The 216084-nt window shown below is 54.6% G+C and overlaps 5 protein-coding genes across 27 annotated transcripts; 3 read left to right on the plus strand and 2 right to left on the minus strand.

Annotated features, from left to right (window-relative positions):
• The first annotated feature begins 8027 nt into the window (after positions 1–8027).
• Positions 8028–16178, plus strand: CDK2AP1 (cyclin dependent kinase 2 associated protein 1). Of its 4 annotated transcripts, none has more exons than XM_058656807.1 (5): positions 8028–8061; positions 12244–12341; positions 13785–13911; positions 15914–15977; positions 16073–16178. In XM_058656807.1, the coding sequence occupies exons 2-5, from the start codon at positions 12273–12275 to the stop codon at positions 16125–16127; spliced, it is 315 nt and encodes a 104-aa protein (XP_058512790.1). In that variant the 5' UTR covers positions 8028–8061; positions 12244–12272; the 3' UTR covers positions 16128–16178. The 4 variants fall into 4 exon arrangements, with proteins under 4 accessions (XP_058512790.1, XP_058512788.1, XP_058512787.1 ...); XM_058656805.1 differs by lacking the exon at positions 8028–8061 and adding an exon at positions 8205–8435; XM_058656804.1 differs by lacking the exon at positions 8028–8061 and adding an exon at positions 8235–8683.
• Positions 16179–17607: 1429 nt separating this feature from the next.
• Positions 17608–26887, minus strand: MTRFR (mitochondrial translation release factor in rescue). The gene is made up of 3 exons (XM_058656839.1): positions 26770–26887; positions 18993–19299; positions 17608–18034 (listed from the first exon to the last, which is right to left on the minus strand). The coding sequence occupies exons 2-3, from the start codon at positions 19269–19271 to the stop codon at positions 17816–17818; spliced, it is 498 nt and encodes a 165-aa protein (XP_058512822.1). The 5' UTR covers positions 19272–19299; positions 26770–26887; the 3' UTR covers positions 17608–17815.
• A 194-nt stretch (positions 26888–27081) lies between these two features.
• On the plus strand, positions 27082–78348 carry MPHOSPH9 (M-phase phosphoprotein 9). 7 transcript variants are annotated; one of them, XM_058656584.1, is made up of 23 exons: positions 27082–27236; positions 29684–29936; positions 32828–32981; positions 39517–39601; positions 39751–40253; positions 41183–41306; positions 44415–44505; positions 45741–45847; positions 49815–50275; positions 50571–50729; positions 54531–54618; positions 56605–56820; positions 60796–60843; positions 62167–62231; positions 63918–64019; positions 68093–68227; positions 70923–71098; positions 72779–72925; positions 73586–73706; positions 74249–74352; positions 75667–75914; positions 76185–76253; positions 78208–78348. In XM_058656584.1, exons 2-23 carry the CDS (start codon positions 29831–29833, stop codon positions 78307–78309), a joined length of 3411 nt encoding a protein of 1136 aa, XP_058512567.1. In that variant the 5' UTR covers positions 27082–27236; positions 29684–29830; the 3' UTR covers positions 78310–78348. The 7 variants fall into 7 exon arrangements, with proteins under 7 accessions (XP_058512567.1, XP_058512570.1, XP_058512566.1 ...); XM_058656587.1 differs by having other exon boundaries at positions 32872–32981; positions 39512–39601; XM_058656583.1 differs by having other exon boundaries at positions 27083–27236; positions 39512–39601.
• Positions 78349–82930: 4582 nt separating this feature from the next.
• Positions 82931–205472, plus strand: PITPNM2 (phosphatidylinositol transfer protein membrane associated 2). 11 transcript variants are annotated; one of them, XM_058656924.1, is made up of 27 exons: positions 82934–83475; positions 115899–115999; positions 172429–172607; positions 185721–185935; positions 186887–187008; positions 188182–188409; positions 189413–189721; positions 190369–190464; positions 192870–192974; positions 193163–193233; positions 195344–195591; positions 195924–196113; positions 196249–196368; positions 197065–197282; positions 197533–197711; positions 199619–199789; positions 200322–200471; positions 201173–201337; positions 201758–201919; positions 202506–202654; positions 202969–203085; positions 203652–203768; positions 203850–203998; positions 204078–204227; positions 204613–204796; positions 204889–205017; positions 205116–205472. In XM_058656924.1, exons 3-27 carry the CDS (start codon positions 172530–172532, stop codon positions 205437–205439), a joined length of 4146 nt encoding a protein of 1381 aa, XP_058512907.1. In that variant the 5' UTR covers positions 82934–83475; positions 115899–115999; positions 172429–172529; the 3' UTR covers positions 205440–205472. The 11 variants fall into 11 exon arrangements, 8 of the variants coding, with proteins under 8 accessions (XP_058512907.1, XP_058512913.1, XP_058512914.1 ...); XM_058656925.1 differs by lacking the exon at positions 82934–83475 and adding an exon at positions 86702–87045; XM_058656926.1 differs by lacking the exon at positions 82934–83475 and adding an exon at positions 104503–104612.
• Positions 205473–208133: 2661 nt separating this feature from the next.
• Positions 208134–212637, minus strand: OGFOD2 (2-oxoglutarate and iron dependent oxygenase domain containing 2). 4 transcript variants are annotated; one of them, XM_058656769.1, is made up of 8 exons: positions 212476–212637; positions 212320–212376; positions 211721–211834; positions 211534–211633; positions 210986–211113; positions 210576–210833; positions 209105–209247; positions 208887–209017 (listed from the first exon to the last, which is right to left on the minus strand). In XM_058656769.1, the coding sequence occupies exons 1-7, from the start codon at positions 212605–212607 to the stop codon at positions 209122–209124; spliced, it is 915 nt and encodes a 304-aa protein (XP_058512752.1). In that variant the 5' UTR covers positions 212608–212637; the 3' UTR covers positions 208887–209017; positions 209105–209121. The 4 variants fall into 4 exon arrangements, with proteins under 4 accessions (XP_058512753.1, XP_036352307.1, XP_058512752.1 ...); XM_004595405.2 differs by lacking the exons at positions 208887–209017; positions 209105–209247 and adding an exon at positions 210200–210504; XM_058656770.1 differs by lacking the exons at positions 210986–211113; positions 211534–211633; positions 211721–211834; positions 212320–212376; positions 212476–212637 and adding exons at positions 208134–208282; positions 208362–208431; positions 208537–208654 and having other exon boundaries at positions 208733–209017; positions 210576–210798.
• Positions 212638–216084: the final 3447 nt, after the last annotated feature.

Below are 216084 nucleotides of genomic sequence, written 5' to 3' on the forward strand. Positions count from 1 at the left end.
TGGCACTGGCTCCGGGGTCGGCCGTTTGCATCCAGGCACCTGTGTGGTAGGTTTGCAATAGAGTCCGTGTGTCCTCATCTGGAAGTTCTTTCCAGAAGACGGCCGGGACACGTGGATGGAAGCTGGGGTGCTGTATGCATGTGTCTGCCTTGGTGCCCACCCTCTCTGGACATCTGCTCTGGGTCAGTGACCAGGAAGCCCCATGGTGAAGGGCCTGTCCTGTCAGACCTTGACTCTCGCTCCCTTGGCTCACGCAGGCCCTCTTACCCAGGGCCTCAGCGCCACGCCTGAGCGGGAGGAGCCCACTGGAGTCCGTGGGGCCTATGCAATGCCTTTTTTCCATTTAGCAATACAACTTTGAGCACAAAGATTGGGTTGGTGTTTTCGGAGTTCACAGTGTTGATTGTACTGAAACCACTGCCAGGTCCAGGTCTGCTCCTGCTGTGCCAGGCACCCCCTGTTGTGCCAGGCACCAGCGTGCTCCTCCAGCCCCTGCTGTGCCAGGCACCAGCGTGCTGCTGCTTCTGCCCCCTGCGTGCTCAGCAGCCTCTGCAGTGTAGTGTGAGGATCTGATTTCTGAAACCCTCTCTGAGTCACCGTAGGCGTGCTGAACAGTTTCCTCCTGCCGCTGCTGCCTTGCAGGTATGCTCTGGGACGTGTTCTCTTTCATCATATATACTAGCAGGGGCCTGCGTCCAAAGCACTGTAGCAGTGTGAGTCTGTGTGTGTGTATATATTCGTGTAAATATATATATATATTTATTTATTCTAGCACTTCAGAAACTTTTGAGTTGCAGCAATCAACCTTACAGTTTGAGTTGTCCTTCTCAGTAGAGGTGAAGGTTCTAGACTAGTTCCAGGGCAGTGTAGTATTTCAGAGGCACAAATTAGGCTGTAGCCATTGGGTGCTCATGTGCCAGAACAGCGTGTAACGGGTGCGGGCCGGAGGGTTGCAGGGCCACATGGATGGTTGTGTGATGACAGTGTCCACCGACCCCTCTCCTGATAGTGGGGGGAAGAGCATCACTCCCCGAGATGTGACTGACACAAGTAGGGCCACCAGATTCCTGGAAGGTCCTTTCCCAAAAGAAATGGAAGAGGATGATCCCCCTGGCTGACCCTGGGTGGCACTCGCTCACTTCGGGGAGGTGCCCCATCAGAGTCACTATGGGCTCTTGTTGAGGTGGGCTTGGGGCAGCATCTTTGGACAGGCCCTGGCTGGCTGGCACTCCACCCATGTGCACAATTGGTTGCTGCTCAGCTGCAACCAACATTTTCTTACTTGTTGCCAGTTGTCTGGTCCAAATGCCTTGTCTGAAGTGAAAGAACCATGTCTGCCTGCCGACTTGAGCTGTCTGGCATTGTTTTCTGAGTAGTTGAGGTAGAATTCCAAAACCACTGTACCTACATGTATGTAAATAAACATGTTGTGTATAGAGAGATGCTGAGTTCTTTGTACATATTTCTTGTACGTTGGGACCCTGACCTGTGTTTTCCTTTGCTTGCTTCTTGACAGTCCTGTTTCTGCTTTCCTTAACTTCATATATGGGTCATTTTACTACCTTGTTTTTTTTAATGTTTATAAAAGTATGAGAAATTCATAGTTTGTTCCTGTATTTTATAATTCAGTTTTACATCTATACCTTAGAATTCCTGTTTTTTTTGTGCAAAGATTTTTCAGTATACCTGATTGTGTTTCGCATTTTCCTTATGGTTTTCCTGGGTGCGATGCGTTGGGTTGGGGAAAGCATGAGGCCAGTCCTGGTGCTGCCTGATGTTTTCACAGCAATAGAAACAAGACTTCCTGTTCCTAAGCCCCCTCTAACTTGCTCAGTGTGCTCGCAATCACACCTAGCTCTCCACTAAGCCAGACTGCTGCTGCGCTCGCCTGACAGGAAGACCTTACGGATAGCCGCCTGCTGCCGCGGGCAAAGGTTGGGCCCACACTGCAACCCACAGGTACTAAACAGCCATCTGTTTTTGCTGATGGCCAACTCAAGGTGACGTAAGAGAGTCCCTGAGGTAAGGGTTGTGCCTACTGCCCTTACAGGCCGAGGTGGGCACTTAGCACAGCGGCTGGCCACGTCTACTCTACCCCCATGCTGTCTGGGCTGTGTTGTGGCTCTGTGTTGTCAGGATCAGTCAGGGCCCTGGGAGCTGGGCTGGGTGAAGGCTTGCCGCCATCCTGCTGAGAACGGGCAGCAGGGTGGCCAGGGCTGGCTCACAGAGGTGGTGGGGACGCGCCCAGGTAGCAGACACTGAGGTTTTACTACAGGTTTTGCACCTTAGAGAGAATGTTCCTTTATAACTTTGACAAACGATGCTGTGAGCTTGAACTCTCGCATGTGCTTCCTGGTGAGTTGGAGGTGCCTAAGCAGTATGCAGCTGAGTGTGTCTGCCGTGCATCTGGGCCGCACTGACACCTCGGCGGGATCCCTGGCTGTGTGGCAAGGCAGAGTTGAGCTGAGATGGCCCTGGCAGCAGAGAGTGAGAGGGGACGGAAACCTGAGGAAGATGACCGTTGTGGATCCTCATGGTTTAAGTCTCCCCATGTAGAGACGGTGCGCAGTCCCCTAGTAGAGGCAGCTCGCCCGGCTGCGGCATGGCTGACTTTCTGCCTGGCCTTCTTGCCAAGGCAGAGCGTGTGGCACAGAGGGAGAGCACTCTCCCACGCAGCACAGCGGCACTTGCAGGCTTGGCACCTCCTGTTCATACTGCATTGGTATACTACTGAGATTGTCCGTAACCACTTTTGTCTGCCGTCACCGCTGCAGTACAGCTCGTGCAGGCTCCGCCTCCTGTGTGCAGGCTCCTTTTACACGTAGGCGTAGATTGTCCTCTGCTGTCCCCCCTCGATGCGTCTTGAGACGATGCTGTCTGGTGGAACCCAAAGAAGGTGGATGTAAACCCTTGGTTTGTTTCTGTTTGTTCTTGACTCTGCCTTTTGCCATCGCTTCTCGTTGTGATGCGTCCTCAGTGGCTGAAGGGTACGGGGCTGTTGATGATTGCGCTCAGCTTCCTGCCCCCGTTCGTGGGGATTCTGTACCAAATGTCCAGAACCAAGTATTCCAACCATCCTAATGTAATGTAACAAACTGCTCTCATGCAATAAAATGTATTGGCTGCATCTTGCAGGGTCTACTGCAAGTAAAAGAACATACCAACCGTGAAACATAACAAAGTCTGTATTTAGGTTTCTTGTGGTTTCTGTTCTTTTGTTTTTTGTAAGATTCTTAAATAAATTGAAACAAATGGCGATGTCTCTTAGTGTTTGGTTTGCCCAATTCTGTGTTGAGCTTTCTGTGTCGGTGTTATATTTAAAAAAATTATAGGGAATTTCTCACACCATGGACATGACCCAATCACTGAGCACTGCAGGCCCAGGCTGTGTTGCTGTCAGCTCTGAAGCCACCTGTGGAGTGTCGGGCCTGAGACAGATCACCTAGCCACAGACTGGGGCTCAGGGCCACAGGCCCGCCTGCCTGATGTCTGTGCTCATGCCAGGGGTGGTTTGCAGCAACTGATTCTCATTCCTCCCTCCCTCCTTCCCTTCCAGTTAGAGGAGAGACAGAGAACTTCCAAAAGCTGGTTCATTGCTCACATGGCCGCAATGGTACAGGCTCGGCTGGATTGAAGCATGGAGCTGCTTCTGAGTCGTCAGTGCGGGTGCAGGGTCCCAAGGCTTTGGGCTGTCCTTCACTGCTTTCCCAGGCCACAAGCAGGGAGCTGGATGGGAAGTGGAGCAAACGGGACATAAACCGATACCTATGTGGGAAACCTGGAAGAAGCTCCTGGCTTCAGCCTGACTCATCCCAGATTATTACAGCCATTTGGGGAGTGAACCAGCAGGTGGAGAATTCTGCATCCTCTCTGTGTGACTCCCCTTTCAAATACATGCACGTTAAGCATGTCCAGGGCTTTGAGGCTGTCCCCTTCAGTGCACCTGTGGATGGGCATGCCGGGCGTGGCAGTGTCAGATGCTGGCAGCAGCCCTGGCCTCTGCCCACTAGAATCAGGCGGTTGCAAATGGCCCCCAGAGCAAAGTCATCCTGGGTTAGGACCGTGGGTCCAGGCGGATCTGTCCTAGAGGTGGGGAGCAGGCTGTGCAGAGCAAGGCCTAGGAGCAGGTAGCATCTCAGAAGTGTTAGCTGACGGAGGGTCAGGAGTGTGCATGGTGCCACTTCCCTCCGCATGAATATTTATTAGTTAGTCATTTGAGAGTGATGTAAAGAAGCCATCTGTGGAGGCCTCTATGGAGAAAAAAAGACACTAAAAGAAATGTGCAAAATGCTTATTTTTAGAGTCCAGCTCTGCACGCTGGCTTCATCTTCTGGAAGCTGCCCACTCCAGGTGTGAGGGGCAGAAGCCTCGTCATTGGGTACAAATCCAGAGGCTGAGTGTAGCATCGCCAGCGAGCCTCGAGCACAGCACAGGGCATGTTAATTTTGGCTCAGTGTGGTAGTCTAGTGGCTAAAGTCCTCTCCTTGAATGCACAGGGATCCCATATGGACACTGGTTCTAATCCTGGCAGCCCAACTTCCCATCCTGTTCCCTGCTTGTGGCCTGGGAATGCAGTCGAGGACGGCCCAAAGCCTTGGGACCCTGCACCCGCGTGGCAGACCTAGAGGAGGCTCAGCTCTGGCCGTTGCGGTCACCTGGGGAGTGAATGAGTGGACACAAGATCTTCCTATTTCTCCTCTCTGTATATCTGCCTTGACTATAAAAATAAACCTTAAAAAAAAAAAAGTGGAACAGCCGGGCACGAATTGGCACCTCTGTGATGCCTGTGTTCCTGGTGGTTTTACCTGCAACAACACAGTGCCAGCCCCCACAGGAAGTTCTCTGCTGTTACTTCTGCTTAAAGGTGGGAATTTGCACGAAGAGCTGTGTGTACACCCTTAGTTACTGTAGGAAATCCAGCAATAGGAACCCCCAGTGTCAATCCTCAGCCCCTCAAGGGCCCCCTGTGCCCACTGTTGTCTTCCTACAGTGTGTACTGTGTGTGTACCCTGTTGAGAGATGTTGATGGAAGAAGTGTCTGAATAATTCCCATCTTTTGTTTCTAAGTCATAGGAAGCCAGGTTTAACCAACCAAACACTTCGGGCTCTGAATTGGGCTGTGGCTGACCTGCCAACTGGATGTCCACAGCCATGTTGGGAGTGCTGATGAAGTCCCAGGTCCCTGCTGACACATCCTGAGGCTACAGGTGGTGTATCGGGTGCTTGGCCCCTGCAGCCCACGAGGGACACCGAGCGGGTCGTGGGCTCCTGGCTTCAGTGTGGCATTGGGGTGTGAACCTGCTCATGGAAGCTCTTTCATGTCTTGCCTTTCAAGTAGAGGAAGATAGAGAAGGCACCATCTGTTTCTGGATGGCCTTATATGCTAAGAATGACAGTACATTGTTTTAATGGTTGGTGAAAGGAAATATTTTCAAACATGTGAAAATGATAATGAAATTCAAATTTCAGTGCCCCAAAATAAAGTTGTATTGGCACACAGCCATGCCCATTTGTGTATTATCTCTGGCCACCTCAAAGCTGCCATGGTAGAACTGCGTAGTCATGCCAACTATGGCCAACAAAGCCTAGAATATGGGCCATCTGACCGTATCTGTAAAAAGCTCTGCTGCTGTGAGAACAAGTTAAAGGCACAAAGATAACCCGCAATTAGAAACCCTGAGAGGGGACCACATCCATCCCCAAACTGTCCCAAGGACAACAGTCCTCTGGGGGTCCCGCAGAGTAGTCTATCTGCTAAAGTCCTCACTTTGCATGCACTGGGATCCCACATGGGCACCAGTTCTAATCCTGGCAGTCCCACTTCCCATCCAGCTCCCATCTTGAGGCCTGGGAAAGCAGTCAAGGATGGCCCAAAACCTTGGGACCCTGCACCCACGTGGGAGACGCATAAGAAGCATGTGGCTCCTGGCTTCAGATCTGCTCAGCTCTGGCTGTTGCGGCTGCTTGGGGAGTGAATCATCAGATGGAAGATATTTCTCTCTGCATATCTGACTTTCAATAAAAATAAATTTTTAAAAAGAGATATATTGCTTCTCAGTAATATTAGTTCCCTCCTAATGCCCCGGGGAAAGCAGCAGAAGGTGGCTTCTCTGTGCGGGGATCTCAGTAGAAACTCCTGGCTTTGGACCTGCCGTCTGGGGAGGGAACCGGCGGATGCAAGGTTTTTTTGGTCTTCCCCTCTCTGTAACTGCCTTTTTGGAAATCTTGGAAACAGTGATCACACCCACTTTTCCCTATCCTTGGTCCTTCCAACCCTGATCAATTATGTAAGCATCATCTAAAATAAAAACAAAGACCAACTCTCAAAAATAAATATTCTCACTTCAAAAAAAAACACTTTAAAAACAATAAAAGAAAACCAAACCAGAGCCAGAGATGACCCAAGTGCATGTGGCTTCTGGCTTTCCGTCCCGAACAGCCGTGGAGACCATCTGGGGAGTGGGTGAGTGACGGGAGCCCTCTCTGTCTCTGCATCCTCTTCCTGTAACTCTGGCTTTCAAATAAAAGTGTTTCAATCTAAGTGAATTATGCTAAGTGAATTACATCCCACTTAGAAATGAAAAAAACATATTGGTCAAGTCCACTGTAACTGAAATAAAAAGGGTATCAAATCCTTTTCAGTGGGGCCTGGTACAGTAGCTTAATGGTTAAAGTTCTTGCTTTGCACACACAGGTATCCCATATGGGCACTGTTCTAATCCCAATGGCCTTGTTCCCCATCCAGCTCCCTGCTTGTGACCTGGGAAAGCAGTCGAGGACCGCCCAAAGCCTTGGGACCCTGCACCCACATGGGAGACCTGGAAGAGGCTCCTGGCTCTTGGCTTCAGATCAGCTCAGCTCTGGTTGGTGTGGCTGTTTGAAGAGTTAGTCATCGGACAGAAGATCTTCCTCTGTCTTTCCTTTCTGTATATCTGATTTTGTAATAAAAATAAAGGTTAAAAAAAAATCTTTTTCAGTGATAACCAAGACTTGACAGGAAGGGATAGAGATAGGAAAAGCTCAGAACATTCCTGGAGGAGAGCTAGCCTCCTGCTCTGAGGAAACATGGCCTGGTCCTGGGCGGTACAGCCACAGCGGGACCCTGGCCTTCCAGGCGCCATGTGCCTGGGTGGCCGCTGAGGTCCCGCTGACCTGTGCTTTGTCAACAGCACCCTGGATCCTGAGGACTCCCCCCATACGAGGATGTCAAAAGATTTCTTAGTAATTTTACTTTGGGGTACAGTTCCCCTGGGATATCTGTACCCCATTTGGGAGTGTTGGTTCCAGGCTTGGCTGCTCTGCTCGCCACCAATCCACACCCTGGGAGCAAGTCCCTGGGTCCCTGCCACCCGTAAGGGAGATCTGCACTCGGGGAATGAACAGGTGTGTGTAAAAGTCTCGCCCTTGTGACAGTCTTGAACATCAATCTGTTGGTTACATATTGAGATTGCACTTTGAATTCATGGTGTTGAATAAAATGCTATTAACTTGAACTGGAATATTTTCTACGTACTTCAATGGGACCAGTACCACTGGGAGAGTGACTTCTGTGGTCGCCTTTGAGCATTCAAGGATTCAAGACAGATTTTCCACAGGCACCCTTTCCAGGATCCGCCAAGGGGCCCCGGAGCCCTCCATGCCCAGGTGAGCCTGACCCTGGGATAGAAGGAAGAAAGAAACCCCAAACCCAGCAAGGCCCCCCAGGTGTTTTGACTTTAAGCCGGGGGCAGCACTCCCTGCAAAGGGGGGCACAGTCCCCAAAATGCAGTTCAAACATCAGGGGGCCAGTAAGTTGGTCAGATATTTTCCAACCTCCTTCCTGCATCCTGGCACCTTTCAGAGCCTGGCACACAGCAGGCCCCCCCGGGCCACCGGCACGCGACAATACCCGGGGTCGAGCGGGCGCCGAGGCGCGTTTTTCCCCCAGGAGGAGGACTCTCCTGGGCGGCGGTCAGGTCTCCGCGAGGGTTAAAATCCGCTCGCTGCAGACCCCTGCCGCTGACGCGAAATCGGGGTCAGGAGGCGGCCTCGAGCTCCGGGGCTCGCCTCCATTTTCTCCAGGTAATTTTCCATCCCTTCCCCTACCGCCGAGGGGAAGGGAAAGACACGCAAAGTTACCTCAGGAATCCCACCCGGCCAGCCTGGGAACCCTGAAGAGAACAGCCCGGCGGCAACCCGAGCGGCAGCCCGCGGGCATGGGGAGCGCGCCGGCGGCGGGGCCGCGCCGGGACCCCAGCCCCCCAAAGTTTGGCAAGTTCGGGCGTGAGCGCTCCCGGCGGCGCGGGGCGCGGGGCGCGGGGCGCGGCCGGGGCGGAGCCGCCCCCTGACGCCGGGCCGCCCCTCCCGGCTCCGGCCGGCGGCGCTGGCTCGGCTCAAAGTTTGCGGCCGCCTCTGCGCCCGCCGATGTATGGGTGATCGACTGCGGCGGTGTCAGGGTGAGGGACGGCCATATTTGCCGGTGCGGCCCCAGCCGTCAACAACAAAAAGTGCGCGGGCGCTCGGCGGGCGCTCGGACGGGCGCGGGGACGCCGGGGACGCCGGGGCCGCCGTGTCGCCGCCCGGTCTCGCCGCCGCCGCCGCCCTCGCGGCCTGGCCCGGCTGCGCCCGGCGCGCCCGCCGCCCGGGGGGATGTCTTACAAACCGAACTTGGCCGCGCACATGCCCGCCGCCGCCCTCAACGCCGGTGAGTGAGCGCCCCGACTGCGCGCGCCGCGCCCCAAGTGCCGCCAAGTTGGGGGCCCGCGCGCCTGTCCCGGCTCGGGGACCCCGGGGTGGGGGTGTGGGGCAGCAGCGGCGCCGGGGGGCGGCGGGCACCGGGCAGCGGGTCCCGGCCAGGGCAGCGCGGCCGCCGCCATGATTCCGGCGCCCGCCGCTAAAGTTCGCGGGTGCGCCCCGCACCTCAGCGGGTCTAGGGGTGCGGGGCGCGAGCCCGGGGACGCGGGGGTGCCCCCCACGCCGGTGGCTGGGGATCGCGGGGAGCACCGCGGCAAGGGCGAGGGCGGGGGAGGCTTTTTCTCGGCTCCTTTTTCCTTAGGCTCTTGGGCGGCTCGGCGAGGGCCCCTGCCGGCGGGATTCGGGAGCGGCCGGGCCGCGCCGGGAGCGGGGACCCGGGAACCGGGCGCGGGGCCGCGTGGCCCCGGGGAGCGCTGTAGAGGCCCCGGTTGGGGCCGCCGTGTGCAGCCAAGGCCCCGCGTGGGAAGGACGCTGTGGGCGAATGCCAGGCTGCAACCGGCCCTGAGGACGCGGGGAAGACGGGGCGGGACGGGGTCCCCAGTGGCCGGGATACTCTTGTAGTCTCGGCCTAAGGGCGCAGGGGAGCTGGGCTACGTCCCCGGTTTGGCAGGACGTCCCCATTAGCCGGGCGTGCAGGCACCGAACTTGTGGAAGGGTGCGGGTTCCTGGGGTTGTGCGGGAGGAGGGCTGGCGGCGACTCCCTGGAACCCGCATCTGTGAGCCCCCAACTCATGGGTTCCCACTGCCTTCTGGTGCAGGAGCCGGGCACCCGGGAAACTCCTACAGAAGTTAGCAGGCTGCGCCTAGGGGCTTGCCTCAGGGCCCCTGGGGACGGGCACGTAGTCGCAGCTTTCTGGGTCCCCCACTTTGTGTCGTGCTTAGGGTTCCTCTTTTAAGAGCCTCGTTTGGAAACATACACCTCCCTCTCCCGCTTGGAAGAGGAGGTGATCTGGGGTCTGTGGGGGTGGGGGGAGGGTGGGAAGGGTAAGGAGCCGAGGCGTTGAGGGAGGAGGGGCCAGGCTGCAGGTCAGCGGTAGTGCCACGCTGGCCACTGGCCTTCCTGCGTGGACTCCTGAATGGAAATCCCAGGAGGGACCCGGCCCTGGGCGGAGAGATCTGGTGGGGAGGGGGGTGGTTCTTGGACACAGGTTTGGGGTTTGGGGGAGGTTGGATGCGGCATACCCAGGGAGAGGAGAGTTGCTCAGGTGTGGATCTGAGCCCAGAGGGCCAAGTGCCACTTCTGGGGCCACATCATCCCCTGCTCTGGGGTCCAGGGATGCCACCACCTTACAAAGGCGGGCTTTGTTGCCAAGTGGGATTTCTGCAAGCCCGTGTCACCTGCGTCTGAGCTGGGGAGGGTGGGGGAGCCAGGTGATGAGCTGGGTGGACTTGCCCTGGGGTGTCCAGGGACAAGGGCCCTAACTTGGGACCTTGGAGCTCTGGGGTCACAGAAAGGGAGACTGTGGGGGTGGGGTGGGGAGGAGACCCTGCTGCCCTGTACTGGTCTGGCTGGCACCTGTGCATAGGATCCCTGCTTTCTCATGAGGATGTGGCAGGGCTGCTCGGCCAGGGTCCTGGGTGTTGGGGTGTATGGGGGCCAGCCGCCTCCCCTGAGACCCCTTTGCCGGAAGCCTGGCTCTCGCCCGCCACTTGCATCCAAGATGGACTCTTGGAGCCCTTCCTTGTCATGCTGCCGCACACCCTCCAGCCTGCCTCCTGTGCTGGTTGCCAAGCTGCGGCCAGGCCGGGGGTGGCAGTGGCTGAGTTAGACAAAGCCTCCGCCTCCCCGCCCCAGAGCCCCCCAGGCGCCCCAAGTGGCGGGAAGGCGGCCAGCTCCCCAGGCCGCTCTTTGTCTGGCGTGGGGGCGGGGAGGCGCGGCCCCAGGAGCTTCCTGGCCTCGGCCGAGCCCTCCCGGCTCCTGCACACTGCGCGCATTGTCTGATGCTCCGTGTGCTGACGTGAAGTCTGGCGCTCAGCGGCTGCCCTGCTCGGCGGGAAGGAGGGGGCACCCCGGAGGCTGCCTCAGGGGCTGGCCTTGCGCTGGAGGTCACCTCCCACGTTCTCCCCTACTGGCCTTCCTCCATTGCCCACAGGAGTGTACCCCAGAGCTATCTACCGGGGTGGGGGGGCTCTTAGAGTTGTAACCCCACTGTACAGCGTTGCCTCCAACAACTGGGGCAACTGAGACCCGGTGAGGGGAGGGCCTTGTCTGGTGGGAACAGCTCCTGGCCACCAAGGGGAGGTGAGCAGAAGGGGTGCAGAGGGCGCTGGGACCCTGTACCTGCCTCACCCCATTGGTCCCCAGCCCAGGGAGATGTGATACTGGGCAGGGGCCAGGATTGGATGCCCAGTCTGGGGGCACCTCAGAAGGCTCAGGGCCTGGGGATTTGGCTGATGTTGGTGGTCAGCTGGGGGTACCCCCATTCTGCTCATGGGCATGGCTAGTGCCTGCTGCTGGAGTGGGAGCCACAGATCTGTGGAAGCTTAGGCTTTGAGTGGTGCAATGTTCGCCCAGCAGCCCCTGCTTGAGTGTCTGCCTGAGTCCTACAGGGATCCAGGGCAGGCCCAGGCTGGCACCTCCTGGTGCTTGCCTCCTGCTAATGCCTCTCCTGGGCCGTGTGGCCTGTATGTCCCACATCCCTCCCCACACCCCGTGCTAACATGTGTGTTTCCCTCTGTGTATGGGGGGCGCTCGGCTGGCTGCTGCATGCCCCTCCTCCCCCTCCCCCACAGCACAGAGCAGCTGGTTGGGCTGGCCAGCCTGGCACCAGCTGTCCATCACTGGGGCCAAGGCGCGCCTGAGGAGAGGCTGTTTGGCTTGGAGCAGCGGGGTGGGGGTTGGGGTGACAGGTTGGCAGCTGCCAATGCAGCCTGGGTCGATTCTCCATGGTGAGCAGTGTGTGTGATTTGAAGGCCATCTCGCCCACCTGCAGCCATGGGCCTGCCAGCCCCATGTCCAGGAACCAGCTGGGCCCCAGACCCTGTTGCGTCCTGCCACGTCCCTGATGATCGCATTGCGGATATGGGGTCTGCATGCTCTGTTTGGCCTGCACTCAGGCCTGTCCATCCCATGTGGCAGGAGGGTGAGGGGCATACCGGAGGTAGTACAGAGTCTGGGACTCCTGCTTGTGTGTCCACATGCCTATCCCCAGGCATGGGGGGCTTCCCGACTCGTTCCCTGTTCCACAGTGGACCACATGGCCAACATGGCTGCTGTTGCTGCTGCGAGACATCTCAGTTCCCCCAGGTCCAGCCTGAGCGGCAGGTGGACTCTGGGGACAAGATAAGCGAGGCTAGGGCTGGGCAGCGCGTGGACGGCAGGGCTGTGGGATGTGGGCCCCGTGTGTTGGTCACTCAGGGTTACCCGCGGTCATCTGGGCTCTGTGTCAGGGCCATGCCAGATGGGAGGGCAGGAAGAGGTGGTTCTGCTGGCCTTGGCATCCTGGCTGTGCCCCCCCCCCCCCCCCCGGGCAAGGCCTGCAGCCTCCTGACCCCCTCCCTTTTCTGCAGCTGGGAGTGTCCACTCATCTTCCACCAGCATGGCCACGTCCTCCCAGTACCGCCAGCTGCTGAATGACTATGGGCCCCCATCTCTGGGCTACACCCAGGTATGACAGGGGGCTGAGGGCTCTGCTGGGACATGTCCTGTCCAGCCTCGGAGCAGGAGCAGGGAATGTTCTAGATGGGAGGGGTGGGAGGCCTAAGGCAGGCTATCAGCTTGCACATCTTTCTGATGCTGTGGTTCTGGGTGCTGGGCAGGCAGGGCCAGCCTGCTCCTTAGCGCCTAAGCAGGGACCCAGGGCCCCTTTGTCACTTGTTGTTCGTGGTGTTGGGACCCCTGACGCTCTGTGCCCACTTTTCTAGGGTGGTCACAGCAGGCTGTGAGCCAGCCCCACCCCCAGTCTCCTACAGCCTGGTCCTGTTGTTGAAAAGATTGATTGATTGATTGATTTGGAAAGCAGAGGGAACCAGCAAGCTCATGGGCACTTTCATCTGGCCTCCGTGGCTGGGGCTGGGCTAGGCTGAAGCCAGGAGCCTGTAACTCCATCAGGTCTCCCACGTGGGTGCGGGAGCCTGAGGACTTGGGGCAACCTTAGCTGTTGTTCAAGGCCCATGTAGTGGGGAGCTGGATCGGAAATGGAGCAGCAGGGATTCAAACCAGTGCCCATTTGGGTTGCTGGCGTTGCAGGCGGTGTTGTGGTTTGCTGTGTCACATCGCTGGCCCAGGTGCTGTTTCTTCATCAGTTTAGAAAGGAAACCACAGCTTCAGTGGCAATCCCTGACTCTGAGGGACACAGTGCCTCTAGGGAGCGCCCCAGGCCTCCGTGCCATGGTTGCCACCCTGAAGGTTCTTCACTCCAGGGTCACCATGGAGGCTGTTGCCCAGGCCCTACGGGGTGGCCCTGGTACCACACCTGCCCTGGTCATGCCCCGCCAGACCCACCTGTCTCGGGAGGAGAAACTGTCAGTAGCCCGGGTCTGGCCCAGGCAGCGGCTGAAGAAGCGGTGTTGGGGGGAGGATGGGCCCAAGCGCAGCCTGGAGCAGCAGTTCAATGCCCAGGCCATGTCGCGGCGGTGCCAGCAGCAGCGGTGGACACAGTTGGCCAGAGAGGGGCTGGGCCAGGCCAGGCAGCTGGAACGTGAGGCTACGGGGGTGCAGGCCGCAGCCCTGCAGGGCGAGGGGTTCCCCTCGATGCAGCTGCCTGAGGTGGAAGTGGAGGAGAGGCCTACGCAGGTGGCCTTGATGCCCTGGCTTGTGGGGAGCCCTGCCTCGCTGACCTGGGTGCTTGCTGTGGGCTGGGCTATGTGCATGGAATTCCTTCTAGGCTCTGGTGGGGACTCCTGGGTGGTCCACAGTGGTACGGGGGAGGCCGACTGAGCTCAGGTGTGACCATGGGTTGGGGACCTCTGGGGGCTGTCCCTGCAGTGGGCTGGTGGTTCTCTGTTTTCTCTGAGACGATGGAGGAACTTGCTGGCTGGACCTGTGCCTAGGACTGGGAGCTGGGTCAGCGCTCCGGCTGTCTCTGGATCCGTGTTCTCTCTGACCCCAGGGAACTGGGAACAGCCAGGTGCCCCAGAGCAAGTACGCAGAACTGCTGGCCATCATCGAGGAGCTGGGCAAAGAGATCAGACCCACCTACGCCGGCAGCAAGAGCGCCATGGAGAGACTGAAGCGAGGTGAGCGCTGCCAGCTCCCTGTCCTGGGCCGTCTTAGGGAAGAATCGGACAGGGTCCCCAGCCCCGAGAGGTTGACTGCAGTGGCAACGTTAGGGAAAGGGGCTCAGGCAGGAGTGAGCGTTGGGTGCCAGCTTTGGAGGGGCGTTCTGACAAGAGCATTACTACCCGCTGCTGGAGAGGGTTGCGGGTACGCCCTCGGTGTAGCCCCATGCTCAGCAGCCCTGATGCCTTGGCACCTCTGTGGGCAGTTGATGGGTAATGGGGGGGTCAGGGTCCCTGGGCCTGCTGTGCCCTTGGCCTTTGCTCTGGGGCTGAGCTGGGTGACAGGAAGGACACTTGGAAGTTTTTTGTTTTTTTTACACTTTAAATGTTATTTGAGAGAGAAAGAGCGGGGAGGTGGGGCTCCCGTTCACTGGTTTACTTCTTGAAATTCAACAGCAAGGGATCCATGCACAGGCTGGTAGCCAGGCGCTCTGCTGCCATCTCCCAGAGACGGCCCTGTGGTGGAGTGACCGGCCCAGGGCTCTGTGTTTCCTAACCACCAGGCTGCGTGCCTGCTGCAGCGGGAGATCAGGAGAGTGAGCACAGATGATGGGGTGGGATGCGGGGTGTAGGCCCTGGAGGAAGGAGACACGGAGGTTGCTGAACCCTCGGTTTTGAAGATCAGGATGGAGCTGGGGAAAAAGGAGAGGGACATGCTTTGGTCACACACCTGTGTCATGGTGGGGGCTGCTGTGGAGGTGGCGACTTGCCCACCTGGCTTGGTGGGAACCCTGTGACGGGGCTGCCGGACAGCTGAGGCTTGGGGAAGGGTGTGCAGCCCTGACTCTGACCTAGCCCCAGGGGCTGCTGGGAAGGCCCCGACGTCTGTCAGAAAACACTCAGTGGCTCAAGTCAGCACGAGGTGCCAGGTGACCACTCAGGGACATGGCGTGGGCCAACTGCTGGTCCTGGCCCCCGAGGTGCCAAGCGCAGGCTGACCCAGCTGATGTTATGGCATGGGGAGCAGGCCATGGAGGGGCTCAGGAGCTTTCTCGATAGCCCTGCAAGCTCCGGGCCTCTCAGGAGTGGTTTGAGTTCCTCATGGTTCAAAGAGCATGATTTGAGGATACAGAATAATCAGGCATTCCATGCTCTGCTATCCAAAAGCAAGGACCTTATGGGCCATGGCCACATGCCTGGCTTGTTACATAGACCCTGTGGCTGCTTTTGGAGTGCACAGACTGAACACAGTGGTCACAAGGGACTTGTGTTCTGTGAGGGTGCAAAGACTTATCTTATCCAAGGATAAGATGGTCAGAGGCGTGAGGCGTTGGAGCTGCCGGCACTTGGAGGACAGCTTCACAGGGAGACCCCTGGGTCCATGAATGTCTCATGAAGTTCAGTGGGGATCAAAGATCAGGGGAGACTCCCAGGGTTGGGGTGCTGGGGTGCCTGGTACTGCAAGGGCATCCCAGGGCAGGCTGGAATGTGGCTGTGTGTCCTGGGTGTGCATTGGGAGAGGTCTCTGTGTGGGTTGGGCCTGAAGACCAGAGGTGGGGGTGTGGATGTTGGTGCTGTCATTCAGTACAGTGTCCTCGGGGGAGCTTGCAGGTGCCACCCTGAGGCAGGGGTAGAGTTTTAGGGAATGTAAAGTGTTGGCTGGGAGAGAGGGGCTCTGAGAGGTGGGATGGGATTTCGTGTCGTCTTTTACAACTGTTGGTCAAGAGTCCCATGGCCCAGGTCAGAGTGCCAAGGCCTGCCGCATGCCTCTGGGTGGCGAAGGTTTCTGCCCATGGCGAGGTTTGGGAGGCAGCAGTGTGGGCCCAAGCACTGAGTCTTTGTGCCCCATGTGGGAGGCCTGGGCTGTGGGAGGCACTTGGATAGCGAATCAGCATAGTGGGCATGCTCCAAGATAAACAAAAAAACCAAAAGGACTATTAGGGCTGCTGGGCCAGGGCCTATGGCCGGTGGCACCTAAAGGGCTGACGTGGCCCCTTCCCAGCCTCTTCTTCTCTTGCAGGCATCATTCATGCGCGAGGACTGGTCCGGGAGTGCTTGGCTGAGACGGAACGCAACGCCCGCTCCTAGCTGCCTGGTCAGCTGCAAGATGAGCGGGCACAGTTAACCCCTGTGTGGACAACATGCGTGGTCTCAATGGTAACCTTTGGTCTTCCTCCACGGTTCACCAGGCTCTGAACTTGCCGTCTCCAGGACCGAGAAATTTCTGCAGTTAGAAGCATCCAGGTCCCCGGCCCGCCCTCCCCACGCCTGCACCGGTTAGCAGGTGCATGTCACGTCACCTGGCAGCCGCTGTGCTCCGCCTGCGGACACTGTCTCCCTTCATCTTATTTTGAATAAGTTTCTGTTACCCGAGTCCCTCGTTGTTCCTTTCAGAAGTTAATACAGCTCTGAGCGTCTTTGGATGCTTCCCCTGTACTGTGTAGATCTGCTTCCTGTAACTGCATTTGTGTGTGTGTGTGTGTGTGAGCATTTGCATGACTATTAGCGCACAGGTTATAAATACAGAAGAGCGACAAGCCCGTCCGGAGCCCGAGCCTGTGGAGTTTCTGTTCAGCCTTTCCTTCCAAGTTGAGAAAGCATCGGGAAGAAAATGACTAAAACCGTTTACATCTTTGTATTTATTACTTGATGTAATAAAGCTTATTTTCATTAACAGTTTGTGGTCAGATGTGGGTTCTCGGAGCTCTTCGGTGTGACCCTGAGGCGTTTCCAATAAGAGGTTGGTGGCACTGGCACAGGTACAGTCATACCTCCTGGAGATGTGAACACTGTCCCACTGCCCAGCTCCCCACCCACCCTCTTCAGAAGGGCCGCATGGGTGTGTATCCTCTCAACTAGGTACACAGGAGGGAGAGATGGCCGCAGTCCTAGCCTGTCCTGGCCACGGCCGCACTGGGTCCTGGGAGGGGTGTCCGTGTCTGGCTCGTGCAGTGGGGACCAAGGGCAGCCCTAGGCCTGAGCCACATAGTCCCCCCTCTCTCTCATTGGTTCCTTGTGAACCATTCCAGAAATAGAACCTTCTAGAGGGGAGTGGGCTGGGGCAGGGCCTGGGATAGAGCAGCAGGCCAGAGGCTGGCATGGAATGCTCAGCAGGGAGAACCTTGGTGGGTGAGCTGGGTGTGTGCATGGGCGTCCAGTGTGGGCCTGCCTCGTATCTTTCCTTGTTTGTTTAATGCGTGAGCACCAGACTCGTCCCAACAGGCCAGTCTATTAGCTGGCTGAGAAAAAGGTGGCAAGGTCAAACCCAGCTTGAGGGCTCTGGGACGACGCCACATGCTCCGAATCGGGGAGGACGAGCGGGAGCTTCCCTCAGTGGCACCTGTTTCTCCTGACCTGGGTGACCGCCTCCAGTTGCCCAGCCACGGCCTCCCGGGAGAGTCCTGGGGAAACGGGTCTTCTGTGGATGACATGGGGCCATTAGATGCTGGGAAGGTTTCACTTGATTCTCCCTAAAATGGATCTCACATCTTTCAAGAAAATTGTTACCTTTTATATAAAATGTAAATAGGGGCCGGTGCCATGGCACAACAGGCTGATTCTCCACCTTCAGGCGCCCACATCCCGTATGGGTGCTGGTTTGTGTCCCGGCTGATCCACACCCCTGGCGGGGTGGAGGATGGCCCCAGTGTGGGAGAGCTGGCCGAGGCCCCTGGTTTTGGATGGGCTCAGCTCCAGCTGCTGCCAGGAGAGCTTTCTCTGTCTCTCCTCTTTGTAGATCTTCCTTTCGGTAAAACAAATATTTAAAAAAATAATAATAAAAGATAGGTAACTATCCACCTTAAATAAAATAAGGCTTGGGGAATGTCTCTCCCAAGATCCCTGTGAGCGCTGGGACGGTGCTGGGCTGGACTCGCTGGCCGCCTTCCGGGAGGGCCTTGGGCTCTGGGTGGACCCTGCGTGCCTAGGGCGTGTCCTGGCTCGACGCCCACAGCTCTCGGAGCGTTTTCTTTTTCTCCAGGGTCGCCTTTGCTCTTCTCTTCCTTTCCTGTTTCCTCTTCTCGGCCTCCCACTTTTCTCGGAACACCAGACTGTCTTCACCCCTGTAAAAGACGTCCACTTTCTCCTGCAGGATTCTCCGAGCCAGCTTTCTGTTCTGCTCCACTGACCTGGTCTGGTGGCACTGTAAGAGAGGGCATTTAGAATGGGCAGAGATGGGCAGGACCTGTGCGCTCTCCCGAAGGGGACAGCCCGGAAGGCCAGGCCCCACGCCAGGAGACCCCAGGAGCCAGGGACAGCAGGCGGACCATAGCCTCTGCACCTGAGCTACATTAGGCAGCTTTTGCTGGGGCTATTTTGTGACTAGGTGTTATTTTGCCTTCAAGTATCTTCCAAGTCCCCAAATAAAACATGGACCAATGTATCTAGCTGATGTTTTGGGTGTGCCATGCATAAGTGTAGAATTCTGGGCCCAGCAACGTAGCATAGCAGCTAAATTCCTTGATTGCATGCACCAGGATCCCACATGGGTGCAGCGTCATGTCCCAGTGGCCCCACTTTCCATCTAGCTCCCTGCCTGCGGCCTGGGAAAGCAATCGAGGACGGCCCCAAAGCCTTGTGACCTTGCACCCCTGTGGAAGACCTGGAAGAAGCTCCTGGCTCCTGGCTTAAGATTGGCTCAGCTCTGGCCATTGCAGCTAACTGGGGAGTGAGCCAGTGGACGGATCTTTCTCTTCCTGTCTCCATAAAATCTACTTTTCTAATAAAAATACATTAATCTTAAAAAAAAAAAAAAAAACCCCACCAAGTTGTAGTCAGCTGTATAAAACAGACTAAGGGTTAGGTAAGGTTCTGAGTTTTGTTACTCTTGGATGATACTGTTTCAGGCAGGATCAGAAAAGTGATTGAGCTTGAACTCAGGAGCTCCTGGCTTGGAACTGCACAGCAGGCACAGATGTTAGCAACAGGGACTCGGTGTTCTGCTCAGGAGTGACCCCGACAGGAGCAGGACTAGGCTGCGCATGCCAGCTGCCAGTTGGACCCAAGGAGGTCGGCAGCTTCTGCCATGGGTGGGGGAAGCTGAGCCCGGGGACGGCCTGGTAGCTGCTCTCCAGCTGCCCTGGGGGACGGCCTCCGTCTACCTTCACCACGATGCCCGACGGCAGGTGCTTCAGCACCACGCAGTTGTTGGTCTTGTTGGTCGCTTGGCCCCCTGGCCCGTGTCCCTTCACAAAGTGCTCTTGCAGCTCGTTCTCATCCAGGGCAAGCAGAGCGGGCTGGTCTTTCTTGCCTGCCGCAGGGACGGTGACGGCCACTCCTGGGGAAAACCACGTGAGCCTCTCCCAAAACCAGGTCCCACGGGGCGCGGGGCATATTCTGGTCAGCGGTGCCGGGAAACGGAAAAGCCCCGAGGCGGGCATGGCGACTGCGGCTCTGCTTGCTCAGGACCTGTGTCAGACAAAGCAAAAGGCCGGCCTGAGACGCCCTGGCTGGGAGCACAGCAGCCGTCTGTTACCCAGGACACACGCAGGTCACCAGGGCCGCTGCCCAGCGAGCACCACTATGCAACCTGGCGCTCCGCTCCCACCAGTCCACGTGCTGCTGGCTAACACACCAAAAATATCCCCGCATGCCCAGAGCTGCTGCTCTCTCGGGTGTGAAAGTCAGAGGATCAGGGCTGTAACTCAACAGAGATGCTAACTGGGACACCCAGCAAGGAGGGCCAGGCAAGGGGCGGTATTGAAGCGTTTGAGACTCTTGGAATCACAGTGCAACGATGACAGAATGAGAGAGTGCTTTATAGCTCGGCTCACACAGTCTGGCACCGTAAACATCACCATCCATCATTGTCATGGTTGTTGTTTTTTAATGTTTCCAGTTTCATGGGTTTGAATAGGAACATCTGTTCCCCACGGCCGGCCGGCTTGCTGCACTGCCCGCACTGGGATCCAACTGGGCTTCGTGGTTCTATCACCCAACCACTGACTGAGAGGTGCCTGTTGGCACCAAGTGTTGGTGCAGTATGGTGAGGGAGGTCAAACAGAAGAGCCAGCCTGGCTTCCTGGGGACAGTCACACGCCAGAGAAAGTGTTGCTGAACAATAAATTTCCAGTAACCACTTGAGACGTTGCCTGAAGGGGAAATGAATTTGTGAACGAGCCAACAGAACATAGTGCTGTGAGGATGCAGTGCGTCCCATAGGCCTTCGCTTCAGGGGAAAAGGCAGAAGGATGTGGAAGCTCTCCCGTGAGCACAGGGTGAGAGTGGGCCTGCTGCTCCTCTGGCCGCCAGGGGAGCTGGACCTTGTCAGCCCCATCGCATGTGAGTGAAACAGACAAGAGAAGGAAGGGACTTCACGGGCACCATCTGCAGCCTGACGGACTTGGCGACAATCTGTCACCACGTGGAGGTGCTAAGGCTCGGGAGGCTGCCCACACACACCACGTGGCCCTTGCCCAGTGCTTCCCAGGGCCGAGCAGCTGGTAAGCCTTCAAAACAAGCTCTGAGACCTCGAAAATCCTAGTTGTGGTGGCAGGTGTCTGCACAGGCACGAGATTGCTTCCCAGCAGCTCACTCCCCAGGCTGCCTCAGCTCATGGCTCTGAGAGCATCACTAAGACACAGGGCCTGGGCTGTGCACCTCTGTGAGAGTGACTGTGACTGAGACACAGGGCCTGGGCTGTGCACCTCTGTGAGACATGAGTGACTGAGACACAGGGCCTGGGCTGTGCACCTCTGTGAGACATGAGTGACTGAGACACAGGGCCTGGGCTGTGCACCTGTGTGAGACGTGAGAGTGACAGACTGAGACACAGGGCCTGGGCTGTGCACCTGTATGAGACGTGAGTGTGACTGACTGAGACACAGGGCCTGGGCTGTGCACCTGTGTGAGACGTGAGTGACTGAGACACAGGGCCTGGGCTGTGTACCTGTGTGAGACGTGAGTGTGACTGACTGAGACACAGGGCCTGGGCTGTGCACCTGTGTGAGACGTGAGTGAGTGAGTGAGTGAGTGAGACACAGGGCATGCACTTGTGTAAGATGCTTCCTGGCACCTGGTTTCTTCTCCAGAGGCAGACAGAAGTACCATCTTCTGCTTTCCTCCCCCAAATGCCCGCCAACAGGCAGGGCTGGGCATGGCTGAAGCCAGGAGCTGGGAATGCAATCCAAGGCTCCCACGTGGTGGCAGAGACCCATCAATCACCAACTCTGTCTTCTAAGGTCTGCAGAGCTACACAGGGGCTGCAGTACTCCGGTGGAGGGGTGCAAGGGTCCCAGCTGGGTGGGGCCTTAGCTGCCTGGCTAAACACCTGCCCTGCTGCACTTTAATGTAGACTTCTGTCTTAGTAACCAGAGAAGCTGACACGTGGGATTTAAAGGCGACAGGACCATCCTTCACTTGCACCTTAGTGCAGCACAGCAGACTGCTCAAGCTAACATGCACACGGCTGCCATACATGATGACATGCACTAAACCCACCTCCTTCTGTGATGCTCATAGTGTTGTGCAGTCCCACTGGGTGTAGTTAAATTGGGGCTGATGAGGCACCCTGAGGCTGGTTAGGAGGGATACAGATTACACCAGTGGAGGCAGCACCTGAAAGGTAACTTCTGTTTAAAATGTGAGGATGACGGGCTGGTACCAGGACAGAGTGGGCTAGGCTTCAGCTTACGTTGCATGCATCCTATATGGGTGCTGGTTCATGTCCTGGCTGTTACACTTCTTTTTTTAAAACATTCTGTTTTACTTTGATTGTAAAGTCAGATTCACAGAGAGTAGGAGAGACAGAGATAGATAGATCTTCCATCTGCTGGTTCACTCCCCAAGTAGCCACAATGGCCAGAGCTGAGCAGATTAGAAGCCAGGAGCCATCCACCAGGTCTCCCATGTGGGTGCAGGGTCCCAAGGCTTTGAGCCAGTCTCCACTGCTTTCCCAGGCCACAGGCAGGGAGCTGGATGGGAAGCAGGGCCGCCAGTACATGAAACGGTGCCCATATGGGATCCCTGCGCACCAAGCCCTGGGAAATACTGGGCTGTTGTACTTCCGATCCAGTGCCCTGCTGTGGCCTGGGAAAGCAGTGCAGGGTGGCTCAAGGCCCTGGCCTTCCGCACCCACTGGAAAGAAGCTCCTGGCCTCGGTTCGGCTCAGCTCAGCACTGGCTGAGGCGCGGTTTGGGAGTTAACTAGTGGATGGAAGATTTTTCTCTCTCCATCTTCACTCCCAACTCAAATCCTCTTTCAAGTAAAGTAAGTAAATCTTAAAAAAGAAAGTTAAAAATTTTATGTAAAAATAAAATAAAATAAACAAATGCAGGCACTCTTTTTGAAACCTTGCCAACAAAGGATCAAGCGAGCAGTGTTCAATCTCCTTGGATTTCTGCCATCAGTCCACAGACAACTCCTTTGTGAGTGGGACAGCTTCTCACACCTGGCCCGTGGCCTCGCCTGGGGTTTTTCTTCCGCTGGCTGGTAAACCTGAGCAGGCAGGATGGCACCAGCACACAGCGCAGCGACAAAGAGCGGAAGCCAGTCGGAGATGCGGCGACATTTGCAGACAAAGGAGTGAGAGGCATCTGCTTTGACTGGCGGCCTCGTCCCAGCCTGCTGCTCCACATCTCTGTCCTTCTGTCCCAGTTGAGAGCTGGCAGACGCTGGGCGGGCTCCAGCCAGCTGGAATCCAAGCCCCCTGACCCCCACTGTGTCCCTGGCTGCTTTAGAGCTCAGGCTAATGGCCAACCCAACAATCACAGATACTTTCAGACTCTCCTGGAGCCCTGGCCCCACTCCAAGGACTGCTAAAAACGACCTATGGTTCCACTCTCCAAAGCGCAAAGAAAAAGTGCGCATTGGAGTTCGGCCTTTGTGATACGCACAGGCAAGCCGAGGCTCCGAGGAACAATGACAGCAGCTCAGATCAGAGCTCATCGTGACATTAAGAGAGAAAAGGGAGGATGGACGAGCACAGCAGAAAGGGAAAACCGGCTGACATGACGGCTCGGCCTTCAGTCCCTTCTCTGGGTCCAGGCTTGCCAGGGCAGGCTCTCCATCCTGACTTCCCCTTCGCTCTGCTTTTCGTCTACTGGTGTACACACCAGACACCTGGCTGCCTGGGCTAGGCCCCTGTCAGTGTCCCAGTCTCTCCCAGCAGGGTCAAGTTCAGACATAACTGACAGATCTGAGGAGTTCATAAAAGGGAAGGTTGGGGTCGGCAGAATGGCTCAGCAGGCTAATCTTCCACCTCTAAGCACCTGGATCCCATATAGGTACTGGTCTGCATCCTGGCTGCTCCACTTCCCTTCCAGCTCCCTGCTTGCGGCCCGGGAAAGCGGTAAAAGACAGTCCAATGCCTTGGGACCCTGCACCCATGTGGGAGACCTGGAGGAAGCGCCTGGCTCCTGATTGTCTCATCTCTGGCTGTTGTGGCTATGTGGGGGGTGAACTAGCAGATGAACGATCTGTCAATATGCCTTTTCAATGAAAATAATTTTGTTAAAGGCATGTATATTTGTTCAGCGAGGATCTTCTTTTTTAAAAAAGATTTATTATATTTTTATTGGAAACTCATACATACAGAGAGGAGAAGAGACAGAGGAAGATCTTCTGCCCACTGATTCACTCCCCAAGTGGCTGCAACGGCTGGAGCTGAGCTGATCTGAAGCCAGGAGCCTTTTCCGGGTCTCCCACGTGGGTTCAGGGTCCCAAGGCTTTGGGCCGTCCTCGACTGCTTTCCCAGGGCACAAGTAGGGAGCTGGATGGGATGCGGGGCTGATGGGATTACAACCAGTGCCCTTATGGGATCCCGGTGCATGCAAGGCAAGGACTTTAGCCACTAGGCTACCACACTGAGCCTTTCACACATATTCTTATATTTGAATGTAAACACTTTTTCAGATAAAAAAACCCACAAGATCTGTATTACGTGCATTCTCAGAAAAAGTTCTCGTTTTAATCTTTGAAACAATTTCTCCTTTCTTCAGCTTGCTTCACTAGCGTTCACAAGATATGCAGATGTTGTCTTTTTATAAAAAAATGTTAATTTTAAAATTTATTTTAATCTAATGGAAAGAATTGGAGAGAGAAGAGAGGAGGGGAGGGGACAGATCCCCATCTGATAGCTTATTGCCCAGAAGTCTGCCAGCAGCCAGGCCTGCTCCAGGCCCAGACTGAGGGTTCAGAACTCTACACAGCTCTCCCCTCTTGGGGGGCGGGGGCCAAGCACTTGAACTATCGCTTCTCAGGATCCATCAGCAGGAAGCTGAAGGAAACAATAGCTTGGACTTGAACTAGGCAATCGTATATGGGATGGCAGCACTGCCAAGTGGTGGCTTGATTGGCTGCACGACTCCTGCTGCCAGCCCTGTCCCTGTCCCTTCTACACAGCACTCACTTCTACTCCACCAGCTCAAACCGCCAAGCGCCTCTCTCCATCCGGGATAGTGACCTGCACATTATTACATGGTCTACTTCAAGTCCTGGGAGCCCATGAGCGTGCCCTGCGGTGAGGTCATGATTTTAGCCTGTGACATCAGAAGCCAAGGTCATTATGATGCAAAAGTGTAGTCAGCTTGCAGACAGACTCACCTTCCAGGAAGCCAACCCTGCTTTAGACACACAATTTTTAGGAATTATGTCATACAGTAAGAAAAATCATGCAGAACAAACAGAAACGACAAAAAAAAAGATGCTAAACATTAATTAAAACTGATCATTTTCTTCTGTCTTGAATGGTTAAGCTATAGGTTTTCGTTTTGTTTTGTTTTTTTGCTGTGAGGAAGGCCACACAAATGACAGGTGCTTAGATATAAAAATCAATGGCACAAAGTAACAGCCCGGTCGGTCAAGGACACCAAACACCTCGAGCTGTCACCAGCTACCACTGCCACACAGCTGGCTCCATGGGAAAGATGTCACTCCAACATGTCAGTTTGAAGACCTCAAGACAAAGGAGAAACACTTGAGGCATTCAATGCTATGATATTATATAATAATCATGACAGTATAAAGGCCATTTAACAAGAGGTGCAACGTTGCTGACGCGTAGTGCAAAATGTCCAGTACTGGAGGAGCTAAATACATAGTTACAGTCAACAAAAGTAGCTTGAATTTGTTGTTGTTGTTTAAAACAAAGGCTTATTTTTATTGGGAAGGCACATCTACAGAGAGAAAGCGAAACAAAGATCTTGTATCCATTGGTTCACTTCCCAAGTGGATACAATGGTTGGAGTTGAGCAGATCCGAAGCCAGGAGCCAGGAGCTTCTTCTAGCTATCCCATGCAGGTGCAGGGTCCCACGGCTTTGGGCCGTCCTCAACTGCTTTCCCACATCATAAGCACAGAGCTGGATGGCAAGTGGAGTAGCTGAGATAGGAACTGGTATCCATATGGGATCCTGGCACTTGCAAGGTGAGGATTAGCCTGCTCAGCCATTTGAACTGAGCCCAGTTCCTTGAATTTGTGACACTTTCTACTTCTGTCATCTATATTCAGAAACAATTTCTTTAGACTTTTAAACCACCTATTTTTAGGGCTGGTGCTATTGTGTAGAAGGCTAAGCCGCCACCTGCTGTGCCAGCATCCCATGTGGACACCAGTTCAGGTTGCCCCACTTCACATCCAGCTCCCTGCTTGTGGCCTGGGAAAGCAGTGGAGGACGGCCCAAAGCTTTGGGATTCTGTACCCGCATGGGAGACCTGGAAGCAGCTTCTGGCTCCTGACTTCAGATCAGCCCAGCTACGGCCACTATGACCACCGTGTGAGTGAACCAGCAACAGGGAGATCTCTCTGCCTCTGTGACTCCAACTTTCAAATAAAGATACATTTTAAACAAAACAAAACCCAACTACCTTTCTAGGTGTTTAGAAAGCTTTGCAAAAAGCATCTCTTCTGTGTAGCTCTACTAGCCAAAGGCAACGTCCACTTCAAATTTTTAAGTTACGATCCAACCTGGGGTAACAAATATCAGGGTGAGCAGAAGACATCCCCAAATGCACACGCCAGCACCCCGAATCAGCGTGCTCCTAGGACAGTGAAGAGCATCCAATAATCATCCCACCAAAAGCCAGACTTGGCACGCCCAAACCAGACCAAGTGCATCAGGTTCGTGGGCAAAAGCAGTCCCCTGCCTTCTGCCTGGCTCGTCGCTCTTAGGGTTAACAGTTCCCTGCTAAGAAGCTCACGAATTCAGATTTCTTAATTCTCTGTGTGCAAGATTCTAGAATGTCTCCAGCACATGCTGCGATGACTGAGACCAGGGAGAAAGGCAAGCTCTTTGGTGGGGCTTGAAACAGGGTCACAGAAAAGGGCCCTGCCCTTAAACATAATTTTGGTTAGGTATCACAAGAGTGTAACACCGGCTTAAGCACGGCTGGGGGGTGGCTTGACGCCTGGCACTAATGGCTTGTGGGACGCAGTATGAATGCTGCTTGCTCTTCGGAGGTTCGGGCATTCCAAGAACAGAGGCGCCTCCTGTGTCCTGGCTTCTCGGTGCTCACCCAATCCCGTGGGTCAGTGCCTGCTGAGGCCCTGCACTGTGGGACCCAGGGCTCCTGCGGGGCAGGCTGCGAGCAGTTTCAGGACTAACTGCGCTGAGGAAGGTGGACCGCGCTGATGGGCTGGGAGTGCCCTGGGAGAAAGGCCTCGCAAGGGAAGGGCCGACACCTGCCAAGCGCCAGGCCTAACAGCACGTGCTGAGCGGCCACAGCTCGTCCCATTTCTCCCCAGCACCCTGAGTCCGCGGCCCAGAGCGAACCAGGTCCAGGGAAAACGCGGCTTTGGGGAGCGGGGGATCCTGGCGGGCTCCGCCTGCCCGCCACGGAAGACCTCAGCTAACAACGATCACAAACCGAGAAAACAGGTTGTCCGGTTTCCAGGCCTCGCTCCAGAGTCCTTGACAGTCGCAGGCTTGTCCACGGACGCTTACCTGGAGTCGTGATGGGCCTCCAGCGCCCGATGTCTGCCCGAAAAACGCAACCGCGCTCCCGGGTTTGCGCACGCGCCGTTTTCAGGCCGCGGCTGCCTCCACCTGTCTGACACACACACACACACACACACACACACACACACACGCACGCACACGCGCACATACACACACACACACACACACACACACGCGTGCGTGCGCACTCTTCCTAACTGCGCATGCGACAAGCCGAGGCGTCCTTCCCGCGTGGCCGTGGTAGGTTCCCTGAGAGCCAACCAGAGCGCGGGACCGGACAGCTGCCCCGCCCCCTCCCCCGGCGCGACCGGGAGCGCGTCACGCTCGCTGGTCCCCGCCCCCTCCTGAGCAGCCAATCGCAGGCGAGGCGCCGGGCACGCGCACGCCTCGAGTTTAACGGTCGCGAGAGGCCGCTGGCTCGACCCTGACATCGGCTGTGGGAGCGGGGCCAGGTAAGCGGCCGCGGGTCTCGGAGGCGCTGCCAGCCGTGGGGGTCCAGGCTGAAACCTAAGGAAGACACAGCCCGGACGCCTCCCTAGGTGTACAGAGGGACCAGCGTGAGGGGCGACGGCGCCCAGGAGCCTGACGCCCACCGCAGCCGGCCGGCGAGTCGGGGGCTGTGCCGCGCGGCGTGCTCCTTTTCTAGACTCGGTGCCCTTGAATGACACCCGCGTGGCCCAATCGCAGGGCGCCCTGCCTGAGGGGCGGGGGGCTTGTGTGTGTGTTTTTGACGGAGTGTCGGGGCTTCCGGTGGGGCCCGCGGCGGCCCTCGCTCGGCTCTCCCTCAGGCGCCATCGGAGTCACCAGCCGCCCTCGCTGTGTGGGCGGTGGGCGCGAGGGCGACGGGACACGGCGGCCTCTCCCCGCCGGGACCTCCCCTTGCTCCCTCCCGGGGGCCTGCTGAGCCGTCCGCCGCCCCGGCTCCTCGGAGGGCGAGGGCGCGGTGGGGCGGCACACAGGAAAGAAATAAGACGCCCTTGTTCTTATCCTCTTTCTCTGACACTTTTTTTTTTTTCTTGCATCGTTCAAGTCCCGCACCCCGACCCACAGCCCGGCCGCAGAAGCGTCCTCGCTGGCGTTGGGATCCGGGAGCGGCCCCCCTGCCGGCCTCGATGGCCGCTGTGTCCTCCGGGAGATCCCGGTGCTTAGGTTAGCTTACCCCCGGAGCTTGTGCACCTGTCCCCGGGCGAACTGATGGGCTTGCTAAGAAGTGTGCACGGGTCGGGGCCAGGTTTCCTCCCTTGATTGCACCCCTGCCCCACGCCCACCCCTTCTTTAAATGCAGGTGTTCCTGAGGAGAGGGGGCTGTTAGTTGACTTGATATAGACAATTTGCCAGGGTGAATGAGGTTGTAGTTGGCCTGGCAAACCGTGGGGGTGTTTTAGTCTGTGTGCGTGGAATGAGAAAGGTTGGGTGGTGTAAAAGGTGCTTGAACTCGATCGTGGTGCTTCTTGCCAGGGTAGCTGCCCCGTGGTCCTCATCACTGCGTGGGTGAACACACCGTTAGTGGCGCTGACTGAATCAGTGAGCAAGGCGTGTCAGAGTTCCGACTGTGACATAATAGAATCTGTATCCCGAATCTTGATTATTAAACATACTATTCTGAAATACTGCCTGAAAAGATGATACTGTTTCTGCAAGTTACTCTTAATGTAGGGTTTTTGATTTTGTTTTTTGGTGTTTTTTTACTTTTACAATTTTTTAAAAAAGGTTTGTTTATTTTTATTTGAAAGGAAGATTGTATTTTACAGAGAGGAGAGGCAGAGAGAAATCTCCTATCAGCTGGTTCAACGGCCAGAACTAGGCTGATCCGAAGCCAGGGGCCAGGAGCTTCCTCTGGATTTCCCACGTGGGTGCAGGGTCCCAAGGCTTTGGGCCGTCCTCCACTGCTTTCCCAGGCCACAAGCAGGGAGCTGGATGGGAGGCAGGGCTGCTGGGACACTAACTGACTGCAGTATAGGATGCTGATGCTTGCAGGCAAAGGATTCGCCTGATAAGCCGCTGTGTTGGCCAGTGTTCTTTTTTTTTAATTATTGTTACCACATCAAGGTTTTTTAATAAAGATTTTTTTTTTTTGTAAATTCAGATATACAGAGAGGAGAAGAGACAAAGATCTTCTGTCCAGTGATTCACTCCCCAGGTAGCTGCAATGGCCAGAGCTGCACCGATTAAAAGCCAGGAGCCTGGAGTCTCTTCTTGGTCTCCCATGTGGGCTCAGGGTCCCAAGACTCTGGGACATCCTCAAATGCTTTCCCAGGCCACAAGCAGGGAGCTGGATGTGAAGCGGGGCTGCTGGGATTAGAATCAGTGCCCATACAGGGTTCTGGCACATGTAAGGCTAGGACTTTAGCTACTAGGTGACTGTGCTAGGCCCAAGGCCCGGTTTTTAAAATTGAGATATATAATGAAGATATACATTTTGCCCTTTTGGAAGTGTGCAGTGTATTCACAGGTTTGAGCATCCATCACCACTCATTCTGGAACTTTTACATCATCCCGAAAAACAAACTTCATCCTCATTGCACTCATTCCCTGTTTCCACACCCTTAGCTCTGGGTAACCTTAAATCTCCTCCTTGGCCTGGTGGGTTTGGCTCTCTTCCGTGTTTCCTGTAAAAGAAAACGTGCAGTAATACAGGCCTTGGGACGGCCTCCGCTTGGCCTGCTGTCTGTGTTGCAGGATTCGGAGCACTGTTCCTGCCTGCAGCCGCGTGGCTTCCCCTCACGTGGCTGTGTGTTGTGGGTTTGATCTGTCTGTGCACATGCAGATGGTTTCCGCATTGTGGCTGTTAGAGATCTTGTCATAGATTTGAATAGAAGAAGTCAGGGTTCCCAAAGCCAAGACAAGAGCTGTTGACTTACAGGCTCTTGTACTAACATTTCCTCCTCTTCATTTTCAGACCCTCTGGGAAGTTTAGTGTGTTTCACATGTCTGAATGTTGACAACTGATGATGCGTGTGGACGATGAGCCGGAAGAGGACATGGACTCAGGGCCCTCCGGCCGTGCGAGAACCATTCCCCGCCAACAACAGAGGGTAGCAGTTATATGCTATGGGAGATTTTGACTTGGTTAAAAGCATACCAGAAACATCTGTGGGTTCTGATCACAAAATTTCTCCCTGTTCTCTTGGACTTAACGTGCATACTCATAGGTAAGAATGCAGTAGAATTTTTTTTTTTAAAGATTTATTTCATTTTTATTGGAAAGTCAGATATACAGAAAGGAGGAGAGACAGAGAGAAAGAACTTCTGTCCAGTGATTCACTGACCAAGTGAGCTCAAGGGCCAATTTGAAGCCAGGAGCCAGAAACTTCTTCTAGGTCTCCCACGTGGGTGCATAGTCTCAAGGCTTTGGGCCATCCTCGACTGCTTTCCCAGGCCACAAGCAGGGAGCTGGATGGGAAGTGGAGCTGCCGGGATTAGAACCAGCACCCATATGGGATCTCGGCATGTTCAAGGCGAGGACTTTAGTTGCTAGGCCACGTCGCGCTTGACCCTACTGCTGCATTTTTAATTTAATGTTACAGATAAGGGATTATATTGCAGAAACGGCAATCTTGGAGGTAACAATTAAAGCTGAATGTTGGTCCCTGCATGTTAAAGCCCTTGCCTTGCATGTGGTGGGATCCCACATAGACTCTGGATCTAATTCTGGTGCCCCACTTCCCATGCCGCTCCCTGCCTGTGGCCTGGGAAAGCAGTCGAGGACAGCTCAGGACCTTGGGACCCTGCACCTGTATGGGAGAGATGGAAGAGGCTCCTGGCTCCTGGCTTCAGATCGGCTCAGCTCCGGCCATTGCGGCTGCTTGGGGAGTAAATTAATGGGTGGAAGATACTCCTTTCTGTCTCTTCTCCTCTCTGTATACCTGGAAAATATTGGAAATATTTTTATTTCCAATAAATAATAAATTTTTGAAAAGTTGAATGTAACAGAATCAGCAGAAATATCAACTCTGAGTTCAGCATCAACACAGGTGCATTGAAAAAATGTATGTACTTATTTGAAAGGCAGAACTAACAGATCTTCGTCTGCTGCTTCACTCCCCAGTGGTCGTGTGGCCCAAGCTGCGCCCGTGGGAAGCCAGGAGCCTGGACCTTGTGCGTCTCTTCTATGACAACAGGGGCCCAAGCATTGGACCACCCTCTGCTGGCTTTCCAGACCATTAGCAGGAAGCTGAACTGAAAGTAGAATGGCTGGGACTTTGGTGCCTATGTAGAGTGCCAGACCCTGCATTTTGTTTTTAAGCTCTTTCGTTATTAGTTTGTTTTTGCAAAGGTTTATTTATTTATTTTCTATTTGAAAGATGGAGAGAGAGAAAGGAGAAACATGGGGAGGTCTTCCCTCCTCAGCAGCACTTGCCAAATGGCGGCAGAGCCTGGAGCTGGGCTGCTCTGAAGCCATGAGCTGCTCTGGGTCTCCTGTGTGGGTGCAAGGCCCAGGCCATCCCAGGAGCATTGGCAGGGAGCTGGGCTGTAGTGGAACATTAGCAACTTGAACTGGTGCACTTATGGAATGCTGGTGTTGCAGGTAGATGGCTTAACTTGCTCTGCCACAGCACCAGCCTCTCATTGTGTGTGTGTGTGTGTGTGTGTGTGTGTGTGTTTTAATTGGAAAGTCAGATATACAGAGAGAAGGAAAGACAGAGAGGAAGATCTTCTGTTCAATGATTCATTCTCCAAGTGGCCGCAACGGTTGGAACTGATCCAATCTGAAGCTAGGAGGCAGGAGCCACCTCTAGGTCTGCCACGCGGGTACAGGGTCCCAAGGCTTTGGGCCGTCCTCGGCTGCTTTCTTAAGCCACAAGCAGGGAGCTGGTTGGGAAGTGGGGCGCCGGGATACAAACCGGTGCCTACATGGGATCCCGAAGCGTGCAAGGCGAGGACTTTAGCCACTAGGCTATTGCACTGGGACTCTGCTCATTGCTTTTAATCAGAGCCAGTTTACTCTCAATTTTGTATGTGGTCTGACTAGGTTGGTTTATTTGATTTCCTAATTTAGAGTAGTTTATGGACAGTCAAGAGGCAAGAACCACTGAATAGAACTGCAGTGAGGCGCAGGCTCAGAACACACTGGGCTGCTGGTCAGGGACTGAAAACTGAGCCCCAGGGATCTGGAAGCAATTCTGTGTTCCCTGGCTTCTCCCTCCTTGGTCGGAATTTAAGGCAACTTAGAAGGATATGGGTGCGGTAGCCCAGCAGCTGAAGTCCTTGCCTTGCACATGCTGGGGGTCCCATGTGGACGCCGGTTCGTGTCCTGATGGCCCCGCTTGCCGTCCAGCTCCCTGCTTGTGGACAGGAGCAAAATAGTGCAAGTTCTAGAAGGAACAAGAGTCAGTTTCTTCTTTCAGCTTTTAATTCAGTTTCTCTGATTCTGTTATTTTACTGTTATTTCCATTGGCTGTCCAGGTTTTTTTTAGAAATTATTTGAGAAGTAAAGCGAGGTATCACTCACTCACTAAATGCAAATAACCTTTCAGTGACTGCGTTTATTTTAGTGTCTTAAATTACACTCTGTGTTGTAACACAAATGGGAAACCTGTCCATTTTGGAAAAGAAGTCCCTGTGGAGTCACTGCTGTCCCCGCCAGGTCGGCCCCATCCTGCCTAGCCTGGCTCAGCTGAGATGGGCATCAGGAGGTCACGCGGGAGGGGATCCGGTTCGCGGCCTGGCCTGTGCTCTGGGCCCTGGGATCCCTGTGCACAGGGAAGCGCTGTTCTCAGGCCTGGCTCGGGCCTCTGGAAGCATGAGTTAGACCGGAGCGGCTGCGACTCTAGGATTGTTCAGCACAAGCTCGTTTTGTGCAGATTCTCTGGAGTGCTCCATGTCTCCTGGAGACCTTCCTTTGTGTTCTGAGAAAGCCCTTTCTTTGGCTGCCATTTGCCTTTTGTGGACAAGCTTGTAATCAGATTTGCAACAAATGAGGCGCCTTCAGGAGGACAGAATGTCAGTGGTTTTGTACTGCTCTGCTAAATCTTGAACTGCTGAATTATTCAGCGCTTTGGGAGAATGAAGACAACCATGTGCATTATTTATGTTTCAACAGAAGTAGTCTCCACCTATGTACCAACGCGGTGTCCTCTTTCCCAGGGAAGACCGGACCAGCTGTCGGCCAGGGCGCAGTGCAGGCCGTCGCCTCCCTCATGCAAGAACTGCAGCACAGTGGCAAGACAGATTCGGAGCTGTGGAAAAATTGTGAGGTACTGGGTTTTGCTTTATCTTTGCGATTTTAAAGTAGTTATGTCTAAACTTGGTATGATTAGAATTGTGTGTCCTGGAGCATGTTCTGGTACTTCAGTTACTGCCAGAACCAAGTGACGAGCTGCATCGGTGGGGCGACACTGGGCACGTGAGAAGGGGTCACGGTCTTCTTAGCGCTATGGGAGAGATGGACAGGCGACTGCATACCACTTGGGAACCTGGGCTGTCTTGAAATTGTTCCCTGTCCCAGAGTTTGCCGAAAGTCGTGTGGAATTACCCTTTAAAAAAAATCTAAGCCAGCTTTGGAATATTGTGGTTGTTCTAGTTATAAAGTTTCTGTTAGGTACCAGTTTACACAGCTGGGAGAGATTACACTGTGTTACTTTTAGGCCAGTGGTGTCTTTTTAATTGTGATAAAGTGATTTAACAGTTGGAAGAACACTGCATTTTGTTTCATAGAATAATAGTCAAGATTGACTTTCAAGATTTGGTCGTACTTTATAAAACAGAAAATATTACTAGCACCCAATTTTGTTTCAAATGTCAATCATGGTTTTAAAATATAGTTTGTGCAATTTTTTGGAATGCAAAATACATGGAATGAAAGATTACTTGGTTTGAGAATTTAATAGCAGTATCCCAAAGTATAATTACTTAGTTATCAATAACTATTAAAGTTATAAGGGTAATTTATTGCATACTTTAAAAATCAGTGACTTGGGGCTCGGCAGCATGGCCTAGTGGCTAAGGTCCTCACCTTGATCCCATATGGCCGCTGGTTCTAATCCCGGCAGCTCTACTTCCTCTCTATCTCTCCTCCTCTCAGTATATCTGACTTTGTAATAAAAATAAAATAAATCTTAAAAAAAAAAAAATCAGTGACTTGGTTTTTATACTTTTCATGCTTTCCTCTATATACCAGTGAATAGTTGCTAATGTAAAAAAAAATCTATAAAATGCTATTGTAAAATGACATGATTAAAAATGGAGTTGTTTACTAAGTGTTTCCTCTGGTGTATCTGTTTATTAGTTAATGATAGCTAAACTAACATGCTTTATGACAAATAAGCCATTGTAGCTTAACAATGTAGTTTTAACTTGTGTAAAATTCATGTTTGACTAGAAGCTGTTATTTGTAATACTTTGAGATCAGTACCTGCAGTCAGAATCGAAAACTATTTGTGAATTTAAGCAACAGCTTGATCAGAAGGCCCCATTGGCTTCCCCTGCCCACATAGGAACCCGTGTCTTTCCGCCCTTTCTGCTGTACCTGGCTACTGGGGTTACTGCTTGGCCCCCTGGATTGTGGTAGGGTCAGAGAATAAAGGTTAAAATATATCTGTAAAATTTTAGTTTATTTAGTGTTTTGAAGTGTTTTTCATAATAATGTGAAATCAAAAAAATAAATGCCCCTGATGTTTTAGTGTGGCCGCAAAGACTGGAGCTGAGCTGATCCGAAGCCAGGAGCCCAGAGTCTCTTCCAGGTCTCCCATGTGGGTGCAGGGTCCCAAGGCTTTGGGCCATCCTTGACTGCTTTCCCAGGTCACAAGCAGGGAGCTGGATGGGAAGTGGGGCACCGGGATTAGAACCAGTGCCCACATGGGATCCCAGAGTGTGCAAAGCGAAGACTTGAGCCACAAGGCTACCACGCCCGGCCCAAAGCTCACTTTAAAGGTGGAGTTACTGAGAGATGTTTTCATCCAGGATCCCACTTGCATCTGGTTTGAGTGCAGTTCTGCTTTGGATTCAGCTCCCTACTGAATGTTCCTGGAAAACAGAAAAAGATGGCCAAAGTCCTGCACCCCACATTCGTGGGGAAGACCTGGTGGGAGTTCTAGAGTCTTGGCTTCAACCAGACCCTGTTCTGGTGTGATGGCTGGCCATCTGGAGGGGCAAACCAGCAGATGGAAGATCTCTGTCTCTGCTTCTCCCTCTTTCTGTAGCTCTACCTTCCATATAAACAGATTAAGTAAATAAGCAGATAAAATGCCAGCTGTGGCGGCCAGCGCTGTGGCCCGTTGGTCAAGGTGCTGCTTGTGATGCCACATCCCCTTGTGAAGTGCCGTTGTGCTGCTGATCCAGCTTTGTGCGCATGCACAGGTGACCGAGTCCTTGGGTTCCTGCCCTCCGTGTTGGACAACTGGATGGAGTTTCCTGGCTCCTGCCTTCAGCCTGGCCCAGTTTTTGCTGTGGCAGACATTTGGAGAGTAAACTAGCAGATGGAAAATCTCTTTCTGTCTCTTCTTCTTTGTCACCTGCCTTTCAAGTATTTCAGATTCAGAGTTACAGACAAAGAAGGACAAGGAGAGAGGTCTTGTGCTTGCTGGTGGCCCCCAGGTGGCCATCGTGGCCAGGGCTGGATCTGGCTGCGGCTTCATCGCCGTCTCCCATGGGGTGGCAGGGGCCCAGCTAATTGTGCCAGCTCCTGCTGCTTTTTTCCAAGTCACTGCCAGGGAGCTGGATTGGAGGTGGAGCATCCAGGATATGACGTGTTGCCCCTGGCTTTGACCTGTGACACTGCAGTGCCTGGCCTAAAAAGAAACCCCTTTTAATTTGCCCTGTGTTCCTTGTGAAGCTAGTCGAGTTAGAATACTTCCAATCAGCCCTGTGCTGTTTCATTTGGAAGCTGGTTTTTTCTACATATAAGTTTTTTCTTTCTGCCTTTGTCTCACTAATTTTTGTAGATTTCAATTTCACTTTTTTAGGGTTCAGATTTTACAAGTTAGAAATTGTTATCTGGCTTCCAACATTAACCTGGAGGGCTCTGGATTGTTGCTGTTGATAACATGAAGCAAAGATCAAGTTGAGAGAATCAAGATGGCGGAATAGGGTAAGGACACGTTTAGACAGACGGAAAAACATTCAATCAGGATGAAGCAGAGAGGACATATTTCAGGTTGTAGGAAAGGACAGAACAACAGCAGAGGGGTACCTGGAGACTGACCGACACAGGAAAGCAGTGGACACAACGGTGTGGTGTTGCAGAGACTGATACTCCAGCACGGCGATCTGAACTCCACAGCAGCCGAAACTCCACCAGCAACCAGGTGGGAAGGGACTTTTACTGGGAGCTCGGGTGGTGAACCCAGACAAAGAACTGTCCGTCCTGCTGGTCCGTTTGATTTGACCAGGAGCAGAGACAGAGCAGCAGATCTCAGATGGGCAGTGCGAGAACAGAGTGGATTTCACAGCCCAGTCAGCCTGCTAGAACTGAATTGGGCGCCATTTTGTGTAAAGAGGAAAGGGCAAGGGAGAGGACGGAGCATGCGCTGAGCTGGGAGTGAGCTCATTTCTGTCTCAGTGAACTGCAACGACGTGGCATTCTACGGGTTCCACCCAGGGCAGGTCTGGGATAGCCCTCGATCTGACGGCCAGCAAATCAAGAACCTTAGTGGTTGTACATCAGGCGCCAGCCATTTTGGGCACTGTGGCAATAGCTCTGGGACTGCAGGGGACAATAGTGAACTGCTCATGTGCTGATCTCGCGAGAACTTGCTGAGGTCCGTGAATGCACTGGTCCCGCAGGAAAATAATACCGACTGTGGCATCGTACCAGCCAGAAGAGGTCTGTGTGGCACCCAGACCTAACGTCCAACAGGTTCCGACAAGATCAGCACCACCAACAACCTAATTACATAGGACACCTGGTGTCTCTCTAATCCTGGGACCTGTTCCAACTGAAAGTGGGAGAAAGGTTGCAGAGACAATGGTGAAGCCTCAGCACGGTATTACAGGAGGTGGAGGAGAGTGGTGAGCCAAGAGCTGGAGTTGTGGAGACCAGGTGGAAATTGACGTAAGAACCCAAACCTGGAACTCGCTGGAGGTTGTAGCACAAGTGGCTGCAAGCAAAAAGGTGTGTACCAACTGCAATGAGTAAAATCACATTGTAGACCTGTGGTTGACACAGCTTAGAAACCTACCCCAAGGAGAAGACTCTGCTAACCAGAAGTACAATGATCAAGAGCAAAAGAAGAGACAAAGGCACAATGAATATTCCCAAAAACTCCCCTGCACGGGAGCAAAACCCTATGCCAACCTCAGAGTTAACTGAGGAAGACATCGAGAAAATGGGGCACACAGAATCCATAAGACTCATTTTAAAGATTCTGATTAACAATGAGAAGCTCATGCAAGAGTTCAAAGAATTTAAGGAAGCAATAAAGCAAATCAAGGCTGGTATATCAGAAATTAAAAACACAGTGGAGCAAATTAATTAAGAGTACAGTGGAGAGTCTCCAAAACAGAATGAAGCAAGCAGAAGAAAGAATCTCAGAATTGGAAGGTATTTCCTGTCATCAGGGGGAAGCAAACAAAAAGCTGGAAGCAGAGCTGGATCAGGCAAAAAAAAGTATTCAAGAATTGAAAGACACTATTAAGAGGCCAAATATAAGAGTTATGGGAGTCCCAGAAGGTGCAGAAAGAGAAGCTGAGTTTGCAAATGTATTTAATGAAATAATAAAGGAAAATTTCCCTAATCTAGAGAAAGAAGTGGGAAACAAGTTCCAGGAGGGGCACAGAACTCCCAACAGGCTTAACCAAAAGCGATCTTCACCACGACATATGATCATCAAGCTCTCTTCAATTGAACATAAGGAAAAGATCCTTAAATGTGCATGTGAAAAAAATCAATTGACATATAAAGGAAAGCCAATTAAGTTCACAGGAGATCTCTCATAGGAAACTCTACAGGCTAGAAGAGAATGGAGTGACATATTCCAGATTCTAAAAGAAAAAAATTTTCGACCCAGGATAACATATCCAGCAAAGCTTTCTTTCGTCTTTGAAAACGAAATAAAATTCTTCCACGGCAAAGAAAAGCTAAAGGAATTTGCCTCTTCCAAACCTGCCCTACAAGGGATACTTAAAGATGTTCTCTTCACAGAGAAGAGGAATAGCACCTACCGAAACCAATTGCAGACAGGAAGAACATCCCAGTAAAATGACAACAGACGACTAAACCAATGAACTACCCATTCCTAAAATGACAGGACCAAAGTACCACCCATGTATATTAAACTCTGAATATAATTGGCTTAAGCTCAATCAAACGTCATAGATTAGTACACTGGATTAAAAATCAAAACCCATCTTCGTATTGTCTGGAGGAGACTCACTTCAACAAAGATCAGCAGAAACTATATCACATGGGTTTTGTTGTTTTTTGTCAGTTTCATCTCTTCAAAACACTTTCTTCTGATTAAATCATTCAATGACTCGTAGATCAAGCAGTGGCATCATTTTCTTCAAGAAGGTTCTTGATTTTCATTTCTTCAGCTACACATTAGTCATTTAATAACATGTTATTTAACTTCTTGATGTTGTTAATTTCTTTTTTATCCCAGAGGGTATAAGGGAATATGAAACTGTACTATAAAATAATAACAATAATAAAAAAGGTATTTAAAAAAATTAAAAAAAAAAAACCTAAAAAAAGATGAAGTTGAAATTTGCATCTTTCTGTGCTTGCGTGACTGTCCCTCCCTGGTGTGCCTTGGGCCGGTCAGCAGGGTGGACGGCTGGGATGCCTTCTGATTGGTAGATGCCCTGGAGGAGGCAGATGAGAGGGACTACTGGGCTGGTGCGAGAAGCTGACAGGTTGCAGTTGGGACAGGAAGGCATTAGTTGGATTAAGAGGTGGGGAGAGAGGTTTCCAGTCCTTGGGTCCAGTAAGGCCATCACCGGTGAGGTGACAGACATACTGAAGGAATACACAGGGGCCCAGGAGGCTGTGCGGTGGCAGGGTGAAGCTGGAGGTGTGAGGAACCAGTGGTGCAGGCCATGTCAGGAATGACGACCTGCAAGACCGCTAGGTTTGCAAACAAGAAAGTTAGTTTTCATGGTCGCTGCTTAGTGGTACTTTCCCTTGTTCGCTGCAGGTTTCTTATGGATAGTGTACCAGCCTTGCCATTGGGCATAGTCCTCCGGAATACCTGTGCCCCTCTGGTGTTGGCTGAGGCACTGACTGCCTCTGGGAGTCAGGATGGGTCATGGCCTGCAGTTAGAGTTAGAGGCAGTTCCGCAGGTTTTGTGAGTCGCTTTTTTTTTTTTTTAATTTTCAGTTTTGCAGGACTTTGGAAGTCTAATATCTTACATTAAAGAGGTCTCTTCCTTGAAAAGCAATTAAGCTGGGGGATTATATTCTCATAAATCCAAGCCATTTCTTGTCTTAGGATCTGGGATCCTTTTCTGGACACAGTTTAATGAAAGTCAGTAGCTGTTAGGCAAGGACAGGCTGCTCACACGGATGAGGTGCAGGTGAGCGTCCTTTGAGAGATGTCGCAACAGGTGACAGCAGACGACAGTGCCCGTGGAGAAGTAAGATCTCTCTAGTTCTAGGCTTTGAGCTCTCCCCAGACTGCAGGTGAGCTGCGGGTAGTCAAGCCTCTGTCCTGTTGTTGCTTCAAATACACATATCCATTTGCTTAATTTGGCCGACAGATTGCAGGGAAAGGCCTTTTCTTACTGGGGGAAGTTTCTGTGAAGTACTAAGGTCAGAGTGATTTTTAACAAGTATTTTATCGTTGCATAGACCAGGTGGTTCCAGCTCTTCAGTTTGGTGGAGAAGCAATGTCAGGAGCAGATCGTCGCCCAGCAGGAGCAGTTCCACCACCAGATTCAGGTATTTGAGATTAGTGTGCTAGATCAGCTTGGTATAGCAGTAAAGATAAAGCACCAGCACATCATCAGAGCAATGACTCATTGCACTTCAGAATATTGTGATGTTTAATGCTCTTTTTTTTACCCAAATCTACAATTTTTCCTTTCCAGTGTATACAGGAAGAGATCAAGAATTTAGTCAAACTGCAGACCAGTGATGTTTCCTGGGTTTCCTGTGATAGAAGTTCTTCCAGCAAACAAGTGTCTTCCAAGAGTCAAATGGGTTTTTTGTCTCCAAACAGTGGGAGACATGAGCGCGGTGACAGCTGCCCTGAGCCTAAGGAGCCTGAGGCGCGGCGTGCGGCGTGCCCCCTGCCGGACAACACTGTGGACAGCGGCTCCGTGAGCAGTGGCTACGGCACCTTCTGCATCTCAGAATTAAATTCCGACTGGGCCATGGAGCCCCCAGGCGCCTCTGAAGGGCAGCGTGGGGCCCCCAGGGACCAGATGGGCTCACCTGGGCGTGGTGTGAAACACAAGACATTTTACACGCAAGCCACCAAAGAGCTCTGTGACTCTTCAACAGCAGAGGGCTCCATTTTCCCTGGGGAATTGGAACACGAGTTTCTTGAAGAAAATAGGATTTCTGAAGTATGTAACGGGCAAACAAGCAGGTGAGTAGAATTACTCTGTTGAAGGGAGGATTTTTTTTTTTCTAATTGTGTAAGATGTTGGGTGTGGCTGTGGCTTAGTGGGTAGAGTCTGCAGCATTGATGTCCTATGTAGGCACCAGTGTGACTCTGAGCTGCTCCGCTTCCCATCCAGCTCCCTGCTTGTGGCCTGGGAAAGCAGTGGAGGACGGCCCAAAGCTTTGGGACCCTGTACCCGTGTGGGAGACCTGGAAGAAGCTCCTGGCTCCTGGCTTCGGATTGGCTCAGCTGCAGCCGTTGCGGCTCACTTGGGGAGTGAATCATCAGATGGAAGATCTTCCTCTCTGTCTCTCCTCTTCTTTGTATGTCAGTATTTACAATGAAAATAAATAAATCTTTAAAAATGAGTGAGAGATCTTGTGTCTGATGTCTGCTGGTTCACTTTCACGATGGCCCTAACAGGTCCTGGGCAGATGAAAGCAGGACTCTGCAGCTCCGCCTGGGTCTGCAGGTGGATGGCAGCGGGCCAGGGTTTTGCATCACTTTCAGCTGTTTTTCCAGATGCACTAGTGGAGAGCTGGATGGGAAGTAGAGCAGCCAGAAATTAAACCAGCACTTATATGGCCTGCTGAGCCACCTCTAAGTTCATGAATTAAAATAATGTGTTTAATCATAGCAACACAATTCTTGCCTACTCTCAGCTGTAATTGTGAGTCCCTCACAGTAAATATGCCTCCACTCTGGAGTTACGTTTCATAGTTGAAAGGACCACTGTGGTCATACTTGCTTTGTTCCAGGGTTGCAGAGTTGGTTTGTTGTAAGTCGTTGTTGTTCTTTTGTTTACTTTGCCTTTGTTAGTAGGAAGTTGAGAAAGAAATTAAGGAAGCACTGTCTTTCAACTTTTAGGAAAAAACTCAAAATAGATCTCAAGGCAGTAATTTTCTTCCTTTCAGTAGTAAGTCGCTCACGTCATGGGCACAAAAGCCGAAGCAGAGCCAGTCAAACAGAGCACAAGAAGAAGCATGTTCAAGGTCTAAGCAAGGAAATGAGCAAAGCAAGCCGTCCCCCAGCGAGCAGGTGGGTGCCTGTCATGCCCCTCCGCCGGGCCAGTCGCTGTGGCGTGTGTGGCTTCACTGCACACTCCTCGCTGTCCTTTCTTTCCCATTATTTGTTCATTCACGTATCTGTTTGGGTATCTCATAGGATTGAAAATACCAAATTGTTGTAAGTATTGCTTTTTTTTTTTTTTAAGATTTATTTATTTTTTTATTGGAAAGTCAGATACACAGAGAGGAGGAAAGACAGAAAGATCTTCCATCCGTTGATTCACTTCCCAAGTGACCTCAATGGCTGGACATAAGCCAGTTCAAAGCCAGGAGCCGGGAACTTCCTCCAGGTCTTCCACACAGGTACAGGGTCCCAAGGCCCCGGTACATCCTTGACTGCTTTCCCAGGCCACAAGCAGGGAGCTGGATCAGAAGGGGGGGCAGCTGGACTTTTGCCGACGCCCGTGGTGGGATCATGGGTGGTATCCTAAATCATACACCACAGTAACACAGCTGGCCCCAGGAGGAAGGTTTAATATCTACTTGTAGCCTTAGTGGCTTAGATAGTTATAGGTTAGCAGTATTTAGTATAATATATTGAAATTGCCTGATCAGATTTCTCTGTGCCAACCTGATAGTTGAGAAAGTGGCTGTGTCTGGATCATCCTCATGTGTCCTTCGTGTCCCTGGGAGAAGGCGGCGCAGGAGGATGGTCCTTGAGCCCTCGTGTGACCCTCGTGTGACCCGTGTCTGCTTCCTTAGAGTACCTGCTCTCTTCAGTTCGTGACAGTTAATCTTGATAATGGCATGGTCTTTGAACGTTTTCAGGTTTGGTTTGAGGAAGAGGGAAGCTACGTAAATGAAAAAAGCTTCTTGGGTGCATGGAAAGCTGTTGGCACACATCTGGTAGTTTTATTGTAGAAAAGCCCGTTAGTCTCACTGGGTAGCCCCTTTCTGGAAAAGCCTTTTAGTTCCCAGAGGGAGCTCTGTTGTAGACAAGCTTGTGTTCTTACCTAACCGTTCTGCTGTTTGGAGCCTGAATGCCCTCCAGGGTGGTGTGGTCTTGTTTGGTTAGAGTGTGGCCTTTCTGGGGAGTCGGTTGGCCCTGACGGAGGTGGTGAGAGTGTGGCCTTTCCGGGGGAGTCGGTTAGCCCTGACGGAGGCCTCTTTTCCTCCACAGTTGGCTCTTTTCTGCCTCTTGTTAGGTTAGGGTTGAGAACATCTTGAGGCTTGCCGTTCTGGCACAGTCCAGGTGGGTGCTTATGTGCTGGGTGGCCACTCGTGACCTTGTTGTCTTTTTTTCTTTTTCTTTTTTCTATTGGAAAGGCACATATGCAGAGAAAAAGATTTTCCATCCTCTGGTTCACTCCCTAAGTGGCCTCAAAGACTGGAGCTGAGCCAATCAAAGCCAGGAGCCAGGAGCTTCTTCCCATTCTCCCACATGGTACAGGGTCCAGTGTGGTGGCCTAGTGGCTAGGGTCCTCACCTTGAGCATGCCAGGATATCATGTGGGCACCAGTTCTAATCCCGGTGGCTTCACGTCCCATCCAGCTCCCTGCTTGCGGCCTGGGAAAGTAGTCGAGGACAGCCCAAAGCGACCCTGCACCTGCATGGGAGACCTAGAGGAAGTTCCTGGCTCCTGGTTTCGGAATGGCACAGCACTGGCCGTTGCTGTCACTTGGGGAGTGGATCATCGGATGGAAGATCTTTCTGTTTCTCCTCCTCTATGTATATCTGACTTTGCAATGAGAATAAATAGATCTTTAAAAAAATTGCATGTTGTTTGGCAAAAGGGATGCCCAGTGCCCCAGTTTTTCCTGTGTTTGTGGTCTTGTGTCATTCTCCTTTCCGAGGAATTCAGAGTTGTCTGAAACTCTTCTGAGGTAAAATCGTGTTGGGCTGATGGTGGCATCTCTGCATTTCATGGCCTTTTATTATTATTATTATTATTAAAAGCTGGCTCTCTTGGCCCAGTGCTGTGTCATAATGCACTGAGACCCCATCTGCAGTGCCAGAATCTGATATGGGTGCCAGTTCGTGTTGTGGCTGCTTCACTTCTGATCCAGCAGCCTGCTAACGGCCTGGGCAAGCTGTGGGGGACGGCCTAAAGCAATCGTATACATAAATGGGAGACCTGGAAGAAGCTCCTGGCTCCTGGCTTTGGATCAGCTCAGTTCCAGCCGTTATGGCCATTTGGGAAGTGACCTGATGAAAGGGAGATTTCACTGTCTCCTCTCTGTGTAACTCTGTATTTTAAATAAAAATAACATAAAAAAAAAAAGCCGAAGAAACCCTGGGCCTTGTCTGCCCCGGGCGGGCGGCTCCCAGCCTGTTTGTGTCAGCCTGAGTGTTGAAGTTTCCACTGAGAGTTGGGGTGGGACAAATGTCTGTCTTGGGGTCACTTGCCTTGGTCATGCTGTCGCCTCTCCTGGTCCTTTCTGTCCTGAGTGAAAGAGACAAAAGGTGAGTTTGAAAGTCCCTCCTGGAGGTTGTGTAGTGCTCCGGGTGACTCTCCGGGAGGGCATGTGTGGTTTCTGCCACCCTGCCTGGTGTGACTGCCTGGGCGCCTGTAAGCACGGACAGAACTGTTGAGAAAACTTCTGGCCGAAAGTTTGTGATAGAAATGTGGACAGTGTCAGAGACGGTGAGGAGAAATGAAGGATTTTTGTTTTCAGCCTGTTCTGGATTCATAAGCAGTTACAGAGAAGTAGCCTGTCATTTTAGGTTTGTGTTAATGCTTTGTGGTGGTCAAAGTGAATTCGATTATTTACAGGTATGATAATACATGAATTGTAATGGCTTTTACATTAGTTTTGATACTAAATAACTTTAATTCTAGCTACTTTGCAGTTTCCTTGGGAAGTAGAGGGCAAATTTCAAATCATTTTAGTCCTGAACTCATTCTCTGACACCTGTTCCAGCTTTCTCTGGCTCTTCAGAGAACCAGCATAAGCTTGAGTAAATTACCTGGGCAAAGAAAGCCCTTCGCTCTTCATTCCTGTCACTTTGCGTTCTTGCCCTGTGGGTGCCCTGGCTTCCTTCTCTGTCATCCCCGTGGTGCCCGGCCCCTGGTGGGCCCCTGGCCCTTGCTCCCAAGCCCACCACTAACCAGCCTTTTGCATTTTTTCTTGAATTGTAGGCTGATTTTGCCACCACCATGCATCCTCGTACTTTTCACCTCAGTAAGCCAGAGGAGAGTCCGTCCTGCTGGGAGTCTGACTCAGGGACAGGTATGGCGCCTGCGTTCTGGAAGCTTCTCCTCTTCTGCCTTTGTTCCAGCTATGAACCATCAGTGTGGAGTGGCATGCCTGTGGCAGCAGTAACTTCTCTCCTTGCCTAGATTAAACAAACACACTTTTGAAATTGAAGATTTATTTATTTTTATTTGAAAGGCAGACTTACAGAGAGGGACGGAGATCTTCCATCCGCTGGTCCACTTCCAAGTGGCCACACTGGCCGGAGCTGGGTGGGTCCAAAACTGGGAGCCAGAGGCTTCTTCTGGATTTTCCCATGAGAGTACAGGACTCTTAGGTGGCCCAGGGCTTTGGGCCCTCCTGAACTGCTTTCCCAGGCCCTTAGCAGAGATCTGCATCGGAAGGGGAGCAGCCAGGACAGGAACCAGCGCCCATTTGGGATGCTGACATTCATTACAGACAGCGGCTTCACCTACTGCTCCACAATAGCAACACTTTTGGCAGTGATTTTGAAGAGCTGCAGAAGCCTCGTCCGGTTTCACTTGCTTCGTGGCGACTAGCAAACTCAGACCCTCTTTGAGCCATCACCTAGTGTTCTGGGGTGAACTGTTCTCTTGATCCCTCTATACACTGACTCCCTCCCCACGTCCAGCTCATCAGGATGAATTTGCTTTGCAGGACCCAGCCACTTCTTGCCACCTTCACAGACCCTCTTCTGCCCCCAGGGTGCCTGCAGGCTTCCGGGTTGACCTCCGTGCTCCCATCCTTTCCATTCAGTCTGTTCTGGACATAGTAGCCCATGTGAGCTTTTTGAGAGCTTGTTTAGGTCACCTGACTGCGTTCAGTTTAACTTGTCTTGAGAAAGTGTTGTTGTCAGGCCCGGCACTGTAGCCTAACTGCTAACGTTCTTGCTTTGCACGTGCTGGGATCCCATACGGGTGCCTGTTCTAATCCCGCTGGCCCCACTTCCCATCTAGCTGGATGGGAAAATAGTCGAGGATGGGCCAAAGCCTTGGGACCCTGCACCTGTGTGGGAGACCTGGAAGAGACTCCTGGGTTTAGATTGGCACAGCTCTGGCCATTGTGGTTGCTTAGGGCGTGAACCAGACAGTGGAAGATCTTCCTCTCTGTCTCTCCTCTCTGTATATCTGACTTTCCAATAAAAATAAAAAATAAATCTAAAAAAATAAAGAGAGTTGACAATTTTTTTGGGGAAAAAAAGTGTTGTCATCTTGTCTCATGGCTCTCTGCCCGATGCCTTGTGCCTTCAGGACTGACCTACTGGAGGCTGGAGGAGAAGGACCTGTACCACTCTTTGCCTGACACTTTAGAGAAGGCATTTATCCCCTACCCCTGCACAGACCTGTCACCAAGCCAGGTAACCTGAAATTGTGTGCGCCCGTGCATGTGTGTGTGTGTGAATGCCCACCCACAGGCATGACATTAAGTCCATTATGAATTTTGTGTTTTTAACTTCTGATATAGCAGTGAAAGCTTGGGATTTAGAGTCAGGTTCATCTAATTTTAAATTTCTTTCCTGTGTAATCCTATGAATCTATTAATGTTTTGTGACATTAAATGAGAAGATTTGTGCCTGATATTTTATATAAAGTATGTCCTTAGCTATGAACTTGTGCCCTTTTCTGAGCCTGATGTTTTTCCATCCTGTCACATTTCCTGCTGATCTGCCTTTGTCGTATGTTATGAGTAGCTTAGTTTGCTGCATCAGTATACTTCAAGCAAGGAATGTAAATATTTTGGTTGTTTTGGAGCGGAGAACTGGGAGTGTTGAGCGTGTGATGTTGAAGTAGACGTGCGGGGCCTTCCCACAAGCTTCATGAAGCGTGCTCCTGTTGCTCTGTGTGTGGTAAGGTAATGAGAGAGAGAGACATTTGGGAACAGGAGAGACAGGACTAAAGTGGCCAGGGGAACTTGTCTGGGCAGATGGGGCACTGGGGCACCCAGGTCCTTGGGAAACTTGGGAGTCCTAGAGAGTGACAGAAGGCAGTGCTCACACTTGAGGTAAGGCGCAGAGGGGAACAGGTGAGCGTGATGGGAAGGGAATTGGGAGGGGGCCCTGTGGGGGACAAGGCCCCATGGCTTGACACCTGCAGGACCTCCCTTTTGCTGTCTGGTTCCTAGGTTTCCTAGTTCATGTTACATGAATAAAAAAGCACCAATTGTGCTGATACAGTGTCTTGTTTAAAAAATTATTTTTATTTATTCATAAGGTGGGGAGACAAAGATATTCAATCTACTGATTCACTCCACAAACATACGCAAGAGCCGGGGCTGGATGCAGCCAGAACTGGGGACCTGGAACTCAACATGAGCCTCCCACCTAGGGTGGAAGAGACCCAGCCCCTTGAGCGATTTCTCCTCCTGTTGGGGTTGGCACTAGCAGGGACCTCAAAGAGGATTTGAGCATCTCAAGGTGCCGGTTACCTGTGCCGTTACGGAGTACTTGGCCCTCTAGATTTGTGCTTTGTTCTTGTGCAAGGGTTTTAGACTTCACATAGATTTATATTTTTGTTTTGCATGTTTGAAAGGGTGAGGGAGAGAAAGCTTCCGTCCACTGGTTCACTGGCCCCATACCGAGGTCTGGGGCGGGTCAAATCCAGGAGCCAGGACTTCCGTCCAGGTCCCTGACACTGGTGGCAAGAACTCCGGTACTTAAGCCATCACGTTACCAGAGAGCTGGATCTGAGGCAGAGCACCTAGGACTTGTCCTGGTGTGTTAGTATGGGTTGTGGATGTCACCAGTGTCACGGTGACACTGCTCACTGAGCCCCTATCATGGATCTTTGTCACAAAGCCTAATCTGTACTTAAACGTCCTCACCTCCAGAGGCTTGCTGGGACGCTCACATGGAAGACCAGGATGGAGATCCTGGCTCCCGGCCTTGACCAGCCCTGTGGACATCTGGGGAGTGAAGGGATGAACGAACAGTCTGTCATCTGCCTGTCAAGAAGATGAGAATAAATAATTACAAGGGCTGGTTTTCACTGGATGCCCTCTTCCTTAATCCTTTTTTCTTGTCTGTTTTAAAGATTTAGTTAGAACCCGCAGTAACGAGGCTCAAGGGGAGAGAAATTGCGACAGAGATCCTCCATCTGCTGGGGAGGCTGGGCCCAGGACCTGGACCCCCACCTGTACATGCAGGGCCAGGAGCTGGACCCCCACCTGCACATGCAGAGGCCCAGGACCTAGACCCCCACCTGCACATGCAGGCCCAGGACCTGGACCCCCACCTGCACATGCAGGGGCCAGGACCTGGACCGCCGCTTTCCCAGGCGCATTGGCAGGGAGCTGGATGGGACTGGGAGCAACTGGGATTTGAACCAGCACCCACGTGGGATGCCCATTTTGTGTAAGCAGTGGCTTAACTTGCTGATCCTTAAGGTTGTCCCTGTTTGCCAGCTCTTTAAAAAAATATATATAGCTACACAAGCAAGGAACTCTTATTGCTTCATATGTAGCTGGAGGTTTTCTCATTCAGTTTTAATGATTTGCGAGATGTTGCTTGAAAATTTTATTATTTCAAGTGGGACTATGAAGGCTTTTATATTTGGGAGTATTCATGGGCTGCTAAAATTTATATTCTAGTTGTCTCCTTATGTTCATTGTCAGTCCCTCTGGGACCAGCTCTGTGGTGCAGCAGGTGAAGCGGTCCTTCGTCACAGCAGCATCTCCGCACTGGCTTTGGTGCCCTCTGCTCTGCTTTGATCCAGCTCCCTGCTCATGTGCCTGGGGAGGCAGCAAAAGGTGGGCCAAGGGCTTGCATCCTGCCACCCACATGAGAGACCCAGGTGGAGTTCCAAGCTCCTGGCTCTGTCCTGGCTCTCCTCGCTGTCGTAGCCATTTGGGGGAGTAACCATGGATGGAGGATGTCCATCTTTCTGTCGCTCTGTTAAATCTTAAAACAAGCACAAAGCAGCAGTCGCTACTCCGCAGGCTATCCCTCGTCCTAAGCAGTGACTTCCAAGCGTGAGTTGTCAGCTTGATAGTATGCATTTTCACCTTATTGAAAAAGTAAAATATATGTGTGTGTGTATAATTTTTTTTTGAAGATTTTCTTTTTAATGGAAAGTCAGATATACAGAGAGGAGAGACAGAGAGGAAGATCTTCCATCCAATGATTCACTCCCCAAGTGGCAGCAATGGCTGGAGCTGAGCTGATCTAAAGCTAGGAGCTGAGCTGATCTAAAGCTAGGAGCTTTCTCCGGGTCTCCCACATGGGTGCAGGGTCCCAAGGGCCGCCCTCAAATGCTTTCCCGGGCCACAAGCAGGGAGCTGGATGGGAAGTGAGGCTGCGGGATTAGAACCTTATGGGATCCCGATGCATGCAAGGCGAGGACTTTAGCCACTAGGCTATCGCAGCGGACCATGAAGATTTATTTTTTATTGGAATATCAGATTTGCAGAGAGGAGAGACAAGGGAAGGTCTTCCATCTGCTGGTTCACTCCCGAAGTAGCCATAATATCTGGAGCTGCACCAATCCGAAGCCAGGATCCAGGAGCTTCTTCTGGATTTCCCATGTAGGTGCAGGGTTCCAAGGCTTTGGGCGGTCCTCGAGTGCTTTCCCAGGCCACAAGTGGGGAGCTGGAACGGGAAGTGGAGCAACTGGGATCTGAACCAGCACCCATATGGGAAGCTGGCAGAAGCAAAGCTAAGACTTTAGGCGCCAAACTGCAGTGCTGGACCCAGACCAAACCTCTATCTGGAGCTCACATTGTTATTCTTGAATCTTTACGCTACTGATATTACCGCTTATGTAATTTTGTTTCATGTCTTCCAATCTAATGCTACCATATGGGTGCCGGTTCTAATCCCGGTAGCTCCACTTTCCATCCAGCTCCCTGCTTGTGGCCTGGGAAAGCAGTGGAGGACGGCCCAAAGCTTTGGGACCCTGCACCTGCATGGGAGACCAGAGGAAGAGGTTCCACGTTCCCGGCTTCAGATCGGCGCAGCACCGGCCGTTGCAGTCACTTGGGGAATGAATCATCGTACGGAAGATCTTCCTCTCTCTCTCCTCCTCTCTGTATATCTGACTTTGTAATAAAAATAAATAAATCTTTTAAAGAAAAAATCTAGTTACTTGTAATAAGAATACTGATCAGAAAAGGGAAAAGGGAACGCAGCAGCTAGCTTGGAGAGCCCCGCTTTGACTCTAAGCCAATCAGCTTCCAGAGGCTACCTTGTCAGCGCTGAGCTGACGGCCAAATGCTTCATGCCTCCAAGATCGCTCCACCTGCCCCAGAGAACCAGTCCTGCCTAGTTCAAGCCCAGCCTGACGCGCCTCGAGCCCTGAGCGTGAGCATGCTGTGTGCTGCCCCGTTTCTAGGTGCTGACCCTGGATCCAGCACTGCACATGAAGGCCACTCAGCAGGTGTCTGGGCCTCCGCCACGTGACTTTGTCAACACCCTTGATGACAGAATATCCTTTTCTCCGGACTCCGTTCTAGAACCCAGCGTGTCTAGTCACTCCGACATAGACTCATTTTCTCAAACAAGTAACATTGCTGCTCAGCTGTCTGGATTCCCCAAGTATCCTTCAAAGACGCAGGCGTCACCTGTGGACTCTTGGAAGAACCACACGTTCCAGACCCAAAGTAGGAGCAGTTCCACGTTGCCCTCGGTGTGCACTCTGGCTAGTAATGACCTCTCGGTCAACACTGTAGACGAAGAACACACTGTCTTGGTTGCTTCGACCTCGGTCAGTCAATCCCAGCTTCCAGGTACAGCCAACAGTGTCCCAGAATGCATTGCATTGACTTCCTTGGACGATCCTGTGATGTTGTCTAAGTATGTATTTCAGTGGATGGCTTGTAATGTTACTAGATTTTCTCTGATGTCTGATTGAATTATGAATGGAGTTCACTGAACACCAGTAATGCTTATAACCTTCACTAAATATGGCACAGTAATTTTAAAGTAGATTATTTCATTTTTAGGGGATTTTCACCTGCTAGCTTTTTGTGACGACTTTCTGTGGGTGTTCAAAGGAGACAGGCTGCTTTGTGCTCACAGGGCTGACCTTGTGCTTGCTCTCTGGGAGGCAGTGGGGGGATGGGCGCCCTCGTGACTGTTTTACCTTCAGCAGAATTAGGCAGAGCCTGAAGGAGAAGCATGCTCGGCACGTGGCAGATCTTCGTGCTTATTATGAGTCAGAAATTGCTAGTTTGAAACAGAAGCTGGAGGCAAAGGAGATGTCGGCTGTCGAAGACTGGAAGAAAACCAACCAAATTCTTGTTGACAGGTAAAGCTTATTGAACTCTGAAGCTGGTGTTTATTCATCTTGGATGCAGTGTTTGCAGAAACATTATAATGAAATACTTTATTTTTTTAACTTTTTAAAAAGATTTATTTATTTTGGGGCCCAGCAGTGTGGCCTCGCAGCTAAAGTCCTCACCTTGAATGCGCCGGGATCCCATATGGACGCCGGTTCTAATCCCGGCAGCTCCACTTCCCATCCAGCTCCCTGCCTGTGTCCTGGGAAAGCATTCGAGGACAGCCCAAAGCCTTGGGACCCTGCACCCGCGTGGGAGACCCGGAAGAAGTTCCATGTTCCCGGCTTCGGATCGGCACAGCACTGGCTGTTGCAGTCACTTGGGGAGTGAATCATCGGACGGAAGATCTTCCTCTCTGTCTCTCCTCCTCTCTGTATATCCGACTTTGTAAAGAAAATAAATAAATCTTTTAAAGAAAAAAAGGATTTATTTATTTTGTATTGGAAAGGCAGACATACATAGAGGAGGAGAGACAGAGAGGAAGATCTTCCATCTGCTACTTCACTTCCCAAGTGGCTGCAACTGCTGGAGCTGAACCAATCTGAAGCCATGAGCCAGGAACTTTCTCCAGGTCTCCCACACCGGTGCAGGGTCCCAAGGCTTTGGGCTGTCCTCGAATGCTTTCCCAGGACACAGGCAGGGAGCTGGATGGGAGTTGGGGCCGCTGGGATTAAAACCAGTGCCCATATGGGATTCCAGCTCGTGCAAAGTGAGGACTTGAGCCACTAGGCCACCGCACCAGGCTCACCAGTGGACTTTTTAGAGATGACAGCAAGGTGCTGGAGAAGGAACCCGGTCAGTACTGTCGGCTAAGGCATGTTCAAGTCTAGGATGTGTCAGGGCGCAGAGAGCAGGTGTTGAAGGAACAAGTGGGATGTCAAGGATTTCGGTAAATGTCAGTGTTGTCTCCGTGGACCACAGCTGTCCAGCTGCTGGAGTCAGGGCCACCAGGCTATGTGAATGGACAGCAGGATACTTTTTTTTCCTTGTGTTCTTAAAAGGATTGAAAGTGGCTTTCATTGTGGATGCTGTGTGTTGCAGGGGACAGTAATGAGAAGTGATGTTTAGAACTAGAAAAGTGCTTCCGCTTGTCAAAAAACCAATGTTGTCAGGGCACTGGCCAGTTTTTCCAAGCTTAAAATTACAGGTTGGCAGATCCCACTGGTCCTGCACGCAGGACTGGGAACGTAGGCCAGCTATGACGTCATTATGGTATCACACAGTGGCCGCCCTCAGGGGTGATCCCCGACTTACCACGATCAGTGTGGTGATGACAGCAGCGAAATAGTGAAGGGGCCTTCAGCTTGAGAACAGTCATCTTAGCATGTTCTCTGTCTGTTTTTTAACAATTTAATTTTCTTGAAAGACAGAGACCGGGCTCGGCAGCGTGGCCTAGTGGCTAAAGTCCTCGCCTTGATCCCATATGGCCGCTGGTTCTAATCCCGGCAGCTCCACTTCCTCTCTATCTCTCCTCCTCTCAGTATATCTGACTTTGTAATAAAAATAAAATAAATCTTTAAAAAAAGAAAGACAGAGACCAAGAGAGAGGTCTTCTGTCTGTTGGATGACTGCAACCCCTGGAGCTGGCCGGGCTGGTCTGGAGCCAGGAGCCAGGAGTTTGGGTTTCTCATGTGGGTGCTGTGTCCCCAGGACTTGGGCCATCTTCCATTGCTTTCCTAGGCATATCAGCCAAGCTGGACCCAAAGTGGAGCAGCTGGGACAACCAGTGTGCATTTGTGATGCTGGCCCTACAGGTGGTGGCTTTATCCACTGCCCTAGCACCAGTCCCAGTATTGCGTCTCATAAGATGAAATGTGGTTAGGGGCATGGACTCTGGATCCATGGAACTGCTTACATCCTGTGTGGAGCATGGCTTCTTTGTGTTTCCTCATCTGTAAGATGAGACTGGTTATGGGAATAATACATTCACATTGTGTTTGGAATGGAACAGAGGATATATTATGAAAAACAGATCACCTACCCCAATTCCTACTGTCAGTATCCCAGACATAACACTCCCTCTAAAGCTTACATTACATTTATGTATATGCATGAGGAGGAGTCTTGAGAAAGTTTATGTAAAATATCTATTACGAGAAAACTATGCATGAATTTCAAAAATGTTTTGCTACAAAATTCACCTTTTATTTTTTTAAGATTTATTTATTTATTTGGAAGGGTGTGAGAGAGGGAGAAAGAGTGAGTTCTTCCATACATCACATATAAATGGTTGCAGCAGTCAGGATTGGGCCAAAACAGCAGTGGGAGCCAGGAGCTCCCTCCTGCTTCTGCTGTGATGGCTGGGCCTCTGCTGCCTCCACAGGGGATTAGCCGGAAGCAAGATCCAGTACCATTTTGTTTAAAAATTTGCTGTTTATTGTGCCTGGCATCATGGCCTAGTGGCTAAATTCTTGCCTTGCAACTGCCAGGATACCTTAGAGGCGCCAGTTGGTGACCCGGCTGTTCTAGTTCCCACCCAGTTCCCACCCAGTTCCCTGCCTGGGAAAGCTGTGGAGGGTCCCCAAAACCTTCGGACCCTGCACCTGCATGGGAGACTGAGGGCTTGTACTTCTGATTGGTGCAGCTCTGGCTGTTGTAGCCACTTGGGGAGTGAACCAGCGAATGGAAGATCTTGCTGTCTCTTGTTCTCTCTGCAAATCTCCCTTTCCAATAAAAAAATAAATAGATCTTACAAACAATTTTGTTACTTTTTTATTTGCAAGGGAAAGGAAGGAAGAAAGGAGGGAAATTCAAAAGACGAAATGAGGGAAAGGAAAGAAAGCTCTTTTGTTCACTTGTTCACTCCCCAAATGCTTCCAGGCAATAGAAGCTCCACCGAGGCCTCCGCTGGGTCCTTGGGATCCCAGTCCTGCACTCTGGTGCTGTCCCGGGCCGCCCCGGGAGCGTGGCAGCAGGAGGCTGCGTGGGGCGCCACGCTGGGCTGGTTCTTCCAAGGGACTCTTAACTGGATGCACACCAGCGTCTAGCCCTGAAATCTTGGAATTCCATGTTTCCACAAGCTTTCTGATCTCTACAGCTAAGATTTTCCAGTCTTTTCTAACTTTATAAAAGTTTTAGTGTGATTTTAAATTATACCATGTCTTTAACAAAATTTGTACATTTGTACAAATTTTATGTACATTTGTACATAAAATGTACATTTGTATGTACATTTTAACCCTTTTAGAAGTGTATGCAGTCACATGCAGGGCGCCTGCCACTGCTGTCTGTCTCCAGAAGGCTTGTCACCTCACAGACCTGAAGTCCTTGTCCTGGCTGGCACGGATGCCCTGTTGCCTTCCTCCCCAGCCCGGCGCGCTATGCTGAGTTACTGTTCTGGATGTCTCCTAGGGCTGGACTCATGGCGCCTTCTCCCTCAGTGCGATGGCGCGTCCTGCTGCAGCCTGGGCCATCGCTCCCTTCCTTTAGGACTCGGAGCCATCCTTGGTGATCCAACACGCTGACCTTGGTCCCTCCCCGGGGGCTGTTGTGAGGAGTTGACTGCTCTGAACATGGTTGAACAAGTGTCTGCGTGTCACTTTTTGCACTTGCTACTTTGTAGGCGGTCTTTTCATGTCATTATTTTAGCCTGTTTTCTCTATAGATACTGTACCATTAGGTTTATTGGAATATAATTTATTGAAATGGCATTTGGTCTTTGGTAACATTGAGGAATTGCTAATATTGTATATTAGAGAATCAGATTTATGTAAAACTCTTAAGGAAAATGATTTTTTTGTCCTAATTAAAGTTAAATTTATGATTTTTAGATGTAGCCAATTGGATAGTGCCTTGAATGAAGCCACTTGTCGTGTGAGGACACTTGAGAATAGGAATAACTTACTGGAAGTGGAGGTGGTAAGTACTTTGGTGGGTGATTGTCTTGGTGGCTTAGAGTTAAAAGGCCTTGCAGTTAATCCAGCTTGCAAGGCAAATGAATACACTGCTGATAATGTCAGTTATGTATTTCTTCCTAAGGAGATTTTCTTAACTAAGTGTATATATTTTCAGTTTCTGTCTTCGTGTAATACCTTAAGCTCTTACTGTTTAAAATAGTTTTCTTTCAACTGGAACGTAGTTTATATACCATAAAACTCACCCTTCTAAAGGGTGCAATTCAACAGTTTTTAGTATGTTCAGTATTGTGTAGCCACAGTAATTTTTTTTTTTGCTATCATAATTTTTAAAAGCATTTCTTTGAAAAGCAACAAGACAGAAACAGAGGTCTCCTGTCCTCTGCTTCTCTTTCCAGCAGCCCCCGCTGGACCATGCTGAAGCCAGGAGCCAGGATCTCATTCTAGGTTTCCCGTGGGGGTGACCAAGACCCAGTTACTTGGTGCACGTGAAGCCGCAGCTAGGGCTGAAACAAGGGACCTCCTAAGGGTTGTGGGTATCCCAGGTGGCACTGGAACCATGATGCCAAATGCCTATTCCTATGTTTTAAAAAATGTATCTCATTTAAAAGGCAAAGAACAATCGTTTCTATTTCTTTATTTGAAAGAGTTACAGAGACTCTTCCGTTCTGCTGGTTCCTTCTGGACGGCCACGAGGCCAGACAGGAGCTTCTCCTGGGTCTGTCGCCTGGGTGACACGCACTGGGGCCATCTGTACTGCTTTCTCCAGGCTGTTAGCAGGGGCCTGGATTGCACGAGAGCAGCTGGAACTTGAATTGGCGCGCATATGGGGTGCTAACATCAAAGGCACTGCTTTACCCACTATGCCGCAACACCAGCCCCAGACATGAGAAGGGACTCTGTGTGTCTCAGCCATGAGTTTGAGTTCCCAACCTCAGCTTGCTTTCTCTTTCTCTTCCCCCGTCACCATGTATACCTACCTCCCTACCCTCCTCTCCTCCAAGCCCTTGGCAGCCACTGCTTTGGTCTGTGTCCCTGTGGACTTGCCTGACTTGGACATTGGTGTCAGTGCCATAGTTGTCTCGTGTTTCTTGTGTCTCTGACTTAGGTAGCGCTCTCGGGTCTTGTCCGTTCTGTAATTCAGTTTTGTCTCTGTCCAACAGGTGGTGAGTGTTTCCGGTTTTTGATTAGTGTGATTTGACATTATTCTTGTTTGTGTACAAGACAATATGCGCTTATGTTTTTAGCTGTCTTGATTATCTTTCAAATTTTTGAAAATATATTTTTTGAGATGCCGACAGTGAGTGAGAGTGAGCTCCTAGCCTCTAGTTCCCTCCGCAGATGCCTGCACTGGCTGGGGCCGAGCCCAGGTTTCCTGTGTGGATAGCAAAGGTTGTACGGTCTGCTGAGGTCTGTGGCGGCAGGAGTGGGAGGCAGGCGCTGAGCTGACACCCTCCCGTGTGGGATGAGGGCATTTTAACCACTAGGCCCAACGTCTGCCCCCAAAACTGCGCTAAATCCCCACCCTTCTTTCTGTATTATTTTTTTTCCCCAAAGATTAATTGATTGACTTGAAAATCACAGTGAGAGAGACAGATGGATGGATAAATCTTCCGCTTGCTAGTTCACTCCCTGGGTGGCTGCAGTGGGCGAGGCTGGGAAAGGTTGGACCCAGGAGCCTGAAACTCCATCTGAGTTCCCCGTGCAGGTGCAGGGGCCCAAGCACTGGGGCTATTTTCTGCTGCATTTTCCAGGCTGTTAGCAGAGAGGGCAGCTTACTGTGTGTATTTAAAAGTGATGTTATGGAGTTGTTAGTAGATAATCCTTGTAGATTTTTCAGCCTAAGATATAACATACTATTCCATGAGTTTTCATGTGTTTATTTCATTTTATTACCTTTATATTTCACTGTCTATACTTGCTTAGCTACTGCTTGAGAAATCTATTTTTCCAATTTGAGTGATGGATTTTGTCTGTCTTTATTTTGTAGAATGACCTGAGGGAACGCTTCAGTGCAGCCAGCAGTGCCTCCAAACTTCTGCAGGAACGAATTGAGGAAATGAGAACAAGTAATAAAGAAAAAGACAATACTATCATTCGGTTAAAATCTAGACTGCAGGATCTAGAAGGAGCCTTTGAGAACGCTTACAAACTCTCAGATGATAAAGAAGCCAGGTTGAGACAAGAAAACAAGATGTTTCAGGATGTGAGTTTCCAGAGCCTGGTTGGCTGAAGTATTTTACATACTGTGTTCTTAAATGCAGTGCCAACTTTTCCCAGGTTTCTCCAGTTGTTTCACTTGGCCATTGCTGCAGGCACACACCCTCCTGCTGGAGGCTTTGAGGCAGGAAGCCAGAGCTTTAGGACCGTGGTGTCTCCCACTGCTCTGCCTTGAGCTGGTCAACCTCGGAGCTGCCTTATCTGTGCTGCTGGCAGGATGAAATGCCATCAGTCAGGGTTAGAGCGTGCTTGGTTGAGTCTTTTCACTTAGATTTGGGCTTGTGTAACATTGAAATTGGACAAAGTATCAGGTTGTGTATTTTTTTTCTTTAATATTTATTTATTCTTGGAGAGGCAGATTTACACAAGAGAACGAGAGACAGAAAGATCTTCCATCTGCTGGTTCACTACGCAAGTGGTATTCAACAGCCATAACTGAGCCCATCTGAAGCCAGGAGCCAGGAGCTTCCTCTGGGTCTCCCACATGGGTGCAGGGTCCCAAAACTTTGGCGCATCTTCCATTGCTTTTCCAGGTCACAAGCAGGGAGCTGGATGGGAAGTGGAGCAGCTGAGACACGAACCAGTTCCCACATGGGATCCTGGTGGTTGCAAGGCGAAGATTCAGCCACTAGGCTATCATGCTGAGCCTGTGTATTTTTCTTAAATTCTGACTCCTGAATAATCTGAGAGTATTCTGTTTGCTGAATTTTTCCATTTAATAGCTTGAGGCTTGCCCATTGTTTTAGTTTTGCAGCCATTTCCTGCACTTACCTTGCACAGTGGTCAGCTACCCTGGAGGTCATTACTCTCAGCTCTTCAATTCTGGCAACATTTTCTTCCAGTTTTCTAAATAACACACACTGTCATTTTTATAATCTGTGGCCTTCCCTTGTGGTGCTGTGGTTTAGTTTTATTATGTGATTTATGCTGTTAAAGATGCTTCTCTCTCTTCAGTGTGGATCGATACTAAATGTCTGAGATCTGTGTATATTATTTGCTCTGAACTTGGCATGTATCTTTACACCACAGTCTCCTAGTTTAATTAGCAGCATTTTTTACTCTTCTACTAGGTCATAAAACAGTGGTAAGATTTCTCATCTGTTGCATCTAGGATTTAAAACACAGGGCCTGGTTTGGTAGCCTAGTGGCTAAAGTCCTCACCTTACACGTGCCGAGATTCTATATGGGCATTGGTTCTTGTCCCAGCTGCTCCACGTCCCTTCCAGCTCCCTGCTTGTGGCCTGTGAAAGCAGCAGAAGATGGACCAAAGCCTTGGGACCCTGCACCTGTGTGGGAGACCCGGAAGAGACTAGGCTCCAGGCTTTGGATCAGCTCAGCTCTGGTCATTGTGGCCTCTTGGGGAGTGAACCAGTGACAGAAGATCTTTCTCTATATATCTCTTCTCTGTAAATCTGATTTTCCAATTAAAAGAAAAAAATAATGCACTTTAAAAAATATTTAAAAAGTGATGTATCTTAAGTATTTGTAATTTTTTAATAGTATTGCCTTAGTGCTTCTTTTTTTTTTTCAAAATGATTTATCTGAAAGGCAAGATGACAGAAAACAGAGAGAGAGATGGAGAAGTCAGTTTCTCTTCCATTTGCAGGCTCATTAAGCTTACCCGTTTGTTACAGTGTGAACCCCTAAAGATCATATTTTAAAATATATTTTATTTGTGGACCCTATGCTATGACTCAGTGGCTAAATCCTTAGGATCCCATATGGTTGCTGGTTCATGTCCCGGCAGCTCCACGTCCCATCCAGCTCCCTGCTTGTGGCCTGGGAAAGCAGTTGAGCATGGCCCAAAGCCTTGGGACCCTGCACCCGCGTGGGAGAGCCAGAGGAGGCTCCTGGCTCCTGGCTTCAGATCAGCTCAGCTTCAGCCATTGTGGCCACTAGGGGAGTGGCTAATTGGACGGAAGATCTTCCTCTCTGTCTTCTTTCCTCTCTGTATATCTGCCTTTCCAACAAAAATAAATCTATTTATAAATAGTAATATAATATAAATAAATAGATTTATTTTTGTTGGAAAGGCAGATTTATAAAGAAAAGGAGGCAGAAGGAAAAGATCTTTCATCTTGGTTAACTCCCCAAATGGCAGCAATGGCCACAACTAAGCCAATCTGAAGCCAGAAGCTTTCTCTGGTCTCCCACGCGGGTGCAGGGTCCCAAGGCTTTGGGCCGTCCTCCACTGCTTTCCCAGGCAACAAGCAGGGAGCTGGATGGGAAGCAGGGCCCATTTGGGATCCCAATGAGTGTGAGACGAGGACCTTAGCTGTTAGGTTACCATGCCGAGCCCAAATGAGTCGTTTGTTTTTTGTTTTTCAATCTTTTAAAAAAAATATTTTATTTGTGGAGATTTTATTTATTTAAAAGGCAACAACTGATACTGGGCTAAGCTGCAGCCAGAAGCCAGGAGCCTCATCCTGGTTTCCTGTGGGTGGCAGGGGCTCAAGGACTTGGGCCATCCTCTGCTGCTCTTCCAGGCACTGTAGCAGGTGATCCAGATTGGAAGTGAAGCAGACAGACTCAAACCGGCTCCCGTAGGGTTTGCCAGTGTCACATGATTGGATAATTCCTCTGCACCGCAGCCCAGCTCCCCTAAAGAGCATTGTTATTGCAGAAGGTTCTGGAATGTCTGTTCATACTTGGATACGTGTTTCCGTGCCATCGTGTTCTGGTCACCCAGCTATGCTGGCACGCTGTGGCTCAGTGCATCCTCTTCGAAGACACACGTTAACTTGGTGTTGTGAGCGGCAGTGGCTTGACTGAGGCCGTATCTTGCAGGTTTCTCTACTGTAACTTGACTTCCCCACTTTAAAATTACTGCGTGTCTTTTGGAAAGGCAGCTGAAGAACAGTTAACTTTTTCTCCATAAACTTTTAGTCTGGCTCAAGGCACCTGGCAGTGTGAGTGCTGGCTGTTCCTTCTATACTTCCCTAAAAGGAGACGCTCTCCCTATTTGTTCATTCTATTAGTGTGGATTTGTGAAGCCTTACTCTATTCTGTGATGACAAGTATTTCTGATGCTTGGTGGTGCCATGTGTGATTGGGGGCAGATGTGTTGAGCTGGCTGGCTTCCACTTCTGTTACCGCTGGCCCTGTTAGTTCTTGAGCACGTCTGTGCTGTTGGGCCCAGTGGGCTGGCCCAGGCCTTTCTTGGACCTTGGGTCTTGCTTGCGTGAAGTGGGGTTTGGATGCCTGGATCTTTCCGTGTGTTCATTGCTCCTGGGAGCCAGGAGCTCCTCCCAGGTCAGTGCATCTTTGGCTGCTTTTGCCAGGCCGTTTGCAGGGAGCTGGATTGGAAGCGGGGCAGCTGAGATGTAGACCCGAGAGCACTTACGGAATGCTGGCATCAAACAGCGGCTTAAAGCACTATAACCTGATGCTCTCCCTGAACCCACAAGTCTCAAATGTGCATTTTTTAAATGATTCATTTGTTTGAGAAGCAAATGGATGAAGAGGAAGATAATTTTTCATCTATTGGTTCGTTCCTCAAAGGGGCACAACTGTGGGAGGTTAGAGCTGAAGCCAGCCTGTTGCCCGTGTGAGTAACAGGAGGCCAAGCAGGGAACTGGGCTAGAAACAGTATGAGAGGCTGGCGCCAGAGTGGCAGCTTCACCCACTGTGCCGCATGCTCAGTTGTGTTGGACTTTCAGGGTTAAATATCTCCCCAGTGACGAGTGCAATCAGAAGTAATATGCAGCATCTGAAAAAGAGCTGTGTGAATGAATTTTACTCTTGTGAAACTTCAGTGTATTGATAGTATTCGTATCTAAGTAATTTCAGACTTGCAGTAAGCAAGAGAGGTGATAGTGAGAATTGCATGTGTTACATCAGGGTGTGCATGGGTGTGCTTCAAGGCTGTGTGTGAATCATTGATGTGCGGTCTGTCCTGGCTCACGTTACAGTGTTTGATTGTGTGGTCTAATTCTGTGTTTTGTTTTTGTTTTTCTCATAGCTTTTGGGAGAGTATGAGTCCCTTGGGAAAGAACACAGTCAAGTCAAGGTAATGGTTGATGGATGGCATTGTGGAGGTAGAGGCCGGAGCCTGGGTTCAGGGCCCAGCCCTGCCTTCCCCCTCTCTTGCCCACTTGCTGCTACTGCCTCTAGCTGGTTTTCAGTTATCTGCCCTATTTAATTCACAGATTGTTAGATACATTAATTAAACAAATATGTAATCAATGGCTGTTTATGGCCTTTGAGATAAATCGGAGATGAAATTGTGTAGAAGAGTGTAAGGTATCATACAGATACAAATAATTAATTAATTTGCGGGGTCTGGATTTTCTTTTTTTTTTTTTTAAGTTTTGTTTGAAAGGAAGAGTTACAGAGAGAGACAGTGGGCGAGAGACAGGAGGGAGAGATCTTTGATTCGCTGCTTTACCCCCCAAATGGCCTCACTGACTGGGGCTGGTCCAGGCGATCGCAGAGGCTAGAAACTCTATACCACGTAGATGGAAGAGGTCCAGCACTTTCCCAGGTGTATAGCAGAGATCTGGATTGGAGGTGAGCAGCTGGGACTGCAGGCAACACCCATATGCTATGCTGGCATTGCAGAGAAAATTCTGAGTACTGTGTGTTTGAACTTCGTGAAAACCCACAGTGATGCTGGAACTACTTGTGCAGGGTTGCAGTTATATAGGGTTAGTGCAAAGGATTGCACAGCACGGCTTGGGAGCTGAGAGTTCTGGGGAGTCAGGATTTGTAATATTTTATTATTCTGAAGTTTCAGTCAAGTTTGTGGTTAAGTTTGTCACTTAAGTGCTGGACTAATTCTTTTGTCTTTCCACCTTCCTTCTTTCCTTCCCTCCCCTTCCACTAGCTTTCCTCTGCTTTCCTTCCTTTCCACCCCTTATCTATCTATCTATCTATCTATCTATCTATCTATCTATCTATCTATCTATCTATCAAGGCAGAGTTATACAGAACGACACCTGCTGGTCCATTCCCCAAATGGCCAGAACATCCAGGGCTCGGCTGGGCCAAAGCTAGAAGCCCGGAGCTTCTTCCTGGTTTCCTGTGTGGGTGAGGAGCCCCAGGCCGTGGACCATACTCTGCTGTCTTCCCAGGCCATCGGGGAAGCTGGGCCAGCGTCTCTATGGGTGGACTGGCTCTGATTATGGGGTCTGTGGGCTGCAACAGGGCTGCGCTCACGGGGGGCCTTTCCCTCTCGTCTTTCTCTTCAGTTTCCTGTTGCTTCTAGGGTTTGTACCCCACTTGAGGAGTGTTTGTAGAATGTAGAGTTAGTCTTAGATTAGTTTTGTGTTACACATTTTAAAGTGAAGGGATGTATCTGAATATTTATTTATATTTTTCCTTATTTTTGAAGGATACGTTAAACACGACTGAAAACAAGCTGCTGGACGCCCACACTCAGATTTCTGACTTGAAAAGGTAGAATTGCTGTCTTCCTGGGAAGCAGGTGCCTCTGTGGTCCACACTGAGCAGGGCAGGGCTCTGGGCTGCAGAATTGCTTAGCCTGTTGGAAACTGTTTTTTTCTGATATTTCCCTCACGTGGCCATGTTTTGTTTAGGCAAAGAAGGTTTTTTTTTTTAACTATTTTGAACATTAGAGCATGCTGGTGGCTGTGCCTCTGGGATGTGAAATCTAAATCCCATTGAACTTTTTGAAAGAACTCTGGGATGTACCCTAGCTCACTGCACTGTTTCTGTGCTTTGGGAAGACACGTCACTCAGAGCAGCCTTGTGGCCGCTCACCTTCTTCAGCCTGGCGGACCACGTGGAAATTGCTCAGTTACATAGGAGCAGCGTCATGGATGGTCTGCAGTGGAGACTAACAGAAACGTCTACATTGCCTTGAGAACATGCAAGGGTCCTTTACTGCACATGACAGAAACTTCTTTTTTTGAAGGTTTATGTGTTTTACTTGAGTTACAAGGGAGAGAAAGAGTGAGAAACAAAGAGATCTTTTATCTTAATTCATTCTCCAAATGGCCTCAGAGGCCACGGCGGGGCCAGTCTGAAGCTTGGAGCTTCTTCTGGTCTCCCACATGGACACAGGGGCCCAAACGCTTGAGCACATCCTCTCCTGCCTCCCCAGACCAGCAGCAGGGACAGGGACCACAAGTGGGGCAGCCAGAACTTGAACCAGTGCCCATATGGGAGGCTGGCGCCACAGGCTGAGCCTGAGTTCACTGTACCTTGGTGCTGGCCCCTGAAACGTTTTCTTTTCACTGAAATAAACATTTTTTAATTCTACTTTTCCACAAACTCTTTGATTTCCACTCCTATGTTTATATTTGAATCTGGATGTAAGTCATGCAAGAAATCTTACTGAGGTTTCTGAGGTGTTCCACAGAAAATCTGTCTCCATGTCTCATCTGGCTACCTCTTCTTTAGGATCCGCTTCTTTCTAGTGGTTAGCTTCTTTGTCAGATTGGATACAACATGAGCTTTGTCGCAGCTCAGGCTTTCCTTTAGCTCTTCAATCAGACTAGGGAAGAATAGATATAAAAGACGAAATGAGAACATACACAGACTTTAAAGATTAATTTGTTTGAAAGATGGAGTTAGAGACAGAGAAGAAGGCCGGTCTTCACCTACTAGTTCACTTCCTAAGTGACCACAGTGCCCGGGCTCGAGCCACCAGGTTAGCAGCTTCTCCCTGGTCTCCCACATGAGTGCAGGGTCCAGCACGCAGGCCACCCTCTGCTGCTTTCCTAGTCACATCAGCGCAGAACTGGACCAGAAGGAGCTGCTGGGATTCGAACCCTAATAGACAAATAGTGCCAGAGTGACACTTTATACCTTCCATGTTTTGATTTGTAGTTGCCTGTGTATAACCCTTCTTGTGTTTGGTATATTAAGCCTATTTTTGGCTTTTCTTTCAGTTGTAGTTTATTAAATGCTCCTTTGTAAAGTTTAATGTATTGTCAATTTCTTTTCTCTGGTTTTGATCAGCTTTTTGAAGTTTAATGGTGTTTTCCTATGAAAAAGTTTTGTGGATAGGCAGCTGTTTGTCACCTCTTTTCATGCAATATCTGTTGAAATAATGTGTGGTAAGGCACTATTTAAAGTTTGTTGAAATGTACTTAATTTATCTTATTGCTTTTGAATCAGAACAATTTCAAAACTGGAAGCTCAGGTCAAGCAAGTAGAGCATGAAAACATGTTAAGTCTTCGCCATCATTCTAGAACCCCTGTGCGACCCTCCCGTGCCAGGTGAGTCTCTGGACTTGACCCCTGTGAGGCTGAACAAGGCGCACACGTATTCCACCAGGGGAAGCTCCTCTGCCCGAATCATAGGCACTCAGGGTTCGTCGTGGCAGATTTAGAGCTCGGTTGTTGAGTTGTGCAGGGCTGGCAACTGAGGGCTTGCCCTTGAGAATGGTGAGACCAGCTTTGTCACAGGAGCTTATCTGTGACCTGTGACAGTAAGGACACGCCTTGGCCCTCTTGTCCCAGCTCCTCATTGCTGTGTGAGTGCTAAGACTGCCAGAGTGTCGGGACCTCGCCTTAGTTCCTTCAGAATCAATTTTATAGATTCTCAGATACTTGTATTGCTCTGTTCCAAGATTATTTACAGAAAGTTTCTGTTAAATATTAGAACTTATTTTTTATCATTATTTTGGTGTAGATATGGAATATTGACTGGGTTATAACTTTGTGATATTGCTGTTTATCAAAGAAGTTATGTCCTTTAAATATTTATTTATTTGAAAGAGAGGAAGGGAGAGAAAGATACCTTCCATCTGTGGGTTTACTCCCCAAATGAGCATAATAGCCAAGCCTGGACCAGGCTGGAGCCAGTAACCAGGAGTTCCATTGTTGCCTCTCATGTGGCTGGTAGGGGGCTCAATACTTGGGCCGTCTTCCACTGTCTTCCCAAGCACATGGACGGGGACTTGGATCTGAAGCAGAGCAGCTGGGACTTGAACTTGCACTCCCACATTGAATGCCAGAGACACCAGTGTCATAGTTGGTAGCTTAACACACTGCACCATAATGCCAGCCTCAGAAAGAAATTTTGTGTATAATTAACTTTTTAAAGCTATTATTAAATGAGAAATTTTTATTAATTCATCTCAGTGGAGTATAATAATTTTTTTTATTTAAAAGAGAAAAAATTGCAAATACCTGGCATGGAATGTTTGAGATTGAACCAAAAGAGGATCTAAGTGTGGGGCCAGGGAAGGCCCGTGTGGGGGCGGCACATGGAGGTGCAGCGTGCTTGGAGATGGGGCCTCCTGGAGGAGGCAGTGCGAGCAGCTGGAGGAGATGCAGACGGGAAGGACAAGCCGCGTGTCGGTGGGCGGAGCTGGACACGTGTGTCGACAGGCACTGGAGGAAGGACCCGAGAGTCCTGAGAGCGGAGAGAGCCGAGCATGTCTGAGGTGCCTGAGGAAGACTAAGGGATTAGAACTGACGCTCATATACGATCCCAGTGCATGCAAGGCGAGGATTCAGCAACTAGGTTATCCTGCTTGGCCCACAAATAAATAATCTTTAAGAAAAAATAATCAAATAAAAATCTGAAGAATAGTAACAAGTTGGATGGTCTGCTGTGTCTAAGCATGTTTGAAATACATCTTTAAAGCGAATTAGAACCAATAAAGGAATCCAGAATATAAAAGGACTTTACAATCAATTTAAAAAGGCAATCTCCTCAATAGAAAATGGTGAAAGAGTATGAGCAAATAGTTCACACAGCAAGCAGTTCAGATGGCGGGTTAAAATGAAAGGATGCTCTTGCCACAAGTACTCAGAAATGCCACACGGAAGAGGAACAACTGGGCTCAAAGTGACGCTCGCAGGCGAGCCAGGCGTCAGCTTTGCCTTTTCTGAAGTCTGGCAGAGGCATGAGGACACAGGAGCCTCGGACTCACAGGGGACAGAAAATTGGCGCTGCTCGTCTCGAATGTGATCCAGCCGTCTCCAGAAGGCCTGAACTGGCGTGCGTTCTAGAGCCCATTATTCACTCTTACTATTTTAAAATTTTTATTGAAATAATTTTAGTTTTTTGAGAGACAGAAAGAAAGCACTGTGATTTCGTGGTTCATGCCACAGATGCTCCCGAGGCTGGGAAGAGGCCCGGAGCTCAGGGCAGGTGTCCTGCAGAGCAGCAGGCCCCCAACCCTCCGCCTCACAGGGAGCAGGAGCCGGCATGGAGAGCGGAGTCCAGGTGCTGCAGCCTGTGACTGGAGGCCGAATGCCCAGCCTGCTGTGCTGTTTTTAAATATTTACGTTAGATAAAGTTTTACACTTTTCAATTGTAGTGTTGTTGAAAGGTGAGGTGTTTCAGAAACCAAACTTCCTTCTCTAGAAAATGAATAATGTTGGGCCCAGCATGGTAGCCTAATGGCTACAGTTCTCACCTTGCATGGGCTACCATCCCTTATGGGCACTGGTTCGTGTCTCGGATGCTCTGTTTCCCATCCAGCTCCCTGCTTGTGGCCTGGGAAAACAATCGAGGACGGCCCAAAGGCTTGAGACCCTGCACCCACATGGGAGACCTTGAAGAAGCTCCTGGCTCCTGGCTTCGGATAAGCTTAGCTCCAGCCATTACGGCCGCTTGGAGAGTGAACCAGCTGATAGAAGGTCTTTCTCTCTGTCTCTCCTCCTCTCTGTAAACCTGACTTTCCAATAAAAATAAATAATGTGGGGCCCGGCACCGTGGCCTAGCGGCTAAAGTCCTCGCCTTGAATGCCCCAGGATCCCATATGGGCGCCAGTTCTAATCCTGACAGCTCCACTTCCCATCCAGCTCCCTGCTTGTGGCCTGGGAAAGCGGTCTAGGACTGCCTTGGGACCCTGCACCCGAGTGGGAGACCTAGGAGAAGTTCCTGGCTCCTGGCTTCGGATCGGCATAGCACCAGCCATTGTGCTCACTTGGGGAGTGAATCATCGAACGGAAGATCTTCCTCTCTGTCTCTCCTCCTCTCTGTATATCTGACTTTCAAATAAAAATAAGTAAATCTTAAAAAAAAAAATAATGTATGTGAATAAATGGTTAAATGATAGCTATACATATTGGCATGAAAAAGTCTCAGCAGTGATGTTGAGTAGAAAAAGCTGCATTCAGATGTGTGTGTACCCATATATACAATTAGTGTGTTTTAAAATTAAAAACAAGTATGGCAAGGTCTTGATATTTGTTAGAACTGAGAATAGGTAGGTTGGTTGTTATTGAAGTCTTCTTTGTCATTTCTAAGAATGTATGCAATTTCACTTAATTTAAAAATTGGAAGGAGTGTCTGGGAGCTGAAGTTGGTGGCAGAGGCATCTGCCCTGAAGCACAGGAGAGAAGGCAGCAGTTCTCGGAGCATGGTTTGATGGCTTTGGACTGGAGGGAGTCGCCTGCTGGTGAAGGCTGAAATGAGAGGTGTGAGTGGAGGAGGTGCCAGACACTTGACTCCAGCTGGTGGGCGAGTTGCACTGTCAGGGAGGGAGGCGCTGCCGTCGACCAGGCTTTAGCGTTGGCTGCCAGTCAGTGTGCTGGAAGGTGAGGGGAAGAGGCACAGTGCTGGGTGACTGCCCCGAGCGTGGCCTGCAGAGTACGGGCAGGGAGTTGAGCAACAGGAAATGGTGAGCCGGGGACCTGGGGCCATTAGAACCTGTGAGCCTGAGTAGGAAAGGAAGCGTTGGGTTATCGGGGTCTCCCAGGGTGCGGGGTGTTTTCTGTGATGTGAGGTCCCTTGAGTGGCCTTGGGGTGATGGAAATGGAGACTCAGGTTGAGGTGGGAGGAGGTGTGGAGAGGACACAGGGTTCCCGTGCCATGGTGTGACCCTCAGCAGGATTTTCAGCAAAGCAAAGCTGTCGAACAGTATTGCCTTTTGTGGTTGTGCAGGTGGCCACGTGGAACTCCGGAATTGAACGGAAGTGAAGTTCCCTTGTGGAACTGAGTCTGGGTCTCAGTGCCACAGCTCGGGATCCAGCAGCAGCCTGTGTCTGGCTGCTGTCCTAGACACAGGGAGGGCTGAGGACTTGCACACAGCGCTGTGGGCACAGCAAGAGGGCAGCCCCGCCCCCACCTCAGGCTGCACTGGGAGGTGGCAGGGCTGAGGTGTGGCTGGCAGTAGACCTGGGAGCACTCAGTCCATTTCAACTGAGATCTGGGAACGCAAAGAAGGAACAGAAAGCTACAATACCAGTTTAGTTGAATCAAACTGTAAAATGGAATTTGTGTGTCAGAACTGTTTTATGTGTTATGTTTGAGTTAATGGGCACATCTGTAAGTGGGATTGGAGCAGGCTGGCTCCGACCTGCCTGAGACCTGTGATGCTTTGCTTTCGCAGCACGGTGGCCACCGCGGACGTCAGCAGGCGCAAGTGGCTGATCCCGGGCGCGCAGTACTCCATCTTCACCGGGCAGCCCCTGGATAGCCAGCACAGCCACGTGGACAACCAGCTGGAGGAAGCCTGTGCTCCCAGGTGAGAAACATTGTCGGAGTTCCCTGTGTGGGCTGTTGCTGTCTTAGAAGTTTCTGTCACTTTTAGCTATTCAGAAAGGTAGAAAGAACCATCTCTTTGGCTGGTGTTTTTGGTTTTGTTTTTTTTTTTTCAGTTCTGTGCGTTCATTTGTTTATTTCAAAGACCTTGTATGTATGAGAGAGAGTGACACAGATGTGCTCTTTGCTGCTTTTCTCCCCAGCTGCCTACAAATGCTCATACAGAACTGGGCCAGATCAAAGCCTGGGGCCAGAACTGCATCCGGGTCTCCCCCTTGGGTGGCAGGGGCCCCAGGCTGATCGTGAGCAGGGAGCCAGAACTCCCATCCAAATGCACATCTTTTAAAGATTTATTTATTTTTTTATTACAAGTCAGATATACAGATAGGAGGAGAGACAGAGGAAGATCTTCCGTCCGAAGATTCACTCCCCAAGTGAGCCTCAGTGGCTGGTGCTGTGCCGATCCGAAGCTGGGAACCTGGAACCTACTCCAGGTCTCCCACGCGGGTGCAGGGTCCCAAAGCTTTAGGTCGTCCTCGACTGCTTTCCCAGGCCACAAGCAGGGAGCTGGATGGGAAGTGGAGCTGTCAGGATTAGAACTGGCGCCCATATGGGATCCTGGGGCATTCAAGGCGAGGACTTTAGCCGCTAGGCCACGCCGCCGAGCCCCCAAATGCACATCTTAACTGCTGTGCTCAATGTCCACCCACGTTTGCTTCCTTAGGGTCTTGATAATACATGTATACATACATGTGTGTATATATATGTATATATATATGATTTATTATTTGAAAGGCCGAGTTACAAAGAGAAGGAGAGGCAGAGGAGATATCCCATCTGCTGATTCACTCCCCCAATGCTGCAGTGGGAAGAGCTGAGCTGGTCTGAAGCCAGGAGTCCAGAACTGCTTCTGGGTTTCTAACAGGCCATCCAACATGAGATTTGAGCAGCCCAAGTGCTGCCCCACACTGCTTGAAGCACGGGTTCCTTATGTGCACGTTGAATGGTAAAGCACAGACTATTCACAGAGTACAGTCGTCAACTCTGGTTTCATTGCCCTAACCGTCATTGTGGTCACACCTGTGTGTCACAGTGTAGGCTGCTATGCCAACCGTCGCCGCCAGACAGCTTCAGTGGAAGACTTCTGGGGGTGGCTGTGGTGAGGATTTCAGTGAGGGCCGCTTTCAAGGTTCTGCGCTCATACGACCTTCGCCCCATGTGTCCTCCAGTCGGGGACTCCCCTCTCATGACCTCGTCCATCTCTGGTTCCCTTCCACGTGTCCCACCTCCAGATGCTGTCATGCTGAGGACTTCAGCAGCAGTGTGCGTCCAGTCCTTAATACCTTGTTATTTCCGGGGCTGGTGTTTACCACAGTGAGAGAAATCTACAATGTTAGCACTCCATGTGAATGCTGCTCTGCTTCTGATCCAGTTGGTTGCAAATATGCCTGGGGAAGCAGTTGAAAACGACCCAGGTCCTCAGACTCCTGCACCCATGTGGGAGACTTAGTTGACTCCCCTGGCTCCAGACTGGCTCGTCCCCAACCACTGTGACTGTCTAGGGGTGAACCAGCAGTTGGGAAATCTCTCTCTCTGTGTGGGTGTGCATTTGGGTGTGTGTCCTCTCCCTCTGTAACTCTGCATTTCTAACAAATATAATTTTTGGAAAGATTTATCTTTGTTGAAAGTTCAGATTTACAAAGAGAAGGACAGACAGACAGAGCTTCCATCTACTGGTTCACTCCCCAAGTGGCTGCAATGGCCAGAGCTGCGCCAGTCCGAAGCCAGGAGCTTCCGGGTCTCCTACGTGGGTGCAGGATCCCAAGGCTCTGGGCTGTCCTCAGTTGCCGTCCCAGGCCACAAGCAGGGAGCTAGAAGGGAAGTGGAACACCTGGGGTACGAACTGGCACCCTTATGGGATCCCAGCAGTTGCAAGGCAAGGGCTTTAGCCACTAGAGTATTGTGCCAGGCCCTAATAAATAAAATTTTTTAAAGATTTATTTTTATGGGACCCGGCACAGTAACCTAGCAGCTAAAATCCTTGCTTTGCATGCACTAGGATCCCATATGGGTGCCAGTTCATGTCCTAGCAGCCCCACTTCCCATCCAGCTCTCTGCTTGTGGTCTGGGAAAGCAATGGAGGATGGCCCAGAGCCTTGGGACCCTGCATTTGCATTGGAGGCTCAGAAGAGGCTCCTGGTTTCTGGCTTCAGATTGGCTCAGCTCTGGCCAATGTGGCTGCTTGGGAAGTAAGTTAAGGGACAGAAGATCTTCCTCTCTGTCTCCTCCTCTCTGTATATATGACTTTTCAATAGAAATAAAAATCTTTAAAAATTTTTTAAATTTTCTTGGAAAGCCAGATTTATAGGGAGAAGGAGAGACAGAGTGATCTTCTGTCTGCTGATTCATTCCCCAATAGCCCAATTGGCTGGAGCTGAGCCTATCTGAAGCCAGAAACCAGGAGCTGCTTCCGGTTCTCCACGTGCAAGCAGGGACGCTGGGTCCTCAGCGATCTGCTGCTGCGCTACCGGGTCATAGGCCAGGAGCTAGACCAGAAGTGGAACAGCTAGGACTAGAACCGGCACCTGTATTGCTTGCTCGCGTTTGCAGTTAAAGGCCTAGCTTGTTGAACCACCATGCCAGCCCAATAATACGCATTTAAAAAAAATTTATTTCAGATATTGTTCTCCTCCTGAAAAGGATTTGTCACCTGCAAGTTCATCAACCAGCTTGTTAGTGAAAAAGCAAAGGGAGGCGTCAGACACCCCAGTCATGAAAGCTTTAAAAGAACTGGATGAAGCAAAGATATTTAAAAATTGGGGGACACAGACAGAGAAAGAGGATACCTCAAATAGTAAGTATTTCTTATTCTGTTTTAGACAGATGTACGTGTCTTTATTACCCTTTATATTATTGTGTGTGTGTATGTTTTATGATTTATTTGTTATTGGAAAGGCAGATTTACAGAGAGAAGGGGAGACAGAAAGATCTTCCGTGTGCTGATTCACTCCTGATGGCCATATGGCCAGAGCTGAGCCGATCTGATTTGAAGCTGGGAGACAAGAGCCTCTTCCGGGTCTCCCGTGTGGGTGTGGGGTCCCAAGGCTTAGGGTCATCCTCTACTTCAGTGAACAACCAGGACATGAACCAGGGCCCATACGGTATGCTGGCACATGCATGGCAAGGATTAAGGCCAGGCCCTTCTTCTTTTTTAAGATTTTTGTTGTTGTTGCTTTAATCGGAAAGACAAATTTAAAGAGTGAAGGAGAGACAAAAGAGAGGTCTTTCAACCATTGGGTTAATCGCCAAAGAGCCACAGCGGCTGGAGATGAGCTGATCTAAACTCAAGCCAGGAGCTTCTTCAGGGTCTCCCAAGTGGGTGCAGTCACGAGGCTTTGGGCCATCCTCTGCCACTTTCTCAGGCCACAAAGAGCCGGATGGAAAGTGGAGCAACCGGGACATGAGCGGCACCCACATACGGTGCTAGTGCTCACAGTCAGAAGAATAGCCAGCTGACCCATTGAGCTGGCCCCTTTTTATTTTACATTCTTCAGATGCTGAAATTAAGATGACTTTATTATACTGCAGCATCAGTCCTGATATAACATGTACCAGCTATGCAAAGAAAGCTGCATATTGCATTCTGATGATCAAAAAGGCTTGCATGGAATTCTTTTTTTTTTTTTTTTTTTTAAAGATTTTATTCATTTTATTACAGCCAGATATACACAGAGGAGGAGAGACAGAGAGGAAGATCTTCCGTCCGATGTTTCACTCCCCAAGTGAGCCGCAATGGGCCGATGCGCGCCAATCCGATGCTGGGAACCAGGAACCTCCTCCGGGTCTCCCACGCGGGTGCAGGGTCCCAATGCATTGGGCCATCCTCGACTGCTTTCCCAGGCCACAAGCAGGGAGCTGGATGGGAAGTGGAGCTGCCGGGATTAGAACCGGCGCCTATATGGGATCCCGGGGCTTTCAAGGCGAGGACTTTAGCCGCTAGGCCACGCCGCCGGGCCCTTGCATGGAATTCTTACGGATATTTGACAAGTTGCCCTGTCAGTTTCTCCTGTTGGCACATGTGCGCATGTGTTGTCAGATGCTGGTCGAGGTTTTGGTGAAGAAGCCAGCTGTCCTCAGCCCTGTGTCCTCCCTCGGGCTAGGCCAGCGGCACTGTCTCTGCCCTCTGCTCCCGCTCAGACCTGCCCGGGAAGCCGCAGCTCTGCTGGGGCGTTGGGAAAGCAGCGCCTCCTAGAAAATAAATCGGGAACTACTATCTCTAAGTAAACACTTGAAAAATCACCTGGAGGGTGGAGCATCACAAGGCATGCAGGATGAATTCATTACACAGCCCCACATTTGTTTCCATCAGGCATTTTGCACCATTATAATGAGGTACAAACTAATCATTACATGAGAAGAAATGCTGTTGAGCAGGACGTTAAGCTGAGGGGAAGGCCTTGCTGGAGCTGGCCATCTGTTCATACGGCGGGCAGCTGAAGGCAAGGTACTGTTGTGATCCGTTTGTTTGGTACAGGATCAGTGAGTCCTCGACGCTTGGAAACGCCGGTCACTGCGAGTCGCTGCCCTGAGAAGTGTGCCCAGCAGAGGCCCAGGAGACTCGGCCCTGCCTCACAGAGGTCGTCGTCCTTGCCGCCTTCCAGTCGGAAGTCCAGCACTCCGAGTAAGCATTTGATGCGTCTCTCAGGCTGGAGGGGCGCGGGCACTGGGCACTTTCTGCTCATTTACCGTTGCTCAGTCTGGCACCTCCGGGGCTGCGCTGAGCACGGCCCTGTGGTCCCTGAGCTTACAGACCCTGCAGATATAGCTGAAGCAGTCTGTCTGTTCAAGTGGGTTTGTTACGTGTGTATGTTGAGGAACTTAGCACAACTAATCGCTCTTCTCAATTTTTTGAGGTGATAAGACAGCTGTTAGTCATTCATTCAGACCTGGGAGCTGAGGTTGGTCAGCTTGGAGAAGGTGTGTCTTTGTTGCCCCCAGCCCCTCAGCGCTGAGTCTCTGGGACTCCAATTTCCATTTCGTACACAGAGGGGATCCTTCGGGTGCTGTGTGGGAGGAATGCTCACTGTGGTTCCAGCTCATTTCCAGTCCACTTGTAAAATCCTGCCAAACCAGTCTGAGCTGGAAAGCCGAAGCTAGCCTGAAGTGCTGAGGTGTTACTGGTGTTGCTCCCTAGATGCCAGGACAGGAGTTATTCGATTGTTTTTGTACTCTTAGCATTTCACAATGAAATGGTCAAGCCTTATAAAATTAGAAGAAGTTCTAAAAAAGAAACTGTTCTGCCAAAATAAAAAGAATATTTCCTCTTTGTTTCCTTCTGTAGCAAAAAGAGAGATTATGTTAACACCAGTGACTGTGGCTTATAGTCCAAAGCGATCCCCTAAGGAAAATTTGTCTCCAGGATTTAGTCATCTACATAGCAACCCTGAAAGCAGTCCAGCTCGGTAAGGAAGTACTGTGCCACAGTGGCATAAACGGTGTATGTAAATGTACTGTTTCCAAAAACATGAACACATGCCTTTAACCATCAGATTTCCGGTCACCATACATGGGGCTCTTATTGTTTAAATGAATACCTTGATAGCAGTCACCTCGTCCGGTTTTTGGATAGAGAAGCCTGGTTCCTGTTCTCTCCAGAATGTGAGTGACCCAGGAGGACTGCTGGGCTGTTTGCAGCAGCCAGAGGGCGGCTCTGCCGTGGGCCTGGGCCTGAGCTCGGACTGCCCTTCCAGGAGAGCCCTGGAGTGTCGTGGCTGGATCTCTCCTCTGTGAGGTCCTGCCTGCTTCCCACAAGCACTTAATCTCTAGTGTGTAATATGGGTTTGTGTTAGAAAATAGAAAATTCCAATGCTAGACAGCCATCTTTTTTTTTCTTTTTAAGAAAATATGTAAATATGTGAGTTACCTGGACAGCATGTCATGTTTGTAGTGGGAATGGGGAAAATCACTTAGCATCTCATTCCAAGTCACTTGCTTCATTCAACAGGTGTGATGTCCTTCTGGATGATTTGGACACCGTTCCTGTGTCTACATCACAACGCACCAATCCAAGAAAACAACTGCATTTTCTGAACCTAGATGACTTAGAAGGTATCTTCTAAAGATTGTTCCATGGTTTTAATTGCTTATGTTCTCAGACTCTAGTATCTTCCCAAGGTGCTAACATTTTCTTACAGCATCCCATGCTCAAAGTCCTCCTTCTGGACCTGTGAGCATTGATGGTATGTTGTTCAGCTTTGTATTGTTACATCAGCATTGTCATCCTCAGTGAAAAGTTGGGAAACCAAGGTACAGGTGAGGTAATGTTTAATGACCAGGGTCCTGCTATCCAGTAATTTCCTTTATTTTATATTCCATAGTTTATATGTAATGTTGGCTCTAGGTAATTGTTTTTGCCTTTACTCACTGATATTTTAAATTTGGAAGAATGTTACAATATGTAAGAGCCATGTGGGTAGGCCCTCAAGAGAACTCACCATGCATGGTAGGGGTGCAGGTCCACTCTGTGGATTGCCTACTGTTCATTTTTATTAAGATTTATTTATTTTGGGCCCGGTGTCGTGGCCTAGCGGCTAGAATCCTCGCCTTGAACACGCCGGGATCCCATATGGGCGCCAGTTCTAATCCCGGCAGCTCCACTTCCCATCCAGCTCCCTGCTTGTGGCCTGGGAAAGCAGTCGAGGATGGCCCAATGCATTGGGACCCTGCACCCGCGTGGGAGACCCGGAGGAGGTTCCTGGTTCCTGGTTCCCAGCTTCGGATGGGCGCGCACCGGCCGTTGCAGCTCACTTGGGGAGTGAATCATCGGACGGAAGATCTTCCTCTCTGTCTCTCCTCCTCTGTGTATATCTGACTTTGTAATAAAATAAATAAATCTTTAAAAAAAAAAGATTTATTTATTTGAAATGCAGAATTATAGAAGCAGAGTGGAGAAATGGAGAATTCTTCCATCCACTGGTTCTCTTCCCAAATGGCTACAACAGCCCGGGCTGGGCCAGGCTGAAGCCAGAGCTTGAAGCTTAATCCTGCTCTCCTATGTGGATGCATTGGCCCAAGGAGTTGGGCTGTTCCTTGGTCCTTAACCAGGGTCATTAGATGGGAGCTGGATCAGAAGTAGGACAGCCTGGATGCCGGCATTGTAGGTAGCAGTCAGATCCATCAGACAGCAGTGCAGTCTTTAAAGGTCGTTTGTGTTCACATAAAGTTTGTTCACATTCATTTTGAGGAATTGTGAAAATTGTTAAGGTGATGGCAAGGCACTGCGTAAATACTGATTATTGTGCTTGTTTCCATTGCTTCTTTGGGCCCTATAGCAACCATTTCCAGAAAGTGAAGTTGGGCGTTATATTTAACATGTATGTAATATATTGGAAAAATTGATAAAATGTCTTTCCCCTCTGACAGAAAAAAACTATTCAGAAAAAGCCACTGACAGCCATATTAATCACAGCTCCTGCCCCGAACGTTCGCCAAGTGGAGTGAAGAAGGCGCCTGTGCGAGCAGCCTGGGACGAGTGGGAGTCAGCTGGCCGCCAGCCGTGTGAGCCTGTTCCCGTAACGGCACAGGGGGCTGACTTTGAATACACAGCCAAAATTAGAACTCTAGCTGAAACAGAACGATTTTTTGATGAACTTACAAAAGAAAAGGACCAGGTAAAAACAAAAGTATTTTGAAAATCTTTTTGTGCGCTTAATGCTCGTGTCTGAGGAGTGGTGAGAAAGGAAGCACTGAGTCACACCATGTCAGGAAGTGCCCGTGGGGGCGGTGGGGGCCACAGCACAGCACCCGGGCAAGGTGCTGCTTGTGGCTGACCAATGACCGAGGGAACCTAGGTCACACAGTGCTGGGCTAAAATGTTCTCTTTCCGTTCTTGGGTGACTGGAATGCTTTTATTTTTATTGGAACATCCTGCGTGTTCACAGATTGAGGCAGCGCTAAGCCGAATGCCTTCTCCCAGAGGACGAGTCACTTTACAGACGAGGTTAAATCAGGTGAGCAGTTCTGCCGGAATCCCCTTGTGGCCAGCGCCTGCGAGACCCCACACGGCGAGGGGCGTTTTAGGACCAGCACAGGGAAAACTGGCTCCTGCGCCGAGTGACGCTGTGCCGGCGTGTGGCGCCTGGCAGGAAGGGTGTACTGATGACTTCTACAACTGCATGCTAGCTTTCAGGAATAAAAACTCGTTTTACTTACACACTTGAAGAGGATGCTGTTCATGCCGTATTATATCCCAGACCGAACGTGGGAGCAGCTGGCCATGTGCCCATTACAGATTGGCATTGTTAGTTAATCCTCCCTCAGCAGAACTCCCTTGAACTCCCTTGAACTCGCTTTGCAGGATTGAGGGAAGCACAGTGCTGAGGTCCATTAGCAGGGGGTGCAGCTGCCTTGACCAGGGACGTTTTTTAGATCATGCTTGCTTAGTTACTATTCAAAGATTTTAAAGACATGAAACCATGAGACTTTTAAAAATCTGCTCAGTTAAAAATGTACCAAGGCCTGGTGCGGTAGCTTAGCTTCTGAAGTCTGTGCCTTGCATGCCCTGGGATCCCACGTGGGTGCCAGTTCATGTCCCAGCGGCCCCACTTCCTTCCAGCTCCCTGCCTGTGGCCTGGGAAAGCAGTGGAGAACAGCCCAAAGCTTTGGGACCCTGCACCCATGTGGGAGATCTGGAAGAGGCTCTTGGCTCCTGGCTTCAGATGGGCACAGCTCTAGCTGTTGTCGCCATTTGGAGAGTGAATCATCAGATGGAAGATCTTCTTTCTGTCTCTTCTCTCCGTATATCTGCCTTTCAAATTAGAAAATAATAATTTAAAAAAATGTTCCAACCATAACAGCAAGCATGTTCATTTATTTAATTACTCACTTACATATTGGAAAGTCAGGTTTACAGAGAAAGATCTTCCACCCACTGGTTCACTCCTCACGTGGCTGCAAGCAGAGAGAAGTGGAGCAGCTGGGACACAAACTGGCGACCAAAAGGGATCTTGGCCCCTGCAAGGTGAGGAGTTTAACCACTAGGCTGCCATGCTGGGCCCAGCAAGTCCACTTCTTGTGCTGCATATTTGACTTCAGAGCCTGAACTTGAGAGTTCCTTGAAGCAGAAGTCTTTAGGACTTGTGTTCCCATTTTCTCTTTGCTTCTGACCGTAACACTTGTTACAATTTTTGATCTGAAAGTTTTTATTCAGTAATTTATAAGCTTGGATTAATCATGAAATTCAAAATAATTTACTAGGAAAGCAGAAGAAAAGCTTGTGGACAGTCTGGTGCTAAGTCGATCTGAAATACTTCTTTCATACTTTCTTCCCTTGTATATTGAAAAATTTGGGCTCTTCCCAACTGAAGATTTAGAGAGCACAGGTCTGTGGCAGGGAAATGGCGGACAGCGCTCAGCGTCCTGTCGCACGAACGAATAGAAACAGCAAACACTTTTTTTTAAAGATTCATTTGTAAAGTCAGACAAAACAGAGATGAGGACGGACAGAGAGGAAGATCTGTCCCTCGATTCACTCCCCAAGTGGCTGCAATGGCCGGAGCTAAACAATCCAAAGCCAGGAGCCAGGAGCTCTTCTGGGTCTCCCACGTGGGTGCAGGGTCCCAAGGCTTTGGGCCGTCCTCCACTGCTTTCCCAGGCCACAAGCAGGGAGCTGGATGGGAAGTGGAGCAGCCGGGATTAGAACCAGTGCCCATAGGGGATGCTGGCACATGCAAGGTGAGGACTTTGGCCGCTAGGCTATTGTGCAAAGCCCTGAAAATCTGATTCATACTCTTTAGTTTAAAAGAAAGAATATAAATAAGATGATTTGTATAAAAATCAAAATAACTCTGCAGATTTGATGTTTATACTTGCTTTTTAGCTAAAAGGTCAGTTTGGTTGTAATTATAGAAACCATTGAGCTTGATGTAGAAGTCTAATTCAGCTTCTTCCATTGTTCTCACCTAGGAAGCCTTGGAAGATCGTTTGGAAAGGATTAATCGAGAACTGGGTTCAGTTCGAATGACACTAAAGAAGTTTCACATTTTACGCACCTCTGCAAATCTTTGAGATTTGTAGCCATTAAATTCTGAGACATTTTTGTTTGCACTGATGTATAATTATGCACTCAGAAAAGGCAAAGTATTTTGTACTGTTTATGAGTGATAGTTTACAATCATGCTATTCTTACACTTGCTGTTTTATACTTCAAATGGCCACATATTTTCAAGATATTTTTGTTATGCTCAGGAATCTCTTGTATATTTTACTATTTAAAAGGTATTATTTTTAAATAGTATGTCTCCAATTTATATCCAGAAAAAGGAAATGTAAATAAGAAAGGCAGCTTGTTTCTAAATCGTGTTATCCTTTTATGATAACTTTGCACACCAGTTTTTTAACTTGTTCTACATTGTAAATATGGTTCATTTTTTAAAATAAATGTTCAGCAACAGCTTCCACAATGATAGCTTGAAACGTGCTGACTATAAAAACAATTGACAGCACACCTTGGGTATTAGTGTTGAGGTTTGTAATAAGTAATCATGTAACTCCTGTTTGAAATAAGGCATAGAGTGATAGTAATAGTGGACTGTTGCAACTCTTCGGAAATTACACGGATAGAACTCATTTTGTTTCCCTTAAACTCATTGGTGTGAAGAAAAAAATGACAGGGGTGTGAGTCTCCAGTTTGCTCTCATGTAGTATTTCCAGAAAGGGGTCGATAACAGGAGAGCTGGCGCTCTTTCCCCATCATTCTGGATGTAATTTGTGGCCCTCTGGACGGCACATGGAACATAGCCAGCCCCCAGTAAGCTGCCAACAGGGATGCTACCGGAGCTCTAGGTTTGGGACCAGAGCTGTCTGTGTACCTGCTTTTGGACGGGGACTGTGCATACACAGAGCCTGCTGCCTTCCACATAGTTTCCTAGGTCACTGCAGCCACTGTCCTGGGCAGCACTCCCTGGCTCTCAGAAGTACCACGTGGCGGAGGACTCAGCTCTGATCCACAAGTACTTGTGGGTTTGCACTGGGAATGTTGGCTTAGTCAGTTACTGAACCATCTGATGTGTGGCACCGATCAGAACCTGGTACCCACTTGCTCACACTCGATGCGTGTTAATAAACAGACTTATCCAGGCTTGAGCACCCAGAGCCACTGCTGACACTCGGGCTCCAGTGCTAGTTTGTTATCACTGGTAGTAACAGTGAACCAGCTCAGCCAGGGGCTCCATCCAGGGTGCCTGTCTGCCTCCAAGCAGGCTCTCTTAGCGCTCCTGGCTGGGCTCCAGAGAAGCAGCCCACAGGCTGTCCTCTGTATGTGTATGCTGGGGTAGAGGAACCCTAGTGGAGCAAGGGACCCTTTCCACAGTCCAGGGGGAACTTTCCTTCCTGCTCAGGAGCCTCATCAGCCTAACTTAGGAACGAATTCAAGTGCCTCTGGAGTTAGTTTCTGTTCTCTGACTTGCTGTCAGACTCTCTGAAAGCTCTCGAGGGGACTGGGAGGGTTGACTTTCCTGATCACATTGCCTGCCTTGTTTTTTTCCTGACTTGATAGTAAAAAGCAACCTGAAAATTGTTCATGCATTTCATTTTCCCCTTTTGCTGTTAAGTCTTCTATATTTTTAAGAGAAAGGAAATGGCAGTTTCAGAAGTACTGAGAGCTTTATCTTGCCAAGGAGCTATCTTCTTAGTAACCTATAATTGGCTTATTCTGAAAAAGACTTTAAGCTCCATCAAAACATCTTCTGTGCCTCTCTCTGCAAGCATATGTTTTGACTTTTAACATGGAATAGACTGGAACTATCAGTTACTTTTTTTATCATTATTATTTCTTATTTGATTTTCTTTGTAGCCATGAAGAGGGAAACCAAGGAAAATCCTCTGGCCTCTCTCCCTTTGGTAGTGCTTGTCTTGCAAGAACACTCAACCAAAAAGTGTGAAAGGCGGCAGTCACCTACAGACAGCACCTGTTAGCCCAGCGAGGTAAACTATTTTTGTTGCTGGCTGGGACAGTGCTGCAGTTAGTGGTGAAAAAAAAAAAAATCCCTGCGAATCTTCCGCTCCTGGAAAGTGCCTTTGCATGCAGAAACCGAGTGAGCCCTCCTGGCGGCCTCCGTCTGCCTGTTACTTTCCAATGCAAAGCTGCTGTCGATACTGAAGAATCTCTCCAATGGAAGCAGTGGCAGGTGCAACCCCAGGACAGTGCCAGTGCCTGGCACAGTTGGGCACAAGGGCCAGGAAAGGGGAGACTGGGAGCCAGTTACCTGTGAGTCCCATCTGCCTCAGGCCTGGCTTGCCCTGCAGTCCGTGACAGGACCAAAGGGAAAGAACAGTCCTTTGAATCGGAGAAGATGAGATTAAAAGACAAGGTTATTTGGGTGCAAAGTTGAAATCCACATACCCTAAGTGTTCAGAAGTGCATGTGGACTTACACTGTGGCAGCAAAATAAGCAGTTCTGTTTTCCCAGAAACTTTCTGCATTACCCACATACTTTGGAAATCATTCTAAGTAGGTTTTTGAAGATTTATTTATTTTCATTGGAAAGACATTTACAGAGAAAAGGAGAGACAGAAAGATCTATGAATTGGTTCACTCCCCAAATGCTGCAGTGGCCAGAGCTGGACTGATCCGAAGCCAGGAGCCAGGATCTTTTTCAGATCTTCAGTGTTTGTGTAGGGTCCCAAGGCTTTGGGCCGTCCTCTGATGCTTTCCCAACTCACAAACAGAGCTGGCTGGGAAATGGAGCAGATGGGACATGATCCGGTGCCCATATGGGATCTCGGTGCTTGCAAAGTGAGGCTTAAACCGCTGAGCCATCACGCCTAGACTCCAAGTGGAATTTTGAGACCTGTGTCTTAAGCAATTTATCTGAAAGTGCCTTGGGCTGACTTTTCTGTGAGGTGGTATGAAATGTTCTCTATGCTTTGCAAAGAAATAATTTAAATTTTTTTTTAGTTTAAGTGGGCTTCCATCTTACGTGTGTTTGAAATCTTAAAAGGTTGATGGCCCCAACAGATTAAGTACAGAAAGCACTTGAATCTTCATTGGTGATGCTGGGCATTATATGTTACAAATTCAGGTCTGACTGGCAGCATTTGGTGGCTGGTAACCACCAGGTGAAGGAGGTGCCCACCCCTTGGTGCTGAGAGGTTAGGTGGAGATGAGGATTTTAGAGTTTGATAACTAGCTATTGCCTTTTTTAACCAAGAAAAGCCAGATTCTTTTCTGAATGCTATTTGAAATTCTGAACCTATGTATATGCAGTAAAATTAGATGTTTTGTTATTTTAATTTGTAGATCTCCCAGAAGCAGTTTTCACTGAATTTTAATGTACCACTTTGTGTTGTCTTTAATAAAGAAATTCTAAAAAAAAGTCCACCTGGATCCCTGTGGAAGTGAAAGATAACACGCGACAGCCGTATGTGGTCAGGAGATTTACAGGTCTGATTAAATCGATTGTATTGTGCAACTTTTGCCCCAAAAGAAAAGTCCTGCCAAGATCTCTATGGCAGTTTGATAATCGTTACCCAGCATTCTTAGATCTGTGTTTCTAAGCCTTTCCCCATCTGGTTTGTGCTTTATTTCAGTGGGCCCCTCGGGCATCGAAGGAATCAAGCCATAACGTGCACTGCTAGACATTATATGCCATATGACTACAGATTTCAGACAATTACATTGTTAACAATTTCACTGTTACATTGACCGATAATGTGAAAAGTTGACTTCCTATAATGCTGCTAAGTAAGCCCAAAGAAAAGTGCTTGTAACAGGTGTGGTTTCATCTAGTCCAAACATTGGGGTGATTAAATTGTAAGCAGGGACCATGTCTTCATTCTTGAATATAGGCACTCAATAAACATGGGTGGAGATGAACTGTCCCGTGGTGTCTGTATTTCTTCACACCTGCTATCTGTCCTTAGCCTTGAGGTCCTGGTTTTGGGCTCGGCCCCCACTAGCAGGATCCGGGAGCACCCCCAGAAATCTTAACAGAACTCAGGAGAGCTCTTGGGCCTTAGCAGTTGGGGCCCTTTCCCTGGCCTTGGTGTGCGGCCATCCCACCGCAGGCACTGTGAGGCAGTCAGGGTGGCGGTGGCCTTCCCAGCCGGCTCCGGCTCTCCGCTTCGGACAGTGACCCAAGGGCAGAGCTGAGCCAGCTGGCACGCTGACATGGCCACCGAGGGCCATGTTAGCAATGCCTATTTGCTTTCCTGACTTTAGTTTTGGGCAAACCAGGCTCTGCTCAGCCCAAACAACCACATCGTTTTCTTTCAAACTGCACCGAGGCCTAGCTTGGTCTTTTTAATTTAATTTACAGATGGAGAGTCCAGCAGCACAGGGACGGGAAGATGACGCTTCTTTTCTGATCCTTTTCCAGTTCCTCTTGGCGAGGGACAGCTTGCAGCACACACTCCAGCTCCTGGCATCCGCGCCGCTGGAGACGGGCGGCTTATCCGCATCTGACAAACTCCCGCGGCCTGGCCTGCCCGTTGCCAGCCCCGCCGGCCCTTCTGCCCCATCGCTTCACGCCCGGGGCACTGCCATTTTACAAAGGTTTAAGCCTGGCGTGATCACCGCGTGTCTACCCGCTCTCTTCCCAGAGTGAGCCGGCTGAGGGGAAGGAGGGTGCGGGGCCGAGTCCGGACCCCACGAGCGCACTGCCGCGCGAGGGCAAGGGCGAGGAACAGGTCGGGGTGCCCAAGTCCCAGAGGTTCTTCCGGCGGAGGCGCGGGGCCCGGGCCGAACTCGGCAGCGAAGCGCCCCCACAGCCGCCGCCGCCGCTGCCGCTCCCGCGCGCGGCCTGAGGAGGCGCCGCTCGCCCGCCGCCGCCGAGTGAGGGAATGCGAGCCGGGCCCGGCGCGCGCGGGCAGCAGCAGCGGCCGCTGGGGCGCGCGGGGCACGGCGGCGCCGCGGCGTAGAGCTGTCCAACCGGCCCGCTCGCGCCCCGCCGGCCCGCCGCTTCCTCACAGCTACGGCCGCCGCCCCGAGAGCAGCCGGGGGCGCCAGAGCCGCGGCGCCGGCACGTGTGTCGCCCGCCGACGGCCCGGAGCATGCCCGCTGGTGCCCAGCCGCTCGCGCGGGGCCAGCCGGCCGCTGAGGCGCGCGGGGCCGCGGGGCGCAGCCGGCCTGGCCGGGGCCGCAGGGCCAGCGCACCCCGGGAGGCGGCGTGAGGCAGTGGCGGCGGCCCAGCCCGCGGCGGAAGAGGACGGAGCCCGCGGCCCTACCGAGCGGGGGTGAGTGTCCCGGCGGCCCTTCTTGGGCCCATGGGTCGGCGGGCGGGCGGGGAACGCAGCCAACCCCGCAGTGCCCGGCGCGGGCCGGGAGCCGGGCCCGTGAGGCCCTGTCCGCCGGCTCGCCTGCCCGCTGCCTGGGCTGGAGATCGGAGGCCAGGTGCCGAGGCGGACCAGAGGATGTGGCCTGCGGGCGACCCCCACCCAAGGCGGGGCCGCCCCGGATTCCTGCCCCGAATGCAAATATTCAAAATTCCAGAGGTGGCTGCGGTGGGGGGGAGTGGACTTCCCCCTCCCCTTGACAAGTGCCACGTGTGGAGGCAGGTGTGCGTGCAGGACTGGGCCTGCCCCGGGACCACCGCTTGGATGACCCGGCGGGTTAGGGCCTGGGTCGGGCTTCTGCGCGGGTGGGTGTCAGGTTCTGGGATGGGGTGGGATCATCTTCATGTGGGGTCTCCTTTCCTGTTGCAGCTGGAGGTGCCAGCTCCCCCGCCTCTACCTCCATGCCCCCTAACTCCTTCCGCACCTCAGCAGGGGCAGGGCCAGAGGGTGATGGGTGATGCGCGGTCATTCCCTCCAAGAAGTCCTGACGGGGTGAATGAGCACTGTGTGCCACACGAATGTCACTGCAAGGCAAGTCCCCCAGCCTTGTCCTTCCCAGGCTACCGAGCGCCCCCACTTAAGGCTCCGCATCCTTCCATCCGTGCCTTCCTCTGCCCTCTCCCTTGGCCCTGTCCTCTGGGGGAGTGAGAGTTCCCCCTCTCCACTCCCACTGCCTCTTATCTGTGTCACTCTTATCATCAGTCTGCTTTATTTTATGGTTACTTTTGTGCCTGGCTTATCTCATTTGTGGGCTTGTGAGCTCCCGGGGTAGTTCCGCTCTAGTTCCTTGCCCTGTAGGTCTGGAGAGTAGGAGCCCTGTGGATGCTTGCCTGGCCTGCCTGGAGGACCCTCGCTGTCTGCGTGGGAGGCCACGCTCCGTGGCAGGAATGGAGTCCCAGCGCTCTCCCGCTGCAGAGACCCTGGCAGGGCGCTTTTCCCGCCAGGACAGGGCAGCACATCCCGTGCCCTGGAGATGGCCTGAGCCTGGCCTCAAGTTGAGCGTGGAAAGGGCCTCTCCTCTGGCCTTCCCACCTGCCGAGGCCTGGGAAGCTGGAGGGTACAGGGTGGAACTGTGGGAAGCCCAGGAGCTGGGGGCCAGGCCGAGCTTTCTGCACAGGCTGCTGCCGAAACCTGACCGCATCCCTTGGTTTCCCCACTCTTGATTGCTCCTGAGAGAATCTTCTTGGCACACGCATTAGTCCTTGGGGGATCTGGGCTCTGTCCACCTTGTCTGCTTCCTCTCCACCATTCCCTTCCTCTGGCACTCCCCTCCGGCCCCCCAGGCTGCCTGGAGGTTCCTCCCTCCGGTGGTTTCCCCGTTGTTGTCTTGGGTCATGCTAGGGAGAGGTTTTTGACGCCACCATCTTTGTTGCGGAAGCTCAGCCTGCTTGCTGGCCCAGAACAACAATTATCCTAGCTGGTTATCTGTGGTGCTGAATTGGACCAAGGAACTTCAAAATGTCCAAGAAGAATTAAAAGGAAATAGACATTTCCCGCAAACTTCCTAAGGCCCTTCACTGGTCTGTGTTTTTCTCTTGCCATGGTCACAGTAGGCACCCAGGAAAATCACACTGGGTAGATGGTGCCAGGGTCGGTTCAGATGTCCCCAGGATGTTCTGTGTGGTGGGCGCCCAGTGTGGCCCTCCTCCCTGCCCGGAGGCCACGCAGTGCATCCGGTCCTGCCTCTCCAACCTGGGCTTTGAGCCGAGCTGGCTGTGGAGGATGTGTGGCTATTTGGAGGGTTGAGAAGAGGAAACGTCTGGGGCCTTGAGATCTGTGCTTGCCATGCTGTTTTTGGAAAAGATGTCCCGAGCAGGGTTGGAGGAAGGACAGTGACATCGCAGCAGCATGAGTTACCACAGGCAGGGAGCTGCTGCCAGCAGACGGTCCTCCCAAAGTGGCCGTTCACACCCACCCGCCAGCCTCAGCTTGGCGCAGACAGGATCAACCCCTCCACCAGCAGCGCTGGAACCCGCTGACAGGGGCCCCTGCCTCCGGACACAGCTGTTGCTAAGTGGTTCTTACACGGGTTCCCCAGAGGCCACTGGATCACTGTTTACTAAGCTTTTTCAAATAGGGCCACAGCAAATCCTCATCTGGTCAGCTCTAAATCCATAACCTGAGGCACTGCCTCTCTGCCGAAGCCTTCTTTGGGCATCTTAGATGAAAAACTTCTTTCAGAAGCAAGGACCAGGTGGCCTTTTGGCCTTCCTCCAGAAACTAGGTTGATTTCCAATTTGCCAGTGATGAGGGAGAGGGGAAGGAAAGGAGGTGTCGTTGGTCCACACCACGCTTTGTGGGGACAGTGGTGTCCCCACCTGCCATTAGACTTTTGAAGAGGAAGATGTTGAGACGCAGTGAGGTCAGTTGATTTACAGTCGGTCTGCATTTGTCCCCAGTTCTGCCGGACGCTTTCTGCACCCCGCCCTGGCTTTCCCGTGATTGGGGGGGTCCGCCTTCGCCTCCACGCGCACTGTGAGATGCGCTGCATCTCGTTGGCTATGGTCCGTGGTCCTCATCCACCTTCCTGTAGGATGGCCCTTAAAGCGCATATTTCTGTATACGTCTGTCCATCTAGACTCTGCAGCGGTTGTCACCAGAGGTTTCTGGAAAACAGTGGACAGACTGGGGAACTGAGTGCGTTTACTGGCCCTGCACCCAGCACTGTACCAACCCACTGTGTGCCTAGCCAGATGAGTTCACACGTGACACAGGGTGTGTGTGTGTGTCCTAAGTGTTGCTTCAGACAGAGTTCAAGGAGGAAAACGCCCTTTCTGGGTAAGGCAGTCAGGGCTGACTTCCTGGAAGAAGTGGAATGTGAAAGAGGTCTTGAGAACAGGCAGCGCTTTGATCAGCCCACCACAGCATCCGTAAAGGTGGAGGACCAGAGTCCAGCATCTGTGGTTGTCACAAAGGTCCACCAGGACAGGGCTTCTGATAGGAAAGAACTGCCCAGAGGCTGAAGCAGGGAGGCTGTGGTGCAGTCTCAGAGCCCTCAGGGAGGCCCACGCCCGGCTGAGGATCCTGGACGCGAAGTGACTTGGCCTATAAGCCAGCCTGGAGCCTGATTATACACTCCAGATCGGTGCTCTTTCTGACTGGTTCTAGTCCCAGCTGTCAGTCGCAGTGGTGCCAGCGGCCCTGGGCATTGGGCCTTTATTTATTTAATAAAATGGGAATGGCAGTGCTGCCTTCCTCATGCATAGCCCAGCTAGCTCCAGGACAGTCCTCCGTGGAATCTTTATGGCCAAAGACATAAAGAGCTCTGTTAGGAGGGGCTGGCTGGCATTCGCTGAAATTACTCATAGTAACAGCTGCCCTTGCCAGAGGACAAAGAGGAAATGAACCAAGAGGCAGGGATCCGGGAACCAACAAATCAAAAACCCGAACAGCAACCTTGGGCAAAGAGCATCGAGAAGTCAGTTTCGCCCCTCTGCTTGCTGAAGTCCCTGTGCTTCCTAAAGCTTTCCTGTGAGTATCCTCCCTCGGCAGTCCCTCCCTGACTGGAAAGGGCTGGCTACTCGAGGCAGTCAGAGGTCAGGGACAGCTGAGGGAGTCCTGGAGGGGTGGCAGAGTGGGCATAGCTGGGTCTGGCTCCAGTGTGGGCACAGCAGCTTGTAGCTTAGCTGTCTTGTTGGGTATGGCATTGCCAGCCTTCAGCTCCAGGCCAGCTGAGCCCAGCTCTATTTCTGATTCATGAATGTTGGACTCAGGGCCCACAACAGCGTCACTCGTGCCTGTAGGGCGCCAACCTCACATACGTGTTTTCTTTGCCCATGAGAACCTTCTTAGCTTAGGAACATGAGGCAGCATGGCAGTCCCGGGCCTGGGGTCCATTTTAAACAGTGCAGTCACCAACAGAAAACATACATTTGCAGAAGGCCAGCACGGAGTGGACCCCAGAGGAGTGTTGTTTACAGACTGCCCTGTTGGGCTTCAGCTGCTTCCTGCACGTGGGGCCCTGTGAGCTTTTTGCCACTCTTCACAAGTTAAAAAGTGACTTGCAAAACATTAGGAGCATTGATTTGGGGGATACAAATAAATTTTAGCAACTAGGTCAGTTCATAGATAGGGCCTCCATGAGTAATGAGGAGCTGCCAGTCTGGGTTTCACACGTGCCGCATTGGTATATCCAGTCTGAAGCAGGGCACTTGGCTGGCACTCAACCAGTCCTTGGGGACACTGGGGCGCGGGACAGGCTGATAGGCAGATCTTTTTTTTTAAATATTTATTAATTTTTATTACAAAGTCAGATATACAGAGAGGAGGAGAGACAGAGAGAAAGATCGTCCGTCCAATGATTCACTCCCCAAGTGAGCACAACAGCCAGTGCTGCGCCGATCCAAAGCCAGGAGCCAGGAACTTCTTTCTGGGTCTCCCACGTGGGTGCAGGGTCCCTAAGCCTTGGGCCCTCCTCAACTGCCTTCCCAGGCCACAGGCAGGGAGCCGGATGGGAAGTGGAGCTGCCGGGATTAGAACCGGCGCCCATATGGGATCCCGGGGCATTCAAGGCGAAGACTCTAGCTGCTAGGCCACGCCACTGGGCCCGGGCAGATTCTTGCATTTGCTCATCTTGGATGCTAGAGAAACCTCGCTTGGCCCTTCTATAGCTTCTTTCAGAAGGGCCTGCCTCCTGTTGAAGGGCGGTACCCACGTCCCTCCTCCACAATGCAGGAGAGACCCCCAGTTCTGACACACAGAGGGGTGACAGCAACAGCATGGGTCTTCCTACAGCAGAGCTGGGACAGTCCTTCCCTCGAAGGAGGCATCTTCCCAAGGAGCTGCTTCCAGAGGGATGGGGCTTCCTGGGACCCACACATCCAAAGTCCCTCTTTTGCCCCAGGCTATCTCAGCAATACCTCTCTCAAACACCAGCTCTGCCCCACCCTGGCCGTAGGTCCTGCCCCTCCTGGTGACCTCGTCTCCTGGCCTGCCTTGCTTTCCTCTTGTAGAGTGGTTCTCAAGTGCAGGGACTGTTGGTTTTTTTTCTCTCTTGGCAGCTGAAGATCCCCTTTACCCCCACCCCTCTGTCTCATAGGCTCCTGGGGGGAGGGAGGAGATGGGATGGGGATGGAGTGTGCCAGGAGAAGCAGGTGGCCCTCCCTGAGGTTGACGGCCAAGCCCGGCCTCCCACCTGCAGCACTGGACACGTGGAGGACATTTCCTTTCTCGCACGGAAGGGCCCATTAATTGCTTTCCTTGGCACTCCGTAAGAGTTGATTTTTTCCCTTGCCTGAGTTGTGTGTGTGTGTGTGCCATGAGTGTGTCTGTTTCAATAAGAGGGAGAAAAACCAAATACTTTCTGTGATTAGAATTTTTCCCACTTGGGTAATCACAGTGGGAAAAAGAAAGTCTGTAAGCCCTTTGAAAACCACAGATCCGCGAGGCTCACCGGCTGCGACAGCCAGACACGCAGGCAGTTCGGAGAGGTTATCATGTAAGGAAACAATTCTTGCACATTTATTTTGGGTTTGCCGGTTGCAGCATATTTCAATTAGTTCTTCAGTGTTGCGCATCTGACAGGCCAAACGTTTATTGTGGTTGAGCCATCTGGGAGGTGGGAGGCCTGCAGCCTTCCCTCACGGCAGTCAGTAACTACCAGTTTAAAGGAAATTTGTTTGATGTGTTTAAGAACTCAACACTAAAACACCATTAATAACAAAAGCCTGAAGGCGCTCTCCCTTGCTGAGCCATCCTGGTAGCCGGCAACTTCACTTCCCCATCAAGGCTTCCAAGTTGTCCTCCACAGTGAGGCCTGCTGGAGCTAGGCGGGGGAGCTCGTGGGGTACAGTGTGGCCCCAGCCTTTGGTGCTGGGCGGGTGAGGAAGAAGAGGGGGAGCACTTCACAGATTCTGACCCTCAGCAGGCAGCCGAGGAGCTCTGCTTGCCTCAGTTGCCAGGCTGCAGGGGGAGCTCACGGCTGCCGCTGCTCACCTGCGCTTTGTCCCGCATTCCTTGGGGACAAGGTGGCTTTTTTTCTTTTTTTGGCGCCCAATTTCACCCGTTTTGCACTTTTGCTTCATTACATTCCCTCCCTCCTTCCTGCCTTTACTCCCTTGAGAAGTTCTCTTCCCTGAGGAATGTTCTTTAAAATCCAACACACAAGGGAGCCAGGAGGAACCCTGGAAAAAAACCGAGTCCCCGAGCCTGACCTTTCCACCGTGAAAAATGACTCTCCATTCCCCGAAACCCTAGCATCACAGGGCTGGGCGTGGGGTGTTGGCAGCAGAGCAGGATCCAGGCTCAAGGTCATGGCTGCTGAACTGAAGGCTAGCTTGGAAAAAATCCAGGATGCCCAGTTCACCCAGGGCTACCCTGATGGTGGCCCCGGGCCAAACGGGGTCCTGGAGGGCCCTGGTGGGCGGCAGCCACACGTTATCCCTCCAGTTGTGCCCTGGACTATGGACTTCCTTGCAGCCAAGACTCCAGGAGAATGCCACTCTCCTCCTCCTGGGAGACACCCTGGCCTAGCCCAGCGCGGCCTAGCCTGGTGGCCTGGGGTCCCTGGGGAGACAGTGGGTAGAGGTGAGGAAGCCTTTGCTACTTACACCCACCTTCTGTGGGGTACAAATGCCGCACACAGGGAAGTTTCTTTGTCTCCCATGAATCCTGCTGTGCCATACTATAGGTGAGAAAACTGAGGCTCCCCTCCCCCAAGTGGAAGTTGTGTGCCTGGGCTGGCAGACCTCTCCAGGGTCTAGGACAGCAGCACCCACCCCCTGTCTGTTGCGTGGCTCTGCAAACCCCAGTATCCCTTGTCGATTTGATCCTAACACTGCAGAGTAGCTTGCAGTGTGTCTGCTTAGCCACCATTTCCACCCCGCCAAACAGAATGCCTCTGCTGTGTTGTTGTGTAGCTTTTATTTGTCAGGGAGACCAAAGGTTCTCTAAGAGCGGACTGCAGATCCCTCAGAACGGGATCCTGTGCTCTAGGCTCCCTGACCCCTGCTGCCCAGTCAAGGCTGCCCTGCACTGTGTAGCCTGGGCTCAGAGGGCAGAGACCATGTGTGGGCAGGGTCCCTGGGGTCATGTAGGGGAGGAGCCCCCAGGTGCTCAGGGGCCTGTGTGTGGCCTCTTTTCCCTTGGGGCTGGAGAGGGCCTTTAGGAAAACATAGTCTCCAGGGCCGGGCCTGTGTACAAGGGGAGGCCCTGCCCTTCTCCAGCCAGGCTCGGAGCCATCCTTTCTCCCGGCTTCTGGCCTCATAGGGAAGGAGCAAGGACCCAGAGGTGGCTCTTAAAGAGGGCACCAGGAAGCCAGCTGGGGGAGGAGGCCGGCTGTGCACTTGGCTCCCCATGGGTGGGGCCTGGCTTTCTTAGTGGCTCTGAGCTCTCCTAAGAGCGGAAGGAGCTCAAGGGGCCCATGACTGCCTGGCTAAGAGGATTAGGAGGTGACGCACTGGGCCCCCTCAGCAGGCATTACAGGGTCTGCTATGCCAGTGCTGGGCAGCCGCTCTAGGGTGGGCTATCAGTCCAGTGTCCCTGACCATCTGAAGTCACACCTGCCTGGCTGTCCTCTTTGCTAAGCTCTAGGGTCCAGGTATCCCAGCGGGGTATAAGCAGGCCTCCCCCTTTCTGGTTTGCTTAGTGCCTCCCATGGAAGCCCTGAATAGAAGAACTCCTGGGGAGGGGTTTGTCAGGCCAGGCCCAGGATAACAAAGAGGCTCTCCCCAGTGAAGCAGAGGTCCCCCAGGAGGACAGACCTTGGGATCCTCAAAAATGAACACTGGAGCCTCAGGGCCACCTGTTTTCCCAAGTGACTGCTAGCCAGTCGTTTCCTGCCTTCCCCTGCAGTCTTGGCTAGGTGCTTCAGAATAGCTCAGCTGGACCCTAAGCTGCTGTGGTTCGGAGTATGGAGAGCAGTGTAGCCCAGGCAGTGTGCAGGCAGGGCTGAGGGAAGCCAGCACCAGAGAGGGTAAGGAGAGAGGCCAGCAGGAGAGCGGAGAGGCGCAAGGTGCTCTTCCGTTCCACTGGGGGGGGAGGCACTTGGTCAAGTTCATCGGAAGTGCACGCGTCTGTGGTATTCCGTGCATCCACAGTGCCAGCCGAGGTCTGAATGCTTTCCCATTCCTCTGCCTCCCGTCTCCGGGGACGTGCCTGTCCTGGACGTACGTCCCTCCCACCCCCCGTGTCACTTCTGTGTCATGTTTTCCAGGTTCATCCTCACTGTGGCATGAGTCAGTCCTTCATTCCTTTATGGGTGTGATAAAATATACAGAGAGATTTACCACACCAGTCGTTCTCAGGGGGCATGCCGGGCATTCACAAGGCTGTGCGGCCAACCATCCCCGTCATCTGTCTCCAGAACTCCTTGGTCCCAAGTGAAATTGTGCCCTGCTGCCCGCTGCCCTGGGCCCTGGGCACCCATCCTTCTCCCGTCTGTGTCCGAATCTGACAACCCTAGGCACCTCCTACGGGTGGACTCCTGTGGTATTTTGGGGCAGACTTCTTTCACTGGGTGTGATACCCTCAGGGTTCACCTGTATTATAGCAAGTGTCAGAATTTCCTCCTTTTCTTTTTAAAGGCTGATTGATAGTCCTGTTGTATGGATGGATGGCCCACATTTTGTTTCCCCATCCATCGTTGATGGACTTTTGTGTAGTCCTTGGCCAATGAGATTTTGACTTTGGCTTGCCTCTGCAATGAAGAACAATGAAAGGCCCCCCCGAGATGCTGGCCTTCAGCCTTTCAGTGCCCTGCTCCCTCCCTGGGGGGCATGGGGAGACTGGGTGGGAGCTTGTTTTAGGTGCAGTCGGGCACCTCGGGCACCTCGACGTGAGGGGCTGTTGTCATCCTGCTCTTCACCAGTCAGCTGTGCAGGGTGGGAGGGGGTGGATGATGGGTCCTGGCCTTCCCCAGCCTGAGTCTTCCAAAGGTGCCTTGCTGAGCATCGTCCCTGCCAGGAGGGGCCTCTCACAGCGGCTCAGGCCTTCTGGATGCTGGGTCCTGCAGGATTGTCTCGCCATTCATCCCCTTGGTGGTGCTCCAAGCAGTGACCTGGGCAAGTCTCCCCCGGGTGGCTGAGCCAGAGTGGAAAGCCAGTCTGGAACCGGCCTTCATTAAGCTAATTAACTTCGGATGTGAATTAGCTCTCTGACTTAGGGAATGCTTATGAGCCTGCTGGCGTCTTATGCGGTGGTGGTGCCTAGGAGGCGGTGGTGCTGTGCGTTTCCAATATCTTCACCAATTAAGGGTGCTTAATTATTAACTTAGGGCCGGGTGACGAATGATGCGTTGCATCCATCATGCTTTATCTGGGAATTTTAAGGCTGTTTATAAATTAGCGGTAGCAGGCCTCATATCACAGTAGGACTCTTACACCGTGACCATGTTGCAGATCAACAGGCGGGACAGTTGCCTGCCAACAGCCATGCCGATGGAGAGAAGGACTACAGGAAGAATAAGCAAGGACCTTTGTCTTTAGCACTCATTTTCCTCTTTTAAAGAAAGATGTATTTGTATTTGAAAGGCAGAGTTACAGAGACAGAATGAGAGACCGAGATGTTCCACCCACTGATACACTCCCCGTAATGGCCACAAGGGCTGGAGGCTGATCTAACCCCAGGAGCCAGGGCCCTTCTTCTAGGTCTCCTGTGTGGGTGCCGGTGCCTTAGCACTTGGGCCATTGTCCGATGCTTTCCCAGGCCATTCGCAGGGAGGTGGATCAGAAGTGGACTGTCTAGGACTTTAACCCGTGACCAAGTGGGATGTCAGTGTGACGGGCAGAGGCTATGCCATGGCACCAGCCCCCAGCACTAATTTAATTTTCTAATGTTTCTGTTCCTGGTTTTGTAAATGCATTAGACAATTATTTTAAGAAGCAATACTCTGGGCCCGGTGCGATAGCATAGTGGTTAAAGTCCTCGCCTTACACGCACTGGGATCCCATATGGTCACGAGTTCCAACCCTGGCAGCCCTGCTTCCCATCCAGCTCCCTGCTTGTGGCCTGGGAAAGCAGTCGAGGACGGTCCAAAGCCTTGGGACCCTGCATCCGAGTGGGAAATCCAAAGAAGTTCCTGGTTCCTGCTTTCGGATTGGCTCAGCTCCAGCCATTGCAGATGCTTGGGGAGTGAACCATCGCACGGAAGATCTTCCTCTCTGTGTCTCCTCCTCCTCCCTGTATATCTGACTTTCCAATAAAAAAAAAAGTCTTAAAAAAAAAAAAGAAATACTCTTATGGCTAAGGTAAAAAGATAGATTTTAAGAATCAAATCACATAGATTCAGACAGTGGAACATTATCTGTATCTAAGGGTGTGCCGTCTCTGGCAGTGCTATGAATGACCCTGATCATGCGCAGTGAGGTGAACCGGTCACAGAAAGACAGATACGGCATGGTGCCACTTCCACGGATTCAGGGAATCGGAGTGGAGCAGGGTGAGGGGTGACGGGGCTGGGCGAGGGGAATGGGGGCTGCCTGGTCAGGTGTGCTGAGTAAACCCTAGAGACCCAGAGGCCAGCACCCTGTGGCACCTGCACCCGCAGTCTGTCATTCTCTCACACATCTGTTACAAAACTCTGCCTTATGTTTAATGTGATTGCAATAAGCAATCTTTTTTTGTTAAAGATTTATTTATTTTTATTACAAAGTCAGATATACAGAGAGGAGGAGAGACAGAGAGGAAGATCTTCCATCCAATGATTCACTACCCAAGTGACCGCAACGGCCTGTGCTGCGCGATCCAAAGCCAGGAGCCAGGAGCTTCCTCCGGGTCTCCCACGCGGGTGCAGGGTCCCAAAGCTTTGGGCCGTTCTCCACTGCTTTCCCAGGCCACAAGCAGGGAGCTGGATGGAAAGTGGAGCTGCCGGGATTAGAACCAGCACCCATATGGGATCCTGGTGTGCTCAAGGCGAGTACCTTAACCTCGCTATCGCGCCAGGCCCTATGTGTAAGTCTTAAAAAGACTGATTTATTTGAAGGTCAGAGTTAGAGAGAGGGAGAGAGAGACCTTCTATCTACTGGTTCACCTCCCAAGGGACCGTCATGGTTGGGACTGGACAAGGCTAATGTCAAGAGCCACATGGGTGACAGGGCCCAAGTAGCTGGGCCTTCTTCCATTGCTTTCCCAGCTACAATAGCAGGGCGTTGGATAGAAAGTGGAGCACTTAGAATTTAAATCAACAGGTTGATTTGGGATGCCAGCTCGTGTGGCAGTGGCTTAACGTGACGAGCTGCACTTGGTTTTGTAATGGTTTGTTCTGGCCTCTGGGAAGGGTCTCGCCTTCCTCCTGGACGCCTCCGCTCTCTGTGCTTCGACTTCTGCCCGGTGGCTCTGTGGACTGAGGGTAGCTGTTCTTAGCCCAAGCGTGACAAGTTCCACCTGGCACGGTGAAAAGCTGCTTTCCATGGGGACATGCGCTCGCAGGTCAGGCTAGCCCAGCCAGAAAGCAGGACCCAGCGCAGGCTGAGTCGGGAGGTGTGTTCCTACAGGGCAGGAGCCCTTCCTGCTCGGCCAGGCCCTCGCTTCATCCCACAACATCGCTGTGGTGTGAATCTCATCGTACCAACGGGGAAGACAGCATCCTCAGGGTCCCCTGGCTACTGGGGTGAAAGCGCGGCACCTCGCCTGCCCGCTCCTGCCTGCTGTGTGACAGTGTGCCTGCACTGGCCTGGTGTGGTTAAGCAGGCTTCTTGTTCCCCCTCTGGCCTGCAGCTGCAGCACTAGCTTTTGGAAGTGGAGACCTGCTTCAGGACACATCTGACAAAGGACTCTTCTCCTTTTGCAGGCTTGTCCCACCTCTGTCCGCCACGGAGGGTGCATTTGTGAGTTCATGGTGTCTGTGGCCAGAGAGCTTCCTGGCAGTCACCCATGCAGAGCCGCCCGTGTGGCCCCAGGGCCTTCCTCGGTCACTGAGGTGTCCTGTTGGTCACTGGTGGAGCAGGTGGGCGGGGGTTTCAGGAGGTGGACATTCTATTTTTAGCCCCACAGTCTCTGTCACTATGGAGATACCAGGCTGATGGCCCAGGAGGCCACACGCCTTCCTGCCAACTCGGAGAGGAGGTCCTGTTTCCTTCCTGCAGCTCCTTAGCCAGGACTTTGAGTTGTGTGTGTGTGTGGCATACTGTTACTGCTGCTGTGTCAGGCTTGGCCCTGGTGTGCAGCACACAGCACTCACAGTTGCCCGGCGCTGCCCCTGGCCTGGAGTGGGGGTCGTGGTGCCTGTGAGGCTGGGCTGCGTGTCCCCGGGCAAACGTATTTCACCTCTCTCTCTGACCTGTGGAGATGACAGCTCCTGCCCTGCCTGCCAGGTCTGGATCTCATGATGTCATTGACCTAGGCAGAGTGTTAGCCAGCAGCGAGGGGCACGTGCACGCCTGTGTGTCCGGGAGTGGCAGTGAAGCCAAGGCCGCACCTGCGAGATCATCTAGGCTAAACCCCACTCCTTGCTCGTCTTCCTACTTTCCTCCTTCATTTTGGCTTCTCCATTCAAAGGCCGAGAATGAGGAGGCAGGGAGGGAAAGTGTTCAGACCTTGTCGTACACACTTTTTACCCCTGCAAAACTTATGGAACACTCCAGTATGGTCCCCTGTTTGTGTCAGATCCGTGTCCTACCTCCAGTGGACACGCTGCGCTGGCTACGTGCCCACCACGGACATGACAGAGCCTCGGAGTGCCCATGGTGCTTGGCCAGGGCTGCCTGGCGCTGCCCAGCGGGGCTGCTCAGGCCTGACCTCTACCGACTCCAGGGCAAGCCCTTGTGTGTGCTGCCCCCCATGTGAGGCCTGGGAGAAGTGGACACAATAGGAGCTGGGCTCTTCCTTCTCTTTAAAAAATCTCATCTCTCTCTCTCTCTCTGTCTCTCTTTTGTTACATGAACAGCAGTTAAAACAAAATGAAACAAAAACCAAAAATATCCAGGGCCCAATGTGATGACTCAGTGGCTAAATCCTTGCCTTGCATGCACTGGGATCTCATGTGGTGCTGCTTTGTATCCCAGCTGCTCCACTTCCCATCCAGCTCTCTGCTCGTGGCCCGGGAAAGCAGTCGAGGATGAGCCAAAGCCTTGGGACCCTGCACCCGCGGAGGAGACCTGGAGGAGGCTCCCAGCTCCTGGCTTCAGCTTGGGCATTTGTAGCCACTTAAGGAGTGAACCAGTGGGCGGAGCATCTTTCTCTCTGTATGTCCTTCTCTCTGTAAATCTGCCTTTCCAATAGAAATGAATAAATCTATAAAAACGAAAAATAAGACTTGTGGAGAAGCCACTCCCTCATGCATTACTACTGTGAATAGAGAATGCCACAGCTGTGCCGAGGGTGGTTTGGTGGCCGAGTGCTTAAGCACAGCCCAACCCAGACTGCAGCCAGAGGTAGAGCGACCCATGCATGCGGCTGTGCCGACGCACGTGCAGTGGTCCATGTACAGCGGTGGTGATGCGGGGATGGAGCGGCCCATGGGTACAGCAGTGGTGATGCTGGGGTGGGGTGGCCCACCTGTGCAGCAGCAGTGATGGGGGTGGAGTGCCCCCCTGTGTGGCTGTGGTGATGTGGGGACGGGGTGGCCCACAGGTGAGGTGGTAGTGATTTGGGGGGTGGAGCAGCCCACCTGTGTGACTGTGGTAATGCGGGGGTGGAGCGGCCCATGGGTACAGCAGTGGTGATGGGGCGATGGGGTGGCCCACAGGTGCGGTGGTAGTGATTTGGGGGTGGAACAGCCCACGGGTGTGGCAGTGGTGATGCGGGGGTGGTGATGCGTTAGTGGTGATGCAGAGGCGTGTGAGTGGGCCATAGGGAAGTAGTGAAATCCTGATCTGGACTGCAGTGTGGGCGGGCCTCGAGGACATGATGCCAAATAAAAACCAGGCACCAAAGAGCAGCAGTTTTTGCCTCCGGTTACGTGAGGTTCCTTACAGTGGACAAATGCAAAGACCAAAAGTTGAAGGGTGGCTGCCGGGGCTAGGCATGGGGAGCTGGGGGTTACTGTTCATAGGCCTTCTGTTTGGGATGGTGAGAATGTGCTGGAAATAGCCAGTGGTGACGGCTGACAGCACCACCTAGAAAGGGTTAAAACACAATAAGAAGAGAAAGAGAAATGGGATACACCATTGCTCCTGGGTACCATCTAGGACCTTGAGTGGTTCCTGGGCCCAGGCCACACCTTTTCCCCTTTAGAGGTGCACCTGGTTGAGCCCAGCCGCAGGGAGGGGGCTGCCCCCGCCCAGGACCCACTGCTCAGGGAGTGCTCTGGGCTCCTTGGAGGGGGTGTTCCTGCAGCCCGTGGGAGCCCTTGCGCACCTGACATTGGGTATGTCCTTTTACAGCTCTCGTCTGCTCTCAGCGAGTGGAAAGATAAATACCTTTTCCAATAGCAGATGCCAGCTGCATGCATGCCCTGGGTCCCCAGCTGCAGAGCGAGCAGAGTGTGCTGAGCCCCACAGGGCCCAGGCAGGCCAGCCTCAGGGAACTTGGCTGGGTTCCACGCTCTTTCCCTTCTGGGGCTCCGGCAGGTCCTGAGGGTCGAAGGAGAAGGTGTGTGAAAGCGCCCTCGTGGTGCTGAGCATACTCATGAAGAGTGACTGCTGGCATGGCCCACGACAGTTGCTAGGCACAGTCTCTTCCTGCGAGGCCACAGTTAGCTGGCATGGGCTCTGGTGTGCCCGGCAGTGCAGTGGGAAGTGTGGCTGACTGGTTGGGCATGAGTAGGGGAGGTGTGATGTGCCCTGGAGGCTTCCAGACCACAGCCTCTGAGGGCTAGCAAGTGTGTCTTTCACAGTCAAGAGGGCGCCGCGTCCGAGTTCAGGATGGTACCTTCTGGAGGTTGGAGGGTGTCCGTGCCAGGCTTGCTATCATTCTTCATTGGCAGATGTCTCACCTCACTTCCCGTGGTCAGCTGTCTTCCTCTGGGTAGTTCTTACCATGAGGTTCCACCATGCTGGATTTAGGGTGTACTCTGCTCCAACATGACATCGGCTCGACACCCCCAGAGATCCTATTTCTAAACAAAATCACCCCCAAGTTTCTGAGAAGGACATGAGCTTTAGGGGAACATTCTTCTGTCTGTACATGATGAATGAGTGAAGGTGGGAGCTAGCCAGCAATCTGCTCAGGTGTGTTGATGTCGAGGGTGGGGACATTGTGGGTGTGTAGTGGGAATCTTCCTGCTTCCCCATCCAGGCTCCTTCCTCCAGCCACCGCCTCGTGTAGCCAGTGGCCAGGTATTCTGAAGGTCTGTGTACTTACTTGAAAGGCCGGGTTACAGACAGGTGGAGAGACAGACAGAGAAAGTCTTCCATCCGCTGGTTCACTCCCATGCCTGCAACAGCTGGGGCTGGCCCATGCAGATTCTAGGAGTCTGGGACCTCATCTGGGTTTCCTATGTGGGTGCAGGGGTCCAACCACTTGGCACATCAGCAGGGAGCTGGGTTGGACATGGAGCAGCCGGGACTCAAGACCTGTACCCCTGCGGGGTGCTAGTGTTGCAGGTGGTAGCTTACCCCACAGTGCCAGAGTGAGGGCCGCAGCTTGCCATCAGCGTGGAACATCACACACATAGGTGTTCCTTCTGCCTGAGGCCTCCACACTCTCCTTTCTCTCCCTTCCCTGCCCCCCAGAGCCGGGAAGGATGTCCTGGTGTCTCAGTTCCACTCACTGAACCCGAGCTCTTGTCAATGAGGGAGGCTGGAGTGGGGGTCTCTGAAGAGTCTGTCGTCATCCCTGCTGTTTTACGACGGAGGTGATGATGGGTCAGGAATGTGTGCCCTCAGGACTCACATCCCGGGGCCTTCGTGCCCAGCCTGTCTCCAAGTCTGCTGTGCCACCTCCTGCAGGAAATCCTTTGCAGTGAGCCTGGCTTAGCGGGGGCTCGCTGGGTCCTTTCAGTTCACAGCAGTTAGCCTGCTGGTCGGTGGTATGTGTGTGTGTGTGGTTTTCCTCATGTCCTTTTCTGTTTTCTCTGTAAATAGGAACTCTTTGTCTCCCTGTCTCACTCCTTCTCTCTCTGTCTCTCTGTTTCTCTGTCAGGTCCCCAGCCCAGAGTGCATTATGCTAGACTGTGACCAGCCCTACATTAGCAGATGATAACACACACACACACACACACACACACACACACACAGCCAACTAAAATACTTTCGATAGAAGCCAGGAAGGCATCTGAGTCACTGCACTGAAAAGCAGAGACGGGGGGGATAGGCCTAGCTTCCCGTGGCTGAAGCATACCTCCACTCAGTGGTGGCTCCGTTCTTCACCATCAAATACTCTAGGAGCACTTTTCAACACGGGCAAGAGGAGCCCAGATTACTCCTGGGTAGGTGTCAGAGAAGGACATCTAGCAAGCACCGGCTTCCCCTTTAATGAGTATCAGAAGGCAAGCACGCCCTCTCATTAATATTAATGTATTCTAGACAGAAGCCAGTGCACTAGGCCAGGGTAGAGGGACCAGACATACCTCTTAGAAAGGAGGTTTCTGGGACAGGCTGTGTGGGACTCGTGCATCCCCTATTGGCGTGCTGGGTTCAACTCCCAGCTCAGCTCCAGGCAGGCAGCAGATGAAGGCTCAAGTGGTTCGATGCCTGCCACGGACCTGGGAGGCCTCGGTTGATTTCCAGGTTCCCTGCTCCTGGCTCTTAGCTGGCCCGGTCCCAGCTGTTTCAGGTGTTTGAGTGAGCCAGTGGATGGTAACATTCTCTGTTCTCTCTCTGCCTCTGAAATAAATTAAAAATAAGAAGAAAGGAGGCTGCAAGATTAATGTTTTGAACAGATAGAGCAGTTATCTTAGGTTTTCAAAGTAGATACACTGAAAATTAGAATAAGATAGCATGGGCATGGCAGCCAATTGCAAGGCAAGTAAGCAAACACCATTGCCTTTCCAGTTAGTGAACTGAGCAGGAAGGAGCACCTCGGACACCTGTTTGCTCGGGTGTCAGCAAACCAGCAGCCTCATTCCCTGGTGAGTTAGAAGTTGGGTGATACCTGGCAGCCCAGGCCGGGGTCGGTGTGACCTGGGGTCTCCTGACAGGGAGTTTCTGAGGACTGCCCCGGCAGGCTATAAACACTTCTGTAACAACCACTAAGTCCTTACCACAGTCTCCCAGTCCAGAGTCTTCACCCGACTCACCGTTGGTTCTGTTGATTGCCGCAGAAGCAGAGAAGGCCCATTCTCTGTCTTTTTCTCCAAGAAAGACACCTTAGGATTTGCCTTTAGCTTTGCATTCCCTGTGCTGGCATCCCCAAGGCCTCCACTGAGGGGTGGGAAAGGGTGCTGTGCTTCCAGGAGCTCCTGGGGGAGGAGTCTGGTGGGTGGAAGTGAAAACCAGAGCCCACCGCAGCCACTTTGTCACTAAGCTGTCACGGCTCCCCTGTCGTCATCCTGGTGTTTCTCAGGGGTGTTTCTCGTCCACCTTTAAGGCAGCAGAGAACAAGTCGGCCTTTGAGGGTTGGCTGAGTCATTGCACTAGTGATACTGAAGGTGAGGTTCTGGGGTCATGACTGAGGAAGCCACGGCTGGCTGCGTCCAGCAGGTGTGCTCAGGCTGAAGCCGTCAGCCCCACTGACTCGCAGCGACTCTCGCTTCCTCCTCACTTCCTTTCTGACCACAGGCTCCTTCCCCACTCGCCATGGCTTTCCCCTCTTCCTTTCCAAGCTCCTTCCCCGACTTCCTTTTCGTTGGCGCTGCCCTTCCTGCACTTCCTCTCTGATTATCTACCTTTCCTGTACTTCCTTCCTGATGACGCCCCACACACTCACTTCCTAAGGACCCTTCTCTCTCCCTTTAATCCTCCCCCACTTCCTGTTCTTTCTCTCCCCAGTATGGTTCTGCACTTTTCGTTTTCTGCCTCATCTTAAGCAGGATTGCATGAGCAACCAGGGGTGTTCGTGTGATTCTCCCAGCACTGACATCCTCAAGGAGGTCTGTGACAAACTCTTGTCCGGCCCACTTCTGCCCAGTGCAGGTTGCTGCTGTCAGCCTGCTTGACAGCTGGGGTCAGGACCAAGCAGCACAAGGATGGGTAGGTCCATGGGGACACGTTCCTCACCAGATCCACACACCAGTCCCTTGGGAACCTGTACAGGTGGAGAGGTCAGCTCTCCGGAGAATTCTGCCTCAGCAAGAGGCAGACAGACAGGACCCCCATCCACGGCTCACTGCCCAGGACTGGCCCAGGCTGATGCCAGGAGCTTGCACCTCAATCCAGGTGTCTCGCCTGGGCAGCAGAGACCCATCTGTGGCCTTCCAGAGGGTGCATTGACAGAAAGCTGCAGTTGGAAACGGAGTGGGGATTCGAACCCACGTCTCCAACATGGACACAGGTGTCCTGCCTGGCATCCTAAGTACCAAGCCAAATGCCTGCCCTTCATTGTTTTTCAGGCCCACTTTATGACTTTTTAGGGTCCCAGAATCAGTTTTGAAGAATTAAAAGTCTATGTTGTGGGTCCCAAAAAGGAATCTTAAAATTGCTCAGGGCACTTGTTATTTTCTTTGCATTCTGGTGCTGCAAAAGAAACATTGCAGGTTAGGTTTTTTTGTTTGTTTTGCTTTTAAGAAATATGCCATAGTTATCACAGTTTATATTCTATTTATGCAGTTGAAGCCTGGAGAGAGAGAGGCAAAGATATCTTCCATGTGCTGGTTTGCTCCCCAGGGACTAGATTCCCCAGGAACTCCATCCTGGTCTGCAGGGGGTGCTGAGGACCCTGGCCCTTGAGCCACCTGCTGCTCTTTAGGCCCGTCAGCAGCCAGCTGGAGGGGAAGCAGAGGTGGGACTTGAACCCGGCTGCTTTGGACAGGCGATGTGCATGTCCCGAGCCATGGCTTATCTTCCTACACCACAGTGCCTGCCCCTAAAGTTAGAAACAAAGCAAATCAAAGCAGAAGCCATCAGTCAGCTTTTCCCATGGACCCACGACACTGTCCAGAGGTGTGCTTCATCCTTGAACATGGCCGAATTCTGCCTTTTGTACTTAGATATCAGTAAGTTATGATTTCCACTTGACCACTTCCTTCCCTGGTGAGTCAGGGTTCATAGTATTCTGCTATTCCAGGAACGCTGGTCTTCAAATGCTTTTGTGTGTCTTCGTAGTTAGCTCACTTACTCTTTGTTTATTTATTTTGAAAGATTTCTTTTAGGGCCCGGCGTGGTAGCCTAGCAGCTAAAGTTCTAGCCTTGTATGCGCCACGATCCCATATCGGTGCTGGTTCTAATCCCAGCAGCCCTGCTTCCCATCCAGCTCCCTGCTTGTGGCCTGAGAAAGCAGTCAAGGACGGCCCAAAGCCTTGGGACTCTGCACCTGTGTTGGATACCTAGGAGAAGTTCCTGGCTCCTGGCTTTGTATCGGCACAGCTCCAGCCATTGTGGCCGCTTGGGGAGGGAATCAAATACAGAGAGGAGGAGAGACAGAAGAGAAAGATCTTCTGTCCATTGATTCCCTCCCCAAGCGGCCACAACGGCTGGAGCTGAGACAATCCAAAACCAGGAGTCAGGAAATTTTTCTGGGTCTCTCACTCGGGTGGAGAGTCCCAAGGCTTTGGGCCGTCCTCGACTGCTTTCCCAGGCCACAAGCAGGGAGCTGGATGGAAGGTGCAACAGTCAGGACATGAACAGGTGCCCATATGGAATACAGGGCTTGGAGGTGGAGGATTAGCCAGGTGAGCCATTGTGCTGACCATCAGTCTTGCATTTATTAAAAAATAATAATTATTATTATAAACTCTCAGAAGGTTGTGCATGACTTCACACCAGGTTCCTGAGGTGCACTGGGTAGGTTCCTGGATGTGTTTGTAGGATTTGGGATTGCAGGTAAGCAGGAAAGCACCTGGTAGCACGGTGAGGTGGTGGGTGTGCACAGTGCGAGGCTTTCTCTGCTCTGCTGCCCCGTGGAGGGGGAGGGATTGCTGGGTGTGCCCGTGCTCCTCCTGGGGGGATGCTGGGTGTGCCCGTGCTCCTCCTGGGGGGATGCTGGGTGTGCCCGTGCTCCTCCTGGGGGGATGCTGGGTGTGCGCTTGCAGGAAGAGGCTATGTGAATGTGGATGTGTATCGCCTCAGATGTTGCACAGCTGTCTCTCTGTCATGCACCTGCCTGTTTGCACTGACCTTCTAAGCGCTGGATCACATTCTCTGTGGTTCATGCGGAGTCACCTGGCTTTTCTAAAGAGCTGAGGCTTCTGCTAAGGAGGGACCCCTCTCATGGAAGAGTGTTTCCCTGGTTGGTGGAGCTAAAGAAGGTGAGGGCGCAGACAGCCCCACCATGACTCCCGACTCCCCAGCTTGTAGGTTTCCATGCGAAAGTGTCCTCTCCTACCTACAGAATAAATTTCCAGAGGCAGAATTGCTGGTTCAAGGGCTGTTCTCCAGCCGTGATTGCTGCTGCCAAATTGCCCTCCATAAAGGTGGTGCCAATTTGCAGCGCGTGTGGCCACGGTTTTTAACCTCAAAGCTACAGGCAGGGAAGAGCTTTTAAGTACAATGGAAACCTCTGTGTGAGAGCCTTTTCCAGGCCAGAGAGTAGGCCCTGGCGGAGCCCCGACAGCAGCAGTTAGGAATGCCCGTTCCCGTCAGCTGCCAGCTGGAGCATGTGTGCCCGGGAAAGGGGCCTTGGCTGGTGGGTTCTGCATTCCCGCCGTCCCATTGTGGTCTGGGAGGTCCCTTCCTGGGTGGAGGGTGGGGTGAGAGGCAGCAGCCAGCTTGTCCCTCCTCCATAATCATCTGTCACAGAGTGTCTGAGGACTTCCTGGATCCCAAGTAGGCCTGACCTGAGCAGGGCCCTCCCCTTGGGAGGCACCCACTTGGAGAGTGCCAGAAGGACCTTCTGGGGGCTGGGATCTCACAGAACCGCCACCTTAAAATAAAGACCTTTCAAAGTAGATGACCAGGGACAGGGAAGGCAAGGAACAGGATGGGGGAGTGAGGGTTTAATAATGGGCACAAAGTTCAGTGTGAGAAGATGAGGAAGTTCTGCATTTGGGTGGTGAGTGCCCTCGAGGTGAGTGCCATGGGTGAGTGCCCTCGAGGCCACAGAACTGTGCCCATGCTCTGTGTGTCTCAGCCTGCACACTGAAGAGCCACCACTGTGGAACAGCAGGAGACTGAAGAGGATCCAGAGAGGTCGGTGTCTTGAATACCTCGTTACTGTTCTCTTTTATATTAACTTACTTGAAAGAGTTAGAGATAGGGCGAGACCACACACATACACAGAGAATCTTCCATCTGTTGGTTTAAGCCCCAGATGGCCACAATGGTCAGAGCTGGGCAAGACTGGAGCCAAGAGCTTTGGGTCTCTCATATGGTTGGCAGGACCCCCAGGACTTGGCCATCCCCATTCTCCATTGCTTCCGCAGGCCATTAGCCAGGAGCTGGGTTAGAAGTGGAGCAGTGCTCCTATGGGATGCCAGCATTACAGTGCCAGGCCGCCAGCTTCTTACCATTCTCACGCCTTGAACTGCCAAGGGCTTGGTGGGATCTGATGCGGATCTGTCTTCCTGGAGTGCGGGAGCTGTGGGGGTCCCTGTGTGGGGAGCTGTGTGATCTGTGCTTGTGATTTCTAGCCTGAGGGGCCTGGCCTCTGGTCCCCGCTCTAGGGTACTGTGTCTACTCTAGAAAGTCTCGTTTCCCCTTATTTTAAAAATAAGAGTGAGTGCATTTGTATCCAGTCATTTTTCTCCCTCAAGGCCTACCCTGGACGGGCCACAAACGCCTACAGGTCTCCCACACGGATGGCGGGAATGCTCCGACTTTTGCTGTCGCTGCTGCCACCTGGGCTCTGCACTAGCAAGAAGCAGAGCTGGGAACTGAATCCAGGTGTTGCAGTGTGGGCCACAAATGTTGTCCCTGGCAGCTTAACATTCAGGCCAGGTTTTGAGTCCCCCTGTTCCTCACGTTTGACGCAGGTGCCTCCCCAGCCTGCTGCTGGCTATGTCAGAGCCTGGTGTCAGCCAAGTCCCAAGGACCTGGGTGTGGTCTTTGCTGTGATTTCCCTGTTTCCCCAAGGCCTGAGAGGACTTTGGCAAATCCTCGCCCAGAGCAAGTGGAACAGGTGACTGCATAGCTGTGTGCTGAGGCTCCGAGCTGCGGCTGTGGGGTCTGCCTGGCCGGGAGGAGCTCCTCAGAGACCTGGCTTGGACACTGGCAGAGATGCCAGAGTTGCGGTGGTGACACTGTCATCCCTGATTGGCATCCTTCTCGACAGCGCAGCTGCTGGCTTTTGGGGCTGTTGGAGGGGGTGGCGGTGAAGTCCTGTCCCTCTGGCCACAGGTGGCCTCTGAAGGCGAAGCAGCCTCCTGTGGCATAGGGCCAAGGGCTTGCCTTTTCACCGTCCTCTCTCCATCCTTGGGGGTCGGAGGGCCCCAACTGCGGAGAAAGTAGCTCTGGGCTAGTGGAAGGCCAGTGACTCCCTGAGTGATCCTGCACACCTGTTAGACAAGGCCCCACCGCCCAGACTCCCAGGCACCAGCGTGGTGACATGGTGGTGAGGCTGTTGTCTATGAAGTCAACATCCTGTGGACACTGGTATGAGTCCAGGCTGCTCCACTTCCCATCCAGGTTTCTGCTGGTGCGCCTGCCACCCACACGGAGGACCCAGATGAAGCTTCTGGCTTCGGATAAGCCCAACTGCAACCAATGTGGCCATTTGGGGAGTGAACCAGCAGATTTAGGAGCTCTCTCTGTGTCTGTAATTACTTTTAAAATAAGGAAATAAAATCACAAAAAAGAACCTGAGGGCTGGTGGTGTAGCATATGTAGTTAAGATGTTTGCAGTGCTGGCATCTCGTGTGTGTGCTGGTTTGTACCCGGTGACTCCACTTCCCATCCAGCTCTCTGCTTGTGGCCTGGGAAAGCAGTCGAGAACGGCCCAACGCCCTGGGGACCCTGCACCCATGTGGGAGACCCCGAAGAAGCTCCTGGCTCCTGGCTTCAGATCGGCTCAGCTCCAGCCTTGCGGCCGTTGTGGTCACTTGGGAAGTGAACCAGCAGATGGAAGAGCTTTCTCTCTGTCTACTTCTCTCTATATATCTGCTTTTCCAATAAGAATAATCAATCTTTTTTAAAAATAAAATAAAATACAAAAATTATAGGGGCAAAGTGTTTCTCCAAGCTTACATTGTCCACCAGAGCCAGCACTGGTTCTTTTAAAAACATATTTATCTGTTTTCAGTTTTTCTTCAAGAGAAAAGTAATTCATCCACTGGTTCACTTCCCAGATGCCCACTGTGGCCAGGGACTGGACTGGAGTGGATTGAAACCAGGAGCCGGGGACTCAGACCAGGTCTCCCCTGTGGACGGCAGCTGTTACCTGCTGTCGCTGCGGGAGCCGATCTACAACTCCAGCCAGCACTGACCTGGGAGACCGGTGCTCCCAGCAGCACCTGAGCTGGCTTACACCTTCGTCCCGGTGCTGGTTCTTGAACCCAGTCCGGATGCAGCCAGGCCCGGAAGGCCGCGACAGGCCGGCTCCTGTGAAGCCGACCCAGCTGTCCTCACCAACACCTGGGATGCACTGCCATCGGCTCCGCTGTCAAGAGGGTAGCACGACTTCCCACAGTCACGGGGGACGACACACTGGCGACAGTGACACAGCCTCCTTCCGTGGGTGGCAGATGCAGGCTTCTCAAGAAAATTGCCGCTTTTGAGCAGGCTCCCATAGAACTTTTTTTCCTCTTACTAAAATTAAGAAAATAATAATAAAGCAACCCACCCTACACAAACTTAAAAAAAGAAGAAAAGAAAAAAATGCCATTGTCGACGTAGAGAAAAAAAAATCTGTGCATTCAGCCTGGAATTAAAACTCAGTGGTGTTTCATGATGGACAGAGTGGAGAAGAAATTCTCACTTAGCTAAAGTTGGGGTCGCCATCCTCTACCCTACAGGAGATGTGACACTCAGTCCTGGCCCCTCCTCCCGAGCGTGGCACCAGGAGTAGAAGCTGCTTCCGGTGCCAGGAGAACGGAGCCCTGTTTGCCTGTGAGAGTTCCCTGCAGCCCCTGAGGTCGCTGCTGAAATCCTCCAGGCGGCTGCAGAATTACAGTGCTCTTACTGGTGACACTTGAGTCCTGAAGAGCCCTTGATAAAGGGAAGTTAGACTGAGATTATCAACACCCAGTCCAGATAGGTCAGAGGACGGGACTCAAGAGCCTGGCTCCTGGCACGCAGGTGGCTGAGGCCGACTGTAGGAGTGGGCCATGGACCCTCCAGGAGCGGATGGCCTGTCCAGCTCCCCGCGGTGGGCCAGGCCCTGCAGTCGGGCCCGCCATCCGCACTCAGGCGCAGCATTCATGCTAGGGCTTGGTGTTGACCATACTTACTGCATCCAGTAGCCAGATGGTCCAAACAACCCGTCGCTGGTGCGGCATGTAAATATTCCCCATGATTACCGTGCCACTGCCGTGTTGACAGTAACGAGGAGGAGGAATTACTCTGAGGAGCTCTCTGACGGCCAGTTAGGCCGCAGGATAGGCTGCCAAGCCGTCTTTGTTGTCCTGGAGGCAGCCAGCTTCGGGGCCAGGCGTGGTGTCCCCTGACTGCTGCCTCTCCAGCCCCCAAAACCCTGACACAACAACCCCCGACAGGCGGACCCCTCCGAGCACTTCACAGCAGAGTTTGGTTCTCGCCATGAGACGGAATTTCCCACTGCCAGCAGCTCTCTGACCTGACGGCTTCCCCTCTTTGCCTTCGAGGCAGCAGAAGGCTCACTTTCTTCATAGACTGCCCTCAGAATTCTTGGTATGAAAGACCTTTCTGTTTGGTTTCTTTGTCTTGTGTTTAGGAGGGAATGTAGGGAACTGATGTTGCAAGGTTTTGGAAAGGAGATAGAATGGGAACGTGTTGAAGAATACAGACACGCTCCTTGTGTGGGCTTGTACGGTCATCAGGTGCAGCACTGGTGTGTCCAGCCTCCCTAAATCACCCCATAGGCCAGTCATTCCAAGAGGGCCACAGTTGGGCCCAGGCCCAATCTCCGAGTTTGTCCACGGGTCTGACAAGTGGTGTCAGTTTGCTCAGGTCTACAGTGCCAGCCGGTGTCCCGGTGTGGCTGTCACAGTCAAGACCCATCCTCATCCTTGTCACTGTCGAATTAGGCTCTATGGGTGACCTGCAGAGGCTGATCCAGGATCCTTTCAGCTCTTCCCTGGGACAAACCCGGAGAGAGAGCACGCATGCTAGGGGCCGGGCTGGGATATTGGCGTCGTTCCTCGGCCAGCAGAGCAGTCCCATGGCCTCAGCTGCGCTGCAGGGTGTGCACCCGCGATTTCAGGAGTTGGAGCAGATTGCCACGTGGACTGGTGTGGAATGGGGATCACAGGTTGGGGAGCAGGCTTCAAAGGGGAACCAAGTGAGAGCCCCAGTCTGTAGTCTGCCCCATAAGCCTCGGTGCTGGTCCCTGGCCTGTGTGTTGGCATCAAAACCATCTCATGATAGAGCATCAGACCAGATGGGGAGGGCTGTCAGACCCGAGCTCAGCCGACCCGCTCGCTGGGCACGTGGCGAAGCCAAGGCTGCAAGTCAGCTGGTCAGAACTCTGGTCACGTCCCACTCTGGAGGGCATTTCAGTCCCCACCAGAGATCCTGTCCACACTTCCTCAGTGTGTGAATCCCTGTTCTGTCCCTGGTTCCGCAGAGCCCCACCACTGAACCACAGTTGGAGTTAATAGCCTGGCTGCCCACTGGTACGTGAGCGTGCTTCCCAGGCCTCCCGGCAGCTTCCTTTCAGCAGTCGCCCCACTGGGAAAGCAGTGGAGGAAAGTCAGCCGCTTTCCAAGATTCATTTATATGCTAACTTCTCCCAGTGACTCCAACATCAGAAAACAAAAGGTCTCCCCAAGTCTCATGTTAGAAATTTCCCCCAAATCCTTTAGAGCTTGGCCACTGTTGCCTGCTGCTCTGCCTGTTCACTCACGGCTGTGGCCGCGTGGACTGGGCCCGGGGCGGGGGACAGCTCATCTCGGCTCCACTGGCGTCAGCTGGGACGACCTGACTTAGCAGGGAGGATACGTTTCTACAATGGCTCCCTGCCCAGGGCTGGCAAGGTGGCACTGGCACCGGGCTGTGCCAGCAGGAACACTGACTCCCTTCACGTCAGCCTTCACCATGACACGGTTGGGCATTTCATGGCCTGGTAACCTCCAGGCTGGTGGCTTTTTATGTGGCTGCTGCTTCCCCTAGAGCACGAACATAGAATCATCCCAGTCACTACTGCTGTGTCTTCCCCTTATTTTCTTTTAAAAAGATTATTTGAAAGAGAGAGTGTGTGTGTGTGATAGAGAAAGCCTCAGTCTTCTCGTTTACTCCCCAGGTGTCTACAGCAGCCAGGATTGGGCTAGGCCCAATGCCAAGGAGCCAAGAACCCATCCGGGTCTCCCATGTGGCTCATGGGCCCAAACACTTGGACCTTGGGCTATTATGAATCTGCTACCTTCCCAGGTGCCTTAGCAAGAAGCTGGATGAAAAGCGGAGCAGGCAGGAGTTGAACTGGCACTCTGACGCTGGCATTGCAAGTGGCAGCTTAGCTTGCTGTGTCACAACAGTGCTACGCCGCCAGCACTCAATTTGTTCTAATTGTGAAATATAAATGACACAAAATGGACGAATTTCCCCATTTATACACATAAAGTGAAAATGGCATGAAGAACTTACACCTTATCGTGCAACCATCATCACTATTTATCCACAGAACTTGTCGCATGCCCAAAGCCAGAAACCATTCCCATTAAACACATACTTACTCATTGCGCCTGCCTGCCTCCCTCCGCCCTTCTACTTTCTGCCTCTACTCCCGTGACTGCTCGGTCCCTCCCGCGAACGGAATCCTACAGCATCTGGCTTCTTTAACGTGGCACCGCGTCCTCAAAGCTAGTCCTCGTGGTACAGGCCTGCCCGTCTGCTTCCCTTCCTTTTTGAGGCTGAGTTGTCCCGTTGCATGACGGTCCCCAGGTGTGTCTCCCACCCCTCGAGGTGGGTCGCTCCCAGCTTCGGGCCGTCACGAAGAACAACGCCGCGAACTCCTGCTGATCAGATGTCTGCATCTCTGCTTTCCGTTCTCAGCCTGGCACGCCATTTCTTCCACCCCAGCTCTGTCGCTTGAAACAGAAAACAGGACTCAGAGGGAGGGGATGCCATCAAACACCACCGCGAATCACAGTCTGCCGCTGTGGTCTTGGGTTCAAGTCCTCAAGCTGACTGGCTAACACCAACTCACGGCAGCCTAGCTCTGCCTGTACATGCCTGTACAGCTCCTCGGCTCCCCAGGCGCTGCCAGACCCCAGCTGTGCCCTCCAGGGAGAAGGCAGCAGTGCTCGCCCTGTGTTTGGGGTTGCTGATGCCTGTGCCTCTTATTACATAATCTGTCATTCTGTGTGCCGCACCAGGCCCCGGTTGCTTGTCAAAAGTCTCTAAAAGCCAGCTGCATCCGCTCCGGGCATCCGGGGGTGCTGCCCCTCCCTCATAGTATTAGTCATTCTGTACTTAGCTAAATTTGACTTTTTATCATCCAAATGATATTTTTGTGGGCATGGGACTTTACATAATGCTACCAACTGCTGCAGGCTAAGAATACTCCCTTTCTGGGGTGTGTGTGTGTGTGGAGTTTTTTTCTCTCCATGAACTTGTGCATGCCTGAGGCAGCATTGTGCAGCTGCTTCCCCAGGTCTGGCTCTTACCCTCCCCTGCCTTTGCCATTTCCCAGCTGGGAGAGAAGTCGTCCCTAACAGCTTCCTAATGGGCCTGCTAATGCTGGCGCTTCTCACTCAGGGCTCTCCGCCTGCAAGGTCTCTGAGGGCTTCCCTGCTGCCTCCCGCCATTCTGGGCCTCAGCAAGAGCAGCTGTGGCCGAGAGGAGAATGTTTGTGGAAAAAGCAGACTGAAGATGCTGAAAGGGGAGGGCAGGAAAAGATGCAGAAATCAGAAATATATAGCCTGCCTGATCAAGGCTTGGCGTCCGAGGTACAAGGCTCTTGCCACCACTTGGCCTGACAGGTGGAGGACTTGGGGGCTGGTTGTGGGTGATGGCAGAATGGAGACCTGGCCTCTTGGGAGGACCTAGGGGCAGCACGTGGAGAGGTGGGGGTGCAGCTCAGCCGTCCTGACTTCCCAGAGCCTCTGCTGCTCAGAGGGCTGTATGCTGGGCCCTTCTCCTGGGGTAGTTTGTGTGCGCATGTGTGTGTGTAGGTGCCTAGCTGTTGTCTTGACGAGGGTACGAGAGCATGAGCTCAGCTCAGAGGGATGAAGTGGCAATGGTAATGAAAGTGGCAGTAAGTGTGGAGCACTCACCGTGCACCAGGCTTGGTGAGTGTGGAGCACTTGCTGGTGTTAACTCTTGGGCACTTTGGTGCAGTGTCAGGAGGTCGGTTACTAGTGTCTGTGCTCCTTTAGACAGGGGTGGGGTGTTCTGGGGAGGGTCAGGGGCTCCCTGAAGGCCTTGGAGCCAGGACGCAACACAGTCTGATCTTAGACCCCAGGCTGCTTTTGGGCCTCTTCCTCCTCCTGTTAGCTTCTCGGTTCTGTGGCCTCTTCAAGATGAAGTGGCTTCCCAGAGGTGCATGAACAACAGTGATACAGTTCTTGGTCTACGGCCTATGTCCTCTCCCCACCAGGTCTAGGTTGGTTCTGGCTGGATCTGACAGGCTCCTCCTAGGTAAGCTGCCTTTAATCAGTCAATCACTTGATCTTTATTTATTTGAAAGACAGAACAAGGATCTTCCATGTGCTGGTTCACTCTCCACATGTCTGCAGCAGCCTGTCTGGACCAGGCCAAAGCTGGGGGCTGGACACTTCATCAGGGTATCCCCTGTGCATGTCAGGGACCCCCTGTCCTTGAGCTGTCACTGTGGCCAGCCAGAGTGTACATTCACAGGAAGTTGGGGTTGATAGTGGAGCTGGGACTGGAACCAGGCATCTGCTTTTGAATGGCTGCTCCTAGTGGCCTCATAACTGCCGTGCTAACATGCCCGCCTACACATCGCCCTCCAGAGGCAGCGGGCTGTGTGTGTGTGTGTACGCGCGTGCGCATGCTGCTTCTGGAAGGAGCAATGAGAAACTGGGATTTGTTTCTGGGCAGGGGAACTGGGTGCTGTGTCCCAGGGACAGGAGAGGATCTCATTTCTACCCTGGACCCGTCTCACCTTTGAATTTTGGAGTTTTCAAAGTATAGATGCTTTACTTGATTGAGGCAAAGTGAGTGCCACAGAAAGAGATCTCCCATCGGCTGGTTCACTCCGTAAATGCCCATTACGCCTGGGTCTGGACTAGGCTGGACCCAGGGGCAAGGAACTCCATCCAGGTTTCCCACCTGGGCATCAGGGGCTCAACCACTAACCTGCTGTCTTCCAAGGTGTGCAAGCAGAAAGCTGTCACTGAAAGAAGAGCCTGGCCTTGAACCCAGGCATGTCCATCTGGGTTATGGGCTTCCCTGCTGGCGTTTCTACTGCTTTTGCAAAGCACCCACTCCAAATAATACTTTATTTGAAAATGAGGAATGCCTAGGTGTATTCCCAAAAGAATGAAAAGTACACAGGCACACAGCGGCCGTCACCACAGCACCGCTCACAATAGCCGGAAGCTGGAGAGAGCCGCCGTCTGTCCACCAGAGGGTGAATGGACACACTGCGTGATCTAAGCGTACAATGGACTCTTGTTTGGTCATAAAAGGAAATGAAGTTGTGATAACAGCTGCCAGGCGGAGCAATCCTGAAAGCATGATGCTAAGTGGATGCGACCAGACAGAAAAGGATACATAGTGTGTTTCCCTTTGTACGAAGTGTCTGGAATAACTGAACCCGTAGAGGCTGGAAGCAGACCAGTGGTTACCAGGTGTTGGGAGGAGAGCTGGCAGAGGGTGGGGAGTTCCTGCTGGTGTGTGCAGGGGCTCTTCAGGGGGTGTTGAAAAGGAACGGCGGCGTGGCCTAGCGGCTAAAGTCCTCGCCTTGAACACCCCGGGATCCCATATGGGCGCCGGTTCTAATCCCGGCAGCTCCACTTCCCATCCAGCTCCCTGCTTGTGGCCTGGGAAAGCAGTTGAGGACGGCCCAATGCATTGGGACACTGCACCCACGTGGGAGACCCAGAAGAGGTTCCAGGTTCCCGGCATGGGATCGGCGCGCATCGGCCCGTTGCGGCTCACTTGGGGAGTGAATCATCGGACGGAAGATCTTCCTCTGTCTCTCCTCCTCTGTGTATATCTGGCTGTAATAAAAATGAATAAATCTTAAAAAAAAAAAAAAAAGAAAAGGAACGGTAATTAGATCCTGGTGATGGCCACACAGCCTCGTGACTAGATGAATGGCCATCACCATTGGAAACGGTGGACTCCGTGGCGTGGAACTGTATCTCAGTTTTTAAGGCTCAGGAGCCCTGTCTCCACCTGGAGTTCCAGGGGCCCGGGCGTGCTTGCTCTGGCACCACCTGCCACATGTGCCGGTCCCTCTGGCCATTCTTCAGCCACCTGCTTTGGTTTCCACGTCAACTGGGACAGCTCCGAGCTATGGTGGCACCGCCCCCTCGCTTGGAACTGAGGCTTTCTGCAGGGGCCAGCTTGAGGCGGGCGGACGTCTGGGCAAGCTCGTAACTTGGCACCCTATGAAACCGGTATTCTTGAAGTGTTTGACATTTATTTAGTGGGAATGAAGAGAGACTGGTATTCTATTAATAGAAGGCACACACAGAAACAGATTCACTCTCGAAGTCACTTCCACCGCCTGAAACGGAGTCCGGGACCTCGAATTTTTAGGAAAGCGGTTTCGACTCAGGCGGCTCGCATCTTTGTGCATCTTTCTTCTTTGCCCCACAGTCCTCTAAATGGAGAGGCCTGTTGAGGATTCAGATGTGAAACTTGGCAGGTGTGGTCTCTGTTGATGCTGAACCTCCTGGCCAGGGGCCGCGACTTCCAGCTGGCTGATTCACTCCTCCTGCTGTGGGCGGGGTGGGGGCAGAGGTGGGAGGGTCAGGGGCAGAGCTGAATGGCTGTTTTGCTTCTTGCCCTCAGGTCTGACCCCAGTGCAGGCTGGCCTGATCTTTTCTCCTGAATCTTGCTTTCACTTTCTGGGTAATAAAAGCCGGGGCAAGGAACTCCTGACCGCTCCCTGCACCACAGAGCCCATGGGCCTGGGGGACCTCCTTTGACTTCCCTCTTTAGCTCCTGCCTGTCCAATTCTGCAGTGTGTGCGTCACCCCTGACCTGCACACAGAGAGGTGTCCAGCTAAGGAGGGGGCTCAGGGCCTCCCCGTGGACCAGGTGTTACCATGGCCAACCCTCTTGTGGGGCAGGTACCTGGGGTAGGTAGCCACTTGGCAGGGGGAAACCTGGGATATTGATTCTGTGCTGGGGTCTAGCATGCGTGGGGCTATGTCCTACTGCTGTGGACTCAAGGAGCAGGGCAGGCTCGCCAAGAAGTCCCGACCCCGGAAGGTCAGTCCCAGAGAGGAGGCGGCCCACTCCAGCAAGGCTTCCCTGGGAGCGTGGGTGCAGCAGTGTGGGGATGGCGTGTGAAGAGCTGCGGCTGCTGCCACCACACCTCCCACTGCCACGCGTAGCCAGCTCTCTTTGCACTTCCATCATCCCCCTCCCTCGCTCTGACTACTGCCTCTTAGCACCTGCAGTCCCAATCCCCTTTCCCCTGACTCGTGCCCGGGCCGCGAACTGGTCATCTCTAGCCATTACCACGTCCTTGGTCTGGTTCTTTTTGCCTCTGTTGAATCTGCTCACCCCTTGCCGGCGTGCCTGGCTATAACCCTTGAAAGAGGGTTGCCCTACAATTAAGCATCATTTTCTGGAACAGTCCAAGCTCCTTAATCACCACAAACCCCAAGCGCTCTCAAGGTGGGCAAACAAAGATGTACTTTGCCTTGTGGTGTGGGCCTAGGTGGGAATCCATTTCTCCTGTTCATTTTGTTTTGTGTAAGCTCCTGGCCTCTGGGTGCTTGGACTCACACAGTCTGCCCGGAGGGACTTGCTGGGCAGGTAGACCACACCCCGGCCCGGCATCAGGCCACTCAGCATTCAGCCTAGCGCCCTCTGGCCGGAGTGTCCCACTCTCCTGGCTGCTCCACTGCAACTCAGTTGAACCATTCCTTCTTTGCATCTTCCTGCTGCAAGCTGAAGTCACATTTCAAGGGAACTCGTGGTGAGAAAACCTGGGTTTGAGGCCGAGAGTGCCCGCTGTGCTGGGGAGCGGGGTCGGCTCCCTGAGCGGAGGGGCGCTGGACACTGTGGAGTCAGGAGCTCCACCTGCCCGGTCCCAGTGCCCTCTGCCAGGTGGCCCCTGTTTGACCTCGTGGTCTCTCAGGCTTTTTGGTCTCTGGTGCTGCTGAGGCTGAGGCCCGACTTTGCGGAGTTCTTGGTCAGCCGGCCTGGAACAGTCCGAGGGTCCTGGCCTCACCGCCTTTCTCGTTGGGCTTCTCCCTGCAGGATGCTGGCCCGTGGGTCCCGGTTCCCAGCACACGGCTGAGCCTTGTGACCTGTCCCTCCTCCTGCGACAGGGATGCTGACGGAGCTGCTCACAGCTGCAGGTAGGACCCACCATCTGTGCGTGGCCTGGCCTCCTTCCAGGCCGCCTTGGTCTTTGGGGTTTAGGGGTGCAGAGGTACTGTGCTGTCTCCTTCCTTTAAAAATGTGATTTTATATGATTAACATGGGGGAGGGAGAGATTTGTTTATTGATTACGCTTCTTGGAGATATTGACTTATCTTCACTAAATAGAAACAGCTGATGTTTCTCTGGTCGCTTTTGAATCCAGACTTGATAAAAGTTGTTCTACCATCTCTGGGGCTGCTTGCTGCTTCGGCCCAGCCTGTCCCTCCCCAGCCCCAGGACACAGGCACAGGACAGACAGCGTTCTGCACCTGAAGTCGTGGCTCCTGGGACTGGAAGCTCCATGTCCACTGCCCTCCGGCCCTGACCGCGGGCCATGCTCACCGGCCTTGAAATGCCAGGCTTGTGTTTTCACGGGCTCTATTCCCTCGGAGCCGTCACCCCCACTGGGAGAAACCCGGGCTGTGCCTGTTGCTGCTGGTGGCAGCAGGTCCACAGGGTCTGCCCTGTGGCCTCCGGTCTTCCAGCCCATCTTGTTCGCTGTGCTCGTGTCTCATCCACAAGCCCGTGCCCTGCGCCAAGAGCTTGTTGTGGAATGGGAGTGAGATGACCCCTCCTTCTCCAGCCCTGAACTCCAGGCGTCCATCTCCTGAGTGCTGGGAGCCATGGACTGAACGTAGATGGAATGGTGGATGCTGCTTCCTGGGAGAGAGCAGGTTCCTGACCGAGCCCCTGCTGTGGGTCGCTGCTGGCCGTGGAGGCTCAGAGATGGCCAGTCAAAGGGGAGGGGGCGGGGAGGGCCCTGTCCAGCCCTGCCTGCTGGCTCTGTCTCCAGTCCTGACCCACAGCGGAGGGTGGCTGTTCCCTCGCAGCTGTGCCTCTAGGCTGCCAGCATGAGCTGTTTTCTCCTCTAATTGCTCACTAGCTGTGGAAAGGCCTCCGAGGCCTCCAAGTGTGAAGGAGAGTGCTATGTTGGTGGTGGTGGTTTTGTGTTTTTTTTTTTTTTTTTTTTTTGGCTTTTTTTGCTTTGTTTTAGCTCACTTCCCTAGGTGTTTTGGCAGCTGGGAGGGGACCCACGGAAGGGCTGCTCTGGCAGCACTCAGCACTGCTCCTCCAGGAGTCACGTGGACACTGAAGCTGTCCCCCCCGAAGTGGTGGGCATGGCCGCCAGCTCAAGGCTGGGGCCCCGGCTGAGCTTCTCTGTCTGTCGGGCAGTCCTGGTAGTGTTGCTGCTGGTCATTGCCCCAAGAGTCCCTGCCCAGCAGGGCCTTGAACTTTCGCATTGCTTCCTTTCTTACCGGAAGGGAGGTGGTTCCTCCCCTGGACAGCAGCTGCCTCCCAGGGAGCTCGTGGGAAGGGCCTTACAAGGCGCAGAAGGCCCTCAGGTCCATGTCACACCCTTATCAGCATTTGTTCCTGAGGTGTGTCCCACGCACCATTGGCTGGTTTATGGCCTGGTTTATGTCTGTGCTATCCCAACGGGGTCCTGAACCCTCTTTTTTCAGCCCTGCCAGCAGCCCTGCCATCCTTGTCCACCACATCCCATCAGCCTCTCATCACAATGACTGCCCTGCCCCCAGCAGAATCCTGGGCTCCGTTTGCCCTGAACTCTTTGGGCAAGTGCCCAGTGCCTGCCAGCAGCCTGGGAAGCCTGGGAGCCCTGGGGGCGGGGCGGGGGAGGGAATACATCCTGCCAGGGTAGCCCAGTTACTTCCCAGAACTAGAGACCCTGCGTCACTGCCTTGGAGTCTCTGTGTTTCCTTCTCCAGACCCCAGTGGGGGCATTCGGGGGCTCCTTCTGCACCTGCCTCTGAGCACCCCTGGCAGATTGTGGCTGCAGGGGGCATAGAGGCCCCCCCAGGATGACTGAGAACCAGAGCCCTCCTCTTCTGCATGGGAGGCGGGGGCAGTGTTTATTTTTAGAGGTGCTCCTTGTACACATTTCGGAATGTGGGGGTGTTTGGGGTTATGTGTCCCAGCTCAGCTTGGCCCAGGGGCAGAAGCACCTGCAGAGAGAGTCTGCCTCAGAGAAGGGGTCTCCAACAGGGACAGCATTTGCTGTCGGCGCTCACTGACTCTCCCCACCGCTAGGAGGAAAATTGTTGCCTTTTTGCACAGGTCCACAGAGCTTCCGGCACAGCTGCCGGGGTGGGGACTCAGTAGGGAGGGTCCCTGGAGCCAGGGGTGCTTCCTGCCAGTGTGTCTGTGACAGGCCTCAGAAAGGCCACCTTCTCTGAGGAAGAAGACAGCCAATGACATTGGCAGGACCTCAGACCACAGCAGCAACTGCCACTGGCGTTGCATAGCTCTCTCCCCACATGCTCACGCCAGCCCTCTGTCCCGGAAGAGGAGGCTGGTGCCAGAGGTGATGTGGCTTTCATCCACTCCCCTGCCTAGCCTGTGCTTCCCTGTCGCTTCTCTGAGGCAGCCTCTGCCCCTCATGGGAAACTTGGCCATTGCACTCCCTTGGGGTTAGGTCTATTAGAAGCTGCAGCCCCAAACAGGAGGAGCTGGGGTGGAAGGTGAGGACCCCAGGCGTTGGCTGGGAGTGAGGCTGCTGCCCTCTGGTTGGGAGGGCAGGGAGCTGCTGTCCCCATGGTACCAGGGGGAGAGATGGGCGGGACCTAGGCCCCAGGTCATGCCAGGGCAGCTGTGTCACTTTGTCCCATGGTGCTTTGACCCACAACCAGTGCTGCTTGGAGAGTACAGGCACTTCTCCACCTGTTCTCAAGCTCCCACAGCCCCCGTGCACCTGTCCCGGGAAGCCTGGCCTCTTCAATCCCCCTACGTCAGAACGCTGACAACCCACAGTGCGTGTTCCCAAGAATGTCCTTTATTGCACCCAATATTTTATATTTTCTGTATGTATTTTCTGGTGTGTATTTCTGTATTTTCTGGTGTGTAGTTCTGACTGTGACTGTCAGTCATGTGTTGAGGTTGGCACAGGCAATTCAAGGCACAGGAAACGGCCTAAGTGTGGGGAAGCTTGGGTGGGGTGTCAGGCGGGGAGCTGGCCTGGCCCATGCCACACTGGTTTAGCCGCAGTATTTGGGGCTGGGGACTCCTCCACAGGACAGCCTGTGGGTTCTCAGCCTGGAAGCCCCCTCCCATACCCTTCCTTCTTCCTTTTCCTACTGTGCTTAATTGTTTTTATTTATTTATTTTTTAATCTACTGGAAAGGCAGAATGACAAAGAGAGAAATCTTCCATCTGCCGGTTCTCTCCCCAAACGCCAGCAAGAGCCAGGCCAGAGCTAGCCAAGTCCAGGAGTCAGGAACTCCATCCACATGACCCACCCATGTGGCTGGCAGACCAGCCAGGTACATTGGCAGGTACATCAGCAGGTACTTGGTTGGGAGGAGCACCCAGGCCCAGACCCCCGCACTGCGATGTGGGATGCAGGGGTCCCAAGTGGCGGCTTCACGCTCTGCGTGCGCCCTTTGCTTGCCTTTCTGGTGGGGAACCCCTGCTGTACTTGGCAATGCTCTCCAGGAGCCTGCACTTACAACCTTGTTTTACCAGCAAGGAGACACCTGGAGGCGTCCCGTTGTGAGCCAGCCTCTCGTTTTTTTTCCCTGGTAATGGGTGCCTTATCTGGAGGATCTTTTGGGGACCTGTTCTGTGTCATTTCCTAGCTTTGTCTCTTCCCACACTTTCCAAGACAAGAGCCCTGCCTCTGTCGGCGGCTTTTACTCCCAGAGACAGTGTCCAGGGCTTGGGCGCTCAGAGAGGTCCCCAAGACGACGCCGTTCCAAACCAGGGTGCTGTGAGCTGCAGGTCGTTGTTTCAGCAGCACAGCCGAGCTCACGGCGGATCGACATTGGTTCGTCCAATGTGTATTTAGTGAGTGCCTGCTAGTCTAAGAGCTGAGTATAAAGATTCTTGAGACAGTAAAGATTCTGGCCCTGCTAGTGGAGGCAGACAAAATAATAAAGGGACGGGCGGTAAAACATGCGAACATCGACATCCCTCCGATCCGCAGGGAATGGCCGCAAATCCCCGGGGTACCATGGGGCCGTGCATGTTTCAGCTCCCCTCGCACAGCAGTGCAACATTTGCACATGACCCATGCGCATCCTCTGCTAGCCTTTAAATCAGCCCTAGATTACTTTAATATAAATAGTTGTACCATTTAGAGGATAAAGAAGAAAAAAAAACCATGCATGTTCAACATGGATGTAACTTTCCCTGCAAATACTCCTGGTCTGTGATTGCCTGAGTCCGTCAGTGTGGACTCTGCAGGGAGGGAGGCCAGGCAGTAACGGAAGCCATATGAAGCAGGAGAGAAGTCTTCCTAGGCTGGGGCAGTTGAGCAAAGCCCCAGAGAAGGTGAGGGAGTGAAGCAGGAGGAGCATGCTGGGGCTGGAGCCTTGGGGCTTCGGGATGGCCAGGGACGGGAGTGAAGGAGAGGAGCAGCGGAGGAGGTCAGTGGGGAGCTATCCGTCATGTTGTTGGAGTCACATCAGCATTCGGGCCTGACCGAGTGACACAAAGCTACTGAAGCGTGTGGGCAGAGCAGGGACGGGCTCTGCGTTTTGAGAGGATGGTTTCTGGGGGCTGGTGGTGTCAGTCCTACGGGATGAAGAGACAAGCAGACAGACTACCACAGCAGTGAAAGGGGTGGGTACTTGGGTTGGGGTGGCCTCTGGGGAGGGGTGTGGGTGTTAGGCTCTGGGTTTGTGCTAAAAAGCAAACTGCAGGTGCTCCCTGTTGAAAAGGAAGGTTCCTATGGATTAGGAGGACCCAGGAAATCTTCCAGTCCAACCTTCTGTAACTTGCTGGGACCCCTAGGCCTTACTTGTCCAATGTCACACAGCAAGCAGGGTGGCTGTGGAGCCAGGGTCAGTGTTTTTGCTGCTAAATTGGTGGGTGGTTCCACGGAGCAGAAGGGCTGCAGAGGGGCCAGCTCCAGGCTCCTGCTGCTGAGCCATGGTAGCCTGGCAGCATCAGCCATGGCAAAGATTGCAGCCTCTGCAGACACATGGGCATCTGAGCATTGCTGGCACAGGGCTCTGTTAGCGGCTCTCCCTGGCTATTGTTTTAGCCTCAGCGAGGCTGCAGTCTTGACGCTGTCCGAGGGCTTGGACATTACCCTGTCAGCTTTTATTGAGCTGCCTCTAATGGCCAGGCAGGAGGAAGCAAGGCTTAGAGTTAGGGTCTGTGCCAGTTGGATCACAAGACCCATGTGTGAGGGATGAGCAGGGACTGGCTGGCAGGTCACTGGGTCTGTCCACTCCAGGACAGGCACTGGGCAGCCTCAGCCACCCGGAGAACACATGCAGAGGCCTTGTGAGTATGTAGAGGGTCTGTTTAAATCTGTGATGGAGTCCTTTGTGATAAGGAGGGCACAGAGGGGCAGTGAGGTTTCGCTTATCCGGTGAGGAACCACTGTGCTCTGGGAAGCCACTGCGTGACATCGTGAAGGTGGCACGTGGGCTGGAGGGCATTTTTTCAGTTGGCAAGGTTGCTCTGAGGACAAGCTTAAAGGCCTCTGTGTCCATGCAGTTCCCTGCTCAGCAGGGCAAGGCCCGGGAAGCCTCTTCAAACCCCTCAGTGCCTACAGAAAACATTCTCCTTTGGCTCTCCTGGGAGGAGCTGAATCTGCAATCCCAAGGTTGAGGACTGGGTTCGGAATCCAGCTGATGCTTTTTCTTTCAGCCATTTCATTCGATCTGTCCCCGTCACAGTCTGGGCACTACCGAGGACTGACAAGTTGGTAATTACTCCCACTGACTGATTTACGCTGGAGCCCTCCTGCGCTCACAGTGGATCACAGGACTGGGCTAAACAGGCAGGGCTAGCCCTGGAGCCAGCGGAGGTGGGCTGAGGGGGGCCCTTGTCCTTTTGGGCGCCTTCCTTGGAGGTTGGAGGAAGCGGGGCGGACAGTAAGGGCGCTGGAGACTAACTCCAGGCCTCCAGCAGATTGGGACAATGTCTTCACCCCGTTGCCCCCTTCCTCCCCAGTGTCCCCCCAACCGCGACCCTCTGCTAGCTGCAGCCCTGAAACGCATTGCCCAGGGCTTCCTTGCCGTTCTAGTCCCCCATGCTAGGTAAACTCTCAGGTATACACCCACCCCCAACACCTGAGGGAAGGTGCTGCACCCAGGCTGTTCCTGACCGGGCACTGCCAGGCTGTTTCTGACCGGGCACTGATGGGGGCTTTAGACTTGCACTCCACTTTGGGCTCCAGTTTGCTCAGAAAAGGGGGCTGGCTGGCTTGTCCCCAGCAGGCATGCTCCCAAAACACCCCAAGAGACAGGTGCTATGTGGGTGGCAGGGGCTTAGGCAGGGCAGTCATTCAGCACCTGGGAAATGGGGTTGTGTTTGAGGGGTTTAGGAAACTGCTGCTGTCTCCATTTTACACAGAGGGGTCCATGTCCTGTCATGAACCCTACAAACCTGTCCCGGAGGTGGCCTGGATTTGCAAAGACAGTGACCCAAGGAGGCAGAGTGACTGAGAAGTGCAGAGCCGGGTGCCGGCTCCCACTGGGCCTGCGCCTGGGAGAGGACCTACATGATTGTTGAGGGAGCCGTGTTTCACCTTCTAAGTACCCATCAGCCCACCTTGCCAAGCAGCTGCACTGTGCAACGCAGCCCACTGTTCTGTGATGACATGCATTGGCGTGGGCCGGGGCAGGGGAGTTGCAGTTAATGCAGGCTGCCGGGGTCACCCTCTCGCCACTCTGTGTAAAACGAGGACAGCAGTGCTTTCAGCGTGCTGTGGTGAGGATGGAGGGAGTGAACGTGTGTGGGGTTCCCAGGAAGGGCTGTGCCAACGTGGACTGCCCCCATCATTCCCCCAGGGCTGCCAAGCTCTCGGCGAGGGTACGTTCTTCTGGCTGTCCCCGGGGAAAGGGCCTGGTGCACCTGCGACCCTCTCCTCCTATGAAGGGGCTGACCGAGGGAGGCCCAACAGCTGGAGGAGAGGAGTACCTCTGAGGGGCTGTCGGTGGCCCTGGAGCTGCTCCTGCTGGGCAAAGTGTCGAGGGCAGGCGAGGGGCTATGGCAGCAGTCAGGGTCAATAGAAGAACAGTGACGCAGGCGCGAGGAGGCAGACGACAGCCCTCTGCAGTGCCGCCGGGCTGGCCAGGCTGGCTGCCTCTCCGGCTTATCCTGGGTTCAAAGCCCTGGCCCCAGTGTCAGCTTCCTGATTTGCATCCTTGGGTGTCACCCTAGGAATACAATGAGGAAGGGCCAGAGGACGCCTGATTCACCTTTTGCCTTCCTCATCCGAGGGAGACCTAGGATGATGGTGCAGTCTTCAAATTTTTTGTTCATTTGCAAAAATGGCTGCTCTTAGCAGTTCAGCTGAGATGGCTGCTGCAGCAGAGGACCAGTGTTCAGTATCTGGCTCTGCCCCAATTCCAGTGTCTTACTCCTTCAGACCCCGGAGACAGCGGCCGTGGCTCAAGGGCTTGGGTTCCTGCCATCTACCTGGGGAACCCGGATTGATTTTCCAGCTCCTGGCTGGCCAGGGGCCATTGTAAGCATTTGAGGGAGTAGATCATTGTGTCAGAGCTCTATCTGCCTGTTTCTTTCTGTCTGCCTCTCAAATAGTTTTTGTTTGTAAAAATGACAGCTCTTTGTGAGCACAAAGAAGGGACACAGTTTTGCAGCTGCCTGCTGGGGCCAAGCCATGGGCCTGGGGGGGCTGCTCACCTGGAGCAGAGAGCAGGCAGGTGAGGGGTGAGGCTGACGGGCAGCTGGGGCCATCCGAAGGCAGCAGCTGATGTGATGGGGTAACTTTTCACAGCAAGGGAGCTCCCCAGGAAAGAAGGGAGAAGGGCTAAGAGAGCATGAACCGGTGCCTTTGGTCCTTAAAGCGCATGCTGTGTTTGGGAGTGTCTGAGAGTCCCAGGCAGGGTCAGAGGCCGGAGTGGAGGCTGGGAAGGGCCTGGAGCCGGCTTCAGGGTCCTCAGTTGTTGTCCTTTTGGGCTGCGTGGCATGTATATGCTACTCTCGGCCACCCTCTGTCTACATACAGGTGTCTCTCCCATCCTGTGGTGGCACCTCTGGGCGCAGGGTGCCTGACACCTGCTGCCCCGCCTCACAGTGCTGCATCCTCCTGCTCCCCAACAAGCCTGTCCCACCCCCTTCTGAGAGCGTTCCTCAGGGCCTGTGGATTGAGCCGTTTCCCACTAGGAGGGAAGGGGAGCTCCTCATGTAGTCAGCTTCTGCACTTTGCCGCTTTGAACATCAAGTCTGAGGAAGCTTGACCCCCTATCCTGGCTCACTGCACCCCAGCTGATGGCTCTGCTGGGGCCTGAGCGGGACTCCACCTGCTCAGCAGGCCATGACCCTTCCGGCCAGGACGTCCTTGGTGAATTTGTGGGTGGACCCTGAAACTGAAGAGGAGGCAAATGGTCCTCACGCCCTGGTGGTCTTGCTTCTCCCTGGCCAGCCCAACTGACCCTGCTTTGTCCACCCTCCCTCCCTGGCAGCAGGAGGTGGCTGGGTGTGAATGCAGGAGGGCAGGGAGGGTAACCTGGCTCCTGGAAGCCTGGGCGCTACCTTTCACTCTCCGTGGCTGGCTGTACTCCTTGCATGGCCTGTACCAAGAACGGTTTGGATGCCTCTGGTCTCCCCGCGGCCCTCCGGCTGCGATGCATTGTTCTGGACGTGTCCCCTGCATCGCCACAGAGGGCCGGCAGAGAAGAGCGATTGTGCTGTTCCCATCTGGCTGCAGCCGCTTCCCCAGCCCTGTCCAGCTGCTCCCCATTACCCACTGTCCAGCGGCAGATGTTGGGGCGAGGTCAGGCTGGGAGCTGGGGACCTGCCTGTCAGCTTCACGTGAACGTCTCCAAAGCTATTTCTGGCCTTGCCATTATCCCAACGGCTTCAGGCGATAAATATAGACACGGATTGCAAAGCCCCAGTGGCAGGCAGGCAGGCAGGCAGCACTGGCGTGTGCGGACAAGGACTGGGTTATAAATAAACTGCTGGCACACCTCCCCAGCCGCGCAGCACCACTGCCCAGCGTGCGTGGGCTCGGGAAGACACGCCTCTTTAGCCGTCCCTGTCCAAGCACACTCTCGTACATGGTGGGTGGGTTGGGGCCCACCGAGGGGAGCGGAGGAGGCACAGCCTGCAGTTCTTCGCTGAAGGGATGTAACAGGGTCGCCCCAGGCAGCCACATAGAGAGAAAGGCCCTCCAGTGTCCCCCAGTTCCCCCTTTGCAGACCCCTGGCTTCCTTAGGCCTCACTGTGGTTGAGAATACACCAGTGCAGCTGAATAAAAGGAACTGGGTCTAGAAGGTTCTCACGCCTGGGACCTGTGGTCCTGCCAAGTGGCCCCTAGGTGTTCACAAGCCTCAGCTGGTATTCTCCTCTGGGATTCCCTTCTGTTTCCAGGTCCAGTCAGTTCTGGGACCTCCCACCAGGCTGGAGCTGCCAGGGAGGATTCTAGAAGCCCAGGGCGCGAGGCTGGCTCTCCCCCACCTCTCTGCCCCTTTTGTGCACCTTGGTGCTTGGTTCTGTGTTTTCTCTCCTCCATTCCCACCCAGTCCCCATCTTCCCACTGCTTCCTCTCGACTAGAAGCAGATAGATCTCTGGGGCTGGTGTCGGGCAGAGAGCAGACTGTGTCCCCAGGGGACACTCTTCTTGGAACAGCAGAGAAGTCAGAAAGGTAGCAAGGCTCCTCCTGGCAGCTCACCGTGAGTCCGACATTGTGGCTTTGCAGTCGCCATGGGAGTGGCGTCTGTGAGCCCACTGCCCTCCTGTGATGACATTGGTGGCCACGTGAGTCAGGCACCGCAGGGAGTGACACTAGTGACCACACAAACACTGGCTGATGCCGGCATGTCACTGATGGCAGATAGGCAGTGGGCCGTCCTCCGGCGTTCGCAGCATCTACCGGCCTCAGTGGACCTAGGCAACCACAAAGCCACTTTAGCTCCTGGAGTCCCTCATGGACCCTGAGCCAAGTGCTGCAAAGGTGAATTAAGCCCTCCCTGACTTCTCTGGTGTGAGGAACCTGTGAGCCACCAGGGCGACGGAGCCACGGGCAGGTGGCATCGGCCAAGCCCTGTGGAAGCAGTGTGGAGGGATGAGGCGCTCCCAGGGGGATCCTCAGAGGCTGATGGGCATGATGAGAGTGCCCTGCACAGAGCTAGGGTTGGTTGCGAACTAGAGAGAGGCAGAGGGCACCAAGGCAGGACGGCGCCACCAACTCCTGTGTAGGAGACAGGCCGTGCTAAGGGCAGGGCGAGGTGGGGGGCCTCAATGTGCCAGTTAAGTTTTGATTTCATCTTGAAATCCAAGGGGGGCGTTGAAGGGCTTTCATCAGAGGGTGCACACGCACTGATGTGTGTGTTAGAAAAAGCTTCATCCAGCTCGGTGTGGGTGACGGGGCGGGGGCGGGGAGGAAGGGCAGGCTGCTGGCAGCAGCACAACGCTTTGCTTTGTTGAACACCTAAAAGATTTTTTTTTTTTTTGGCTTTCCACTGAGCCCGTTAAATGAGGATGTGCACATGTGGGTGCACACCCAAAAGACATTGCTTCTGAAGGTGACAGCACAGGCATCATCGGCAAGGGCTGGCGAGGGGCCCAGCTGGGCACGAGGCTGTTTGGGCCCAATTTGCTCAGCTGTCCTTGTCACCAAAGGGTGACTTTTGTCCAGCAAGCATGGCCCTGCCAGTAGCCTGGGTCTGGAGTAGAGATAGCTGCCTCCCCGGAGACCAGCCTGGCCTGGCTCCCTGGTCCCGCCAAGCTACCCAGGCCCTGGACGCAGCTCCCAGATCCTCAACCCAATGCTGTTGCTGGACTGGGAGCTGGTTCTGTGGATGTGAGCTGATGGACAGGATGAGGAGAGCAGGGACAGGGTGTCAGCTGCCATCTTGCCCTGTGGGGCAGGGGCGACATGGCAGGGAACAGCACGGTCCACCTCTTCGCAGCCTGGGACGGTCAGAGCCGACACCTCCAAAGGCCATCTCCAGTCCAGGCCTCTGTTTATCACATAGAGAAGCTGATCCGCAAAGGGGTGAATGGGGGGGCGCAGACAGAGCCTGCCCTGATCCCTGAAGCCTGCCCTGGAACCTGTGGGAGGCATTTCTGTTCGCCTCAGAGCTAGGTAGGAACCTCATGGTGCTGGCCTGGGCTGCTGTCCTGCCATGCTCGCTGCCCCCTGTGATGGACTCACAGGCCACAACGGTTCCTCCTGGGCAAACCTCGCTTTGTCTTGCAGCTGCTTCTTCCGCTTGTACCGTCTTGGCTGGGCAGCGCTAATGTCTGCAGCTGGCTCCTGTGGCTAGGGAGATAGCTCAGTGCTCAAGTCAAGTTTCTGTCTTGGAATCCAGCAGATCTGGGCTCCATGGCCTTGGACAAGGTGGTGTGACCCACTGAGACCCCAGAATAGACATCACACAGCAGTGGCCTCACTGGGTGGGCTGAATTAAGCCCAGGCTGGGTTAGCTACCACGGGTGGCATCATTGGCCCGGTCAGCTACCCTCTGGAGCAGATGGTGACAGCAGGGAAGATCGAGGCTCAGGAAGGCTGTGAATGCTAAAGGTCCTTTAGCCACCACCTGCCTGGCTCTGCCCTTCACTTTTGTGGGGTGCCTCTCTCTACAGCAGTGACTCACTCCCCCCATACGTACATGCACAGCTCTTCCATGGGTGTGTGACAGCTGAGGGCAGCGGCAAGAAACGGTCTCTGGTCAGAAGTCAGGAACCAGCCGGATAACCTTGAACGAGTCCCTGAGGACCCGGTTTCCTCTGCCGGGAACTCCTGCACTGTAGGTCCTGGGTATGGTGTGGGTTTCTTGGCTCTGTCAGCATACACTTGAGGGGTGTCTGACGGCTGGTGTTGGGGGAGGCTTTGGGAACCTTCTGTTCCTCTTTCCAGTCCTTTCTGGGCCAGGCACTGGCAAAGCCTGTTCTCTCTGGGATACAGAGGAGAAACCGGTCCTTGGGTTGCTCAGAACAGGTGTGCAGGCCCGCCCATCCCGTCACTGCAGTGCCCCGCCAGGACCCAGACTGGGGCCTCTACGAAGGCAAGGCTGTGGTAGCATCCCACACCACTCCTGCCTGGGCCATGGTACTTCCTGTGCAGACGGAGGTTGGAGGTAGTCATTGCTCTAGGGGTTACTGACTTCCTGCATTCCTGGCCTGCTGGATGCCCACGGGGCTTTGGCTGGCCTTCGAGGGACGGAGCGGGTAATATCTGCACTGTGTCACTGTGCCTGAGCCACATGCATCAGGGGACAAGTGTGAGAGGCAGCCAGGCCTCAGCAGGCTCAGCCCAGGGCCAGCCAGGTGAGGACCTTGCTAGGAAGCCCTCTCCGAAGGCCTAGTTTGGCCTCTTGCCTGCAGCAAACCCCCAGGTCGCTTCTGCTCCATCCCCTGACTATCTTAGCTCCTTTAAATCAGTCAGGAAGGTGAGACTTCGGTGAGATAAGTACTTCAGAATGAGTCCCCGCCACCCTCAGTTGGCCCAGCTCGCCACTCCCATAGCAGTGAGACTGCGCGGTTGCTGTGGCCTGCTGGCAGCTGGATGTTGGATGATGCCAGTGTCCACTTGGTCCACCCAGGGCAGCTGTGGTCTCTGCCGGAATCTCGTCCGGGATTTGTCCCTGAGGTGAAGTCTAGTCCCAGAGCTGCTCCTGCCAAGCCCTGCCTAAGCCCTATCTCACCAACGTTGTCCAGTCCAGGAGATCCGTGGGGTCATCCACGGTGCACTCCTGCCCCAGGGCTGCTGCTGTTGGCCGAGGTGAGAGCCAGGCAGTGTAGGTGCTGCTTTCCACCTCGGGCTTGGAGGTTAGGAGACATGAACCAGATCGTGGCATGTCTGCATCGGTGTGGGGCTCGCAGGGAACTGTGCCTTCACCTTGCTCTCCTGTCCAGCACCCACCTAGAGTTGCTACTTCAGGGAAACGAATGTGAGTTGCAAATCTGCTTAAGGCGGGGCAGGGTGGGGGAGAAGTTGGGGCCAGAGGGGGCGCCCGCGCCATAGAGACTCCTCCGGCCGCCATGTTGTGTGCGTTAAGGACCATCATTCAGGTTTGTTTGCTTTTGTGTTAGAATACTGTTGGTTTTTATACATGGTTCCACATGTTATAGCTCAAGCCAACCACAATTGAGAAACACTTAGAAAAAGTCCTGAAAAGCAGAACTTGAATTTGCTGTACATTGCGTGAATCCATGAGAGTGGTGTGCAGGCGTTGTATTAGGTGTCACAGGTAACCGGGGGTGACTTGAAGCCTACACGAGGATGAACGTTGGCTCTTGGCAAATACATGCTACTTCCCGCAAGGGGCTCCAGCACCCAAGGGTTCCCGTGTGCGCCAGGGCCCCGGCAACCAGTCCTCTGCGGATTCTATTGGGCGACTGTTAGCAGCGTACCTGAAATGGCTTGTATCTGTGCCATTCACTCAGAGTGCATCACTCAGCAGCATTTAGTCTGTTCACGGAGTTGTGCGACCACAACCTCAGTCAGTTTTAGAACATTTTCATCATCCTGAAGGGAACCCATAGACACCACCCCCTACCCCAGGCAGCCACACATCTTCTTTCCTTCTCTGTGGATTTGCACGCCCTGGGTGTGTGATATAAATGAAGTTATGCACCGTGTGACCTCCGCATCTGGCGTCTGTCACTCCTTCTCAGATCTAGTTGTGCTGTAGCGTGTGTCAGAACTCCAATGCTTGCATCGTAGGGGTAGGCCACGGTTTGTTCCTCTACGCATCTGCTGATGACAGCACATTTTCAAAGGGAGATTCTGCAGCTTGCACACAATCCTAAATTGGAATAGGGGCAGCTTAGTAGGGGCACATAAACAACAGAAACGGAGCTTTCCGGAAGGGCTGCTGGGGACCAGGGTGAGAAGTTGAGCGAGGAAATGACACCCAAGGTCTGTTGTTTGATCCATTGTTCACAAGGGAGGGAGAGAGGGAGGTGGAGGGTCCAGGAAGGGGAGGGGATCCAGTTCAGACCTCCCGTTAGCAGCCTTCCTCCAAAGCCCCAGGGCAGATGCTAAGCACAATAGATGACAGCTTCGCCTTGACATGGTGGAGGGATGTAGCTCTGCTGGAGGTGGGTGTGAAGAGGGTGGGGCTGCAAGCTGGTGTCTCTGCTGTACCTGCCCAGAGGACCAGACAAAAGCTCTGGAGGAGCCAAGCCCAGTGACCCGGAAAGCCACTCAAGAGTGGAGCTGGGTTGGCCATAGCAGCCCAGGGTGGGAGCCAGTTAAGCATTTCTTCACTCTCACTCTAATTACTTCGCCCTTTCCAGCAGGGATGAGTAAGGCTGCGGTGTGTGGCCACACTTGGCTGGGAGTGGAATCCTTTTATTAAAAGGGACGGCCCCTCTCCATTCTCCAGAGCCACAGCTGGTCTCAGGCCCAAAGCTTGCAGCCAAGGTGGCGGGAGAAAGTCTGTAGCTTCCTTCCTCACCACCTCAGTGCATAAGCAGAGATGCTGGGGACCCTCCATGGGACCCTCCCCTACCCCAGTGAGCCTGTGGGTTCCAAAACACACAGCCAGAGGACATGTAGCTGGGACTTGGGCCATAACCTCTGTGCACTTCTTCCAGTTTCCCCCTCCGCTCAGCCTTGCAAGGCAGGTGAGCGCTCAGGGCATGCTGGGTGGGATCCCATGGCTGGTTAACAGATGAGAGGTTCCGGCGCCCCTAGGCCATGTCTTTTCTACGCAAGAGGTGATCCCAAGAGCAAGACCCATCATCTGTATGGGAACTTCAGGTTGGTGGGGATGAGCCCCAAAGGCCAGGACCTCCCCATCGGAACCAGTAAGGCCAACAGGGATCCGAGTGTCACCAATACAAGGCACCCCGGAAGCTAGACTGGGCCAGGGGGTGGGCAGCAGCACCGACTTTTGTCTCTGTTGCACAGCCCATTCCAGGGAGGAGTTCGTGGCATCCAGAACTGTGGCGCCCTCTGTGGAAAGGTTAGATTTATGTACTTGACCACAGCTTTTTCTCATCTGTGATGATGAAAACGAAGTAGGGGCAACTGCCAAACCTCGGTCATGTTTGACTGCAAGACCAGGCGGCTGTGGCAGCTGGAGAGGCCAATGTGTTTGTCACCTGCGTCCCACGCCTCTGAGTGGCTGTAAATTGCACACCCCGTGAAGTGGTATCTGCGGCTGTGAGTCAGCGAGGGGCCTCCTAATGAAGTGGCCTCAGGATGCCATCCTGCCGCGAAGCCAGGCACCTCAGGAGGGGGCGAGTGACAGAAGCGAGAGAGAGGGGACACTCCCTGCTGTTTCTGTGAGGCCACTGGCAGCCCTGCGCCCTGGCCCTGGCAGCGAGAGGGTGACCTTGTGAGTGGCCCCACCGCAAGGCGTCCGTCTCCTGGACACCAGCAGCCTCCCCCTCCCAGGTCAGCATCAGCACTGCTCTGGGCCCCAGGGAAGCCGGGCTCTAGGCTCAGGTCTGCATGGGCCCCAACCAAGTTCCCCGAAGAGTTTCATAAGGTTGTTGAATGGCCGCCATTGTTGGCTGTGAACAGAGCCCTGGGCTGGGTACTTCTGTCACATCACTTATACGTGCTCAGCACCAGGAAGTCTGTGATGTGGTAACCTTGCTTGGGAGATGAGGAAGTGTCAGAAGATGCACTAATTGGGCAGGTCATAGCCAGCCTGGGCTCGGACCCACCTGCTCAGAGGATGCTGAGAGCTGGCTGGGCAGGGCTGGCCTGAGGTGAGTGGGGTCCCCTCTCACACTTCAGTGATGACATCTGAAAGGGAACAGGAAAGGCCTGTCCAAGATGGATGGAGATGTCCCAGAGAGAGCTGGGAGCAGGAGCACCAGCAGCTGCCTGTGGAGATGGCTCCAGGGTGGCGTTGATCTCTGGGCCCCCTGAGTCAGACCTCGGAGCTGTGCCCTCCACACTGAATAGGGATGACCTCTACATTCCACAGGATGCTACCAGCGACGGTGCTTGGCGTCGAAGCCCCATTTTACATAAGTCAGTGTGGCGTCTGCTGTTTTTTCTCTTGGCCCTTGCACTTGGGAAGCCACACACCACCTCATAAAGACGATCAAGCAGCTCTCTGGAAAGGTCTGGAAGCATCACAAGGAACTGAGCAGACCTCCTGCCAGTCAGTCACAGAAGGAAGCTGCTTCTGGCGTGGCCCCTCCAACCCCAGCGGCACCCTCCAATGACTGCAGCCCCAGGTCACTTCCGGGCCATGGCCCTGGGCTAGCACCACCTGCCAGGCCCTACCCTGTCCCACAGTGCTCCGTCAGTGGCAGCTTCCTTCCGCTTCTGCAGACCAGGTTCTCTGCCTTCCTGTGGGCGATAGAGAAGCCCATTGCTTGGATCTGATTCATACAAATAAACTTTTTAAAAGTTCATGGGAAAAACAGAATTAAAAGATAAATTAGGGAATGACAGTGCGGTGCCATTGGGGCTCAGCTGCCCCTTGGTGCTCTACCACCCGCTTCTGAGTGCCAGTTCCCCCGGCTGCTCTGTTTCCAGTCTAGCTCCCTGCTAACACCTGGCACAGCCACAGAGAACAGCCCCAAGACTTGAATCTCAACCACCCACCTGGAAGACTCGCCTGGAGTTCCTGACTCCTGATGTTGGCCCAGCCCAGCCCTGGCTGTTGTGAACATTTGGGGAATGAGCCAGTGGATGGAAGATGTGTCTTTCTCTCTCTTTTTTTTAAATGTATACGTGTGTGTGTGTGTGTGTGTGTTTAATGCTTATTTTTGGTGTGAAAAATTTTGAAACCCATGCATAAATTTTCCATAAGACACATGCATTAGCAGGAAGCTGGGTTGGTAGCGGAGCAGCTAGGACTCGAACACGCACTCAGATATGGGATATCTGTGGATATCCTTTATTTATTTACTTTTACTGGAAAGGCAGATTCACAGAGAGAAGAAGAGACAAAAATATCTATCCACTGAATCACTCCCCAGAGCTAAGTTGAACTGAAGCCAGAAGCTAGGAGCCTCATCGGAGTCTCCCATGTAGGTACATGAATCCAAGCACCTGGGCCATCCTTGGTGCTTTCCAGGCCACAAGCAGGGAGGTGAATTAGAAGTGGGACAGCCAGGACACAAATGAGCATCCATATGAGATGCCGGTGCTTGAAGGTAGAAGATTAGCATGTTGAGCCACGGTGCTGGCCCCATGAACTTTTCTATTGTTTAAAGACTTGTTTACTTTTATCTGAAAGGCAGTTATACAGAGAGAACCCCCACCTGCTGGTTCACTCCCCAAATTACTACAGTGGTCAGAGCTAGGCCAGTCCAAAGCCAGGAGCCTGGAACCTCCTCCAAGTCTCCCACGTGGGAGTATGGGTCCAAGAACTTGGACCACCCTCCACTGCCTTTGCAGGCATGTCAGCAGGGAGCTGAATCAGAGGTGGAGCAGCAGGGACTTGAACTTGCGCCCATATGGGATACAAACACTGGAGGCAGAGGGTCAGCTTATTGTGCCATGATACCACCCGCCCTGTGAAATTTTCGAAGGCCCCTCATAGGCATGGATTTAACAAACTTTTTGCACCAAAATGCTTTTGTAACTCCATTTTTGCCCTCGGATCTGCAGGCCTTGGTGGCTGGCACTCAACCTCCACATCCAGAACCCACAGAACCTTTGGCCCGAGTTTGAGGGCTGGAAGAGGGTTGCTGGATGGGAGGGGAAACAGGCTTGGTCTGTTCCTGCAGCAAAAGATGGCCGCAAGGTTTTCCTGCTTCGGTCTGTACATGTGACTAAGGTTGGGGGTGAAGCAGGGATGCCCAAGACCTTTACTGTCCCAGTATGTGTGGGGGGTCCTGTTCTGGTCCTCCTCCAGGTGGCGTCACCTCTCCCTGCAGCTCAGCTGTTCAGAATCCCCTGCCCCCTGTTCTCACCCGGTGCCCCTAGTGGGATCCCAGTGGCTGAGCTATTCCAGGGGAAGTCAACAGCAAACAGTAGATCTCAGAGCCTCGAGGCACCTCAAGCCTTCCCATCAGCCTTGTGTCATGGGAGGGGTTGTCCTGGCTCTGGCGATTGGCTCGTATTAGGAAGCCAAGTCTGTGGCACTCTGGTGCCCGAGGCGCACCTGGGGCCCAGGAGGATGCCTGTTGGTTGCTGCCTGGCTGGTGCCAGGGTTTGCATGACTGCAGCAGCTACACCCAGAAGCTTCTGTTAAGTAAACAGGCAGCTGTCTCTGCTATGTGTACTGCTCATTTCCTCAACCATTGTTTTGAATACCTGCTATGGGTTGAGGCACTGGAGATACCAAAATGAATCAGGATGTCCGCACGCTGGGTTATGAGTTAGCGGGGAAGGCCGACCTGGGCACAGTCGAGCCGATAGCAGGCAACGCTGAGGAGCTGCTCCTGGTGGGCTTACCCAGGGGGTCCAGCCTGCAGGGGCAGGCTTGGCCGAAGGACAGGCTGTGAGTGCAAGGGAGGCACAGCATGGCCGCTGCCCCAAGGCACTCCGCCTTCTTGCTGCCACAGCTCCGAAACCGTGCCTGGATCCTACTTCAAGGCCTGCTCGAACGCCATCCGGAAGACTTGTCTTCTCACACGGAGAGTAACATTTCCCTCTAAACGTCCTCAGAGTTGTTAGAACCACATGTACAGCTAGGTGTGCCTGGGAATTTATTATTTTTTACTTTTTTATTTACTTATTTTTTTGGCAGAGAAAATCTCTGATGACCTCTTTATTTCATGTTTGTTTGCTGGAGCTCCATTTCCTCCTTCCGCACTCCCCAGGAGCCGCCCTCATCCCACCCTCAATTACTGCCCTCCTTTGGCCAAACCCTCCTGCCTCTCCGGCCATCAGCCGTTGCTCAACAGCACACAGGCACTGCTGCCAGCATCCTGGGCTCAGCAGTGAACTAAATGAAACTCCTTGTTCAATTAACTGATGCCTGCAAATGACAGGAAGAGAAATAAACATGTGAAGGGAACAGATAGAGTGTGGAGGGACGGTGTTAGGGGGGATGGTCAGGAAGGGCTTCTGCAGAAACCTGAATAAGCTTAGGAAGTGAGTCGTGCAGTGTCTATACAAGTGGAGATAACAGGTGATGAGACCCAAGGTTGAAATGTGTTCCTCAAGAGTGACAAACAGCAGGGAACCGAATGACCAAGTCGGTGGTATGGTAGGCTAAGATTCTTCCTGTGGCTCCAGCATCCCATAGAGGTGCCAATTCGAGTCCTGGTGGCTCCAGTTCCAATCCAGCTCCCTGCTAATGGCCTAGGTCCTTGAGTCCCTGCACCCACATAGGAGACTGGAAGAAACTCCTGGCTTCCAGCTTCAGATCAGCCGAGCTCCAACTCTTGAGACCATTTGGGGAGTTGGCCAGCAAATGTTTTCTCTCCCTGTGTCTCCCTCTTCCTCTCTGTGTAACTCCGAATATCAAGTAAAATAAATAAATCTCTAAGAAGAGAGAAGGAACTTAAATGGAGGGGAAAGGTAGTAGTTAATGGTGGAGTTAGAGGCTCAGCTGGCCAGGGCGCAGGTCGTCCGTGTCCAGCCTCCACTCCTATTCTGAGCCCCAAGGATGTGTAAGCCAGGACACAGGACACCCTAACCTGGTTCTGAGGGAGTTAATTGTATGCTCGGGTGTTGACCAAAACCATCTGGACTGAGGAACTAAGCATGAAGATCTCAGGCCTGGCCTTGGAGACCCTCGAGACCAACTAGGCGGGGCCCAGCCATCCTGTGGATTTGCCCAGGGGACCTGCTTCCAGACCTTTCCCCAGGAGCCCTGAGGCCCACGTGGTCCAGTGTCAGGCCAGCAGAAGCGCCCGGGGCTGTGCCTGCGTGCTTTGCCTGTTCTGGCTCCAGGCTCCTCTGTGCCTCCCACCTCTCTTCGGCAGTTACACTTCCCTGGAGACAGCCTGTGGAACAGCAGTTGGCTGGAGCCAGAGGACTCTACCACCTGCTGGCCTTGTAGCAAGCTGGGGACAAGTTACAGACCCCTCTGTGCTTCAATTCCCTTCTATGCAAGAAATGGGAACCAAAGAACTTATGCACGTGCTATGAGCAGTGGCCCTCCTGGCTGGCCTGGAGTGCTCCGTGGTACATGTCCTCCAAGCATTCTGGGCTGGCTGCCCTGGCCCTCTTGGAAGGAATGTTCTTGCGTGTCTGGGAGATGAGCACCCACTGACTGTTCCCGTGGTGCAGCCTCTGACCATGTCGCAGCTGTGCGCTAAATGCTGCAAATGCGTCATCTCGCACAGTCCCTGAAAAGGCCCGAGAGATGAGTACTATTTACATCTCCATCTTGTGGAAGAGAAGACGGGACTGCGGGGACGAAGGCCCTTCCCAAGGCCCTCGAGCTGGTAAACAGCAGGGCCAGGACCTGAGCGCCCTCCTGGGAACTGCTCCTTTCCAGCCAGGAATAGCCGAAGGAGCTGGCCGCACATGGACATCAGGGCTGCTGGTCTTGTTTCCTGCCCATGGCTGCCCTCCCTGGGCCCTGCGTCTTTCTGCCTGTGGCTGGCCAGGGAGGATCTCATTATGGACAGGCACTTGGCCCAGTGCAAGCACAGCTGCGTCCCACGTTGGGGTGCCTGGGTTCCGTGGCTAGCTCCGCTCCTGACTTCCTGCTAATGCAGGCCCTGGGAGGCAGTGGTGACAGTTCAAATAGGCAGGTTCTTGCTCCCCACACAGGAGATCTGGGCCGAATTCCTGGCTCCCAGCTTCAGCCTGGCCCCAGTCAGCTGTTGTAAGCATTTGTGGGGAGTGAACCAATAGATGAGACCTCTCTTGTGACTTTCAAAACCTGCACAAAGTTAGGAAGCAAGTTATATAATTTCTGGGGAGGGGGCTCGGCAAGTGCAGGGGCCTTAAGGTGTGTGCTGGGGAGGAGGGGGGCCTCCACACTGCCTTTTCAGCCATGCTTGCCCTTCGTGGGGCTGTCATGGCTTGGGGCTCCTGGCTTGGTGATGCTCACACCAGCGGCCTCTTTTTGAAGGACCCTGTCATGCCCACCTGCTGTGAGGACACCTGGAAGCTTCCCGCCCCCCCACCCCGGCCCCGGCCCGAGCTTAGTCCAGCCGGGCAGACGTAAGCGGGCCCCCACCCCAGTCACTGCACAAATTGTTGGCTCTCCTCTAGCTTCATAGAGCATTTGGGAAAGTAGGCTATGTTTTTCTTCTTGTTGTTGTGTTGAAAAAATTGTGCTAAATTACACATACGTGAAATTTAGCCCTCACTCAGTGTACAGTTCAGTGACAACAAATACAACATTGTGTAACTGTCACCCCATGCACTTCCAAAATGTTCTGTCATCACCGACAAAAAGCTCTGTGCCTGCTCAGTACCCTCTGCCTCTCTTGCCCTCCCTGCCTCCACAGGTTTTCATGTCTTGGACATTGCGTCCTAATGGCCCTTTGTGTCTTTCACTCACTGTCATGTCTTGGAAGTCACCAAGTGGGAGGGGGATTGGCTTTGTAGCCACACATAAGGGGCTTGCACCGTGTGCAACTCCGATCTGTGCTGGGTGGGTGCTACAGGGACCAACTGACACCCGCCCCACCGGGCCTGCTCACCTCCTGGGTTCCCAGAGAGAAACACCTCAAAATCAAAAATCCACATTTGATGCCAACTGTTGCATGTCACAGCTCTGGATCTACCCAGGGTCCCGGGGCGTGTGCCTGGGTGCTGCATCACACCGCCCGGTCCTTTCTGCCTTGTCTGGGAAGTGGATCTTGTACACTGACTGCCAAGTGGTCTCTGGCCCTATTGAGCCCAGCACTGGCCCTAGGGGCCTGCTTGCCTGCGGGGTTGGAGGGTGAGGGGTACTCAGGTGGGACTTCCTAGACCATGACGTTCTTATTTATTAAAAATTAATGCAGGACCTTTGATATATCAGGGCTGAAAAGGAGCTGGCAGGTCACATGGGCTCTGAAAGCACAGGGCTGGTAATCCGTTTAAAAAAACATTTTCTCCTTCTTTTTAATTTAATGGAGGAAATCATTAGCTGGGAAATTGGTAGGACGGATTTATTCCTGTTTTGAGGAGGGGGAGTGGAAAAGAGACTCTGCTCTAATTGCTGCTTGTTCTAGAAATATGTCAGCTGAGCGGTCCTGTGCACTGGGCACGGCCTGGGTGGAGGCAGCGGATCGGACCTTCTTCCCTTGTAATGGTGCCCGGGAAAGTCGTGGGAAGGGGGCTCTCTCTGGACCCAGATGGGTGGCTGTGACATCAACAGTAGATCTTCAACCCACCTTGGTGCCCTCCTAATGTGGGAGCAGGGATGGGGTATCCCAGAGACCTCATGTTCAAGTTCTTGTTCCCAAGGAACCAGGAGCAGGACCCCTATCTGGGAAAAAGGGCTACGTGCCTCTGGGGCTTCATCCGGTTCCAAGGGGAGGCAACTGGGTTCACCCTAAAAATAACCAAGGATGTAAGCAGCTTCGTTCAGTGTGCGATGTTTTCATATCCATGAGCCAGATACAGCCGTTTCTCACTGTCCTGATCCGTTTGCTTTTCTGGAGCAGGGAGGAGCCCTGAGGTCAACCCTGGCTGACATTTGCCCTCTCTGCAGACTGTTTTTTCCCTAGGGGCACTTCAAGCCTGGCGGGTGTGAGTTGCACATGACTCTGAGCAGGTGGTTGTTAGGAAAGGGGCCTACCACGGGGCCGGAGGCTCCCCTCAGACTTGCCGGACACTGAGGTAGGGTCTGCTTGATTCACCAAGCTCATCCATCTCAGAAATAAGTGAGTAAAGGGGGGTTTCTCAGAGCAAGTAGGCTGTGGAGACGGTGAGGCAAGTGGCTACGGGAGACCGACCCCGAGGGCAGGACTATGCCAGGATGCCTTTCTGGCGCAGGCCTAAGCTTTGCTGGCCACTGTCTCTGTTTACTGCCCAATGCTGCAGTGGCAGCAGCTGCCCTGGAAGGCTGAAAGGCACATGGTAACCCCACTGCTGGGGACTTGTGTCCACCCATAGAGTCTTCTTTATGCGTGATGTGTGGCTTCTCTCTGATGGTGAGCTGCCCCATCACAGCGGTGGGGCGGGGCAGGGCGGGGGGCTGCCATGCTGCCAGCTCTGGTGACGTCCAGGCTTCAGAGTGAGGGTCTGGAGCTGTGGAGTAGGGGCAGAAGTGAGCCCCCTGTGGGGGGTGTGCAGAGGAGGACATAATTCCAGCTCAGACCAGAGAGGCGCAGACCTCATCAGTCTCCTGACTGTCCTGCATCCGATCAGCTCAGGGCCTGCTGTGTGGAGGTGATCGCCCTAGACCCCGGGCAATGCAGCCTCCAGAACCTCCACTGCAGGGAGGAGCAGAGCAGAAAGAGCGCACAGGGCCCGAGCGAATCCACGCCACCTGCTCCCGGCCCACAGCAAGGCTCCGGGGCAATCAGATCCGTGGGGTCGAGCGCTGGGGAAGGAATAGCAGGTGCAGGGTTTCAGTTTGGAAAGATGAGGAAGTTCCGGGGTGAACAATGGTGGTAGTGGTCCGTACCACTAACCACTGTGCTCACGAGTGTGGCGGCATGGCATGTGTCATGTGCTGCGTATCTCACTGCAGTTGGAGGGAAGAGAAACTGGACGTCTCTGGGTGCTCAGGAGAAAATGCTGCACTGAGGCAACCTCAGGGTGGAGTTGTAGAACAAGGACGGTCACGGAAGGCCTCAGTGGGAAGGAACAGAGACCTCCTGCAACACTCCCAAAGGGGAAAGGGAGGGCTTGCCCAGGGTCCGGACTCGACAGGGCCATGGCCCACATTCTGAATGGGGTGGAGTGGGGATTTGAGCCAGGAAGGCTGTGCCCTCAGGGGGTGGACAGGCTCCCTGTGTGCCTTCTCTTGGGGGACAGAGGGGGCACAGGCAGAGGCTTCCCAGGGCGGGGGTAGGCCTGTTTTCAGCAGCTGCTCCCCAATCCCCCTCCTCCTGGCAGGGATGCACACGGCCCCCGTTCAGCGCCACACAGTTACTCTCTGTCCTCGGGCTGACCCCCAAGGCTGCTGGAGGCCCCTCTGCGAGTGTCACTGTGTGTTCCTGGAGCCTGGGCCCTCCTGTGCACCGTAGGTCGTCTTGAGGTGACGTGTATCAATTGGCCCCTTCCCGCTGATGCCACGGTTGTTTAGTGTGTGGTTCACGGAGTCATGGCAGAAAGGAGCGTGTTCGCTCTGTCCAAGCCCAGTTCCCTTCTCTGAATGTGTCTGATCTGCGTTTGGTTGGATCCCAGATGCCAAGCCCAACTGCACCTTGTGGCTGTGCTCTATTTTTCCTGGCTTTTTGGCATCTCCGCCGCCTCGTATCCCTTCTCACCCAACACTTGGGTGGGGGCCAGTGGTTGGGGACAGGAAAGGGAAGGCTTGCAGCATTTTCAGGCCCTGCCATCCAGGATGGGAAGCACACAGCCCTTTGCCAGCCAGACATGAGGCTCAGGCACTGGGAGGCCCCCAGGCGGGTGCAGGCTGTCTGTAGCCTCAGCCCCCATCCCTGTTCTGGGAATCAGCTCTCCAGAGGCTCCTGTGGGACCAGGCTGCCGCTCCATGGTCATGGGCCTGGGCTGCAGACACTGCTCCATCACCAGGCTCCTGAATTTGCAGTGTAAGACTGGGCTGGAGTCCCTCTGAATTTCAGTTCCCACCCCTGGTGCGACACCCATCTCAAGAGCAGCTTCTAGGTATGGGCAGGCCTCCCTGAGCATCGGCCTACAACTAAGGAGCCTCTGCAAAGTCCCCCAGGGGTCCCTGCTTTACATTAGGGGAAAAGGGATCTGTTCTAGTCCTACAGCCCAGTCAGAGATTCCAAGAATGACTTCAGGGGTCGCCAGGGGAAACAGCAGCCGAGGGAGTGGTTCTAGAACAGGGCAGAGCAGAGACGGCTGTGTCATTATGGAGTCGGCCGAGCCCACTCCCCAGCTGGCATCCGTTTGGTCTCCGGGGAGCCCAATGACTCAGCCTTTGTCATTTTAGACAAGCCTTTGGGCCTGGATATGGACAGAAGTCTGCCCCTCCGCCTTCATCCAGCAGGGTATGTGGGAAGGTGGGGACAGGTGTGGAGAGGAGGTGGTGGATGAGGACCCAGGAGCTGGCTCGAGGGCCTGGGCCAGGTGTCATCCCATACTTGCCACATCCTCTGGGCTTGGAGTCACTCCGTTAGTCCCCAGTGACTAGTTAAGTTTAACTGTGAGTTGAAGTGACTCCCTGGACAGTTTCCTTCCCTGTTCACATTAGCTACACCTTGGGTGCTGAGACCAGCAGTGAGTGGTGATGTACATCCCTGACTGCAAAGCGAACCCATCGTCCTTAGTCTCAACTTTGGAAATACTATCCCTAGGAGAGAGTGTCACACCTTTTTGAGAATGAAGGCGTTGAAACTCCTGGTGCAATGACTTGCCAGTCAAGCAGCCAGCGGTGCCTGATGGCTTCACCGGATTCACTTGATGTGGGTGCCCAGCTGCCCCGGGGGACTCATGTAGCCTCCACCTTGGACAGTTTCCTTTCCTGTTCACATTAGCCACACCTTGGGCCCGATGGAGTTTCCAGCAGCTCTGCTTTAGTGGGACGGCAAGGTGGTGCAGTAGCTTTAGTTGTGGCTCTCTGGGGCCTGCCCCCTTACAAACCAAAATCCCTCAGAGAGACTCCAGGGCACTCATGGGGCTTTGATGACTTGTGTCCTAAGTACACCCCCTCCCACATGGCTGCTGCTGAGCGACAGCGAGCAGAATGTGGTGAGCTGTGCAGTGCCCTGTGGCAGAGCAGCCATCGCCCTGAAGGGGAGCAGTGCGCTCCTGCACACTTGGATCCTCACGCCAGATGCTGCTCCCTGTGTGGCTCTGCTGACGCACGAGGTCCAGCAGGAACTGCTCTGTGGAGAGACACCCCTGGGTGCCCGTTGGACTGGAGGCTGGAGGGTGGGCTGTGACTGCAGGTGAGCAGGGTCTCCTCCCACTCGGGAACCACACGCACGTGCGGCAGCAGCTCACTGTGGAAGGGCTTAACAGCTCCGAAATGTGTACTCTACAACGGCACATCTCCGCTTTTACCACAGTGAAAGAAGTGAGAGGAAACAGCAGAAGGCAGACGTTCCTCAGGACCCCCTCGGCCCTGGCCCGAGCCTGGGTATCCTCCGCTAAAACCCTGCGCCTTGGGTGACAGACCTGCCAGGTGCTCCAGGCGTCTTGGCCTCCGCTGTTGGCTTCAGGCTGCAGCACAGCAAGGAGAGTTGGGACCCTAGTTGCTGCTGCCCCCTGCCATGCTGCCAGCCCCCTAAGGAGACCACGGTCCCTGAGGTGCACCAAGAGCTTTTCCCCAGCCCTGTGTCTCGCTGCCCAGAAGAGCAGGGCTGGTAGAAGCAGTGTTCCTCATTTCCCTGTTTGTAACAATGAAAAGGAAACCCAGATAAAGCGACCAGGCTTGCCCTGGTTCTGTGACTTCCAAGAGGAGAACCTGGCTGCATGCTCTCGCCGACCCTGCGGAGTGAGCTTGAGGCAGGTCACAAGAGGGCAGTCCCAGGGCTGGGCCCCGCACAGTGGCCAGGCCGGCAGCAGAGAGCTGGAGACACAGTGCCGTGTGGGGATCCTGGGAGCACAGAACCCCCACAGCCTACCTCTGTGCTGCCTCCTGGGTGGGCGGCCCTGAACTAGCAGGACCCTCCTGTGGGTAGGCAGCTCCATCCCCACCTTTCCAGAAGTGAGATGTGACTCAGAGTTTGGCCATTGATTTTGGAGAAGCAGGGAGGCAAACGGTGCCCGGCACTGTCTGCAGACATTTGGGACCAGGGTGCTGCCCAGTCTGGGCGAGGGACCTGCGGTCTCCTTAGTCCCATGGGCCCCTGGACCTCAGGCTCTGGCTGGTGCTGTGACGGGAGCCAGTGTGTCCGGGTTCCTGGCCGAGGGTGCTGGGGCTCCCTGAGCCCCAAGGAGGGCCCCTCTGACCTCTGCTTGGCAGTGGTCAGGCCAGTACCCCTCTGGCCTTGCTGCCCTGGACCCAGGGGCCCAGTCGGGGGAGGCTGCAGTGAGAGGACCGTGGGATTGGCTCTCCGCGGCCGCCTTCCCCCTGGCATATGGCTCCTCCACCCGCCTCGGGCTCTGCCAGCGGCTCCCCTTTCTCCATGGCAACTTAGCTCAGTGGTCCCAGTGGAGGGGAGAGAATCAATTCTCCCTCCTTCCCGCCCTCCCTCTCTGCTCTCACCCCTCCCTCCCCGGCCTGCCTTCCTCCCTGCCTCCGTAATCTCTGCCTGGTCGTGGCTGCTCCATCCACCGGCCCGGGCATCCTCCTGTCTCCAGGCATGGGCCGCGGGGAGAGCCACGGGCCAGGCGGGGCTCCCTGAGGCAGCAGCATGGGGTGCCGGACAGAGCTGCAGGGAGGGGGCTCCTGCGGCGAGCGGTTCCCCTTCTCCCCTCACCTCCCATTGCATCCTGAAAGGTAATTTTCTGCTCCTTCTGAAACATTTCACAGCCTTCAGATGGGTTTCTTAGCAAGGCTGCGCCATCTGGTCACGCAGGCTTCCGGCAGTGTCTCGGTGGAGCCAGGGTGGAGGTAGAGAGGGAGGCCGAGGCCTGGTGGGGCGCACTTGCTCAGGGCTCCAGAGAGCAGGACAGAGTGGGTGTGTGGCGGGGGTTCTGTGCAGGCAGGCCGTGAGTAGCTCTCAGCTCGGGGACATGGCTGGCTCGCGTCTGCATTTTGTTTTTAGTCTTGTGCTTTCTTGGCTGGGGTTGCTCCAGAGCATGAATAGTCAGTCCATTCTCCCAGACTGAGGTTGGACTAAGGAGCGTGGAGGGAATGTAGAGACATGCACGTGCACCCTGGACAGGACGGTGACTGCTGGCCACAGGCTGGCTGGCTCTGGCGAGCCCACAATCCCACGGCGGGGATGTTTCACCATCCCAGGGCAATGTGGTGCAGGAGTCTGTAGCTGCCCACAGGGCTGATCATTCTCCATCCCTTACACTGGCATTCGCGTGTCTCCTCAAAGGCTTTCCTGGAGGGAGTTGGTTGGGTGGGGAGCAGCCCAGCCTGGGAGGCAGACTCCGTTCCCTGCCCCAAGCAGGCAGTTCCCCTCATCACTTCTGCTTCCTGTGCAGGCGGCTCATGGAAAAAGAACCTCTGGTTGTCAACAAGAGTGTCTCCCATGTTGATGGAAAGTGAGGGCCAGAGACCGGATTTAGCACCTCATTCTTAGAAGCCCCAGGCTCGGAGGATGTCTGAGCATCAGCTCTGTCTGATCTTGAAATAGAAAGCATACACCCGTATCCCCATCTGACTCAGGGGAGTCGCAAAGTTCGACACAGTTATCAGGGAATCTGGACTCAACCCTGAGAGAGGTAGCAGCGCCAGGGCTGACCACTGAGGTGCGGCGGGCTTGAGGCGAGGTGAGGGCCAGATCATGAGGCAACAGAACCCAGCACTTGGGGCGGCGCTGAGGAAGCCCACCGTGCAGGCAGCCCACTGGTCTCTGCCTGCTGTTTGAGGCTTCTACCCCAACAGATTGCTGTAATAATGGAGCCGGGGCCTCGAAGGCTGCCAGCGGCAGAGCTGTCTCCTGTGTGGCCAGGCATCCTCGAGCTCACGCTTACTCATCACCCCTGGAGTCCCTGAGTTCTTGGGGGCTCCCCTTGGAGTGGGTCCTGCTGGGCAGGGCAGGGAGGAAGGTTATGTGTCTGCGCACGGCTGTGTCTGGAGTCTGCATGCTCACGCAGACCCCCTGGCATCTGGGCTGTGTGCAGTCTCCACGACGTTCCCTGCGACTGGCTTCTGGTTGGCTGCCTGTGGATTCTGATGGGTTTGCCAGCCGAGCGGTGGGTGGTGAAGGCAGCGTGTTCGGTTAGATTTGGTTTGGGTTTGCCTGCGAATGGGAAATCTGATGTGACGCCTTAAAGGGGCAGCCCTCGCGTGGCAGCCCTGCATGCCCAGCTCTGCTCTCAGCCCAATGGGAGGCAAGCAGGGGTCCCTGCACTCTGGGGACCTCTGTATACTCCCAGGGCAGTCCCAGGGGCACAATTTGTCAGCTGGTGAGAAGGAGGGCCCGAGGAGGACTGAGGCAAGCTCCTGCACCCCGCCAGATCCTAAGCGCTTTCTCTGGGGCTCCCCTCCCCCGCCTGTGTCCTTCCTGGTGGATGCTCCGGAGTGTAATTGCACATCACGGCGACTTTAAAAACGCATCGTGTGGAACTGCAGAGAGTGTAAGATCAACTTGGAAGGGTGGGAGCCCCGGCTGCCGCTGGCTGCAGCCAGCGACAGTGTGGGAACTCCCTCCTTGGGAATCGTCCCTGTGCTGGCTGGCTTTCAGGCAATGGGTGAGTGGCCTCTTCCTTTAATCCCACAGCTGCTCAGAGGTTCAGGGAAGGAATCGTGGTGCTGGACACTGCCTCACGCAGCCTGGGAAGCTCTGCCACCCAGCTCTGACCCTGGCCGGCAACTCTCAGAACAGCATCTGTCATTAAAGTTAGGGGCAGAAGCCCAGCTTCTAGAAAGTCTGTGTTCCATGGGTGACACACCAGGCAGGAGTAAGCTGGAGAGCATTAAAGTCTCCCCAGTCTCCCTTGCAATTTCCCCAAACCCCCGTACATACATTTGCATGCGCTCACACTCACATGGGCCCATGTGGGCATGCACCCACAGCTCACACACATGTACACACACGCAGAGCCGTCTTTGTCCTCTGTTAACAGGGGTGCACGTAGCTGGCATTCTACTAAGCTCGGAGTGACTGTTTCCCTGCGCTGATAAGATCTGTGGCTGTTTGTGCGCTGCTTTCTGGCTCCGTGTCTCACCTGAGGAAGGCAGGCTGAGCCCGCCCACCTGTGGGAAGAGCTGCCGTCCCCTCTGCCATTGCTTGTGTGCTTGGCTGCATGGCCAACGTGTACAGGTTCAGGGAAGCCTGGCCTGAGTTTTTGAGGCTGCTACCCAAAGGGGAAGGCATTGGAGAGAGGGAGAGCTCTTAAGTTGAAGGTGTGCAGCAACACAGGGCTGTGTGGTGTGAGTACATGGGTGTGGGAATGCATGACATGGGATCGTGTTCATATGTAATTGTGTACATGAGAGTGTGATAGTCTCTGTGTAATGTGGGTGTGAGTTATATGTGTGTGTGAGCTTGTATGTGCTTGAATGAATGGTGTGTGTGTAAGTATATGTGAAGTGTGTATGGTAATTTATGTGTGTGTGTGAGGTGCATAAACATGGTGGTATGTGTGTGATCTGTGTGGTGAGTTATATGTGTGTGTGTGAATGATATTTGGGTATGTGTGCACATGTGTGTGGTGAGTATATGTGCATATGTTATATGTGTACATGAGAGGTACATGTTCCTGAGTATGTGTGAAGTACATATGGTAAAGTATGAAAGGTGTGTGAGTATATGATGCCATGTGTCATGTGTGTGTGTGCATCTGAGGTACGTGAGTTATGTGTGTGAATGTGTGGTATGTGTGTACCTGTCTGTGTGAGTGTGTGGTGAGCTGTGTGTGCATCTGAGGGGGGTGTGTGTAATGTGTGTGGTGAGCTGTGTGTGCATCTGAGGGGTGTGTGTGTGTGTGCACTGTGTGGTGAGCTGTGTGTGCATCTGAGGGGGGTGTGTGTGTGCACTGTGTGGTGAGCTGTGTGTGCATCTGAGGGGTGTGTGTGTGTGCACTGTGTGGTGAGCTGTGTGTGCATCTGAGGGGTGTGTGTGTGTGCACTGTGTGGTGAGCTGTGTGTGCATCTGAGGGGGGTGTGTGTGTGTGCACTGTGTGGTGAGCTGTGTGTGCATCTGAGGGGTGTGTGTGTGCACTGTGTGGTGAGCTGTGTGTGCATCTGAGGGGTGTGTGTGTGCACTGTGTGGTGAGCTGTGTGTGCATCTGAGGGGGGTGTGTGTGTGCACTGTGTGGTGAGCTGTGTGTGCATCTGAGGGGGGGGTGTGTGTGCACTGTGTGGTGAGCTGTGTGTGCATCTGAGGGGGGTGTGTGTGCACTGTGTGGTGAGCTGTATGTGCATCTGAGGGGTGTGTGTGTAATGTGTGTGGTGAGCTGTGTGTGCATCTGAGGGGTGTATGTGTGTGTGTGTGGAGGGGATGAGTGCAAGCTCCCTTCCTCTACATTGTTCGTACTTTGGAATCTTCAGTGTCCTGTCCTAGTTTTTCCCATTTGCTGGTTCACTTCCTAGAGTGGAGTCGGCAGCCTCTTCCTGCTACCCGCCTTCGTGGACGCATCTGCCTTTACAGCTTGCTCTCAGGACCCACCCTAGAAGTGCTTGATGCTGCCCCATTTTTTTTATGATGTTTACATAGTTGATTAGGGTGGGAAGGGTCAAGGATTAGAGGAAAGTGGGTGAGAACATTGTTACCAAATTTTCTTTTTCTTCTTCCTGTATCTGGGGGAAGGGGGAAGAGAAGGGGAGAAGCCATACCCAGCCTCCCAACTTCCTCAGTACCCGGGGATGAGGAATGGCCACCTGATGTCATCCCAGGGTCCCCCATGTGGAGCATGCTCCGAGGGTTCTGCTCAAGTGGTATTGATAGTTCTGAAATGCTGTTGATTTTGATGATTTGAGAATGAGGAAACCCTTCCAAAGTCCATTGGCTGACAGTCCACCTTAGAGTCATTTGCCAAGATAATTTGTTGTCAACACTTGGTTGGGATAGTTGACCAATTTGCTGTGCCCTTCTTGCTCTGCTATGGTACCAGATGTCCTCTGTAGGCCCCGATGGATTGCCATATCCTCCGTGTGCACCTAGTCACCCCCATTTTATATGTCAGCCAACTGAAGCTTGGAGGGATTGGGTAGATCTCTGCTTGCTCATTCACTCGCTCATGCACGTACGGGTTACACAGGAAGCTGCCCTGCCTCTAGCCATCAGACTGTGCCTGGGCTCAGTGTCTGTTCATCCCAGCATCTGAAAAAGAGAAGAGGAGAGTGGGAGAGCCGCCAGCAGGAGCAGGTAGCCTGTCTGAGGGGAGACCCCGGATCTGCCAGGCTGCTGGGGCCCCCATCTTCCACTGTGCCCACAGGGGAGAATCAGGTCACTGTGAGGGCCTGTGGTGCTCCCTCAAAAGATACTTGCCTCTTGGGGTGTGTTCGTGGGGCTCAGGGCAGTAGAAGGGTACACCCTGGAGACTTGAGCCTCAGTTTGCTCATCTGTGACATGAACTTCACCTGCTTCAAGCCCCATGTGAGGTGCTCAGAAAGGAGCCCAGGCATTGGAAGCAGGAGGGGAGGTGGGGCTGTGGTTATAGACAAGGTGTCCTGTGAGTGTCCCCCCATAGGTCAGGGCATGGGGCAGTGGTGATACGTTCAGTGTCTGTGACCATCCCCCCGTGGGTCAGGGCAGATTCTCTTTGCATGAAGAGGTACATGGTGGGACACCAGTGCCAGTGGAACAGATGGTGAACAGTTCACGTCCCCAGACGAAGCCCACAAGGCAGGGTTTCCCAGGTTAGCGTTCCGGCTTTTGGAGATGAGGTGAAAACAAGAATGCAAAAAAAGACCCAAGCACTTTATGAGCTTTTCCTGAAAGACAGACAGAGTCCTGACACAACAGGTGATTGTGTGTGTGTGTGTGTGTGCGTGTGTGTGTGTTGCGTAGTTGGAGGAATGATACCAAAGCTGCATTGTCACAGAAGCCAAAGGTGGCTGCCAGCCCTCAGAGGGCAGGAAGCCACTGGATAAAGGTTGGCATCTCACAGGTGGCCAGCCCGACTCCCTAAACACGAGGTCCTTGGAGTCAAACTCCTGCCCTGATGCCCACACGGGCTCCTCTCCAGGGCCCACACCCCTGTGTGCAGAGCTCAGGGTGAGAGAAGACGGATCCTGTGATGGGCCCAGTGAGGGTGCAGTCTGGATGCAGTGTGTAATTGTAGGATCCCCCCATTGGTTGGACTTCAAGGCCCCTCCATTACCCGCTGGCCCCTGGAGCATCCGACCTCACAAGCTTGAGCACTTTCCAGGGCTGGTCCTTCTCCCCACCCTGGGTGCCCCTGAGAGCGGTGAACCCCCTGGAACAGGACCTGGGCACGGCGACCTCCCACCCCTGGTTCTGTGCTGAGGAGGTCTCTCCCCCTGCAGGGTCTCCTGACCAGCTGTGTCCCTTCCCAGCACCTTCAGCTCGGGACCAGCATGCAGAGGGAACCTGACAGTTGTGTGACTGTTGGTGTCCACGGTTGCCCGTCTGTGGTTTCCCAAGTCGTTTGTATCTGACCTGTCCCCTGACTTGCACCTTGGCCTGCGGCATGGTGAGGGCAGATGACCAGGGTCCCTGTCCTACACAAGTCAAACAACCTATTGAGGGTCAGACCACTGCTTGGGAACACTTCAATGAACAATCTTTACCTAACAAGAGTTTTCTGGGTTCCTTCCTTTACTGAGCCCTGTTGTGGCCAAGCCATGAGGAAACCCTGCAAGGCCTAGGCCAGCCTGCAGTCACAGGATGCTCTGATTAAAGCCGAGAAGTCGCTGGGCAGCAGAGAGGGTGGGGCTGTCCTGCAGGCTGGAGAGCTGAGGAAGTAAGTGCAGCCCACGGCAAGTGCTGTGTGAGGTCGGAGTGCTCCAGTCTTGGGATTCTAGGGATGCTGGTCAGGCCCAGGAGGGACACCTGGGCATGAGGCGGGGTGGGCCACAGTCTTGGGTGAGGACAGAGTCCCATGATTAGTACTGAAGGCTGGTTCCTCTGAGGATTTCCCGTGCTGTTGGGCTGGCCTGGCTGGGTGTAAGTTCCACAGAAGAAAGACAAGAGAGACCAGGTTCCAGTCCTGGCAGGTGGGGTGATGGGAGAGGCCACGCAGCAGGAGGCCAGAGCGCTGCAGGCCAAGTGGAAGAGCCTGGACACATTTGAGCTGCTCACACTGGCACCTCAAGTGCCCTGAGCTAATTGGGCTGCAGCCCTGGTAACAGCCAGGCGACAGCCTCACACTGACGCAGCCCTGCCCAAGGGCTAGGGGATCACCCACCCAGCCAGAACACATTGGCTCTTCTCCCATGGCGGTGCCCAGAGCAGGGCGTGCTGGCTGACCAACGTGGCCAGCTCAGGGTGTGCGCTGTTCCCCGGGACCACAAACACAGCATGCCAGTGTCTTAGGGCTGCCCTAGTGGATGGCACAGCCTTGGAAGTATGGACAACAGACATGTGCCCTCGGCTTCAAGTCTGAAATGCAGAACCCACTCCCACTGGAGGCTCTGGGGAGGAAATTCCGCCTGCTTCCAAGTCATGTCCATCTTCTGGTACCCAAGGAGGCTGCTAGGTTTGTGGTCATGTCACTCCAGTGTCTACTGCCATCGTCATATCACTGCTCCCTGGGTCTCTGTGTCGTCTCCTGGTGAGGGTACCAGTCACTGAGTTGGACTCCCTAAACTACCCTAAGTCCAGGATGATCTCCTCTCAAGCTCCTTAGCTCAGTGTCTTCCAAGACCCTTGTCTGGGTCACACTCTGAGCTCCAGGTGGCTGTGACCCTGAGCTACACAGTACCCCATTAGCTAGTGTGGCTTTGCCAGACCAGGGTGGGGAAGTGCCCAGTGGGCAGTCACCCTGGACACGTGTTTTACATACAGTGTTTTGATAATGGCTCTCAAGAGCAGCACTGTCCCAGGGCAAATCCAGGGTGGCCAGGTCCACTGAGCAGCAAGAACCGCCAGAAGGGCCTTGTAGGTGGAGACCAATCTACCCCAGAAGGAGGCCAAGCCCCTCTCGTAGCTCTGATGGTGATGTGGGTCTCCCCGTGGTCACACACACATGCACGCCTGGCTGAGTTTGGAAAACACAAGATTTATCCGTGCTGTGACCTGCTGTGGGCTTGGATGAGTCTCTGCCCGGGAAGGTTGGTGAGGGACAACCCTGCCCTTGCCCTTAACAGTGATTGTGGGCAGTGGGAGCCGTGAGGGCCTCCGCTCTCTTCTCCCTGCTTTCTAGAATACTCTCTAGAGAGCTCTGCTGGGAGGGCCCCTGGAGACTTGACCTTGTGATTTGTTTGACAGCTGGTTTGGCCTCGGCACTGTGGTCACTCAGGGATGGATAAACACCTCGTTCAGCTGTCCAGGGACAGTTGGCTTGGGTGACAGGGGTTGCAGCTGGACTGCGCAGCAGAGGTGGCTTTGAGCAGGGCTCTGAGAGGGTGACCAGGGTGTGGCTAGCCAGTTTACTTTGGGAAGCAGGGTAGGGTCCTGCCTGGCTCATTGTCCCACCGTGACCTTCTAGGCCGCGTCAATAGCATCAGCCTTGTGAGGTGGACAGTTTTCCTGCAGACAGGTTACCTGAGGCCCAGCGTTGGCTGAATGGCCCACTCAGAGGCCAAGCTTGAACTGAACCCCGATCTGTCTGTCCTCTCACTCACTGGGCCCTGGGGCCTCCGTGTGGATTTTGTTTGTACCACCATGTTTCTCTCTTGCAGAGTGGAGGTGAAGGCAGCCCTCAGCTGCTTGCCCTGCCCCACCCCACCCCACCCGCCCCTGCTGTTCGGCTCAGGGCCGCTGATCACCTCCTCACTCCCACCCACCCTGTTGACACCAGGGCTGTTGCTGGGTTCGTTTTTGTTTTTGACCCAGTCAGCCTGGCAGGGAAGTGGCGGGCTGTGTGCAGGGCTTCCTAAAATAGTCCCCGGCTCCCCGCCAGAGATAGAGGAGCCAGACTGTGCCATGGGCTTGGGCCAGGGGAGGGATGACTCAGCCCCCTGCACCCCAGCCACCCCCTCTCCCTGTCACTCTCCCCTCCCAGCTCCCCTCGCCAGGCTGCTGGCTGCTGCTCCACACACCTGTGCCCTCTAGAAGGTCTTTATCTGGGCACCTGCTGCGGGCGTCAGGTTGCTGGTTGGGATGGATTTGACAGCACCTGTGCCCACACTGGGGCTCACATCCCTCCCTGGCTCTGGGTGCACAAGGCCAATGTGATTGCGTTTTCAGGCACTGCTGCATATGTGAGCGCACGTGTGTGTGTACATGTACAGTGAATATGCATTCACTTGTTTGCTTTTGTGTGTGACTAATGTCCTGAAGTGTGTCCCCCAAGGTCAGAGAGCATGTTAGGGGTACGGCATCCATGATCCTCACCTGAACCTGGTCTGTGCCAATAGGTGTAAACACATATCCACGTCTCCTCACCCTCAACCCCAAACAGCATTAGGCCCTGAAAACCAAATGCTCTGTCATAACTCACTTGGCAGCAGAAATCCTGCTTGAAGTGAGGTGAGGCTATTTATAGTCCGAATGAGGCTATTTATAGCCATTCTGCATTCTGCATTCATGAACTTCACAGCAGAAGCCTCAGCGTGTCTAATGATTTGATGTCCCTGTCCGGAATGCAGAGGATTCTGAGCTCTTACACGCATGTGGCCCCAAATGCCGGAGCTCTGACCGGGTGAGAGTGGCCCAGCCTACAGTCCCTCTTCTGGGGTCACTGCAGCTCGGGAAGCAACGCCACCCCCGGATGCATCTGGCACCCCATCCCACCCAACAGTAGCACTAACTGTTAGGCAGTCCAACATCACTGTGAGCCGTAGAACATACCTGTGTTGCCAGGGCCCACATGGGGATGCTGGTTTCCACACTCCCGTGATGGACTCAGGTGTGTATGAGTGGAGAAGGCCACGCTGCACAGCCAGCTCGTGTCGCAGATTGAGCAAGCCGAGGCTCAGTCCTGGCATTTGTCCGAGCTAAGGACGGACACACAGCTGGGAAGTCCCAGGGTGCCCTTCTGTCCTGCCACCTGTTTCTGCCTGGATTTGCAGGCAAAGCGTGTTGGGGTTGGGAGACATCCAGCGTAGAAGACCCAGGTGCACGTGGGGGCAGAGCATACAGGTGCAAGCTAGGCCGCCTCCCTCAGCAAGGACCCTTTGTGCAAGTGACTTGTACCACCGTTCCTACCTTCAACCCCTGCTGCCTGTGGCTGCTCTGGCCCGGGAGTCTCTCCTCCAGAGTACTCCAAAGCTGCAAGCACACAGGGGACAGGATGTGGCTCCATCCACATTCTGTCTGCCAGCTGTTTGGGGGGACCCTCCTGACAGTCACAACCTTCCCCGACTCTGGATGCAGGAACTTTGGCAGACCCTGAAGGTCCCCAGGCTTCCACGTCTCTCAGTACAGGCTTTTATGCATTTAAAGTGGACACACCAGCGTCTGACAACCCAAGGACCCCTCGTCTCCCATCTCATAAACCTTGTCTCCAAGCCTTTGCTCCAAGTGGGACTGCCTCCCACCCCTCTGGCTGAGCCATCGCTGACCCGGAGGGTCAGCAAGCCATGGCAGGGTGGACTTATGGCTGCACCAGGTAGCCATCTGAGGGTGCTGGACAGCATCAGTGTTCTCATCTACAGAATGGACATGGGGCCTGTCACCCTCATCAGGCTGTGGGCGAGTGCCAGCCTTAGGGCACGCACCTGATATGTTCTGTGCCTGTCACAAGTCCCGCTGACCTGTGGCATTCCTGTGGCAGGGTATTTCTTCCTGTCTACCTCTTTCTGAGTCAGAAAGATCTCTCAGAGCTGCCAGGAGCCTAAGGAAGTCACACCTGTGGCCTGTTTCAGAGTCTCAGCTCTTTTCTGGCTCCATAGAGGGAAGGGAGAGATGGTTGCGTGCGTGCCTGGACAGATGAGGGGTGTACATGTGGATGCAGACTGCGTAGGTGAGTTGGTGCCTCTACCCATCCGTTGTATAGATGGATGCGTGGATAGGTGGATGGATACACAGATGAATACTCACACTCATGGATGCGTGTGTGGGCGGTGGCTACACGGATGGGAGCACACGTGGGTGGCTAGATGCCCAGATCAAAGCCTGAATGGGTGCACGATTACTTGTGTGGATGGATAGATCGAAGTGTGCCTAGGTGGCTGCCTGTGTGGGTGGGTGGATGCATGGATGGTGGGTGAGCAGATCAACTTCTGTGTCTCCGGGTCTTGATTTCACATCTAGCCAATGGTAAATGTGGTTACAAGTTCTTCACTTCCTGAGTCTTGTGATCCCTTTGGTGAGTGTTGCCCCCTTAAGGACTCCTGCCCCCCTGTAGGTGTGATGCCTAGCTGTGCAGGGCACCACAGCTGGGCTCAGGGTCCATGAAACCCTCTTGGGGCTCCACCTTTCACTGCCTCTTCAGCCTAACCTGCTCTGGCCTGGCACGCTCCACACCCACTTGTCCCCTGCTAAACAGGTGCAGCTTTCTTCTGACTCTCTCGTGGCCAGAGCTGTTTGCTGGAGAGAACGTGTGTCCGTAGGCTCAGCCCCTCCTCTGGCAGCTCTGCTGTTCACACCGGAGCCACAGCCCGAGGGCCACGGGAAGCAGTGTGCTGTTGGAGACCTGCAGAAGGGCCTGCAGGGGCCCAGAGGGGTATAGGCCAAGCTAGTGCTACCAGCCAGGTGGCTGGTGGGTCAAGGGATCGTGGTGGAGGTGTGGATCCAGGTGATGCGAAAAAAAAGACAGCACCCAGGGGAATGGGACCTCCTAGATGAGGGGGCAGGTTGCTGAGCCAGTGTAAGAACTGGGCGCTAGCACACGAAACTCAGGAGACAAGAGGGTTTGCTGGAGGGTCTTAGGCAGATGGTGACCCAGTGACCCTGTCATATGTAGAGGCACCTTTAGTCATCAGCAGCAACAGTTCAGGAGCTGGCTGGGGGCTGGAGGGGGTCGCTGGTCACAGGGGCCAGTGCTGGCTCACCCAGGAGAAGGCAGCTGCTAGACTGGTTGGGGAGAAAAAGGGAACCGGTTGCCTGGGGTTCCACCTGGACTTTCTGCTTTTTTGTTTTGTTTTAATTCACACTGCTTAAACCTAACCTTGTTGGAAGGTGCAGGGTGTTCAGTGCAGGGGCTCACCATGGTATGCAAGCACCCCCTTGATCTCAGGTCCAGAACACCCTCTCAGCTTGAGCAGGAAACCTGTTCCTCCCCAGCGTCACCCCCACTCCTCCCTACCCTCTTCCCCCAGCCACCCCCAGCCTGCCCTCCCCTGTGGGTCTGGGTCACCCCCACTCCTCCCTACCCTCTTCCCCCAGCCACCCCAGCCTGCCCTCCCATGTGGGTCTGGGTCACCCCCACTCCTCCCTACCCTCTTCCCCCAGCCACCCCAGCCTGCCCTCCCCTGCGGGTCCGGGTTTTTCTAGATTCATCACATCCTGGAACCGTGCAACCCAGGTGCTGGGCATCCTCGTCCCTGACTCAGCTCTACCCCTACTGTGCCATGCTCATGGTGCTTTCTGCCCTGGGTATCACCCCCTGGCCTACCCTGTCTCAGAGCCATTTCCAGGGAATTTAGACTTATGGCTGGTGCCTCCCACAGAAGCATATAGTGGGTGACCAGGGAATTGCCCCTATCCAGGTGGTTCCTGGAAAAACTGCTAGAAACGAGCCAAAGCCTGTGAGCGCCGCCTCCTGCTGGCCTCCAGGAAGCACAGGAGCTCTTCTGGCCGGCCATGTCCTCAATCATCTCCCCCTGCCTGGCTGTCTCCTCGGAGGCTTCATCATGCTGGCTTGTGCTCCAGGCTGGGCCTCCCCCAGGAGCACATGGAGCAGAGCTTCTGCTGCTGTGCATGGCAGGGAGGATTCAGAAGTCTCCACACGTGGGCATTGCCCTGAGCTCTGTGGTTGGAGGACAGACCACGGGAGTGGGGTGTGTTGAATGTCGGGGTGAGTGCTCTTAGTCCACACCCTGGGCCCCCAGCTTCTTCCAAAATGGTCTCCAGTGGTTTCTTGGGGCACATACCCTGTAGAAGAGGCCTTGAGGACCCTTTGGGAGTTTCCCAGTAGGCCAGGTGGGGCGAGACTTTTGTCACAGAAAGACAGCAGTTGTGGACATCTGCAGATGCCTCAAACAGCAGTTGCAGAGTCCTCACCTCCCTCCCACCAGCCCCGAGGGCCTGAGAGCATGGGGCCCCAAGCTGCAGAGCTGCAGCAGCCTACAGGGCACCACAGGAACCAGGGACACAGAGTGAGGGGCCGGGGGCTGACAGAGCAGTGCAGTGTGATGGTCTCGAATGACATTCTGGGGGGCTGTCAGACACAGTCGTACTGCATTGGGAAGCACCCTCTGTAGGCGCCTGGAAAGGCGGTCTCGGGAGACCCAAGCCAGAGGTCTTGAGACCACTTAAGGGACTGCTCCCTCCACCCAGGGAGGGCTGGCGAGTCTGGGAACTGAGGCGTCAGCAGCTCAGAGTGTGAGGTTAATTAGGTCTAGCAGGTGGGACTCCCAGGCATGCAGCTCAGCATAGGCGATTCGGAGTTCACAGGGTGGCAAGGTCTATGGTGGCACCTGAAGGCCTGGCACACCTCCCAGAGTTGCCCTGGCAGCCACTGGGTTGGATCATCTGATCTTGCCTGGCCTTGGTTTAGCTGTCCATAACATACCCAAAGGGAGGACCAAGGAGCACTCTTCTGCATTGACACCTTGAGGAGCACAAAGCCAGAGGACGAAGGTGCTGGTCATCTTTTGCTGCTGAGGTTGGGGTGTGTTCGCTGGATTTTGCAGAGCAATCTCAGGGTGTGCACCCCAGCTGCTGCAAAAGCTCCCATTCTCGGTTCTAGTCTCCCGATTCCCTGACTCCAGGCTCCAAAGGATCCTTGCACACGTCCCTCAGGATCTGAGACTTCGGTCTCCCCCTTGCCCATAGCCAGGCAGCAAGCCAGTGGACCCTCCTCCTAGTCCACCTGTGCCTGGTCCCCCCATTCAAGGCAGAGAATGGGAATAATTCTCCGTGCTTATGAAAACCCCATGTTCATGGCCCCTGGTTGGGCTGGCTGTGGGAAGGCCCGTGTTGTAAGAGTTTCCTCCCCTTCCCCAGCTCGAGGACAGGGACAGTGTCCAGCGTCACACAGGGCCACAGGGCAGGAAGATCCTTTCTCTGTCAGTCCCGGAGAACTCGCTGGAAGCAGAGGGTCAAGCAATGGAGTGCTTTTGTGCTGTAGGCCAGGAAGAAGGAGGTAGTGCCTGATCCCTGGTCCCTGCAGGCAGCAGGAACCTGGCCTGACTTAGGCCTGTCCCCACACCTGTTTGCTCAGTCGAAGCCTCACGGTGAGCGGCCAGCGAGGAACAGCTGGAAGTAGAAAAGGAGTTTGTGTCACGGCGATGTAGGGCTGCGACAGTGGCCTCCATCTCCATTTGAGCCCCAGACCTGCTGGAAATTTCAGCCACATTCAGATGTTTGCTTTCTGTCCCAGATTAGTACCCTGAGGCCAGGGTCACGCCAGTGGCCCCTGTTGTCCCTTGCATCGGCTGCAGCCATGCCCACTGCCAACACATTGATCTCAGTCTAGGACTCGACTCAGGGAAGTTGGGCAGGGCTGCGTGTCATTCTAGGAGGCCGAGCGGAGCTGAAGCCATAGGAGTGAACTAGGAGCCTGTGAGGACGGCCTGGGGAGGCAAGTGACTTGTACTGTGTGTAGACGTGTGTGTGTGTGTGTGTGTGTGTGTGTGTGTACGCATGCATGCACGTCTTAAACAAACTGTATTAGCACATCTGGCTGCTGGGGCTCCTAGGGTACCACTGCCTGTTCTGTTCCCTGTGGATCTTCTGCAGAGGAGCAGGTAGCAACAGGAGGTGGCTTGAGAGATCCTGGCCAGGGGAGGCCTCTCACCCAGCATGTTGAAAGGAACTGGCTTTGAAGTGGAGCAGAAGATCCCATGGCCCCAGCTACCCTCAGAGTGGTCCAGAAACACAGCGAGCAGAGCCAAGTCCACTGATGTGTGACTAATGTACAAATAGGCGTGCAGCGCAGAGCCGTGAGTACATGGGAGCCTGCTGTTCCTACCGGGCAGCATCAAGATGTCACTGAGCTGCGTTTTATTTTTGTCCCAAGCATTGTTTCTGTTTAGCACCCAGCCCACGTAGTGCCGTGGACCCTGGGTAGGCTGAGCTGGTAGCAGGCGCTGTGTGTTGGGCCGGAGAGGCCTTGGAGGTGTTCACAGAATGCACCCACATTTCACGGGTGGTGACGCGTGTCCAAGACACTGGGCTCCAGGTCGCTCTGTACCTAACCTCCGCCCCTGCCGGCTGCTGTCTGTCACCCCGGCTACTGCCACCAGATTCATGCCACGTTGCACGGCGCTCAGCAGGCAGACAGCAGGGTTTACAAACCCTGACCAGGAGAAAACACATTTGGGGGATTTGAGTCGTTTCTGACCTTGGGATGGAGTGAAACATATCTTTACGCCCTAGAGGACAAAGGGTTTACTTATCAGCAAGTGGACAGCAAGCAGAAGATCCTGTTACTCTTTGGTCAGGACTTTTCTGGTTGTGGGTAACGGAAATCCAGTCTGAGCTGGCTTACACAAAAGGGGGACCCGTGCGGAATGTTTGTGCCACCAAAGGCAGAAGGAAACTTCAGCAATGGCTTGGAGTTGAGGCTGCTCCCACACTGGCTCTGTGCAGGACTCCAAGCAGGACACCGAGCCCAGAATTCTCTTAACTGGCTCTTGGAAAAAAAAAAATAAGGATAAAAATTTAAAAAATAAAACCCGGGAGGTTTAGGAAAGGGTGGAGATTGTGGTTTTAGATCCGGAAGCAGCCATTGCCTTACCTTGCTCTGGTTCCCCCCACAGCGGCAGAGATGCCAGCTCCAGGGGCTAATAAATCAAGAGGACTCGTAGAAACAAAGGGTGGGATGTCTAAGCCACAGCTTTTAAAATGAGCAGCAGCTGGAGCAGTAGACAGAAGGACCCAGGAAGCTCAGGATCCCTGCCGACCATGAGGGAGACCAGTGTGGAGTTTGAGACTCCTGCCTTCTTCAGCTTGACATTTGGGGCATCGACAGTGCGTGGAGGACCGTGTGTCTGTCTCCCAGTCATTCTGTTTTGCAAGTAGATGAGATAAGACAAACAAGCAAAAAGGCCAATGGGATGAAGCCGGATCAGTACTCAAAGGAAAATTCATAGTCCTAAATTCATTTGTTGATTTGTTCAGAGGCAAGTAGGACTCAAAATTATTAAACTTAGCCTTTAAGTAAAAAAAAAAAAAAATAGAAAAATTAGCCCAAGAAAGGTAATAATAAATAATTAGAAAGTGAAGTCAGAACTGAGTTTAATTCATCAATAATTACAAAAGCACATAATCACAAAAAATTTGATAAGTCTGATTTAAACAAGCAAGGTAAGCAACAGAATACAAAACACAGGATATAACTGTAGAAGATAGTTTTTTAAAATACCCTACAACTTTTTGTAGCAAATTAGAAAACAGCACCCATCGGCATATGTTTGGACTGGATCTGGGTGCAGGTTGGGCTGTAGCACCCATGGATGAGATCCAGATAGGCTGTGGGAAGGACAGGGCCAGGCTGCAACACAGCCCGGCACACTCAGAAACAAGGCTCAGGGGAGGGCCTCCTGAGTTGCTGATGCCTGTGCAGTGGACAGTGTGCCCAGATGCACACAGGGAACATACCAGCCAGCTCATCTGGGCCAGCAGAGGACACCGAGTACCTTGTCAGAGGATGAGAAGAACAGGTTAGACCACTTTCCTAGCAAACTTTTGCCGCAAGTGTCTGGGTCTATGGATGCACTAAGGTGGACTTGGCCAACCCATAAACTTCGGAAAGTAAGCCTACAACAACTCTGGAACAATCCAAACCGTTCAAGTAACACCCTCAGAACATTCTTCCCCACGTCAGGATTGACCATCTCCCATCCCCGGGTGCTGGCAGTCTGACAGCAAGGAGCAGCTCCCCCTCCTCTTTCCCCGCCGTGAACACAGGGGAATTGGAACCATTGTCCCATCCACCTTCCTCTATACCATGACCCACACCACCCTAGTTGGAGGCCCACATGGGTGTGCATCCCTCTCAACTATGTAAACAATATTAAAAACAAAATTAAAATCATCCTAGAACAGACAGCTTGGTCAGTGTGGGTGTGGGGAGAGCTCGGCCACAAGGCCCTTTCCTGCCCAGGATCCCTGCGTGTGTCATGAGCCAGGTCCCCGGGTGCAGCGCATGTCCAAATCCAGGGACAGCTGTCCTGACATGGAGGCATGGGAAGCCCAGGGTTGGGACAGCCATGGGAGCGGAGACGGGCTGCCCCAGGAGGATCCTTTACCTCATGGACTCCCTCACCTTAGCTCTGGGCTTCTGCCCTCTGGCACTGCCAGAGAATCCATCTGCGTGTGGTTCCAAGTCTCTGGTACATGGTGACGGTAGCCCCAGGAAACAAACATGCTTAGTTACCTGTCCCGGAGCAAGAATACTGGGCATACACTGCCCATAGCAACCTGTAGCTGAGGATCGTAACCCTGGCATTTGGTGGAACAAATATATGAGTAATTCACCTCTGGAAAAACAGACCCTTGTCCTAAATGCGGAAAAAAAATTCTGTAAATAACTCCCACAGAAAATGAGCAGTCAGAGTCAGAAATAACGACATGAGAGGAGAAAAAGCTGCACGTGCCAGGATCAAATGAGCGATTAGTAGCAGAAGCAGGCCCTTGGGGCTTCCCAAGCTGTGGTATTTAAGCAGCCCCGATTAAAAAAAAATTACTGAGATTGAGGCATTTACTTAAATAAAAGGCAAAGTTGAAGATATGTGTCAGGAATAAAAAGCTCAAAAGGTTGGAAAAACAGCCAACAGAACTTTACCAGAAGTCACAGCTGGAGGAAGGGTGGCCACAGGTGAAGGTGTTATCCAGAGTCCAGCACTGTGGACAACAGGGGCTGAGGGAAAGGCTGAGAGTTGGCAGGAGCCGAGTCGGCACAAGGCTGCAGGTTACACAGGGTGTCTCTGGTCCTGGGCCCAGCCCTGGGGTGCAGCCCTGCTCCAGGATGACTCAAGAACCTGGGGGTCCTAGAAGCTTAACCCTTTGCCTTGACCCCTTTGCCTGGCTGGAGGTTAGCATCAACAGTGGGGCCCGAGGGCCTGCAGCCACCTGGAGACGTTTGCCCCACATCAGGCAGGTCCCTTCCCCTGCACAGCCTAACTCCAGGGGTGCGTAGTCTGCATTGCTGCTGCTCAGAGTTGAGCAGTGCACAGCCTGTGCAGCTCAACCAGGGCCCAGCTGGCTCTGACGTCTCTCCTTCCCAAGTCATAGGGCCTCCAGACCTTCCATGTTTGACTGCTATGTTTTGTTTGTTTAGTTTTTCTTCTCTTTCCCTTTGTTTTTTTCTCTCCTCCCTCCTCCATCATCAGCTGGAGGGTTTTATGGGGCTGCTGAAGGGAAGCTAATAGCTCTGCAAAGAAGAGCCTGTTACCTGGGAAACTTTCCAAGCGTATTTGTTCCCTGGCAGCCTAGGGAGGCCTGGCCGATGGCCACACTACTCACAGAGTTGCTACAAGGCCTGGGTCAAGTTCGGACTTGTGAGTGTGCCTGTCCCAGCCGCCGCTCCCCACCCCCACCCAGGTTTGGGCCTTTGGTTCTCCTTTGGGGACCCACCAACCTTGTGGGCTCTGCCTGCCCACTGGAGTGCCTGCATCTCAGTGCTCACCCAAAGAGGGCAGCAGTCAGGCCTGGGTCACAGGCACCCCACCAGTCTGTAGTACGTGCTGCCCTGACAAGCTGTGTGGCCTCATTAAGTGGCTCCCTCTGGGCTTCTGTCCTCTCCGGCCCCGCCAGCAGCTTCCAGGCAATGAGGTTCTGAGCAGACCGTGGCAGTGGAGTGATGTGTCTGAGGGGCTGGTGGTGGCGCTGAAGGGCATTGGGCTGCCTGGCATCCCTGTGTCACAGTCACAGCCACATTTGTCCCTCCCAAACACACCCACTGGAACGGGGCTGCCGCGGCCCCCAACAGCCCCATCCCGCTGCCATGCCACAAACAGCAGCGCACACGCTTGGGGTTTGGGAAGGCGAGTCTGGCTCCGTGAGAATCCTGTCACAGACGCTGGCAGCAACGGGGACATGGCAGGGCGGGGCACTATTCTAGGAGGCTCTGGGAGCTGCTCTGAGGAGCGGCTAACAGAGCAGTTTGCAATTAGCACTCAGGCTGTTTGGCAGCCTTGTCTGCCTGTAGAGGGGGTTTCACGAGCGTTTGCCAAGCAGCCTTTCTTGAGTGCCTACTGGGTGCTGGGCTCCCAGTGCTGCAGCCAGAAAGACGCACCCAGCACATCGGCTCCCTTAGGGACCGTCCAGGCTGACGGCCAGTGCTAGTGGCAGAGGGGCGGCGGGGGTGGTCTCCAGGTTAGCAGATTTTTAATGATGGTGGCAGAGGGATCCAGTGGAGGCAGGGCAGGGTGGGGGAGGGTATGGCACTTGGACTGAGTCCTGCAGGGAGAGTGACCAGGGGCTGGGGGACAGGTGCACAATGGCGTGGCAACGGCTCAGAGTGGAGAACTATGAAATGAACAGGGCAGAGCCCACCACTGGCCTGAGGGGAGAGTTCACAAAGCCCTGTGGGTGGATGGGAGCCAGGGCTGGAAAGGGAGGGAGGCTGGGGGTGAGGAGAGGTGTTCCCTGGAGTCCCTCCTTTGCCCCTAGCAGAACCTGGCTTCTCTGCTGTGGCCCCGCCAGAACTTTTGATTGAATTGTGGGCGAATGTACATAATCTAGGGCTTACCACATTGACTGTTTTTTGCTTGTATAATTTTTTTGAGATTTATTTTTTAATTGGAAAGTCAGATATACAGAGAGGAGAGACAGAGAGGAAGATCTTCCATCCACTGGTTCACTCCCCAAGTGGCTGCCAACGGCTGGAGCTAAACCAATCCGAAACCATGAGCCAGGCACTTCTGGGTGCAGGGTCCCAAGGCTTCAGGCTGTCCTCAGTTGCTTTCCCAGGCCGCAAGCAGGGAGCTGGATGGTAAGCAAGGCCACCAGAACACGAGTCGGCGCCCATTTGGGATCATGGTGCTTGCAAGGCAAGGATTTAGCCACTAGGCTAACACGCCAGACCCTGCGTGTAAAGTTCTATGGCATGAAGCCCATTCACATTGTTATACAGCAGTCGCCACCATCGTCTCCAGAACTCTCATCTTCCCAGGCTGCAGCTCTGTCCTGGTCAAACACCATCTCCTCATGCCCTCCCTCACCGCCCCTTCTGCCTTGCATCTCCTGATTCTCGGACTGCTAGAGGCCCTTCCTGTAAGCGGAATCCTGTAGGCTTTATCCTTTGTCTCTGGCTTTGCTCACTTAGCGCACAACCTTCCAGGTGCATCCTGTGTCAGGGTTTCCTTCCTTTACAAGCGGGTTCTGTGTCCCCGTCACGTGTTGATGACTCACATGCTGTCTATCTCGTGGGGGAGCTGCTTCAGGATTCCGTTTGCCGGCCCCCCGCCCAGGGGGCCCTGCTTGCCAGGCTCCTTGGAGGCGACACCTGCCGGCTGGGTCAGAGGGGCTGGAAGCAAAGCTCTCGCCTTGGCAGATGGGGTTGGAAAGCCAAGTGGAAACCGCCTGTGTAAGAGACCTCACCTGCCAAACCTTGCAGCGTGGGCGTCCGGGCAAACGCGGAGAGTGCTTAAGGTTAGCCACATTCTGCTCTCAGAACCCTGCCCTGTGGAAGAGACCAACTAGGGCTGGCACCAAGGAGTCTGCGTTTCCAGGGTTGTCAGCCTGTATATCTGACACTCATCAGAAACCATAAATTGAAACTAACCCATCCTGTCAGGTAGCGCTTTAACAGGACTGTCTCCCTGCTGGGAAGTTTGTGCTCATTACACAGAATAATCTGAAAGGGGGGAAAAACTTGTGTCACTCATGCATCTTTGTTTAAATAAATAAATAAATACTAGAATGCTGGTGAATACCTCTAACAAGTGATGGCTTCCAGACACCAGGCCCATTGCTTTCTCAGCCTAGAGGATTGGTCTGGAAAAACAAGAGTAAGAAAGCCAGAAGCGTTGCTGAACAAACCACAATTGCCTATATTTATATGAACCAGCATAAATTTAGAAGGCAATCATTTGGTCGTCAAGCTCTATCCTGGTACAGTACAACAGGCCTGACTACCACTCGCTGGCTGACTGGGTGAGGGACCTTCATTGCACAAGGGGACCGCCTCCAGTCATAACCATGGGGGTCCTGCACCCGCGTGGGAGACCTGGAAGAGGTTCCAGGTTCCCGGCTTCGGATCGGCGCACATCGGCCCATTGCGGCTCACTTGGGGAGTGAATCATTGGACGGAAGATCTTTCTCCTTGTCTCTCCTCCTCTCTGTATATCTGGCTGTAATAAAATGAATAAATCTTAAAAAAAAAAATAACCATGGGGGTCACAGCCATGCAGAACAGTGTCACCTGCCTTAAAACAGGGGTGAGGTTGGATCCGTGCCTACGCCACGAATGTCCAAAGCAGTGTGTGGAGGAAGGAAAAGCAGATGCAGCATGCCTGCTGCCACTCTGTGCCAGCCTGAACAGGCACATCCACTGAGAGGGCCCTGGTTAGGCCCATGAAAATGAGGTGGGGGGACCTCTTACTAGGGAAGAGAATATACCAGAATCAGTTGGTGCTGATGGCTGCACAAGTCCATGGGTAGACTAAACGCCACTTTAAATGGTGAATCACACTGTGAATGATATCTCCATGAAGTGATTTGATTTTATTTGTTTGAATGACGGAGAGACAAGAGAGAAACAGACAGAGATCTTCCATCTGCTGGTTCGCTCCCCAAAGGCCAGGCTTAAACCAGAACCTGGGAACTCAGCATGGGTCTCCCCTGGAGGTGGCAGGGGCCCAAGTACTTTAACTGTCACCTGCAGGAAGCAAAAATTGAAAGCAGAGGGCCCGGCAGCGTGGCCTAGAGGCTAAAGTCCTTGCCTTGAATGCGCCGGGATCCCACATGGATGCTGGTTCTAATCCCGGCAGCTCCACTTCCCATCCAACTCCCTGCTTGTGCCCTGAGAAAGCAGTTGAGGACGACCCAAAGCCTTGGGACCCTCACCTGTGTGACAGACCAGAAGGAAGCTCCTGGCCTCAGATGGCTTAGTTCTGGCCACTGCAGCCACTTAGGGAATGAACCAGTGGATGGAATATCTTTCTCTCTGTCTCTCCTTCTCTCTATAAATCTGCCTTTCCAATAAAAACATAAATAAATAAATCCTAAAATTATGAAAGAAAGAGACATTGACATGAGGAGTAGTGGGTCCCGTGTGTCTTCCCAGTCCTCTGGGGGGTGAGTTTCAGGGACACCGTATTTGTACATCTCTGGCCTTGGGTCCATCACACAGCACACATGATACCAGCTGGTTTGGGGAACAACAACAAAAATAATGCTCTACATGACAACTGAGAGGCCCCTAAACAGTGAACAGAGGGGCCTCCATGGTGAGTCCTGCACGTCATGGGCTCCAGGCAGAGGCTTGTGTGAGGATGTGGGCGCTCATCCAGGCACAGGGCAATTGCAGGGCTGTGTCCGTCTGCCCACAAGCCACCAGAGGCCACTGCCACAGACACACAGTCCCTTTGTGTTCAACGCAGGAACCACCTGAGGCAGAATCCGCCACGATTTAGCCACGTGGAGGTCATCACTGACCTTGACAGATGAAGTTTCAGTGGAAGGGGGAGTTTGACGTGGGTTGGAAAGAGATTGGGAGGTGAGACGCTGGGGCCAGCAAGGATGGCTCCCTGGGAGAAGGGGCCGGGAAACAGGAAGTCCCTAGGAGTGGGCTACAAAGGTTCTGTTTGGTTTTGTTTTTGCAAACATAATATTTGCACACCGACAGGATAGGGCTCCAGTAGAGAGGCAACAAGTGCCAAAGAGGAGGAGGAGAAAAGTTTCTTGAGTGACAAGAGGGGACCCTGTGCCCCAAAATCAGCCCAGAGTGCAGACAAACACGCCTTGTAACAGCCATGGGGGCCTTGCTGAGTCAGGCCTTGCTGTTCCATGGTAGACCGTGGAGGGAGAAGGCCTGTGGTCTAGACGTCGACTTCAGGAACTGCATGGATGTAGTGGATCACAGGATCTGGGCCCTGTGAGAGGCCGTGGGAGCCTTGAACAAAGGCTGGCCCAGAAAGTAGGCACTCAGGATGGGGGCTGTTGTTGCTACAGGACACTGTGTCCTCCCTTGTAGCACTGTCTATGGGTCCCCTCACTGTGATCTGTCTGTTCTCTCCTGTAACATTGCCTTCACCACGGGGCTTGTCTCTCAGAACGGACTGAAAGACTCTGGTGCAAGTCCCAACCTCTCATTAGCACTGCTGTCTTGAGCAGTTCCCTGAGCCTGTGTTTACCTGGGACGAGGGCTGGGGTTGAGGGAGCTTTGGGCCTAGACCTGCAGCAGGGCCATCTCCCCGCTAGTGGTCCCTGGCATCCCCCTGCCCCAGCAGAGCTCCCAGCCCTGAGGCACCTCGGGGTCCTCTTCTCACACTCCCCAGTGCCTCCTGCCCTCAGGAGCAGTGACTTCATAGGAACATAACATAGGGCTTGATGTGGGCGCTGCTGCTGCAGCTGCAAAAGGAGTTCCCACAAGGAGGGAACTAGGAGTCAACGCCAGGCTACGTGGCCATGGCCTGGAGCCAGGCTGCAGCCAGAGGTTCCTCTAGGCTTGTGTCTGTTAGCACTTCCAAGCCTTCAGGAGGAGCGTGTGGATAGGGGGCTATCCCATCCCGGAACACAGGGTGCTGCTGGTGGTAGCCCAGTGACCCACAGGTCCCCAGAGGAGTGCTCAGGGGGAGGAGGTTCTGGCTCAATGCAAGTTCCCTCTGCCCTTTCCCTCCCGCTCAACATTGCTGAGCCATTGTGAGAATGGGGCTCCCTGAACTGGGGCCACCCTTGAGAAGGTTGCCACCACCCTGCGAACTCAGCTCATTTTACTTCCTGCACCCACCGCGTCTTGGGCTGTCACTGAGGTTGAGGTTCTGCCATACACAGCTCTGGAATACCCATAGTGCCTCCTGCTGACCCAGGTGCCATGGCGTGTGGGGACAAGTCCCACAGTGCCGTGACGGAGGCCTCAACTTGGCACTGCAGGTGCACGATGGAGATTGGCAGCCTGTGGGATTGTAGGTGACTGCAGCTGTGCCCGGGGCTCTGGGGCCTCTTTCCTGTCTCCGACCAGGAAGAGTGAACAGCTGTGTCCTGCTGAAGGGGTCAGGACACCGGGTGATAGCGCCTGGCTCTGTGTGTGTCGTCCTGCTCAAGGCGTCTCCTCTCCCAGAACTGCCGTGTGATTTGGGAAAATCTGGGCCTCGGCTCTTCGTTTATCAGGGGAGGGCTGGAGGAAGCAGGGGTCTGCAGATGACATTGGAATATTCTGCCTGGAGCCCAGAGAGGTGGCTGGTCTGTGCCAATCTCACCACGTGCATGCAGAGCAGCCATCCCTGCCCCAGCGCTGGGCACAGGAGGATGGGACAGACCTGGCCGCCTGCACATGGGGATCAAATGTGTTCACAATCACTCTGCCTCCAGTTCTGGCTGGGGCGAAGTAAATTTGGAGTGCAGAGAGCAGGAGCCAGGATTTCCCTAGAGCAAGAGGTGGAGACCTCGGGAAGCCAGGGGAGGGTCCAGCCCACACGAGCCCAGGAGTCCCAAGGCCCCTGCACCCTGCCCAGCCAGCTAGCCAGCTATCCTCCTGGCAGCTGCCTAGCCTTCAGGAGCTCCCAGTCTTAACAGCCAGAGGCGGCCAAATCATGTTTGGACAATGTCCATTCCCTGGGTCTCTGCACAGCCTCACTCCTAAATTCCATCTGTGACGTCAAACCCTAGCAAATCACTGAAAAACAGATTATGTTCTGTAAACTCCACTCACTGGCTTTCCCTCCTGGTCAGGGTGTCTCAAGGGGCACCCACCCCGTACTCAGAGCCAGACCCCGGTAACCTCCGCTGTGTCCCCACCATCTGGCTCTAGCCTGCCACACCCTCCACTCCCTGGAGCGTAGATCTCTTTCCATTGCCTGAGTGTTTTTTCCTTTGGTGTCTGGAAGGTTCTGGGCTCCCAGCATGGGAGGTGGGACCCTTGATTGCCCATGTGCATCAGGTGTTCTTGTAGACTTGGGCCGTTTTTTTCTCCGTCTCTGTGTGCAGGGGACTGGCAGCTGCCCGAGGAGGAGGAGGTGGAGGGTGGCATTCCGCCTCCCCGCTCCCCCTAGCCTGGACGCACCTTACACCCCGTCCAGGGCTGGACTCTTCTGCTGCAGTGGCTCCCTGCTCTGTAAACTTGAAGATGGGGATCTGGAATGCTTTCTAAGGCTGGGACCCAAGTGCTGGCATTGAGGCCCAAGAGAAGGTCCCTGTCGTCCTTGTTGACGAGGGGCCAGCTGGGACATCATGCAGGTGGCCACTCAGTCCTTTGCCCGGCCACCCCTGGAGACCTAGATTTTTCCTTTTTCCTCTCACTGTGCCTGACCCTGAAAGCTGGTCCTGTGGAAAGCAGTAAAACGTAATTCTGTCTAACCTGTCACGACTCCAGCTGAGGCGGGATGAAATGTGTCTGTCTCGCGCCCGGCAGCTGCAGTGGGCGTAACCGGGTTGTCTGAGTGAGGGTTCAGCTGCCGGCTAAGTGGGGCACGGAGCACGCAAATCCACTGGTCACCCTGTTTCTCCAGCGAGGGGAGCGGTGCTGCCTCCACTCCATCAGTCCTGTGTCATGGGTGCTGGCCTGCTGCCCACCGCCGGAGAGACTGGTGTCTGAGTCCAGAGGTGGGAGGCCCATTGGCCATGTGTCTTGGGTGCCTTCCTGCCAGACCCCCTAGCACTGCTGTATGGAAGCCTCTGATGGCTGGCTGTCACCACCTGAGTGTTGGCAGGAAATAAGTCTCATCTCAACCCACAGGACAGCTGGCAGGGATTGGTGCTGGTCGTACCCCTACTTAGTGGCAGGTCAATGAGAAGGCAAAGAGATGAAGTGAGTTGCTTCCATAGCAGATCAAACCCTATATACATCTTCTGTAAAAGAATGATCTATACTTACCTGTCTATTTTAAAGTTTGAGTTATAGAGAAAGAAGGAAGCCGAATAGCCACAGCAGCCAGGGCTGAGCCCTGCTGAAACCAGGAGCCAGGAGCTTCCTTCGTCTGGATCTCCCCCAAGGGTGCAGGGATCCAGACACTGGGGCCATCTGCCACTGCTTTCCCAGGTGCGTTAGCAGGGAGCTGCATTAGAAGTGGAGCACCTCGGACTCCTATGGTGCCCATATGGGATACTGGTGCTGCAGCAATGGTTACCATACCACAGCACCAGCCTTCTTACATGCATTCTTTTTTTTTTTTTAAAGATTTATTCATTTTATTACAGCCAGATATACACAAAGGAGGAGAGACAGAGAGGAAGATCTTCCGTTCGATGATTCACTCCCCAAGTGAGCCGCAACGGGCCGATGCACGCCGATCCGATGCCGGGAACCAGGTCTCCCACACGGGTGCAGGGTCCCAGTGCATTGGGCCGTCCTCAACTGCTTTCCCAGGCCACAAGCAGGGAGCTGGATGGGAAGTGGAGCTGCCGGGATTAGAACCGGCGCCCATATGGGATCCCGGGGCATTCAAGGCGAGGACTTTAGTCGCTAGGCCACGCCGCCGGGCCCTTACATGCATTCTTTAAATTAAAAAAAAAAAATCAAATTTAATCTTGTTGAATTTAGCCAAAGACGGATCTATGATCATGTATGCATAAACGAAGCAGAGGGAATTGGTGAATTGCAGAAAACCATTTTTTTTTTATTGTAGGAATTGGAACAGCACCAGTACCACCAGCTCCCCCCGCTCCCCCTACACTCTCTCCCTGTGGCTTCTCTCTTGGGGTCAGTTACCTGCAGTCAGCCACAGTCTAGCTATGCTACATGGAAAGTGCCAGAAATAAGCAATTCACATGTTATACATGACACATGGCTCTGAGGGTCATGAGGGGGCCTCACCGTGTCCTGCTCAGTCCCCTCTGGGCTGTGAATGGCCCCTTGCCCAGCGTGTCCACAGTCACGGGGTCGCGTTTCCCTCGGTCGTGAGGCTGGCTGTCTTCCAACGGCTCGTCGTCGTCCTCATTCTGTCTTCCTGCACCGAATCTATAAATTAAACCATTTCACAGGGCGTCTGTGCGAGACAAACAGAGCATCTAAAAGGGAGGGAGATGCCTGGAGTTCCTAAAAGGTTAAAATTCAATAGTAAAACAGAAGGAAACAACGTCAAAGCATTCCTGAGATACATTTCACAGCTAGTTTACATTTTGAAATATGTCACCGGTTTTTCAAAAATGGCGGCAAACTGATGTGTAACGTAAAATCCGCCCTTCTAACCATTTTTACGTGTCCAATTCTGTGACATTAAGAACATCTGCGCTGCTGTGCAACTGTGCCGTTCTGAAACGATGAGGCGGCGTTTAAAAACCTGTGGTCTGTTTTCTCTCCCATTTCCCCCTGAGTCCAGCTAGCTCATCTTTTAGCCTTCATCTCTTCCAATTGTCGAGACAGTTTTTTCTCTTTCATTTGAGAGGAAAGGAGACAGATCCCTCATTTTTTGGGAAGCGGCAAAAAAGGAACAAGCATTCCTCTGGGAACAAGCATTCCTCTTCGCCATCTGACTGATGTCAGGTGTCAGGTGCAGGTGCAGCTGGGAAGACAGAGGCCACTGGCCACTTCCCAGAGTGGTCGGGCTCAGAAGTCGCTCACGTCTGATCCCTGGGCTGCTGAGCCTGCTGCTTCCTGAGAGGGGCTCCTGCCAGTGTGGGGTGAGCAAGGCCTTCCCAGGGGCCACCTGCAGGGTGACCATGTACACCTGACGCTGGCGACGGCCTCACTCCACCCTGTTCCTCCTCACACCTCGCCCTGAACACCAGTGGCGTGCTGTGGAGTAGTAGCCCGGTGTTGACCTCCAGGGCTCCTCCAAGGCAGATGAGTCAGGGGGGAGGTGGCCTCAGTATGCCCACCCACCCCCATCTGCCCAGCACCCAGCTTGGTCATTCCAGGGGTGCCCCCGAGGGAAATTGCTGCTTCTCACAGCTGCTCTCGGCACTACCGACCAGAATCGCACAGATCTCAGGAATCCAGCCCCACTCTTCACACCACCCTCCCTTAACCCACTCAGGACTGAGAGGCGAGCATTGCCCCATCTCTGTCTGGTGGTCCTTGAGACAGCCATGGGGCTGCCTCCCTATCTGGCCGGCTACCAGATCTGCCCCCTAGTCTGGCCCTACCTGGGCAGCAGGAGTCACCAAGAGGCCTCTGGCCTATGGTTCTGTGTCTGTGTGCACACACATGTGGCCACAGCTTAGCTGACAGCTCGTGTGTGGGGGATGCTGCAGGCAGGTGCTCGCAGAGCCACTGTCTAAGTGCCAGCCTGCACTCCGGTCATCGCTGAAGGAACAGTCCTCCACCAGGGGCCTGTCTTGCCCCAGACCATGCACCCCCGGCAGCACCTGGTGGCCTGGGATAGCAAGGGCAGGAGTGGGGGGTTTGGGTGAGAATGAGCAGATTGTTTCCTGCAGAGTAGTTAAGACCCCGAAAGGCTGTAGGGCAAAGCATCCCAGGGTGTCTGAAGATGCAGGTTTGGTATCTCACCTCTCTGCAGTTGAGGTGACAATGTAAGGCTTGCTCAGGTCTCCCCCTCATGCCTGTGCACTCACCCCAGCGTCAAGGTGTGTCTTGGGTCCCCTCAATGCGGCACCTGCCTGTGCTGTCACCCCAGTGCCAAGGTGTGTCCTGGGTCCCCTCAATGTGGCACCTGCCTGTGCGACTCTGGTGATGCCGTCCCAGGAACTGGCGAAGAGCTTCAGAAACCCCACCCCATGGCATCTGGGTTCTCCCGTCTCCCACCTCGGACTCCTCCCCTGCTGGGGTTGGGGTGGTTATGCAAGGAGGTTTCCCTCCTCTGGTGCCTATGCCGCCCCCTGATCCAGCTGGAAGTCCATCTGTGTGTCAGACTCAGACTCCTTGCTGCTTTAAATAAGCGAGGCCCTTGTTCTATACCTCGTGGAAGAGCAGGCAGCATGAGAGTTGTAGGTCTCTCTTGTGGTCTCAGCTGCCCAGGGCGGTATGGGAAAAAACTTGCTCACTTGGACCCCAGTCCTGCATTCCATGCTGCCGTATTACTACCCAGGCAGTCATTTTTCCTGTGAGCACAGCCTCTGGGGGCTCGGTGTCTCTGCCCCTGTGGGAGGTCTGGGGAGTCCGGCGTTTGCAGGGACAGGCAGGACCATGAGTGAGCAGCAGTTGCCACTTTATCATTAGCTCTGTGGGGGAGCATGTGGACAGGTACCTGCGAGGGCAAGTCCCTCTCTGCTAGAGCCCTTCCCGATAGACGTGACTACTTGTGGGCCACCCCCTGGATGGGCAAAGAACCAGAACACCCAGGGTGACGGGAGCGAGAGGGAGGCTGTGTGATAGACCCCCGAGGAGTTGCAGGGTCTGTGGCCAGCAGATATTGAGTACAATTTGGAGTTGTGTTAGCCTGCCGATTTCTGGCTCTTGCACCTGTGTTCCGTGGTTTCCTCTCCCCTGCCATCTTGCCCAAGACCAGCCATGCATGGGGTCTTTGTGAATAAAACAAGAGCCCCGCCAGCAAGGTGACGATCCCCATGACTGTTGCTGAACCAGAGATGCCTGGGCTCTCACCTAGTCCTTGAAGCAGCCCTCCAAAGACTAGCCAGCACTCCAGACATGTGGCTACTGGAGAGGCCAGGACACTTCCTAAGGCCCCACCAGCGGCTTGGGCCAGAGTCAGGACCAGAACTGCCATCTTGACTCCAGGAGAGGGCTGTGCTAGGTGCTGTTGCATTCACAGTGTGTGGAAAGTGACCGTCCTGTCCTCTCTCCCTCTCCTCTCTCAGGGGTCCCTGGTGAATCTTGCCATGGTCATCTAAGGAACCTCTCCTAGAAAGAAGCTCCCCCCTCGCAGTTCCCCACCGACAGGAAGGCCTGGACTCCCAAGATGATTATAAAGGAGTACCGGATCCCCCTGCCGATGACCGTGGAGGAGTACCGCATTGCCCAGCTGTACATGATACAGGTGGGTCGAGGGTGGGGCAGGGGGCCAGCTGCGTCGGGGCTGGGGTGGGAACTTGGCCTTCACAGCCGGGGCCTGCACCTCTCAGGCCTCTGGGAAAGGTCTGATTTGGCCTGAACTCGTGTCTTCCTGGCATCTTGCCAGGCACACAGGATGCCCTAGACACATCTGCGATATCGGCATGTCCTCAGCCTTGATGCGGCTCGCACCTTCCCTCCTGCTTGGTGCCGGTCCTCTACCCAACTAGGATCACCCCATCTCTGTCAGCTCAGACTGAACCCCTGTGGCTGCATAGCCCGGGACTTTGACCACAGGCAGATCTGGTGCCGTGGAGGGCCCCCTCCCTGGCTAATCCCTGGAGAGGCAGATCTGGAGCTTCTCAGAAGGCCACTAATTCTAGTACGAGGGCCTTGTCCAAACCTGAAGGCCTTGCCCCCTGAAGGCCCTGCCTCCAAACCCTGGAACACCATGGGTGCACCATGTTCAGTTCCTTTGCCCCACCCAACAGATGAAAAGGCGTGCAGCCCGGAGAGGTTGAGCAACTTGCCCAGCAGCACACAGCCAGTCTCCCAGCCCCAGGCCCATACTCTCCTCCCTACCCTTGGGTGCCCATACAGCAGAATGGAAAACATAGCTGATTTGCAGAGCAGCACACGAGACTATGGCAGCTGTCTGTGATAAGCCAGTCTGACAAACCTGGAACATGGAATTGGAGGTTATGATTCCCGGCCCCTCTTGCTGGGGCCTTGTTCAGCCTCAGTGCTTGGCTTTGGCCCAGCCTGGCAGCTTCTCCCCAGGTGAGGGCCTCTTCCACTGGTGACAGATCTGCCATGGTCTGGCTCGGCTTCTCTAGGCTTGTCGGGGGGCCCCAGTCCTGGTTTCCCCAGCCAACAACCTTAGTCCGGGTTCTTGTTCTGCAGCTCCTTTTACCAGCGTCACACTGAGCCCTGACTATGCAGGGTGTCTGGCTTGCAGGATGTCTGCCTCCCCTGGGTTTGTGTGGTTGGAAGAGGGCCTGGATGGCCTGGTTGGCAGGGTCTCCTCTCCCTCCCCTGGGTTTGCGTGGTGGACTCAGCCTGGGTCTGGGGAGGTAGCAAACAGCTCCTGCAGAGCTGGGGTCCCCGCTGCCTCTTGGGAGATCTTGAGGAAGTTCTGAAGGTTCCGCCATTATCTTCACCCCAGCAGCTTGACTAGGCGAGAACAGGAAGGGTGCCAGCCTCCCTGAGGGGCTGTTTGCTCTGAGCTGCTTCAGAAGCGCCACTCAATTCCCACTTGAACCACTTACCCCTTAATTATTTCTAGAGAGCAGGGAGAGAGGAAGAGACTTAAGACAGCCCCCCCAGCTCTGAGCATGCCAGAAATAGCCTAGCCAGTTCAAGGGCCAGACTCTTCCAACAGCCCCCGACACCCCAAGCATCAGGCAGCCGGCTCCACACAGCCTCCGGTTACAGCCGTCGGTTGTCAGTCGGGTTGGGAGGCCTGAACTGCTGCCTCAAGGACATCCCAAAGCCCTTCCTTTTCCTCTAGGGGCAGAGATTTCCTATCCACTGTTCACTCCTCAAATGTCCCAAGCCAAGACTGGGCCGGGTGGACTCTGTCCCCCACATGGGTGGAAGGGACCCAAAAGCTGCTATGGGATGCAGGTGTCTCCATCATAGCCTCTGAGTGAGACACACCAGCTCCTAAGGCACAGAATCATCACTAAGCCTAGGCTCCTTGAAACACCAGCCATCTCCAGGGTGTCTGTCCTCGTGCCCCTAACAAAGGCTGTCGAGAAGCGTCCTGGCCGTGTGCTACTCTCAGACCTTCCACTCCCATCCAGGAGCCCACACGTGTGTGTCTACAGATGAGCCCTGGAGAGTGGGCTGTGACTATGGCAGAGGGAGATGCCCCCCAACCCCTTCCTGCCTCACAGGAGCCTCACCCGTGTCATACCCCTGACGTGCTGGTTGGATGCTTACCACAGCAGCTCTGAGCTTCCAGGGTCTTCCTCTGTGTCTCTCCCAAGTAAGCAGGCCTATGAGCATGTCTCTGCTTTCCCGTTCAGACAGAAAGGGCAAGCCAGCCAGGCATCGCCAGGCAAGGTGATTCTGCCATGAGGTTTTGCGTGCCGGTAGGAGGAAATTGCATGCCTCCGCTTGTGTAGGCACACACCCCAGTTCTCATCAGCTTCAGGGGCGCTCTCAGGCCACAAGAGCACAGGGGCCCTGAACGCCAGTGCAGCCCCTTCCTCTAAAACAAAGCTTCCACTGTGGAGGGACCCTGGCTCTGTCCAGCTGCCCAACAGCCACTTCCCCAGCTTTTCCTCTTGGCCTACGGAGGTGGGAAAGCAGATCGGAGTGGAGTCTCCCTATGGCGAAGGTCTTGCAGCTGGCTCTAAGCACAGCTACTAGGACTTGTACAGTTCGAGGTGCCAGCGGGGTGTAGAGACCCTTGCTGAGGTGTAGGGTGGTCCTTGCCAGGGGACAGCAGAGCTGAGCAGTGTGGCCTATTGGAGCATGCGTGGCCTTCCCAGGCTCTGGCTGACCCTGGGTTGAGTTCCAGCTCTGGAGAACAAACAGGCAAACCTCGCGGCCTCCCCCCAGCCCTCAGTCAACTTTCCCAGGTTACATAGAATCAGGCTTGAGCTGAGTTCCTTTGTCTTCCAAGCAGCCTCACCGGCCCTGGTGGGGTGGGGGTGCACGGCAGACAGGAAGAGGGGAAGACAGGAGAAGGCAAGGAGACCCTCTGCACCTGAAGCAAGAGGCAGGTAGCTTTGTGTGGACCCGCCGCCCCACAAACCTGCTCCACTTCCCCTGCCTCCTGCAAGAGGGTCCTGGTGGGCAGTGCTGTGAGCTGCGGTCTCCAGGCCTGATGCGTGGACTGGAACTCAGTGCTTACCGCGCACTTCCTCTCGCTGAGACGTTCAGCATTAGCCCCCCTGCCACCTCCTGAGGCCCTGCCCATCTCCCACGTCCTCTGCCCAGGTCCGTGGGATCCTACCCCCTGCCAGCAGCCTGGCTGCTACTCAGCCCCGAGGCCCCACCTCCCGCTCTGCTTCCCTATCTTGGACCCAGAGTTCCAGGACCCAGGGTGCAGAGTGATGGGACAAAAGGTGTGAGATATATCCACCACCAGCTCCCCTTCACACGCGTACGGCTCCGTGCACATCGGTCAGGACTCAGCGCGCCGTCAAAGCAGCCTTGTCCTTTCCAGGCCTGCCCCGTGCCAAGGGCTGGTCACGGAATGGAGCAGAGCACTTCCTACCTCTTCCCTAGGAGGCAGAGCCAGACAGCCAACTGAGGAGCGGCAGGCGCCGCCAGGGCACAGGGGACGAGTTTTTCAAGCAGGTTCCAGGCTAGTTCCCCAGCACGCATGCTCTGAGCTGCACCTTACGCTCCTACACTGCATTTCTGTAGAAACGGCTGGGGGACAGGTCTGACTTTGATTCATTTCCTGGCTCTGCAACCCCACCCTCCCCAGCTGGGGGGCCACCAAGGAGGGACATCCCTTCTGAACTCAAAGGGCTGTGCTCAGTTAGAGCACCAGGCACTGTCTGAGCAGCCCTCAGTGTGCATGGTGTTCGAGGGTTGGGTGATCGAAGTTTAAAAACGCTGTTCAGTGTGGCCAGGGGAGAGCTGTCCATCGGATAAGGTCCAGTGATCAGAGCGGCCAGGCCAGGACCCTGGACAGCTCTGAGCCATCTCTCTCTTTAACAACCCCAGGGGAGCTGGGCCTGGTAGCTGTGCCTACCGTGGGCGCCGTCCCTGGGGGAGGTACTGCAGCACTGCCTGTGGGGGTGGCTGACAGGGACCAGGAGGTTGTGTCCCATGTGGGCAGAGAACAGAATGAACTGCCAAGAACTGGCTCCTAAGTGGCATGACAGCCACAGCTGTGCTGGGAGCCCATGGGGATCCAGAAGTCCATTTGGGGGGTGCTGTGTGCCCTTGAAGGGTGCCAGGCCTAGGGTTCCTGGTGACAGCCTCAGTTGATGATTGTGGACCATGCATCTCCTGCAGGGAGGCACCGAGGTATTGTGCTGGGAGTACCAGCTTGGGGGCCGTTCTGGGTCCCTCTGGTTCTGTCACTAAGAGTCGTGTCCCTGGGATCCCTGAGCAGCCTAATGTACCCACCTCCTGTGAGTGGCAGTAGCCACCCTTAACTATCACCCATGGATGCTGGCAGCCCTGTACCCAAGCTAGAAGTAAGGCCCCTGCCACCGTCCTCACGATGACCTGTGGAATCAGTGGTGTTCGTCCCCCACCTCCCAGGCAAGAGCTGGAGGCCCAGAGACATCGAGCACCTTGCCCAAGCACGCACGGCTGTCCCAACAAAGCCAGTCTCTGTCCAGAGGCGTGGCCAGCTGCCTTTCCCTGGAGCATCTAGACATCTCCGGGCCTCCTCCCGCTTACATTCCCTGCAGCTGAGCAGAGCTGTGGAGAATGCCACAGAGATACCCTTTGGTCTCCGCTGTCCTCCAAGGTCTGTGTTGTTCCTTACACGGCCCCACCCCACATGCAGCATGCGGCCACCCTCTGAAGGAAGCAAGGCCAGAGTCACCACATGCTGGGAGAGTGCTGGCAACAGGCTCCTGTGGCTAGCCAGCAGGTGGGCACTCCCGCTTACTCCACCAGCATGCTGCTCACCAACTGTCTGAGCAGCATGCCCCCTTGCAAGCCCACCTGAGACCTTAGAGTGGGGCCACTGAATGAAGATGTGATCAGTTAGACCTGGATATGAAGTCATCTTGGACGTAGTACAGCCTGAAATCCAGTGACCCTTTCTGCTGTAAGAAGAGGCGAGGACAGAGAAACATTGGGAAGATGGAGCCAGAGATTGAACAGAGGCAGTCGCACGGCCACATATACTGCTGGGAGCCGCTGGAGACGGGCAAGGCCAGGAGAGTCCTCCAGAACCTTCTGAGGGCATGCTGCTGGCTTTCCTGGGCCTCACACCAGCTGAGGTCTGCCCAGGTGTCAGGGGTTTCTGCACAGCCCCATCGCCCCTTCCCTGCCTTTCTTGCCCTTCTACATCCTTGGCTAAATGACAGCAGGGACCTGACCACAGCCCCAGGGCCTCCCACAAGCAGCCTGGTCCCCAGCCTGTACATTTTGCCGCACTTCCTGGCACTGCAAGTGTATTTGCCTCCTGGGGTGACCATAACAAATACCACAAGCCAGATAAGCTGACCACAGGAACCCCTTGACTCACAGCTGAAGCTCTGATTTTCATTCATTTCCTGGCTCTGCAACCCCACCCTCCCCAGCTGGGGGGCAACCAAGGAGGGACAACCCGGCTGAGCTCAGTTAGAGAACCAAGCACCGTGCCTGAGCATCCCTCAATGTACGAGGGCTGGGTGTCCGCAGGGCATGCTGCCTCTTTCTGGAAGCTCAGGAAGAGAGAGGGTCCCTCCTTGTCTGCTCCAGACACTCACTGGTTTGTTGCTCCATCCTTTCAGTTAACGCCTGCAGAGACCCATTTCCACATAAGGCCATATGCTGAGGTTCTGGATGAGCACTAATGAGGATTTCAGGGAGTACTTCAACCGCTGACCCAAGACTTGGGTAAATAGGAGGACTGGACCTCACGTCCAGTTTTGGAAACCGAGGCTAGAGAGAAGTGGCTCGTCCAGGAAAAGGGAGTTTGTCACAGAACTGGGACCAGATTTGTTTGTTCAGTACACATTTGCCCAGCACCCACCTGTTGCCGAGAAGCCCAGCAACTCAGTGCCGTGGGCTCAGGAGGTCCTGTCATCCAATAGGTCTGGCTGAGGCCAAGGCCGGCTTGGCCATTCAGTAACTTCACAAGCTTGGACAAGGGACCCCCACCCCCCGCCAGCCTCAAAGTCAGGTCTGTATGTGAGGGATAACGGCGTGCCGCATCCTTCTCAGGGAGTATTTCCCTAGCCATAGAACGGACACGAGAGCCCTCAACCATGGGCCGACAGGGCCCTGCCAGGACAGGAGCTGAGGAGGTGTCCAGAGCATGGGAGCACCTGGACACGGCACGGGATCTGACCCCCCATTGCAGGGACTGAGGGCTTGCACCTGTTCAGACACCCTCTGAGGCCTCATCCAGCACCTTTCCCTTTTCTGCTGAAGAGGCCAAGGTACTCTGAGCCCCAGGGGTAGACCACACCTCTGCGCCCTCAAGGGGACCATGCCCGGGGCAGTGCCATTGGGAGCGCGTGGGTGCACATATGTGTCTATGAGTGCATGCACACACCTGCTGTTCAGGAACTGACCCAAGATGGCTTTGGCAAAGCCGTCACGTCACCATGGAAACAGATGCTGGGCTCAGAATCGCCAACAGCTCAAGGACGAGGTTTTCTGCATAAACACAAGGCTGAGCTCTGGGGCACCGGGAAGGACATCTGAGAGGGTGCCACGCAGAGGTGACCCCGGCCACCGAAGCCCTTCCCATTTGTCACAGTTTATCTCTCAGACCCCAGTGAGCGTGAAGAGGCCAGACCGAGTGCTGTTTGTTCTGTGTCACAGCAGCTTATTGAGCCATGAGTCGCGTACCACCAGGTACAGCCATCCAACGCGTGCAGGCCGCTGGTCTTGGGCACCTTCAGCGTTGTCAGCCACCACCACAGTTCATCTTAGAACATGTTTTATTTCTCCAAAACAGTCACTTTCCACCTTCCCCAGTCCCCAAGGCCCTTCTAAGTCTTCTCTCTGTCTGTACGCTGGTGGTAGAATCATTAGAAGCATCTTGCGAAGGGTGTGGGGTATGTGTGTTACGAAGAAAGCAGGCACAGAGTTCAGTAGATTCCACTTCTCCACGAACCTTCTCAAGGACCCTTCATGAGGCCCTCTGGCATGGCTGGCACCTGCCACTCAGCATCTCTCTTCTTGGGGCTTGATGCCCTGTTCTTTGGTGTGAATGGACGGACCACGTTGGCTGGTCCACTGACCTGCTGCTGGACGTTTGGACCATTCCTGCCTGTTGGGTCAGGCGAATGGTGCTGCTAGGAGCATGAGTCAGTGAGATTGTTGTGTGTGGAGCTGTCTTCTTCTTGGATATGTAGTAAGGAGGGCAACTGCTGGATCACACAGAACCCGGGAGTGTAGCCTCCTAGGGGATGTGCTGGGTTGCTGGCCATGGCGGCTACACGGTTCCACACTCTCCCCCTGAGGTGCCTCCAGACACTTGCCACTGTCTGTCTTTTTAACTACCCCAGAGGATATGAAATGATATACCATGACGGTTTCAATTCTCACCCCCATCCCAGCTTTTCACTGGCAGTTTGTGTGTCTTGGGAGAAATGTCCACTCAAGTCCTTTGCCCATTTTAAAAATAGGGTTGTTTCTCCTTTTGTTGCTGAACTACAGGAGGGTTTTCGTTGTGGTTTTTTTCTTTCACATATCTTCTGGCTGTAAGTCCCTTACAACATGCATTGCTTAATTTTTTTCTTCCATATAGTGGTTTATTTCCCCCACATTATTATTACTTTTTAAAATTTTAGATGATATTTACATCGATCAATGTGGGGAAGGATCGAGGGTTAGGGAGACGTGGAGGTGATCATTGTTTCCAAGCTTTCTGTTTCTTCCCATTTCTGGGGCAAGAGGGGAGGTAAGGAAATAGGCCATACCCAGCCTCACAACCGTCCCAGTACCTGAGGATCGGGAAAGCCACCCGATATCAACCCAGAGTCACAATGTGGCACATGCTCCGAGGGTTCTGCCCAAGGGGATGTGATAATTCTGAAATGCTGTCGACCTGGCCGCTCTATGGATGAGAAATCCCTTCCAATGCCCACTGGCTGACCTTGGAGTCTCCAGTCGTCATCGTTTGCCTGTGGTCACTGTCCGCATTATTTTTTAATGATTTCTGAAGCACGAAACTCATTCATTGTAATGAGGTCCAGTTTATCTGGTGGTTTTTATTTTTTTTTCTTTTTTCTTTTGTTGCTTGTGCTTTCAGTATCATGGCTGCAAAACCACCATCAATGCCAAAGTCATGAGCGCCTAGGCCTGTGTTTTTTCTTAAGTTTGTAGTTTCCTCTGCTGCATTTAGAAGAATGTGGCTTTAATGAGCTGTCAGCCACAGCCAGTGAGAGGCCCTGTTTGGGGGAGCGTGGTGGGTTGTCAATGAACAGCCTGTTCCCCAGGAGCCTCTGGTCCCCCAGCTGTGCGGACCCATTCTGCTGCCTGCGGCTGTCAGTCCTTCAAGTGCACCATAAGCCAGTCCTCTCCACGGTGGCTGCACTTCCAGCCTGCTTCCCCAGTGTTGCCTGCTGGCCTTCTGCTCCACTCAGTACAGCCCTGAGCCAGTGCGCCTGGGCTGCTGCCTACACACGCATACATGCCACACGTGTGCGCGTACACGTGCCTGCATACACATGCAGGCAGGTGGAGCATCAGCTTCCTTGTCTGATCCCACAAAGGGACACCTGAGTGTCCAGTCCTGAGTCCTACATCAAGCCCAGAACACGCATTTCCACCCTGGGGCAGGCTTTCTGTCAGCCATGGCCACGTAGAAGTGTCCTCCTCCCAGTGAACTGGCAGTCCACAGCCTGACTCTAACTTAACCTATGCTGCAAGCTGTCCACCTCCTTAGCTGTGGCATCATGAAACAAATTGCCTGTCAGGGCCAGTGGGCATGGCAAGCCGCTGGCCCTTCTGGGGGATTAAGACATACCGGCAACCTGGGCAGTGGGAAAATGAATGTGTCAGAGCCAGAATTGCTTCATTCAGCTGAAGCTACAGAGGGAGGTGGTTGTCCCAGGCTCTGAAGAGGTGGCGGGAAACACAGAGTGGCCGAAGGTAAGGCAGCCCCTGGCCAGCTATCCTCCTGCTGGATGTCCAGCCACAGCCAGGCAGGAGGCATGTGTCCAGTGCACACAGGTGCTTGTGATCAGGGTGCTGTGCAGCCTCCTTTGCCCCTACATGGCTACGGGTACTTGTGCCCCCAGGTGACTCAGCTGCCTCCAGCTTTCCTTCCTCAGTTTCCTTATCTGTGGAACAGGACTGCAAGGACCGGAGGAAATTAAGCAGGTGTGAGGGCAAGCTATGAGCAGGCAGGGTCAGGAAGACCACTCAAGTTCTTGCTCCTGCTCTTTGTACCCCCTTTCTCACCCCCTTCCCTGGGACCTTTCCAGGCAGCCCTTCGTCCCTGCTTGCATGGGCTCCTGATAGTGACAGCTGGCCCATGTGGACCCCCCAGCTCAGAGTCTCAGCACCCAGCATGCTCCGCGAGCACTGACACCACATGCCCTGCATACCCTCCCTCACCTGGCACTTGTAATCCCAGGAGGAACTGTGCTTGCCGCCCCTAGTGTATTCTGCTTGGGGGCTGCTGAAGGCCTACATGCAGCAACTGTGCCTAGTCTCAGATCAGAAAGTGAGGCCAGGAAGAGAAACAGGCAGGCCAACCTGTCCGCCGCTGCTGCCTGGCACCTCTGAGCATCAGGACCGAAGCGTTTCCTGGCGCCCACAGCTACGGTGCTCCAGAGCCATGCCTGCGTCTCTTCTGCATGCAGGAAGGTGCTGGGGCTTCATGCCTTCCTGGAGCAAGAGGCCCTGCTCTGATGTGTGGCTGTTCTGCTTTGTTTCGCTTTTCTTTTAAAGGTTTATTTATTTATTTATTTGGACGGCAGATTTACAGAGAGAGAGAGAGAGAGAGAGAGAGGGAGATCTTCCAGCCACTGGTTTACTCCACAAATGGCTACAATAGCCAGGGCTAGGCCAGTCTGAAGCCAGGATGTTAGAGCTTCCTCCAGGTCTCCCTGATGGCTGCAGGAGCCCAAACACTTGGGCCACCTTGTGTTGCTTTTCCAGACCGTTAGCAGGGAGCTGGATGGGCAGTGGAGCAGCCAGGACATAAATCAGCACCCATACGGAGTGCTGATGCCAACTTTACCTGCTTTGCCACAGCTCTGGAATGTAGCTCTGAGTGGCAGAAAACTAAGGTCCTTTGAGCATCCCCTATACTTCTGCCCCCCATTTCATTCCTGGTTCTTTCTGCTTTGCATCCAAGTAGCGGGTGCTCAGTGGACAGAGCTCTGCGGGCAGGGCAGGGTCAGCGAGCCGATCCCATGCCTCTCGACACTCCACGTAATCCACCCACTTAAGATATGTCCAGTGATTTTTTTTTTCCTTCAGTCCTTCTGCAAGGTTGTACAATCATCCCCACAGTCTAATTGCAGAATATTTTCACCACCTGTAAAGAAGCCGACACCCTTACCACCACTCCTCATCTCCCCATGTTCCCCAGCCCTCGCTAACACTAGCCTGCTCTCGATGTCTCTGTGGACTTGCTGTCCTGGAGCATTTCAAGTCAGTGGAGTTGTCACCATGTGGACTTCGTAGCTGGTTTCTCTCATTTAGCATCATGTTTTCAGGATTCCTCCATGGTGCCTATGTCAATACTTCATTCCCTTTTATTCCCACGTGCTGTCCACTGGATAGATCGACTGCATTTTGTCCATTCGTGTGTCAGTGGACACTTGGATTGCTTCTACCATCTGGCTCTTGTGAACCACGGTCAGTAAATGTGGCTGCACGGGCTTACACATGGACACTTGGCATCCGTGACGGGCTGGAGTCTTCTGAGGGCTGGTGTGCAAACATTTCTCCTTGTCCACGGAGGAAATGTCCCAAGAATTGCCAAACTCCAGGTCAGCCATGGAAATGACCTTGTTTGCCCCTATTTTCCTCTAAGAGCTGGCGATTTTAGAAATTTTCAGTGGTGAGAGCCCACGTGCTCCGCAGGAGCCACAGGTATCCTCACATGCTCTGCTAAGCAGTCTTTTTGCCTTGCCCAGATGGTGGCGGCAGGGCTGGCTCTAGGCTGGGCAATTGGCATGCTGGCGCAACCCTCGGGCCAACAAGTGACGCACTCCAGGAACTTGTGCTTCAGGATTTGCAGGGAGATTGGGGGATCACACAGGTGAGGGAGAGCAGTGACCTGTAGATTCATGAAGAGTTAGTGCTGAGGGACATCGCTGGGAAAAAGCCACCGTAAATGTCGGCGAGGAGTGACTGCAGAAGGACTCCAAAAGGCAAGTCCACTGTACTTGCAGCTGAGCGAGAGGACTGAGACCTGGTGGTCTAAAGGGAAGAGACCGGAAGACCTTTATGGGTCAGACTGATGCTCCAGCCTGCATGGGAGTCCTGAGCTGGGCTTGTTAGCATGGAATATTACTGACCAACACATTTTGGTCCACACAAATGCTAGGACTGGGGGCCTGTCTGGCAGGGCTGTATCCCAGTACATGACAGTGGGCACCAGAATAGTGGACAAGTCACATTATGCTGGGCCATGACACCAACCAGCATGCAAGAGAACCAGGTCTGGGGGTATATTCTATAAGGAATATGCGGGCCTATCCCTGTGGAAATACAATTCCCACTGGTTAGCTTAAGAGTTGGGGTAGTAGGGGCTGAACCAGGCATGACCATGAAATCTGCCAACACTCATGGGTACTGGGGCTGGGAAAAGGCTGGGCAGGTACAGGCTACAGAACCTACATGTGCACCCCTGCCAGGGTGTGGGGTGGGCCGGGTTGCATCATCCACTAGCTCATTCAAAGACTAGGATGGAGGGAGAAAGCCATACCAGGTGGGGGCCTGGCACCCGCTGGCACCCGCTGGCATGTGTGAAATCTAGGTCTGGGAGTGAGCCAAGTGGGGGAACCTGGGAAACTCCCCCACTAGGTCATAGCTTCTGCTGGCAAAAGCATATAGTCCAGGCCTTGGTGTTGGGCAAGCTGGGCAAGGCAGCTCTATCCATCAGCAAGTCTGCAGGTTGGTTTGGGAAGGGAGCAAACTAGGCAGGGCCAAGCAGACCTTAGCCCACTAGCAAGTACAGAAACCATGTTGGAGTGCAGATCATTCTGGGCTAGGTTATCACACCTGCCAGTTTGCAAGAGCCAGGGATGGGAATAGAATGAGCAGGTCCAGGTTGCAGCACCCACCAGCAAAAGTTGGGACTAGGGACTGGCCAGATCAGTCCAGGCTATAGCATACAAAGACTAAGACAGGTGGGATGCTATGCCAAGCTGGGTCAGAACAACCACTGGCATGTGCGAGATCTGTAGCTGGGAACAGGCCTGGTTGGGGAGCTAAGGGGATGCCCTGGCTGGGTTGTGATTCCCACTGGAGAGCGCAAGGGCCAAAGTGGGGGCTGTGGACTGGTCTGGACACGGTTGCAGTCTCCCTCGGCATGAGTGTGGACTGGGTCTGGCTTTCCCCTGATGCAGCTCACATGAGATCAACAGGTGTTGTAGCGCTGCCTGGCCTGGTCTGCTCCCAATCCTAGCTCTCATGCTCACTGTAGGAGTAGTGGTCCAGCAGGGGAGCCCCATGCAGCCCCATTACTGTGTTCGTCCCCTACCTCCTGGTCTCATGTGTGCTGGTTGAGTACTGCGGCCCATTCTGGCATGGCCCGCCTTACCTTGGCATTTGCCCATGGATGCTGTAGCCTGGCCAGGCCCGACGCCACCCCCAGTTCCAGCTCACATTGGTGGGGGCTATAGCCTAGCCCAGTCCAGCCCAGGCAGCCCCCAGTCCTGGGCCTAATGTAAGCTGGCTGATGTTATGGCCCAACCGGCCTGACCCACACACCATGCTGGTTCTCGGATTAACCAGTGGGTGATATGAACTGGCCTAGCCTGGCTCATCCCAGATCTGAGCCAAATGTATGCTGGCGGGTACTGTTACCTGGCCTGGTCTGGGCTGCTCCCAGTCTTGGTTCTTGTGCTCACCTGCAGGGACTATGTCCTAACAGAGGAGCTGCCAAGCTCCTCCATCAGAACCTCGCCCAATGCCAGATCTTGCACCCATCAGTGGGTCCATGGGCCAGCCCTACCTAGTCCTACTTCTTTCTTAGCAGGAATGGTGACTTTTCCTGATTGGTCCGTACACTTTTCAGTTTTTACTGTTGGGTATTACTGCCCAGCTAAGCCTGGTCCACACTCAGCAGGGACAGAGGTTCATGCTATACCCATCCTGGTTCTCACGATCACCAGTGGGTGCTGGACTCTGACCCAGTCTGGCACACCCCAGACCCTTCCGTTCCCTGCCCAGGAGAGCTGGCCTCGGTCAAAGTCCCTTCCGCCACCTCCTGAGCCCCTTCTGCGCAGAATCCTGCTGCCCCTCAGCCACCACAGCACTCTCATCCCCACAGAAGAAAAGCCGCAATGAGACGTACGGCGAAGGCAGCGGCGTGGAGATCCTGGAGAACCGGCCGTACACGGATGGCCCCGGCGGCTCCGGGCAGTACACGCACAAGGTGTACCATGTGGGCATGCACATCCCCGGCTGGTTCCGCTCCATCCTGCCCAAGGCAGCATTGCGCGTGGTGGAGGAGTCCTGGAACGCTTACCCCTACACCAGAACCAGGTATGCTACCTCCGCCGTCCTGTGCCAGGTGTCAGGTCACAGGTGCCGGGGCCTCCACCAGACTCAACCACTTGACCCTTCAGAGAACGCAGTCCCTACCCCAGACAGGTGCCCTGAAGGGATAGGGCAGGCACAGGTAGGAGAGGGAGGACCCACCTCTCGTTGCACCCTCACCTCCTCCTTGGGCCATTGGGATGGGGGCCATGAAAGCAGGAGTCCAGGGAGGACTGCTGGAGGTGCTTGGCCATCTGGCAAGGCTGGGAGAAGGCAGTCACTGTAAGTTCCAGATGGTCAGCCGGCTGGGAGGAACAGCCTGAGTTGCCTGTAGCATCCTTGAGCTGCTGCAGCAGGGTTTGATCATCTCCCACCTGGTCCGGGCTTCCCCTGGGGTCTCCCGGGGAATAGGGGTGGGGGTCCTTCATCGTGTGCACCCTATTCCGTGCATGACTCAGCACTGCAGGGCTGCCTAAGCGGGAGATGTTCCCACCACCATCCCCATCTCTGAGGCTCCGCGTCCCTCCCCAACACTTGGTTTGGCTGGAGAACCCACAGAAAGCTCGTGTCCAGCCCAGAGAGGGCCGCACCCCATTTCCAGAGCTGGATCCTCAGCAGGGCTGCAGGGTTACAGCCCAGAGGCTCCAGACCCGTGGCCTGCCAGCTAGGCCTCACATGGCGGTGGCTGTGCCCTAGTTCCAGCACGCAATACCCTCACCATGCCCATGCCACAGGCCCAGTTGTGAGGGGAAGTCGGCAGGAGCTCCCTGCAGCATCTTTACTTCCTGAACCCTGTTCCCACCCCGGCCTGGCAGGGGTCGGGCCAAAGCCACGTCCAGCAGAGCCCAGCCCCCTGCCCGCCTCCTGTCCCTCCCACATCCCGGGGCCCGGCGACCTTGGCCTAGCTGTCCTGTGCCCCCTCTCACCCAGGTCCTGATGAGGCCCTCCTCCCTGCAGGTTCACCTGCCCTTTTGTGGAGAAATTCTCCATTGACATCGAGACCTTTTATAAAACCGATGCTGGAGAAAACCCGAACGTGTTCAGTCTCTCTCCTATGGAAAAAAACCAACTGACAATCGGTAATTCTGGGTTTCCCCCCCACCGGCCGCCCCTCGTCCCTAAGCCTGGCCTGTCCAGCAAACTTGGGTGCCTCCTTGCCCCACCTGCGTGACATACACATCAAGTCTCAGCACCTCTCCCACACAGTGCCTCTCCTTTCATCGATAGGGTGCTGGAGGCCACGTTGGGCTGAGGCCAGGCAGACAGTGGGGCCACTCCCTTGGGTGGTGGATAACCATGCCCACTCCCCTCCAACTGCTAGCGCCACAAAGAAATGGGCCCCATTCATTTAATCTTTGTCAAGGGAGGCCAGAGACCAGAATTTTTCACATGAAATTTCACAGTTCCTAAATGTTAGCAACTGATAGAAATCCTTCTAAGTAAGACTACGTTTAAACAACGTTTGACTCGGTGAGTCAAATGCAGACCCCAACCTTCCAGTCCTGGGTTTAAGGCCATGTTGCCGTGGCACAGGTGGCCAACCCCATTACCAGAGCTGAATCCTTGGGAGGCTGCAGGGGTGCTAAATCCCAGGATGCCCATACCTGGGAGCTGCCGCAGAGCGGCCTGTGCAAGGCTTTGACGCAGGACCACCCCTCCACCTGCTGCCACTCCTGCGTGGTCCCAGAGCCTTAGCGCCACCCAGAGAAAGCACCACGAAACCAGGTGCTTACATTGCAAGAATGCCACCTTTAGGGCTCTCCGAGCATCAGCAGTGCTGGTTCCTTCTGAGAATCACGAGAGAGACAGTGTCCCAGGCCCCTCCCAGGTTGCAGTGTTTTGATGGTAAGCTTTGGCTGTCCTGCACTTGTGACACATCCTGTTTTGTCAGCCCATGCGGGATACTGACACCGCAGGGTGGAGGATTAGCCTGTTGAGACAGACACACACACACCCCATCACCACCACCCCAGGACGCATCTTAATGGCCTCATTGTAACTCAGGAACCATATGAAAGGCCCTATCTCTGCCTAAGTTTACTTCTGAAGGCACCAAGGTTCAGGGCTCATCCCAGGAACCTGCGAAAGGAAGAACTTCAGTAACTCTGTGCATCTGGGACCCTCCCCCCCAGAAGGCCACGTCCCTAGTGCAGCCGTCCCCAAGCCCTCTGAGGACTTTGGGCAGAGAGTGGAAGTGGAGGAGGGCTGGAGTCTGGCAGAAATAGCCACTCGCAGGAACCGCCCCCACACAGACTTCATCGACATCGTCAAGGACCCCGTACCCCCAAACGAGTACAAGACGGAGGAGGACCCCAAGCTGTTCCAGTCGGCCAAGACGCAGCGGGGGCCTCTGTCTGACAACTGGATTGAGGAGTACAAGAAGCAGGTGTTCCCCCTCATGTGTGCCTACAAGCTCTGCAAGGTGGAGTTCCGCTACTGGGGTATGCAGTCCAAGATTGAGAGGTTCATCCACGACACTGGTGAGCTGCCCCCTGCGCCCAGGCCTCGTTCCACCTGGGTCTTCTCTGCACCTGTGTTTGATTCCCAAAAGCTGACCCCAAAGCCCATGTCCAGCTCTGCCCCGTGGTTTATTTTCTGATCGTGTGTGAGTCCTCACCTCCAAGGCGGCAGGAGGGTGCCCCAGACGTCCCCGACCTGGTCTGTGCTCAGCGTGTACAGCTCCTGGGGACAACCTCCCTAATGCTCCCCAGGGCCTTTGGCTTCAGAGCAGGTGCCCAGCCACCAGGCAGACCAGCACATAGATGACTGGCACAAGCCACTCCCATCTCTAGGGCCCCGCAACCCCTGCCTGCCCTGTGACAGCACCTGGGGTCAGTCCCACCCCGGGACTTAGCCCAAGAGAGGCACCAGGGAACACACCAAAGACTCCGCTGAGACCCAACAGGAATCACGCCCGCAGTGGTGAGCTCTGCCACACTCACAGTGACCTGTGAAGGTGGGCCCCTCATCCCACTTACAGAGAGAGCTGCGGCTTATGCAGAGAAGAGCTTCTTCTCACTGCCATGCCAGCCCAGGCAGTCCCGTTGCCGGTCTGTTATCCCTTGTACCCTATCTAGTTTTACATATGTAACATATTCTTATCTCATCTGTGTAACAAAAATTATCTTAAACACATTAAAAAAAAAAACCCACTCAGTTTGAACTCAAACTGGATTTTTTCAAGGGAAGTTCCACCAAAAAGTTATATGTTTATATATCTGTAGCTATTCGGTTTCCTCCTGGGGCAAGAACCTTCCACAGTTAGTGGTGGCTCAACCCAGCCCTTCACCGTAACTGTAGAACCATCATGAGGCCATCTGGGCCAGTCCCGTCATGGGACAGATGAGGAAGCAGGATCCAGTGGGCAAGAAAGTGACACTGATGGTGCTTGCCCAGCCACAAGCTGCAGCCTGGGCATGGTCCCCGGTGCCGGCTCTGCAGCTGACCATCTCCCCGGGCCCCCGCCGTCCCCTGACCCCACAGGCCTGCGGAGGGTGATGCTGCGGGCCCACCGGCAGGCCTGGTGCTGGCAGGACGAGTGGTTCGGGCTGAGCATGGAGAACATACGGGAGCTGGAGAAGGAGGCGCAGCTCATGCTGTCCCGCAAGATGGCCCAGTTCACGGAGGACAGCCAGGAGGCTGTGGAGCTTGCCAAGGACCCAGCCACCCAGGACCAGGCCTCCTGGGAGAGCCCCCAGCCCAGCGGCAGCAACGGGGAGGCCCTAGTAGGGCGGGGCCTGAAGAAGCAGTGGTCCACGTCCTCCAAGTCCTCACGGTCGTCCAAGCGGGGAGGTGAGCCCGGGGCGCTGTCCCATGGCATAACTGCTGCCAAGGAGACTGCCTCCTTGGCATGGCTTCCATGCGGCCAGGCCCATTGGGAAGCAGGGCTGTGCCCTCTGTAATGTGGCACCAGGTGAAGAGGCCCCAGCCTAGCAGGCTGCCCAAGGGAGGCAGGTCAGGGAGGATACCCCTCGCCCCGAGAGGGCCATGGGAGGAAGCACCCACCAGATTTCACATCCTGAGACAGAGTCAAGCCGGGAACCTCAGCCAGCTGGGCTCCCAGGACCTGTCTCCCTTATCTCCCCGCTGGCCCCACAGTGCCATGGCTACCATCTGCTGTGCCACAGCCAAGCCGAAGGAGTTTTCCTATGGGCAGGCCCAGGCCAGGAGCCCAGGAGTGGACCACACCCATTCTAGTATGCATCCCAGACCTAGGCCTTCTATCCCTCCTGTCCTTCCCTTCCCTCTGTGACCAGGCATCCTAGGAGGATGGGAGGAGGCAGCACTCAGATATCTAGGAGCCCCCTCCCCATCGTGAACCCCGGCAGCACCCCCCTCACTGCCCCAGCTCCTTGTCTCACGCCTGCCTCAGGTGGCTGGGCCCAGGGCCAGGCTCCTGCCTGCAGCCTGGGTAGTCAGCCTGGGGCTCTGTCTTGCAGCAAGTCCTTCTCACCACAGCATCTCGGAGTGGAGGATGCAGAGCATCGCCAGGGACTCCGATGAGAGCTCAGACGACGAGTTCTTTGATGCCCATGGTAGGTTCTGGGTTGAGGGAGACCTGCCCGACGGCTTGCGCCTCCTTCTTCTCGGTATGGTTCCTCAGGGCACGGTGCAATGTTAAGGCTTGGGGACCTAGGTCTCCTCTCCTAGCCTGGCCTTAGGCCTACCCACCCCGATTTGCTGTGGGCCTGGCAGTGGAGGGGTCTGCTCTCTTGAAATCCCTAAAACAGACACAGTGAGGCCAGAACTTTGTTCCACAGTGAGTTTGTTTCTGTAAGTTTTCTTTTTTCCTTACAAAAAAAAAAAAAAAAAGATTTATTTATTTAAAAGATAAGAGTTACAGAGACAAAGGAATAAAGGGAGAGAGAATCTTCCATCCACTGGTTCACTCCTCAAATGGGGCTGGGCCTGGCCAAAGCAAGGAGCCTGACATTTCCTCTGGGTCTCCCACATGGGTGGCAGGGGCCCAGGCACTTGGGCCATCTTCTGCTGCTCTCCCAGCTGCATTAGCGGGGAGCTGGATCAGAGGTGGAGCATCCGGGGCTCAAACCAGCACTCATACGGGATGCCGGTGTCACAAGCAGAAACTTAACCCACTGCACCAGGACAGCGGCCCCCTAACTTTTTTTTTCAGAATTAAATTAATGCGAATCTATGTAGCCGCTTCTGAAAATGCAATAAACAAAATTTATGAAGAGCCCATTTCCCTTCCCACCTCAGACCAGCTCAGTAAACACGCAGATTGGTAAGTTTCCCGGGCTGTGACCCTCACAAGTCAGAGGCCGGCAGGTTGGACAGCACAGGGCGAGGGGTCGCTCTGCAGGCTGCTGGCTGAGCTGGCCCCAGCTCACACACAGAAAGGGCCAGGGAAGCCAGCGTGTAGCCCGCAAGTCCCCATACCTGTGTCCCACATCACAGTACCTGGTACAGTCCTTGGCTCTGCTCCCAACGCGAGCCTCCTGCAAACGTGCATCCTTGGAGCAGCAGAGGTGTCTAAATAAAAGAATGGGGTGTCTGCCAGCCTCGCGGCAGACCTGCCTGTGGGCATCTGCGGAACAAGCTGACAGATGCCAGCTGTGTGTGTAGATATGTATCGGCTTCTCAGTGAGGTAAATCATTTTTAAAAGAAAAGAGGATGAGGACTCATCCTAGGAGCAGTGGCGGGGTGCGGGCAGGCCCAGAGCCTCCCACGCCACCCCAAGGCCTGGGGCATTGAGGGGCCACACGCACCCAGCCTCTACTGCAGGGGCCTTGTCGAGGGTGGGTCACCCTCCCAGCTGCTCTGTGTTCTACACAAGAGGAAAATAGACATCGATGTAGAAGTTGCTGAAGAGAGACAGAGCTGGAGATGCCCTAAGTGGCAGAGTCCTGGCAGGGGTGACCAGGGCTTCTTCCTCACGTCCAACCTGGATGGTTTCTGGGTGGAAATCCCAGGAAAGCAGAAATGAGTTCTGGCTGTAGTTTCTGGTCAGGTGCAGACGATTGGCCCAGTTGCTAAGACACCAGTTCCCAGACCACGTGGGTTCATGTCCTGGCTTGAGCCTCTGACCCCAGCTTCCTGCTGCAGCTGGCCCCGGGAGCCAGCAGGGATGCCTCAAGTCATGAGTCCCTGCTACCCACATGGCAAGTCCGGGAGGAGGTGACAGCTCCCAGCTTAGGCCCAGCCCAGCCCCAAGCATCGCAAGCATCGCAAGCATCCCAAGATTAGGATCAGCAGGCATTAAGTAGTAAAGCAACAGAAAACATCTGTCCACACATAGAACATGGTTCAGCCACGGACAGGAACAGAGCCTTGGCTCATGCTTCAGTGCAGATGACCCCTGAAAGCATCACGCCAAGGTGGAGGCCCACGGAGCCCTGTGGCAAGACTCCATTCCAGTCCGCACTCAGCAGGTTTCTCGGGTGCCACGTCTGAGGGGAAAGAAGTGTAAGCACAGAACATGTGTAGACACCTTCCTTATCACTAGTGCCTAAGCCACACAGCATAACCAGAAGCTAAGGCGCCCCGATTCCACGGCAGAGAGCCTGGGCCGCGTCCCAGCTCAACCCCTGATTCTGACTTCCTGCTCGTGTGCATGCTGGGAGACAGCTGGCCTAGCTTAGGGACGTGAGTACCTAACACCTGCCTGGAAGATCTGGGTTGCGTTCCTGGCTCCTTGCATTAGCCTGGCCCAGCCAGGACTGTTACAGATACAGGAGTGAACAGCAGATAAAAGCTAGCTCTCTCCCTCTCCCTTCTTTCCCCAAAATAAGGTTTAAAAATAAAGCCAGGAAGCATAACAGTTATTTATATATTATCTATGTTGTATTAAATGTTACAACAAAGAGGTAGCTCAGTGTGTGCAGTGGGATGTGCAGAGCCCAGCACAGAGCAGGCATAGAGACTTCAAGGGTGCACCAGACCCCATAAAGTATCCCTTCTCCCCTTGCCCCCCTCCAGAGGACCTGTCTGACTCCGAGGAAATGTTCCCCAAGGACATCACCAAGTGGAGTTCCAATGACCTCATGGACAAAATCGAGAGCCCCGAGCCGGAGGACAGCCAGGGTAATGTGCCCGCGAGCTGCAGGGCCCAGGGGCCTGGCCACAGGACAACCTCGGCTGCTTTCTGACCCCAGTTCCACACAACACTGGGTATCCAGGGGGGTCCCCCACGTCATGGTTCCAGCCTCAGCGTAGCTGGCCCCTGACCTCCCAGCTGCCCCGCAGCTCACAGCAGGGCTTCTACATTGCAGCTGGCCTCTACCGCCAGAGTGGCCCTGAGTTCAGGGTGGCCTCCAGCGTGGAACAACTGAACATCATTGAGGTGGGTGCCTGGGTGCTGGGTCCCCACACCTGCCAGGACAGGGTTCAGAGGCATGGTCCCTGGGGGCCATGGCCCCACATCCACAGTGGCCAGGATGCCCAGAGAGGCCTGGGACCGCCTTTCCTTGCTACACTGCCCAGAGGGCACTGGTCCCTCAGAAGCAGAGATCCCAGGAAGTCTCCATGGAAGTCCCCTGCCCAAGCTCAGTCCCTGGGGAAGTAAGATGAGAAACTTGTAAATTCCGGATCAAAAATAAGGTCTCCACCTTGTGCCCAGCCTGCCTGCTTTCCCTAGAGAGAAGCACACGGAAGGAAAGGAAGCAGAACCACATGGCCCTGAGTGGGAGGCGGGGAAGGGGGACTCAGGGTGTCCAATAAAGCTCTCTGGTAGCACCTGCACATACTTCAGGGCTGCTTTGCTGGAGCTCACATCCCTTCCTCCTCCAGCCAAGGGCAGGGTCAGAGCTGTATGTACTGGAGCAGGGGTCAGGGCTAGGCTGTCACATGCTCCACATCACCACGCTCTAGGCTCAGGTTGCCATAGGTGGAGTCCTGGGGCCTCCCGGGGGAACCTGCAGGAAGAGGGGTTTCCACATCTCCTGAGCCCTGCTAGGGTTTAGCTGTGAGGCCTGTTCAAGTGGGCTTTTCTAGAAGGGTTAACAGGAGTTGGCTACTGTCCAGGCTCAGCCAACTGAAACACTCCTGCCCCACGTTCAGTGCACACAGCTCTGACAGCCCCAGGGGAGGGCTAGACAGGGGCCTGGGACTTGGGGTCTGCCTCCTGAGCGCTGCCACTCAAAGCCAGATACCTTTACATGCAGTTAGCACACTGTGTGTTAGAAAAGCTGTACCCGAAGCCTGCCAGGGCAGGGGCCGCAGATCAGGGCTGCAGTTTTGGCTGCTATAAGCCCCTCACCTCCCTGAGTCGGGGCGCCCCTGCCCACCAAGCCCAGTGGGTCCTTTAGCTCTTCCAGCCTGGCTTTGCCCCAGCCTGTGCATTCGGCACTGGGCAGGCTCCACAGGGCACAGGTGTCAATCCCACCAGGCCCCCGTGGAGGAGCTGAGGCTCTGTGATCCAGGCTCTGTCCAGCCTCTCTCCCACATCCAACATGGCTGATGGGTCCCTCCCTTTCTCAGCCACCCTAAGCCTTCTGTGATTCCGGCCCATTCCCTACGCTTCCTACTTGGAGCCTCATCAGCCCCTGAGCCCTGCACCTGTCCTGCCCACCTTTCTCAATGCTGGGTCCTATCATTTGGTGAACAGCTCAAAGCCAGCTGATGCCACTGCAGGCCCTCTGGGCAACTTTAGCCTCATGGTCTGCTCAGTTTCCTTCCCTGCTCCCTCAAGCCTCAGACATGTTAGCACATACCCACCAGTGACCAGGGAGACAGGAGAAGGGCCCTGGGCAAAGGGTCACAGCTCTGGCAGGACATGTGCTGAGCCGAGGAGCTGCAGGTCGTAGCCGCCTGACCAACAGTGCAGTCTGGTGATGCTAGGCCAGCCCCTAAGTCTCCGACCTCACCTCACTTATCACTTAAACGGCCTGGACTCCAAGCATGGCTTGGAAGTCCAGGGTTCCATTCTGATCTCACAAGCAGATCTGGCCAGTAAGAAGGTGAGATTATGACCCCGTATAATTAAGTCTACAGACCCAGGCAGCCCTGCCCGCTCTGAAGCGCTAGGGCCCTGCCTCTGTTAGCACGTTTCTGCTCCTGATGTCACAGTCTGAGGGCCCGGGGAGGAGGCCCTCTGCAGTCGAGGGGGGCTTGGCTTGCAGGCAGAATGGCTGAGGATGTTACGTTCCCAGTTCAAGCAGGCAGGCAGGTCTCAGAGCCAGGCCAGGCTGAGCCTTCTCTTCTCCAAGCCAGAAGCTCTGGAGCCACCATCCAGTCTTCCTCTAGAAGCATTTGCTTTGGAAGCACAGCCTCCCCCACCCCGGCCCCCTTCAACACCACCATTGTGTCCTCTGGCCCCCGGCCAGGCCGTCGGGGAAAGAAAGCACCGCCCCAGCCTACCGGGAGCCCTGGAGAGAAGTGGCAGCAGCCGGACCCCAGGCTTCACAGTTCCCGCACAGCTGACACTCCCCTCCACCCCTACCCCTGCCACACAGGATGAGATCAGCCAGCCGCTGGCCACACTGCCCTCCAAGATCCACGTGCTGCTGCTGGTGCTGCATGGGGGCACCATCCTGGACACGGGCACCAGCGACCCCAGCTCCAAACAGGGAGACACCAACACCATCGCCAATGTGTTCGACACAGTCATGCGTGTGCACTACCCCAGCGCCCTGGGCCACCTGGCCATCCGCCTGGTGCCCTGTCCGCCTGTCTGCTCCGACGCCTTCGCCCTCGTCTCCAAGTGAGTGCTGGTTGCTTACTGGCACCTATCTTGGGCCTGGGCAGCCAGTGGGAGTTTCCCCTCCCACACCTGCATCTCAACCTGCCAGTGTTGGGACCCCTACCCTGCCATCCAGATCTGCCCACCAGCCCCTCTTGTCCTGAGTCCATCACACAGGCACGCTGGCCTGCTCTGAGGTGCAGGTCTCCCAGGAAGGGCCTAGCCTGACTCCAGCTCAGACCTAGAGACAGGCAACTCAGTCTGCTGTGCTGCACAGCCGGGTTGAGGGATGGACAGCCCTCTGGGCTGAGCCGAGGCAGCCCACGTGCTCCTGACTGGCTCTTTGCCCCCAGTCTCAGCCCCTACAGCCACGATGAGAGCTGTCTCTCCAGCAGCCAGGACCACATCCCCCTGGCTGCCCTGCCTCTGTTGGCCACCTCCTCACCCCAGTACCAGGAGGCGGTGGCCACGGTGATCCAGCGGGCCAACCTGGCCTACAGGGACTTCATCAAGTCCCAGGAAGGTGTGACCTTCAATGGGCAGGTGAGTCATGGGGTCGGGAGGGGGAGTGGAGGGTCACGATGGGGGGCTGACCCGAGGCCCAGGGGCTAGCTTGGCCCTGCCTTCACCCTGCCAGGTGGACAAATGCTTAGATCCCTGGGCCTTCCACCCCTGCAGGTCTGCCTGATTGGGGACTGTGTGGGGGGCGTCCTGGCATTCGATGCCTTATGCTACAGCAGTCAGCCCGTGTCTGAGAGCCAGAGCAGTAGCCGCCGGGGCAGTGTGGCCAGCGTGCAGGTATGCAGACTCCTGCCAGTGCCTGCCCTCTCCCACATATCACATTGGGTGGCTTCCCCTGTGCTGGGAGGGCCCCAAGCCATTACCCTGCCCCCTGCTCCACCTGACCAGGGCATCCAGAGACCCTGGGTTAAGCTGGCTTGAACACTGCCCGGCTGAGCTCTGTTTATGCATCCGCACTGAGTCCTGGCCTCCCATGCAAGGACAGGAGAAGTGCAGGGGGCACAGGGACAAGGGGAGTAAGGGTGACCAGCTCATCTATGAGGGCAGTCCCCAACTTACAGGTTCTCAAAGGACCTGGAGCAACTGCGTCAGTTTCTCAGGTTCTCAAAGGACCTGGAGCAACTGCGTCAGTTCCTCAGAATCCTCTCCCCTCCTCTAAATAAGACAGGAAGAACTCAGGCTTCATGGACACAGGCACCCGAGCTCAGGAGCTCACTAAGCTGCCTGTGCTGAGAACCAGAAACTGCAACTCCAGAGAGTGGCTTCTGGTCCTCAGAGAAGCAGGACCAGGGGACCCCGGCCACTTCCCAGCAGGGAGGGAAGACCCTGAGTCCTCCTAGGGCAGAGTTAGGGCTTCCCCTCCCCCGGCTTGGGCAGTGGTCCGCTGGGCCTAGAGGCAGCTTCCAGGACACACTGGAAGGGCCAGGGCCATGCTCCCCCGGCAGTGAGCCAGCCTCTACGGGGTTGTTGCAGGATGCGGACCTGCTGTCCCCGGGCATCCTGGTGAGCACAGCACCCTGCCCCAGCGGCAGCTCCAGCCTGGAGAGCAGCCGGCACCTGAGTCGTAGCAACGTTGACATCCCACGCAGCAACGGCGCTGAGGACTCCAGGAAGCAGCTGCCCCGCAAGCGGAGTGACTCCTCCACCTATGAGCTGGACACCATCCAGCAACACCAGGCCTTCCTGTCCAGGTGGGCACAGCCAGCGGGGCTACGGGTGCCAACTCTGGGGCCCATTCCAGGTGAGGGAGGAGGCTGCAGGGGCGTGAACAGCTCAGAGCTGGGGAAGTCAGGTGGGCTCCATGGAGAGGTTGGGCCCTGCCATTGCCAAAAGTGTCCTGGCAGCTGCCCAGGGCCCAGCCTGTCTTTCCTGAGCCTGGGGTTCCAGAACGCCTGCCCCCTGAGCAGGACCTGGCAGTGAGCTCTAGCACCCCTGTTCCAGCCTCCACGCCAGCGTGCTGAGGAGCGAGCCCAGTGCCCGCCGCTCGAGCAGCTCCACTGTCCTGGACAGCTCGGGGATGCTGGGCAAGTTTGACTTTGAGGTTGCTGACCTCTTCCTGTTCGGATGCCCGCTGGGGCTGGTTCTGGCCTTGAGGAAGACAGTCATCCCTGCCCTGGATGGTGAGAGCCCTGCGGGAGCTGGGCGGTGGGTGGTGGGTGGCTGGGGGAGGGGTGGTCTCAGGAGACGCCTGTCACAGGGCTGTGGTCACGCCCCCGGGGCCCTCACAGCAGCAGCATCTTTGCTGTTCTCCTTTGCTCCTGTCCAAGCCACTCAGGCCCCCAGTACCTATTGTTGCATCGCCTGGGAGCCCGAGTACCTTTCACAGGAAGCTGGGGCCCCACAGGTTCGGCTGGGGACAGGACCAGTCCCAGTCCCAATAGCTCCTACCCTCTGCCCCCCAACACACACTCAGGGTGAGATGTGAATCAAGAGTGCCCCAAAGCCCCTGGGAGCCGTGAGGAGCCGGGACCTAGCTGCTCACAGGTTCCGGGAGGCAGCACCGTGGGCTGCGCCAAGCCCCTGGGAGCCGTGAGGAGCCGGGACCTAGCTGCTCACAGGTTCTGGGAGGCAGCGCTGTGGGCTGAGCCTCCCCCAGTTCCTGTCCTGCACCCCTGGAGTCGGTCAGTGCAGTTCTGGGGAGCCCCACAGTCCATAGGACTGTGGGCGGAAGTGAGCCTTAGAGAGGCGTAAGCACTAGCTGACAGCAGGGGAGGGGTGGTGTGAGGTTAACCACACAGACCCCAGACTCGGCCACCAAGTAGGTGCAGCCTCCCCACCCCAGGCAGTACGACACTGCCATCAACACGCTGCTGCCCCCTGAACTATCTACGTGTCCCACCCAGGTGCACCCACCCTCAGGGGCAGCATATGTGGCCATGTCATTTGTAATCATCCAAATCCAGAACCAACTTTAGCACCATCCAGGCGAGGGAGGCTGGTTAGAAAAAAAGAAAAAGTCCCCTTCAGACAGTGGAATTCCCTGAGCTCCATGCAGACGGGAAGGACTCCAGCAGTCTGTGCTGGGGGAGGTGAGCCACAGCCAGCGTGTCCAGGTCTGTGAGCAACAGCTGAGACTCCATGAGGGCGCCTGGGTTCAATGCCTGACTCAACTCAAAAAACAAACACACAAACAAAAACAAACCAACAAAGAAAAAACCTCTATATTGGAAAGGCAGAGTTACAGAGAGAAACAAGAGACAATCTTATACTCACTGTTCACTCCACAATATCCACAACAGCTGGGGCTGGTTCAGGCGGAAGCCAGGAGCCCAGAACTCCATCCAGGTCTCCTACATGGGTACCAGAGCCTGAAGAGTTGGGCCACCCACTGCTGCTTTCCCAGGCACATTAACGGGGCTAGATGGAAATTGGAGCAGTTGGGATGCGAACCGGCGCACCCATATAGGATGCCAGCACCACAGTTTAGCCCACTGTTCTGCAACACCAGCCCCTCTGGCTCCACTCTTGACTCTAGCTTCCTGCTGATGTTCTTCTTGGAGGGGCAGTGGGCAATGGTTCAAGCGCTCGGGTCCCTACGACCAACATCCAGTCTCTGGCTGCTGGCTTTGGCCCAGCCGCATCCTGGCTGTTGGGGACTTTGAGAACATGGGCACGCTCATATATCTTTCTCTCTCTCTCAATAAGTCAATAGAATTAAGTACATAGATGAAAGTGAGGCATAATGAGGTTTAGAATGTCCAGTGTATGCTTAACGTTCTGTGATCTCCCTAACAACTCTGGGCAGTGATTGAAAGAGCAGTTCCGTTTTCCAGGTGAGAAGCCTCCCCCACGAGCCAGGTGGGAGTGGCCAGCCAAGGCAGGGAGCACAGTGGGCAAGGGTGACCATTCCAGGACGCCAAGTCAAAGGCAGCCTCCTAGGCTGGCTCCTGCTGCTGAAAGCACTTTGCTGCCAGTGGGTGGGCACTGTTACAAAGAATGTCCAGGACATCAGAGGGACAGTGACCTAAGCAGACCCCAGAGGTAGTGACACCCCGAAGCTCTGAGCCAGCCCGTTCTCTCCACCCAGTTTTCCAGCTGCGGCCAGCCTGCCAGCAAGTCTACAACCTCTTTCACCCAGCAGACCCCTCAGCCTCCCGCCTGGAGCCGCTACTGGAGCGCCGGTTCCATGCCCTGCCGCCCCTTAGCATCCCCCGCTACCAGCGCTACCCACTGGGGGACGGTTGCTCCACACTTCTGGGTGAGTGGCCCGTGGCCCCACTTGGGAGGAGTGAGAGCTGACCACCCACCCCTCCATCCTCCAAGGCAGGGGTGACCCCATGGTGTGGCCTGAGCTCTGGCTTGTCCCTAAGTGGGAGGAGCACAGGGCACGGAGCAGGAGTGTGAGGGCATCCATCCTGCTCCTCCCATCCTTCTGAGAGCACAGGTTGCCTTTGGTGGGGTGGGGGAGAACAGGACCAGATGCCCCCTCCCCACAACCACCCCAGCCTCCATCCGACAGCAACCCAGCTAACTCCCCAGGACAGGACAGCACCAGCCAGGCCCCCGTCATGGCAGACGGTCACCCCGAAGCTGGGGGTGGGGAGGCGGAGGCAGGGGACATGGCAGTGGGTCTAGCACAGGCAAGGGCCTCCCTGGAGCCACCCTACCCTGTGTGTATCCCAGCGTCTTGTCTGTCCCAGTCCCCGAGGAACCGGCGTCCATGTTGCACCTGTGGAACGGCCCACAGGAGTGTCTGTTCTTGTCCTCTGTTCTCTCCCATCTGCCTCCAGTCGAAACCGTGCAGAGAAACCCCGAGCTGGTCCTGGAGGGCGGCCCCCTGGCCCCTCTCCCCCACGGGGATGGCTTCCTGGAAACCAGTATCCCCGTTCCCGCGCTCACCGGGCAAGACGGGCCACGCCAGAGCCCGGGCTGTGCTGAGTGTGTGTAACTCCCACTGGTGATGTCTGCTTCGCTGGCTCAGGGACCCCCCCACGCACATGCACACACGCCCTCTTTGGCCACTCGGAATTGGTAGGACCTTGGTGTCGAGGACCGTGACCTAGGCAGGCAGGTCTCAGGGAACTGGCCTGGATGCACAGCACCGCAGCACCCTCTGTGAGGCTAGAGTGAGGCAGTGAGCCAGCCCGGGCACCCCGCACCTGGAGACGTCTTGGGTCCCAGCAAGGGACGGGATCCCCTAGGTCCTGCTCCTTCCCTCCCCCAGCCACACCCACCTCCCAGGACTGGCTCTGCCCTGGCCTCATTCCTGCCCAGGGAACCTGGTTAGAGCCCTCAGCGCCTGCTCTTGACCCCGGCCACTCCACACAGCCTGTGAGCAAGGGACAAAGCTGCCCCAGGCCTCTGTGGTGGTCAGTTGCCTCAATCCCAGGGGGCAGCCAGCACTGCTGCCCCCTGGGCAGCTAGAAAAGCTGAGAGTAGAAGGTGGTGGCCAGGAGGTTGGGAGCCCGGCATCTTGCCCCTGCCCTTTGTGCCTGTCTGCGTGCTGTCTGTTCTCCCCCCGCCTCGGCCCTGGTGTGGCCCCTCCCAGCCTAGGTGCATGCTACACCCCAGCATGCTGACTACCTGCCGGAGGCTGGGCTGGTCTGGTCTCACTGAGCCCCTGGTCCCTGTCCACCTGCAGCCGAAGCCCTCCAGGCCCACAACACAGTCTTCCAAGAGCACGTGGCCCCCTCCTCACCCACCACAGCCCCCGCAGGTCGTGGCTTCCGGCGGGCCAGTGAGATCAGCATCGCCAGCCAGGTTTCAGGCATGGCCGAGAGCTACACAGCATCCAGCATCGCTCAAAGTAAGTTCCGTGTCCTCCTTGCCCGCCGCACTGCTTCCCCCGCCTGCCCCACCCTTGCCCGGGCCGTCTCTATGGGACAGGCTGTGTGTCTGGCAGGATGTGGGTAAGGGACAGGGGTGCTTGCCCAGCACCTCATAGCACCAGGTTGGCAGTGCTGGCGGTGCCCAGGTTGGGAGACACAGCCTTATCAGAAGGGCTCCAGGAGCCAGCTCAGCCTCTTGTGGGTCCTTCCCACTGGGAAGCCTCCAGCAGCAAGAAGCACAGCACAGACCAACTCCCATCCTGTACTGGCGGTCCAACAGTCGTGTCCTTGTTTGAGGAGAATCCTGTTTTCCCAGGGCTCCTAGCTCTCTCCCTGGCAGGAGCGGTGGCCCTCAGAGTGGCTGAGCCGTCCCCCGTCTCCTTGTTCTTGCTTCTCAGAGGCCCCTGTGTCGCTCAGCCACACCCCAAGCGTCAGGCGCCTGTCCCTGCTTGCCCTGCCCTCCCAACCCCCAAACACCCCCAGGCCCCACCCTCGGGCCAGGCAGGCCAGCCCCAGCCCGGAGAAGCCCCCCCACCTCCCTGACGGGAACATCGAAGAAGGTACTGACCTCCACTCACACCCTCCCCTCTAACTTGGGTCACTCACTGCTTCCAGGCACGCCTCATCAACTCACGGCCAGTCCCTGCCCACTCAAACCCATGCCGAGGCCCCTCAGGGAGCTGGGACATCTGGGGAGGGAGCCAGAGTGGTTGCCATTGGCTGAGGGTCAGGGGTCCCTATAGAACTGGAGAGTCCGTGGGAGGACCAAGGAAGCCACAGAGCCTCCCATCCCGTCCCATGGACTGCAGGCAGAACTGAGCGAGAGAGGAGATGTGGTTCACCAGGCACCTCCACCCTCCATATTCCTAACCAATTGGCCTGCTGCCTCCAGGGCTTGCCGGGGCAATCCCTTTGCTGGGGAGCGCTGAGGGAGGGCCACAGCCACACAGGGACAGCTCCTGCCACCACAGCCAGCCAACCTGTCCTGGCCTCTCCACCCCCATCCCTGCTTTCCTCTGCCACCTGCCTGTGGGAAGCTTTGCTTTAGTTGAAGCTGAAGCTGAATGGGCCTGGGCCTGGGTGGCCCTTGGCGGGAAGGGGGTCCTGCCCAGGTTCCCACATAATCACAGCTCCCCTTCCCGGCAGTCGCTGCCAAGTGGTGGGGCCAGAAGCGGATCGACTACGCCCTATACTGCCCCGATGCCCTCACAGCCTTCCCCACCGTGGCCCTGCCCCACCTCTTCCACGCCAGCTACTGGGAGTCAACGGATGTGGTCTCCTTCCTGCTGAGACAGGTACCTGTGTAACACCCAAGCCTCCACCGAGGGCCCCAAACGGCCTCGTTTCGTAGATGAGGGGATGGTGGAGGGCCCCTGCCCCCGCCGGCCGGCAGACCTCACTGTCAGCCTGACAGAGGAGTCCTTGCCCTGGGTCAAGTTCTGGCTCCAGGATGTTGGGATGACTGGGGGGGTGGACAGATTGAGAGAGGGCGCAGGTGAGGGATATGGGGGTTCAGTGGTGTCCGCTTGTGCTGGCTTCTGGGGCCTGCCAGCACGAGCAGCCCCAGGCTTGAGCCTGCCCCATAGCCTCCATCCCACTCCCGGCCCAGGTCATGAGGCATGACAGTCCCAGTGTCTTGGAGCTGGACGGCAAAGAGGTGTCAGTCTTCACGCCCTCAAAGCCCAGAGAGAAGTGGCAGCGCAAGAGAACCCACGTGAAGCTGCGGGTGAGGGGTCCTCCAGGCCCAGGCCTGGCACTGCTGTCCTGTTGCCTGTTCCTCTGCTTGTCTGAAAGGCAGAGCAACAGAAAGAGATCCTGCACCTGCTTCATTCCCCAAATGGCTGCAATGAGTAGGGCTGGTCCAGGCCGAAGCCAGGTGCCAGGAGCTCCATCCTGGTATCCCACAGGGGTGACAGGGACCATCTTCTGCTGTCTTCTCAGGCACATTAGCACAAAGAGCTGGATAGGAAGTGGAGCAGCTGGAACTTGCACCAGCACTCCATTATGGGATGCCTCCACGATGCCATGTGCAGGAACCACACCCTTACTCCCCCGCCCTGTTACAGATGAAGAACTCGTGGTGCCCGGGAGGCAGGCTGGCTGTGGGCCCCACATGGCCCTGAGGGGGTACATGGCAGCTTTGTCACTTCTCCACAGCCAGGCAGTCACATGTCTCAATGGGACAAGAGCCGGACCTGGATCTGGGCTCATGGGAACCTGAGCTCAGCCCAGCAGGTCCCGGGCATCCCCTACCCCAGGCCTAATTGCCTGTACTCCACCTCTCCCACCCAGAACGTGGCAGCCAACCACCGGATCAATGATGCCATCGCCAATGAGGACGGCCCCCAGGTGGTGACAGGCCGGTTCATGTATGGGCCCCTGGATATGGTGACCCTGACTGGGGAGAAGGTAGGGACACAGGGCCCCAAGGAGTCCCCTGCCTCCCTCTGGCTGCAGCACAGCCCATGACTGGCCTGCCTGGACCCCCAGGTGGATGTGCACATCATGACGCAACCGCCCTCGGGTGAGTGGCTGTACCTGGACACACTGGTGACCAATAGCAGCGGACGTGTCTCCTACACCATCCCTGAGACACACCGCCTGGGCGTGGGCGTCTACCCCATCAAGATGGTGGTCAGGTATGCCCTCCAATGGGGACACTGGGGGTCGGAAGGAGGAGCCGTGGCTGGTTCTGACCCCCAGTGTCCTGCTGGCTAGGGGGGACCACACCTTTGCCGACAGCTACATCACTGTGTTGCCCAAGGGCACAGAGTTCGTGGTCTTCAGCATTGATGGTTCCTTTGCTGCCAGCGTGTCCATCATGGGCAGTGACCCCAAAGTGCGGGCCGGGGCCGTGGATGTGGTACGGTGAGTGGTTTTGGTGGTACAGTGAGGCTGCCACCTGCTGGGTGGGTTCAGGAACAAAAGCCTCTTGCAGGCCAGGTGTGTGGGGTGGTGAGGTCCCACTGGGGACACTGGAGGCCCCTCTGTGCCTGGTGGGGACCTACAGGGGGACACCGGAGGCCCCTATGGGCAGGTTCCCTGCTCACCTGGAGTGGAGAGGGTGGCTGTTAGGTCCCTACAAAGGACCATGTGTCTGGCCAAATGCAAACCCCCATGATGGTTAACCATGGCCTCCCTCAACTGCACTGCCACTGCTGTCAGAAATACAACCTGCCACCACCCAGGTGGGGACTGGCCGGGCAGGACTTAGGAAAGCCCTTGGGACACAAGGCCCTCCTCTCCCCCACAGGCACTGGCAGGACCTGGGCTACCTCATCATCTATGTGACGGGCCGACCCGACATGCAGAAGCAGCGGGTGGTGGCATGGCTGGCCCAGCACAACTTCCCCCATGGCGTGGTGTCCTTCTGCGACGGCCTGGTGCACGATCCGCTGCGGCACAAAGCCAACTTCCTGAAGCTGCTCATCTCTGAGGTGGGGTCCCAGGGCTGGAGGGCTGGGCAAGGGGCAGCAGTAAAGGTGGGCTGGGGGCACCATGCCCACCCCCACACCGGTCTTGTCCACAGCTGCACCTGCGTGTGCACGCGGCCTATGGCTCCACCAAGGACGTGGCGGTCTACAGCTCCATCAGCCTGTCACCCATGCAGATATACATCGTGGGCCGGCCCACCAAGAAGCTGCAGCAGCAGTGCCAGGTGAGCGGGCAGGAGGGCAGGGACCCAGGCAGATAGCTGGCTCCAGAGTTCTGCCCACTTCACGACAACCCACCCTGCTCACTGCTCCTCCCCTGCAGTTCATCACGGACGGCTATGCAGCCCACCTGGCCCAGCTCAAGTACAACCACCGGGCACGGCCAGCCCGCAACACAGCCACCAGGGTGGCACTGCGCAAGGGCAGCTTTGGCTTGCCCGGCCAAGGTGACTTCCTGCGCTCCCGGAACCACTTGTTGCGTACTATCTCGGCCCAGCCTGGTGGGGCCAGCCACCGACACGAGCGGACGCAGAGCCAGGTGGACAGCGAGCAGCGGGGCCAGCGCAGCATGAGCATGGCAGCCAGCTGCTGGGGCCGCACCATGGCCGGCCGGCTCGAGCCAGGGACAACCGCGGGCCCCAAGTAGAGCTCGTCCGTGAGGCGCTGCGGCTCCCACGGTGCTAGGCCAGGGTGCCAGGGTAACAGGCTTGCCCAGGACCCCCATGGAGGACACAGGCCACACCACACAGTCCTCCCAGCCCTGCCTTGTTCTCGGGTCCAAGGACAGCCAGCCCCAGGATGACCAGGGAGGACTAGGGCTCCTCACTCAAGACTGGCCTAGGAGGCACTCCTGGACCTCCAGCCCTGCACTGACCTTCAGCACCTGGTGCCAGGTGTGGGCCCGGCTCCAGTCTACCACCTCCTTGTCCTCCGACTCACCCTCCCTCCACCACTCCCCAACACCCGGTAATGGCTCCAGCTGGGGCACAGCCTGTTTCTTGTTGACGCGAGTCACTCAACTGTTTAACCTCATGGATTCTGCACTGGATTCCGAGAGCAGAGACCCAACACCACCGCTGGCTGTAGACTTCTTGACATGCATGAAAGCCGTGCATGAAAACGCCTCCGTCTATGCGGGCACGGGACCGACTACCCCACGGAATGTTCCAGTGCAGTGGGCCCTCATGCGAGCAGGAGAGAAAGGCCATATCTTCATTTATGCAGCCCCACCTGGCTGCCCAGACCCCTGACGGTGCGCCTACCTACCAGGAGCCTGGCCCAGATGTGGACCTGCTGGCATTCTGAAGCCCTGGGCACAGCCCAGTCCCGGGCCACAGGGTCTGGCTGGGGCCTGCCCTCCTTGTCCTTGCCCTGCCAGTGGCTGAGGCCCCGTGCTGCAGCCCTCCGACCGGCCCGCCAGCGTTTCTACCTTTCTACATCTCAGTCTGATTTCTATGAGGTTTTTTTAAATGAGCAACCCTTGGCTGCTTCCTTTTCTTAACTCTTTCAGTCCCAAACGCAGCCCCTCCACACAACACCCAGCACTGTGACCAAGTCCAGCCTGGTTCTGGGTCCCGGGGAACCCTGGAGTGTGGGCTCCCAGCCTCACCCACTCCCTTTAACCCCAATGGGTTTCTACTCTGAGGTGGGTGGGTGGGGAGGCATACCCCTAGATCTTTTTAATGCCAGTTCCCATCCAATGCTGAAGCCGAGAAGCCACAGCTAGCTTGGTTAGCCCAAGGGTGGGCAGTGAGACTCAATCTCCCCCTGGCAAGGAGCTTGGCATCCAACCCCCTCCAGCACCAGGGACCAGGCTGCCCCCACCCCAGACGCTGCCACCAGCCTGGTCCCGCCCTTGGGCTCCCAGGGGCAGTGCACAGAAGGGCCATCCCTCCCCGTGTGTAGATATGTACAGCCCCTGGGACGTGTAAATGTTGTGCAGAAGCAGGTCTATACAGAGGGAGAGCTATTTATTTTGTGCAGAGAAAGCCGCCTGGAGCAGGAGCCTTCAGGGTTTGTTCCTATTTAAGATGTTGCGTTCTGTTGTTTCAAGTGTGGACTACTCTATGGACCAAGTTCCCATGTAACTGTTGCAGTAAAAGTGCAATACATATGTGCCCCACTCCCACAGGAGGCACCCCACTCCCACAGGAGGTGCCAGCCCGACAATCACCACCCTGCTGAAGGCCTGTGGCCAGCGCCTCCCCCTCCCCCAGTGTTGCCTGCCGCCCCGGTGACCAACCATCCAGAGAAGCACCTGCGAGTCTCAGCCGCCTACAATAAAGGCCCAGGAGGCCGCCTGGTGCAAGAAGGCCCTGCAGGCACCGGGGTGGCCTGTCCCCAGGAGCCACCTCCTACCCCGGCTCTGTGCTCCCCGCCTGCCCACTCGGCCGCAGCCATGCCAAGGACAACAGCAATAGTTTCTGGGCCTCTCCCAGTGGCCCTCAGCCATAGACGGTGAGGGGCAGCCCACCCTCCCCACTCAAGTCTTTTCTGTATCCAGGTCTGCTTGCTGCCGCCCTTAAGATTCCTTCTGGCACATTCTCTCGAGGAAGCACCCATTTCTCAGAAACTGAGAGAGGGAGGGCAGAGTCCTTGAAAAATACCAAAAATGTTTACAGCGCCGGGTGCTGAGCCTTGGCGTTCGGGCCCGGCCAGTCATAACCAAAGGGTAAGGCAGGCCTAGCTGACTGCCACCCCATCCCTGGCCTGTTAGAGTAGAAGCCTTAGCCCCACTCCCACCTGCACCCCGAACCCCAGATCTGACCATCTGCCTCCTCCAACCTTGAAGGGGGAAGTCGGCAGAGATCCTGCCGCTTTCTGGCTCGTCTGAGCTGCCACCCACTTGTCTGCAGCCTCCCTGTTGGCCCCGCCATCTGTGTGTGTGTGTGTGTGTGTGTGTGTGTGTGTGACAGAGCATGCAAGCACAGTGTCCTGCCCTCACTCTGCCCATCTCCTCGCGCCTCAGTGTGTTCTGTATCACATCACTGTCTGTTACACCGATTAAAGGAGCAGAAGGCTTCCCTGGGGTCTCATGACTGCACTGCGCCGCGGGCATGGCAGGGGAGGCGGGCTGGTCAGCGAGGCCAGCAGGGCACAGTGACGGGCACAGCGCAGGGCTCCACAGCAGCCGCCACAGGGGTGCTGGTTGGCCTGGGATTGCACTGGCAGCATCTTCTCCCCAGGCCTCTCCAGCTCAGGATTTCGGCAGGGGAGAGGTGGTACAGGATGAGCAGGGGGACATCCATGCCATCCCCAAAGGTCCAGCGGCCGTTTTCTCCAGAAATTAAGTGGCACCTGCCCCACCTACCCACCACACAAAAACAACCAGGCAAGCAGCTCCAGCCAGGACACGTTTACTGTCAGGGACCCATGCTCTAGCTAGACACTGGCCCCTCAGGCCTGCATCAGGGCAGTGTGGCCAGTGGGCCCTCAGGGAAGCAGCCCAGCTCGCATCTGGAAGGCCAGGCCGTCCCCTCGCGTGGCTTGCTGGGAAGGAAAGCGGCAGGGGAGGGGTGTCAGGGGCAGTACTGGGGCTGGCCCGGGGCACAGGGGGGGCAGCACCAACCTTGTTGATCTCTCTGTGCCGCTCTTTGGTGACGATCTCCTCCAGGACCTCGCCATCTCCCTTAATGAGCCTGAGGGCGGGGGTGGGAGCCATCAGCCAGCTCAGCCACAGCTCCCGGCAGGCCTGAGACACAGGGGATGCCCTGAGGGACACAGAGCAGCCATGGTGCCCTCACCTGGTGCGCCCGGTCTCGGGGTCCAGCACCCTGCGGATGACGCTCTGCCGTGCGTCCCACTCCTCCTTGGTCATGGGCTTCATGGCCTGGATGCGGGACTTCTGCTCGTCTGTCAGGACTGCAGGGAGAGACGGGAGTGGGAGGCACCCCGGGCAGGGAGGCATCCTTGTCCTCCCGCAGGCCAGGCCTCCCGTACCTGGGCCATCCCCAGCCGCATGGTGCCACTGATCCAGCGAGGGCCCGGGCAGGGCCTCAGCCGACTGTGCCTCCAACTTCTTCAGCTTCTTCTTCCTCCTCCTCTTCTTCTTCCTCTTCTTGTGCTTCCCCCGCTTCTTCCGGCCCCGGCTCGAGGAAGAGGAAGAGGAGGATGAGGAGCTGGACGAGCTGGAAGAGGTGGACGAGCTGGAGGAGGACGAGCTGCGGCGTGGTCTCCGCTGTGCCTTGTGCCTGCTTCTCCCTGGGAGTTTGGGGGAAGGCGAGGCTGGAGAAGAAAAGAGACAGCTGCAGGGTGTGACCCCAGACCCGCTCCCCAGCTGCTCCCCTAGCCCTCTCCCCCACGGGTCCTTACCCGAAACACTGGTGCACTCAGCCCTGCGACTTCGGGACCCAGAGGAACTGTCCTTCTTCCTCCTCTTCTTCGCCCCTCGTCCCCTGGACCGACTGCGACTCCTCGATCGCTTGTGGGAACCCATGTGAGCCATGGTGAGCGGGCTGCGAGGGGCAGAGGGGCTTGAACCTGTCCTCCAAGTCCCCTTTAAGGGCCCCGCCCCATCCTTATGCTCGCCCCCACCCAGGGTCCCCATCCCCGCGCTCACCCCAACCCAGGGTCCCGTCCTGCACTCAACCCCAACCCAGGGTTCCTGTCCCACGCTCACCCCCAGGGTCCCAATCCCGCGTTCACACCCCCCCCCCCAGGGTTCTCGTCCCGCGTGCACCCCACCCCAGGGTCCCTGTCCCATGCTCACCCCCAGGGTCCCGTCCCCCGCGCTCAATCCCACCCCAGGGTCCCTGTCCCGCGCTCACCCCGAGGGTCCCCATCCCTGCACTCACCCCCAGCCCAGGGTCCCTGTCCCGCGCTCAACCCCAACTACTGTCCCTGTCCCACGCACTCCCCAGGATCCCCGTCCCGTGTGCACCCTCACCCCCCTAGGGTCCGGGGCTGCTCCGCTCCCGCCGCCACAGCCGAGCGGCCCGTCCCCGCAGTACGCCTGCGCTTCCGGCCTGGGTGGTGCTGGGGAGGCCTTCCGGCTGGGAAGCCAAGCCCTGGCACTTTGGGTCCGGCAGACACAGGTTCCGCGCCCAGCTCCTCAGGCAGCGGGTCCCCCAGCACCCCAGCTCCCCGCGCACCCCAGCTCCAGAGCACCCGAGCACCCCGGCTCCCCACGCACCCCAGCTCCCGAGCACCCCAGCTCCCGAGCACCCCAGCTCCCCGCGCACCCCAGCTCCCGAGCACCCCAGCTCCCCAGCTCCCGAGCACCCCAGCTCCCCAGTTCCCCACGCCCGCCCGTCGCTCCCTCAGCCAGAGGCTCCCTCGCCAGTAAGGCAGCGGCCGCCAGCCGGGGCCTCTCCGTTTCCCCACAGCTCTTCCAGGCCAGGCCCCGAGGTCGGGCGGTCACTCCGGACCTGGACGGCCGCCCCACAAGGACGCAGAGCCGGTTCGCTGTGGTTCGCGGTGCCCGGTAGGCCGGGCGCTTTATTTCCGCCTGCTCAGGTCAGCGCGCACACGTCCAGCACGGCGGGCTCCTCGCGCGTGAAGCCGTCGCCGAAGTCCTCGGCGTCCGCCAGCTCGGGCCGGCGGCGGCACATGGGGCACCGGCGGTTGCGCACGGCCGACGCCCGCAGCCAGATGACCAGGTTCCAGCGCTCGCCGCTGCCCAGCGGCCGGGCTCCGTGCAGCTGCGCGCCGCGGTGCAGCAGCCCCTGGCCCACCACATGCTGCACCTCCAGGGGCTCCGGGCCGGCGGGCGCCTGCAGGGGCGGCGGGGCTCAGGGCTGGCCGGCCACGGGAGGGAGCCTGCCCGCGGGGCGCCCACGCTCACCTCCACCAGCTCCCCGAAGTACAGGGCGCCCCCGGTGAAGTCCTTGCCCAGGGCCACGTTGAGTGTGAGCTCGGCGTTGTCATAGTGGCAGCCCAGCTCACGGTCCTGGCCCAGGGCGTACTTGACCACGAAGGCGCGGTGGCTGTCCAGCCGGCCCCCGCCGCAGTCCGGGTACAGCAGGGCAGTCAGCGGCTGCAGGAAGCGCTCCCGCAGCGGAGTGACCAGCGGCTCGTCCAGGCCCAGCTCCCGCAGCAGCACCTGGGAGGGAGGCCCTGGGCTCAGCTGCTGACCAGTGGGGCCTCTAAAGCTGGGAAGAGGACAGCGGGACAGGGTTTCCCACCAGGGCATCCCGGAGTACCAACACCAGCCCCGCCCCCAGGGCCCAGCAGCCAGCCCCGGCCAGGCCTCACCCCGTAGTTGTTCATGCTGTTGGGCCTGCCCTTAGGCAAGTCCGACTGCTCGAAGTGCTCCAGCTCCTGCAGCAGGGCTCGGCAGAAGGGAGCGGCCAACACGGGAACCCGGTAGATGCGCTTGCTCTCTGGGGAGGGAGAGGTGCTCGGTGGGCGGGGAACCGTGCAGGGGGGCCTGGGCAGCTCCCCCATTTGCCCCAGCGGCAATGTGTCCCGCTGGCCATCTTGCTCCTCCCCCAGGAAGTCAGGCCGCTGCATCAGCGCCAACTTAAGGCTCTGTCTGCATGGCCTCCCCCAGATCTGCACCCCAACGATTCAGTTGGGGTGCGCTTTCCAGCCAGGCCATGGGCAAAGGCTGGCAGGGAGTGGAAACCGGAACACCTCTTAACTGAGCAGTCCCTGCCTTGGCGTCCTGGGGGAGGAACCCGCTGTCCCAGGCCTGCAGACCCTGTGGGCAGGCACAAGTGACTCCCAGGGGCCCCCTGGACCTTCCAGCTCCTGCTGGTTTCCTTTGTCCTAATCTACATTCCCCAGGCCCAAGACCTCACCGGACACAGTCTCCAGCCGCTGGAGAAGGCCCTCCAGGCTAGCGCCCAGGGAGGCACTGTACCGGACTGCAGCCAGTAACTCAGGTGCCAGGGAGGCCTCCTGGAGGGCAGAGGGAACACAGCCCCGAGCTCAGGGTGCCGCCCTCCCGGCAGGCGCTCCCCTGCCCCCGGGCACCCTGCCTGGCACCTGCAGCACATTGTAGACATCAGGTCGCGCTGGTTGGTAGCGGCTGGAGATGAGGGCTTTCCTGACAGCAGACTCCTGTGCCTGCCGCCGGCGCCTTTCCACCTCCTGCTGGAGCTGGGGGCAAGGATGTGGGGGAGCGGGCCCCCCCGAAAGCCAGATCAAGCCCCCTGTATGTTGGCCGCAAGGGGTTCTGCTAGAAGCCCCCAGCCGGGCTGCGATGAGGGCCCCTGGACCACTCCAGTAGGGGAATGGAGTGACATCCTCTATGGAGTCCCATAGAGGAAAAAGTGCCCCCCTCTACCGACCAGCCACAGCCTCCCCAGAAAGAGGGGTGCTGGGGGCGGGGCAGCCTCAGCCCCACCTACTGAGGGGCCTTGGGCAAGTAGCTCCCGCCTCCCATTTGGGGGTGTCAGACACCGGGGGTGGCAAGGGGGAGGTGAGCACCCAGGGCAGGTGCTGGAAGTCAGGGTCCTATAGGTGTCAGACCCTGGGGGTGGCGAGGAGGGTGGGGGGAGCACCCCAGGGGCAGGAGGATGGAGGGGCATCCCAGGGGCAGGTGCTGGACGTGCCTGAGGCCACAGAGAGGCGCAGGACGTTACCTCGGCCAACAGTTGCTGGAAGTCCTCGGCGCCCACACAGCCCCGGCCGCGCAGCACCTGCGGGCAGCGAGCGTGTCCGGCCTAGCCGAGCACCGAGCGGGGCTCCCGGCACCTCCTATCTCTCCGGGGCTAACGGTCCGCCCGCTGGCCACTCACCGCGCCGTAGTCCCGGCGCAGCTGCTGCTCGTCCTGGAAGCGCACGTGCAGCCGGTAGCGTGCCACGTACAGGTTCTCGGTGCAGAAGCAGGTGCAGCAGCAGAAGCGTCGCCGGAGCTCCGGCGCGGCCATAACGTCCGCCTCGGCAGCACAGCACGGGAGCCGCCCGAGCCTGAGGTCAGCGGCGGTCCAGGTCCAGCGGAGTGTCCAGGTCTATCCCGCCGTGTCCCCCGGAGTGTCTCAGAGAAAGCGCTCCTTCTTGGCGGACTTCCGGCAGCGGGGCCCCAAGGCTACAGAGCCCGGAGGGGGCGGGCTGTGGGTGGGTGTGGCCTCTCCGGGGCGTGGTCTGTGGCTGCCACGCCCTCCGGCTGGACGTGGTTCAAGTTCCGCGCAGCCCAATCCTAAGTGGACTGTGCTTGGTGTACTTGGGGCCCTCAATGGGAGAGGCCACGGGGGCCCCGACACCACCCTCCTCCGGCTCCCTCCCCTGGCCGTGCAACCCCTAGGCCCAGATCGGCAAAACAGGTGCAGCTGCCCAGGCTGGCCAGTGTTTAGACCTTATGGTTGTCTGGATTGCCTGGCCAGGTGGAGAAGGACCCATTTCCCCAGCTCCCTGCCCGTTACTGCTGCCTTCCCTCTCCAGGGGGTGCAGGCGCAGCTGTGTCCCCTGTCCCACTCACCTGCTTCAGTCCCTCCTGTACACTGGTTTGCAACATGAGTAAGTTGTGCTTATGAGATGACAATGCACTCCCTGTGGGCTGCTCCTCAGGCACGCGGTGTCCCTGCTCCCTGTGAGCCTTGATTCACAGCAAACCGCCACCCCACATCAGTGCAGTCCCAGCCGGCACCCACGTGTCTGCCGGCTGCTCGGTGTTGTTACCCTCAGCTGGTGGATGAGGAAGCCGAGGCTGCTGGGTCGCAAGCCTGGTGGAGGGCAGAGACAGAATTACAGCATCTTGTGCCCCATGTGCGCGCATGCTGAGCACATGTATGAAGCAAGGACTTGGATCGTAAGTGCAGAGTGTGGCAAATGGCTGTGATCTGGACACGCACACTGAATCACAGAGCCTAACAGAACATTCTGGAGCCGTGTTCCCTCTCCATTACCCACCACCCAAGGGGGATCGCTCCCCTTGCCCCCAAGAGTCGCAGCATGTCACTCCCCTGGCCCCTGATGGTCACAGCATGTCATGTCTGTGTGATAGTCACGGTCAGGCGGCACAGGACCCCCGAGAACATGGGATGCTGAGTCATTTGTGAGCAGAGCCCCCTCACAACATCCTGCAAGTGCAGCTGCAGCGCGTGCTCTGTCCCCGCCACACCGTGCTCCCTGGGTTGAGCCCCCATAGCCAAGTGACCATTCTGTGGAAACTTGTTTGTGTGTGGGGAGCACATGTACCATCGAGGTCGCTGTCAGTTCTTCTCAGAGCAGGAGCGCATCTACAGTGGGAAGTGAGTCCCGCGCTTTCCCAGCACTGGCACCTGGCCACATCCCACCTGCAGTGGACAGCCCCACCTCGGCCCAGCACCCCCTCCAGGCCATAGCTGGCACCGGGCTTGCCCTTGGAGCTGGCGAGTCTGTGGCTGCTGACTGGGGGTGCTTGACACACCTGCGCCCATCTTGCCCCGCCAGCCCCACAAGCACCTGTGTTCCTGCCCGTTGTTGCCAGCTCCCATGGGGGTACCAGATGCCCCCCAGGTGTGGACAGGGTCTATGGGTGTGGCAAGTCCAGCCAGGAGCAGGCGATGTGAGGGGTGACTCCCCGTGCGTGTTTCTGGATGCACACTTTGCGAACAGACGCCTGGTGGCAGCTCAGTGCAGGCCGTCAGGAATGGGGCCACAGCACACTCCCACAGGAGGCTGGGTCTCCACTTGACGCACACCGGAAAGTGCCTCCAGCAAAGGAGTGTTGAATCTGTTGAGTCTTGTCAGAGACTGCTGGGCTGCATTCCCAGGTGGCCACACCTCCACAGTCCCTGCCAGAGTGAGGGAGGGCTCCTGGGGCCACAGAGCCTGTGGTATTCCAGACTGGTAACACTGTACTGGGCAATTGGGTGCGTCTCCTGCTCACACTTGCATCCCCTTGACGGCTGGGGAGGGGGAAATTTTCCATATGTTTACCTGTTGTCTACATGCCTTTCTTTTTCTTTTTAATCATTACAGTTATTATATAATCTATTTTTCTAATTTAGCACATGTGTTGTTCTTATTTTAAAGATTTTTTTTTTTTATTGGAAAGGCAAGTCAGATTTATGAAGTGAAGGAAAAACAAAGATCTCCCGTCTGCTAATTTACTCCCCAAGCGGCTGCAATGACCAGAGCTGATTCGAAGCCAGGAGCCAGGAGCCTCCTCCAGGTCTCCCACGCGGGTGCAAGGTCCCAAGGCTCTGGGCCTTCCTCCACTGCTTTCCCAGGCCACAAGCAGGGAGCTGGATGGGAAGGAGCAGCCAGGTGCAGAACCAGCCCTATATGGGATCTTGGCATGTGCAAGGTGAGGACTTTAGCCACTAGGCTTCTGTGCCAGACCCTATTTATTGCTTTCTTAGAAATGTAAAGTGTTAGGGAGACAGGGAGGGAGACAAAAACAGAACTCTCCCGTCCATTGGTTCACTCTGTCTGTGGCCACACCAGCCAGGGTTGGGCCAGGCTTTGTTCAAATGCCAGGATGGCCATACCAGTCTCCCAGGTATGTGGGAGGGTCATCAGCTGGGTGATATATTTTCTTTTTTCTTTTTTTAATTTGAAAGGCAGAACTACAGAAAGAGACAGAGAGAGATCTTCCATCCACGGGTTCAATTCCCAAATTGCCTCAATGGCTAGGTTAATGCTCGGAGCTTCTGGGGCACCAACGCGGACGCAGGGGCCCAAGCGTTTGGTCCCTCCTGCACAGCCTTCCCAAGTGCATCAACAGGGAGCTGGATGGAAGTGGAGCAGCCAGGACATGTGTCGGCACCCATATGGGATGCTGGCATTGTAGGCAGAGAATTCCCTTGCTATACCACCGCTCCAGGCCCAGCCTGCTGACTTGCTTTTTTTTTTCCTTTTCTTTTCTTTTCTTTTCTTCTTCTTTTAAAATAGTTGCTCCTGGCTTCTGGCTCCTGGTTTCGGACTGGCTCAGCTCCTACTGTTGTGGCCATTTGGGGAATGAGCCAGCAGATGGAAAATGTTTCTCTCTGTCTCTCTTCTTCTCTGCTAATGGATCCTGGTACACAGCAGATGGTAGCTCAAGTGTCTGGGTCTCTTCTACCCTCCTGGGAGAACTGGAGTTCTGGGCTGCCAGCTTTGGCCCAGCTTAGCCCTGTCTGCTCCACTTTCCTGTCCAGCTCTCTGATGCGGCTGGAAGAGCAGTGGAAGATGGCCCGAGTGCCTGGGCCTGTCATCCATGTGGGAAATTGGGATGAAGTTTCTGGCTCCTGTCTTCAGTCTGTCACTTCTGTTGGGGTCTCCCACGTGGGTACAGGGTCCCAAGGTTTTGGGCCATCCTCAACTGCTTTCCCAGGACACAGGCAGGCAGCTGGATGGGAAGTAGAGCAGACGAGATACGAGCCAGTGCCCATATGGGATCTCAGTGCATGCAAGGGAAGGACTTTAGCCACTAGGCTATTGCG

The sequence above is a fragment of the Ochotona princeps genome, chromosome 29 (assembly GCF_030435755.1).
Source record: "Ochotona princeps isolate mOchPri1 chromosome 29, mOchPri1.hap1, whole genome shotgun sequence".
NCBI lineage: Eukaryota > Metazoa > Chordata > Mammalia > Lagomorpha > Ochotonidae > Ochotona > Ochotona princeps.

Bases quoted from the DNA above. Each gene is read 5' to 3' on its own strand.
- CDK2AP1 (XM_058656804.1), top strand. From the start codon at position 8,629: ATGTCTTACAAACCGAACTTGGCCGCGCACATGCCCGCCGCCGCCCTC. The intron at 8,684-12,243 runs GTGAGTGAGCGC...CCTTTTCTGCAG, and splicing joins CGCCGCCGCCCTCAACGCCG to CTGGGAGTGTCCACTCATCT. The intron at 12,342-13,784 runs GTATGACAGGGG...CTCTGACCCCAG, and splicing joins CATCTCTGGGCTACACCCAG to GGAACTGGGAACAGCCAGGT.
- OGFOD2 (XM_004595405.2), bottom strand. From the start codon at position 212,607: ATGGCCGCGCCGGAGCTCCGGCGACGCTTCTGCTGCTGCACCTGCTTC. The intron at 210,834-210,985 runs GTGAGGCCTGGC...CCTCCCTCCCAG, and splicing joins ACAGCATGAACAACTACGGG to GTGCTGCTGCGGGAGCTGGG. The intron at 210,505-210,575 runs GTGAGCGTGGGC...CCGCCCCTGCAG, and splicing joins ACTTCGGGGAGCTGGTGGAG to GCGCCCGCCGGCCCGGAGCC.
- MTRFR (XM_058656839.1), bottom strand. From the start codon at position 19,271: ATGCCCGCCTCGGGGCTTTTCCGTTTCCCGGCACCGCTGACCAGAATA. The intron at 18,035-18,992 runs GTAGACGGAGGC...CCTCTCTTACAG, and splicing joins CGTCGGGCATCGTGGTGAAG to TGCCACCAGACCAGGTCAGT.
- PITPNM2 (XM_058656924.1), top strand. From the start codon at position 172,530: ATGATTATAAAGGAGTACCGGATCCCCCTGCCGATGACCGTGGAGGAG. The intron at 189,722-190,368 runs GTGAGCCCGGGG...TCTGTCTTGCAG, and splicing joins ACGGTCGTCCAAGCGGGGAG to CAAGTCCTTCTCACCACAGC. The intron at 196,114-196,248 runs GTGAGTCATGGG...CCACCCCTGCAG, and splicing joins GTGTGACCTTCAATGGGCAG to GTCTGCCTGATTGGGGACTG.
- MPHOSPH9 (XM_058656584.1), top strand. From the start codon at position 29,831: ATGCTATGGGAGATTTTGACTTGGTTAAAAGCATACCAGAAACATCTG. The intron at 29,937-32,827 runs GTAAGAATGCAG...ATGTTTCAACAG, and splicing joins CTTAACGTGCATACTCATAG to AAGTAGTCTCCACCTATGTA. The intron at 45,848-49,814 runs GTAACCTGAAAT...CCCCGTTTCTAG, and splicing joins CAGACCTGTCACCAAGCCAG to GTGCTGACCCTGGATCCAGC.